Source organism: Schistocerca americana, chromosome 8 (genome assembly GCF_021461395.2).
Source record: "Schistocerca americana isolate TAMUIC-IGC-003095 chromosome 8, iqSchAmer2.1, whole genome shotgun sequence".
NCBI classification, from domain to species: domain Eukaryota; kingdom Metazoa; phylum Arthropoda; class Insecta; order Orthoptera; family Acrididae; genus Schistocerca; species Schistocerca americana.
In genome coordinates, this window is record NC_060126.1 from 473,494,286 (window position 1) to 473,782,643 (window position 288,358).

General features: G+C 42.1%; 1 protein-coding gene across 4 annotated transcripts; it reads right to left on the reverse strand.

Annotated features, from left to right (window-relative positions):
- Window positions 1-1,023: 1,023 nt before the first annotated feature.
- LOC124545173 (protein angel homolog 2) lies at window positions 1,024-167,567 on the reverse strand. Of its 4 annotated transcripts, none has more exons than XM_047124009.1 (10): window positions 167,353-167,567; window positions 166,638-166,724; window positions 154,404-154,475; window positions 105,101-105,261; window positions 85,145-85,214; window positions 75,065-75,380; window positions 55,672-55,906; window positions 40,248-40,369; window positions 31,545-31,676; window positions 1,024-2,233 (listed from the first exon to the last, which is right to left on the reverse strand). In XM_047124009.1, exons 1-10 carry the CDS (start codon window positions 167,408-167,410, stop codon window positions 2,077-2,079), a joined length of 1,410 nt encoding a protein of 469 aa, XP_046979965.1. In that variant the 5' UTR covers window positions 167,411-167,567; the 3' UTR covers window positions 1,024-2,076. The 4 variants fall into 4 exon arrangements, with proteins under 4 accessions (XP_046979965.1, XP_046979968.1, XP_046979966.1 ...); XM_047124012.1 differs by lacking the exons at window positions 154,404-154,475; window positions 166,638-166,724; window positions 167,353-167,567 and adding exons at window positions 110,027-110,031; window positions 113,169-113,175; window positions 127,579-127,584 and having other exon boundaries at window positions 105,101-105,264; XM_047124010.1 differs by lacking the exon at window positions 166,638-166,724.
- Window positions 167,568-288,358: the final 120,791 nt, after the last annotated feature.

A 288,358-nucleotide genomic window follows, 5' to 3' on the forward strand; every position in this document is an offset into this window, starting at 1 on the left:
CGAAATATTGTGGAGTTTTCACTATGACATCCGACGTCTCGCCCGAGAACCATATATACATATTCTAGGGATGTTAATGTTTACATGTTTCATTTGCAGTAACACATGCGTATGGGACAGCTACAATGTGACAGCTGCTATGTCAGTGATTAAATCAGCAGCGGAAATCAACATTTTGTAGTAACAAAGTCTGTAAATAATGTTGTCTTTGGTATTGTTATTTTGCTTCCTTTCCTGGAAGAGGAATTTTGTGGTCATTTGCCACTGTTACCGGAAAATTTGGAGTATGTTCCTAATTTTTAACGTCTTCATTTTGAATAACGATTACTTCCAACGTCCCTTATTATGTGGAAGCTATATTTGTTTTATAGACAGTATTTTTGTATAGAGAAAGTAAGAGGAATGTGGACATTCATAATGATAATGTGACTTAAGGAAATTCCACATAATTTTGACTGTTACAGTTGCGGTTTGATGAATTTACTGTGCAGTTTTTGTAATGCAGATCATTTCACATCAGAGATTAACGCATGTGATACAATGGCAATGATATTGTGTTGTCATAAGGGAAAAGGTAATTTACCAGTGTTAACACAAAATTTAATTTTCAGTGCAGTCTAACAAGGACACACTTCAAATGATCCAAGAATTTAAGTGAAATCAAAGAATTATTTCAATAATATTCATAGCTACAATGCAGCATCTGCTATGGTCAGTTCTGACACTGAAATTTCACACAGTTTTACATGAAATAAAGATACATTTTTTTATCATGCACCTCATCCAATGAAATCTATTTATAGCCGTTCACCATGTTATGTGCAGTTATATTTTTGTGACATCAACACAGTTGGTCAAATTTCGACCACAGGCAATACCAGTTAACTTTAATATCTCACGGGATGTGTTAACTGCATTGAGCAACAACAAACAAAATGGCTTCCTTAATATCATAAAAACTTAATTCTGTTACAGTTGGTCACCAGTCATTTATGTATCACAAGAATTACAGGAGTAACAGCATCAACAAAAAACACAAATAATTTATTTTTTATGTACATATACTACAATGGTACAAATCGTCAACACTTACATGAAAATATACATGTTATTGGAAGGCACATACTCAGTGCACACAAGCAAATTACTTTAAATTCATAAAGAAAATGTGGGAAATAGAGAGCCACCATGGAAAAAGTACATTCACAGGAAAAAATTCCCACAAGAGAATTACGCACATAAGATACCCATGTATAAAACAAATGAGAATTACCTCCAAATGTTACACTGTGGTAATTCTCCTTGTTAATACAATTACAACATTACATCCACTCATCTAAATCTCATTAGGTAAAATCAAAGCCACAATGTCCGAATATCACTAGCTTTCGACACCAACGGTAGTGGGCAACAAATGCTGTTCGGACATTATTCTATTCCCACAAAGTCATTTAAGAAAAGTTGTCCTTTGGTGTGAATATCTTCTTTTAAACATCTGTGCAAGCTGATTAAAACTAAAATAGTATAGAGGAACAAAAATTTAGTGTGACAATGATATTTTTTTTCATGATATATGCACTAATCAAAACTCAAGATACTGATGTTTACTGGCACAGTCTGCCTCTTCCTGAGACAATAAAACAAAGAAACAATACGAAAGAGGGTGCAAAGAAGACAAATTCCACAGATTTTTTATTTTGTAAGTGCTTAACTTAGACATATCTGTAATAAAATACACAGTGTTTCTTTTACAGCTACATTCATGTTTCTTATTTCACATCTTACTGTTACTTAGAACACTCAACTCGATACATAACCATGATGTCACTCTGTTCTTTACATTAATGTTTACAAATATGCTGTACTTAATAACAAACACATGAGAGATGTATGCATGAAAGTTCTGAATTAATCTCTTCCATCAATCACATCTTCACTTTTAGATTAATAAAAATGCTGCTATAATTCCTACACAGATATATATATGTGTGTGTGTGTGTGTGTGTGTGTGTGTGTGTGTGTGTGTGTGTGTCACAAGAATTACCTTCACAGCTCTCGGGCAATATTTGATAATCATCATGGAACAAGAATGAAATGTACCATCAATGGATAATGATCGGATGGATGTTCATCATTTGGAATTGGACCAACAGTTTTTGCTTCACCACGTGTAAACAGTTTGTACCTTGCTGTCATCTTCAGATTGCCTTCAGTTTTTAAACCATGAGGAACACTGTAACACAGATATTTCATATATTTACATCATTTCATTCATAACTGTTTAAAATTGTAATTAAATAATCTCAATCCATGTTTGAATAAAGTAAGCACCAGCACTGCACCAAACAAATTTGCTACGTAAAGAAAATTTGTATGAATAAAAACAGACAAAAAAGTGGCAGCTGTAAGACAGAAAGAGTGTATGTCTGCGATACGAAAATCTATGATCACTAAATCTTGAGACAGCAAGAACAGTAGACATCTTCTCCAGAACCTGCATGCAGTGGGCATTTCATACAGAATTCATAAAGATAGTAAGAAACTTGTGCACAGTTCTTAGAGACTAAAAAAGAAGCTGACATCAAAATAGGAGATAGTAATACAGTTGTTAACACAGAAATGAAGCACAGATGCTTAATTTTTGAAAAGCAGTAAGGATGCTTGCCTTCTGACTTCTCATGTGACAGTACTATAATCTCACTTATTCATGCAGCCAACACACAATTTTCTTGAGAGGCTTTGAATGTTTGATATTTCTTGTCATAATATTATTTCTAGCCCCCCCCCCCCCTCCCCCTGCACTCCTCCTCCCGTAAGTTACCATGAGAATGAATGACCATTAACCAAAAGCCCAGCCTGCACATTACGTTCATTTTATTTCAGCCAAATATTTTGAGGGGTAAACATTTGTTTACAAGGTGGTATCAAAGAGAAAAACATAGTAAAACTAGCTTCCAACTCAAGACCTTTCCTCATTGGAAAATGACTGGAGAAAAGATACAATTCTGGGATGACGCATAAAGACAGCCAGGGTCTCTGGTCAAAAAAGACACAGTAGGACTGGAATAAGAAGGAAATCAATAAACGAAATGGCAGCAAAGGCAGATAACAAGTGTATGATAAGAAACAGGGAGTCCAAAAACTGAAGGGCATGAGATAGAAGTGAGAAGAAAAAAAGGAGGCAAAAGCAAAGCAGTAACGTTCAGCAAATAAGAGACAAGGAAACCTAACAATGTAAAAGAATGATTAAAAAGAGAGACAAATAATTGTAAAATGGTGGCAGAAATAAGGAGGACAGAAGATGAGGAATGATAAACAAGTGAGGGTCAATAAGAGCTAGTTCACATGTGGGGAGTTGTGCGATCCAAGATAATTCTCTAGAATAAGCTTTCGCTTCCACAGATCTAATAAAATGAAGTTAGGAGGAAGAATCTAACTCACTCACCTGGTAAAAACATAAAAGAGCATATACATTGTATTTCAAAAGTGACATGTTATTTTATTACAATTTGCATTTATTTATCCTCATTGATAGTTTAGTGGCCCTATTATATCCAAGACCTCTTTGATGAAATATGTTTGCCGAGTCACAGGGCTGTAGCAAGTAATAAGAGGACTGCCATTACGATGAGTTTCATGATAACACAAATACAAGGCCATCACCCATGTGGCATGGAACTGGTTTGAAGTGTACAAAGAGTCTAGCTAGGATGCTGCACAGTTATAGCCAGCATGAAAAATAGCTCTGGATAGCATGAGTAGGATACTACGCAGAGTGGACTATTTTGGGGTCAGACTTGAAAGAATCTTATTCTTGGTGGAAAAGTGGCCATCTTTTAGACGCCAGTACAGTACTGTGTAGTGTTTGAAGATTGGCTTCACAGGTTTCTTAACTGTTTTTGTAAGCTCTGTTTGTGGACAACTGCAGTTGGCGAGAAATTTAAGCTGTTGGGTATGGAAAGTAAAATGTCAAAGTCAACAGTGTCAATGGCTTTGCTGAAGTCTAAGTGGCACATGACTGTCACCTCTTGTGCATCCATGGCAAGCTTCAGGTCACCTGTTAACTTCATGAAGGATACAGGGTACTTATAAATGGTGGAAAAATTAAATTTATGACTTTATTAAATTCTATAGTCTTTCCTGATTACACTATATACATTATAGTTCCAAATGAAAAATGACCTATATATACCAAACTTGAAAGTTACGGTCACGTATGCCACCACGCTCCATTTATTTCTGTTACAGAAACCAGTTTTTTTTTTTAAAGAACTGTGGACTTTCTGTTTCCAGCAATTATACATATGATACGTAGTATATGTTGATAACAGTGCAGGTTTCTAGTGTCTGTAAATGATTATCTTTGCTAGTATTTACTTTTGTTTCGCTGAAGCAGTTCGTTCACGTGTTACTGAAAGTTTGTTGCCCAAGAGCTACATTTATTTGTGGAAGTACATATCCTTTAGTGTGCAATAAATACGAACTGTGCCACGCATCAAGAAATTCAATAAAAGGAAATTCCATGGTAGCCAGTTCACAAACAAAGCAACCCACACTGCTGAAAGTAACCAATGTATCAGTTAGTCAGGGAAGAAACTTATACATGGCACGCCTCCTGGTGATTCAAATTTTTGTGTTAACAATGACGCTGTTTGTAGTGCATTTGTTGTTGTTGATGTGGGCATCTTACCTTCTTTTATAAAGGAAGTGGTGAAATGTAAACAACGTGATGGTGTAGGCTGTGCGGAAATAACTGAACTACAAATTAGCAGAAAGGGTTTAGTGTCAAAATTAGTTGTTCTGTGTAGATCCTGCAATAAATCTACCTCAAAAATGACTTCGAACATTGTGCATAGTTCATGTGATGTGAATTTGAAGTTAGTGTGCATGCAATGTGTGCAATAGGAAAAGGAAAAAAGGCTGCTCAAACATTTTCTGGTTTGATCGACCTTCCTCCTCATCCCAGTAGGTTCAGCAAGTATATAAAAATACTTTTAGGTGCCTCGACGGTTGTGTCTAAAGCAACTATGAAATGTGCAGTAGAAGAAACTGTAAATATTAGTGGAACCAGGGACATTGCTGTTGCACTTGATGGGACATGGCAACTTCGAGGACATCGTTCTTTGACTGGTGGTGTAAGTCTACTTCTCTGGAGAATGGGAAAGTTGTTGATGTTGAGTGCTTATCTAAGTACTGCCACACCTGCCATGGCAACACTGAAGGACATATTGAACATCACTGTTCTAAGAATTATGATCATTACAGTGGAGGTGTGCAGTGTGATGGAGCTCTAAAAATATTTCAGAGGTCGTTGCCTGTTTATAATGTTAGACATACGAAGTACCTAGGTGATGGGGACTCTGAAGCTTTCAATAAAATTAATGAGTTCCATGTTTATGGTGATACTTTGGTAGGAAAACTGGAGTTTTGTGGACATGTCCAAAAGAGGGTGGATGCTGGATTGAGGAAGCTACGAAGAGAAATGGAAGGAAAGTTGCTATCTGATGGAAAATCTCTGTCTGGCCAAGGCAGATTGACAGAAACTGAAATAGACCTTCAGAGTTATTATGGACTGGCCATTAGATGAAATGCACCTCTGAATGATGTTACAGCAATGAGAAAAGCTGTAAGGGCCACCTACTTTCATAAGTTGTCCACGGATGACCACCCTGTTCATGGACTTTGCCCTAGCAGATTCTTGGTGTGGTTACCAAAAAGCAAAAGAAAGTGGTCAAATATACCATCATAAGCATTCTCTTCCTGAGCCTGTTATGAATGAAATAAAACCAATTTTTAGAGACCTGAGTGACGCTGTTTTGCTTGTTAAATGTCTTCATGGGGGCACTCAGAATACAAATGGAAGTTTCAACCATTGCATATGGGAAATATTACCCAAGAATGTTTTTGTAGGACTAAATACATTAAAAGTTGGTTTACTAGATGCACTGATATGTTTCAATGATTGAGTGATAGGAAGGTTGGAAATGCTGAGAAATTTAAGCATAAAAAGTGCGTCTAATATGGAATATCAATTGCTTGTGTGTGACAGGCAATAGGTGCATGAAGCCAAAAGATTAGCTCTTTCAGTTACCAAAGAAGCAAGAAGTGATAAAAGGAATGCCAAGAGGAAGATTGTAGATGAAGAAATGCTTTAGGAATGTTTTGAGGCATAGTTTAATTGGTCTCATATCTTCAGTCACAATTTCCCGCAAGTTGTGTTTTTCAGAATTCAGGAACAAATATTTCCTAAAGTTTATAAAGCATTGCTCTATTTTTTTTTTTTTTTGTGTAACTTGCAATAGTCCATACTTACGTAGTAGACCTAAGCTTTATGGCAGAATCAACTAAAATTACAGAAAAAATAACATTTTTGTTGGGAAAAAATTATAAAATTAAAATGTAAGAGGTGATATTTTTTTAATCCCTGTACTACATATAATAGGTGGAATTAAATAGATCTAGTACCTCAGTCATCATGTCATGCATATCTGGTAAAATTTTTGGTCTCCTTCACAAGTATAACATTGGATTAAACAGTACCTCAATTTGAGAAAGCATTTTGGAAAAAAACTGCATCAATTTCTTTGTAATTTTTTAATAACCCTAAGCAGGTTCAATAATATTCAAAATACTTTTAATTTGTTTAGAAAGTGCGCTGCATTACCCAATATCAACAAACATCTGTAAAACAAATACATTATAAACAGTGCCTGGAAGGAATAGGTATTGATTTTTACATAATATTGAACCAGAAAAGTACCCTGTATCCCTAGAAGTTGTGCTCTGATGTTTACGGAAATCCGATTGGTATACGTTTTGTAGGCTGTACAGTGGAGGAAGTTGTTTAGATGTGTAAGCAGAAGTGAAACTAATGATAATAATAATAATAATAATAATAATATCTGTTAGGTACTGGTCATAAAGACACAATTAATCTGATAAAAATAGTATTACATTGTGGCAGTGCACAGTTTTCTTCTCTTGTGAAAGTGACATCTTTCAACTTTATTAGCAAACAAATGAAAGAATGAATTACCTTTCTGCATTGCACATTAATGGGAAAGGACTGATTTAAATGCAATAAATCACCTCACTGGCAAAGAAGAAAGTTAGACGAGTTATGAAAAAAATTTCTTTTTGTGTGGCTGATAAAAAAACAATACATGAAAATGTACAGAAACATCAATTCATTTTTCCCCCCTTTACTTGATAGTGACTTATTACACACTGGCCTGCAGTTGAGCCAAAATATGTGAAATAATAGTCTGGTCTCACAATGTTATCGAATGTATGTAGCAATATGAGAGCCATCCAGTAAGTGAAGAACGTTCACCATATCAAGATATTCTTTAATACTACTACTACTACTACTACTAATAATAATAATAATAATAATACAGGAACTCAATATATAGGTTTTGGCATATACTTTGTCTACTTTTCCATATAGTCACCTTTCACATTAGGGGACTTGTAGGATGTTGGTCCCAGTTTGTGTATATCCTCACCATACCATGTGCCAGCCCGTCTATTCAACTAGGTCACGACAGCATCCTTCACATCTTCATTACTTGCAAAGTGTTTACTAACAAGGTGATTTTCAGTTTTGGAAACAAGAGACTGTCCAACAGTGTCATGTCCAGATTGTAGGGCGGATGCTCTATGATGTCCCACTGGAATTTCTCACACAGCAAGGTTTGTGTCTGCCAGACAGTATACGGATATGTATTTTCATGGAAAAAGAACAACTCCACACGAGAGCTTGCCTCTTCGGTGATACTGGATAGCCCAATGAAGGCGTTTAAGGGTAGCACAGTACGTGTCACTATTGACTGTTGTGTTATGGCGCATGATATCGACTTGTAGGACCCCTTCATTGTCCCACAATACAGAAATCTTGCGTGGCTCCTGAGACGATTGTAGATGATCTCTCTCCATAAACAGTCAGTTCAATGTGGGGTTGTTATGAGAAACCTGTCTTTTGCCTCCTGTAACAATCTGATCAATAGATTTGTTGCCATTCCTTTTGTATCACTTCAACAATGCTAATGCCGCACCCATTCCTGCAGCTTTCTGGTGTCGGTGAACATGCATGACACTCATCATGCACAGATTTTGTTGTACCCTAAGTGCAGGGCGATAATTTCACCCACAATTGAATGAGACACTTCCTGACATTGTTCATGCATCTCACTAGTTATGAATCACTCATTCTCGTGAATGATGCGATCCACATTTTGTTTCAGTGAACCTACGATCATGAGAGTCACCCTGATCTGTCTTCATTATGAACATTTGTTCTTCCAGTCTTAAATCCTGCAGAGAATGAACAACATTTAAGACTTGGTATGATTCGCAATCAGCACAGCTATGGGCACAGTGATCTCTGCACTTACCACATGACAAGGTCAGACTTACAATTGTGTGTGACAACCGTCCGCATTAACACCAAATGCCTGAACCAATGAGCAGCTGAAACAAGACGTGCACAGACCACATGCAAACAAACATTCTTTACTTTCTGGATGGCCCTCATACAAACATGGTTGCTTCAGTGAAGGAAAAGGAGGAGCCAATGAAATAACACAGCTTTATCAAAATAAGTGTTAGTACTATCATTATTAATTTTTGTTCTCTCTTCAATTTGACTGTCACTGAGTACAATGTAAGGGGGCCACTCTTTAACTCTGCAGTTGGTTGTCCTGACAATGAGATACAGAACATTAAATTTATGCATAGGCAGTCAGTTTCTCAAGGAGCTCATGAGTCGAAAAAAAAGGGAGGGAGACTGGCAGGAATTTGGTACTTAAAAGAAATGGCTGAAAATTAGGTAAGGATAAGACAGAGATGGAAAATAACCTACCTGCCCGATTAAGGTATCTAACATTCCATGCTCCGATCCATAGAATACCAGTTTTATTTCTACTGATGATGACATCCTCCTGAGTAGTCCCCACCCAGAGACTGAATGGGAGACTATTTTACCTTTGGAATATTTAAAACAAGATGACATCATCATCATTTAACTTTACAGTAGAGCTGAATGTCTTCAGGAAGAATTACCTGGTGATTCCTGAAGAGGGGCAGCAGTCTTTTAAGTAGATGCAGGGGCAACAGTCTATATGATTGACTGATCCAGCAGGGTAACAGCAACCAAAACAGCCTTGCTGTGCTGGCAATGCAAATGGCTGAAAGCAGGGGGAAACTACAGCCGTATTTTTTCCCAACAACATGCAGCTCTACTGTATAGCTGAAACATGATGGCATCATCTTGGGTAAAATATTCCAGATTGATAGAAAGTGCAAAATTGCTAAGCAGGAATGACCAGATGAGAAATGTAAGGATTTAGAAGCATATTTCACAAGGGAAATATAGATACTGCCTACAGGTAAATTAAAAAATTCTTTGGGGAAGAGAGACACAGCTGTATGAATATCATGAGCTCAGATAGTAAACCTGTCCTAAACTAAGAAGGGAAAGCTGAAAGGTGGAAGGAGTACAGAGAGGGCCTATATAAGGGAGATAAACTTGGAAGAAATATTGTAGAAGGGGAAGTGGACATGATAAAGATGAGATAAGAGATACAATACTGTGAGAAGAATTTGACAAAGCTGTGAAAGATCTAAGTTGAAACAAGGCCCCAGGAGTACACAACACTCTGTTAGAACCACTGACAGAATCGGGAGAGTAAGCCAAGACACAACTCTTCCATTTGGTGCGTATTATGTAAGAGGCAGGCAGAATACCCTCAGACTTCAAGAAGAATGTGGTAATTCCAACTCCAAAGAAAGCAATTGCTGAAAGGTGTGAAAATTACTGAAATATCAGTTTAATAAGTCATGGCTGCAAGATGCTAACATGAATTCTTTACACAAGAATGGAAAAACTGGTAGAGATCATGGGCGAGATCAGTTTGGATTCTGGAGAAATGTAGGAAGACAAGAGGCAATAATGGCACTATGACTTAAATCAGAAGATAGGTTAAGGAAAGACAAAACAATGTTGCTAGCATTTGTAGACTTGAGAAAGCTTTTGACAATGTTGACTGGAATAATCTCTTTCAAATTCTGAAGGTGGCAGGGGTAAAATACAGGGAGAGAAAGGCTATTTACAACTTGTACAGAAACCAAATGGCAGTAACAACAGTTTAAAGACCTGAAGGGGCCGCAGTGGTTGAGACGAGAGTGAGAAAGGGTTGTAGCCTATCCCCAATGTTCTTCAATCTGTATACTGAACAAGCCGTAAAGGAAACCAAAGAAAAATTTGGAGTAGGAATCATAGTTCAGGGAAAAAGAAATAAAAAATTAGAGGTTTGCTAATGACCTGGAAGAGTAGTTGAATGGAACGGACAGTGTTTTGAAAAGATGGTATGATGGACAACAACAAAAGTGAAACAAGGATAATGGAAAGTAGTCGAATTAAACTAAGTGATGCTAAGGGCATTAGAATAGGGAACGAGAGACTAGAAGTTTTATATGAGTTTTGCTATTTGTGCAGCAAAATAACTGATTACAGCTGAAGTACACATGATATAAAATGTAGACTAGCGATGGCAAGAGAAGCATTTCTGAAGAAGAGAAATTAGTTAACATCAAATATCGATTTCAGGGTTAGGTAGTCTTCTGAAGGTATTTCTCTGGAGTGCAGCCATTTATGGAAGTGAAACACGGACAAACAGTTTAGATAAAAAGATAATTGAAGCTTTCACAATGTGGTGCTACAGAAGAATGCTGAAGATTAGATGGGCTGATCACATAACTAATGAGGAAGTACTGAATAAAATTGGGGAAACACGAGATTTTTGGCTCAACTTGACCAAAAGAAGTGACTAATTGATAGGACTTATTCTGAGACATTACGGGATCACCAACTTAGTACCTGAGGGAAGTGTGAGGGGTACAAATCATAGAGGGAGACAAGAGATGAATACAGTAAACAGATTCAGAAATATATAGGTTGCAGTAGTTAGCTTGGAGAGCTGCATCAAACCAGTCTTCAGACTGAAGACCTTATCAACAACACGGACCTTAACAGACATGCCTGAAATAGTGATATCCTCTGGCAGAAGCACTTTCAGTGACAGTTTTTAAGTCAGTCAAAGTAAGACAATTATGTTAGTTCGATGATATAATTGTTTGTTTGGAATAGGTTTACTGTGAGTATCTGATATCTTTGTGTTGGGTTTAGGAAATTTCTACTGTTTCAAATTTCTGTTAAGACTTCTCAAATGTATATCCCTCTGACATCGCCAACTTTGCAGTTGTAGCAAACTCAGCACACTATTGCCAGGTTACATTCTTTTATAGATAACACATCTCAGAATATTCTTCTTTTGCTTCAGATATATTATTTTACTATGAGTGGAAACCATGGGAGTTGTGGAGCTGTAGCAAATTGTTTCACCTGTGGGGAATGTATGGAGAGAACTCTGGGCTGATCACTGGGGGGGTTTCTTGGAACTTAAAAATATGCAGCAGGAATAGAGTAAGAAAGGAGCGGAAAAGAAGATCTGTGCCCTTCATGCATGTTTGGAAGAAGCCAGGAGAGAGACAGTGAGGACGAAGGAAGGCGGTGGTGTTGGGGGTGGCTGAGAACTGGCGGTCTGTAGGAAGGCTAGCTGGAGGATGTGGTCTGACGGATCTGTTGTGTCAAACATAAAGGCCAATTCTCAGTGGCTATCATATTACAGCACATCAATACATTTCGCAATGCATTTCAAATGGTTACATTGACACTTGTCATCATGTCACACCAAAGCACCATCAACGTTTCTCAGGAAAACAGTTTTGATGTCTGATGTCATTGTCCATTGTTGATCACATGACGCCCAAGCTCATTTCTTCTCAATACACAACCATGCTCTCAGCCACAAACATTGTGCTTTTGTCAGACTTCGGCTGACATCAGTTGTTATTCTACATCTTTCTTACTTGTTAGCGATTAATGACAGTTGCAAGTTGAGCTCATGTGACTTGAACTGAGATGACATGATGTGGTGTGGTGTGGTGTGAAGGACAGTGTAAAACAGTGATGTGACGGTGCCATGAAGTGACGGTACATAATGTGATGGAGTCATGATGGCCAGTGTGAATTGGCGTTAAAAATTTTCAGGTGCCAGAGTTGAGGGGAGAGGAACCTTGAGTAGGAAACATGCAACAGACTGTGCACACCAGTAGAAAGGCTAAGAGCAACACTAATGTCATGCAGAAGAGAGTACAGATGTCAGATAGCAGTCCTGGCAAACGTGTAGACCTTAGTTACAGGAGAAGTTTGATTAGTATCACATCACCAGCATTTTTAAGCTCAGTGTTTTTCTGAATGAAGCAATTTGTGGGTTTAAGGCTTATGTGTAATGATTTCATGAAAGGTGATCAGATAGTGATGATGGGGCAGGGAACAGCTGGGGTAGGGCAAGGTGTACAGCATATGTGGTGCCCCCATGGAAGATAGCTGCCCTAACTGGTTACATAAATATGAGCATGGGTGTCCTATTCCAGTGGCATGATCAGCCGTCTTTACAGTTCTGTAAGACGATTCCATTTGGAGTTGGGGATGGTACTGACTGACTGGGCGCGCATTGTGCTAGTGTCGGTGGGATTTATCAGGAGATGGGAACTAGACAAACGTGGCCTGCTCCTCAACAGGACTGGAAAAGGAGATCGGTGGAGTTAATTATTAATATAGCAGCTGGGTGTGAGGCCACACAATGTCAAATACCTACTGTTTTGGGTAGGAAGACTATGCATTTTTTGGGATATATCATGACAAAAGGATCCCCTCCCTTAAAAGTGCACCAACCAGTTAAGAGATTTCTAAAATGTACACATGACAGATAGAATTCACCACACTGGTGTGCACAAACACCACAGAAATTTTCTCAGCATTATCTAAGCAGTCTAATAAAAACAAAGAACGCTAGATTGAAGTTGAATTCCAGTCTTTGAGCAGCATGGTGGTATGCACTACAGTGCCTTGGTGTAGGCCTTGATAACAGGGTGTCCAGCGATTTTTTTTTTTAAGTACTAGGCTCTGACAACAGAATTAGATGTAACATGTAATTTGAACAAAAAACACAGGAAAATTACACAGTTCATGTCACCAACACATATGTTTGACATCAACCGCAATAACTATTCAGACAGACAGATCGTAGCTGCACTAGTTTTGGACGGTACATAAAGCAAGTTGGGGGCACAGAAAGCAGTGCAGTCATTGTTGTAATGCAGAACTGGAGCGATTTATCTGATGTCCAGAAGGGCATGATCATTGGCTTTCGGGCCAAGAGTGGAAGCACTTCCGATACGGCTAAGTTTGTAGACTACTCCCTTGCTGCTGCCGTGGTTAAAGAATACCATGCATGGCAAAATGGCGCTGTCCAAACTGGAGTTGAGGTGACAGTGGTGCACGAAAGGCCATAGATGACATGGCTGAATGATGGCTGTGGAAACGTGTAAGGGCGAACAGACATGCGACTGTTGAGCAACTGACCTCTTAGATGAACCATGGGCCTACCAACAGTGTCTCCTCAACAATCACTCAGCGGATGTTGCTGTGTATGGGCCTCTGCAGCAGAACCCTATTTCATACAACTATGCATACTGCTGTTCACTGGTGACGAAGGCTGGAATTTGCATGCCATTACAGCAATTGGATGTCAACTGTGTGGTGACACACGGCCTTTTTAGATGAATCTAGTTTTATGCTCCAATGGATAGATGGCTGTTGCTGGGTACAGGGTGAGCGAGTGTTATCGAATGTCAGAATGTTTTTGTTGCTCTTCTTGGGTCATCTCATCGTTATAGAGGGCACAATGGATCAACACAAGTGTGTGTCTATTCTTGGAGACCATATTCAGGCTTTTGACAGGTGGTCCATTAATGTGACTGGACAGTGCAGAATGAGACTAGGTCACAAAGAAAGTAAAACAGTTGTTGGAGTACACATATATAAAACAAAGAACACTGTATATCTTTGTAAAAAAATTACACTGTTTACATAGAGATTTCAGAATAAAATCTGAAGACCATTTGAACAAAACTATTATGGAAGAAACAGTAATAGACTTGACATCTTGGGTTGTCGGGTGATCTGCCGGATATCAGCGTCGTACTTGCACGATATTTCGGTCACGTAGCTCGTAACCTTCATGAGGTGCGACCTGAGACTGCTCCTCGAGTGGACCTGGTCCAGTATTTATACCTATGGCCTTCCCCCTCCACCAACGGCTGCAGGCGCTTCCTCTGTGGTCCGCGCCCTTTCCCTGCGACCTGCTGGAGCGTTGCTGCTCCGTTTTCCATCCGCTGCGGTTCTAGGTGTTCCCTCTGCGGTCCGCGCCCACCAACCCCGCTCCTGGGGGTTTCATCTACGGTCTGGGGTACCAAGCGTTCCCCCTGCGGTCGCGCCCGCTCACAACGACCTGTTGGAGCGTTGCCGCTCCGTTTTTCATCCACCGCGGCTCTGGATGTTCCCTCTGCGATCCGCACCCACCAGTCCCACTTCTGGGTGTTCCATCTTCGGTCTGGTGCTCCTGGCAGTCCGTCAGGGGCTCGTTTTCCATCTCCATGTCTCTGGTTCTTCTGTTTGTGCAGTGTTGCAGCTGGCCCCGTTGCTCCTTTAACAATTCCAGAGCCGGATCCCAGGCTCTGCTTAGCTGGTACCCTGTGTCACGGTTCATAAGATTGTCAGCCATTTTAATTTCTATCGATTCTCTTATAACACTGTCCCAAAATCTGGGTGTTTGTGCTAGAATCCTGGTATCCTCATACTTCATGGCATGATCTAGTTCTAGACAGTGTTCAGCAATGGCTGACTTAGTCACCTGTCTTAATCTAGTGTGCCTCTGATGTTCTTTGCACCTGATCTCCACAGTTCTTGTCGTCTGGCCAATGTAGGACCTGCCACGTTGACAAGGTATATTGTAAATCCCTGGTTTTCGTAATCCCAGGTCGTCTTTGACACTCCCCAGCAGTCCTCCAATCTTGTTGGATGGACAGAAAACACACTTGATATTGTGTTTACGGAGGATCCTACTGATTCTGGCAGAAATAGAGCCAGCATAGGGCAGATATGCCACCATCTTTGTTTCATCTTGGTCTTCTTCAGGAACCTGTGTTATGGTGGCTGGTTGGAGTGCCCTCTCAATTTGTCTGTCCGTGTATCCATTCTTGGAGAAAACTGTTTTGAGACGTTCTATCTCTATAGGTAGATTCTCTTGGTCTGACAGGGCATGTGCTCTGTGGACCAAAGTCTTCAGAACCCAATTCTTCTGTGCAGGGTGGTGACAGCTGCTGGCCTGCAGATATAAATCAGTGTGTGTTGGTTTTCGGTACACACTGTGGCCAATTGATCCATCTGCTTTCCTCTGGACTAGTACATCCAGAAATGGCAGCTGGCCCTTCTTCTCCAGTTCCATGGTGAACTTGATATTAGGGTGGCATGAGTTAAGATGTTCAAGAAACTCATTGAGCCTGTCCATCCCATGTGGCCAGATCACGAAGGTGTCATCCACATACCTAAAGAAGCATGTGGGTTTAAATGTGGCTGTCTCCAATGCCCTCTCCTCAAAACTCTCCATAAACATGTTGGCAACCACAGGGGACAGTGGGCTGCCCATAGCTACACCTTCAGTTTGCTTGTAATATTGGTTTCGGTACAGGAAATACGTGGATGTCAGTGTATGACTGAACAGGTCCAACAGAGCACCGTCAAATTTCTCTGCAATCAGTTCTAGTGAGTCCTTCAGTGGGACCCTGGTGAACAGCGATACCACATCAGACGACAAGAACTGTGGAGATCAGGTGCAAAGAACATCAGAGGCACACTAGATTAAGACAGGTGACTAAGTCAGCCATTGCTGAACACTGTCTAGAACTAGATCATGCCATGAAGTATGAGGATACCAGGATTCTAGCACAAACACCCAGATTTTGGGACAGTGTTATAAGAGAATCGATAGAAATTAAAATGGCTGACAATCTTATGAACCTTGACACAGGGTACCAGCTAAGCAGAGCCTGGGATCCGGCTCTGGAATTGTTAAAGGAGCAACGGGGCCAGCTGCAACACTGCACAAACAGAAGAACCAGAGACATGGAGATGGAAAACGAGCCCCTGACGGACTGCCAGGAGCACCAGACCGAAGATGGAACACCCAGAAGTGGGACTGGTGGGTGCGGATCACAGAGGGAACATCCAGAGCCGCGGTGGACGAAAAACGGAGCGGCAACGCTCCAACAGGTCGTTGTGAGCGGGCGCGACCGCAGGGGGAGCGCTTGGTACCCCAGACCGTAGATGAAACCCCCAGGAGCGGGGTTGGTGGGCGCGGACCGCAGAGGGAACACCTAGAACCGCAGCAGATGGAAAACGGAGCAGCAACGCTCCAGCAGGTCGCAGGGAATGGGCGCGGACCACAGAGGAAGCGCCTGCAGCCGTTGGTGGAGGGGGAAGGCCATAGGCATAAATACTGGACCAGGTCCACTCGAGGAGCAGTCTCAGGTCGCACCTCATGAAGGTTACGAGCTACGTGACCGAAATATCGTGCAAGTACGACGCTGATATCCGTCAGAACATCCGACAACCCAAGATGTCATTAGATTGCCGGGAAAGCCTGAAGAGTTACAGTAATAGACTTGTCTGATATGGGCATTTATTTATTTCTCAAGTAAAGATCTGCTGTGTTATTATATAGCACATTGTACATTGTGTGATTTTACAAGTTATATCATACAAATTCCATTTTATTACTAGTTCATTTTTTTTGTTGGAATTTTTTCAAAAGGGAAACATAAAACAATAGACACACGCATATGCACAGTTTTGTTTAAACTTGTTGCTAACTTAGATAATGATAATAAATAAGATACATAATAGGCTGTGATGTATTTTAAATTTAAATTAAAAGTGTATTTGATGGAAGAAACAAGAGACGGAAATTTGATTTAGATATGATGTGACAGTTCTTCTCTTTATACCTTCTGCGTGTATGGTTACGTCTGTACCATATGTTGTCTTGGTAGTGGTAATACTTAATGTATTGATTAGTTCAGTTACAATATTTTTTCAAACTTAAGATAACAGTGGAGATTGAGAGTTGATTTAAAATGTCATAGTCAGCTGCATCAGGTGCGAGGGCTCAGTAAAACTTTGATCTAGACACACCTGATGCAGTGAAAGAAGAAGAAATGTCAGATCTTCAGATACTGTTACATACTATGAAATGGTATAACAAACAGATACATACACAGTTTTCTTTTCAGACTGATTCAATTTAGTATTGTGGAGACTTCGCTTACTTTTGCTATGTTTGTATGTTTATCTTGTCTTCACTTCCTGTGTGTGATATAGCATATGAATTCGTGTCTGTGCTTGTGTCTGTGTTGTTTACTATGTACTGCTGATCAGTCTGATGTAGAGCCTGTCTTATTCTAGTGTACGGTTTCTCCTGTTTGTATGCCGCATGTAGTGCTCACAATACTGTATCTCCAGACATCTTGTCCAAATATATGGACATTAAGTGACATCACAAGCAGGTAGTTTTTAGTGACAGAACAACTACTTCAGCACGAGAAACCTCTCTCACAGTGCTGTATCCTGCAAAAAGTGCACGTAAGTCTGAGTTCGCCGAGTGCAGTGTCATGACACGTGTGTACTTTAATCAGCCACCCACTCTATCTGTGCGGGCCAGCTACTAGAGACCGCCTGTAGGAAGCACGCACATGACATGGTCCCCGCTATTCTGTCTACCGGCAACTTGTGCCTATGTATATGTGGAGCACTCCCATGCCTCACACTCACTATGTTCTTTTTGTTTGTACAGCTCACATCAGTTGTTCTGTGTGTCACTTATGTTGCACCTTATGTACGATTCTTTTATCTTGATACATATGGAGTCACAAGAGGCTTATTTCTATTGTTCAGAGGTTTATGAATAAAGCCATATTTGTGTTACTTGGACCAGTTTCATGTATTACTTGGTTAATACACTCAGCACTTTCCATGAGTTTGTCTTTATAGTTTGTAGTGCTCTTAGCTTTTCTCTACTCATTTTATTCTTCCTCTCAGTTTCATTTGAGGACTTCCGAGCTGTCCTATTCTCTGCTACTGTTCAATGTATCTATCATGTGCATTTCAGAAGTCGTGTGTTACCTGCTGTGTGACAGTTACAGATCAGCAGCCCCAGCGACACCAACCACATTGCCAACACCATGAACGGCTATGGGAAACACTTCAGTCAAATTTCTGACCAGACTTGAGTTGTCAGAGAAACCTCTTTCATGGTTAGCATCACTAGGGAACAGAATGCATGCAACCTTGATAAATCTCTTCTCATTTACAAGTCCAATCTCGCCACTAATGGCCATCATACAGAACTGATTTATGCAAACCCGATCTTCATCAAATTCTTTAAGGATTTCCTTCACTGACATGATCTCTACTATACTCTGGAGTTCATGGGCAATGGCGTCGGCCTAATGACTACCAAAGCAATTTAAGGTAGTTAGCTGTGCTGATGCTGTGCCTGTCTCTTCTTATGGTCGGTGTTAATTTCCACTTCTGGGATTGAACATGGTATGCCCTTCATAAGAAAATAATCCAGGGGTGATTTACCCATAATTTTATATACCATACTCTTCAATAATGTAAGGCATTCATTCCAAAATGCCAAGATATCTTTCTTTGATATGTCACATTGACCCAGAGCTTTCTTGGCTTTTACCTGATGTCCACTTTCTGAGGTTACAATTGATTTTGTTATTGTTCAGATGTAGCATGGAGAGCTGTATCAAACGAGTCTCAGCAACATTGTTCAGATATGTTTTGAAGCTGGTCTTGTGGCGAAGCAAGCTGGGATAATTTTAATTCCCCTCTTGTTTTGTCATCTGCGTCCTTAAAATTCATTTCTTCATTTTGATTTAATTAACATTGACATACATGAGTATAATCTGTATTTTCATAAAAGAGAAAGATTGGTCCTCAGTTTTGAAGGATAGAATACCAGATCCAATTTTGTGTTTAGTTTTATGTATGTAATTGATTTTTCTAATTCCTTTTGACTATTCCTGGTTAGTATCGTTTGTTATAGGGTGAAATCAGTGATTGTTTCTTAACTTAAATTCTATTGTTGACGCATAAACAAGTACAAATTCTGTAATAATTGTAAACATTTGGAAGATGAAGTACTAGTAATCATAAAGTATCTATTTAGCTCTATTGAAAAACATGTTAGCAAAATCAGCCCTTCATTAATTCCAAGGTAATTGACAGTTTTGTCTAAAGTATTGTCTGTGTAACTATATTTGTTAATTTCATGATTCAAACAAATAATTCGGCCTAAACTTCATAGTAGAAGAAACTGTTAAAAAGACACAATTTTTCGATGTATTCAGTTAATTGAGTGAGTTAAGTTTTAATTGTAATTTCTGTAAATTTAACTTCGAACAATGTGTAGTTTCAGTAACGATTATTGTGATGATATATAAGGACGTGATTTTTGGTCACACGACAGTCAGTCCACGGCCGAGTTTCTGATGAGTAACCTATGCTGGTTAGAACAACAACAATGCTTCAAATTAACTGTGGAATAAGTGTTAAACAATTAGGCCATGTGTAAAAATAGTGACAGTGTCTGCTCCATTCGTACCCGATTATTCTTAAAGAACTGTGAACTTTGTGATTAGGTTTTACTGCTCACAGCTGTTCAACAGTAAACTATCGTAGCAGTATGTGGAGTTTCGCCTGCTAACTGTTAATGAGGCTTATCGAAGGTTAAATAATAGTGCACTGGTCATATAACTGTGTATTATTAGTGGGTTGTGAAGGTTGTGAACAGTGAAATTAAAATACTGTGACACACAACAGTGCACCTGTTGGCTCAATCATTTAAAGTAGTCAGTGTCGGAATTCACACAACCCATTTTTCAGCCAGTACATCGACACCAAGGTCAACAATCAACAAACGGAGAAATAAAAGCAGGTGGGACAACCACTGTCTGTTTCTACAAACTTCTGGCTGGACAATTTTTCTCACTAATTCTCTGACTATGGATTGGAGATAATTATTGAGGGATGGAGTGAAGGGAGCATCTGATTTAAATGAAGTCATAAACAACTCAATCTGAGCAGCTAGTCTCAAAAAAGGTGAGATGAACTATCAGCATCCTTCCCATCAGGGACTTAGCCCAGGGGCAGGAAGGAATCCTGCACGTCTGTGGTGCACTTGCTTGTGTGCAGTTAACAGGTGTTCTGCGTGCACCGAGGGGCAAGCTGGCCACCCACTTCTCTCCCCTACCCACCATTCCGTCTCTCTGCTCCATCCTCCGAAATGCGTTTTGTTTCCTAGCTTGCTTTATTGAATGAAGGAATAAGGTTAGTAGGAGTGCTTGAAAGAAATCGTGGTTTGAAGAGTACCTATTACCTATGATACGTTTTATTTAATAATCATAGGTAGAGTTTACAATATGTTTAATGTCTGGAACAAAATTTTTGTATACAGACAAACGCAAACAGTTACGTAAATTTTCATCACTGATGTTCGCTCTTAACCGAGACTTATTAATTTTCATAACAGAAAAAATCTCTCACAAACGTATGTCGAGCCAAACATTGACTATATATTCGCGGAGACAAGAAAACTCTTGCTGTGGAAAGTCGTGATAAAAGTCTATTACATGTCTTGCCAAAAGGAACTTATCTCTCAGATGAGAATTACACTATAGATCTATCAATTCCATTTGCAAACTGGGATGAATATCATCTACAGATCTACAGAAACAGCAAATGGTCTCGAGAACCATTCAAAAGCTTGGGATAAATATGATATATCCCCAAATCGCTTGAGAAATTCCTCTTTTATTGCACTAAGTACAGAAACATATTCTTTGCAATTCTGTTCTCGCACCGTAGACAGAGTAGGGAAATGCACTGCATTCCCTGACGAGAGCTTTAGTTCCCTCAGCTCAAGCTTGCTAGTGAAAGCTTGCACCTTTTCAGCCATTTCAAAAATTAGCTGATTTTCTCTTTGCAAACTTGTGTTCAATGCATTGTGTCTGGTAATGTCCACTAAAAATGCAAGGTCGGCAACCCACTCTGGATCTTCTAACTTGGGACTGTACCTTCCTTTGTCCTTTAAAAACTGATTTATTGGTATTCTCAGCTCAAAAAATCTTTTGAGTACATTACCGCGGCTAAGCCAGCGGCCTTCGCTGTGGTATGGTATGTCATCGTACTCTTCCCCAATTTCAGCTAAATATGTGTGAAACTGTCTATGTGTAAGCCCGTGGTATCTCAAATAATTAACTGCCCGAATAACCACTTGCACGACGTCCCCCAGTTTTGCTGCTTTTACACAGAGTACTTCTTGGTGCAATATGCAGTGGATGCTGTACAATGATTCTTCTGTATGCTGTAGCTTTTTTCTTAGTAATCCAACAAATCCCATTTGTTTCCCTTTCATTGCAGGTGTTCTGTCTGTTGTCACTGACACCAAACGTTCCCAGTTCAAGCCGGCTGAATCTACAGCTTCTTCAACGGCTTTTAGTATGTGGCAGTCGTGCCTTTTAAAGATATCATATCTAAAAAATCCTCTGTTATGTGCAGAGCAGTGTCCACGCCATGGACATAAACCACTAACTGCGCGGTGTCTGAAATATCTGTGGACTCATGAAGTGCGATGGAAAATTCAATAAACTCCTGCACCGCACTCCTTAATTGACGGTAAACATCACCTGTCATGGCTCTTATACGACGGCTTACAGTCCGCGGAGAAAGAGTGATAGCTCGAAACTGATTTGCATTCAGTGGGCAAAGTAAATCAGCAGCGTTGTTGATGCACTCCTTTATAAACTCATCTTCAGCAAATGGTTTTCCAGCTCTTGCTATATTAATCGCAATCTTATAACTTGCATATACTGCTGGGCTATCATTGTTGTCGTCCTGAAAAATTGAAAACAGTGCTCCATAATATGTTAAATCAGTTAGATGAGAGACATGACAAAAGAAAGCCACAGATCTCTCATGACAACAGCAACTTACATCAGATTCATCTCGTATCGTCAGATCGCTTTTCTTAAGCTCAGTCAATTTCCCCACCAGCTCAGAATCCGACAATAAATTGTACTCGCCCTTGTAAAATTTATTATAATGCCGTTCAATACTAAACTTCCGCTGACCAGTGAGAATACTGCTACATATTAAACATTTTGAATTTTCCTTTTTAAAAGATAGCAAATCTCCACGTCTCTGTTTCCTTGATTCACTCTGCATTTTCCAGTTCTTGAAATACAACGTTCACTACGTAGGGGAGCTTTGCATCAACATCCACAGCGTAGCCTGGTATTACACTGCCGCAACCTGCCAGCTGTCGCCACTGCCCCAGTCGATGATTGCACAGGATCAGCACACATGCAGTGCTGTGCGCTCATGAGCCGCGTGCAACGTTTGCCCGCCCCTGACTTAGCCTATACAATCCAGTAGCTATGGCTCATAGTAATTCCAGCAGTGCCTTCGATTTTGCTTTTACCTACTTCGGTTCCTTCTTTACTCTTTCTACTTCCTTTAAACAACGTTAAACACTCATTAATATGTGCTGAATTCAAACTGATACCATTTCATTTTACAACCACCAAACAGCTCAAAACTTCTGTGGGAAAACAAAGGAGCTAGTAATTTTGCTGAAATCAGCTTGTCACGAGGAAATATTTTAAATCAGATTATAAGGCTTTCAGTAGCTGAACAATATTCTGACCAACTTCGGTACAATCTGTCTTAAAGTCACCAAATGTCTGAAAGTACAAAACCATGGGACCATTTGGATTATCCTCAACATTGAGCTGGCTTTCCAGCTCTCTTAGGAACACCTTATTAACATTAGGGCCATCCATGGGCACATGAACAGCCTGCCTTTTCAAGATTTTCTCACAGTGGATGCACCTGCCTCAAATTCATCAACCACATCTTTTGCAGCACTTTAAATCAAAATAAGTGAAATGTGGTACCTGTCCAAAACATGGCCCAAAAAACTATTCTCAAAATGTACAAACAGATCAAACTCGATCACGACCATGAAATACACTGAGTGAGGTGGCGCACTGACTCCCATCCAGGAGGACGATGGTTGAAACCTGCATCTGGCCAACCTGATTCAGGTTTTCAATGATTTCCCTAAATAGCTTGAGGCAAATGCCGAGATGGTTCCTTTGAAAGGGCACAGTCAACTTCCTTCCCCATCCTTTCCTAATCAGAATCAGATGACCTCACTGTTTGGTCCCCTACCCCAAATCAACCATGCAATTACCGTAGCACAGCAGCAACAATTTCCTGTAGGTGTTTAGTGAAAAATGGCTCCAGTCCGAACATAATTTTCTGTTTACTTTTGAAGCTGCATTTTGGAGTCAATATTACTGTCTGGGAACACATCTGGAAAGCTGCAAATGTCCTGAGAAGATTGGTGTCTCACAGCAGCCAACAGATCAAATGGATCTCTACCTTCACCATGGCATCTCTCTGCACATAATCTAACATCGTCAGATCTCATCCAGAAGATTTTATAGTAGGTGCTTCACGCAATTGCCTCAGGGTAACACCTGGTTGCTGTGACACACCACAACTCCCTGCCTGTGCTGCAGTAAACTAAAAATACACGGAAACTAGTAAGTACTACTTTTCTTCACAGAAAATGATAGTTTTATTTTTCAGTGCACTTGTCGAATCAAAGGCACTGTCAAGATTGTCCTTTCCATTGTTGGAACTGACGATCAGCTGAGTGTAACTAGAGATGGCAGGCAGCACCACAGGGGCTAGGTCTGGTGCAGCAGCATTGGAGCCTGGCTATTTGCTTTGATTAACATAGATAAAGATGATGTGACCTTCTTAGTTGTCTCAAGCCCAGCATGCTTCTTTCCCATGCATGTGTGGACAAGGTCTGCTTGCTTATATGGCTAAGTGACAAATTGGTTTTACAGCACGTATGTCCCCATGAATAGCATGGTTTTAGAAAGCATTGTTCATGCGAAACTCAGCTTGCCCTTTTCTCATGTGATATATTGTGAACAATGGGTGAAGGCCAACACGCAGAGTCCGTATTTATAGATTTCCAGAAAGCATTTGACATGGTGCCCCATTGCAGGATGTTAATGAAGGTACAAGCATATGGAATAAGTTCACAGATATATAAGTGACCCAAAGGTTTCTTAAATAATAGAACCCAGTACGTTGACCTCAATGGTGAGTTTTCATCAGAGAGAAGTGTATCATCAGGAGAGCCCCAGGGAAGTGAGGTAGGACCGCCGCTGTTCTCTATATACACAGTTGATTTGGTGGACAGGGTGGATGCAATTTGTGGTTGTTTGCTGATGATGCTGTGACGTATGGTAAGGTGTCATAGTTGAGTGACTGTAGGAAGGTACAAGACAACTTAGACAAAATTTCTAGTTGGTGTGAATGGCAGCTAGCCCTAAACGTGGAAAAATGTAAGTTAATGCAGATGGTTAGAAAGATCAAACCTGTAATGTTTGGATATAGTATTACTTAAGTCCTGCTTGACACAGTCAAGTCGTTTAAATGTCTGGCCATAATGTTGCAAAACAATATGAAGGAGAACGAGCATGTGAGAACTGTGGTAGGGAAGGCGAATGGTCGACTTCGGTTTACTGGGAGAATTTTAGGAAAGAGTGGTTCACCTGTAAAGCAGACCCCATATAGGACGCTGGTGTGACCTATTCTTGACTACTGCTCAGACTGAAGGGAGACATCGAAGCAATTCATAGGCGGGCTGCTACATTTGTTACCGGCAGGTTTGAACAACACAAGTGTTACGGACATGCTTTGGAAACTCAAATTGGAATCCCTGGAGAGATGGCGATGTTTTTCAAGAAACACTGTTGAGAAAATTTAGAGAAATGGCATTAAAAGCTGACTCTCAAATGATTCTACTGCTGTCAACATACATTGCACGTAAGGACCACAAGGATAAGAAACAAAAAATTATCGCTCATGTGGAGGCATATTGACAGTTGTTTCTCCCTCGCTCTATTTGCGAGTGGAACAGGAAAGGAAATGTCAAGTAGTGGTGCAGGGTACACTCCAACATGCTCCATATGGTGGCTTGCAGAGTATCTATGCAGATGTAGATGTAGCACGAACCAAACACTGAGTTTTTAAGACACGTGTTCTGCAATACACAAAAATTTCAGGATCCTCAGTCTACCATCCCTCCCACTCTCAGCCCAGCCTCTTCCTCATCCCCACCAGGTTGCCTCTCCCATCATGTACTGCTGTTCATAGTCTGGCTTCAGTTGTCAGAAGAGACTGTGGTCATGTGTGTGTGTGTGTGTGTGTGTGTGTGTGTGTGTGTGTGTGTGTGTTGGGGGGGGGGGGGGGGGGGGGTATTTTTGACCAAGGCCTTGTTGGCCGAACACTTCTTGTGTGACGGCCTTTTGTTGTGCCTATCTGCGACTCAGTATCTCCGCTATATGGTAACTGGCAGTTATCCTTTTCATAATATTGTTACATTCCCTCTTGGATTTTGCATTGTTTAATGTATATTTTGAGCTATTTATTTTCTTTGTATTATGATGACACCTCCTACATCATTGTGAGAAGATCCCTGGATGAATGAATCAAAGCTGGACAATGGTGTGTTCTCAGGATCAAGTTCTGTCTAATAATGGATGAAGTCTCAGGAATTACTGTTTTTCAGCCATTGTCATGGCAACATGCTATGTAGACAGGCTTCAAGGACAACAAGACTTCGAACAAGCGAACATATTAGAGAGAGAGAGAGAGAGAGAGAGAGAGAGAGAGAGAGAGAGAGCACTTCTGTCATTACCAAAAAGAAACTGGTTGTTCACAGATTCCCAAATCAGATATCCCTCTTAGCTCTCCTCGTGCTACCAGTATTTCCCCTTTCCTAAAGTTTTTACCTCATACCCATATGATTTTTCATAGTATCCTAAAATTTATGCTTTATAGCCTCAATTTAAGACTAAGTCTATCTGCAGTCTGTTCATTCAGTCACATTACTTTTCAAACTATCTTTCACCAAACATTTCTCACATTAACACTGTAAAAGGAACACACTATTTTCAATAGTTTTCTTAAAATGAGAGGAAAACTTCTTCACATCTGGATGCACAGATGATTAAGGTCTTATTAAAGAGCTTAATTTATCATAGTCTAAAACTGTGAGTCCCAATCACAACAGATAATTTCTACTATGATTTCAAGTGACATACTGTTACATACAAAAGTTCAATTCATTGATTCAGAATATATACCCTGCTCAAAAGAATTAGGAGAACACGACTTTGGGGTCTACCATACTCCACTGGGCAATAATTGAGCACCGCGTATTTCATCAACTTTCTCCCGGGTGAAAATACACTTTTTCCGTGTTAAGTGATAGTATACCTTTCCTCAGAAGTGTAAAACTTGTCAATCCTGTGCAGCAATAGGTACACTGCATATCTTCGTATTACAAAAGTATAAATTCAAATTCCACCAAACACTGCATGATACTTTCCGAAACATTAAAATCGAGATGGCGATGTACTATTGTAAGTCAGTCATCGCTCATGTCACGTGATCTCACCAGCTGAGGACGGCGGATATTCAGACCATAGGACAAGTGATGTAGTCAGCCAACAGCAATATCACTGCTAAGTAGCGCAAACACACAGATAGGAAAAGTAATGGTTTAAATTAATATACATAGTGTTGCTACAAGAAAAGGAAAGCTTACACATATAATATTGGTCTCTAAGCTTAATAAGCTGCAAGAGATGCTAAGCTTTTACATATAATGTTTATCGTTTTTGCATGAGTTAAATTTTAAGATACATCACACATATGTGCCAGTAAAATTTGTAATAACGGCGTAGATGTCTGATCTGGGCTCAAAATTCTTCTAAATGGTTGTCCTCAAAGAGTTGATTTTTTAATGACAGCAAAATGCTGTGATTTAAGAAATTCATCGTACATTCTTGGACATAGTTCAACTTGTGTAAAAGGAAATTTACTTTGAAAGTAATGCTTTTCAAACAACCATTCGCAATATTTTCCTGTGACCTGTTAGAAACAGGTTTGTTTCAGCAGTTGCCAGAGAGTGCCCTGTAACAGGTGGCAATGCACTTGTGCAGTTATGACGACGCAGGAAGCCCATATAAATATCTTACATAATGTCACAAAAGAAGCAAGACATCAGACATTACTCCAAGAGCATCAGAATTTTGTGAACAATACTAAAATGCATAATTCGGCTTAAAGTGCACATTTGTATGTCCAAATTTGGATGTAAACTTTCTTGGAGTACCAGTACTGTATTATCCCATGTTTGGTTCTTTATTATGGCTTAATCCCACACGTGCTAGAAGATGAAAATGTTCACTTGAAATGCAACGAACAGTTGAAACTAGCCTTGGGGGGAAATTAAACACTTCGTTTCAAGTTAACTGACTGCCTCAGCAGCATAGATTAATAAAAGCCAAATTTCTTACGCAAACCAACAAAAATAACTTCATTGTTCTGCAAGGCGATTATTGCTCGACTGTCAGAAAGGTGGAAATAAAATAAAATCTGAAACTAAAAACATATTCTGACTTCCGTAATTATGTGAATGTATTTTAATTCACTTGATTGCTCCCAGCCACAGAAATCCGTTTTGTTTTCATTTGATGTGAGAGCAGTAAACAAAGAGGAAACAGGAAAAATCACTAAATGTAAACACTGGTCACGTGGAGACTACCCACCTCCCTACAACAACTCAGACTGCTCTCTGCATCAGCTCCGGATCAACGATATTATCGAACTGTGGCAATACTAGATAGTGGCAGCCCCACCACCTTCCCCTCGAGCGTTTGAGGTAGTAGGAAAAAAAAAAAAAAAAAAGCTAATAATAATAATAATTGACTTTTCGAAAATATGTCAATTTTGTAGTGAATATCTTTCTGAAGAGCCTGGTACATAAAACATGTGCGTTCGATGAAATTTCAGACATGTTACTTTGTCTTAAGCGTGCCAAAGTGCAGTGCCACGCCTCTTCACACAGCATTCTTCTACCGCACGTCACTGTATTTCGCTCTGTGGAATTCAAACATGTAATATTTTGTAATGGCTGCCATCAAACTACGTTTAGGACAGTGGAAATTAAGATGTCCTGTAGTGCTTCTCCTGCTTCCAGTTGGCTGGTCTGACATCCTGCCCCCCCCCCCCTCTTTTTAAAAAAAGAAAAACACTCACAATTACTGGATGGGATTATTTGTAACTGGGAGAACAAGAACGCTTCAGAAAATTTGCACTTTTTATTAGCTAATAACTTATGTTTTGTATGACATAAAATTAAATATAGGATACATAAAACCAGTAAAGACGAGAGACAAGCAAGCAGTACACATTTCTTCAATCCTCAAGACCTACAATTTTCTCTCTCTAATTTTGCTTCAGCTTTACATGGCATGCTTTTCTTTCTGGGGAAGAATCTATTACCTGATCAAAGTTCGTCAAACGTTTTGCTGCATGAAAAAAAGGAAATGTCCTTGTCCAATACTGAAAAAGCTTTTAATACAAATAGTACCCCAGACTGGTTTGGTTTCTCGATCTGATTACATATAATTTGTCACCCTGCTAGAAAACTAAATTAGCCTGTCTAATATTGTGGCAACTGTAACACACACCAAATAAATGAGACTGTTTTGGCACAAATGGTCATTTTTATAACACCACTGAATATAATTCACAAAGTACCAATGTCAAGTGCCTATTAGGCCTACTACAAGCAAAAAGCTTTATGTTAGGAAGCAGTTTCACAATTCATTCATATGCTCCAGATTCTCAAGCATGAGATTGAAAAGTAGTAGTATGAAATTTTTATATGAATTTGGAATCGTCATACTCTTCTATAATTTGTGTGATGTCCCTGTTTCGCTCATTCTATCAATCAATCTTGTCATCACTAATTCTGTAACTATACCTGACAGTGTGAAAACTTATTCTTTGATTAACTTTACTAACCCTGCCACAGTCACCCGTTTAGTTATCCCGTGTTTATTCTCTGGTTAGGCGTTATTACAAGTTCGTACAATGAGTTTTCCATGCTACTCCCAGAATAGAACTTAGGCGGCTGCTAGCCAGGGACTGTACAACTGGTCTTTACTGGTGTAGCGGTCTGGCAGGAAATTTTCTGTCATTTTGTTCGATACACCGAAAAGATAATATGTAATCTTTTTAACCTGTTATTCCTGTTAGTTGTTTATTTCCAATCTGGTAGTCTAAATCCATGGATTTTGCTAGTAATTATAACAACACTGATCATCCGCAAATCCAGAAAACCAAATAAACAAACAGCGATTGGCATTCACCCGTTCGGCTTTATTCCACTCAGGTCATATGGCCTTGTCCCCTTTTGTCTGCAGGAAAGTTTATTTCTAGATGCAACATGGATTCCCCTGGCATAGACATAACGTATACTATGCATGCATTAAAAAATGTTCAAAAACCAACAGGGATGCGTTTCAAAATAAAATGAATAATCGATAACCAACGTACGCTTGTTGCTAGGCGCTTTGTGAAATAATGTTTTTTTCCCTCAAAAATATGAATTTGGCACCCCTACCCCCACCACCACCTCCTACACCAGGGCCTATTGCACATGCATGAATCTGGCAGCTTGCGCGCGCCAGTAAAGTTTTTCCAGGCAGCATCTGGCTGCTTGCTGCTACTGCTTATTCAGCTAACAGCAACACTTCTGTGGCCAAAAGCAGGAGAAGGTACTACTCATAAGCAACTCAGCTGCACATGTGCAAGAGCCCACTTGCAACTGCTCAAATGAATCTAATGTAAACAATTGTGTCGTCACACTCATCGGAGGCAATTTGGTGTTCTGAAGCATTGCACTGTCTTTATAAAGCCTTTGACACATTTTGTTGTTGTCAGACACTTATATGAACGCTGTGTTTTGTTGCTGTATGTGGCGCATTTCCTTGGCAACTTGAGTTTTATTTTTGTTTTTTTTTCTCTCGTTCATGTTTTATTGCTGCAGTATTATTCTGCAGTAGTGGATTACAGTAATAACCTTTGTTAGAGTATTGGTTCTTACCAGACAAAATTACAAAAATTTAACTGAAAACTAAAACAATGAAAAATTCTTGGTCTTCTAAAAAATTCGTGGGTTTTTCCCGGTTTTCTCCCGGATGAAAAAATTTCCGGGTTTTTCCCGGATCTCCCAGTTCGTATACACCCTGTCATTACATCCTTGATCATTTACATAAAAAGAACTCAAATGTCCACAGGTGTCTAAAACGAAGTGGAAATAATCATTCATACCATCTTCCGTACACTTTTCATTGGACTTTGAGAGCTTCAGTAACATGTATAACATTTGTGAGAGTGTATCACTGTCTGAAACATAAGTGGCATGTTCTGTATAAATATACAAATGTCACCCTCTGGTATCCATTTTGATTCTTCAATGAGGTCCATGAGAATTCTTGGAGAGTCTGTGGTGGGACAAGATGACCACGAACATGTCTGTTCGGGGTCACCATTGTAGGCAGCAGCCATCACATGGTCCAACAGGATCTGTTTAACATACTGCCTAGTTGTAAGGCAACCATGAACAATGACAAGATCGGCATGACTGTCAACACTGAAGCCTCCCCACAACATCACAGAACGTGGAAATTTGTTGATTTCCTGGACGACATTTGGCAGGTAATGCTCACCATGCGGTTTCTGCACAATAACATGGCCATCACCTTGCATCAGAGGATATCTAAACTTGGCTGTGGATAACACGTTTTGTCAGTGATGAAGTTGCCAGTTGACATGGGAATCGCAGAACTGAAGGTGAACTGTGAGATGATGATGTGTCAAGTAGTATAATCTTGCAGGACATTTGGATCGCAAAATCCTTTCTTGTAATCTTTTCATTACAATCTGATCAGACTCATTGGCTCCAGTGGCCTTTTGAAACTTTCTTCTGGAATTTTCTTCCAGTGTTCTGATGGTATCTGTACGATGGCGAAAAGCAGACACAGTCAGGTATCAGTCTTCACATGGGGTTTTAATGCGCTAGCAACCTTGTCCAACTTGTCTTGCATATTGACCTGTCTCCCCGTAGCGTTTCCACAACCTATGGATGACACATGGTTAGGCGTTGGCCTCTGCAGTAACATGACCAAAGGTCCATCCTTTTTGGATCAAACAGACCACCCTTGCAACCTGCACTGCATTAAGATGTTGCATTGAACGTGCTTGGTTGAATACAATGTCCACAAGTGACAACTGCCATCAGTGTACCTCACTAGAAAACACTGAGACATGAGTAATTGCTTCATTCTTTTGGGTCACCTACCACTGTAATGCATAACACAGCCAATATACACTGTTGGCCACACTGAAAGCAGAGATCTCAAGTCATTCAATAAGACCACAGGTAGCACCTGTATAAAAATAGATTTGACTTACTGGGTGTTGATAAAAGTGTTTCCCTAATTCTTTTGAACAGCTTATTTGGCATTAAGGAGGAGGAAATTTGAGAAAATGTATTACCAACCTGTAAAATATATAGTCCACAGAGCACCAATCATTTTGATATGTTGTTGCCTCTGCCATATCAGAGTTGAGTTTCCCATGTGAATATACTGAGCGTAGCTTGAAAGGATGAGAGAGAGTTCCTGTTCCAAATCTGTGAATGGAATACAAAGAACAAAAGTAAAGAAATAATTTTACTGTAATGGACATATGTTAAACTGTTTCAAAAACAGCACACACACTGCTGCAGAATAAAAGATCCATTCTGAAAGTATGTGAACTTATGAACTACTTTGTTTGGCTCAATCCATATCCGTCCAGTTTTTGCCTACAGTTTTACTTCCTTCATGTGCACGACTGCTTATCATGAATCAAATATTTGCAAAGAAACAACTACTGATTGATTTTTCCATCTCTTCTTGGTAGCCAAAGAAAAACAAAAAAATCTAGCGGGCATGACTGGTGAAGCTTTTAGTTTTTAATATCTAATAATGGAACTGACAGTGTCTTGTCCATGACAAGCGTCATAGTAATGTTTCTGGCAACAGATTCCATCTACATTAACATTTTTTTTTTTTTAATTAAGTGTTTCAGACATTCAACAGTGGAAAAATACTCATATTGGAGCACAAAAATGATGACTATGTTACTATTTAAAAGACTCTGACAAAACTGGGAAACCAGCTTCCACAATGCTCATTCAACCTTCCTCACCAAATTTTTGGCATGTGAACATATTGGCATTCTTTCAACATAGAAATAGAACATTCTAAATCCTTTTACACAGTCCTTCTGCACAGTTCATACTAAGCAACCCACTCTCACTGCCACTGTCTATATGTCCCCCCCCCCCCTCCCCCCAATGCCTCCTTTTTCTCCCACTGATTTACAGTATAACCCTATGCCATCACCTCCTCTCTCACTTACACTGTCTCCTTTTGTCTTTATTCCCCACTGCCACTGTCTCTACCGCACATCAACAGCTGAAAAATTCTGGCAGAGTCCATCTGTTTTTTCCCCATACACCAGGGGTGGCCCTGAATTCAGCTCATAGGCCATGCCCCAGCACGAGTGCCAAAGTGCTCAACATGGCCAGCAGACACCCCCACCCCCCCCAGGTCAAACCACACTGTCTGAGCGTGAGGAGTGGGAAGAAGAGAAACTGTGAACACACCATATTTAAATGGCACTGCAATAGCACTGCAATAAAACTTAAAAACTTTGTTTTATATTTCACATTTCGCAACAACATAGATCACAAACAAACAAAAATTATCAGTATTATTTAGTTATCTTCGGTGCGATGAAGACATAATATAATCTAATATTTATCTGATACAAACTGTCAGCATACCAACAGACACAATCAGTTTCACGAATGTTCAAATATGGGTTGCCAGTTTATCGTGACTTATTTAGTTTCATAACAGAAAAAAAAAAACATCTTTCACATATATATGTTGGTTGAAATATTCTTTTGCAGCCTCCAGCCTCATCATGGAAACTTTACCTGGATGCCCTGGACACTTTTAGTGTTAAAAGGATTCGTCCTTAAAATGAGAATTACCTTGATCAATCGGTTAAATCTGCACAAGCACAGGGGTGCTTTGAATTGAAATGGCAAACAGTCTCAAAAAAAAAAAAAAATAAGATTGACAGTGCCCTCAAAATGTTTAGGAAACTATCCCTTTAATTCTGTCAAGGTTCCAATGAATCCTTCAAATCTCACACCAATCAGTGTACAGAACTGGAATGTGTCCTTTTGACTACGCAATTTTCTACTAAATGCTACCCTATCAAATCAGAAAGAAGTTGTTTCTCACTGTGCAATGTCCTACTGTACGCAGTGAAGTCCACCTAAAATGAGAGGTTTGCAATCTATTACAGATATTCTAATTGTCATTTCTACACTTTTTTCCTCTCCATAACTTCAACTCTGCAGTAATATATAAAATTTTCATATTGTTCATTCAGTTCCATCAAAAACTGTTGCAACTGACAGTGGAATCATATGTATGACTACAGAAGTTTTACTTTTTTCTGTGCTGTCACTATTTGACTGTAATTATATTTGTTTTTTTGTTATAGAATCCACATTTCAGCCTTAGGCCATTTTCAAGTACAAAACTGCAATAAATGACGGAAGTATACATAAAAAACAAAGCAAACATGAAAAATATTGTATAAATACCATGATTCTTTACCTTATTTATATGTCAAAAGACATCAGACAAATGTGAAATACAAGCCATGCTCAGGAAAGCTTATGTGGTCATAAAGGCCAGATATGTCATTAGTAAAAGTGAGAACATCTCTAAAATCACTAAATATGTTGCAGACTTTCATTTCTGAAGCCTACAGCACAGCTATTATATGGAACTGCTACCCAACAAATAGGTATGCGTCACATTATTGTGTCTGAACAACAACTGACATGGATATAGATGAAACAATCTTCCAAAGATCACCTCAGAGACATCACAGTCCGCACAATGCAATCTGTGGTGTGTTAGGGAACAAGGTAGCTGAACTGTTTATTTTGAGTGATAAATAGATTATCTTCGCATACATTGGCACATACAGTGTTCATAGAATATGTCATAGAGGCCCACTATTAAAATTCACATGTAAACATTGTGAAGTTTCTTCTTGTACTATATTTGCAACAAATAATTGAGTTTTTACCTTGTAGTAAGTTAATTATGTAAAACATGGTGCACTACATAGGCAAGTAGTAATACGTAATGTTACAAACAGCAACAGCAGTATGGAAATGTTCCCAGAAGTCCCTCACACCAGCAAAATCAACCAAGAAAGCCACAATGCAATGGCTACGAAATGGTGGGGAGGGGGAAGGAATATGGACACAGCTGTGGTGTCAACAGAACATCAGACATTATTCAGACTGGATGGGGGTTGCAGTGGTATGGGTGGCAAGGAAGGGGAGAAACTGAGGGAGAGGGGTTAGTCTGAAGAAGTGGGAGCCCAAATGGGTGAGGGGACCAAAATTCATTAGGTTGCTGGACTCACATCCACACTACTGACAATTATAAATAAACCATCTCTGGAGTCCATGTTATAAAACTTATTGAGGTACTAATAAAATATGTATACCCTCTTTCTTTTGGCATATATGTAAGGTAAAGATTCATGGTACCTGTACACTATTTTCTATGGCCGCCCTTTTCTTGCTTTTGTGAGATATACTCCTGTTGTTTATTCCACTTTTTGTATTTGAAAATGGCCTTAGGGTGAAATGTGGATCTTATAAGAATAAAACAAAACTTATTACAGTCAAATAGTGGCAGTATCATTCAAAAAATTTACCGTGACTATGGCTCTGGCTTAAATAAAAATTGTCAAGAAATTTTACTATTCATTACCATTTTCTTCACACGCTCCATATCTGTAAATCTAGCACAAAGTGCTTCTTGATGTCTGTTGATTGTGTAATTTTTTGCTCTTTCATTATCAACTAAATCTTTAAATTCTTTCTGCATGATACTGTAATATCTTTTAACAGCACCTTTGCAGTACACATTGCTTATGCGATTGCATAATATATACTGGGAATTCTCATCTCTCTCTTCTGTTGTTCCCATTCATTTTTAAAGTCTTCTGACAGTAGATCACTAGAATGTCTCTCTATTTTGCAGACATACACTGGACCTGTGAACATCCTTCATACCATGAACAAATAGTGAATGATTCTGCCAAACTGGTCAGTTATGTCGACCAAAAAATGCCACACCACAAAACTCAATGAAACGTCATGCTTCCCAGTTCTTCTGAGAAGGACTGGCAAAGCCATGGCTGGCCAGGTATTGGCTCACATACCTCGGACATATGAAGTTTGGCACGTCATGGCTGGCCCTGCTCTATATGTACAGTCTCCACTGATCCGTATTTTTCATTTCCACTGTCTTCTCTCTCTTTCACTCCCATGGCTTCTGTCTCCATCCCTCTCTCACTCACCAACACTATCTCCTCTCTCTTTGATACTGTCCTATCTCTCTCTCTCTCTCTCTCTCTCTCCCCCCCCCCCCCCCCCTCCCAGCCACCTTGCCCCCGCTCCCCCCCCCCCCCCCCCCCTCACACACTCACTTTTTCACTGCCCCTTTTTTTCTCCCACCATCACTGTATCCCTCCACTTTCTCTCCCATTGGCTCCCTTTCAGCATAAAAAAAGCATGAATATGTTTGTTCGCCAACATTTTCAGTGAGGAAGGTGGAATGAGGATTGACACAGCTAATTCACCACTTCTCTGTCAGACTCTTTTAAAGAATAACATATTCACCTTATTTGTGCTCTGGCAGGAGCATTTTTCTGCTGTTTCCCTTCTTTTTCCAGCTTCAGCAGGGTAAGCTGCTTATATAGACCAAATTCTATAGCTCAATAAAGTTTCAACAGTTTATTTATCTACTTCAACACATTTATACAGGGTGAGTCATGATGGGAGGTATTCCTTAGGTTATTTGGAACAAAAAACGTAAATAAAGTAATGGGATCAGATCTGTAATTAAGGAGCTACAGTAATTGAAAAACTCAGGAAAATGGCAGAAAAAAACTTTTATTGTAGGATTTCACTATCAAAAATGCACGTAATAATTACTTTAAACAATTTTGTAGCGGTCTCTTGCATTCAGAGTGGATTTAAAGCAGGTGTTCAAAATTTTGTCCCTGCATTTGAAGACAAAGATTCGCATGGGAATAAACCGCTCATTCCTTATTGACTTTGTGGCATCGAAAATGCATTGTATCAATTATTCTCATGTTTCCACCCTAACTTGGTACTTGATGTCTTTCATCCACCCCCAGATGCCGTAATCTAGGGGTGTTAAATCTGCGGATCTGGCACGCCAGTTGATAGGGCCCCCACGACCTATCCAGCGACGTGGGAATCGCTGATTAAGATAAGCTGTTACCACAAGGTGGAAGTGTGCAGGTGCCCCATCATGTTGGATGTACATGTGGCATCTTGTTTCCAGAGGAACATCTTCAAGAAGCTGCGGTAAGTCTTCTCGTAAAATATTACCGTACATCTGACCATTTAAATTTCCCATGAGAATAAACGGCCCCAGTAATTGGTCATACACAACACCACACTAGACATTGATACTGAATCTGCGTTGAAATCGAGATACTACTGTGGCATGGAGATTTTCGTCTGCCCAGACATGCATGTTATGCATGCTGTTGATGCAATCTATTGTAGAGGTTGCCTCATCACTGAACATTATGAAGTGATAGCACTGCCGATTTCTTTTTAACCAGTTACAAAAGTGCAAACGGTTGGCACAATCAAATGCGGCTCTAAATGGATAACTTTCTGCACATGAAAAGGATACAGTCCTTTCTCATGAAAAATCCTACATACCTTAGATTGTGAAAAGTTCAATCAGGTAGCTAGGAGTCTTGTACTTTAACGAGGACTGCACTCTACTGAATTAAGAATGTTTTCCTCTTCTTGAGTGTCATAATGTATTTTGGAGAGAATACGAATATTGGGAAGAGTACCATTTTCTAGCAATGTTTTGGCACTTGAAATTCTACAATCAGGATTACCGTCACAGAAGCCCAAAATGTACACCATCTCTCCATACTCCTGTGATGAAAACTTGTACGGCATTGCAAAGTGTACTGTACACAAGAGACAATAACAGTAAACAGTGACTGCAGTATCAGCAAAGTGGTTGTTATGCAAATGTACCACTCACTGCACATGTCGACCTAAGACTGATCGTGTGCCCTGTGAACACAAGTGCAGCGCTCCATACACCATGACATGTTTCAGAACTCTGTTGTAGCTCCTTAATTATGAACCTGATCACATTACCCTATTTACATTTTTTCTTCCAAATAACCTTAGGAATAACCTCCAGCAACTGAGGGAAAACCTCGTGACTCACCCTGTATAGTTTGAAACATTTGAACAACAAGTGAGTACACATAATATAAGATCAACACAAAATTGTTTGCTTTACATTTTTTCCAGGTACTTTGCTCATTGATTACAATAATTCACAGAAAATACCTGGCTTATGATTATTATCTCGAAAGAGTAAAAATGGTTTCTTGAGATTTCTCAGGAATTAGGCAGAAAAAATGGTACTTTTATACACAGCCTATGGGTTTTCACTGCCAAAGACCACACCTAATGCAAAAGAAGCAACCAATTTGCTCAATTTGCTTGGGCTGGAGGAAGTGTATAAGGTTTAAAATTTTGACACTACACTTAGGGTAGCTACAGTAAGCCTGTTCTTCCAATAGGTATGCAAATGGTCGCAAGATCAATAGCTATCCAAAACACTTGACTCTTTACCTCTGTGATCAATAGAAACTGAGATATGACGCCTGAAAAATCTCACTTTCATGCATGGCTTATTGGAATATGGTTCTTCAAGTGTCACATGTGTTACTCTTGCTGTTTCTGATTATGTTATCCACTGATAATGGCCACAAGCACCGGCAAAACATTGTGAGATACTGCAAGTGTTAGCCTAAACATGTGAAAAGCCCTCATAGCTAATAAGTTAATCTTCTTTATAAATATTCAAGCTTAGCTTGATTACCTTTCTTAAGGGGAGATTGTGGCAGAAATCATAAAAAATATAAAAAAACTTTTTTATTTGCTCATTTGAAAAGTAAATGTAACTGAGATTATTATCCCAAATTTTTTGTTTGGAATTCAAACTACAAATGGTATAAAAAAAATTAAAACCATAAGCAGTGTAATGCTTTTCACAGTACCCAGTAGAGGAAAAATTTCCTTGCTCAGTTTTGCCTGTGAATATCGAAAATATAGCTTTAGAAGGGTGTAATTTTTGTATACAACATAGCAGTGTTGTATAGAAAGCTGTGGAGCCATTTTGTGGTTCAAGCAGTGTGGTATAGTAGGCTGTGGAGCTCTGTAAACAAGTTTTGTGCTGTTTAGTGGGATCTGAGTGAAGTTGGATTTATTGTGTCATTCTTTGTGCTTGGTTGAATATATTGATCGTTTTTACATGCCTATGCCCAGTAAAGTATTTAAAAACTATGGCCAGTCCCATATTTCCAATATAAAGTGTAAAACTGATGTTGAGTTTAGAGGCGGACCTGCAGATGCAAACATCAGCTTGTCTCCAAGTTCATCTGTTCCAGTGATGGGACGGAAGGTCTTTGCAGAAGTATGGAGTAAGATAAACACAGATGGAGACTTAAGTGCTTTCAAGAATGTAATTGAGAGTCAGCCCTATGGAGAAGACTGCACTATTGACAAACTGGAGTGCTTAGGCTCCATTCAGAAGAGGATGGGTGGACGACTCAGAAGACTTGTTAAAGGCAATAAAGGCAAGCTACTAGAGGATGGGAAACCACTGGGGGTGGGGGTGATGGGTGGGGGGTGGGGGGGGGGGGGGGGGGGACAGACTAACAAAGAAGCGAACTGACAGCCTGCAAGTCTACTATGGTGCCGCAATTAGAAATAACCTCACAGATTTGGATAGTATGAGGAAGGCAGTATGAGCCATTTGGTTTCATTACTTGTCAACAGACACTAAACATCAATATGGAATACATTCTAACAAATGGTGCAAATTTCTGAAAAGCAAGGAACATGCAAATGGTTACAGCCATAAAAATAACCTTCCTTAAGGGGTTGCAAAAGCCATTAAACCAACTTTTCGAGCACTGGCTTCACCAGAACGAAACATGTCTGCATGGCAAAAAGTAGAAGCCAAATGAAAGTTTCAATGCTTTTTTTTTTTTGGAAGAGATCAAAGACTGTGTTTGGTTCCAGTTTGGCAGTGAGAATTTCTGCTTTGGAAGCTGCAGCAGTGTTTAATGATAGGAATGTGGCAATACCTCACAGCCTTCGCAAGTTGGGCTTTATACCTGATGTCTTCACTGAGCAGATACTGTGGATCATCAATGAGCCACGAATCGTGAAGGTGGAGACCTCAGTACAGAACATAGAAAAAATGGCTACGCAAAGGAGCAGAGGAGCTAAAAGAGATGCAGAGAATGATGAGGAAGAACTGGAATATTGTTATGGCCAAAGGTATGATTAAGAAATTTTTGAAACATTTCATCCAAACTTTAAAATGATTTTTCTGCAACTTTAGATTTTCTCCTTTCAGGAAAAGATATATCAGAAACTATTGGAACGATTTTGATTAAATTTGGCACACCTATTCTTTTACACAGAAGCAATATCTGAGTGGAACAAAATTTTAATCTAGACATTACAAACAGTTTTATGGTTGATAACATATGGAAAATTTGTCCGTAAAAAATGTTCAAATCCAAGATATCATAGAAAATGATACAAATAATTTACGAAAAAGTTACTGCACTTAATTGTATATTTATTAGTGTAGATATGTGACATCTTTACCATAGAAAAAATGGTCAAAGTTGTCTGTAAATAATGAAAAAGAGTACCTTAAAATAACAATGTAACAAAAAATTCGAAATTCTCTCACAGCATTAACATTTTATTAAAAGTTCTGTAAAAATTATTTGAAGTTTATTGCATCCGTAAACGTAAGTATGCTCAATTTCAGTGAGATTGAACAGAAAATGAGAGAGAGAGAGATTTACAAGGATATCAGTGCAAGACTGCCACCATCTCTCCTTAAACACTCATGTCAACCCGCATACCAAAATGAGCATTGTTGAATATTGGTCAAATGATAGGAACAAAACGTCAGTTATATACTAACAAGAGTATAATGGTGATACTAACTTGAGATCTGCGAAGCAATGATGTTTTGCCACAGCAGGTTGCTTAGAGATGATGTTCTGTAGTGTAGTGTCTAGAGTTGGTGCCAAACATTCTTGCACTGGAGCTCCAGCCTCCACCTCAAGCTGTAGAGACAAACATGTGAATGGATTAAAGTGATCTAAAAAAATATTACAGCAAAAATTATACTTTCAGTTTAAACAGAGTATGGAAAATACCCCAATAGCAACATTCATGTTGAGAGTGTCTTCATTTGGAGAACAGCCTCCATTCAAGCAGCACAAAATGAAATTTTTGTTCCTATAGGTTTAATGAATACATTTATCCATGACTTAATATAGCAAAATAAAATAAATACAATTTAAAAATGGAATGATATAAAAACAACAGGTTGGACAGCAATGTCTATCCAAGCAAAGGAACAATAATCGTGCAGAGAACATGGCTTTTAATTTCACACATTATCATTAGAAGTTGTGGCCACTGGAACTGTTGACAGACAATACACAGTTTATTCTGCTGATTCTATATTCTCTTGAATGAGATGATCCTAGGTGTCAATGGGCTCAGTCAGAGTCTTTCTTTGCAATTATTTTTGTTTCAAAATTTTAAACATGGCTGAAGCAGCAACTGTTAAATCTTCACAGTAAATGATAACAGCCAAACAGTTGCAGGATAAAGATTTATTGAAATTCTTGACCACGGTTTCTGTATATCTAAATATACCTTCATCAGAAGGTCTGTCTGCCTGTCTGCAACTCAATGCCTCCTGATGTGTACCAATCTATCCATTCCATATTGTTAAACAATGAAAAATTCACGATGGAATGTAACAATATTATGAAAAAGAAGTTGCTACTCACCATATAGCGGAGATGCTAAGTCACAGATAGGCACAACAAAAAGACTGTCACAAATAAATAAAGCTTTCGGCCATTAAGGCCTTAATCAACAATACACACACACACACACACACACACACACACACACACACACACACATGCGACTGCAGTCTCAGGCAACTGAAAAACTACTGAGCAGCAACACCAGTGCATCATAGGAGTGGCGACTGGGTGGGGGTAAGGAGGAGGCTGGGGAGGGGAGGGGGAGGGATAGTATTGTGGGATGGTGGACAGTGAAGTGCTGCAGGTTAGGCGGAGGGCCGTGGAGGAGTGATGAGTGGGGAGGGGGGGACTAGTGGAAAAAGAGAGAAGTAAAAAGACTGGGTGTGATTGTGGAATGACGGCTGTGTAGTGCTGGAATGAGAACAGGAAAGTATAACTTGCGGATGTTTTGTGATATTGTTCAATAATACACTGTATGTAATTATTTTGTATGGAGATTTTCGTATGGTCAGTTCACCTAAGTATAAATTTGAAGAAAGGGGAAAATGTGTACTGCAGTTTTAATAAGTTTTTTTTTTTTTTGCCTGTGTACATTTTACACCCAATTTCTGGTGTCACTTGTGGTCATTGAATTGCCTCATTTAGCTATTTCTAAAATCCATATGGTCAATACAACGAGAGGGTGATGTGACAAAGCACGCTGGGATAATTTTTACTTCCTTCTTGCTTTGCCATCTGCCTCCTTAAATTCGGTTTTTTCACTTGTAACTAATTAACTTGTAACTAACTTGTAACTAATTAAAATTCAGGGAGAAGAAATAAAAACTTTGAGGTTCGCCGATAACATTGTAATTGGAGGATATAAGATGAACATCAACAAAAGCAAAACAAGGATAATGAAATGTAGTCGAATTAAGTCGGGTGATGCTGAGGGAATTAGATTAGGAAATGAGACACTTAAAGTAGTAAAGGAGTTCTGCTATTTGGGGAGCAAAATAACTGATGATGGTCAAAGTAGAGAGGATATAAAATGTAGACTGGCAATGGCAAGGAAAGTGTTTCTGAAGAAGAGAAATTTGTCAACATCGAGTATAGATTTAAGTGTCAGGAAGTCGTTTCTGAAAGTATTTGTATGGAGTGTAGCCACGTATGGAAGTGAAACATGGACAATAAATAGTTTGGACAAGAAGAGAATAGAAGCTTTCGAAATGTGGTGCTACAGAACAATGTTGAAGATTAGGTGGGTAGATCACGTAACTAATGAGGAGGTATTGAATAGGATTGGAGAGAAGAGAAGTTTGTGGCACAACTTGACTAGAAGAAGGGATCAGCTGGTAGGACATGTCCTGAGGCATCAAGGGATCACAAATTTGGCATTGGAGGGCAGCGTGGAGGGTAAAAATCGTAGAGGGAGACCAAGAGATGAATACACTAAGCAGATTCAGAAGGATGTAGGTTGCAGTAGGTACTGGGAGATGAAGGAGCTTGCGCAGGATAGATTACCATGGAGAGCTGCATCAAACCAGTCTCAGGACTGAAGACCACAACAACAACAACAACAACAACAACAACAACAAAAAAAGGTATTTGGTTTCTCGTGTGAGAACACTAATACAAAAAATATAAAGCCCTCATGCAAGCTTCACAATGTGTAACAGAAACAAAGCAATCTATAAAATGAAGATTAAGGAATATAAAACCTGTTACAGTAACACATTTGGGCAGAATAACAATTGGTTAACAACACCACTATCTCCCATTTCTGCACAAGAACGGTCTTCAGCACCCAGGATTTCAGGATTCTGCAATCAGCACAATCAATTGATCACTGAGATTGTTGACCCAACTGTAATGTGGTCGGTGATTGATTCACACACCAGTATGTGACACGTAACCTCCATGAACAGTCAAGATGGTCTTTATCTGTTAGGAATGATCACATAAAAACAAGATGATGATGATGATGATGATGATGATGATGAAGACAGAATTTCGATTCAAGCAACTGACAGATAATGCTGAGTCTGCTGGTAGCATTATATGATGTTTTAATATTTTAAAAAATTACCAGATGCCGCTTTTCTAGGAATACGTCCTTTATCCTCTAATCCCACAATGAAAGTGACTTATGGAAGATCCGAACTATAAAATCTAAACAAGATTGGAGATCGTCATCGGCTCTAGCATATTTTCTACACAATTGGCAATAAAAACTAGGGACTAGCATGGTCCTCCCGTGGCTTAAGAAGTGGAGTCATTATTAATTCCACCCTAGGTCAGAATATCGAACCTTTCTGTAGTTAATTAAAGAGAAACAGAAGGGGGATTTACTTTGGAGTTTTTGGTTGCAGCATGTCATACTGGCTAAACACTACCTCAACAGCAGCATGGTGAGCTACAATTATCATGGTAAGGTGATTATAGACTTCTTCAGTCTTGGAATGAGTATTAATTCTCCTGCATTCTCTATAGGTCTGAAGTGTACAACAAAACTCATGGATTATTTGTTGGGTTGTTTGTGGGAAGAGACCAAACTGCGAGGTCATCGGTCTCGTTGGATCAGGGAAGGAAGTCGGCCGTGCCCTTTCAAAGAAACCATCCCAGCATTTGCCTGGAGCGATTTAGGGAAATCGCAGAAAACCTAAATCAGGATGACTGGACATGGGATTGAACCGTCGTCCTCCCGAATGCGAGTCCAGTGTGCTAACCACTGCACCACCTCGCTCGGTGGATTATTTGTCATGGAATTATAACACCATAGTGTGCATTATTTCATTTGGTGTGACTGAGAATCCTGTTGTTCCAAACGACAGCTAATGAATGTTGTGTATTATTTATCAACAGCTTGTAAGGTGGCAGATTGAATGAATGTCAATTTCGCACCTTACATGAGAGATTTTTTGTGTCGTAATAAGTAGAGGAATATATCACCTGACATACTTCGGTGATAATGAGCAGATTTGCTTATCAAAATGTACAGTATGTAACACAAAGGGATGACACTCAATTTGACAGTATTAACACACTGAACCGAAATCCTGCTTGTCAATGAGCAAAAGGTGAAAAAAGCTGCTGGAGAAAACGTTTTAGTTAGGGGGCAGACGAGAGTTGGGCCGTCACGGCCCGAGTATGACGGCATGGTTCTAAAAGGGGGTTGGTGAACCGTGGCGAGAGGGACAACGAATGCACCAGGTGATACATTGAGGAGAAGAAGTAGCGGGCCGGCACTGCTTGCGATGGAGAAATTATTTAGAAAAATGCATTGGGGAATTTCCAGATGGGTTCAAACAGACCAGTGAAGCTGAACATGTGAAATGCTCGTGGTACACTCGTGATGTATGAGTGTACCTTAGGTGTCAGGAGCAGGCACAAAGTGTCTGATTGGCTGAAATAAACTCTGAAGGAGTAGAAAGGGGCGATATTTCGACGTAGTTTAAAAGTAGGCCCTTTGCGATTGGCAGAGGTAGTTTCCACAAGATGAAAGGAACGATCCCATTGGTTTGAAAAAGCTGTGACGTGAAGCATGAAAGGACACAGGTGGGGGACAGTTTGCTACGAAAGACACAAGACCGAAAACTTCGAGGACTCTCCTATGAACCAGCACCAAGTGTAAAACAGGGTGCATCACATTCTGTATGATGCCAAAAGAGGAATTTTATGTGAACACTGCATTCATTTTGGCTGACATTTAGCTAGAAATTAGCTTAAGACTCGTTGAGCTCCGATAGCGAAGAAATGAAACAGCCACGTAGTTAATTGTTCTTACGAGAACTGAGAGGACATTGAAGTACACACGCTACACAATCTATGCACATGTATATCATTATATTTTCCAAACTAGGGATGAGGGCATGTTTTCTCACCTAATGAGAAATATAGGACAGTCACAGCTGATAAATTCAGCAAAGATTTTGATAGCTTTTTATAGGATTTTCAGAGGGTGAGAGCAGCCATGCAGCCGACAGCACATCGCAGCTAGAAGGTAATTGCCACTGGCAGAGGCTTAAACTTGTTGGTTCACCAGCTTGTATCTACTGTGAACTTGAACAACCTTGAGTAATCTTTTGCTCATCTTGCCACAAAAACTAACCATCATCCGTAGACTTGATTGTCTTCCTACATAGTAGCAAATTTAGAACTGGATTTGTTGTAATATTGGTCAAATTCAGAGCAGTAGTAACAGTAGTAGTAGTAGTAGTAGTAGTAGTAGTAAGAATAATCTTGTAGACAACCCTCTATTTAAATTTGATATTGTTGTGTTCAGGGTTATTTCTGCTAAACAGGACGTGATGTGTTACCTTGACAACTGTCCTGACATTGTCATGTTGCAATCTAATCTATGCAAATTCGTGTACTTCTTTGAAAATAATTCTGAAATTAAATTGTGTACAGCTAAACACCAACGTGCTCTGTCCTAGAATAAGGGTCCACTCCTCACCCCAGTCACTGGTTCTAGCGACACTAACGCACCCACAGGGTGTTTTTGCTGATGTCTGACAAATGTGACAAGGAGTGGAGTGTCAGAAGCTTTCTTGCCAATTCAAATACTATAACACTAGATACTGGACAACTGATAAAAGCCAGAAATTATCATTTCTTACTCCAATGATTGATCAAGGTTTTTGTCATATAAAGTCCAAAAGTTGCAAATTTTCTGCAGGTGGCTGCTCTGAAATTTTCTTAGCACCACGCATTTGTTTCTTATACCTGAGTCACACTGTATGTTTCACTGAAAAGACAAGCAGTGTTATTGGTGACCTGAAGATATCAGTATGGATCCATTAGTAGTGGTGTGCATAGCTATATGTTCTCTCCATGCTCTAATACACTTAACTGGTTACACAATGGCCCATTTGCATCCGTTTTAGCAGTTTCCATCATGGCTCTATATTTTGCATAAAATAAAAAAATAATAGAAATTGTCCACTGAAACGAAGGTCTACTTCCATTTCTCACCAAGCAAAATCAGTGAGTTCAATGATGGAGGTTGACCTTGTTGCAGTGTTCCTGTATTAAGGAGGCACGTTTAGTGAGTAGATGCTACCGTCAACTGCTCAACCCATGCTCAAGTGAATCAACAGACATGCAGAGCACTAAATGAATTGGAAGGCCCCTAAAAAATTGTGTGGAGCTGGTAGATCAACGCTGAGAATGCTTCATTGACCAGTGGCTTTTATGACAGCAAATAACTAGAGACTACTGTTACCTGGAATGGTCTAGTGGTTCTTATTATAGCAAAAAACTGGACAATACTGGTACCTGGAATTACACGTGGACTGACATGGAGAGGACCCATAGAATGGGATGAGGTTTTTTAAACTATCTATACTGTGATGTAAGTTAGAGTCCCAGGTATTACACTCTGCAGCCATTCGCCGCAGAGGGGAGTGGGGGGAGGAGGAGGAGGGGGGGGGGGGGGGGGGACACAGAGGGGGGTGCCTTCGTTTGCGAGTAATCGACAATTTCAGAATTTTGTGTTATGTTCTAGAGCCTTAAAACTGACAACAGTTCATATAACAACACTGCTCCATAGTGGTTGGGATAAGGGCTTTATTGCTGAAGGTTGCAAGTTCAAATATCTTCAGGTGCTTCGAAGTTGCTTTCATTTTTAAATAGTTGCCAAAATGACTCCGATCATTATTTTTATTCAATTAATTGGTTTAAAAGAATTTTTTTTGAAAATGTTAATCCTTTATCATCATTTTAATCACAACATTAAATTTATATTTACACTTCTTTTTTCCTGTAATTTTTTTAAATCTGGGATCTTTGTGCATGTGATTTTAAATATCTTTTTGTATATCCAAAAACAAAGATGATTTGACTTACCAAATGAAAGTGCTGGCAGGTCGACAGACACACAAACAACCACAAACATACACACAAAATTCAAGCTTTCGCAACAAACTGTTGCCTCATCAGGAAAGAGGGAAGGAGAGGGAAAGACGAAAGGAAGTGGGTTTTAAGGGAGAGGGTATGGAGTCATTCCAATCCCGGGAGCGGAAAGACTTACCTTAGGGGGAAAAAAGGACGGGTATACACTCGCGCGCGCACACACACACACATATCCATCCACACATATACAGACACAAGCAGACATATTTAAAGACAAAGAGTTTCAACTCTTCAACTCTTTGTCTTTAAATATGTCTGCTTGTGTCTGTATATGTGTGGATGGATATGTGTGTGTGTGTGTGTGTGTGTGTGTGTGTGTGTGTGTGTGTGTGTGTGTGCGCGCGCGAGTGTATACCCGTCCTTTTTTCCCCCTAAGGTAATCCGCCCCCGGGATTGGAATGACTCCTTATCCTCTCCCTTAAAACCCACTTCCTTTCGTCTTTCCCTCTCCTTCCCTCTTTCCTGATGAGGCAACAGTTTGTTGCGAAAGCTTGAATTTTGTGTGTATGTTTGTGGTTGTTTGTGTGTCTGTCGACCTGCCAGCACTTTCATTTGGTAAGTCAAATCATCTTTGTTTTTGGATATTTATTTCCTACGTGGAATGTTTCCCTCTATTATAAATATCTTTTTGTATTGATTTAGATATAATTTCTTTCCTTTGATCATCTTATATTTCTGACCACTTTACTGCATTCATTATTTGTATCCCTAATTTTGAGCATTTATTTATACTCCCTTCTTTCGTTTAAATCTTCATTTGTGTTATTTATCCATAGTGCAAAGCAATTTACATTTTAAATGTCTGTATGAGGATTACCATCCCAAAATTTGCATCTTGTCAACCAATATAAACATATTATTTTGCCATTTGTTTTTGAACCAACAGATCAGCACTCTTCAAACATTTAAATATAGTGATAGATAGATAAAAACAATTAAAACCACATGCATGATTCCAAATCAGATAAGAATGATAGGAAGAAGAAATAAGATCAAATGACAAAGTTAACATAAGGTGACTGAATAGATAAAAAATTTACTCACCAAGTGGAGGCAGGGAAACAACGATATAAAGGTATTACAGTTTACTAGCTTTCAGAGCCAGTGGCCCTATCATCTACCAAAAGAGTCGATGGGGAAGGTAGAGGAGTGAAGGAAGGGAAAGGACTGGTGTGGTTTACGAGACTTTGATAGGATGAGACAGAAAAACTGATCATCCTTTCCTTCTCATCCTGTTTAGTAAGTCCGCCCTGACCCAGGGTTCTGGGTGACATTTCCAAACTCTACCGCTTTTCCTAAACCTCACCAATCCTTTTCCTTCACCCCTCTTTCTTCCCCTTCGAACCTTCTGTCAGAATAAGGAGCCACTGGCTCCAAAAGCTAGTAAACTGTAATACCTTTATGTGTGTTCTCCTGCTGCCAGTGGTGAGTAGTTTTTTTATTTATCCAATTACTTATATTTTAAATGATTTAAATTTAATATAATGATTAAACTGATATGACAAAGGATTAGAAATTAAAAAAAAAATACATTTAATCTAAATAATTGGACAAAATGATTTAAGTCACTTTGGTTACTAAATAACAACAATAACAATAATAATTAATATTACTATTATTTAAGCACCTAATGAGATTCGAATCCACTGTGAAACAATGCCATTAGATGCAATAATGTCAATTTTAAGACTAATTTATGAAATTTTTTTTCCATCACTTACTCAGAAATGAGGATCCACCTGGGTAAATGGCTGCAGGGTGGGATACCTGGGATACTAACCTACATCACTGTACAGATTGTTTCCAGAAGTTGATCCCATCCCTGGGGACATCTCCTTCTGAGAGGGGAAAATAGCATGTAATGTGGTGGTAAGGGCGACAAGATGAATTGATGTGTGTCACTGAATAACATCTACATACATCACAGCTAAGACCCACAGCACAAGGGTTTCAAAACCTGTCTCTCGGAGATGGACAAAGATCTTCCTTGAGCTAGGAGTTTCAGCTTCTCCAAATGAGCTCTGAACCCTTTAAGTTCTACATTACATCTACATGCATAGACCGCAAGCTACCATATGGTGTGTCACAGAGGGGTACCTTGTACCACCACTAGTCATTTCCTTTCCTGTTCCACTTAACTGCAGCAAGGAAAAAAATGACTGTCTACATGTCTCTGTATGAGCCGTTGTGATAGTTTATCACAAAAATTTAAAGATAGGTAGAAGAATTTGTTAATTACTAGTGTTTGTAAGTGTGGACTATGAGCAGAAGCCACAGTGATATACAACGAAAGTGCATCCTTTGTGATGGTTATGCAAAACGTATGCAGGTGGCAGTAGAACTGTTCAGTAGTCAGCTTCAAATGCCGTTTCTCTAAATTTTCTAAATGGTGTTCCTTGAATAGAAGTTTGCCTTTCCTCCAGGGATTCCCACTTGAGTTCCTGAAGCATTTATGTAACACTTGCACGTTGTTTGAACCTACTGGTATCAAACCTAGCAGCCCGCCTTTGAACTGCTTTGATACCTTCCCTTGATTCGAAGTGGTACCGATCCCAAACACTCGAGCAGTACTCAAGAATATTTTGCAATAGTGTCCTGTATGTGTTTCCCTTTAGAGCTGAACCACACTCTCCAAAAATTTCCCCAAGGAACCAAAGTCTATGTGACTACGTCAAGCAGGACACTACTAATGCTCTATCTGAACATAATGGGTTAGTTTTCCCTACTCATCCACAATAACTTACATTTTTCGACATTTAGAGCGAGCTGCATCATCTTGTATCCTCACACAGTCGCTCAACTTCCGACACATTACTGAACACCATAATATCATGAGCAAACAATGAGACTGCTGCCCACTCTGCCTGCCAGGTCCTTTATGTATATAGTGAATAATAGCAGTCCTATCACACTTCTTGGGGCACTCCTGACAATACCCTTGTCTCTGATGAACAGTCACCGTTGAGGACAACACACTAGGTTCTATTACTTAAGAAGTCTGAGTCACTCGTATATCTGGGAACCTATTCCATATGCTCGTACTTCTGTTAGCAGTCTGCAATGTTGCACGATGTCAAATGCTTTCTGGAAATCTAGAAATAAGGAACCTGTCAGTTGCCCTACATTCCATAGTTTGCAGCATACCATAAGAGAAAAGAGCAAGCTGAGTTTCGCACAAGCCACGCTTTCTAAAAACAGGCCGATTCATGGACATAGGTTACTTGGTCTCAAGAAAATTTATTGTGTCTGTAATGAGAATATGTTCAAGGATCCTGCAGCAAAGCAATGTTAGGTGTATTGATCTGTAATTTTTGTTCTTCTTACAACTACAAACAGGAGTCACCTGCAGTTTTTGGGGGACTGATGACCTTCGCTGTTTAGTCCCCCCTTAAACATCCCAACAACCACCACCACCTGCAGTTTTCTGCAATCACTTTGGACTTTGCACTGGGCGAGAGCTTTTTGACAAATGCAAGCTAGGTATGGGCCAATACCGAAGAGTACTCTCTGTAAAAACAAACTGGAATTCCATCTGGACCTGGTGACTTATTTGTTTTCAGCTCTTTCAGTTATTTCTCTACACCAAGAATGCTTATTACTATGTCGTCCATACAGGAGGCTGTTTGTTGGCCAAGTGACAGTATGTCTGTATGGTTTTCCTGGATGAACGATTTCTTAAATGTGAAATTTAAAACTTTGGCTTTTGTTTTACTAACTTCTACTATCACAGCAGATTGGTCAACAAGTGATTGGATGGAAGCCTCTGGCACACTTATCAATTTTACACAGGACATGAATTTTCTCGGCCTCTCAGCTGGCTCCTCTGTTAAGATATGATGGTGGTGGTAGTTGTATGCTTCACGCACAGATATTTTCACTTCTATTAACCTTAATTTGTCACTTGTGCGTCCTCTTTTGAACCGAGGGTGCAACAGCTTCTGCTTCCTCAGCATTTTCCAAATTTCATTGTTAAGCCATGTTGTGTCTTTTCTGTCCTTAACCAATTAACCAGGTGCATAATTCTCCAGCTCATGATTTACAATCTCTAACTTTGGCTGTAATTCCTCTACATCCATCTTACTGGAACAAAGTGATGTCAGTTCACTCTCTCATGTGAGGTGCTAACAACTGCTTATCTGCTCTTTCTAGCAGAAACACTCTCCTAAGCGTCTATACTGATTTATTAACTTTTGTAACCAAAAGTTGCTATAATGACATCACGATCACTAATCCCTGTTTCTACACTAACGTTGTCGATAAGGTCCAGCTATTTGTTCACCTTTGCTTTGCAACTTGGTGATATCTCCAGAGTCACTGGAGGCATGCGAAATTAACTTGGTGGCTTTTTTTAGGTTGATGGCTTCCATTTCCAAGCCTTCAGTTTCGACATTTAAGTTTTAGTCTCCGACACATTCCCTTATGATTTCTGGCCTTTTATTCTGTTCTTTCCCTTTTTGTGGAGATGCAGATAAGTTTAAAAAACAAACCAATGCTACAGAGGTTTTTGTTTATCTGGGACAGGCATCACAATATTAAACTTAGAAGCTGTCCTGATGATTTCACTGACAACTGTATGCTAATTGGAGTGTGCCACTTAGTACATACAACTGTAAGAGCAAGTGTTAGTTTATGCATTTGCTGCACTCACCTGTGTTGATATACTAACATTTGATGGTTGGTTGGTTAGTTTGGGGGGAGGTGAACCAAACAGAGAGGTCGTCGGTCCCACTGGATTAGGAAAGGAGTGGGAAGGAAATCGGCTGTGCCCTTTAACAGGAACCATTCCAGCATTTGCCTGGAGCAATTTAGGGAAATCACAGAAAACCTAAATCAGGATGGGTGTCCTCCCAAAAGCGAGTCCAGTTTAGTAACCACTGTGCCACCTCACTCTTAACACTAACATTAAATACCTCACAAATACAAGAGGCTTTACATAATTTTTTTTGCCTCCACCAAAAGTACACATTTTTCTCGATTTTTCTTAGCATAGATGCGACAATCTTGGTCCCATGGGGGTTGTTTCCTTAGAGACTTTAGTCCATTTATAAAATATACTTTAACTCACCATGTTAACATGCTACAGTTACAAGTGCATTAGGTGTTAGATTGTGTACTTCTAAAAACTGTATATTTAAGAGAAACTTTCATAAATACACTGACTTCATAATGAACATTATTTATCTAATAAGTATGTGATGCATGAGCAGGAATCAGATCACAAAGCAAAAATTATAATGGACGGTGTGTCTTGTAACAGCCTTCATGTCACTATGTGGCATCTTTCACCAATTAAGTAAGTGGCCTTTGTAAATATAAATGAAGCAGGAACAACAACATATGTTTCAGTTGCTGATATGATGGAAACAGGATTACATGTATTTCTGTGGAGAAGAAAGCTATACAAGTCTGCATATTAAGCTGTCACAGATACCAGCAATGCATGCACTGTCTCCAGGACATTGTGCATTGAAGTCAATATAGGCACTGCCTGGGGAGGAGCGTGGGTCGAAAGGAGGTGGAGGTGGAAGGAAGTGTATGAGAGAGAAGTAGAGAGAGAGAAGGACTGTGTAGGTGTGCTGGCAGACTAGAAGTGTCGAGTTTGGTACTGGAGTGGGAGCAGTGAAGGGGATAAGCAGGTGGGGGACCCTGTCTAGTGAAGGTTGAGTCCAGGGAGCTTACAGAAATGGAGGATATGTTTTAGGGAGAGTTCCCACTGGCAAAATTCAAAAAAGCTTGTGCTGATAGGAAGAAATCCAGGTGGCACAGGCTGTGAAGCAGTCATTAAAGTGAAGCACACTGTGTTTTGCAGCATTTTTAGTAACTGGGTGGTTCAGCTGTCTCTTGGCCACAGTCTGGAAATGCCCGTTCATGTGGATAGACAGCTAGTTAGTTGTCATGCCTTTGTAGAATGCGGCACAGTGGTTGTAGCTAGGTTTGTAGAATGCATGGCTGCTATCCAAGGTGATCCTGCCTTTGATGGGGTAGTAGATGCCTGAGACTGGACTGGAGTACATGGTAGTGGGAGGATATATGGGACAGGTTTTGCAGCTAGGTCTGTTGCCAGGATATGACCCACAAGGCATAGGGTTGAAGGCAAGGTTGAGTAGGGACCGACAAGGATATTGCATAGGTTAGGTATTTGGCTGAATACCATTGTGGGAGGGTTGGGGAGGATATGTATCATTTCAGGACATGATGAGAGGTAGTCTACACTCTGGTGGAAAATGTGATTCAGTTGCTCCAGTTCTGGGAGGTACCAAGTCACAAGAGGAGTGCTATGAGGGGGATGGTAGGTGACTGGTGAGACAAGGCACTGGGATCTGTTTCTGGATAAGGCTGGGAGTGTAAATTAGGTCTGTGAAGACCTGATTGAGACATTTCGCATATTTTGAGAGGGACTGCTCACTGTTACACATGTGATGACCATGGGAGGCTTGTATGGAAGGGACTTTTTGGTGTGGAGTGGTTGGCAGTTGTCAAAGAGGAGGCACTGTAGATGATTGGTACATTTGACATGGATGTAGGTACTGAGGAAGCCATCCTTGAAGTTGAGGTCAACAGCGAGGAATGGCTGAGGAGGACCAGGTGAAGCAAATGGGGGGAAAGGTGTTATGGTTCTGAAGGAATATGGGCAGAATATCCACATCCTCAGTCCAGATCATGAAGATGTCATTGATTTATCTGAACAAGATGAGTTTGGGATTCTTGTTGGTTAGAAAGATTTCCATTAGAATGCCCATGAATAGGTACACATAAGATAGTGCCATGTGGGTGCCCATTGCCATATCACAGATTTTTTTGTGAGTGATACCTTCAGAGGAGACATAGCACTGGGTGACGATGTAATTGGTCACGGTGAGCAGGATGGAGGTTTTTTGTCTGGAGTAGGTCGAGGACTCGGAAAATGTAGTGTCCAACAGTGGCAGACCATTGGCATTGAGGATGTTAATGTAGATAACTATGGCATTGACAGTGACAAGCTGTGCAATGGGTGGAGAAGAAACAGGAACTGTGAAGGGTCGGTGGAGGGAATATTGGTGTTCCGCCTGGAGGGCAGGTTATGGGTAATAAGCTGAAGGTGTTGTTGGTCCACAATTCTCTCTCTCTCTCTCTCTCTCTCTCTCTCTCTCTCTCTGTGTGTGTGTGTGTGTGTGTGTGTGTGTGTGTGTGTGTGTGTGTGTGTGTTTGAACAGTAACCATCCACAATGAGGCATCCTGGGTGGTTGGCTTTACCTTCTTTAGGAAATATGTAGAATGGAGCAGCGTGGGGAATGGTGGGGTTGAGGAGAGAGAGAGATACTCTGGGGAGATGTTCTGGGTTGTACTTCCAGTTTTGAGGATGGACTGCTCGACATACTGGATTTCTGGAACGGGGTCACTATGGCAGGTTTTGTAAGTGGCCATATCGGACAGCTGGCAGAGTCCTTCAGCCATGTAATCCCTGCAGTTCATAGACACATCACTAGAGTGTGTTGTCAGGTAGGATTATAAGACTGAAATCAGTTTTTAGGTGGTGTACTGCAGTTCTTCCTGCAAAGGTGAGATTTTTTACATGTTGAGGGAGTTGGAGAATGACAGTTAGGCAAGGTTTAAGCTTAAGAAATTCTGGAAAGTATTTCCACTGTAGGGATTAGGAGAAGAAGAGATGGGCTTTAACAAGATCAGCATGACTGAATTTGGGAGAGTGGGAGAAAGGTAAGGCCTACGGAAAGGACTGATACTTCTGCGGGACTGAGGGTTTTGAAGGACAGATTTATGACTGTTACAGGTCTGGGTCCTTTAGGGTGGTGGCAGGGAATTTCTGTGTGTGTGTGTGTGTGTGTGTGTGTGTGTGTGTGTGTGTGTGTGTGTGGAGGAGGGGGGCAGTTTCAATAAGGGAGATGGTGTTCTCTATCTGCAGGTCTGCACAAACAGTGGTCAAGAGACAGCTGGACCATCCAGTAGCTGAATACACTGCCAACATAATGTGCTTCACTTTAATGTGTGCTTCACCACCTGTACTATCTGGATTCTTCCAACCGACACTGTTTTCTGAAATGAGCAAGCGGCAAGTCTCCCTACAATATATCCTTCATTCCTGCAACACCCCTCCCAGTCTAAATCTTCACTAGTCCTACTACACACATTTTCTATCTTGCCGATGCACCAACACAGACCGATCCCCCCCCCCCCCCCACCCCCCACCCCCCCCCCCCGCACTTGGCAGCCCCATCCTCTTCCCAACACTACCCTGCTGCTCCCACAGGTAGCACTGTCCTCTCATCACCCCCACTCTCTTACTCTGCAATCCCTTCCCCTTCCCAAACACACATCCATTCTTTAGCTGCATTACCCACCCCCAACCAGACTGATGCTCACTTCTGATGCCGACGCAGTCAGGCTGTGTGCGTGTAGGATGTGCTTGTGCGAATGTGTGCGGGTGTCCACTTCGGAAGAAGTCCATCCAAAAGCTGAACTATTTCTAGCATTCTTTTTCATTTTGACTGTCTGCAACTTGTTATGTGGTGAGTAGCCCTCTATCATTTTCATACTGTAGTTGTTCCGACATTCTTGTTCAATACACATGTGGGCTCAACATGTCATTTTCACGTTTGCTTCAATGTGTTTCAGTTCTGACAAGTAGTGGTGTATTAACAAAAGTTTCCTAGAGAAGACCTACAAAACTGTCAATGATAAGTTCAACCTACCCTGTTTAGGATGTCATAGACATACTGACAATTGTCAGTTATGTTACGTTCTGGAGAGATTAACTTCTTTCCAAGTCTTTTCCCATCTTCTCCTGGAGGCATCAGTGTCAAAGTCTTGGCACATAAGCCTTCATACTCCAGTCTCCCTTTTGTGAGCAATTTATACACTCCTGAATATGGGAGGAGATTAAAGTCTCCTGTGATTATCAATGGCCAATACTGTGGACCACCAAATCTGGAACACAAAAGAACTAGATGATGTCAAGGGAAACTCCTGTTTACTTACCTGCTTCTCTTAGGAGTTGACACTTTTGTTTCAGAGGCTGATACTGACCCTCTAACTAGTGACTGAATATTATATTCAAGCTTGAAGTTTCAAGCCTGAAACACAAACAACACTTGTTAGACTATTTCAGTTCTAGTGAACTACTGAGCAAAAATAATGACCGCAACCACATAAAACACTAACTTACAAATGAAGAATTTGAGAAGCTTAATGCAAGATGAAAATTTAATACTGCAAAAAATTACATATTTTTCATTATATTTTATTTACTTGTGATATCTTTTCATCACAAATATTTATTCAAGAACTGCTGGCATAGCACTGATTCAATATCTTGTTTATCAACAACTGCTAGCACAGATTTTGCCAAAAATGAGTCAAAAACGTTCTTAATGTCTACGAATTTCAGACAATGTAGTAACTCATAGACTATGATTTTGTTCACATCAAGCCGAGCTATACCAACCTTTACAGTCAACTTTTCACCTCACTCTAATTCAAATCTAATGTTTTTCCCTATACAGTTAGGGAAAAACATTACAGAAAGAAGGCTGACATGTCTCAAGTTTGTTCTCTTTAGGTATAACAACAGCACTGGCTCAGTTTTGGGGAACTAACTTACATCTACATCTACATCTATACTCCGCGAGCCACCTTACGGTGTGTGGCGGAGGGTACTTATTGTACCACTATCTGATCCCCCCTTCCCTGTTCCATTCACGAATTGTGCGTGGGAAGAACGACTGCTTGTAAGTCTCCGTATTTGCTCTAATTTCTCGGATCTTTTCGTTGTGATCATTACGCGAGATATATGTGGGCGGTAGTAATATGTTGCCCATCTCTTCCCGGAATGTGCTCTCTCGTAATTTCGATAATAAACCTCTCCGTATTGCGTAACACCTTTCTTGAAGTGTCCGCCACTGGAGCTTGTTCAGCATCTCCGTAACGCTCTCGCGCTGACTAAATGTCCCCATGACGAATCGCGCTGCTTTTCGCTGGATCATGTCTATCTCTTCTATTAATCCAACCTGGTAAGGGTCCCATACTGATGAGCAATACTCAAGAATCGGACGAACGAGCGTTTTGTAAGCTACTTCTTTCGTCGATGAGTCACATTTTCTTAGAATTCTTCCTATGAATCTCAACCTGGTGCCTGCTTTTCCCACTATTTGTTTTATGTGATCATTCCACTTCAGATCGCTCCGGATAGTAACTCCTAAGTATTTTACGGTCGTTTCCGCTTCCAATGATTTACCACCTATGGCATAATCGTACTGGAATGGATTTCTGCCCCTATGTATGCGCATTATATTACATTTATCTACGTTTAGGGAAAGCTGCCAGCTGTCGCACCATGCATTAATCCTCTGCAGGTCCTCCTGGAGTACGTACGAGTCTTCTGATGTTGCTACTTTCTTGTAGACAACTGTGTCATCTGCAAATAGCCTCACGGAGCTACCGATGTTGTCAACTAAGTCATTTATGTATATTGTAAACAATAAAGGTCCTATCACGCTTCCCTGTGGTACTCCCGAAATTACCTCTACATCTGCAGATTTTGAACCGTTAAGAATGACATGTTGTGTTCTTTCTTCTAGGAAATCCTGAATCCAATCACAAACCTGGTCCGATATTCCGTAAGCTCGTATTTTTTTCACTAAACGTAAGTGCGGAACCGTATCAAATGCCTTCCTGAAGTCCAGGAATACGGCATCAATCTGCTCGCCAGTGTCTACGGCACTGTGAATTTCTTGGGCAAATAGGGCGAGCTGAGTTTCACATGATCTCTGTTTGCGGAATCCATGTTGGTTATGATGAAGGAGATTTGTATTATCTAAGAACGTCATAATACGAGAACACAAAACATGTTCCATTATTCTACAACAGATTGACGTAAGCGAAATAGGCCTATAATTATTCGCATCTGATTTATGACCCTTCTTGAAAATGGGAACGACCTGCGCTTTCTTCCAGTCGCTAGGTACTTTACGTTCTTCCAGCGATCTACGATAAATTGCTGATAGAAAGGGGGCAAGTTCTTTAGCATAATCACTGTAGAATCTTAAGGGTATCTCGTCTGGTCCGGATGCTTTTCCGCTACTAAGTGATAGCAGTTGTTTTTCAATTCCGATATCGTTTATTTCAATATTTTCCATTTTGGCGTCCGTGCGACGGCTGAAGTCAGGGACCGTGTTACGATTTTCCGCAGTGAAACAGTTTCGGAACACTGAATTCAGTATTTCTGCCTTTCTTCGGTCGTCCTCTGTTTCGGTGCCATCGTGGTCAACGAGTGACTGAATAGGGGATTTAGATCCGCTTACCGATTTTACATATGACCAAAACTTTTTAGGGTTCTTGTTTAGATTGTTTGCCAATGTTTTATGTTCGAATTCGTTGAATGCTTCTCTCATTGCTCTCTTTACACTCTTTTTCGCTTCGTTCAGCTTTTCCTTATCAGCTATGATTCGACTACTCTTAAACCTATGATGAAGCTTTCTTTGTTTCCGTAGTACCTTTCGTACATGATTGTTATACCACGGTGGATCTTTCCCCTCGCTTTGGACCTTAGTCGGTACGAACTTATCTAAGGCGTACTGGACGATGTTCCTGAATATTTTCCATTTTTGTTCCACATCCTCTTCCTCAGAAATGAACATTTGATGGTGGTCACTCAGATATTCTGCGATTTGTGCCCTATCACTCTTGTTAAGCAAATATATTTTCCTTCCTTTCTGGCTTGTAGTCATTGATGCAACCACTGACTTACGATCACTGATACCCTCTTCTACATTCACGGAGTCGAAAAGTTCCGGTCTATTTGTTGCTATGAGGTCTAAAACGTTAGCTTCACGAGTTGGTTCTCTAACTATCTGCTCGAAGTAATTCTCGGACAAGGCAGTCAGGATAATGTCACAAGAGTCTCTGTCCCTGGCTCCAGTTCTGATTGTGTGACTATCCCATTCTATACCTGGTAGATTGAAGTCTCCCCCTATTACAATAGTATGATCACGAAACTTCTTCACGACGTTCTGCAGGTTCTCTCTGAGGCGCTCAACTACTACGGTTGCTGATGCAGGTGGTCTATAGAAGCATCCGACTATCATATCTGACCCACCTTTGATACTTAACTTAACCCAGATTATTTCACATTCGCATTCGCTAATAACTTCACTGGATATTATTGAATTATTTACTGCTATAAATACTCCTCCACCATTGGCGTTTATCCTATCCTTGCGGTATATATTCCATTCTGTGTCTAGGATTTCGTTACTGTTCACTTCCGGTTTTAACCAACTTTCCGTTCCTAATACTATATGCGCACTATTTCCTTCAATAAGAGATACTAATTCAGGAACCTTGCCCTGGATACTCCTGCAGTTTACTAATATTACGTTAACTTTTCCTGTTTTTGGTCTCTGAGGACGGACGTTCTTTATCAACGATGATAATGTCCTCTCTGGTAAGCCGTCAGGTATTTTATCGTTTCGCCCAAGGGGGGGTCCCTCTAACCTAAAAAACCCCCGTGTGCACGCCACACGTACTCTGCTACCCTAGTAGCTGCTTCCGGTGTGTAGTGCACGCCTGACCTGTCTAGGGGGGCCCTACAGTTCTCCACCCAATAACGGAGGTCGATGAATTTGCAACCATTATAGTCGCAGAGTCGTCTGAGCCTCTGGTTTAGACCCTCCACACGGCTCCAAACCAGAGGACCGCGATCGACTCTGGGCACTATGCTGCAGATATTAAGCTCAGCTTGCACTCCGCGTGCGATGCTGGTTGTCTTCACCAAATCAGCCAGCCGCCGGAAGGAACCAAGGATGGCCTCAGAACCCAAGCGGCAGGCGTCATTCGTTCCGACATGTGCTACTATCTGCAGCCGGTCACACCCAGTGCGTTCAATAGCTGCCGCAAGGGCCTCCTCCACATTACGGACGAGACCCCCCGGCAAGCACACCGAGTGCACACTGGCATTCTTCCCCGACCTACCCGCTATTTTCCTAAGGGGCTCCATAACCCGCCTAACGTTGGAGCTCCCTATAACTAATAGGCCCGCCCTCTGTGACTGTCGGGACCTTGCCGGAGAATCGGCCACTGGCCCAACAGGCGAGGCATCCTGTGGTGGCTCGGAAACGATGTCATCACCACTAGGAAGGACCCCGTACCTGTTGGAAAGGGGTAAGGCAGCTGCCATGCGGCCAGATCCCACCTTCGCCTTTCGGCCAGGCACGCGCGAGCCCACCACTGTCCGCCATTCACTCTGGAGTGATGGCTGACCGGTAAGATGCTCACTGCCGGAAGACGCAGCGACATCAGGGGTTCCATGTGATTCCAAGGCCACCGAAGTAGGCATAGGTCTCACCACAGTTGCCCCAACGCCACTACGAGCCGACGCCTGCGCCTCGAGCTCGATGAGCCTAACAGACAAAGCCTCCACCTGCCCCCGAAGAGTGGCCAATTCTCCTTGCGTCCGCTCACAACAACCACAGTCCCTACACATGACTATGTTTACCCTACTCTATACGGTGACAAATTCCCAAGATAATCTTCTGATGAGCTACTCTGATAATCAAGAAACACTCACTGAAATACGAGACGCGAAAACTACGCTAGGTTTTCCCAGAAAAACTATTTAAAAGCTAAGCGCAGCAAATAAGTACAAAAACGCTTTATACAAACAGTACTCGCTGCTGCTGGTGCTCTCGCTCTGGCTGTCACAAGACAACTGCTGATTCAAGTGACTAGTGGCTAACGGCCGCGAAACAAACAAAAGACGGTTTTAGGGCGCTTTCTGTTCTAAACGATCAAGAAAACACTAAGAAATCTAACACGAAAACTACGTAAAGTTTTATCAAGAACTGTTAGTTACTATGCAGAGCAGATAAACACAAATAGAATCCCTTCCTTAGTGGAAGGTCGTAAACAAAATGCAAAATAAACGCTTTATACAAACAGTACTCGCTGCTGCTGGTGCTCTCGCTCTGGCTGTCACAAGACAACACTTACAAGGTGTGTTCAAAACATTCTGGAACATGGTGTGTTGGAACGAAATGCGGTTGGCATCCCTGCATATGCCTGTGTTTCGTGTGTAACTGCCGGAAGATTCATTGTTGAATCTCTGTTAGTTATTGTTAAGTGCTGTATTGAGTAGAACATTGTGTTGCACAATTTGCAAATTTCGAGTTAGCAGAGTTAGAGGAGCAACGCTTCTGGATTAAGTTTTGCATGAAACTCAAGAAAAGCTTTACGTACACACACTGAATGATGCAGATAACCTACACTGACAAGTGCTTAAGCCATGCTAGGTGTTATGAATGGTTTACACAGTTTAAAAACAGCCACACGGTAGTTAACGATGACCCTTATTCAGGAAGCCCATTGACGCCTATCGACAACGCCCATGTCAGGGATGTCAACAAATCTGTGCCTGCCAATTGAAGATTGACTGTTCAAAGGATTGCAAAAGAATGTAACATTTCAGTTGGATCATGTCATGAAATCCTGACACAGCATCTTGGAATTCATATGTTGCCACCAGTTCGTCCAAAGCCTCATGAGTCAGGACCAGAAATTCCTTTGCCCTACAATCTGTGAAGAGCTTTTGGATCACACAAATGAGAATGAGACATTCCTTGAGAGAATCATAACTGGTGAGATGTGGTTCGGTTATGATGTTCAAGCCAAGGTTCAATCTCCAAAATGAGCCAGGAAAGGTTCTCAAAGTCCAAAAAAAGTTTGTCAGCTCAGCACAAATGTCAAAGCCATGCTGATAGTTTTCACCGACTTTGAAAGAGAGTATTTCGAAGGAGACTATGCACAATAAGTAAAAGATAAGCATAGAAAAATTTTGTGGACAAAGTTCCAGAATTTTCTGAACAGACCTCATATTTCACAGAGTACTGTTTAAATAATTTTGTAACTACCTTTTGTATTACTCCTGGGTTTAATTCTTATCGCTTCTTCTAGTAGCGCCTCACTGGCCTCACAAAGCAGAGCAAATTCTGTCCCAAATCCTGTGATTAGCGACAAATGTGAAAGGGCTACCAGAAATTTAACTTGGACCTTTCGCCTCAGTAGGCAACAATGTTACCCAACAGACCACAGGAGCAGCCTACAAATTAACAAAATTCACATTATTGTTTGTATAATGATTATTTATTATGTCAAATTACCCTTACATTTAGTGTTCACATTATCAGTTTTGGCCAACCATTTCCATCTCCAGATGTGATTAATCCACTAACAGCTTCGACACGCCATATGCACTCAAATGATGCACTCTGAACATCATGAAGTGATACAAAATATGTCAGTGATTATACCTGATGTCGTTACATTGTAAAAAAAAGATTGAAATTAAAATACTGCTGTGTACTATTTATAAAGGGCTTATGGAAGAAAGGACTACAGGAAATGGAGGGAGGGACAAAAACCATGCCCATAGGTTTGTTTGATATACGCAATTTTTAAAGGCAGTGCCTTAAAAACACATGCAAGAGTAGAAATAATGAAAGTTATAAGCACAAAATCAAGCACTTGCACACACTAAAATGCGGTAATGTGTGTCCATGAGTTACAACTTGTTGAAATGCTCATTACCAGGTAAAATGTGCCATTTTCAGAGGCGAAAGTTTTACGCTAGGTGAGCAAAAGCTACAATTATTCAATTTGAGGAAACCAAAAGAAGAAAACAATTGATGACCCCTCGTGTGATGACGTGATTGGCTAACTTCAATGCTAAACATCTTAGAAACGGTGCAACATGTAATTTTTTTTCCTTAACAATTATTTTTCAGCAACCCTCCCCCTCCCCCCCCTTAGAAGCTTTTCAGACTGTTTCTGCCTACCCTGTACAGCATGATGAAAGTGTTAGTGGATTAATCATTTCTGAAGATGGCAGTAAATTGCTGAGACCAGTAATGTGAACACTGTAATTGTAAGGTGTTCTTGGCATAATAAACAATTTTCTATGTTGCATTGTACGCATGACAACCAACAAGCTGTCTGTCCACATGAATGGCCACTGACAAACTGTGGCTAAGAAACAACTTGACCACAATGTTGCTGAGCAATCTGCCCAACATGACATTCTTCACTTCAATGACTGCTTCACAACCTGTGCCATATGGATCCTTACCACCAACACCAGCTTTTCTGAAATGCACAGGTGGAACTCTCCATACAATATGTCCTACATTCTTGTAACACTCGTGCCCTCACCCATCTAGCCTCTCCCCTGTTCCAATTTGAGCACTACACAGCCCTCTGTTGCACCAATGCACCCAGTCTTTTTACTTCTCTCCTTTTCTGCTAACACCCCCGCGCCAATTTTCCCCCGCCCTGCATCTAACTACCCTACCCTCTCTCCACCTTGTCCCTGCATGCTCTCCAGCAGCACTTAACTGTCTCCCACCCCTACCTTGCTATTCCTCCCCCTCCACACAACAGCCTCCTCCTTACCCCCACTCAGTTGCCTCTCCCATCATGCAGTGCTGCTGCTGCTCATAGTGTGTGTGTGTGTGTGTGTGTGTGTGTGTGTCAGTCATCTATTTCTGACAAAGGCCTTATTTTGTGACAATCTTTCTGTTGTGCGCATTTGTGACTCAGCATCTCTGCTGTATGGTGAGAAGCTACTATCACTTTCATAATATTGTTACATTTCATCCCGGATTTTCCATTGTTTGTTTAATTGTCATGTAAACATTTAGTAGGTTACATAAGTCTGTCAATGTTAAAAAGAAAAAAACAATGTTACTGCTAGTGTTTCAGAAAATTCTGATTTCTTCCCTGTAAGAGCTATGGGAGAGAACATAATAATAATAATTAGTTTAATGTGAAGCAATTGTTTGATTTCATTATACTATAAATCAAAACCTCTTTTTCATACTTATTGGTTTCTCTAGTCAGGAAAACCTCTCTAACTTAATCTGTAATATGGAGGAAAAAAGCATGAACAATCTTAACTGAAGCTAGGTGGTGAGAAAATAAGAGAATGGGGTCAGAGAGACGTAGGGAGAGAGACAGTTGGAGACAGTGGTTTCGAAAATGTATGGACTGTGCTTCATGTATGTAAACTGCAGAGTTTCATTTGCTGGCAGAAGCATGGAGCAAATGCTAATATTTGGGGACACTTAAAGAGTAACGGTGACTGCCTCAAAGTTAGCATGTAGGGAGATGACTCAGCTGTGATGACGAAACTTGGCAAATGCAGCCATTCTACTTCTGCAGAGGGGATGGTCTTAGCAGAGAACTACAAAATGTTTTGAAATGGAGCTCCTGAGATATTAATACTGAGGCCCTTGCTGTACCAGAACTTGTAGCTCTTCAAAGTACATCTTGAATCCCTTCCAAGTTCCACTGAAGTAAGGGAGCCATTACTGATGATAATTTTTCATCTTTGTGACTTGTCTCAGGTAATGTAATTTTTTTTCTCTTTTTTGGTAGATAGGATATGCATAGTGAACATATTAATGTGGCCAAGACAGACACGAAGCCCATGCCTACTACAGTAGTACAAGTTTATATGCCAACTAGCTCCGCAGATGATGAAAAGACTGATGAAATGAATGATGAGATAAAAGAAATTATTCAGATAGTGAAGGGAGAAGAAAATTTAATAGTCATGGGTGACTGGAATTCGATAGTAGGAAAAGGAAGAGAAGGAAACTTAGTAGGTGAATATGGAATGCGGGCAAGGAATGAAAGAGGACACTGCCTGGTAGAATTATGCACAAAGCATAACTTAATCATAGATAACACTTGGTTCAAGAATCATGAAAGAAGGTGGCATACATGGAAGAGGCCTGGAGATACTGGAAGGTTTCAGATAGATTATATAATGGTAACACAGAGATTTAGGAAACAGGTTTTAAATTGTAAGACATTTCCAGGGGCAGATGCAGACTCTGACCATGATCTATTGGTTATGAACTGTAGATTAAAACTGAAGAAACTGCAAAAAAAACTTAGGAATTTGAAGATATGGGACCTGGATAAACTGACAGAACCAGAGGTTGTAGAGAGTTTCAGGGAGACCATTAGGGAACGATTGACAGGAACAGGGAAAAGAAATACAGTAGAAGAAGAATGGGTAGCTTTGAGAGATGAAATAGTGATGGCAGCAGAGGATCAAGTAGGTAAGGAAATGAGGGTTAGTAGTAATCCTTGTGTGCCAGAAGAAATATAGAATGTAATTGATGAAAGGAGAAAATATATAAATGCAGTAACTGAAGCAGGCAAAGATGAATACAAACGTCTCAAAAATGAGATCAACAGGAAGTGCAAAATGGCTAAGCAGGGGTGGCTAGAGGACAAATGTAAGGATGTAGAGGCATATATCACTAGGGGTAAGATAGATACTGCCTAAAGGAAAATTAAAGAGGTCTTTGGAGAAAAAAGAACCACTTGTATGAATACCAAGAACTCAGATGGAAACCCAATTCTAAGCAAAGAAGGGAAAGCATAAAGGTGGAAGGAGTATACAGAGGTTCTATATAAGGGCAATGTACTTGAGGGCGGTATTACGGAAATGGAAGAGCATGTAGATGAAGATGAAATGGGAGATACGACACTGCATGAAGAGTCTGACAGAGCACTGAAAGACCTGAGTCGAAACAAGGCCCCGGGAGTAGACAACATTCCATTAGAACTACTGACGGCTTTGGGAGAGCCAGTACTGATAAAACTCTACCATCTGGTGAGCAAGATGTACGAGACAGGCGAAATACCCTCAGACTTCAAGAAGAACATAATAATTCAAATCCCAAAGAAATCAGGTGTTGACAGATGTGAAAATTACCGAACTATCAGTTTAATAAGTCATGGCTGAAAAATACTAACACGAATACTTTACAGACAAATGAGAAAACTGATAGAAGCCGACCTCTGGGACGATCAGTTTGGATTCCGTAGAAATGTTGGGACACACGAGGCAATATTGGCCCTACGATATATCTTAGACGATAGATTAAGGAAAGGCAAACCCACGTTTCTAGCATTTGTAGACTTAGAGAAAGCTTTTGACAATGTTGACTGGAATAATCTCCTTCAAATTCTGAAGGTGGCAGGTTAAAAATACAGGGAGCGAAAGGCTATATACAATTTGTACAGAAACCAGATGGCAGTTATAACAGTCAAGGGGAATGAAAGGGAAGCCTTGGGTGGGAAGGGAGTGATATAGGGTTGTAGCCTCCCCCTGATGTTATTCAATCTGTATATTGAGCAAGCAGTGAAGGAAACAAAAGAAAAGTTCAGAGTCGGTATTAAAATCCATGGAGAAGAAATAAGAACTTTGGGGTTCGCCAGTGACATTGTAATTCTGTCAGAGGCAGCAAAGGACCTGGAATAGCAGTTGAATGCAATGGACAGTGTCTTGAAAGGAGGATATAAGATGAACATCAACAAAAGCAAAACAAGGATAATGGAATGTAGTCAAATCAGGTGATGCTGAGGGAGTAGATTAGGAAATGAGACACTTAAAGTAGTAAATGAGTTTTGATATTTGGGGAGCAAAATAACTGATGATGGTCGAAGTAGAGGGGATATATAAAATGTAGACTGGCAATGGCAAGGAAAGTGTTTCTGAAGAAGAGAAATTTGTTAAAATCAAGTATAGATTTAAATGTCAGGAAGTTATTTCTGAAAGGATTTGTGTGGAGTGTAGCCATGTATGGAACTGAAACATGGACAATAAATAGTTTAGACAAGAAGAGAACAGAAGCTTTCGAAATTTGGTGCTACAGAAGAATGCTGAAGATTAGATGTGTAGACCACATAACTAATGATGAGGTATTGAATAGAATTGGGCTGAAGGAAAATTTGTGGCAGAACTTGACTAAAAGAAGGGATCAGTTGATATGACAAGTTCTGAGGCATCAAGGGATCACCAATTTAGTAATGGGGGGCAGTGTGGAGGGTAAAAATCTTAGAGGGAGACCAAGACGTGAATACTCTAAGCAGATTCAGAAGGATGTAGGTTGTAGTAGGTACTGTGACATGAAGAAACTTGCTCAGGATAGAGTAGCATGGAGAGCTGCATCAAATCAGTCTTTGGATTGAAGGCCACAACAACAGGATGTGAATGGATACAAATGTGAACATTATATTCCCTTCATCAGATAATACTGAGAGCGTGTGATCTAATGTGTTTCTTTGCACTCTTTTCTTATATGCCTGAGCTGAACAGATGAATATTTCTTTTGGTTTTGCAAACTATAGAATTATTTGATTATTTTTTAAATGTTATCACTACTCTTTAAGGAGCAACACTTTTTGTAGCCAGTACAGGTGTGGTTTACATTAGTATCTGCAAGAGCACATGTTCTTAGAAGCATCCATTATTGGTGTCCATGAGAAACCACTAATTTTACTATTAGTTTTTCAAGGCTGACACAAATGTCGTAATGAACACGGGGAGGTGAACAGACTTTAACTGTTTCTTAACTCTCTATACAATACATGGTCCGTCTCTCTGATTTCTTGGATTTTCTTCTTCGTCTCATAAACATGACAATCTCTGCTCCCAAGATGGATGCTGTCCTGACAAATTAACATATTCTGAAACCCTTCATGTCTGTTTAGTGTGCTTGCCAGCCCCATTTCCCTCAAGTATCATATTTCTGCACAAGTGTAGTGTGACTATTTCTGGCATGTTGAATAGTTTTGTATGTGTGGGTCGATATAGCTTGAAACAAATTATCTCTGTCTTTGTACCATCAGGCAGAACGGAGGAGGCAAATGTTAAAATACAGGGACATTTACGTGGATTCCATTTACTCTTTCCAAATATATTTTGCCTGGGTAATACCATAATCAATTGAGTTTTACTGTAAGTTGACAGACCCATGTGTGTTCCCTCTCTCAAGGTGTTACTTCATGGCCAGAGTAATCATCTACAGTGCAGCAGTAATTTGAGCTAGTCGGGTGCCATTTCATAATCTCTGTCCACATGAGACTGTGGAGACGCAAGTAAGGCTTTCTCCCAGCTGCCACCAGTTTTAGACACAAAACCGACTGCTCTGCCAGCCACCTGCACTGACAGTGCCACAGTAATGCCACAGCCTGTTGTGCACTCATTTTAGACTAACATATGTTTTGGAAAGTTTATCCAAAATTGAACACATACTTTTGGAGATATTAGTGTTTTTTGGTGTTTCAGGCCACTAGAAAATGGTGTTAAGAGACCTGTAATTCAACAGTACTGTGCACTTACTATACAGCAAGAACTCACAGAGCCCATTTATAAATATCTTTCAATTTGATCCAGATATTCTGAAATAAATGATTTCACTAAATACAGCAAAACTTGTTTGGATTAACTAATCTTCATTCTAAGCCTTTAGTATCAATATTTTGATAAGTTGTAGGTTATAGAAATTTGTAGGAATATGGGGTTTTGGAGCATTGTTAAGTTATTACTCCATCTGAAATGAAGTGTTTTATAAGATCGTTTAGTGCCTACAGCTGACTGAGCCATGTTGTTAATCTGTGCCTTTATTTTACATACTAGGGTGAGACTTTTCTCTGAGCTCCACACACAAAAACATCCCCAAATGTTAAGCAGTTATAAAGCCATAGCAGAAATGCAAATAGGAAAGCTACAAGTGATTTAGTTGGTCGGATGTATCTTATTTCACTTGGGGCAAAAGCAGTCACTAGTGAGTTGAGAGGGATGTTCCATCTCCCATCCTCTTCCACCCGACGAAAACTGTACCTTTGTTAGCGAGAACTGAGTGGTGGTGGGACAAGGAAACCACCACTGTGCTAGTCTGCCCTCTGCCTCGAAAAGAGTGTCAACTTAGAACATTTTTCAGCAGGCTAGATTTTGGTCTTACAAAAGGGTCTACTCACTTGATTTCTAGTTGCTGGAGCACATTAAATGTTATAAACTGTTCTTGTGTAATGTCAATGTGGCAAGTGGATTCTTTCCACATTACGGAACTGTAAATTGAAATCTATATTTACAAGATTCTACTGTATGTCAAGGTATTACATGAGTTTTTCTGACATACAAGCAACTTCTCTGTAAGTCTACACAGCTATGGCCACATGGGCTCTGAATGTCAGCTGTGAGGACATAAACAACTGCTGTGAAGGACTTGATAAAGATACTTATTTTTGAAAGTTTATTCCAAAATATATACAGGATGGTCCACTGATAGTGACCAGGCCAAATATCTCACAAAATTAGCATCAAATGAAAAAATAAGAACAAATCTGTTCGAGCGTGATGGGGTAAAACAGATGGTGCTATGGATGGCCCACTAGATGGTGCTGCCTTAGGTCAAATTGACAGAAACTGCACTTTTTTAAAATAGGTACCCCCATTTCTTGTTACATATTCGTATAGTACATAAATAAATAGGAATGTTTGATTTGGAACATTTGCTTCACTGTGTGATGGATGGCGCTATAGTATTCTCACAAATGTAGCAACGCACCCCATAGCACTGTGTGCAATTCGTTACTTAAATTAGGTATGATAATACGTTTATCCAGTCATAATAATTACGCGGAAGACATAATCTTGTTAAAATGGAATGGTTAACAGTCACAGAAAAGGTAGATATGGTGTTTATTTATGACTATTTTGACCAAAATGCCCAACAAGCTTGTGCTGTGTATTGTTATCCTGATAGACAGCGTCCAAGTGTCCAGACCTTTCTTGGATAGTTAATGTATTTAGAGAAACCAGAAAGTTCAGCCAAAGAAGACACAACCAAGAACTGTAACAAATGGAAGATGCCCAAATAAGTGTTTTAGCTGCAGTTGAGGCTAATCTGCTCATCAGTAGCAGACAAATTAAGCAGGAATCAGATATTCCAAAAACATCAGTTTCGAGAATTCTACATCATCATACATTTCATCCTTACCATATTTCTATGCACCAGGAATTGCATGGCGATGATTTTGAATGCTGTGTAAATTTTTGCCACTGCGCACCAGATAAATTACGAGACGATAACAGGCTTTTTTTCAAGAGTTTTATTTTGTGACGAAGCATCATTCACAAACAGAGGTAACATAAACCAGCACAGTATGCACTGCTGGGCAACGGTAAATCCATGATGGCTGTGGCAAGTGGAACACTAGTGACCCTGGCAGGTTAATGTATGGTGTGGAATTATGGGAGGACATCTAATTGGACCTTATTTTATCAATGCAATGTATGCTGATTTCTTAATTAATATTTTACCGATTCTAGTAAAAGATGTTTCACTTAGTGACAGAACGGTGATGTACTTTCAATATAATGGATTCCTGGCACATAGCATGTGTGCAATTGAATTGGTATTAAATAGAATATGTTATGACAAGTAGACTTGTCGTAGAAGCACCATACCATGGCCTGCATGTTCACCACACCTTACACCTCCGACTTCTTTCTTTGGTAAAATTGAAAGATGTTTGTTATTGTGATCCACCAACAATGCCTGAAAACATGTGTAAGCGCATTGTCAATGCATGTGCGATCTACTCGCTGTTGAGAGGAATTTTGTTACGTGTACTGCCAAATGCACTGAAGCTGAAGGACATAATTTTGAGCATTTATTACACTAATGATTTTATTACAGTTGCTCATACAGTAACAGCATGATAAGGCCACAAAAGTAAATGCATCACATTGGAACAAAAGAAATAAAATCCAAACATAACTACTTTTTGTGTTTTAGTTTACAAAACCACACTGTTACCAACTGTTCATCTAAATGGGTGGGGCGTATTACACGTGTTGGAATATTATAGCGCCATCTATCACGAAACAAAACAACTGTTCCAAATCAAACATTCATATTTGTTTACGTACCAAACGAATAATAAAATATGGGAGTAGCAATTTAAAAAAAAATGCAGTTTCTATCAATTTGACTTAAGGCAGCGTCATCTAGTGGGCCATCCATAGTGCCATTTGCTTCCCCCCCCCCAATCACGCTCGAACAGATCTGTTGTACTTATTTTTTCTTTTGATGCTAATCTCATGAGATATCTGGCCCAGTCACAGTGTATTTCTCTTCTATGTAGACAGCTGCCACCACATTAAATCTATTTCCCAAAAGCAATGGATGGATAGTTTTTCAGGGCAAACACCAGGATGAGGCTCCAGGTAGAGCTATTTTCCCAGTAATTTTCATGTGTCAGTGTCATCCACCTGCAAACAACAAAGAAAGAATCTCAGCATCCCTGGGAGATAACTCGCTATCCCATTCAAAGCTTTTTGGGTATATAAGGGGGACAACTTCTCTTAGAAATCCACCCCCCCCCCCCCCCGCCCTTTTCTTTATCATATCAAATACACTTCTGACACAACTATGTCATGTTACTTACAATCATTCTGTCTTTGATAGAGGAGGACTGTCTTTTCAATCTCATTTGATTTGATGAGTGTTAATTTTTGCCAGCAGTACACTCTTTTTACTGAAAATGTTTTTAAAGCAAAGTTTCATATTTGATCCCACAAGCCCCTGAAGAAAGGAATGCCCATCCAAAAAGAGCACTATCTGTCTTGATGTGCCTAACATAATGGTGGTGTGGCAGATGCCCCAGACAATGCACACTATCAATTATTTTGCCTCAACAAGCAACCCACCCTCCTCCTCTCTCTCTGAAGGGATTGTAACATTATTGTGACCCATGTAAGTAATCAAGGATTTCTGCTCTCTAACAAATATAAAATTTTAGTCAACTTTATCAGGGCTTGCTAAGTTATGTCCAAAGTTTATGTGACAGAAATCTGGCAGCACTGGCCAGCAACCAGCTTTGGTCTTTCAGGTTTTCTATTTATTTGTCGGGCCTTTGGGGGTCACAGTTCACGAGGAAAGGGATAGTCAAAGACAACGAAAATGGATTAAATTTTATTTCCTTGTATGATGTGACATCATAAAAGTTTTAAAATGATTCTGAAAGTATGTAATGTTTCTGTGCGTTTGCAGTAACTGATTTATCTGTGGTGTGGAGCAATTTACATAAACTAAGCAGCCTTTAATAAAAACTAGAATGAAAAATTACACACACTCAGTGACACTTCTTACTGCATCAAGTTAGTAGGCAGCCAATATAAAAAGAGGCAAATATTTCTTTCAAAAGTTACTTTTCCTGAATAATTTTCTGAGAGCCTAAAGTAAATGTAGTCATTTTCATGACGCAATGACAGGTCACTGCTTAAAATTTTCTTAATTCATCTACAGTTAGTCTTTGCAAATTATGACATCGCTTACTGCAACTTACATTGGATTTGGTTTAACTAGTTTTATATTGCAGTAGCAAGTAATGACAAATTTGGAATTATTCTAGTAACCATATACATTTTTGAGTCTTACTTCTCAAAGACACTCTTAGTACACATACACTGACAAGTCAAAACTTTATGTCACTGCATGTGACATGGTAAGTAAAGTATGTAAGTGGAGCAGACACAGACAGGGAGCACCCTAGAGAAGATATGGGCTGCAAATGGGAAAATCCACTGAGATAAGCGACTCTGACTAAGGGCAGATTATTATTATGCAGAGCCTGTGAACGAGTACCTTGAAAACAGCGAAGTTCATCGAATTTTCACATGCTACTGTTGTCAGCATCTACGGACAGAGGTAGGGGGTCAGTGAAACTACCACTAAGTGCTAAATGGTTGGACTCTTCACAGAATGTGAGGTTCAGAGGCTTGTGTGGTCTGTGAAATTTGATGATGATTCATGGCATCTATGCTGAAAGAGCACAATGCTGGTGTACGCACAAGTGTTTTGGAACACACCATTCATCTTACACTGCTGAATATGGAGCTCTGCAGCAGACCATCTCTACTTGTCCACATGCTGACCCAACATCATCAATGATGACTGCAGTGAGCAAAGGACCAAAAGGCTTCGACCATTGATCAATGGAAATGTGTCGGCCCTTTGGTGAATCACATTTTTGCTACACAGGGTTGATGGTGACCTCGACAAACGCCATCATCAAGGTGAATAGCGGCTCAAAACGTGCAGTGTGCCATGGAGCAGTATTATGCTATTGAAGACATTCTCCTCCACTTCCATGGGGCCTGTGGTAGTAAACCGGGACACACTGACAGCTGCAAACCTCCTGAATTGTTTCATCCTTGGTGTCTTCCTTGATGGTGATGTCATCTTTCAACAGTTTAACTGTTCATGTCTCGGAGTCAGAACTGTGCTCCAGTGGTTTGAGGATCATTATGGTGAACTCATGTTGATGTCTTGGTGAGCAAAATTCGCCTGATGTACATCCTATGGAAACCCATGTGGCTCACCAACAAGCACCATTACCCTGCATACAAATCAACTTTCCAAAACATATGTTAATCTAAAATGAGTGCACAATAGGCTGTGGCATTATTTACATGAATTACGTGGCCTGTCCACAGACATCTAATCCCACGTACCTCCACAAGGCTACCAACAATTTGTCGGATTCCCGATATGCAGAATCAGTGAAGTATTTTATTACAAAGATGGATAAACAAGCTAGTAAGTAGGTGTCATAATGTTTTGGCCCATCAGTGTATGCGACTGTTGCATATTGTACGAGGTGGAATCCAAAATTTTCGGGACTGGTGCTGCCATCTGGAGAGTAGGAGTAGTAGATCGTTGCACCGCTAGGTGGCGAGAGCTCCATATCTGATGAGTCAGTTTTAGGAGTGGCATTCAGCTGGGAGAACGTGTTGCGTATCCACAGTGATTTCTGTAATACTCTGTGTTTGGTGTGTGGCAATTTTACGAAGGATCCGCGAACAGAACAGTGCGTGTGTATCAAATTCTGTGCACATTTTGGGTAAAGTGCTACGGAGACCCTTGCAATGATTCAAGTGTTTGGGGGACAGAGCATGAGCCGTATGCGTGTGTTTGAGTGGAAGAGCCCGGGTTCTCCAATACCCAAAAAAGTGAGACAGGTGAAGAAAAAAGTGAAGAGCATGATCATGGTTTTCTTTGATACCAAGGGAATTGTGCACAAAGAACTTGTCCCACCCAACCAAACAGTGAATTCCACATACTACTGTGACGTTTTGCGACAGCTCCGTGAAAATGTGCGGCGGCGATGGCCCAAACTTTGGCGTCAAGGAAACTGGCTGCTACATCATGACAAACCCTGTCACGCGTCCTAGCTCACCAGGAACAAACAACATGTCGGTTGTACCCCACCCACCGTACTCGTCAGGTTTGGCACCTTGCGACTTTGTGTTATTCGAAAAACTGTAACTCAAGTTGAAAGGTCATCGTTCGACATTCTAGAGAGGATTCAGGAAGCATCGCTGGCAGTGATAAAACACCCTCAAAGAACAGGACTTCCAGAAAATGTTTGGCCAGTGGCAGAAGTGCTGGGATCAGTGTGTATGTGCGGATGGGAACTACTTCGAGGATGATGGTGAGCATTAGCCCAAAGATAAGGTTTTCAACAAATGGCAGCACCAGTCCCGAAAATTTTGGATAGCACCTGGTATCTTGCATTTATTTTCTACTTCCTCTGATATCAATTGTATAGTGTTTCCACTGCCAAAGAGACCTGCGATGCTGTTTGCACAATTTAAAAACCTTCCCCTATTCTCTGCCTGGTAGGGTTCTTGCGAGTTCATACGTTCATAAATGAGCACTTTAGGACAACACATGTTTCAAGTATCTTTAGTAACATTTTAATGTCTGTTGGCATAAATGATTCATATGCCCGTTCACTGATGCAAGTTAAGCAGCTCTCCTATGCACCATACATCTTTTTTATTCACCTCAATAACTGTGCAGTGTAGATATTGATTACTTTTAGCAATAATCCCAGCATTTTGAACCTTTAGCAGCAAAGGAGAAAGGAACCTACAATTTACATACAAAAAAGGGATTCTGTATTATGACAATGGGGAAAATGTTTATGACATGGCTTCTCAAATGATCGGAATGAGAAATAAGTACTGGACATGAGATAATGAAATATTAAAATATGAACTTATAGCAGTTCAGAGCTGCATGTATTTTTTACCCCCAAACTGCTTCAATTATATTTGTACAGCAATATTGGTTTGCTAGGAACAGATCTGTCTCATAACCTACAGACTAAATTACAAAAGCTGCAAAGAACTCTAGAGAGAAACCAATACCCACAGCCTCTCACCTGGCGGCATCTGAGCGATACGCCAGCGACTCACACTCTGCTAACAGCAACTGGGTCTGAGCCAGTTTTATGTCATGGCGGCGAGTGTTGTACAGCAGGTGAGTGGTGGCTACTACGACTGCCAAATGCTGCCAACCAGGTATCGTAGGAACCAATCTGGCTACTATAGCAACATTGTCACGATCCAGGTAAGGTTCCCCAGGAATGTTGAACTCAACAGCACTCCAAATGTCCACACGAAAAAGCGATGAGCGGTACCACAGGGCAACACCATCCACTCGGGCCCCTGTTCGTTTCTTGTACAGACCCTTATAACCTGGTAATGGAAATTATTACTTTGCTAGTGCCACTACTGCAACTTTCTGAAAGGCTGTGAAAGTGTATTACAAGTTAATTCAGTAGCCAGCATGAATTATATGAGCAAATTTATTGTTTCTTAGAAGTATACCCCATGAAAAGCTGTAATTTGCCTTTACAATGCACCGAGATATTATTAAGACATTTTGCAATTCAGAAAACAAAATTTCATTTCCCACAGTTTAGTTACTTTCCATCTACATTTCCTATCATACAGTGTCTTTCATTTATCTGATGGCCGCCTGTGTGGCACAGTAGATGCCGGGCAGTGAGCGCTCCATTGCCCGCCGATCAGATGCCGTGTCACCCGTCTACTGCTGCAGTACGACATGACCACATAAAATGTAAGCAAATAAATTTTGTACTCAGCTGTGTCACGGAAGGTGATGCTGGAACCACCTTCCATTATTTTGCCCGCATTTCTGACATCTACTCAAGAAATTATTAATCACATGATGCAGTTCTCTACGAGATATTGAATTAATTGATTCACGGATCTTATCCTTGATTTCCTCTATCATGTGAGTATATGTGGTGTGCACTTCGTCCTAAAGAGAACCTCGCAAATAAAAATCACAGGGAGGTAAATCAGGACTTCTAGTGGGTCACATATTGTTACTAATCACTCTTTCATCGGCCACATCATGAACTGCCTGGAAAGAAACAATGGCCATATGAGCCCTTGCCGAATCCTGTTAAAAAAATGTGAAACTTCGTTTTCATTCACTCAGTTCATTAAAAAATAGTCACAAAATGTTTTGCACCTGTGTCGTTAAAAAAAAGACTATTATTCTATCACCACTAACTGCGCACCATACCCCTATCTTCTGATCATGAATAAGTTCCTCATGAAGCACGTCAGGTCTCTCTGCTCTCCAGTGTCGATAGTTTTGTGATACTTTACAGGGCCTTGGCCCAAGGAGCTTAGGACCTCTTTGTACAGAAGTGAACGATATTTGTGTTTGTTGTGAAAGACAGCTAAGAGACTTTTTAGGGGAATTTTATAGTTGGTAAGCTATGTCTTCGAGACGAGCTTCTGTGAGCACTGTACATCGTCATTTACGGTTCTTGTTTGAACACTTCTCATTTCATGAAATTTATCTGCATCAAGACTCTGAACATGAACACCTGGAAACTTCTGTTCAAACAACCTCTGAACAGTACGAGCGGACTCTGTAAGCACATACGAATTGTAAATAAACACTCGTTGTGGAATTGAATAATTCGCTCGTCACTGTTGCGCTTACAAACTTCACTATTACACTTGTGATGCCTGTTTCACTGCTCAGATGACACTTGCCAGCAAGGTGCGTATGTCTGTGCAACCTTCAGGCTATATAAAAAAGGGCGGGGGCATAGTGTGGTCTCGTGAGACTCATTCGGCTGGCAGGCATTGCTTTTGTGGTCGGCCTGCAGCACCCTGGGCAGGAGGTCATCAGATAAATGGAACACGCTGTACTTGTCATTTATGTAACTGAAAGACTATGGAAGGTTTCCATAAAATGTGCTAATTATGTTCTCTCTGCACACACAAAACATTTGGTCTATACTACATTTCACGAAACTAAAGAATTTCTGCAAAACTTAATCTATGACCTCCCTAAGACAAGCAAATCAATAATAATAACAATAATAATAATAATAATAATAAATAATAAATAATAATAATAATAATAAATAATAATAATAATAAATAATAATAATTACAACAGATATAAGCAAAGGCATGGAAATGGGTTATACACGCGAGCTACTTACAAAATGCTATGGTTTAATCAAGTATATAACAAGAAAGTAAAAAATTATCAGGCATGATCCAGTCAAAACATGTGGAATCCCTTTCACAAGGTGAGTTTTCTTCCCTGAAAAATTAATTTTCTATTTAATGTTAACCACTACAGATGTGAGGCTATGGTTGTTATATTTTTACGGTAATAACTGGGGGCATTCACTCAAATTTCTTTTCTACATACAGCTCAACAACGCATTTTGAAAGATAATGTTCTCAGAAACTTAACTCCTGAAATTAACACAAAAAGTCTACCAACACAACAGTGGTGTTCAGTAAACAAAATAAAAATACTTTGACTGTGAGTCCTCATCTTACATTACAAGTATTGTCTTCTGTCAGCAGCCATTCCATCCCAAACTGCATATATTGCCAGGACACGTTCTGCTGATCTGCTATGAGCTCCAAGAGTGTCAGTTTGACACTTCTGCAGACATCCAGGAGTGGCTGTGTACTGAGACGTCCAAGGTATTTCTGCACAAGTGCATCTGTTGTGTTCTATTGGTCGTCTACTTCTTCTCATTTCGCAAGTCTATGATCATCAACTTCTACATATTTCATCAAACAGGTGTCGCACATTAATTAAAATACTTCTACCTGTTGTCTTTCACTTGCAATTTCAGCGTATAGTGATGGTTCTCTTCATGAATAGCAATCTAGTTCTTCCAGTGAGTCTTGTTTCACCCCTTTCTTTTCTACATTCAAGATTTCAATGTCGTGTCTACTCCCTTAAGGGAGCAGCCTGTTTTGTTTACATGATTTGCAAAAGCTGATTTGTCATAATTACTTAACATGAATGCATCTTTATGTTCCTTGTATCTAACCAAAAATGTTCTTCCAGTCTGTCCTGTATACACGGTGGTTACAGTCAAACTTTTTCTACTGGAGAGCGGATCCGCGACAAATGAATGACCATAGGAGAATAAAACTTGGTGAAACCATTTATAGGACATGCAGAAGAGAAATAACAAATAAACCACTGAAAGGAAAACCATTTTAATTTTCTCATGAGAGGGTAACATTTGTTAACTGCTTACCATGTTTATATTCCAAGCTACAAACGCTGCTCAATGTAACGAATATGTGCATTCGCAACAGCCTGGAACTGTACTAGAGAGTGTTCAAAGCACTTTCTAAATGGTGGTAAATGGAATATTCAGCTGTTGTGACACAGCTTATGCACTGCTTGAAGACCGTACATCACATCCAGTATTCTCAGCTATGGCAACAATAATTTCTTAAAGAATGTTTGGACCAACCTGTCCACCTTTCCCAGGCCCAATTCCTAAATCGCCTTGCAATTAAGACTTCCGAATCACTTTCTTCAACCCTCATACGGAAGGAGGACCTCTCTCTATAGCTTTAATGCATCGATACTTGTGAAGAGCAGCAACACTCTTGCTGTTGTCTTGATTAAACAGCTTTATGAGTAAAGTCCTGCTCTCCTCGTCAAGACCAATGTTGACTGACTGCAACTGTAATGCATGCTGATGCCTGTATTTAAACCCTATGTCAGTGTACCAGTATTGGCATCTAACAGCAAGTCACAACACTAACACTACTAACAATGCTTTCATATAAATTTGGGTACTCATATGGTAAATAGTTTCCCGTCTACAATGTCTCGAGTACCAAAAGTTTAATGATAACTGTCCTGTACTTTGCATGACAGGATGCAAGTCTAATTTTAAGAACTCTCAACCTTTGAACTTCTCTATCTTTTCACCTACAAGATGTAATTAAGAAGTTTCAAGACTGATTCATTTCTGAGTAGGGGAGCATGCGGACTGGTTCCGCCAAGTGGGGGAAGTAGTGGGGGGTCTCAGGGAATGAGCTGATGCTGCGGCAGTTACCTCCGGAACTCTGGAGAGTCCGCATCACTTGCAGCGTGAGTGCGTGTCATTGACCTCGGTCAAAAAGTGGGAGAGGCGAAAATGGAGCAGCACTTGGAGCAGTGTTTTGCGATTAAGTTTTGCATGTGACTGAACCAAACTGCCACAGAGACTCTCAGTTTGATTCAAGAGGCCTTTAAGGAAGAAGCCGTGTCCCTTGCAATAGTTTTCATGTGGCACAATCGTTTCAAAGATGGCCGCGGGAATGTTGAAGGCGATGACCACTCTGGGAGGCAATCATCAAGCTGAACGGATCAAAATGTGGAGAGACTGTCGCAGGTGACTTTTACACTGGAGTGCTCCGCTGCTTGAGGAATTGAGTTCGCTGCGTCTGCCTGGCGATCAAGGGCAATTGGGTTCTCCGCCGAAGTTTTGGTCAAGTTCAACGTGACAACACTGCCACAGCCACCCTAAAGCCTCGCCTTGGCTCCAAGTGATTTTTTCCTTTTCCCCTGAATCAAAACAGGCCTAAAAGGGAAGCGATTCAACTACATCGATGCCATCCAGCAGGCTTCGAAGAGAGCCATCGACAGCATGACGCCCGAGGCCTTCCAGAAGGACTACAAACAGTGGAAGATGTGCTGGCGGCACTGTGTTGACGCTGAAGGATCATATTTTGAAGAATTTTAGCCCACTGTACTTAAATATCCAATAAATTTCTAGTTCTGAGTTAAGTATTGAAACTTTTGACTCACACCCTGTATATCATGCTTTCAGTTATACATCACTAAATTATTTGTTTGCAACAATATTTTAGTACCATGCGGTTGGAAAAGGTTTACGATCTGTTCCAAACTCTTGCATAATATTTCTTCTTCATTAAGCTGATTCATTCTGTTCTTATTATCATTGCATAGCAACTTATTAGCAATATAGCAATATTTATCTTACACCCACTTTTAATCACACTCTTGCGATAATTAGTTCTGTCTCTCTATTCTTCCTGCTCACCAGCATATTGACTGCTCTGTGCACTAATCAGCAGAATGCTGCTCCTTCATAATCCTGTGGACGGCATGAATCCTTAGGAACAACAGCGTTAGTTGTTGTTGGTTTTGTATAAATAGTAAATGTGTGCTTATTGCCTGCCTTTTAATGTTCGAATTGAGGAACTAAAAACTGCTGTTAATTTCATGCTCCACAGTAAACTCATACTATACGCATGTTGAACATTTTTACTAACCCTTCAATATCTTTCTCAGAACTGTCAAAGGCAACAAGGTATTGTCTATGTAATGTTTATAATGACCAATTTTATCTATAATGGCACAGTCGGACTTTGAAACTTCTTGATCATTCATGAAAATGTGTCCACACTTCCTGAAATGCTGGACTCTATGGCTAAATGATTGTTTTGAACATAAAAACTTATGATTAAAAGTGAAATAGTTGAAACTTGTAATCAGCTGTAAAAGTTCAATGAATTTGATGGTTTCTTGTCTTGAAATTTTACTGTATTTTGGAAATTTCTTCCAATTATATCAATATTTTCTTTAATAAAAATGTTACAAAATAGATTCTTAACATTCTGCCGTCCAGCGACACCACAGTAGTATCATGTGCGAAATAGCGGTCAATGGCCAGCGACACCACAGTGGTGTGCGTAGTATCGTGCAGCGGCAGGCGACAGCACTTTGGTATCTTTTGCGTTCTGTGGGTGTTTGGTTTAGGTAACAATAAGTTACACAGGTCACCATGATTTTTGGTTTTACAAGTACTTGTGCCCTTTCATCGTCACAGATGAAAGAGACAATATGATTATTTACGACGAATGCGCGGAGCAAAACTTGGAGGTTGCCACTACATTGCGTATGTCTCATGATCCAGTTGACAGACTTTCCGGTCACTTAAAGCAACACCAACTAATAGGCCTACGTATTTCCAAAATGATAAACGAAACTGAAGAAACTGCCATGTATGCAAAAAAACCACACAAACTTAATGTGCAAGCCTTGTGGAGTTGCGTTACATCTTGGAGACTGTTTTGCTGCAAATCATATGAAAGAGAAATACTAAGTACGAAAGCCAATGCAAATAAACAAATATATGAAACAAATTTTGTATTTGTTTACGTATGTATATCTGCTAAATTTCATGGAAGTAGGGGAACAGAGTTAAGAACTTACGAGAACTAAGGATGACATTAGTAAATCATAAAAATTTATAATCTCTTGATAATGTCAAGAACGGCCGGCAACAAGCCAAGTAATCCGAATTAGCACTACCGGTGCCAAGTGAGTAAATTTGTACGAGACGTGTGGACGGCAAAGTGTCAATATTCAGTGAAATCAAATGGCAAAAATGACTGACTGGTTTCTCCTCAATTTTGTTAACAAAGCCATACTACTATGCACTGAATAGTGTTTTTTAAGACTGTTGTTGAGCAAGATAGTTATGTTATAGGCTGGGCTGTTTCTACAGTTCACTACTGCACGAGTTGGACGGTGAGCCTAACGTATTTTCAGTTGTGTTCTTAATTTAGGCACAGTTGGGTTTATAATTAAGCATTCTTTTTTTCAGCATCTGTTAGAGGAAATTAATATGTTTATTTTTTTCTTCAGAAAACGCATTTTAATTTTAGAAAATTCATGTTAACTTTGCATTTTCTAAAATATATTCATGCTGTAAATTATTGCCTAAACAAAAGAAGTTTGAATATTTTTTAGTTTAGGTTAAGTCTGCTGTTAAATGCTTTGGGATTTCAGAAATGTTTTCACAATGTACTCCTCCACCTTTAATGTTACGAATGGATTCCTCTTATCTGCTATACGCTTTTTATTTATGGATTTTATGATTATCAGGCTGGCTTTAGCCTTATGCTTGTCATTGGTTCACTTATCCCTTTTAGCAACTTATGGCTGACAGGATCGATTTCATTATAATTTACTTTAGCAACTTCAGTAGTCATTTTAGTGAGCGCAATCATTTCCTTCGCGATTTCTTTGTTAAATGGCCAGCTTGATATTAATTATTCATGCCATCCATTGTCTTCTGCAGTTTGGTGCACCGGGCAGGCAATATGCCAATGAGCGCGAAGGAAGAGAGACAGAATAACATTAAAAACAAATAGCCTAGTGAGTTACAGCCCGAAGCATAATGTCTAAGACAGTTTGAACGGGAGTTCATAAAACTCAATGCACATCCTGTGATGCAAAGATAGACAGGAAAAATACTTTCAGTCAGAAACAAGGAACACAAAGATGCATTCTGATTAAGTTACTATGACAGATCAGCTGCTGTGAATCTTGCATATGAAACAGGCCATCCTCTTAAGGGAATAGAGGATGACTGGAAATCTTGACACAGAAAAGGAGGAAACTCTACTGGCTGGAAGATCTGGTGAGTGCTAGTCATGAATTGAACCACTGCAATCTTCTAAAGTCACATATGAAAGACAACAGAATGAGATTTCTTAATGGGTTCGTAGAATTTTTTTATTATAAATCTGCAACGTATATTTCATGAAACAGCTAGAGGCTGATGATCATAAAACTTAGGAAACAAGGAAAAGTAGGCGACCAATCGAACAGCATTGTGGTTCAGAAAACAGCTGCACTTATGTGGTAATAGCGTGGAAATATCAGTACACAACCACCCCTAGACTTCTGTAGAAGTGTCCACTTGACACACTAGGAGCCCATAGTAGATCAGCGGGACATTGCCTGGTGTAGTGTGCAACGTGAGATGGGATGGCTGCTGAGAGAAGTCAACAATTTTAATGTATGACAAGGACCCGCACTCCAATGTGTTTTAATTCCATTTTATTTTATGAAGGCCACAATTGTGTTTGTAAGCTTCTTAGTGTTTTAACATAATGAGTTAAGTTTTTACAACCTGACGATGACAGCATTGTTTCCCGAAATTTGTTGCTGAGATATGTTGTTGTTGTTGTTGTTGTTGTTATGGTCTTCAGTCTTGAGACTGGTTTGATGCAGCTCTCCATGCTACTCTATCCTGTGCAAGCTTCTTCATCTCCCAGTACCTACTGCAACCTACATCCTTCTGAATCTGCTTAGTGTATTCATCTCTTGGTCTCCCTCTACGATTTTTACCCTCCAAGCTGCCTTCCAATACTAAACTGGTGATCCCTTGATGCCTCAGAACATGTCCTACCAACCGATCTCTTCTTCTAGTCAAATTGTGCCACAAACTTCTCTTCTCCCCAATCCTATTCAATACTTCCTCATTAGTTATGTGATCTACCCATCTAATCTTCAGCATTCTTCTGTAGCACCGCATTTCGAAAGCTTCTATTCTCTTCTTGCCTAAACTATTTATCGTCCATGTTTCACTTCCATACATGGCTACACTCCATACAAATACTTTCAGAAATGACTTCCTGACCCTTAAATCTGTACTCGATGTTAACAAATTTCTCTTCTTCAGAAATGCTTTCCTTGCCATTGCCAGTCTACATTTTATATCCTCTCTACTTCGACCATCATCAGTTACTTTGCTCCCCAAATAGCAAAACTCCTTTACTACTTTATGTGTGTCATTTCCTAATCCAATTCCCTCAGCATCACTCGACTTAATTCGACTACATTCCATTATCCTTGTTTTGCTTTTGTTGATGTTCATCTTATATCCTCCTTTCAAGACACTATCCATTCCGTTCAACTGCTCTTCCTAGTCCTTTGCTGTCTCTGACAGAATTACAATGTCATCAGCGAACCCCAAAGTTCTTATTTCTTCTCCATGGATTTTAATACCTACTCCGAATTTTTCTTTTGTTTCCTTCACTGTTTGCTCAATATACAGATTGAATAACATCGGGGAGAGGCTACAACCATGTCTCACTCCCTTCCCAACCACTGCTTCCCTTTCATGCCCCTCTACTCTTATAACTGCCATCTGGTTTCTGTACAAATTGTAAATAGCTTTTCGCTCCATGTATTTTACCCCTGCCACCTTCAGAATTTGAAAGAGTATTCCAGTCAACATTGTCAAAAGCTTTTTCTAAGTCTACAAATGCTAGGAACGTAGGTTTGCCTTTCCTTAATCTAGCTTCTAAGATAAGTCGTAGGGTCAGTATTGCCTCACGTGTTCTTGCCTCACGTGTTCCGATATTTCTATGGAATCCAAACTGATCTTCCCCGAGATTGGCTTCTACTAGTTTTTCCATTCGTCTGTACAGAATTCGCGTTAGTATTTTGCTGCCGTGACTTATTAAACTGATAGTTCGGTAATTTTCGCATCTGTCAACACCTGCTTTCTTTGGGATTGGAATTATTATATTCTTCTTGAAGTCTGAGGGTATTTCGCCTATCTCATACATCTTGCGCACCAGATGGTAGAGCTTTGTCAGGACTTGCTCTCCCAAGGCTGTCAGTAGTTCTAATGGAATGTTGTCTACTCCTGGAGCTTTGTTTCAACTCACATCTTTCAGTGCTCCGTCAAACTCTTCACGCAGTATTATCATATCTCCCATTTCATCTTCATCTACATCCTCTTAAATTTCCATAATATTGTCCTCAAGTACATCACCCTTGTATAGACCCTCTATATACTCCTTCCACCTTTCTCCTTTTCCTTCTTCGCTTAGAACTGGGTTTCCATCTGAGCTCTTGATATTCATACGAGTGGTTCTCTTTTCTCCAAAGGTCTCTTTAATTTTCCTGTAGGCAGTATCTATCTTACCCCTAGTGAGACAAGCCTCTACATCCTCACATTTGTCCTCTAGCCATCTCTGCTTAGCCATTTTGCACTTCCTGTCGATCTCATTTTTGAGACGTTTGTATTCCTTTTTGCGTGCTTCATTTACTGCGTTTTTATATTTTCTCCTTTCATCAATTAAATTCAATATTTCTTCTGTTACCCAAAGATTTCTACTAGCCTTTGCTGAGATATGTAGGACAGAAATACAGGTGAATGCTATCAATTATTACTGTACTACTACTGTGATTTTCTATTATTTAGAGATTGTGACAACCTCATAAAAGCTTCACCTGCTTGTAAATAATGCTCACTACCACTTATTACTATTCCTGAACTATGAAAACTAAATAGAAAGAGTAGTAATAATGGAAAGCGTGTTTATACCTAGTTTTGAGAGTTCATTTACATAAAATGGATCCCAGTGATCCTCCTGAACTTCCTGAAGACAAATTACCTGAAAGAAGAATAACGTTATTAGCTGAAAGTAGAATAGAAGTAAGATGACACAGTTAATACAAGGAGGAGAAAAAAATCACATCTAAAATTAAAGGCAGCACAGAGAAAAGCAAAAAATAGTGATGACAGAGTGGAAGGAGGAAGGAAGGGATGGTACGAAACTGAATGGAAAATTTTTGGAAGTGGTCAAAAGTATAAGTTCTTCGGACGAGTGGTCACAAATGATGGCAAGATAGCTGAAGAAAATGAGAAAGTAATACAACAAGTAAAGATCTTCTACCAAAGGGTAAGGGGTATATTTCAAAATTAAGCAAAAGCGTTCTATATTCAACTTACTATGAACCCTTTGTACCACATGCCGCTGGTGTATGAACCAAAACGAAAAGGAAGAGATCAGAATGCAAGTAAGAGTGAAAGTTAAGAAATATCAAAGCCAAAGGAGTGAATGACAAAATAATACACAATGTGGAAAGTAAAAGTAAAGTAGTTTGGGATGTCATACACATTGCATCCTGCTACTAGGGTGTGTGGCGCATGTGTGTGTGTGAATTGGCCTCCAGCTGTATCAGTGCAGGCTGGCTGCTGGAGACCATCTGTGGGAGCTGTGTGCATGGTGCAGTCTCCACTGCGCTGTCTGTCGGTGACACACACACACATGTATATGCGTGAGGCACCACTGACTGACTCACTCTGTGTTCATGAAGTTGACCATTCACACCAGTTGTTCTGTCTGTGGATTCACAAGAGGATTATTTCTGCTATTGTTCAGATGTTTCTGAAGAAAGCCATATTTGTGTTACTTGGATTGGTTTTGTATATTACTTGGTTACTATATGATTGGCGATGAGTAGGAATGGTTTGCTCAAGTGCAGTCTCCAAGTGTGATTTCATCAAGTTAATCATTATGGACACCCTGTTACCAGCCCTGACTGAACAGCTTACTTTGGCACTGACTACTTTGTCATTTTCTTCTAACAGATATGGTACCATTCCCTCAGTCCAATACCCCACTTTCCCTCCTATCATGAATAAGCTGAGGATTGGGAGGCTTACGAAAAAGAAAGACTAGGACAGCAATTTTTGGATTTCAGTGTGACAGACTCAAATTTGTGCAAAGCTTTCTTCCTCTTGCGGATTCTTCCTAAAATACATCAATTACTGTGTGAGCTTGCCCCTTTAAAGGACTGGCAGCCCTTACTTTTGATCACATATGTAGTTTATTGTCCTACTACCATCACAAATGAATGCATGTAATAGTGGCGCGAGTTGAATTCTACCAATGCCACAAGAAACCAAACCCGTCATTCAGGGCAGGGGCAGCTGAACTTCACAGCCTTAGCTGTAAGTGTCAATTCGTTACTGATGCCTATAACAAATCTTACACAGACTCTTTGGTCCATGACTAAATTATCTTTTATGCTCTGGATAAGTAAGTGCGCCAGACGGCTTTACTCTGCACAAAAAAGATGAAGATGAAGAAGAAGAAGAAGAAGAAGAAGAAGAAAGAAAGAAAGAAATGTCCCATTCACAGAAGTTTTTGCAAACAGCACAATCTTCTGAAGTTTCTTGGGCAGCAAGTGATCAAACTGAAGCATGGGGCAATGTGGTAGCGGTGTCACAAGACGTGCGCACTACGACGACAGATAGCTTGCATGAGGAGGTGGCGGTAAACATGTGGGCCCAGCTCTGAGCAGACCAAGGCCGGCCCAAGCAGCTGCAACTGTCACAGCATCAGCATTAGCATTCTGTTTCCATCTAGTCCTTTCTGTTTTGTCTAATGAGAACATCTGGCATGTCGTAAGTGCTGAGCTACTTGTACTGCCTGCCAGAAGAAAGGCCACATCACCCTCATGTGTTGTTTGCCTTAGTTTGCTCAGGTTATGGACATAAAAAGTGACTCCAACACCTGTGACTTCTTCCAAGCTGATTATTGAGTTAAGTGTTTTTCAACAAGTGCTCCAGCTACAGGTCGACACCGGAGCTGCAAGGACACTATCGAATTCTGAAACCTATGGGAGTTTAGGCTCACCACTGTTGACACCTGTCATGTGGAAGTTGGTCATTTATAACAAACAGAACATTGTACTGTTGGGAAAATTTATGGCATCTGCCTCTTACAAGTCTGTGGTTTGTTCCATTACATTTTTGATGGCTGCTGATGCCAGCATTCAGAACTAGTTTCAGATTAATGCATTTCAGGCATTTGGATTTTCTATAACCGACACATTTCACCTTGCATCCGATCACATACTGTATTCTCAACTGCATACACTGTCTGAGGTGATTTCAGAAGATGTGTAAACATTTTTTCTGCTCATATTTCTTTTAAATCCATAGCTCGGCCTCATTTTTGTCGTGCACATCCTATTCCTGTTGCCAAGAAGATCAAGTGAAAGCAGAATTGGGCTGACTTCAATCTCTAGGGGTGGTGCAACCTGTTATAACTAGTGACTAGTCGTCTCCACTGGTTATGATTTGGATGCCTTCTGCGAAACTTCAGTAACACTGTCAATGCGGAGTCGATTGTGGATACATATCCTCTCTCATGCCAGGAGGAACTGTTGGCGGAAATATCAGGTTCTCTCAAATGCAGCTGCAGGTTGTTGTGGGCAACGAGTCTCAGCGAGTTATGGTTTTGAATACTCCTCTTGGTTTCTACCCACATTTGTACCTTCCTTTTGGTGAGACAAGTGCCCCTGTTATTTTCCAATGATTTTTAGAGCATCTGACTATGCCTGTCCCAAGTTGCATAAATTATCTGGATGATACTGTTGTCACGGCCTCCTCTATGGCCAATCACTTGAAAAATTTGTGTTCAAGGTCTCATGGCATGGTGTTTGCCCTCTGCCAGACCTCATCTCCACAGTTACATCTGTGCCTTGCCCCCTCTTCCAGTCTCCTACCATATATTCCTGCCAGGGTTGGCCACATTGGCCCACCCCTGATTGTGAACGTACTTTTCAGATGTTGAAATAAACTACTCTCGCCACTTTGTTTAGCTACATTCTCTCCAAACCAGCACAGTTTCGGCGACTGATGCCTCATGGTAGAACCTCGGTGGGGTCCTTGCACACCGATATACCAATGATTCTGAATGACCTGTTGCCTTTTTTTATGAGGCCAAGTTTCTCCTTCTTACTGAACATAAGCCCTTGGTTTCCGTGTTTAACACTTGCACATCATTGTCTGACAAAGCAGCACACCACCTACAATGCTGAGCACTGTTCTGGTCTATAATTATGAAACCCATTTTCAACCTACCTCTGAACATGCCAGTGTGGATGCCTTATCTTGCCTTAATGTAGGTCTTGATTCCGGCTGATTGTGAAGAATTGCTTTTCTTCTATCTCGATACTAAAGCGGAGGCCACTGTTGACTGTTTCCCAACTACAAGATCGCACATAGCAGCTGCCTTTGCCACTGACCTGTTTATCTGCCCGGTGGTTCAGTTTGTTTAACAGGCCTGGCCAGATAAACCTCCAAGTCATGCTTCAGACCCCCTGCACAACTATTTTTTCTTATGGTATCACCTCTCTGTTTCTGACTGTGTTTTGATGTTGTCCACAGAAGACCTCCCTCCCAGAGTAGACATTCTAGCCAAATTACAATGTGTGATTCTGGGTCTTCTCCACCAGCACCATTAGAGAGTTTTATGCACTAAACGGTTAGCTAGGTGACATGCTTTTTGGCCAAGAACTGATGGCAAAATATCCTTTTTGTCACAGCTTTTGAGCATTGTGCCCAACAACAGGCAGCTCCCAGAGTGTCCCTGTCCCCCGCTCCTCCACCTTCTGTGGCCTGCGCCGCACCTGCTGTGCTTGAGTTCGTCCAGCCACTTCACAATGGGATCAATGGAGTGGGCAGAAGGGTTTGGTTGCTGGCCTAAAGTGGATACTTGCCACTGTTGTCCATCACCGCAGATGCCATCTTTGTGGTGTCTGTACAGCTGTTGGGGTGGTGGCGCACAACTTTGATCAGCTGTGCCCCTGCTCACTGCCGGAAGCTAGCAGTTCACAGATGCAACCCCCATCGCTGTAGCTCGCCTCTCTGCCTTGAGCCCACCATCAACTGCTGCGGAGGTGCCCCCCATCCCACTAACTGCCTCCACCACATGTGGCGCCCTGGAGTTCAAACTTCCCAGCGCCGGGCTCTGGTCCATCTCCAGCCTCGGGTCCATTGCCGCACTCTGCTGTTCCAGTCAATCCCTTCCACCTGCCTTCTCACCATAACTGCCTCACCCAATGTCGTCAGTGGGTCCAGCCTCATTTCCTTTGGGACCTGCCTGCTGATGACGACACAGATGGCGATGCCATCCTCCTCTCCGGTGCTGTCATTGTATGTGGCATGAGCCCACCGCCCTCGGACATGCCCACGATCATGCACGTTCTGCCCCTAAGCTCCGGTGCCTGCCCGGCACATCATCTTGCCCCCTCTGCCGGCACTGGCTGCCACCTCTCTCAAGCCAATAGTTATGTCTCTCGTTGGGCCACCAGCATCTCCCCACTGCAGGGTGTCCACTTCGCACAAGGGAGAGGTATGCTGCAACCAGCTATTAGTGCATGTGAGGGTGAGTTCATCAAGTGTGGTGTCACTGTGCTTGTGTGTTTGGATCGGCTGCCAGCTGTATCAGCATGTGCTGGCCAAGGGAGGCCATATGTGGCGTAGGCTCCACCTCACCAACTGTTGGTGACTCGGATATATATATGCGCGCAGAGCAGCACTGACTGACACACTCTACGTTCATCTAGCTATACCATTCACACCAAATGACCCATGTCTCTTAATGTGTGGATTCACGATAGGCTTATTTCTGTTATTTCTCTGAGGTTTATGAATAAAGCCATATTTGTGATACTTGGATCGGTTTTGTGTGTTATTTCGTTGCTACAACATAACATGAAACTAGAAAAGGCAGATAAGTATAACAACATACAAATCAAAGCTGGGGATAGATAGAAAGTCCTCCTGAATTAGCAAATTTTGTGAATTACTATTTATCTGGGGTTGTGGACAATCTGTAGCAATATCCTCCTGAAACACATGTAGCACCCAAAATGACTTACACAGGAAGCAAAATGATGCTTGCCCACTACCGAGCCTTAAGTCAAGAAGACAATACAACAATTTAAAAAAATAATGTCAGCAGGCATAATGAAGATCCTGCCTCTGGCCTAAAGGCATGCATAGATAGCTTACAAGCCCCATTAACAAACATAATAAATGAGTCCTTTAGTTACGTATTTTTTCAGATTACTAGAAGAACCGCATTACTTGTGTATTTACTAAAGAAAGGTAATGCAGCAAGCACTGAAAACTACAGTGCAGCTTCACTACTGTCTTCATTCTTAAAAATAATTGAATTAATCATGAAAGAGAGACCACCGAGTTATATGAATAAATACAACCTTCGTAAAGTCACATTAAGCCTATATATGTCTACACAATTACTCTGCAATTCACAATGACATGCCTGGAAGAGGGTTTATCGAACCACCTTCACACTATCTCTACTGTTTCAGTCTCAAACACTGTATGGGAAAAACGAGCAGTAAAATCCATCTGTGTGAGCACTGATTTATCCTATTTCGTCATGATCATTTCTCCCTATGTAGGTTGGTGTCAACAGAATATTTCACCAATCAAAGGAGAAATCTGGTGATTGAAATTTCATGAGAAGATCCTGCCACAATGTGAAATGACTGTTTTAATGATTGCCACCCCCAATTCACAAATCATGTCTGTGGCATTCTACCCCCTATTTCATGATAATACTAAATGAGCTGGCCTTCTTTGAACTTTCTCGATTTGCTCTGTCAGTCCCACCTGATGCACATCCCACGCCAAATAGTCTATACTCCAGAAGAGAGCATACAAACTTGCATTAAGTAGTCTCTTCAGTTGTCCTGTTGCACTTTCTTAGTGTTTTGCCAACAAATCTCAGTGTTTGGTTTGCTTTACCCACGACATAATCTGAGTGATCATTCAAATTTATGCCATTCGTAATTGTAATCCCATGAACCATAGAACTTGCCGTTGGTGGGGAGGCTTGCGTGCCTCAGCGACACAGATAGCCGTACCGTAGGTGCAACCACAACAGAGGGGTATCTGTTGAGGGGCCAGACAAACGTATGGTTCCTGAAGAGGGGCAGCAGCCTTTTCAGTAGTTGCAAGGGCAACAGTCTGGATGACTGACAGATCTGGCCTTGTAACATTAACCAAAACAGCCTTGCTGTGCTGGTACTGCGAACGGCTGAAAGCAAGGGGAAACTACGGCCGTAATTTTTCCCGAGGGCATGCAGCTTTACTGTATGGATAAATGATGATGACTTCCTCTTGGGTAAAATATTCCGGAGGTAAAATAGTCCCCCTTTCGGATCTCCGGGTGGTGACTACTCAAGAGGATGTCGCTATCAGGAGAAAGAAAACTGGTGTTCTACGGATTGGAGTGTGGAATGTCAGATCCCTTAATCAGGCAGGTACATTACAAAATTTAAAAAGGGAAATGGCTAGGTTAAAGTTAAATATAGTGGGAATTAGAGAAGTTCGGTGGCAGGAGAAACAAGACTTTTGGTCAGGTGAATACAGGGTTATAAATACAAAATCAAATAGGGGTAATGCAGGAGAAGGTTTAATAATCAATAAAAAAAATAGGAGTTCGGGCAAGCTACTACAAACAACATAGTGAACGCATTATTGTGGCCAAGATAGACACAAAGCCCACGCCTACAACAGTAGTACAAGTTTATATGCCAACTAGCTCTGCAGATGACGAAGAAATTGATGAAATGTATGACGAGATAAAAGAAATTATTCAGGTATTGAAGGGAAACAAAAATTTAATAGTGATGGGTGATTGGAATTCAAGAGTAGGAAAAGGGAGAGAAGGAAACATAGTAGGTGAATATGGATTGGGGCTAAGAAACAAAAGAGAAAGCCGCCTGGTAGAATTTTGCGCAGAGCATAACTTAATCATAGCTAACACTTGGTTCAGGAATCATGAAAGAAGGTTGTATACATGGAAGAACCCTGGAGACAGTAGAAGATATCAGATAGATTATACACTCCTGGAAATTGAAATAAGAACACCGTGAATTCATTGTCCCAGGAAGGGGAAACTTTATTGACACATTCCTGGGGTCAGATACATCACATGATCACACTGACAGAACCACACGCACATAGACACAGGCAACAGAGCACGCACAATGTCGGCACTAGTACAGTGTATATCCACCTTTCGCAGCAATGCAGGCTGCTATTCTCCCATGGAGACGATCGTAGAGATGCTGGATGTAGTCCTGTGGAACGGCTTGCCATGCCATTTCCACCTGGCGCCTCAGTTGGACCAGCGTTCGTGCTGGACGTGCAGACCGCGTGAGACGACGCTTCATCCAGTCCCAAACATGCTCAATGGGGGACAGATCCGGAGATCTTGCTGGCCAGGGTAGTTGACTTACACCTTCTAGAGCACGTTGGGTGGCACGGGATACATGCGGACGTGCATTGTCCTGTTGGAACAGCAAGTTCCCTTGCCGGTCTAGGAATGGTAGAACGATGGGTTCGATGACGGTTTGGATGTACTGTGCACTATTCAGTGTCCCCTCGACGATCACCAGTGGTGTACGGCCAGTGTAGGAGATCGCTCCCCACACCATGATGCCAGGTGTTGGCCCTGTGTGCCTCGGTCGTATGCAGTCCTGATTGTGGCGCTCACCTGCACGGCGCCAAACACGCATACGACCATCATTGGCACCAAGGCAGAAGCGACTCTCATCGCTGAAGACGACACGTCTCCATTCGTCCTTCCATTCACGCCTGTCGCGACACCACTGGAGGCGAGCTGCACGATGTTGGGGCGTGAGCGGAAGATGGCCTAACGGTGTGCGGGACCGTAGCCCAGCTTCATGGAGACGGTTGCGAATGGTCCTCGCCGATACCCCAGGAGCAACAGTGTCCCTAATTTGCTGGGAAGTGGCAGTGCGGTCCCCTACGGCACTGCGTAGGATCCTACGGTCTTGGCGTGCATCCGTGCGTCGCTGCGGTCCGGTCCCAGGTCGACGGGCACGTGCACCTTCCGCCGACCACTGGCGAGAACATCGATGTACTGTGGAGACCTCACGCCCCACGTGTTGAGCAATTCGGCGGTACGTCCACCCGGCCTCCCGCATGCCCACTATACGCCCTCGCTCAAAGTCCGTCAACTGCACATACGGTTCACGTCGACGCTGTCGCGGCATGCTACCAGTTTTAAAGACTGCGATGGAGCTCCGTATGCCATGGCAAACTGGCTGACACTGACGGCGGCGGTGCACAAATGCTGCGCAGCTAGCGCCATTCGACGGCCAACACCGCGGGTCCTGGTGTGTCCGCTGTGCCGTGCGTGTGATCATTGCTTTTACAGCCCTCTCGCAGTGTCCGGAGCAAGTATGGTGGGTCTGACACACCGGTGTCAATGTGTTCTTTTTTCCATTTCCAGGAGTGTATAATGGTAAGACAGAGATTTAGGAACTAGGTTTTAAATTGTAAGACATTTCCAGGGGCAGATGTGGACTCTGACCACAATCTATTGGTTATGAACTGTAGATTAAAACTGAAGAAACTGCAAAAAGGTGGGAATTTGAGGAGATGGGACCTGGATAAACTGAAAGAACAAGAGGTTGTAGAGAGTTTCAGGAAGAGCATAAAGGAACAATTGACAGGAATGGGGGAAAGAAATACAGTAGAAGAAGAATGGATAGCTTTGAGGGATGAAGTGGTGAAGGCAGCAGAGGATCAAGTAGGTAAAAAGACGAGGGCTAATAGAAATCCTTGGGTGACAGAGGAAATACTGAATTTAATTGATGAAAGGAGAAAATATAAAAATGCAGTAAATGAAGCAGGCAAAAAGGAATACAAACGTCTCAAAAATGAGATCAACAGGAAGTGCAAAATGGCTAAGCAGGCATGGCTAGAGGACAAATTTAAGGATGTAGAGGCTTACCTCACTAGGGGTAAGATAGATACTGCCTACAGGAAAATTAAAGAGACTTTTGGAGAAAAGAGAACCACTTGTATGAATATCAAAGGCTCAGATGGAAACCCAGTTCTAAGCAAAGAAGGGAAAGCAGAAAGGTGGAAGGAGTATATAGAGGGACTATACAAGGGCGATGTTCTTGAGGACAATATTATGGAAATGGAAGAGGATGTAGTTGAAGATGAAATGGTAGATATGATACTGTGTGAAGAATTTGATAGAGCGCTGAAAGACCTAAGTCAAAACAAGGCCCCGGGAGTAGACAACATTCCATTAGAACTACTGACAGCCTTGGGAGAGCCAGTCCTGACAAAACTCTAACAAAACTCTACCATCTGGTGAGCAAAATGTATGAGACAGGCGAAATACCCTCAGACTTCAAGAAGAATATAATAATTCCAATCCCAAAGAAAGCAGGCGTTGACAGATGTGAAAATTACCGAACTGTCAGTTTAATAAATCACGGCTGCAAAATACTAACGCAAATTCTGGACAGACGAATGGAAAAACTGGTAGAAGCCGACCTCGGGGAAGATCAGTTTGGATTCCGTAGAAATATGGGAACACGTGAGGCAATACTGACCCTATGACTTATCTTAGAAGCTAGATTAAGAAAAGGCAAACTTACGTTTCTAGCATTTGTAGACTTGGAGAAAGCTTTTGACAATGTTGACTGGATTAATCTCTTTCAAATTCTGAAGGGGCAGGGGTAAAATACAGGGAGCAAAAGGCTATTTACAATTTGTACAAAAACCAGATGGCAGTTATAAAAGTAGAGGGACATGAAAGGGAAGCAGTGGTTGGGAAGGGAGTGAGACAGGTTTGAGCCTGTCCCCGATGTTATTCAATCTGTATATTGAGCAATTGTAATTCTGTCAGAGACAGCAAAGGACTTGGAAGAGCACTTGAACAGAATGGACAGTGTCTTGAAGGGAGGATATAAGATGAACATCAACAAAAGCAAAACAAGGATAATGGAATGTAGTCGAATTAAGTCTAGTGATGCTGAGGGAATTGGATTAGGAAATGAGACACTTAAAGTAGTAAAGGAGTTTTGCTATTTGGGGAGCAAAGTAACTGATGATGGTCGAAGTAGAGAGGATATAAAATGTAGACTGGCAATGGCAAGGAAAGCATTTCTGAAGAAGAGAAATTTGTTAACATCGAGTATAGATTTAAATGTCAGGAAGTCGTTTCTGCATGTATTTGTATGTATTTGTATGCAGTGTAGCCATGTATGGAAGTGAAACATGGACGATAAATAGTTTGGACAAGAAGAGAAAAGAAGCCTTTGAAATGTGGTGCTACAGAAGAATGCTGAAGATTAGATGGGTAGATCACATAACTAATGAGGAAGTATTGAATAGGATTGGGGAGAAGAGGAGTTTTGGGCACAACTTGACAAGAAGAAGGGATCAGTTGGTAGGACATGTTCTGAGGCATCAAGGGATCACCAGTTTAGTATTGGAAGAGAAACTTTTTGAACACCCCATATTTCAAGTGGGCTCCTGAACTAATGGTTTGAAATAATTTTCTGAGAAAGCATTGAGTACAATTTCAAACATTTTATGCCTACAGCTGGATTGAAACATGTATTTTCCATAACATATTTAGGGTAGATTGAAGTCAGCACCGACTTAATTATATGAGTGCGGTACCTATTGGAAATAAGACTCAGGCTTTCTTCGAACTGCTCAGCAACTGTATCATCTAGGTCAGGGAGTATGTAAAATGAACCAGTTAGCAATAATATTCTGGTTGTCAAGTATAAGCTCTACCCAAACTAACTTACAGGAACTATCTCCTTAAATTTCACTACTAGATACACTACTTCTGACAGCGAAAAACATTCCTCCACCTACGGTATTTAATCTATCTTTTCTGAGCACAGTTAGGTCCATTGAAAAAAATTGGGCTGAAGTTATTTCAGGCTTTGGCCAGCTTTTTGGACCTATACCAATTTGAGTTTCAAAGCTTTCTATTAGTGCTTGGAACTCTGGTGCTTTCCCAATAAAGCTATGAGAATTTACAACTACAGTACTAATTGTTGCTATGTCTACCTTCCTGTGTGCCCTGCAGTCTTTTATAATGATGCTCTTTCTGTAGGTTTAGTTTCCCAAGACTCTATAACCTATAAAAACAACACCCAGTCCCCTCCAAACAGACACTGTTACCCATGTAGCTGCTTCCTGTGTGTGGTGGACCCCTGACCTGTTAAGCAGAACATGGATGACATATTTGTAGATTGTGTAATCACAAATTTTTTAGGGATGAAAATTTATTGTCACCTAATATGGAATGAACATAATTGGAAAAAAAATGCATCATCATCATGTTATGCTCTCCAGGTTATAGCAACAGTGAGTAAGAGCCAACATCTAGTGGTGACATACTATGCTTACATGCACTCAGTTCTTACGTACGGTATTCTTTTCTTGGGACTGAAGGCACGAAACACAAACTCAGTTTTTAGACTGCAGAAAAGGGCTGCAATAATAATAGCTAGAAGTAATAGTCCAGCTCATTCATGGTGTATACGTGGCCAAGAAAAACAAAATTCCCGGATTTCCCGGTTAAAAATACACTTTCTCCCGGATGAAAATACACTTTTTCCGTGTTAAGTGATAGTATACTCTTCCTCGACACTGTAAAAGTCATCAATCCTTTGAATGTTTATGGTTTTATATACTGACGTAGAATTTCCCGAGAAAACGAAACTCAGGGGGGAAAAACACGTATTGAAAGACCTTTGATGTGCAGCAACATGTACGCTGCATATTTTCGTATTACGAAGGTATAAATTTGAATTCCACCAAATAACGCATGTCACTTTCCGAAGCATTGAATTGAGATTGCGACGCGCTTTTGTAAGCGTGATGGCTCATTTAAGTGACCTCGCCAGTTGATGACAGCAATAGGACACGTGATGTAGTCAGCCAATAGCAAGATCACTCTTAAGTAGCGCGAATACACAAATAAGAAAAGTTAATGGCTTAAATTAATATACATAGCATTCACATATAATATTGGTCTCGAAGATTAATAAGTTGGAAGAGAATATAATGTTGATCTTTTTGCACGTGTTGCACTTTAAGATACACACACAAATGTACCAGTAAAATTTTTAACGCAACTGTCTCATCTTCTGGGCTCGAAATTCTTCTAAATGGTCGTCCTCAAAGAGCTGATTTTTAAATGAGAGTCAAACGCTTTGTGATTTAAGGAATTCATTGTACATTCTTGCACATAATTCATCTTGCGTAAAAGGAAATCTGCTTTGAATGTAACGCTTTTCCAACCACCATTCGCAATATTTTCCCGCGACCTGTTAGAAATAGGTCCGTTTCAGCAGTTACAAGAAAACGCCAGATAACTGGCGTCACCGCCCTTGTGCAGCTACGATGACGCAGGAAGCCCATATGTTCATACTTGTAAAACATTAAAAGATCTTACATTATGTCATAAAAGAAACAAGACATCAAAGGATACTTCAAGAGCGTCGGGATTTCGCGAACCATACTAAAGTGCATAATTCGGCTTAACATGCACATCCGTATGTAGATTTTCTTGGAGTACCAGTACTCATGTTTGGTTCTTTATTATAGCTATTCATACGTGCACTTGAAATGCAGTGAACAGTTGAAACTAGCCAACAGTGTGAAGTTAAACACTTCGTTTCAAATAAATTGACTGCCTCAGTAGAAAGGATTAATAAAAGCCAAATCTCTTTAGCAAACCAGCAAAAATAACTTCATTGTTCGGTAAGGTGATTAATGCTTGACTGTCAAAGGCGAAAATAAAATCTGAAACTATTAACATATTTTAGCCTGCCGTAATTATGTGAACTTATTTTAATTCATTTGATAGCTCCCGGCCACAAAAATCTGTTTTGTTATCATTTAACGTGAGAGCAATAAACGAAGAGGTAACAACAAAATCACCTAACGTAAACACAGGTCACATGGAGACGACCCACCTCCCCACCACAACTCAGACTGCTCTGTGCATCAACCCCGGATCTACGATATTTCCGAACCAGGGCAATTTTAAGTAGTGGCGCCCAGCCACACTTCCATAACAAGAAGTGGGAGAAGGTACTACTCATACACGACTCAACTGCGCATGCGCAAGAGCCCGCCCGTAACTGCTCAAACGAATCTAATTTAAACAGTTGTCACGTCACGCTCATCGGAGGCAATTTGTTGTTATAAAGCATTGCATAGTGTTCCTAATGCCGTTGACACACTTTACTGTTGGCAGATGCTTGTATGAGCACCGTTTTGTTGTTGTGTACGGCACATTTCCTTTGCAACTTAAGTTTTGTTTTCGTTTTCTTTTCTTCTGTTCATGTTTTGTTGCTGCAGTATCATTCTGCAGAAGCGGGATACAATAATATCCTTTGTCAGAGTGTTGGTTCTTACCAGTCAAAATCACAAATTTAACTGAAAACTAAAACAACGAAAAATTCCAGGAATTCTAAACAATTCTCAGGTTTTTCCCGGTTTTCTACTGGATGGAAAAATTCCCGGGTTTTTCCCAGATCTCCCAGTTGTCCCAGGTCGTATACACCCTGTCATTGTAATGAGCTATTTAAAAAATTGGGCATCCTTACTGCACCAAGTGAGTACATTTACCGATCTGTGGTGCATATTGGAAAAACATTACCAAGTGTATTGTGCACAGGGATAATGTCACTGGACACAGCATGGCAAGAAAATGGTTCTGTAATTTCAAAAGGATTGTTTTGAGATTAGCGACTCTCCACGTTCAAGAAGACCTTCGGGGTTTGATGAAGATCATTTGAATGCATCAATCCACAATGATCCACATCAGTGTACCCAGAACTGGTAAATATGATGAACTGCGATCATTTCATAGTCGGGCAACACTTATATGCAATAGGGAAGGTTCAAAAATCAGGTGTATGGTACGACATGCTCCAAGCCAAAAAGCAAAAAAAATCAGCGTCAGGCCATATGTTGCATCTCTACTTTCTTGGTATTAAGTGGCTAATGAAAACACCGACCACTCCCATCCTGTATCATTACTGGTGACAAGACATGGTGTCGTTATGCTAACATAAGGAAGAGAAAGGGATGGTTGAGATCAAACAAAGCAGCAACTCCCCTTACAAAAACCTGTGTGCATCCACAAAAGAAAATGCTATGCATCTGACGGAACAGCAACAGTGTGGTGTGCTACAAATTGCTTTCCCAAGATGTAACCATCACTGCTGACATGTACTGTCAACAACAGAGCAACTGAGATGTCTTCCAAGATGCTGTCCACGAACAACGAACAGGAAGACTGCGTGAAGTGATGCTACTCCATGATAACAAATGCTACACTGACAAAAAATACTGGACAGGAGTTGGGCCGGGAAGTCATTCTGCACCCACCATATTCATCTGCACCCACAGATTTTCCCCTTTTCTGCTCTATACTGAGAATAGCCTTCAAGAAACTTCCTTTTCGGATGAAAATGCACTCCGAACATGGCTTGACAAGTTTCTCATCTCAAACCCACGATTTCTAGTGCTGAGTAATCAAAAAGTTACCCCAACATTGGCAGACTGTTGTACATAGTGAAGGAGAATTATTATTTATAACTAAAGTCCCTTTTAGGTGTATCTGTTGTATTTATTTTTAAACTTATGGAAAACTGCTACGAACTTACGCACCAATTGAATGCAGCTAAAACGGTCTACAGAAGTCATGTATGTTACAGAATTAAAGATCACTAAGATTACCCAGAGGGCTAATAGCAGTGGGTAGTGATCAAAGGGCGTAACTTATAACACCCTTTCACATTTCAATTTGTGATCACAGTTTACCGCTTGCACAAGGATATCTTAAGTCAAGATGAAAATGCATGATAGTGATGTCTTGTCATTCTCCCGAGTTCAACATCTTACTCGTCATGAATAGATGCTTACTCAGTTTCTTCATGGGGACTGGAGGGTATAGACGAGTAAGTGTGGGCATCTGCTTTCTGAACGGACTGGAGTTGGTGCAAGGAACAGAGTAACATCTTCACAGTCTAGGGTCTCCAAAGGATGTCCTTAATGTGTCCAGCAATGAAGAAAGGTATTGGGTATTATATTATTAGTTATCTTAAACACATTATGTATAGATCAAGGAACAATGTACAATAGGGACCAGCCGATTGGAGCATTGCAGCTGTTACGTTACTAGCCTCATATTCGGTGGGATGAAGTTGTTCTGTCTGGCCATCCTGATCTAGATTTTTCGTGGTCTTCCTAAATCACTACGGCAACTGCTGGGATGGTTCCTTAATCAAAGCTATGGCTGACCAAAAGCCCTATCCTCAAAAAGCATGTTATGTATTCTATGTGTTGTATATTTTGAACTATTAATTTGTGTTGTATTACCTTGACAGTTCCTGTATCATTGAGAGGTGATCCTTGGATGAATAAAGATGATGATAAAACCTAGTCCACAAACAGAACTACCACTTCATACCTACTTCTGCCCATATTTCCCAGCTATCTTCATAAGAGCATCCTTTTGTACCCAGCATCATCCCATACTGGAAGAACTTACACACATCCTTTGCCAGGGCTTTGACTACCAATCATTGCACCCATAAATTAGGAACATCCCATCCACAATCCTTCACACATCTTCCAAAGTAGTATTTCGCTGGCCACTCAGATACCCTGGAGCAACTTTATGCCAAGACTCCCCACAACCCCATGCCATATGATCATACCCCTGCGAAGACCCAGGTGCAACACCAACAGCACACAACTACTCTGTACACACTATTTGAGTCCTGATTCTACTGAAGGTTGGACCATCTGCAAAACCAGTGATGCCACCTCTGCAGTAACCTAAGAAACCAGTCACATCACGTCTGCAGTAACTTCTCAGTAGCCGACTCCTACAAGCCAATGACAGAAGATATTCAGAGAAAAGGACACATGATGCAATAAGCCAGTTTAGCATGTGTTACTGTTTAAGATACATCAAACACAAATGCATAAATAAAATTTTAAATAATGGCGTAAATTGGTGGTCTTCTGGGCTGAAATTTTTCTAAGTGGCTGGTCCTCGAAGTGTTAAGTTTTGAATGAGAGTCAAAATCCGTGTGATTTAAGAAAGTCATTGCACATTCTCAAATTTAACATAATTCATCTTGCATAAAAGGAATTTACTTTGAAAGTAATGCTTCTCAAACTACAATTCGCAATACTTTCCTGTGACCCATTAGAAATAAAAACTGTTGTAACATCAAGTTCATCGAAAACAATTTGTTGTTGCAAAGTATTGTACAGTCTTTATCCTAAAGCCTTTGACACATTTTGCTGTGGGCAGACACTTGTGGGTTCATTGTGTTTTGTTGTTGTAAATGGAAGGATTTTCTTTGGAACTAAAGTTTCATTTTGGTGTTATTCTTTCGTTATGCTTCATTGTTGCAGTATTATTCTGCACTAGTGGGCTAAAGAAAAATTCTTTGTCAGAGTATCAGTTCTTACACGTCAAAACAACGAAAAATTTCCAGAATTCTAAAACATTTCCGGATTTTTCTCAGATGAAAAAATTCCTGAATTTTTCCCCAATTTCCTAGCCATTCTAGATGTGTATACATCGTATATCTATGCTGGGTGTATCACAATGAAGTGTGTGGCAGAGGGTACTTTTTTACTGGACACACATTTTACAGAGTGGCAGTCAAAGTTTTAATTATCACCTTGAAAAAAATGAAGTTAGGTAACTAATTTCTTACTTTATAACAACCAAAAACAACCAATTTTTGACAAAATAATTTAATTGTATAGATGAAAAATCTACTCACCAAGTGGTGGCAGAACACACACATAAGAAAACTTCGTAATTGGGCAAGTTTTTGGAGTCAGTGGCTCCTCCTTCAGGCAGAAGGCTTGAAGGGGAAGGAAGAGGAGTGAAGGAAAAGGACTAGAGAGGTCTAGGAAAAGGGATAGATTATGTGAAAGTCGCTCAGAACCATGGGTCAGGGGAGACTAACTGCATGGGATGAGAACTGACCCACAGTTCTGAGTGACTTTCCCAAAATCTACCACTTTTCCTAGACCTCTCCAGTCTTTTTCCTTCACCCCTCTTCCTTCTCCTTCAACCCTTCTGCCTGAAGGAAGAGCCAGACTCCTAAAGCTTGTCTAATTACAACCTTCTTTTATATGTGTGCACTGTCACCACTTGGTAATTTCTTACTTTGTATTTTTTATATTTTACAACACGCATCCCCATTAGCTCTCCACAATGGCACAACTGGTTACAGCACTGTGGAATGCTCATGCGACTGAGTTGTAAAAATATTATGAAAATGATAGATGCTACTCACCACACAGCAGATATGTTGAGTTGTAGATAGGCACAACAAAAAGACTGTCATACAAAGTTTCAGATAAACAGGCCTTTCTTATAATACACAAAACACACACACAACCACAGTTTCTGGCTGCCAAGGCAAGACTGCAAGCAAAAGCACATGATGGGATAAGCAAACTGGGTGGATCGCAGGGGGGGGGGGGGGGGGGGGGGGGGTAAGGAGGAGGCTGGGGCAGGGAGGGGGACGAATAATATGGCAGGGGTGGCAGACGGTAAACTGCTGCTTGTGGGAGCGTACAGGAATGAGTTGAGAAGTGTATAGGGCAGCTACGTGCAGTCGGTAGGTTAGACAAAGGATAGGAAGGGGGTCGGGGCAATGGAAAAGAAAAGAAACAGAAAGACTATGGGTGTGTTGGTGGATCAGAGGGCTGTGTAGTGCCGGAATGGGAACAGGGAAGGGGATAGGTGGGTAAACAATGACTTACAAAAGATGAGGTTAGGTTGAGGTTAGGAGGGTTACGCACACATAGAATATATTGCAGGCAGAGTTCCTACCTGTGCAATTCAGGAAACCTGGTGGCGTTGGGAAGGATCCCGATGGCACAGGCTGTGAAGCAGTCACTGAAATGAAGAATGTCATGTAGGGCAGCAGGCTCAGCAACTGGGCGGACCAGCTGTTTCTTGGCCGCAGCTTGTCAGTGGCCATTCATGCAGACAGAGAACTTGTTAGTTGTCATACCACGTAGAATACAGCACAGTGGTAGCAGCTTAGCTTGTAGATCATATGACTGGTTTTACAAGTAGCTTTGCCTTTGATGGGATAAGTGATGCTTCTTATCAGCCTGGAGTAGGTGGTGGTGAGAAGATGTATGGGACAGGTCTCGCATCTAGATCTATTACAGGGATATGAGCCATGAAGCAAGGGGGTTGGGGGGGGGGGGGGGGAAGTGTAATGTAGGGATGGAGAAGGATATTGTATACGTTCAGTGGGTGGTGGAATACCACTGTGGGAGGGGTAGGAAGGATAGTGAGTATGACATTCCTTATTTTGGGGCATGAGAGGTAGTCGAAACCCTGGTGGATGGAGTGATTGCGGTGGTACTGTGTCAAGGGGGGAATGCTTCTTTGTGGCTGGACGGTGGTTGACTGGAGAGACAGGACATGGGAGATTTGTTTTTGTACAAGGTTGGGAAGGTAATTACAATCTGTGAAGGCCTCAGTGAGACCACTGGTATATTTTGAGAGGGACTGCTCGTCACTAAAAATGCGACACTCATGGATGGCTAGGCTATATGCGAGGGACTTCTTGGTACAGAGCTTTCTGTCTGCATGAATGGCCATCGATAAACAGTGGCCACGAAACAGCTGAACCACCCAGCTGTTGATGCTGCCCAACACAACAACATTCTTCATTTCAATGACTCCTTCACAGCTTGTGCCATCTGGATTCTTCCCATCAACACCTGCTTTTCTGAAATGTGCAGGTGGGAACTCTCTCTGCCTCTGCCCATGCCCCTCCCCCACCTCTCTGCCTAACCTCCCAACTGCACCTCGTTGCCCTATCCTCTCCATACCTCGTTCCTGGATATTCCCACAAGCAGCACTTTACCGTCCCACACCTGTACCCAACTATCCATCCCCCTCCCCACCCCAGCTTCCTCCTTACGCTCACCACCCACTTTGCTTCCCCCATCACGCACTGCTGCTCGCAGCCTGGCCTTGGCAGCCAGAGGCCGTGGTCACGTGTGGCGAAAGCTTTGTTTGACAGTTGTTTTGTTGTGTCTCTCTGTGATTTGGTATCTCTGCCATATGATGAGTAGCAACTATCCTTCTCATAATATTGTTGTTATTCCACCCTGGATTTTCCAATGTTTGACTGTGTTGTAAAAATTTTAGAAGTAAAAGTGTAACATATCACTTAATCTCAAAGAGAAATTTCTTTCTTATTTGCAGGTTCATGTCTGCAGTCCTAGTAGACAGAGATGGGTTGCACATTATGTTTTGGCTCCTGTAATAGCATGCTGCAGAACTGTAGTGTGGGGATTTCTTTGTGTACAAACAAAACAATGACATAACTCGATTTTTTGGAGGTGATAATTAAAGATGTCTGGCTACAACCTGTATTAATATTTCTTCCGGTTCCATTTACTGAAGGAGTATGGGACGAATGACAACTTTAACACCTCTGTGCTTGTTTTAAGTTGCCTTACCTTATCTGTCATGCTTTGTCAGTGTACTCAGAAATTGAGCTTTCATATAAAAGCTGTATCTATCTTTGAGTGTTTATATCTGTAGCACATCTGAGTTGTATGATGCCTTCATCCTCCAAAAATAAAGTTTTTATTTAAGCGCACACACACACTAATATTTGGCTGACAAGAGGTTTGCAAGGAATTCATGGGATTGCAACTTCAATTGTACCCCTGTGTGAAGAGTGCCTCAACAAATGACAAACACAGTGACAATACTTGCACTATAAAGAAGATTATAGTTAGTTTTTGAATGTGAAAGGCTTCATAAAACATAAATTTTAAAATTTTTACATCAGGCTCTGCAGAAGTAATCTCTTCCAAGATGCGCTTCCAACGTTTCTCCCAAACCAGATCCTCCTCTTTACATTCGGCGTATAAGTATCTGTGGCTCTCCAGGAGATCTTGAGCCAGCACATTATATGACACCAATCTCAAGGGTAACTTCCGTTCATCTGTTGAATATTAAAATCAGTTTATGAGAATTTCAGAAACGGCTGAGAACACAATCCCGCCACTATCACAATTATTAAATGCAATAACACGTTTGAACAGATAATTTTCATAAAAATTACAGTAATCTATTAATTTGCCCCTGCAAAAATAAAAACAAATTTATTGACATAATCTCTGATGAGATCCACAGATATTTCATTTTTCTTTCTTTTCTTAATAAATAGAAGAATCATAGTTACAGACTCTGTATGGTATTTATAGTAAATTTTAATGGCCCCAATCACAATATAATCTAATAAAACATAGATAATAGGTTTCTGTTGGTTAGCAGCCATCCTCAGATCAACATACATGAACAGAAATATTGCATTTTACTTAATGTGGAAGGCTGTTAACAATGTCAAAAAAAAAAAAAAAAAAAAAAAAAAAAAAAAAAAAAAAAAAAAAAAAAAAAAAAAAAAAAAAAAATACATATTTTAAGAAGGTATTAAAAAGTAATGGAAAACTGACCCATCTTACACTGCAATTGAATCTAAATACTGTGTTGACCACCACAGCTTCATTATTAAGCATAACTTATCAATATCTAAAGCAAGGCTTCACAGTCACCATAATACAACCCCCACCCCCCCAATGTCGCAGGGTAGAAAATGAGGAGCCAAGTAAAGACTTAAGAGAGGATGATGCTGATACCATGTATTTCTTTCATTTTCAAACAAGAAACAGATAACGGACTTTAAATAAGGTTTCACTGCTATAAATTAGCCAAATAAACAAAAAACGTAATTCTTGCAACAAAATTTGACTACTAAGTAGATACGTGTATCTTATTTTATTTAATCTTACACTAAATGTGTAACGATTTTTAATTAACTCTCTTTTACAGGAGCATCTATTTGACGAAAACATTCATGTGCATTGCAGATGTAGCTTGCAGTTTAAGTTACAGTCTTACAATTTCTCATATGCCTTTTATAGTTCTACATTGTTAGAAAAACCGGTTAACAGATTTATGTACAACCAAACAGTGATACAATGCCTGCAGCCGTCTTGGGTAAATGACAAAATCAAACCTGAGGGAAATCATTTGACACATCTGCAATGCTTCCCTTTAAATTTCTCTTTATGTTCCTTTTTGCACTCTATTGGTAAATTAGAGGGCCTCAGGGAACCACAGAAAGGACGTCCATCTAAAAGGGGCAAATAAAACACAGTTAGTTGTAGAAACGATCGGCATTGTAGTTGTAAATTGTCATACCTGTGTTGGGAAAGAACCAGAGCTCCAAGCCCTAATAGAAAGCACTGAAGCTCGAATAGTTATAGATACAGAAAGCTGGCTAAAGCTGGAAATAAGTCCAGCAGAAATTTTTTCAAACTATCTAACAGTGTTCAGAAAGGATAGATTAAATACAATTGGTGGTTGGTTGGTTGGTTGGTTTGGGGAAGGAGACCAGACAGCGTGGTCATCGGTCTCATCAGATTAGGGAAGGATGGGGAAGGAAGTCGGCCGTGCCCTTTCAGAGGAACCATCCCGGCATTTGCCTGGAGTGATTTAGGGAAATCACGGAAAACCTAAATCAGGATGGCCGGACCCGGGATTGAACCGTCATCCTTCCGAATGCGAGTCCAGTGTCTAACCACTGCGCCACCTCGCTCGGTACAATTGGTGGTGGAGTACATTTATTGTTATCAGAAATACTTTGCCTTGTAGTGAAATTGAAATAGATAGTTCTTGCAAAATAGTATGGGTAGAGGTTATACTTGACAATCGGACTAAACTATTAATTGGGTCGTTTTACTGACCCCCGACTCAGAATATATAGTTACTGAACAGTTCAAAGAAAACTTGAGTCTCTTTTCAAATAGGTACTCCACTCACACAGTTATAGTTGGTGGCGACTTCAATCTACCCTTGATATGCTGCCAAAATAATACATTTAAGCCAGTGGCAGACATAAAACGTCATTTGAAATTGTACTGAATGCTTTCTCAGAACATTAGTTTGAACAATTAGTTAATGAGCCCTCTCGAAGCGTAAATGGTTACGAAAGCATACTTGACCTCTTAGCAACAAATACTCCTGGACAAATAGTGAGTATCATGATGAATACAGAGATTAGCGAGCACAAGGTAGTAGCTGCTAGGTTGAATACCGTAACTCCCACGACCATCAAAAAGAAACGTAAAGTATGTCTGTTTAAAAAAGCTGCTAAAAATGCTCTTAACGCAGTTTTAAGAGACAGTCTGCTATCCTTCTGATCTGATCATGTAAGCGTAGAAAAGTTGTGGAATGATTTCAAAAAGACAGTATCGACAGCAATTGAGAGATATATATACAACATAAATTAATAAGTGATGGTACTGGTCCCCCATGGTACACAAAATGGGTCAGATCACTGTTGCAGAAGCAGCGAAAAAGCATGCCAAATTTAAAAGAATGCAAAATCCTCAAGACTGGCAAAGTTTTGCAGAAGTTCGAAATATAGCGCGTACTTCAATGCGAGATGCTTTCAATAACTTCCACAATGCAACTCCGTCTCGAAATCTGGCAGAAAACCCAAAGAGATTCTGGTCATACATAAAGCACACCAGTGGCAAGATGCAATCAGTACCTTCACTGCACGATACGAACAGTGAAGTCACTGATGACAGTGCCACTAAAGCAGAGTTATTAAACATGATTTTCCAAAACTCCTTCATCAAAGAAGATGAAGTAAATATTCCTGAACTCTAATAATCAAGAACAACTGCCAAGATGAGAAACATAGAAATAGATATACTCGGTGTCGCAAAGCAGCTTAAATCACTTAATAAAAGCAAGGCTTCTGGTCCAGATTGTATACCAGTCAGGTTTCTCTCAGAGTATGCTGATACAATAGCTCCATATTTAGCAATTATATACAACTGCTCACTAACAGAAAGATCCATACCTAAAGATTGGAAAACTGCTCAAGTCACACCAATAACCAAAAAGGGAAATAGGAGTAATCTGTTGAATTACAGGCCCATATCACTAATGCCGATTTGCAGTAGGGTTTTGGAACATATACTGTATTCAAACATTACGAAGTACCTCAAAGGAAACTATTTATTGACGCGTAGTCACCACGGATTCAGAAAATATCGTTCTTGCGAAACACAACCAGCCCTTTATACTCATGAAGTAATGAGTGCTATCGATAGGGGATGTCAAATTGATCTGATATTTTTAGATTTCCAGAAGGCTTTCAACACCATTCCTCACAAGCATCTTTTAACCAAACTGCATGCCTATAGAATATCGCCTCAGTTGTGCAACTGGATTTGTGTTTTCCTGTCAGAAAGGTCACAGTTCGTAGTAATAGATGGAAAGTCATCGAGTAAAACAGAAATAATATCCAGCGTTCCTCAAGGAAGTGTTATAGGCTCTCTATTGTTCCTGATCTATATTGACAACATAGGAGACAATCTGAGTAGCCATCTTAGATTGTCTGCAGATGATGCTGTCATTTACTGTCTTGTAAAGTCATCAGATCACCAAACGAATTGCAAAATGATTTAGATAAGATATCTGCATGGTGCAAAAAGTGTGAAGTTATTCACACGAGTACTAATAGAAATCCGTTAAATTTCGATTAAGCGATAAGTCACACAAATCTGAAGGCTGTAAATTCAACTAAATACTTAGGGATTACAATCACAAATACCCTAAATTGGAACAATCACATTGATAATTTTGTGGGTAGAGCCAACCAAAGACTATGATTCACTGGCAGAAAACTTGGGTGCAACAGGTCTACTAATGAGACTGCTTACACCACCACCTATTCTGGAGTATTGCTGTGCGGTGTGGGATCTGCTTCAGGTGGGACTGACTGATAACACTGAAAAGTACAGAAAAAGTACAAGGAAGGGCAGCTCATTTTGTATTGTCGTAAAATAGGGAAGATAGTGCCACAGACACAATATGTGAATTGGAGTGGTAAAATAAAAAGGGGGGGGGGCATTTTTCGTTGCGCAGGATCTTCTCAAGAAATTTCAATCACCAGTTTTCTCCTTCGATTGCGAAGACATTCTGTTGGCACTCACCTACATAGGGAGAAATTATCATCGTGATAAAATAAGAGAAATCAGGGCTCACACAGAAAAATTTAAGTGCTCGTTTTGCCCGCACGCCGTTCGAGAGTGAACTGGTAGAGAGACAGCTTGAAGGTGGTTCATTGAACCCTCTGCCAAGCACTTTATTGTGAATATCAGAGTAATCACATAAATGTAGGTGAGACTTCAGTCTGGAGATCAATGTGAATGTCATCAACATTCACTGAATTTAGAGCTGAAAAACATGCTCTGGTGCTGTCACATACTTAAATCAAAACTGGAATTCTTCCTTAAAATTATGCAGAATAGGTGGATAACATCTGAAGTCTATGTTAATACCAGAGTCCTTCAATGAAGATTATTTTGGAAACTGAACTGCACTTCCTTTGGCCAATCGATTCACCCAAAGTACAAATTTCACTTTTAATGCTTGTATATGTTCAATGAAATGTGTTTTCAGCAGATCCTTACCCTTAAGTGGAGTGTTGAAGTAATTCAGATGGTTGGTTGTATTGACAACGAATGCAAGGTCACTATTCCTTGAAGTGCTGTTTCATTTCAGGAAAACACACCATTCTCATTTCCATAAACATATTTCTCTCACCAAATTAAAAGAAAAGATGGAGAGTCAGGTACCAATTAACACATTTATTCAGTCTGACAACTGACACAGTCTCATGAATATACAGTAACTTTATAACAACAGAAACTTGGCTGAAGGCCAATGGAGAGTTGCAGAAATGAATTACACAACATAAGGTTTCTTCTTGACTTAATCTTAACTGAAAGAAACTCTTCTGAAATTTAACTTTTAAATTTCATTCTGCAATTCAGCACCATTAGTCCCTATGGAATATGGAATTAAGTCCTGCTGAGCACGCAGTAAAATATTACCAAGTCTGAAATGGAGCTTTACAGCCTGCACAAAGCATGGAACAGTCACTAATTACCACTCCTCTGGGAGCTGATCAGAATGTAATCACAGAACCACACGGTGAGGCAATTACCAGAACTGCAAAGTCCCGAGTGATGTCAGTGGTGATCCTCGGTAGTAGGGGGTGATGATTCTGCTTTCCAGGGCTGCTACACTGAACTAAATAAGCCACAGTGTAGAGCTTCAAGTTTTTGACTGGCTGCTCTTGCAGAAGAAGACAGTTCCCCATTGTTCACCAATGAATGTCCCAGATGGCCCAGAGCTGCCGCACTCTGTTGGTTCTGCTGTGAGGTTTTTTAAACTGAAACCTTCATCCCCACTTATTAGGTTTCCCAACATTTTTATTTGAATAGACTCCTTAATTATGTTGACGTGAAAAACTTAGCATTTGCACCACAATATTGGTCTCATCCTATATTTTTCCATGATTACGCTCATGGTGGTGCTTGTGGACAGCCGAATCACTTGGTTGTTTCAATCGTGTGCGTTGCTAATGTTTCTTGCATTTCTCCTCGACTGCTGTAATAGTCAGTCCCACATTATATATAAAAACAAAGATGAGGTGACTTACCGAACGAAAGCGCTGGCACGTCGATAGACACACAAACAAACACAAACATACACACAAAATTCAAGCTTTCGCAACAAACTGTTGCCTCATCAGGAAAGAGGGAAGGAGAGGGGAAGACGAAAGGAAGTGGGTTTTAAGGGAGAGGGTAAGGAGTCATTCCAATCCCGGGAGCGGAAAGACTTACCTTAGGGGGAAAAAAGGACAGGTATACACTCGCACACACGCACATATCCATCCACACATACAGACACAAGCAGACATCTATATATATGCTGCTTGTGTCTGTATGTGTGGATGGATATGTGCGTGTGTGCGAGTGTATACCTGTCCTTTTTTCCCCCTAAGGTAAGTCTTTCCGTTCCCGGGATTGGAATGACTCCTTACCCTCTCCCTTAAAACCCACTTCCTTTCGTCTTCCCCTCTCCTTCCCTCTTTCCTGATGAGGCAACAGTTTGTTGCGAAAGCTTGAATTTTGTGTGTATGTTTGTGTGTCTATCGACCTGCCAGCGCTTTCGTTCGTTAAGTCACCTCATCTTTGTTTTTATATATAATTTTTCCCACGTGGAATGTTTCCTTCTATTATATTGATATCAGTCCCACATTAGCAAGATATGTGGTACACATGCAGGTTTTGGAGAAATGGATCATCTTTAACCATACATGTGGACTACAATAAATTGATTTCAATATTTTGAATGATGTGGCCTATAGACAGGCAGATGTTGATCCGATGAATAAAACCGAGAGGAAGATGATGACTCTTCTCAATGAGCCAGGCTTGCCACATAATGTTATTGGTGGTCTTCGAACATGAGCAGCTGTTCCACCACAGCCATATGGCCTCCCTAAATACACAAGGAAAACATTCCTTTAATACTCGCAATAAGTAGTACTGGTGCATCTACATACTAACAGGCAAAAACATATTTTCAGTGAACAGGTGGGAAAGTGTGAACACCACCTCAGCCATTGCAGCTCCTGGACACAGATTTTATGGTCGGTTCGTTGTAGTCTTCCAGACTCCCTCACTTTGTGAATCCTTGGAACTAAAGTAAGACACCAGTTTCACTAAACTTTTATGGCACATTCTCATGTCAACTTATTTCCTGTTGGACAGAAAATATTATGAACAAAGTGATGGCACAGTGATGGGTAGACCATTATTGCCTGTCGTGGCGATCCTATACCTGGAGCACTTTGAAGCAAAGGCACTACAATCCTCCTAGTTCAAACCAAAATGTTTCTATCAATGCATGGATTACATTTGCAGTGTAGACACATGGAAGAGCTTCAAGAGTCCCTGGGACATTTAAACACTATCCATTGTAATATATTCATAAAATTAGCAATAGAGATTGAAAAAGAGTGCCAGCCAATTTTCCTTGATGTGTTAGATAAGAGAAGATCAGGTAGATCCACAGGTCAAAGTGTATATAGAAGACCCATGCACAATGACTTCCATCTCCACTCCTTGGACCATTACCATCCACCACAAGGAAATTTGGTGCTAAGGACTGGGAATGAATGGGTATTCAGATCATCAAATGGTGTAAGCATTGTAGTCAGACACTAAAACTGCCTGAGAAAGCAGCTGAAATAGGGAGAAAGATAAGCTAAGAATAACTTTTTTACCTTATGCTGGCCCAATAACCAGAAATGCACGATCATCATAGCATCCAGCAGAACTAAGAAACACAGAAAATGTGCACTTAAAAGTATATCAACGCAGGCTCTGAAAAACAGAAGAGCGTCAAAGGGATGTTGTGGATGTCGAGAGTCCACACAACGAGGACTCATTACAGTACAACTTTCAGCAACTGCAGAAGACAACTGAGTTGATCACAAAAATATTGTACATAAAATAGTAGCAACAACTCAGCTGAACACCCATCAGCACACCATTAATCCATTCACATCAAATGACTAGTTGTACTCGCATGAAGTTGCTATGGCATTTAAATCGAACTCAGCTTGCAGATGCATGCTTCACTAAATGAATGTGTGGATTTCAATTTCTAGATAATGGATGGCTCTTAAATATACTCTAAAATGAAGCACAGGCTGTATGTGTGAGACACTGTAGCTGATATTAGCAACAAGCAACATGGCAAAGGCTTGAGAAGCTTCCTGACATTGCATTCAACAGTGATAATGAAGTTAGTGATTTGTCTTTCAGAGGATTTTTTCATACTACAATGTAGACTAAACAAAGTGAATGGGACTGAGAAAAAAAAAGTAATAGCCCTGTTCTCTTTCTCTTCAATGTTTGCAGGGTTTGTGTTAAGATTTGTTGAATAAATATAAATTAAAACCAACTTCTGAACTACATATCTTTTAGAATATATAGGCCCATTGTTTGGACTAATTTGTGACAAGACTACTGCTTACACAACAAAACAATTGAACAATAAAGAAAGAAACAGAATAAAAATGGCGATAATTGGTTGATGTATGAAACAATCATAATGTGTGAATGTATTAAAGCTGATTTCACAGCAACCAGCTGGGAATTTAAATATGTTCTCAATGGGTTAACCAGAGATGAGAGGATTATATTTTTGTTCTCAGACAGTTGGTTTTTCAAAGTTGCAAAGGGAGCTGAAGTGCGTTGCCAGTAGTGCACATTTCTTTGTATCGGAGAGTGATAAGTCTTCATTTTAATTTCAAAAGCAATGGCTTGGAGGACCAATGTTTCTGTAGTGTCATTTCAGTTGCTCCTTGTTGAATTCCCTCTTGGCATTTCTTAATGCTTTGGCTGTTGATTTCTTGAAAGTGTTCGTATTTTTCGCGGGCTTTATCAGCATACCACTTTTTTCTAATTTTTGCATTCTTTTATCCTGAGCTTTCTCACAGGCTGTGTTATTCCATCTGTATTTTTTCTTCTTAGAGGAGCTATTCCTTCTGCCATTTGTTTGTGTTGTTTTAGGGCACAAAAACAGCTAAGGTCATACATGTCCATGCCCGAACCATAGAACACGAAGACGAAAAAGGAGTTAAGAGCAACTACACACTAAGCCCAAATGACAGAAAGAAAGACAGTTAAAAACAGGGACTTGGAGAAAGGTCCATAAAATACGCTATAGACACAATGGAGGTCCTGAACTGAAGACGAAATGTCCTTCAATATATTGCTATGATGGATAAAAAGTAAAATATGGTCGACAAAATGTATGCTGTCTGCTGAAACGGTCGATAACTCAGACAGCAAACATAAATTAGAATCTAAGTGGTTAAAATAAAGGCCTTCCATAAGGAAACGGCTAACCCAAAGGTTGAGGACAATGAGCACAAAGTGGTGGGGGATCACCGGAAGGACAGTGCCCAATACACAACCCAGCTAAACTGATCTCCTTGTGGCGAGACGGCAGATAGGGAGTTCAGCCAAGCCACTAGGAGAGTTTTCATTCCTCGGAGCTTGTTCCCATGAAGTGAAGACCAGTGGTGATGCCAAAGTGACACCACCTCTGACAGCCGGCAACACAGAGAACATCAGAGAGGATGGAAGAACTAGCGGGCCAAGATAGAAAGACGGCAGCCTTGGCAGCAGTGTCAGCGGTCTCATTTCCTGTCAGGCTGATATGACGCAGGACCCATATAAACAATACAGTGGCTCCATCAAGAACAAGCAAGTGAAAGCTTCCCTGGACCCGTTGCACTAAGGGATGGTGTACAGCACATAGAGGCTCTGAAGGGCACTGAGAGAGTTGGAGCAAATGACAATTGAAAATTCTATGTAGCTGGATGTACTGCATGGTCTGATACAGGGTGAAGAGCTCCGCTGTAAATATTGAGCAGTGTTCCGAAAGCTGATACCTGTACCGAAACTGCATGGGGCGAAGAGCTCCACTATAAATATTGAGCAGTGTTCCAAAAGCTGATACCGAAAATTGTTGGTGCCAAAGATGAAGGCACACCAGACATCACAATCGGTCTGAGAGCCATCAGTGTAAACAAAGGTACTATCGTGAAGTTCCATGCAATGGTCAAAAAACTTACGGCAAAAGTGTGAGTCTGGAGCAGTGTCCTTAGGAAGCGAATGAAGGCCAAGGTGAACACAGGCTGCCGCATGAAGCCAAGGTGTGAAGGGTTCACACCCATCATCAGGAAAGTGGCAGGTTGTGGGTTTTTTAAGCTGCCGGAGCAATAGTTGAAAGCGAACTCCAGTACGTAACAGAGAAGAGGGACACGCCCAGTACTGGCGGTCAAAAGAGTCATCGAAGAAGGGGGCATAGGACAGGTGGCCAGGCATGGCAGACAAATGGCATGCGTATCCAATGAGGAGAACATCACATCGGTATGACAACGGTAGTTCAGCAGCTCCTGCATACAGACTCAACTGGGCTAGTGTAAAAAATGCCAGTGGCCAAACAGATGCCACAATGGTGGAGTGTATTGAGACAGTGTACGAAGGATGGACATGCAGAAGCTTAAACGGAACAGCCATAGTCTAGTTTCGAACACGTAAGATAATTGGTAGAAACAGGAGAGCGTTATTTGATCTGTTCCCCATTAAGTGCTGCTGAGGACATGTAGGGCACTGAGGGACTGGGTACATCGTGCAGCCAGATAAGACACATGGGAGGACCAATAAAGTGTCCTATTGAGCATGAGCCCCAGGAATTTTGTAGTTTCAACAAACAGAAGAGCAACAGGCCTAACATGTAAAGATGGTGGAAGAAACCCAAAGTGGTGCAAATGGTTTTGTCTGTGGAAAAGCAAAACCCATTGTCAATGCTCCACGAGTAAAAATGATCGAGGCAATGTTGAAGACAGCGCTCAAGGAGACAAGTCTGTGGAGAACTTTAATAGATCGAAAAATCTTCCACAAAAACGGAGCCGGAGATGCCTGGCAAGAGACAGGCCATAACAGGGTTAATGGCGATAGCGTAGAGGATGATGCTCAGAACGGAACCCTGAGGCACACTGTTTTCCTGGATAAAGGTGTCTGACAAGGCAGAACCCAAACTTACCTTGAAAACTCTGTCTTTTAAACATTCCTGAAGGAAAGAGTGCCTGTGGCCTTGGAAGTTCAATGTGTATAGAGTACACGTTTGTGGACATTCTCCAAATCAAAAGACACTGTCTGATATTTCCACAGAAAACTGTCAGGCCGGAAATTTGGGAATGGACCATGGTCCCAGAGAGCCGACGGAGGTTGGCCCACATGACAGAAGAGGGAGTGAACTGTTAAAAGAACTAGTGAATGAAATCCAGCTAGCTTTCTTGCAATCCTAAAAAACACGACGACACATAACAAATAGAGTTCGCCATTGTTGGTCGATGGTTAAAAAACACAGAGCACATCTCCACAGGCGAAATGCGCTGTGGCATGCCTCAGTCCACTGCGCCGTGGCATCACTCAGTCCAGTAAGGGACTGGGACAAGGTACAGTAAAGATGAAGTACAAGGAATGGAATGTTCTGTGGCAGTAAGGATAATGTTCGTAAGGTATTCTACCTGACATTAAAACTGGGGAAATGTTGTTCATCAAAGGTCGCCAAGGAGGAGTAAAGCCTCCAGTTGGCCTTAGAAAGCTGCCATTTGGTGTGCACTTAGATGGGGTAGGAGTCAGCAAACGGATAGCACATGGGAAACGGTCACTTGAGTATATGTCAGATAGAACGGACCACTCGAGACAACGGGCAGCTGGGCAGCACAGAAGGAGAGGTCCAAATGGGAATAGGTGTGTGTGGAATCTGAAAGGAATTTGGGTGCTCCCGTGTTAATACAAATGAGGTTACATTGACAGAGAAGGTCAGCCCAGAAGGCACCTATCAGGCAGGTTCTGCGAGAGCCCCAAGTGGATGGTGTGCATTAAAGTCCATGACCAGGAGATAGGAGTGAGGGAGTTTCCCAATAAACTGGAGGAAGTCTGCCCTGGTGAAAACGAATGACAGAGGCATGTAAATGGTACAAAGGGAAAAGGTGAAGTGAGGATAGAAAACACAGACTGTAACAGCTTGAAGCTGGGTGGTCAAGGAGATGGTTTGACTATGAAAGTCATTCCACATGAGCAGCATAAATCTCCCTTGAGATGGAATGCTATCCTCTGGGGGAAGGTGAAAGCAGACTGGAAAGAAATGTGAGAGGTCAAAGCGGTCATGAGAATGCAGGGACCAAGTGGATGCTGTCATTCCAAGAGCAGCTGTAATTCCTGCTTGTTGGATCTAATGCCATGAACATTCTATTGGAGGAGAGTCACGATAAGGAAAGCGGAGGAGGGGAAAAATGAAGGGATGTCATCTCGGCGGCTGCCAAATGCCAGCCTTCAAAAACTGACTGCCGCAAAATGCAGAGGCTGGAGGATCCCACTCCGTGAGACCTACAGAGGCATCGGGATTCTCCCTGTCGGTCTGTGGAGTCCAGGGCGGATAAATGGTTGGTGGTGTGCATCAGCAACATGGAGGTTGGGCGGGTGACAGTATCATGTGGCGACACAGTTGAAGAGCATCTCCGAGTTGGTGAAGAAGAAGACAGCCTTTGTTTGATTTCTTGGAGCCTTTGCGGCTGACAGACAACAATTAAGATGTTTGTTGGCTGGAGGGAGGTCTTTGCAGGAGTATTCCTTCTCGCCTTTCCGGCTTGCCGGTTGTGTAGCGGGTGACTTCGCCCCGCAAGGTGAAAGTTTGGTGGCTTGTTGCACAGCTGGAGGAGGATGAGGAGATGGGCACGCTACCATGAAACTGGGTGATTTTTCGACTGCATTGCTGCATATGAGGTCACATGGCTTGGAGCGAGATGTAGCAAGAACAGTCCTGTAAGTGCCGGATAGTAAAATGCAGGGTTTCTGACTAGCCAACCATTTCAGAGCAACAGGTAAGGCACTTTTTCCTTCACCTGGATCTCCTGGACAGCACGCTCATATTGGGCAATCTCAGGAGGATTCAGCATGGTCACCATTGCAATTGACACAGCACAGAGGAGGAGGCAGAGAATCGCCCTCATGAGTATCTCTATCACAGACACATTTGGCCTTAGTGCAACAGGTCCAGGGAAGCTTTCACTTGCTCATTCTTGATGGAGCCACTGTATTGTTTATGTGGGTCCCGGGTCATGTCAGCCTGACGGGAAACGAGGTCACTGACACTGCTGCTAAGGCTGCCGTCTTTCTATCTCAGCCCGCTAATTCTTCCATTCTCTCTGACGTTCTGTGTTGCCGCCTGTCAGAGGTGGTGTCACTTTGGCATCACCACTGGTCTTCCCCTCATGGGAACAAGCTCCAAGGAATGAAACCTTTCCTAATGGCTTGGCCGACCTCCTCTCAGCTGTCTCGCCACAAGGAGATTAGTTTAGCTACGTTGTATATTGGGCACTGTCCTTCTAGCCATTGCCGTTTGTTAAGTGGTGATCCCCCACCACTTTATGCTCATTGTCCTCAACCTTTGACGGTTAGACATTTCCTGATGGAATGCCCGTTTTTAACCACTTACATTCTAATTTATGTTTGCTGTCTGAGTTATCGACCGTTTCAGCACACAGCGTATTTTACTTTTTATCCATTGTAGCAATATAGTGAAGGACATTAGAGTGTGGTTGTAACAGTAACACTGGTAGCAGCACATCGGGTTCAGAATGTATGGCTGGACTGTGATAACTTAATAGCCTGATTGAAGCACTACTCTATCAAACATGAGAAAAGGAGTGTGTGGGGCACTAAGGATGCAACTATCTTTTTCATCACTCGATGGGTTGCAATTTGTTTTGTGTTGTTTTGTTTTGCTTTTGTTTTTATAGTGGAAAAAAAGAAAAAAGGAGAAAAAAGGGAAAAAGAAAAAATAAACAAACTGGGGTCAAACTCGCCCAAGTCAAAACTACACAACTCTATGACAGAGATGAGTTAAAAAACGACTATATGTCAATCCCATCTGACATAATAGAAGACAGCTATAAACAAGCACGTGGAAAAAAGGGCTAAAAAAAAGACACCATACAGAAATAGAGGACCAAAACTACAAATTAAAAGGCCTTCGCCATATTGCTTTGGCAGATAAAAATTAAAATGTGGTCAACAGCCCGTGTGTCATTTGCTAAAACAGCTGACAACTCAGATGGCAAACTCAAACAGGAACGTAAAAGGTCAAAAAATGGACATTCCATCAGGAAGTGGCGGACAGTTAAAACTTATGCGCAATGTGTAGAAAGTGGTGGGGTAGCGCCACTTAGCAAATGACTATGGCTAAAAAGGCAGTGCCCAATACGCAGCCGAGTTAAAATAATCTCCTCCTGGCAGGAAGATAGAGAGGAAGTTGGTTGGCTGGTTTAAATCAGGGCGGAAGGGACCAAGCTATGAGGTCATCAGTCCGTTGTTCCTAATAAAACAATGCAACAAGTGTGAGAATAAGACACACGAGATATATAACACAAAAACGGGAATAAAGGAAAAACCACAAGAACGAAGGAAAGGCAACGAACAGTAAAAGGAACAAAAGAGGACAAGAAAACAACAGAGAGACCCTAGAAACAGGACAGGGTAAAACAAGAAAGCAGATTACAATGGCTGGCCGACCACGAGAATAAAATGGAAAAGCCAGTCACTCTGCAACACATTAAAACCTCCACCCTAAAAACACTAGGGTGGAGGACGCAGAGGGACAAAGGACACTTGCTAAAACTTAGATCAAATGATAAAAGACACTCTCACGAATAAAATGTAAAACTAACGCAGCCAAAAAGTTGTTGTCAGATAAAATTAGCGGCAATGAGTTTGGTAACCCAAGATTTCGTCGCTGGGCAGTCAAAGTGGGACAGTGCACCAGAATATGGGCCACTGTCAAACAGGCGCCACACCAACACTGAGGCATGTCTTCACAGTGCAAGAGGTAACCATGGGTCACCCAAGCATGGCCAATCCCTAAGAGAGGATCGAATGGAAAACTTCCACACATTCATAGTCTCCTTAATGGCACGCTGTTTGTTATGTGTATTGGTATGCCATTCCGTCTCCCAAAGACAAAAAAACCTGCAGCGTAAGTCAGTACGCAGGTCAGGTTCATCTCTAGAAGCGGTTTCCGATTAGCCTGTTTGGCCAGCCAGTCGGCAAGTTTATTGCCTGCGATTCCGACATGTCCTGGGGTCCACACAACCACCACTGAACGACAGGACCGGTCCAGGACATAGATGGACTCCTGGATGGACACCACCAAAGGATGGCGGGGTAGCACTGGTCGATAGCTTGTAGGCTGCTGAAGGAGTCAGTGCACAGAAGAAACAATTCCTCAGGGCATTAACGGATGTACTGAAGGGCATGAGATTTGGCCAGCAGCTCTACAGTGAATACACTGCAGCCATTGGGCAAGGAAAACTGTTCAATATGGCCTCTGTGGACAAAGGCGAAGCCAACATTACCATCAGCCATCAAGCCATCGGTGTAAACCACTTCAGAGCCCTGGAGCACTTCAAGAATCGAGAGGAAGTGACAGTGGAGAACCACAGGGTTAACGGAGTCCTTAGGGCTCGCGAAAGGTCCAGGTGAAGCTTTGGCCTACAGCTACACCACAGAGGCAAACGTGAATGGACCTCGAGGAGAGGTGGTGAAGGGAAGGACTCCAGTTCAGACAGAAGCAATTGCACGCAAACTGTAATCGTTAGCCCTGACCTGGGCCACCTATGCGGGAGGTGAACCACTGTGGTTGGGAAAAGAAGACAGTAATTAGGATGTTTAGGAGAGCTATGATGTGTGTAACGTAACAGGCGAGCAGTAGTGCACATCTGATCTTCAATGGTGGGATTGTCACCAGACTCGTCCTAAAAGCTCCTCTCTGGGGGACACCACCCTGATGAAGCACTGTCCGTGCGGGTGGAGAGACTTGCATATCCGTGGAAAGCTGAGGGCTATGCTGAAGGTAGAGGACCTTCTGCTGGAAAGGCCTCGGCCGATGGATCAGACTGAGTGCCCCACAACGTCACACCTTCCCTATCCACTCCTACTCCTACCCTATTCCCTGACCCAACCCAAGGTGTGATGTGATCCGTGCCGGGATGTGGGTGGAATGTGGGAAGATGTGTCGCAAAAGGAGCCTCAGGGATACCAGGCGACCTCCCTGAGTTCAATGGTTCAAATGGCTCTGAGCACTATGGAACTTAACATCTTAGGTCATCAGTCCCCTAGAACTTAGAACTACTTAAACCTAACTAACCTAAGGACATCACACAACACCCAGCCATCACGAGGCAGAGAAAATCCCTGGCCCCGCCGGGAATCGAACCCGGGAACCCGGGGGTGGGAAGCAAGAACGCTACCGCACGACCATGAGATGCGGGCCCTCCCTGAGTAATTAGCCTTACACCACGTGGGGTATTCATGGTGTGGACCTTCTAGATCCCCATATCTCGTGGGACCAATATGGACACGATTACAGAAAATAAAGAAAAACAAACTGAGAGGCAAATTGAGACCTCAGATACCCAAACATCAGGGACAGAACCGATGGAAGGCATTCCCACTACTGAATCAGGGTCTAGACCTGAGCCAGAAGTGGGAACTGCAACTGAGAAACTAGACCAGATTAAGATCAAAGGCTTGTCTGGGGCCCAGAGGAGGAAGCTTATCAGGGAATAGCAGAAAAAGGAAGGAAAAGAATGGTTCCCTAGAGACAAGTGGAGGGAATTAAAGGGACTAGAACCTAAGACTGCCAGGAAGAAACTGTCTCAGGTTGAAGGGGACACGCAGACCCCCACAACGTCAAAGACAGGTAGTAAGCGGATAACGGAGGAATCAAAGACTCCCTCCTCACTGGACAAGCAAGTCCAGAAAAATCGAGGCAAGAAATAGGGAAACAGGCCTATAGTACTGCAGTCTCAGTTTTTAGGATGGTAGTTATCCAGGAAGGTTATCCACTGGTGGCCTTTACCGCACAGCAGGAGGAACTGGTACGGATGGCCCTCTTTGAAAAGATTGGGGGGACGCTGGCCCAGGACCCAACTTCAGGAGGGTCTATCTACACTCGCATTCGAGGGGGTGGATCGGCCGTGAGCGGACGCTATACTGCCGCACGCTGCTGGGAGATCCCTTGGGAGCGCTACGCTAGCCGTAGCACAGCAAAATTTGTCGTGTGCGTTGTGCGTGCACAACGCAAGCAAAAATTGTCGTGTGTGGGTGCGCACGCTTAGCGATTGCGCCGCAAAATTGTCGTGGTAGGACGCTTACGTGGTCCCTTTGTCGTGCAGCGGCTGCCGGTCTACTGGCAGCGCGGTGGCGGCGAGGGCCGTGGCTTTCTGGCTTTCTAGTTCACCGGTCGTCTGATCTGCCTCAGACGTGAATCATCCAGATACTGCCGCAGGGCATCCTCCCTGCTCCTCCAAGAGTAGGGAAATTCCTGCGCCAGGGTCCGTGGTACTACCCGGTAACCCGCGTGCAGTCAATGGTAGGGCTGGCGCTGTTCGGGGATACCTAACGGTGCCAACGAACGAACAACCAGTGCCCCTGGGCAGTAAATGTCAGACTTCAAGTTCCGCTGACACAGTCATCTTGGGTAAGCCCAAAGCCCCAGTCCGCTGCGGCACCCAGTCACTGGGTACCCGCGGCCAACCAACTTCAGCCATTAGCAAAGCCAAAACACGCGTACAAGACTCGGACGTAATGCCAGCGCCTAAGCGTCCGGCCCCAAGCCGGCTCGCTGAGGAAACAGAGCAACCTGGGAGTGATGACATGGAAGTAGGGGGTGAAGCAGTTATCGCAAACATACCAACATCAAATAGTTTCGCTCCGATTGACACCGACGGAGCGGAAACGACCGAAACAATGCCTACCCGTCCCTCGACCTCGGGCGCGCAAGCGCAATCGCGGCCGAAGCGGGAAAAGGTCCCCCCAATTCTTGCCACAATCGTAAATGGTACGATGAAAATCATAAAGGAGGTCGCCCCTCAACTAAAAGGAGGACTAAATACCTCATGCAGGGGGTCCTCCGTAAAATTTCAACCGTCAACCCTGCCCGACTACAGATTTCTTACAGCCTATTTCACGCAGAAGAAAATACCCTACCACACTTACCCGGTCACTGAGAAAAACGCGTACAAGGCGGTGATCAAAGGTCTCCCCAGTGACACTGATCACGCGGAGATAAAGGAGCTTCTCCTTGCGCGTCACTTCAGGGTTATCGAGGTCAAACAGGAGACCAAGGCATCTGACCCGAGCAACCCGGGAGAGGGGCGCAGGAAGAGAGCTTCCTTCAAAGTAATATTACACCCAGACGAGAGAAATAGAGAACTCCTAAAAATCGAGCTGTTCATGAACTGCAAGGTTACGGTAGAGAGGTATCGCCAACCTGAAGGTCCTGTCCAGTGCCACCAATGCCAACAGTTGTTTCACTCTGCAGAGCAGTGTCACCATCCTCCAAAGTGTGTCAAGTGTGCCGGCCCACACTTGACAAACACATGTAAGAAGAGCCGTGCAACCCCGGCAAAATGCGCCCTATGTGGGGGCGATCACCCGGCGAACTACAGCCGATGCCCCACACGAATACAGTTGATGTCCACCCGCCCCCCTCGGTCGGTAAACGGTGCTGCCCTGTCTCGAGGCGCTTCCGCCTCCACGACGCCGCCGCTAACATCTGCGGCCAACGTGCAGGCAGCTAGCTCTGCCTCCGCCAGCAGCCGCAGAGCGACTGTGCCGGGGCGAGATGCCTTTCCCTCGCTTCCCCCACCACGCGCCCCGACGGCAGCTGCCGCCTGGCCTCCCCCTCCACGCCACCAGCGCACTGAGGCGCCCGCAGCTGCCGCGCCGCCTCAGTCGGCTGCTGGCCAGCAGCCAGGGACGCCGCTCGGCGTCTTTGACGAGCTGCGCCAACTGTTTGCGGGCTTCAGCCTGACAAACATCATGTTCACAATTAGGGACACCATGGCGCGCGTGCGGGCGGCGCCTGATGGCCTAAGTAAATTCATGGCCCTCGCAGAGGGAGCAATTTCATTATTCGACGCTTTTAATGGATCCCCCTAGATCCAGGAAGTTCACCATTTTAAATTTTAACGCCAATGGCGTAAAAACACAAAAACATATCCTAGAGGAGTTTCTAGACCGGTATGCGATCGACGTTGTGTGCCTGACGGAAACCCACCTTAAGCCCAAGGACCGCTTTTCTGTGAGAAATTACTCCATCCATAGAGTAGACCGCGTAGGCCGCGAGCGCGGCGGAGTAGCGGTCCTTGTAAAAGGCAGAAGGTGTTTCCGCACAGTGGACCTACCGCAGACACCCAGCATCGAGGCAGCCGGTATAGAAATCAAAATTCAAAACACACCATATACCATCATCTCCGCCTATCACCCCCCGGGCACCACCATACTGACACAGGACCTTCAGGCTCTGCTGGGTACTGGCGCTCGTGTGATTATGGGAGGGGACCTAAACTCGAAACATACGGCCTTTGGCTGCCGCGCCGAGAACAGAAGTGGTGTGAGATTGCATGGACTCGTCGAGAGGCGTGCCGCCCTCAGCGTCATCGCACCCGACGAGCCTACGCATATCCCTGCGGACCCGACAAAAAACCCGGATATCCTGGATATTTTTGTCGTTAAAAACTTTGCTCTCGACGCGACAGTCACTGTGCACTACGAGCTGAACTCTGACCACAACCCGGTCGTTCTGGACATAGCCAGTGTCGAAGACGAAGCCGGGAGGATGGCAAAAACAGAAGTAATAACAAATTGGGACCGATACAAATACCTGGTGGGTGAGCACGTGGAGGAAATCCCACAGATGGAAACAAAAGAAGAGATAGACGAAGCAATCACCAACTTCACAGACGCCCTCCACGCCTGTGCTCGCGCTACAAGCGTCAGGCTCACCACAGAGCCTGGCGCCAGGGACCTGCCCCCTGACATCTGGGACCTCATAGTCGCCAAACGCAGGTTGCGTAAGCTGTGGCAACGTCACCGCGACCCAGCTGACCGCCGCCGGCTGCGGCGACTGGAGGATCATGTGAAACTCCGACTGCAGGAGCACAGGAGCCGCTGCTGGGAGGAGATATTACAAACCGCCGAAACAGAGAGCAGCAAACGCAAGATCTGGCGAATAGCCCGGCAGCGGAAAACCCCCACCAGAGAGAACAGGCCACTCCACGGCGTGAACGGTCTAGTGTACGAAGATCACGATAAGGCGGAAATAATGGCACAATCACTAGAGTCACAATTCCGAACTCACGTCATCGACGATGACGAGAGTGAAAGGCAGGAAAGATTAGTCGGCGGACGAGTGACTCAGATTAGAAATACGCGCCCAAATACAGAATTCGTGCCCGTAAACGAGCCGACAATATGCGCACTTATCAAGTGTCAGGGAAACCACAAAGCTCCTGGCCCTGACCGCATCCGCAGCCCACTCCTAAAGCACCTTCCACCTCCTGCCATAACATTTCTGGCAAGCGTCTTCAACGCTTGCCTAAAGCTCACCTACTTCCCCTCAGTGTGGAAAACTGCGAAAGTAATCACCCTCCCCAAACCTAATAAAAACCTGCTCCTTCCAGAAAGCTATAGACCTATCTCCCTACTAAATGGCATGAGTAAAATACTCGAGCTGCTCATCCTCTCACCCCTTCAACACTTCCTTACTGCACACAACATCCTGATGCCCGAGCAGTTTGGATTCCGCTCTGAACACTCCACAACCCAACAATGCCTGCGCTTGGTAGAGCACATTTGCCTGGCCAGGGCAAAGAGAGAATCTACAGGAGCAGTGTTCCTGGATATAGAGAAGGCATTTGACCGCGTCTGGCACGATGGCCTAATATATAAACTAGACCAAATAGGGTGCCCAGGACATCTAATACAGATCATTGATTCATTTCTTGCGGAGCGTCAATTCTTCGTAAGAAGTGGATCGAGATCGAGCCAGACACGACCGATTGCGGCCGGAGTACCGCAAGGTACTCATACAAAATTTAGGTCGCGAACACCCCGATTTTCAACATAAGCGCCCAAAACTAACACTCACCCGTCAATTTAGAGACATTTAGAGAACACTTACCCACACACAGAACAAACATTTACATAAAAACACGCACATAGCACAATACCTCACTTTCATAAATCCCCAAGCGCATAACTTGAAGTCAGACGGGCACAGCCCAGTGGCACTTCGGTACACTATAACAACCTGAGCATCTCATATCTACACTCATGCTCATAAATTAAGCATAACTGCAGAATATGGCGCCACACAACGTGGCACTACACAAAACTGGCGCCAATAGCATAGGCACATATGGAACGCACACGACACAGATCTGTAAGTCCACGGTATTGGTGATAAGTTGAGAAAACCGAAACGAAACCCATGTGCTACAAAACGCCACTGTTTCCTGCGCATGTACTCCGACATCAATATGGGAAATGATCACAATGCACATATACACAGGCCGCACAATGGGTTGGCATACTCTGGATCAGGTGGTCAAGCAGCTGCTGGGGTAGAGCCTCCCATTCTTGCACCAGTGCCTGTCGGAGCTCCTGAAGTGTCCTAGTGGTTTGAAGACGTGCAGGGCTGCAGAGGTGCTTGACCTGGGGACCACTACATGTAGGTGGACCAGGGCCATGCCTAGTGGAAGGAAGGAAGAGGCTACCATGATGAATGAAAAGATGGTAATTAAGACCACTAGAGGCTGCCCACAAGGAGGAGTTTTGTCTCTTCTATTGTGGAATCTAGTGGTAAACGAACTTATTGAGGAACTAAGTTCTAGACAATGCTTCTGCCAAGGATACGCAGATGACCTTGTCATAGTAATACTTGGTAAATTCACTGACACAGTCAGGAATATAGCACAAGGGGGATTGGGCATTGTGCAAAAATGGTGCATTAAACAGAATCTGAGAGTTAATCCTAAGAAGACTGTTGTGGTGCCATTTACAAAGAGACATATTCAACATGCAAGTTGGAATCTAAAGCTCTTCGATGGAACTCTACCTGTGAAGGGGGATTGAAACACTCGCTGGGCAGAACAGGTGATTAGGACTGTGGAAAGGGCCAAATAAGTTTGAGGTCAGTTTCAGCTTAAAATTGTGATTTATTGTAATTTAACAACACATTTACAACCAATGCGGAACATAGTCAAACTTTTACAACTACGAGTATCCAAAATGCAATTCTTTCACCGGTGAAGGTGTCAAAACAAGAAATTTTAAAAATCAACAAGATAAAAATGCAGTTAAAATAGCAAATAAAATAATTAAAATATATTTTTATTACATCTAAGCTGAAAGCCTCGACGCAAAAGTGGATAGACAAACATAAACAAGCTGCAATACAAATGGCCGAAGGCCCACAATAAAATTTTGGTGACTTTAAAACAAATTAGCATAACCTTACAAAGGCAGAAGGCCGCAATTTTTTGCTTACAGGGTAATTTTAAAAATAAGGTTCCAAGCTGCAATGTTTAAGCTTGAAATGTAATTTTAAGAATAAGGTTCCAAGGCTGAAGGCCCACAATTAATTTTCCAAACTTTTAAAAAAATACAACCATAAGCCTTAAGTTTTAAGTGGCTGAAACCGGACTAAAAGAAAAGACAACACAACGACAATAACCTTTCAGCAAATATCCACTTGCCGGAATTCAAAACTTACTTACATAAAACACAGTAAAAGCAAGAATTTTTTTTTTCATTTACTTATTTATTTTTTTTCCATTGGCTATGATAGATTATAAACAGACCACTAAAGACAGTAAGGACAACAGCACTCAGAAGACTCCAGAGGTTCGGTCTGCCCTCGTTCACATAGGTGAGACAGGTGGTGGGCCCAACTACACTTGATCCGTAGGAACCCAACCAAGGGACAGCCATGGACAGACCGACAAACGACTTGCTTGCCACCAATCAGTAAATGAGAATTCAAACACAAAATGTTACGGGCATGATTATCCACAATCAAATATGTATATGTATTAAGCTGTGAAAACTACACACCATGTTGGACAGTGACAACAAGTGAGGAAAGGACACTGCCTGAAATTACGCTAGTAGCTAGAGCAGGTAACCGGAACACTAATGGCCACAAGGCAGAAAATTCCACTGGTGCACTTGAATTGTAGTCAACCAATATAGTTAATTCCACCGCATGGCGGCTACATATCAGTAACACAAACACTCTGTGTTGCTCACAGGAAAACTTCCCAAACATTGAAACATCGAAAAAAACCACACAACGTGAATGGATGTGGCTTGGGTACTTGAAACCACTATTCAACTTTGGTACTTGAAACCACTATTCAACTTTGATGTCCTGGTTCGGTGAACCACGAAGTGCATAGCGATCGGACGGCTCTACACACTCTTCGACACTGCCCAGGGACCGCCAGCGGACCCCGCCGACTGCACTGCATGGAGATAAGTTCTCTGGTCCACAGCAACTGACCGACTGCCTGCTGGTCCACCCGTGACTGCTGCTCCGTCGCGACTGCACTGCTGGTACATTTCCCACTCACTTCCAGACACCTGACGGAGGAAATACTGGCTCGGATCCAACCATGCAAAGGAAACACGCCCACTGGCTACCCGACATCCCTGCCCTGGGAACAGACCGAGCCAAGTTCCACAAGATGGTAATTGAAGGGGCCCAGAAGTGCTCAGGGAAACCAGTTACACGTCGCCCGATGAGACGACCGACCTCTCAGAGCCAATACGCCGATGACATTTAAAATAACTTGCCAATCAAAACCACACAAACTACACACACAACCTGGCAAACACTTGCACGAAAACCTGAACGATGACAAATTGGGAGTCGTTGCGCGCGCGCGCGCGCACACACACACACACACACACACACACACACACACACACACACACACACACACACACAGCCAACTCATGAACGATCGGTGAGCCAAAACGCGTCGTCTAGTAGGACAACCGACCGACGATCCACCAAGACCGTGGCCCAGTTCAAGTGATGCGTGGCGGCAATGGTTGGGTGAGCCATGTCGACACAGACCTCACAGCTCCAACCTGACTGCACTAGTGCCGCATTAGAACTCCCTGACTGGCAGGTCCGCACTGCGCTCCGGATGCTTTCCAACTGACTGGCAGCCCGAACTCACAACCCGATCTCGCTTACGACAGACGACGACTGGGAAGTAATAGCAGTCGAGCAAAGATACTACGAGAGGGGATATATCTATACGCGCTGCTAGTGCCAGTCACGGTCAGGCAAAGCAGCAATTCAGTGACACCAGTAATTTAAATTAAAGTAGTGAGGTGGAAGTATGTTAAAAACAAGGTGTAAAATACATGATGGTGGGAACTTGAGCTACACACAGCTCAGGGATAGTGAAATATCTAGGGGTATAACCTTGGATGAGAAGCTGACTTGGATCCCTCACATTAAGAGCATCTGCTCCAAGGCAAAAAGTACTATAGCAAGTACTAGGAAGCCTTGTGGCAAGAACTGGGGCCTAAGCCCCAGGGGTATGCACTGGATATACACTACAGTGGTTAGACATAGGATTTCCTGAGGGGTTGTAGTGTGGTGGAAGAAAGTAGAACAGCGGGTTGCTGCTAAGGAGCTTGCTACGGTGCAGAGATTGGCCTGCTTAGCCATAAAGGCTGAAATTAGCAGCACACTAACCACTGGAATGGAAGCCATGCTGGCTGTGCCTCCACTTCACCTTTGGGTCAAGATGGAGGCAGCAGCTGGGGCACAGAGTTTTAAAACTGGCAAAAACTGGGTCTCATTCGGATATCCAGAATCACACACTAACATAGTAAGTGAGGTAAATATAGGAATGGCTGGGCAAATGCCTGCCGACTATATAACAACTTCCAACTGCTTCGACAAGCCTTACAACGTGACAATGGGAGGTAGGGAGCAGTGGGAAAAAAACAGTTCGACACCATATGCAGACATCATTTGGTTCACCAATGGGTCAAAAACAGACCAAGGCGTTTGGGGATCGGTGTACGGGGTTCAGCCAAGACTGGAGAGCATCATCTCTCTAGGGAAACTGGCCTCTGTATTCCAAGCTGAAATTACTGCAGTCAGGGCATGTGTGGAGGAGAACATGTGTTGGTGCTACAATGGCCGTAGCATCTACATCTATTCAGTCAGGCAGCCCTGAAATCATTGGCAGCTCCTGCAACAAGATCTAAGATTGTTGCAGATTGCCACAGGACTCTGGTGGAGCTAGGGGGAAGCAATAGGGTAAACCTAGTGTGGGTCCCTGGCCACTCAGAGATCTGTGGCAATTAACAAGCCGACAGATTGGCTAGGATGGGGGCAACAACTCCATTTACTGGACCGGAACCTGTCCTGACGATCACCAAGGCTATGATCAAATTAAAACTACAGAACTGGCTTAGGAAATAGCATGTAGGATATTGGAACAAGGTCCACGAACAAAAACATGGTAAGGTACTGATGCCCAAGCCATGTTTTAAAAGAAGCTCTGTAATCCTGGGATTGAAGAGGAAAGAGATCAAACTCATGACTGACTGATGACCGGCCATGGGAATTTCAAAAAACACCTAAACATAATGGGTATAACGGAAGAGGACTCTAAATGTAGGATCTGTGATAAGCCTGAAGAAACTGCATCACACCTAATCTTCGAATGCATGGCACTGGAGAGTAAAACATACAGAATCTTCGGGACAACTAGACCTGAAGAAACTGTGTCTTACAAAACACTGGTAGAGGGACTCCTTGCACTATTTAAGGACACTGGTTGGCTTTACTAGATACACAGGGAGCGATACCGCACAATAAACCTAGTTTCGGTGCGCGCAGTGGCGGGTCAGACCTAAGCTGTTTTAGCTTCCCTGTTAAAATCAATCAATCGTCCTAAAAGCTCCTGTCGCTAGATGAACTCCACAATGGTGCAATGGGTCGAGCAAACACAATACCGAGTGCACTGCCGAACCATAAATCACACTCCCATGGTCAAGGCGGGATTGAACAAGGGCTCTGTACAGCTGCAGCAGTGTATAGCGATCTGCACCCCAGTTGGTGTTGCTCAGGCAGTCGAGGGCACTGAGGTGCAGCCAACACTTCCGTTTAAGCTGACAAAGATGAGGAAGCCAAGTCAAACGAGCGTCAAAAACCAGACCTAAGAATCAATGTGTCTCCACTGCAGTGAGTGGACCGTCATTAAGGTAAAGTGCTGGTTCCAGATGAACGGTACGACACTGACAGAAATGCATGACACACGTCTTCATGGCAGAAAACTGGAAGCCATGGGCTAGAGCCCATGATTGCACCTTGTGGATGGCTCCCAGTAGGCGACGCTCAGCAACACCAGTACTGGAGCAGCAGTACGAAATACAGAAGTAGTCTGCATACAGAGAAGGTGAGACAGAGGGCCTGCAGCTGCTGCTAGACTGTTAATGGCCACTAAAAATAGACACACTCAATACAGAGCCTTGCGGAACTCCATTCTCCTGGATATGGATGGAACTATGGGAGGCACCAACTTGGACACGGAAAGTGCAGAGCGACAGGAAGTTTTGGATAAAAATGGGGAGCGGGACCTGGAGTCCCCACTCATACAATGTGGCAAGGATATGATGTCGCCAGTTTATGTCGTATGCTTTATGTAAGTCAAAAAAGACGGCAACCACGTGGTGGCGTCTGGAAAAGGCCGTTCGGATAGCAGACTCGAGGGACACAAGATTATCAGTGGCAGAGCGATCCTGGCGGAAGCCACGCTGACATGCACGTGACTCCAGGACCCGACTCAACTGCCAAGATACCATACGTTCCAGCAGCTTACAAATAACATTGGTGAGGATGATGAGCCGATAGCTATCCACATCAAGCGAGTTCTTACCTGGTTTGAGCACCGGAATGATGGTGCTCTCCTGCCATTGTGATGGAAAGACACCATCACACCAGATTAGGTAGAAGATGACGAGGACATGTCGCTTGCAGTCAGATGAGAGATGTTTAATCATCTGGCTGTGGATCCGATCAGGCCCAGGAGCTGCGTTGGGGCAATGTGTAAGGGCACTGAGGAGCTCCCACTCTGTAAATGGGATGTTACTTTCCCTTCCAGTCACCGCCTGAGTGTGGGGGGTAATTCTCCGATGCACAGGCTCAAGCAAAGTGCTCGGCAATTGCGTTTGCATCGGTAGATAACACGCCATTTATGGTAACACCGGGAACACCTGTTGGCATCTGGTACATGAAAAGATGTTTGATCTTTACCCAGACTTTGGAAGGTGACGTCTGGCATCCAATGGTCAGACGTATCTCTGCCAACACTCCTGCTTCCGTCGTTTGATAAGTTGGCGAACACGGTCATAGAGCCGTTTAAAGGCTATGAGTTGCTCCATTGAAGGGTGCCACTTGTGCCGCTGTAGAGCTCGCCAATGGTCCTTAATTGCTTCAGCGACTTCCGGTGACCACAAAGGGACTGCCTTACGCCGGGGGCACCCTAAAGAGCGAGGGATCGTGTCTTCTACTGCAGAAACAATTGTTATAGTGACCTTCTCAACCATCACATCGATGTTACCATGTGGGGGAGATTCAATGATGACAGCAAAGGTGAAAGTTTCCCAGTCCGCCTTGTTTAAAGCCCATCTGGGAAGGCGTCCGTGGGCCTGATGTTAGGGCAGTGACAGGAAGATGGGGAAGTGGTCACTACCACACATGTCATCAAGTGCTCTCCAGTGGATAGATGGGGGAAGTCCTGGGCTGCAAATTGATAAATCAGTGGCCGAGTAACTACTATGAATCATGAAATTTGTGGTGGCCTCAGTATTTAAGAGGCAGAGGTTGAACTGAGAGACAGTACAGTTTACGCCTCAGAGTCACCTACTGCCACTGATTTATTGCCTGAGCAGTCTACATCCATTGTGTCTGAGGGTCTGGCAACATCTAGGTCCTCAGTGGATGCTAAGTCCTCAGTGGATGCCAGAATCTCCACCCCATCCTCAGACGGAGAGCTTGTAGGTAGCAGTGGTGTGGGTGCCAGTGGCAACCTGATTATCCCTTGGATCCCGGTGGACACACCAGATGAAAGGTACAGTTCGCTGCTCTAAATTGGCACGCAGCTCATTGTCAGACTGCAAAAGAAGGTCCCCATGAAATATGATACCCTGGACCATATTTAAGCTCTTATGGGGCATGATGGTTACAGAAACATCCCCCAGCTTGTCACAAGTGAGTAACTCCCATGACTGGGCAGAGGATGCTGTTTTGATCAAGACTGACCCAGATCTCATTTTGGACAGGCCCTCCACCTCCCCAAACTTTGTCCTCTAAATGCTAAGCAAAAAAATGAAGCTGCATCGTCATGAAGGATTCCCCATCAGCTCTTGAACATACAAGGTACAGGTGCGAATAAGATCCACTGCCATCCTTAGCCTGACATTCCTCCCATGGTGTGGCCAGGGAGGGGAACGATTTGGGGTCATACTTCTGTGCGTTGAATTGAGCTCCTGAATGCTTAGAGACTGCTGGTGTTTCACCACCAGCAATAGATGATGGACTACACTTCATCATGTGTCATCTGCCCTGATGCCACCCACTCCGACCAGGGGCCCTCCCCATGGCTGCCACAAGCAAAGGCCACCTGGTAGGATGGCCATTGCTGGGAGTCCTGATGCCCCAGGGGGATGGGCATCTACCCCTTGGCATACGTGGGGAGTTAAGGGCGCAGGCATCAGCAGAGTGATCCCTGTGTGGTCAGGGGGCTACAACCAACACGGTACATGGAGGCCCCACCACAATGGACTGGCTAACCATGCTGGATATCAGGTGCAAAGAAGTCTACGGTCATCGTTGACGCAGAAAGCAACACTGCTTAGTGCATGGTGGAAAATAAACCCAGGAAGGTGTCCTCACCTAAGAGATGGAGAATGGGCGGGACTGAAATGCGACGACGAGAAAGTGGGCTAAGGATCTCAATGCACCATGGACACGATGCACCATGTAAGGCGCTGTTCCCCAATTGGCTCACACTTCGGGAAAATTTTGAAAAATGGTGGTCAAACCCTACAGGGGACCATCACATAAAGGCCGAAACATGAGAGACTCCTTTTAGTTGCCCCTGAGGGAATATACGTACTCGTGGGCTGAGGTACTAGGACCGCAGCTTTGGCAGCAGCCTCGTTTCATGGCAGACCGACAAGACCAGGAACCCACAGAAACATCACACTAGCTCCACCAGATGACAGTTTTCCTGGACCCGCTGCATGTGGACTGTGAAGGGCACTGAATGAGTCTGAGCAGAGGACACAAATGAAAAGACTGTGTCGCTGGATGTACTGTGTGGCCTGATATAAGGCGAGGAGCTCGACTGTAAATACAGAGGAGTGTGCCGGAAGCTGATATCTAAAGACACGGATGCCAATGATAAAGCAACACCCAACCCCACAGTCAGTCCGAGACCCATCAGTGTATACAAAGGTACTATCACGTAGTTCCATGCAAAGGTTGTGAAATTGAAGGTGATAGACCGACGTTGGAGTAGTGTCCTTAGGAAGCGAATGAAGGCCAAGGTTAACATGGGCTGCTTCACGAAGCCAAGGTAATGAAGGGTTCACACCCACCAGGAAAGGTGCAGGTAGGGCAAAGTTAAGCTGCTGTAGCAAGTGCCAAAAGAGGACTCCAAGAGGTAACAGAAGAAGGATGAGCCCCACACTGACGATCAAAGGAATCATCAAAGGAGACGGTATAGGATGGTTGGCCACACATGGCAGACAAACGGCATGCATACCTGCTGAGCAGAAAGTCACGGCAGTAGGACAGTAATAGTTCAGCAGCTACAGCATACAGACTCTCAACTGGACTGATGTAAAAGGCGCCCTTCGCCAAACAGATGCCACAATGGTGGATAGCGTTGAGACGGCAGAAGAGCGATGGGCATGCAGACACATAAACAAAGCACCCATAGTCGAGTTTTGAACAGACAAGGGACCGGTACAAACGGAGGAGGGTGGTTCGATTGGCACTCCAAGAAGTGCCATTGAGGACACGTAGGACACTGAGGAACCGCGTACAGCGGGCTGCCAGGTAAGAGACATGGGAGGACCAAGAGAGTTTCCTATCTAGCATGAGCCCCAGGAATTTTGTAGTTTCAACGAACAGAAGTTCAACAGGCTCAAGATGCAAAGATGTTAGGAGAACCATTTGTGGCACCAGAAATTCAAATAGAAGGTTTTGTCAGGGGAAAGGCAAAAGCCACTGTCAATGCTCCAGGAGTAAACAAGATCAAGAGGCCACTCAGTGAGATGGGTCCATGGAGAACTGCAATTAATGGCAAAATCGTCAACAAAAAAGGGAGACACAGATGCTCGTTGGGAATCAGGCCATGAGAGGGTCAATGGCGATAGCAAAGAGGACGACACTCAGGATGAACACTGAGGCACACCGTTTTCCTGAATAAAGGTGTCCGACAAGGCAGAACACCCACGCACCGTGAAAACTCTATCCTTTAAAAATGCCTGAAGGAAACAGGGCAGGCGGCCACAGAAACCACGTGTGAAGACTACGAAGGATACCAGTTGTCAAGCAAGTGTCACAGGCCTTCTCCAAATCGAAAAACACAGCCAGCCTGGGATTTCTGCAGAAAATCATTCATGATATGGGTGGACAAAGTAGCAAGATGGTCAACAGCAGAATGCCGCGCTCTACATCCACACTGTGCATTTGTTAGTAAATTGCGGGATTCAAGCCACCATACCAGCCAGGCATAAATCATGCGTTCCACTACCTTGCAAGCGCAGCTGGTAAGAGAGATGAGGCAGTAGCTAGAGGAAGGTTTTTGTCCTTACTGCGCTTAGGTATGGGTATGACAGTGCGTTCATGCCAGCGTCCGGGAAATGTGCCCTCTGCCCAGATGCGGTTGTACGTGTTAAGCAGAAATTGCTTGTGCGCAAGAGAAGGGTGCTGCAACATCTGAATGAGGATGGCATCTGGGCCTAAGGCAGAGGATCGGGATGAACTGAGAGCATGATCGAGCTCCCTCACAGTAAATGCGACATTTTAGCACTCACAATTCGGAGAAGAGAAGGGTATCGTCCAAGCCTCCTCCTTTCGTTTCCGATGGAGGAAGGCAGGGTGATAGTGGGAAGAGCTCAAAACATCCACAAAATGATGGCCCAAGGTGTTGGGAGATAGCAATAGTGTCCATGATAACATCATCTGCTACTGTGAGGCCAGGAATGAGGGAATGGATCTTGGTCCCAGAGAGCCATCAGAGGTTGGCCCACATGACAGAGGAAGGGGTGGCACTGTTAAAAGAAGTAGTGAATGAAATCCATCTAGCTCGTTTGCTATCGCGAAGAATGTGACGACACTTTGCACACATCTGTTTATAATGAATACAGTCTGCCACTGTAGGATGATGGTTAAAAATGCGGAGAGCACGTTTCCATGTGCGAATGGCATCATGGCATGCCTCGGTCTACCAAGGGACAGGGACACAAACGTGGTAAAGAGGAAGTCTGAGGAATGGAACGTTCTGCAGCAGTAAGGACAAAGTTGGTGAGACAGTCCACCTGGACTTCACAACTGGGGAAATCTTGTTCTTTGAAGGTAACCAGGGAGGAGTAAAGCTGCCAGTCAGTCTTAGTAAGCTGCCATTTGGGGATGCATGCGGACGAGGTAGGAGAGCACATGGGAAATGGTCGCTCAAGTAGGTGTCAGAGAGAACAGACCACTCAAGACTATGGGCAAGCTGGGCAATGCAGAAGGATAGGTCCAAATGGGAATAGGCGTGCGAGGACTTGGAAAGGAAAGTGGGTGTGCCAGTGTTAAGGCAGAAGAGGTTAAGTTGGTTAAGAAGGTCAGCCAAGAGGGCACCTCTCTGACAGGTCTTGGGAGAACCCCAAAGGGTATAATGCACATTCAGGGTGTATATGTGGACTAGGAAATACAATTCCCGGATTTTTCCCAGATTTCCCGGTTAAAAATACCCTTTCTCCAGGGTGAAAATACGCTTTTTCTGTGTTAAGTGACAGTATACTCTTTCTTGGCACTGTAAAAGTCATCAATTCTTTGAATGTTTATGGTTTTATATACCGACATAGAATTTCCCGGCACTTTAGAAAAAGAAACTCAGCGGGAAAAACACGTATTGAAAGACCTTTGATGTGCAGCAACACGTACGCTGCATATTTTCGTATTACGAAGGTATCAATTTGAATTCCACCAAACAACGCATGTCACTTTCCGAAGCATTGAAATTGAGACTGCGATGCGCTTTTGTAAGCGTCATAGCTCATTCACGTGATGTAGTCAGCCAATAGCAAGATCACTCTTAAGTAGCGCGAATACACAAATAAGAAAAGTTAATGGCTTAAATTAATATACATAGCATTCACATATAATATTGGTCTCAAAGATTAATAAGTTGGAAGAGAAGCTAAGCTTCCACATATCATGTTGATATTTGTTGCGCGTGTTGCACTTTAAGATACACACACAAATGTGCCAGTAAAATTTTTAACGCAAATGTCTCATCTTCTGGGCTCGAAATTCTTCTAAATGGTCGTCCTCAAAGAGTTGATTTTTAAATGAGAGTCAAACGCTTTGTGATTTAAGAAATTCATCGTACATTCTCGCACATAATTCATCTTGTGTAAAAGGAAATCTGCTTTGAATGTAACGCTTTTCCAACCACCATTCGAAATATTTTCCCGCGACCTGTTAGAAATAGGTTTGTTTCAGCAGTTACAAGAAAACGCCAGATAATTGACGTCACCGCTCTTGTGCAGCTACGATGACGCAGGAAACCCATATCTTCATACGTGTGAAACATTAAAAGATCTTACATTATGTCATAAAAGAAACAAGACATCAAAGGATACTTCAAGAGCGTCGGGATTTCGCTAACCATACTAAAGTGCATAATTCGGCTTAACATGCACATCCGTATGTAAATTTTCTTGGAGGACCAGTACTCATGTTTGGTTCTTTATTATATCTTAATGCCATACGTGCACTTGAAACACAGTGAACAGTTGAAACTAGCCAACAGCGTGAAATTAAACACTTCGTTTCCAATAAACTGACTGCCTCAGTAGAAAGGATTAATAAAAGCCAAATCTCTTTAGCAAACCAGCAAAAATAACTTCATTGTTCTGTAAGGCGATTAATGCTTGACTGTCAAACGTGGAAATAAAATCTGAAACTATTAACATATTTTAGCCTGCCATAATTATTTGAATTTATTTGAATTTATTTTAATTTATTTGATAGCTCCCGACCACAAAAATCTGTTTTGTTATCACTTAATGTGAGAGCAATAAACGAAGAGGAAACAACAAAATCACCTAACGTAAACACAGGTCACATGGAGACGACCCACCTCCCCACCACAACTCTGACTGCTCTGCGCATCAGCCCCAGATCTACGCTATTACCGAACCAGGGCAATATTAAGTAGTGGCGCCCAGCCACACTTCCATAACAAGAAGTGGGAGAAGGTACTACTCATACACGACTCAACTGCGCATGCGCAAGAGCTCGCCCACAACTGTTCAAACGAATCTAATTTAAACAGTTGTCACGTCACGCTCATCTAAGGCAATTTGTTGTTATAAAGCATTGCATAGTGTTCCTAAATCCTTTGACACACTTTACTGTTGGCAGACGCTTGTATGAGCACCGTTTTGTTGTTGTAATCGGCGCATTTCCTTTGAAACTTAAGTTTTATTTTTTTTTTTTTTTTTCTGTTCTGTTCATGTTTTGTTGCTGCAGTATCATTCTGCAGTAGCGGGATAAAATAATATCCTTTGTTAGAGTATTGGTTCTTACCTGTCAAAATTACAAAAATTTAACTGAAAACTAATGAAAAATTCCCAGAATTCTAAACAAGACCCAGGATTTTCCCAGTTTTCTCCTGGATGGAAAAATTCCTGGGTTTTTCCTTGATCTCCCGGGTCGTATACACCCTGATATTAAAGTCACTGAGTAGCAAAAATAGGGGAAGTAGCTACCCAATAAGCTGAAGGAAGTTTGGCCTGGTGACATCAAATGATTGAGGGCCATACATGGTACAGATGGAAAAAGTCAGGTGGGGAAGGAAAAGTTGAAATGCAACAGCTTGAGGATGGGTGGTCAGGGAGATGGGTTGGCTATGGATGTCATCCTGTATGAGCAGCACGACACCCCCATGAGATGGAATGCCGACCTCAGGGGGAAGGTCAAAACGTATCAGGAAGTAATATGAAAGCTCAAAGCGGTTGTGAGGGCGCAATTTCGTTTCCTGAAGGCAAAGTACAAGGGGATGCTGCGATGCTAGAAGCAGCCACCAACGTTCAATTGGAGGACAGTCATGATGAGGAAGAGATGCAGGGGTGTTAACTCAGCAGTCACCAAGTGACAGCCAGTATATGTCACTACTACAGGGCACAGAAGCAGGACGATCCTGCTCCATGGAGTCCACAGAAGCATCAGTGTGCTTGTCCGGTCAGTCTGTGGAGTCCTATGCTGGAAAACAGTTGTTGGTGTGCTTCGGCGATACATAGGCCGGCCGGGCTTGGGTACCATAAGGTGACACCATCAAAGAGGATCTTCAAGTTGGCGAAGGGGAAGAATGTTTGCCTTTAGTGGACTTCTTCGAGCCCTTCCGATTAGAGGAAGACTCGGGTGTTGTTGGCTGGAAGGACGGAGGAAGTCTTCACTGGAGTACTCCTTCTGTTCTTTCCGGCCTACCGGTTGTGGAGCTGGTGGCAACGCCCCTTTAGGTGAGAGTTTGATGGCTCATTGCACAGCTGGATGAGGGGATGGCGATGCTACCTTGACACTGGACGATTTCATGACCTCAGAGCTGAATTTTAGGTGACATGTCTGCATGGCCATGTCCTTCATGGAGCAAGGGCTAACAAGAACAGACCTATAGGTACCAGATGAGAGAACCCAAGGTTTGCGACTAGCCAGTAACTTGCGAGTGACTGGGTAAGGCACCTTTTACTTTACCCAGATCTCTTGAACAGCCAGCTCATCAAGATACGTGGAACAATTCCGAGAGGCGGCGGCATAGCCGCCATTGCAGTTGATACAGCAGGGAGAAGGAGGTGGACAATAGCCCTCATCTACATCTACATCTACATTGATACTCCGCAAGCCACCCAACGGTGTGTGGCGGAGGGCACTTTACGTGCCACTGTCATTACCTCCCTTTCCTGTTCCAGTCGCGTATGGTTCGCGGGAAGAACGACTGTCTGAAAGCCTCCGTGCGCGCTCTAATCTCTCTAATTTTACATTCGTGATCTCCTCGGGAGGTATAAGTAGGGGGAAGCAATATATTCGATACCTCATCCAGAAACGCACCCTCTCGAAACCTGGACAGCAAGCTACACCGCGATGCAGAGCGCCTCTCTTGCAGAGTCTGCCACTTGAGTTTATTAAACACCTCCGTAACGCTATCACGGTTACCAAATAACCCGGTGACGAAACGCGCCGCTCTTCTTTGGATCTTTTCTATCTCCTCCGTCAACCCGATCTGGTACGGATCCCACACTGATGAGCAATACTCAAGTATAGGTCGAACGAGTGTTTTGTAAGCCACCTCCTTTGTTGATGGACTACATTTTCTAAGCACTCTCCCAATGAATCTCAACCTGGTACCCGCCTTACCAACAATTAATTTTATATGATCATTCCACTTCAAATCGTTCCGTACGCATACTCCCAGATATTTTACAGAAGTAACTGCTACCAGTGTTTGTTCCGCTATCATATAATCATACAATAAAGGATCCTTCTTTCTATGTATTCGCAATACATTACATTTGTCTATGTTAAGGGTCAGTTGCCACTCCCTGCACCAAGTGCCTATCCGCTGCAGATCTTCCTGTATTTCGCTACAATTTTCTAATGCAGCAACTTCTCTGTATACTACAGCATCATCCGCGAAAAGCCGCATGGAACTTCCGACACTATCTACTAAGTCATTTATATATATTGTGAAAAGCAATGGTCCCATAACACTCCCCTGTGGCACGCCAGAGGTTACTTTAACGTCTGTAGACGTCTCTCCATTGATAACAACATGCTGTGTTCTGTTTGCTAAAAACTCTTCAATCCAGCCACACAGCTGGTCTGATATTCCGTAGGCTCTTACTTTGTTTATCAGGCGACAGTGTGGAACTGTATCGAATGCCTTCCGGAAGTCAAGAAAAATAGCATCTACCTGGGAGCCTGTATCTAATATTTTCTGGGTCTCATGAACAAATAAGGCGAGTTGGGTCTCACACGATCGCTGTTTCCGGAATCCATGTTGATTCCTACATAGTAGGTTCTGGGTTTCCAGAAATGACATGATACGCGAGCAAAAAACATGTTCTAAAATTCTACAAGAGATCGACGTAAGAGATATAGGTCTATAGTTTTGCGCATCTGCTCGACGACCCTTCTTGAAGACTGGGACTATCTGTGCTCTTTTCCAATCATTTGGAACCCTCCGTTCCTCTAGAGACTTGCGGTACACGGCTGTTAGAAGGGGGGCAAGTTCTTTCGCGTACTCTGTGTAGAATCGAATTGGTATCCCGTCAGGTCCAGTGGACTTTCCTCTATTGAGTGATTCCAGTTGCTTTTCTATTCCTTGGACACTTATTTCGATGTCAGCCATTTTTTCGTTTGTGCGAGGATTTAGAGAAGGAACTGCAGTGCGGTCTTCCTCTGTGAAACAGCTTTGGAAAAAGGTGTTTAGTATTTCAGCTTTACGCGTGTCATCCTCTGTTTCAGTGCCATCATCATCCCGTAGTGTCTGGATATGCTGTTTCGAGCCACTTACTGATTTAACGTAAGACCAGAACTTCCTAGGATTTTCTGTCAAGTCGGTACATAGAATTTTACTTTCGAATTCAATGAACGCTTCACGCATAGCCCTCCTTACGCTAACTTTGACATCGTTTAGCTTCTGTTTGTCTGAGAGGTTTTGGCTGCGTTTAAACTTGGAGTGGAGCTCTCTTTGCTTTCGCAGTAGTTTCCTAACTTTGTTGTTGTACCACGGTGGGTTTTCCCCGTCCCTCACAGTTTTACTCGGCACGTACCTGTCTAAAACGCATTTTACGATTGCCTTGAACTTTTTCCATAAACACTCAACATTGTCAGTGTCGGAACAGAAATTTTCGTTTTGATCTGTTAGGTAGTCTGAAATCTGCCTTCTATTACTCTTGCTAAACAGATAAACCTTCCTCCCTTTTTTTATATTCCTATTAACTTCCATATTCAGGGATGCTGCAACGGCCTTATGATCACTGATTCCCTGTTCTGTACATACAGAGTCGAAAAGTTCGGGTCTGTTTGTTATCAGTAGGTCCAAGATGTTATCTCCACGAGTCGGTTCTCTGTTTAATTGCTCGAGGTAATTTTCGGATAGTGCACTCAGTATAATGTCACTCGATGCTCTGTCCCTACCACCCGTCCTCAACATCTGAGTGTCCCAGTCTATATCTGGTAAATTGAAATCTCCACCTAAGACTATAACATGCTGAGAAAATTTATGTGATATGTATTCCAAATTTTCTCTCAGTTGTTCTGCCACTAATGCTGCTGAGTCGGGAGGTCGGTAAAAGGAGCCAATTATTAACCTAGTTCGGTTGTTTAGTGTAACCTCCACCCATAATAATTCACAGGAACTATCCACTTCTACTTCACTACAGGATAAACTACTACTAACAGCGACGAACACCCCACCACCGGTTGCATGCAATCTATCCTTTCTAAACACCGTCTGTACCTTTGTAAAAATTTCGGCAGAATTTATCTCTGGCTTAAGCCAGCTTTCTGTACCTATAACGATTTCAGCTTCGGTGCTTTCTATCAGCGCTTGAAGTTCCGGTACTTTACCAACGCAGCTTCGACAGTTGACAATTACAATACCGATTGCTGCTTGGTCCCCGCATGTCCTGACTTTGCCCCACACCCGTTGAGGCTGTTGCCCTTTCTGTACTTGCCCAAGGCCATCTAACCTAAAAAACCGCCCAGCCCACGCCACACAACCCCTGCTACCCGTGTAGCTGCTTGTTGCGTGTAGTGGACTCCTGACCTATCCAGCGGAACCCGAAACCCCACCACCCTATGGCGCAAGTCGAGGAATCTGCAGCCCACACGGTCGCAGAACCGTCTCAGCCTCTGATTCAGACCCTCCACTCGGCTCTGTACCAAAGGTCCGCAGTCAGTCCTGTCGACGATGCTGCAGATGGTGAGCTCTGCTTTCATCCCGCTAGCGAGACTGGCAGTCTTCACCAAATCAGATAGCCACCGGAAGCCAGAGAGGATCCCTACCACAGGTGACACATTTGGCTGGGTGTCGACAAGACGTTCTTGTGTGGTTGAAACAATGACACTGGTAGCAGTGCATCAGGATCGGAATGTACAGCCAGACTGTGATAACTTCATAACCTGCTTTGAGGTTGGACAGAAGCACCACTCTATCAAAAGTAAGAAAGAGAGTGCGAGTGGGCACTAAGGAGGAATCAACCTTTTTCATTACACAAGGGACAGCAATGACACCTTGATCAGAGAGGTAAGGCTGGATTTTGGCCTCGGTTAGACCATTGAGCAGCCTGGTGTAAATTACACCTCGGGAAGAATTCAAAGTTCTATGGGCCTCAACACGAAAAGTGTAACTGTGGAGAAGCGAGATAGTAAGCAGCGGTTGCGTTCCAGCATCAGAAGTGGTCTCCTAAAGCAAAGTGCCATTCCATAAACTAGAGCAGGATTTACAGGGCCAGCAATTGCATCAACACATTTCTGAATAATAAACCGATTTACCGTGGCGAATGACTGACCATCTTCAGTACGTGAGACCATGAGGAGCTGTGGTGTAGCGGGAAAGGGCTTTGAATTATGTTTGCATTTTGTAGACGTTAAGTGGGAAGATGATTGATTCGTGGTGAGGAAATCCCCATGATTGCCAGTGTCTCCGATGGCGTGTTCCTTTCAACTGGCGGCCCCCACCACAAGTGGGTGCACCCGCCTTAGGTGATTGTTCACACTTCGGGTCACAACTCCCTAACACCTGACAGAGGAACCAATCAGCAATTTGCGAAGGTTACAGCTCAGGCAATCACCCCTCCCTTGGCCTGACCTGTACCAGGGTATACATGCGAATCCTATCTGTCAACCCAGGGCTGGGAATTACGCGTTACCCAGTCACTTGGCACAGAGAGGAAGAAGAAAAAAGAGGATCCCCCAACACTGACGCGGAGGAGTGAGAGGAGAAGGGAAACAAAGAAAGGAAAAAGGAGCAAAAAACAAATAACAAAGGAGAGACTGTTCGTATGTCAGCGACAGAATGCAGAACATTCCCAATAATACCCCAAGCATGTTCCCCAGGGGAGAGGAAAAAGAATAGCAAGAGGATAGACAAGCAGCACCTAAAGGAAATAAAAGGCAGCAAAGGCTGTGGCCCCGTGGTGGCCTAGCACGAACCCACCAAAGATGGCGAGCCTCCTGGTGGGATGGACTCCAATGATGACCTGATCATAGAGGTACATTTGGATTTCTGCCTTGGTCAGACCATCAAGCAGCCTATCGTAAATAACACTATGCGAAGAAGTCTGCATTTGATGGGTCTCAACACGAAAAGGATAGCCATGGAGTTGTTGTGACTGAGTATCAGAAGTAGTATCGAAAAGTAAATTGCCATTGCGTACACAAGAGCAGGAACTCAAAGGGCCTTTTTGAATAATAAACGGAGTTACCGTACCAAAGGACTGACCGTCTAGCCTCATTCTGTTTATGTTTAGCATACGCAGACTGTGGAGATGATGATTGGCTCACTGCAAGAAAAGTCCCCCATGAAACTTCCTCGCAGATTAAAACTGTGTGCCGGACCAAGACTCGAACTCGGGACCTTTGCCTTTCGTGGGCAAACTGCTCTGCAAGGTATGCAGGAGAGCTTCTGCGAAGTTTGGAAGGTAGGAGATGAGATACTGGTGGAATTAAAGCTGTGAGGACGGGCGTGAGTCGTGCTTGGGTAGCTCAGTTGATAGAGCACTTGTCGGCGAAAGGCGAAGGTCCCGAGTTAGAGTCTCGGTCCGGCACACAGTTTTAATCTGCCAGGAAGTTTCATATCAGTGCACACTCCGCTGCAGAGCGAAAATTTCATTATGGGAAGTCCCCCATGATTGCAGGTGTCTCCAGTGGTGCACTCCTTCCAACTGAGGCCCTCCTCAGAGGGGGGCACATCTGCCTTAGGTGACTGTTCAAACCTCAAGTCACATCTCCTAAACACCTGACAGTGATACCTACTGGCATTTTGGGAAGGTAACAACTCAGGCAATCACCCCTCCCTGGGTCTGGCTTGTACCGGGGGTACGTGCAAACCCTACCTGTCGACCCAGGGCTGGGAATTACGCATTACAGTACAGTCACCTGTTACGCTTCAGATGCCTGCTCCCTCAGGAGCGCACAGGGAGGAGGAGGAGGAGGAGGAGGAAGAAGAAGAAGAAGAAGAAGAAGAAGAAGAAGAAGAACTTCATGATTTCCTTCAATGTTTGAGAGAATTTAGAGTATTTTTCTTGGATCTTTGTGCCACCCAGATTTCTGATGCTTGAGAATTCCTTTTTAACATTTCTTTGGGGCTAATTAATTTTTTTCATAAATAGTGATCTGTTCCAGTGCTGATTCTCTTCTTGATTCTTATATTTATAATTTCATTCTTGTTTTGTCTAGATATTTCCAAGTGATCTATTTCAAACAATGGAAAATCCAGGATGCAATGTAACAATATTATGACAAGGAAAGCTGATACTATATACCTGAGATTGTGAGTCACGGATAGGCACAACAAAATGACTGTCACAAATAAAGATTTCAGCCAGTAAGGCCTTCATCAAAAATACCCGACAAACACTCACACACTCTTATGCAAACGCAACTCACAAACATGACTGCAGTCACAGGCAAATGAAGCCACACTGCGAGCAGCAGCATCAGTGCATGACGGGAGTGGCGATTGGTTGGGGGTAAGGAGGAGGCTGGGGTAGGGAGGGGGAAAGATAGTAGGGTAAGGGTGGCAGACAGTTAACTTCTGCTGGGGAGAGTGCAGGTATGAGGTGCAGAGTAGGTAGGGCAGCTATGTGCAGTCAGGAGATTAGACCCGGTTCAGATTCACTGACATCTTTGCGATCTGGATTGAGGGTGAGGATATCCTATCCATATTCCTTCAGAAACATAACAACTTCTCCCCTGTTTGCTTCACCTGGTCCTACTCAACCCAACAAGCCATCTTCCTAGATGTTGACCTCCACCTCAAAGAGGGCTACATCAGTGCCTCTATCCATATCAAACCTACTAACCACCAGCGATACCTCCCTTTGACAGCTGCCACCTCTTCCATACCAAAAGTCCCTTCCATACAGCCTAGCCACCCGTGGTCATGGCACCTGCAGTGATGAGCAGTTCCTCTCGAAATATACCAAGGGTCTCACTGAAACCTTCACAGACCATAATCATCCTCCCAACTTTGTACAAAAACAAATCTCCCGTGCCTTATCTTTCCAGTCTTCCACAACCTTCCAAAGTCCCACTGGTCAGCCACAGAGGAGCATTCCTCTCTTAACTCAGTACTACCCACGACTGGAGCAACTGAATAACATTCTCTGCCAGGGTTTTGACCACTTCTCGTCTTGTTCTGAAATGAGAAATGTCCTGCCCACTATCCTTCCCACACCTCCCACAGTAGTATTCCACCGTCCACTGAACCTACACCATATACTCTTGTCCATCACAACCCCTTCTCCCAACCCCTTACCTCATACCCCTGCAACAGACCTGGATGCAAGACTTGTCCCATACATTCTCTCGCCGCCACCTACTCCAGTCCGGTCACACGCATCACTTATCTCATCAAAGGCAGGGCTATCTGTGAAACCAGTCATGTGATTTACAAGCTAAGCTGCAACCACTGTCCTGCAATCTATGTGGGCTCGACAACCGGCAAGTTGTCTGTCCGCATGAATGACCACTGACAAACTGTGGCCAAGAAACAAGTGGACCATCCTGTTGCTGAGCACGCTGTCAAACAAGACATCCATAACTTAAATGACTGCTCCACAGCCTGTGCTATATGGATCCTTCCCTCCACCACCACCACCACCACCACCACCACCACCACCACCTTTTCTGAATTGCGCAGTTGGGAACTTTCCCTGCACTATATCCTACATTCTCGTAACCCCTCCAGGCCTGAACCTTCATTTGTCATTGTCCTCACCCATCCAGCCCCTTCCTTGATCCCATTCCAGCACTACTCAGCCCTCATTCCACCATTGCACCCAGTCTTTTTACTTCTCTCCTTTTCCATCAACCCCTCCCCCCCCCCCCCCCCCACCACCACCACCACTATCCTGCCCTCCGTCTGATCTCCTGACTGCACACAGCTGCCCTACCCTCTCTCCACATCATTCCTGCGCTCTCCCCAGCAGCACTTCACTGTCCGCCACCCCTACCCTACTATTCCTCCTCCTCCCCGTCCCAGACTCCCCCTTACCCCCACAACCAGTCACCAGTCACCACTCCCATCATGCACTGGTGCTACTGCTTGCAGTGTGGCTTCAGTTGCCTGAGACTGCAGTTTGTTTGTGTGTGTGTGTGTGTGTGTGTGTGTGTGTGTGTGTGTGTGTGTGTGTGTGTGTGTGGTCTATTTTTGACTAAGGCCTTACTGACTGAAAGCTTTATTTGTGACAGTCTTTTTGTTGTGCCTATCAGACTCAGCATCTGCACCCAGTGATCTATTTGAAATTTGTGAATTCTGGGTTTGGGGATCCCCCAAGTCTTTTGTTTCTGGGGACATTTTCTGAAGCATGTAGACATTAATTTCTAATTTAGTTTTGCATGAGTCTAGGTCATTTATTATTTATTCTTTTGCGCATGAAATAGTATCAAAGGATTTTGCAGAATAGTTTCTTCTTTCCTATTTGTACTCTGAAGTTCCCCAGACAAATTTTTTTAGCTATTAATTTTTAGATTCCAAACTTCAATTCTGCATTTAAAAATGTGGTAAAAAGATCTTAGTTTATTTAACACGTAATGTTAATTGGTTTACATTCAAATTTAATGTAAGACTTGATTTGGTTGTAGGAGGGTCACAGCAATTAAATTTATGTTCTCCTGTATTTTGACACCTGCTTTGGGGATTTTATTCATTTCATCTTTCAACTGCTACAACTGTTCAAACTTTCCAGATTTTCCCTTTTGTTATGATTCATTTATTGGAACAAGACAGTGATTAAAGTATATTTGTTTGGACTTTTGAAAGCAAAAAGTAGCTGTCTCTTACAAGGGGACGCCATGACGTTTGGATCACTTCAAACTATGTACAGTTTTAGTAGTCCATCAGGACACCATAACGTGTAAGTAGTAAGGCATACTACTTAGACAGTTTTGAGAAAATTGCAAGAGAAGTTATACGTGTTGCATATGTACTGGCACGTTGCTACTGAGCCCGAAATGGCAGTAGTCAAGTGGTTAGCATTCAAGTGCCGTAACTGGTGGCTCACGATAGATCCCCACACAACTTTTTTTTAATGCATAATTTTTTTCAAGCCTTGTCATGTTATTTCACATATATGACATTTGAAAACTAAAAGAATAAAAAATCACATCTATTTGCATGAACCTTGTAGAGTCTGTACTTGCAAGGTTGCATGTTCTTTTGTCAACTTCATACTTTTATTTGTGTTTCCAGCAGAATATATCCGGCTTTTTCCTTCTTTACAGCCAGCTCATTATCCTCCTTATCAGAGAAACCTTAAACTTTGTGGAATGGAACCCTTTCATCTACTTCCTCAGAAAGAATGCGGTTCTGATCAGTACTAAGTATGTTTTGTGCTAACATGTCAATAGTAGACCGATAAAGTTTTTCTCCAATCGCCATTGTATCTGCAGAAGTCACTGTTTATGATTCTGTATCAGTAAGGTCCGCTTCTTGAAGAAGACTATCCCAGTGTACCAACACAACTTTTAACTGACATTTTGCGAATTGTATTATAAATTGAATCTTTATGACATACATCATCCGCAGCAGTCAAAGTATCTGGAGTCACCTCCATTTTTGCATTAAAAATGTCAATTTTGTAATTTTTTAAAAAATTCACACATACATAATTTGTTCTTGCTACATTAGCAATGTCTCACCATTATGCCAGTTAATTGCCGTATAGAGCTGCTATCTGTGTCCGCAGGTCGAAGTATCCAGGTGCAAAGCAGTTCCGAATACTTTACTCAGTTGTAGATATTGATTTCACAAATCATGACATGTATGCATTTTCAGGAACACTTTATCCAGCCATCCACCAGTTAAGGAACTCAAATGCTAATCACTAGACTGCTGCCATGTCGTACTCATACTCGCTACACACCAGTGCATCATTGACTTCTCTTACAGTTATCTCAAATGTGCCTAAGCAGGACACCTCAACTACTTGCACATGCCCAGAATTTGATAGCTCTAAGGTAGGGACAGCTAAGGATTTGGCATGCAAGCGATGCTTAGCCGTGAGTGTCATAGCTCTTTCACCTGGCTGCACCCTTCCTTCACCACTACACACTTTGGAATAAATCTCATCAGACGAGGGATGAAGTTGACTGAGAGTTTAATACAGTTCTATTTTGTGTGGAATTCAGTTCCAAGATGAGTTATATTTTTCATGATCCTTTTGCCTAGATTTCCTTTGAAGAACACACAGTTTTCCGCACCTGTTGTAAGCTCACCATACAAAACAGTCACTCGCTTGAAACAGCACACTGATTGCTTTGAAGTGCTGCAGATGATGCAGAACTAGCACCAGGCAATCATGTGACCATCTACCACTAACTGCCATGTTAGTGAAGTGTCAGTCAATTACATGGAATCGATGCATTAGCTTGGGTTGACACGGCAGTTTCACAATGAGGATATCTTGTGATCACCCATGACCACATCATGAATGAAACTGCCTTGTTTTTTAGGGTATCAATGGGGACTGTTCAACACATTCACACGGAATGGTGTACCATTCACAGAGTGTAACACAGTTGTCATAATAGGATCCTAAAAGACAGGAAATGGCCACAAGTGTTACACCTAGTCAATGCTGTCACTGAATTATGAAGATCTCAACAAGTTTCTGAACCGACATAGTACAGGGAACTGCAATTAACGGACATCTTAAGTCTGTTATCTAGCAAAAGGCCATTGCTCGCAGCTGCATGTCTTCGGCGGACCATACAACAAATAAATTTAACAGTAGCCAATTGCAGGTGTGTAGTGTGGTTCCACAAGTTGTGATTTTTGCCTATGTTCAAATGGTGTAAAGTGTCAAGTGCACTGACACCCAATAACTCCTTGTTTCTTCTACATCCTGTGTAAGCTATGGACACACCTTTCTATCAAGATTACAACAAGCACATTCACAATGCACACATTCCTTGTTTGATGAACACACTGGCACCTTGACTACTCCTGCTAAACCACCTGATCTCAATCCCACAGAAAATATCTGACTATTTAGAAGAGCATGTGAGATGTAGTAATACCAACATGCTCACAATTTGACAGTTCTAAAGCAGGGACAGCCAACGATTTGGCATGCAAGTGACGCTTTGGCATGAGTGTCTTAGCTCTCTCACCTGGCTGCACTCTTCTTTCACTGCTACAGCACGCTACCCGAGTTTGAACAGAGAGAAAATGGGGGAAACTGTAAACGTGTCGCATTTAAATGGCAATGCAGTTGCACTGCATACAACCTGACTTTATATTTCATAATTCTCAACAACTTAGGTCACGAACAAAATGTATTTTGTTTTGTTTTCGGAATTCTTTAAACATAATTTTTATCTGGTACAAACTATCGATCCAAGGACAGACAGAAAATTTCAGATTTTCGCACTAAGGTTGCCATGTAATTGAGGGCTTATTTAATTTCATACCTGCAAAAAGCCTTTCACACATGTATGTTGATCAAAATATTTTGTCACGTCTGCAACCTCACGATGGAGATACAGACACACTTCCCAAAGAAAACGATGGAGAGCTCCCAGACAGTTTTATGGTAAAATAATTTATCTTTTAAATGTGAGTTGCACTGGAGATGAATCAGCTCCATCTGCACACGCACATGGGTGTTTTCGACTGGAACAGCAAACAATCTCAAAAAACAAATGCAAGACTGGCAGTGCCCATAAAATGTTTAGAAAACTATTCTTTTAATTCTTTGACCCAACAAGTTTCTTCAAACCTCACATTTTCTTTAACACCAGTGAGTTAATGGAAATGCATGGCATCTCTCGTCGGAATTTGTCCCTTTCACAAGGTGATTTTCTTTTTAAAAACATTTTAATAAAATTAGAAATATATTGTTTCTCATACTGCAGTCTTTTACTGTGGGGAGTGTGCAGTAATGTCCACTTAAAATGTGAGGTCTGCAACGCATTCCAGATGTTCTTATTTTCGTTCCTGCACTCCTTTCTCCTTCACAAATTCAAGAATAGTAGGTTCTAAGTCGAAAAATCTTTCCAGACATGCCCCTCGACTTAACCAAGGTGTAAAGTCTTCATGCCCTGCATTCAATTCCACCGAAACCTGTTGCAACTGAAATGGGATGACGTGTGTGACTTCAGAAAATTGACTATTCGTACCACAAATTTCATCATGTGATCCGTATCTCCAAATTTAGCACCAAGTGCTTCTTGATGCACAGAATAATGAGTCCTATCTGTTGATTATTATAATTTTTTGCACTTTCATATTCAACTGAATCATTTAAATTCTTTATGCTTGATCTTGTAGTATTATTCCAAAGCAATTTTGCGATACCTGTTGATTACGTAACTGTACGACACATAACAGGTATTGAAAATTATTCTACTTTTCTCCTGTCATTCCCATTCATTTTCAAGTCATGAGATTAGATTGCCAATTGCCTCCTTTTGTGCAAACAACCAGTGGACCTGTAAGCTTCCTTTATACCACCAACAAATAGCAGATGGTAAATGGTGCTGACACCATGATTCTACCAAACTGAAGGAAGTCATGCCTACTGAAAAATGCCATGTCGCAATGCTAAATGAAATGTCGTGTTGTATCAAGTACTTCCAATTAGTACCTAACAGACCTGAGCTTAAGCCAACACATCATGTTCGTGTGCAGTTTGGCACGCCATGGCCAACCCTGCTCTATTGGGTATATGTAACGTAGTTTCTGATCTACAAATAAGTCAATACCTCTTATACTATTTACTTATGTTGTTCTTACAAACCTATTCTCTATATACACTGGAGAGCCAAAGAAATTGGTACACCTACATAATATCAAGTAGGGCCCCAGCGAGCACGCAGAAGTGCTGCAACACAACGTGGCATTTACTCAAGTATTGTCTGAAGAAGTGCTGGATTGACTTGACACCATGAATCTGCAGGGCTGTCCATAAACCTTAAGAGTAAGAGGGGGTGGAGATCTCTTCTGAATAGCATGTTACAAGGCATCCCAGATGCGCTCAATAATGTTCGTGTCTGGGGAGTTTGGTGGGCAGCAGAAGTGTTTAAACTCAGAAGAGTCTTCCTGGAGCCACTCTGTAGCAATTCTGGATGTGTGGGGGTCACATTGTCCTGCTGGAATTGCCCAAGTCCGTTGGAATGCACAATAGACATGAATCGATGCAGGTGATCAGACAGGATGCTTATGTATGTGCCACCTGTCAGAGTCATATCTAGACATATCAGGGGTCCTATATCACTCCACCTGCACATGCCCCACACCATTACAGAGCCTCCACCAGATTGGACAGTCCCTGCTGAAATGCAGGGTCCATGGATTCATGAGGTTGTCTCCACACCAGTACATGTCCATCTGCTCGATACAATTGGAAATGAGACTTGTCTGACTAGGCAACATGTTTCCAGTCATCAAGAATCCGATGTCGGCGTTGACGGGCCCAGGTGAGGTGTAAAGCTTTGTGTCATACAGTCACGAAGGGTACACAAGCGGGCCTTCGGCTCCGAAAGCCCGTATCAATGATGTTCCGATGAACGTTCGCATGTTGACACTTGTTGATGGTCCAGCATTGAAATCTGCAGCAATCTGCGGAAGGGTTGCACTCCTGTCACATTGAACAATTCTCTTCGGTCATCATTGGTCCCATTCTTGCAGGATCTTTTTCTGGCTGCAGTGATGTCAGGGATTTGATGTTTTAACAATTTCCCGATATTCATAGTACACTTGTGAAACGGTGGTATGGAAAAATCCCCACTTCATTGCTACCTCGGAGATGCTGTGTCCTATTGCTCATGTGCAGGTGTAACACCACCTTCAAACTTACTTAAATCTTGGTAACCTGCCATTTTAGCAGCAGTAACCAAGCTAACAACTGCACCAGACACTTGTCTTATATAAGCGTTGCCGACCACAGCACTGTATTCTGCTTGTTTACATATCTCAGTATTTGAATACACATGCCTATACCAGTTTTTTTGGCGCTTCAGTGTATAACGAACAACATAAATCAATACGTAAACGTTCATTTGCTCAAAAATCTCAAGTCTCTGAAAGTTCTTCACTAATTGCTTTGAAATTTTAGAACAACTTTGCATTTGAATATGTGTATCTTATACCTACTGGAGCGGCGCATGTAATACTTAGAGGGAAATGTTACAAAAATCTCAAAGTCTGACTGATTTACTTCAAATTTATTAACTAATAAACATCCAGATGGACACGCTACATACTGTTTTAAATGACAATGTTGTATTTATGGCTTATAGGCATATGATTATAATATTGAGTCTGAACCACCCAAAACTTTGTTCCATTAGCAGTTTAAATTATAAGAAATACTGTAACTGAAGTTCCTATCCTCATAGATCCAGCAGCTGGAGAGGCCTCTCTCATGGCCTGTGTACCAATGGTCTCGACCGATTTACCCAATCACTTTAATCAGCTCCAGTTCACAATCAAGTTTTTGTTTCAATAACAACAAACAAGGCTCAAGCTCAGAAACAGTGATAAGATGCTAGAGAAGGGTGCAGGAAACAGGATAGAGGGGGGAGGGGGGGGGAGGAGGAGATTATGCACAGAGAGAAGGAACAGGAAAAGGAGATGGACAAAGAGAGGAGAGGAGGAGATGAAAAAAGGGAGAGGGAAGAGAGGAGATGGACAAAGAGGGGGGTGAGTGGGAAAGAAGGAGTTATGAGATATACCCAGTACCCATAAATATTGAGCAACTGTGAAGCATTGCCCAGTTTCAGAAAATCACCCCAACATCTGCTGCTAATATGCCAGCAAACAAGTCAGCACTATGAGAAATTAAACATGTTCTTCTCTTTCATTCCCATTTAACCAGAATGAGTCACTGCAATGTGTGGCTGAGTCCAGCTACTTATTTTTATTTATGTAACTGTTCATTTTCCAATCCACTTCACTAACCCCTACCAAGTTTAACTTTCAGTCATTATCGCAAATCACTACATTTAAGTGTCTGTATTATAAGATGTGTTGTTTTTTATCCCAAAGTTCCATTGTGTGTGTGTGTGTGTGTGTGTGTGTGTGTGACTTTTTGAAGCATCTGTCAAAAACTACTTTGTTGTCCATAATGTAAGACTACTTTCCAAATGATGTTAATGAACTATTGCATTTCCCCATCTAGCTGAAATAAGATATTTCACACGGAAAAAAGTTTTGAAAAAAAAAAGAGTAATCACCTGAGTAATACATATTTGATCCGTTGGGTGTATACTCCCAATTTCGGGATATTTTATTGTTGCATTCTGCACCTGTAACCCAGAAACGGCAAAATATTAAACAATAAAATAGTAGTGTATCTACTTCAAAATGTGTGGAACTTATGGAAATGAGTTTTTGCAGCAAATAAATAAAAAACAAAACTTGACATAAAATACTAAGCTGCAAAATGAAGGTCTTAATTAAGTAAGAATGAGCGATAAAGGTCCATTTCTTTCATTATATGTCCTGTGTGAGAATGTCGTCCTCCTCATGCACATTCATTGTTACATGACTGCAGAAAAATATTTTTCTCATTATTCACTGCACAAATAATTATAGGTTGCAATAAAAATTATGTTTTAAAGGAAACTAGTTGTGGCATACATAAATAAAGAACATACTATATTGAGTGAAATTGAAGGTATGGATGCAACACAACCCAGAAAGCTTTGAATCAAGCAACAGATTCTTATGGGACACTTTATGGTGTTTTTTCTTCTGATAATCTGACATGAAGCTCTATAGTATCTTTCATAATATGAACATTCCATTTATACGAAAGACATTTTCATATGTGAACCAATACTTTGAATATTTATGAGTTGCAAGACATGATGCACTAAATATGTGTATTCAAAATTCCATATTAGTATCACATAGCAGATGCAATAAAGTGAGAAATTATAATTTAACTGGATAGATAAAAAAAAAATCTACTCACCAAGCGTCGGCAGAACACACACATAAAAGAAGGTTGTAATTAGGTAAGTTCCAGAGCCAGTGGCTTATTCTTCAGGTAGAACAGTTGAAGGGAAAGGAACAGGGGTGAAGGAATAGGACTGTAGAGGACTAGGAAAAGGGGTTGATTTTGGGAAAGTCACCCAGAACTGCAGGTCAGGGGAGACTTACCACATGGGATGAGAAGAAAAGACACATTGTTGGGGACTGCATCAGACAAGATTTGAAAACTTGAGAGTTTAAAGGTGGAAGACAGGGTAATATATAAAACAGAGATTACTGCTTAACATCATGCACAAGTTAATAAGAGTGAAAAGCTAAGTGCACTGTACGTAACAGAGGTGGGAAGGGGTCAGACAACACAATGAAAGGTGTAGAAAAATGGCAACAAGCAATATCCTGTTGCGGAGCATACGCTACAATATGACAATCGTGACCTCGGGGCCTGTTTCATCACATGCGCCATCTGGATTCTTCCCCCAGACATCAGAGTCTCAGAACTCCAGAGGTGGAAACTAGTGCTACAACTTGACCTTGGTTCTCACCACCCACCTGGCCTCAATTTACATAAATTTCTTCAGTCTCAACATTTTTTCACTGTAGCTACTCTTCCCTTCACTCTGTTTTAGTTTTATAAATCTTTCATTGTCCTACACACCTATTTTTAACAGCCTGGTAGGGATCCCAAACATCTGAGCAGTACTCAAGAATAGGTTGCAAAAGTGCTCTATACAGAGTCTCCTTTAGAAATGAACCACATTTCTCTAAAATTCTCCCAAGGAACCAAAGTCGACTATTCACTTTCCCTACTACTGTCCTTAAGTGTTTGTTCTAATTCATATAGCTTTACAACATTACGACCAATATTTAATCGATGTGACTGTGTAAAGCAGCATACTAGTAACTGTGTATTCGAACATTATGGGATTGTTTTCCCAACTTATCTGTGTTAACTTCCAGTTTTCTACATTTAGAGCAAGCTGTTCTTCATCACACCAACTAAAAATTTTATCCAAATCATCTGGTATCCTCCTAAAGTCACTCTACGGTGACACCTTCCTGTACACCATTGCATCATCAGCAAACAATCACAAACTGCTGCTCTTTATTAAGAACTACAGACGCGTGGAACTGCACAACTGTATTACACACATATAAACAATTCTTTTATAATGACAGTAGGCAAAAAGTCCATTATGTATCTTTTGGAAACCCAATGATTCCTCTGTAACAATCCTTGTGCATTCTAAAAGTTGCTACAGAAACACTTTAATACAATTCTGCACTATAATCAATGAAATCACTTCTTGCCAACTACATATCACGTACGTTATGTGACTGGAATGAGGACTTCCTAGTACACAGAAAGCAATACGTCATACCTATAGGCAGGAATGATAGCAGAATATATTAATGTCACACACGAATATGACTGAACTATCACTATTTACAATTTTTGTAAATGAATAGTCTACATTGTGTGAATTATGAGAATGTTTCTGTAACCCTGTTACCATAGCACGAACTGTGATTTCCAAAAAAGAATAACAAATTGAGTAGAAATTGTACATGTAAGAAGATTTAGAGCTGTTTTCCTGATCCAACAACTTCAAATAGGGTATTCTGAATTAATCGAGGTGGTGATTCCTACTGGTACACCATGGCTGACAATTCCTATTCTTGAAGAGAATTAATTAGTCATTTAGGCACAAATAACAGCGCAATGGCATGGTACTAACTAACTACCTTCCCCACTTGTTTGTGATTATTACACTCAATAAAATGAATTAAATTTTTTTCTGTATGTTTACTAAATGTATTATTATTATTATTGTTATTTTCATGCTATCATCATTTTGGAATGTTACAACTGATTTTTTTACATTTGTGAATCTTTTATTTGAAATTTTAAAATATTTAAAGATGTGTTCCATGACACTTAAGTAAAGTCTGCTTATAAAAAAGGAAAACTACGAATAACATGTGGATGTAACAGAAAGAAACTTTTTTTAAGAATAAAATACCAAATTTAGAAGGCTTTCAAAGTAAAATAAATAAGAAATCGGGAACCATATAGACAGAAGAAAGGAAGTAACAATGTAGGAGATGGAGTACTGTACAATAGGAAACAAACAAACAAAAAAAGGAGGAAGTTATTACCTAATTCTCTCTGGAAGCCATCTACAACAGACAATTTGTACGCCCACTCATTATGAGAATATATTACATCTCATGTCAACAAACAGACCTGACCTTTTCTGAGTATACCCACACAGAAACTAGTATCAGGGAGCGTGAGGCAGTTGTACAAACAATGGCTACCAAAGTGCAAAGAGCAACTAAACAAAGAAGAGAGATTTACATGTTCAGCAAACTAGATAAAGAAGCAAGTAGGGTCTTAAATACAAGCTCAAGACATTTACTTCTGGATGCGCAGAAGAGCTGTGGCTCATGTTTAAAAGAATAATTGACCACACACTAGATAAGCATGTACTTACAGACCAGTTCATGATCGAAAAGACCCTCCACAGCAAACACGTCACTCTAAAGAAACTCCTGAAGAAACAGCTACTTCTGCATAATAGGTATAAAACAAGTATTGGGCCATGGTAATGAGATGCGGAGTGAAACACACTTGGCTACCAAGAGGGCAATGACTACCAAAGCAGAATCTTATCAACAGGTTTCACACAAAAACAAGATATTTTGGTCATATGTAAAGAAACATATGAATGCCCCAGCTTACTTCTCGCACCACTGCAGATATGAATAATATATTGTCAGTGGCATTGAGAAATATTTAAAATCCCTATGTTAAAAATTCTGTCAGAGACGGCAAAGGACTTGGAAGAGCAGCTGAACGGAATGGACAGTCTTGAAAGGAGGATATAAGATGAACATCAACAAAAGCAAAATGAGGATCATGGAATGTAGGTGAATTAAGTCGGGTGATGCTGAGGGAATTAGATTAGGAAATGAGACACACAGTAGTAAAGGAGTTTTGCTATTTGGGGAGCAAAATAACTGATGATGGTCGAAGTAGAGAGGACATAAAATGTAGACTGGCAATGGCAAGGAAAGGGTTTCTGAAGAAGAGAAATTTGTTAACATCGAGTAGGCCTATAGATTTAAGTGTCACGAAGTCATTTCTGAAAGTATTTGTATGGAGTGTAGCCATGTATGGAAGTGAAACATGGATGATAAATAGTTTGGACAAGAAGAGAGTAGAAGCTTTCGAAATGTGGTGCTACAGAAGAATGCTGAAGATTAGATGCGTAGATCACATAACTAATGAGGAGGTATTGAATAGAATAGGGGAGAAGAGGAGTTTGTGGCACAACTTGACAAGAAGAAGGGACCTGTTGGTAGGGCATGTTCTGAGGCATCAAGGGATCACAAATTTAGCATTGGAGGGCAGCGTGGAGGGTAAAAATCGTAGAGGGAGACCAAGAGGTGAATACATTAAGCAGATTCAGAAGGATGTAGGTTGCAGTAAGTACTGGGAGATGAAGAAGCTTGCACAGGATAGAGTAACATGGAGAGCTGCATCAAACCAGTCTCAGGACTGAAGACAACAACAACAACAACAACAACAACAACAACATGTTAAAAATTCTCACGGGATCAACAGATTCCTTGTCACATATGCTGACAAGTTAACTCCCTAGGAAATTTGTGGTAAGGTCTTATGGGACCAAACTGCTGAGGTCATCGGTCCCTAAGTTTACGCACTGCTTAATCTAACTTAAACTAACGCTAAGGACAACACACACACCCATGCCCGAGGGAGGATTTGAACCTCCGACAGCGGGAGCCGCGAGGACCGTGACAAGACGCCTTAGACCGCGCGGCTGTTAACTCCCTTCTGAACCACAATATATGCTAGAACATTTGAACAAAAATACTGTATCCAGTGACTCGAAGAAAGCACACGTCACACCCACCTACAGCAAAGGTAGAAGAACCGATCTACAAAACTACCATTCAATTGCACTGATGTACATCTGTTGCAGAATCCTAGAGCATAGCAAACACAAAGCAGTATCTAGACCAGAAGGACCTCCATACTAATCAGTATGGATTCTGTGAACCCAGATAGTGTGCAATGGAACTTGGTCTTTTCTCATGTGACATCCTGAAAACCACAGCCCAAGGCAATCAGGTATACACATTATTTTTTTACTTCTCAAAAGCATTTGAGTCAGTACAACAGAAATATTGTTTAACAGAAGAATAATTATACGGGGCAGCAAACCAAATTTGTGATTGGACTGATGATTTCTTGGTAGGGAGGATGCAACAGGTTATCAATGATGGAAAGTCATTGACAGTTCTACAAGTAATGCCAGGGAAGTCTGTTGGGACCGTTGTTGCTCATGCTGTATGCTAATAACCAGGCGGACAATATTAATAGCACCCTCAGAATTTTTGCGAATAAAGCAGTTACCTATAATCAAACTGCAGGAATATTCAGTCAGATTCTGATGAAATTTCAAAATGGTCCCAAGACTGGCCACCTGTTATAAACGTTCAGAAATGTAAAACTGTGCACTCCAACAAATACATAAAGTAATAGTATCATATGCCTACAATATGAATGAACTGCATTTGGAATTAATCAACTCACACAACCAGGGTGTAGATATTATACATTGCCTTTTTTTTTTTAAAAAAAAAAAAAAAAAAAAAAAAAAAATACACCTGGAAAGACGGAAGTTTTGATCCAAAGATGACATGTGCTAGCTGGGGATAGTAGATGGATTGACAACAGTTTCAGCATTGTCCGCCAACAGTTAGCGTAGGAGCATAGCTACCAGATCGCCATCTGTGTCTAGTCTTTAACAAGGAATGCTCACAGGCAGTGGTGCAAACGTGTGAAGCAAATAGGCAACCGTACCATGGAGACACACTCTTGCTTCCTACGACCAACTGAGCGAGTTTGAACGGAGTCAAACCGTGTCCTTCTGTGTGGCAGGAAGGTCGTTTCTGGGGAACTGCCACACAGGCTGGATGTGCTGTGTTGGTTGCGCAGTGTTGCTGATATCAGTGATACATGAACATTCTCACACACGCAGACAAGCTTCTGAACATCCATGAAGTACAGACGCCACCAGTATCACCGTATTGTTAGGGCAGTCGTGGTAGATTGTACAGCTACTATAGCACAAATAGGAGGGCTTGTGAGCCCAGACATGTCAAAATGAACTGTTGTGAACCAGTTATTAGCAGTGGCACTACAGGCATGTGCACCTCTAGCCCGTCTTCCACTTACGCCACAGCGTCAACGCGTACTACTCGACTGGTGCTGTGAGAGAATCACTTGCAAGTGCAACAGCACACCATGGTCTTCAGTGACAAAAGGAGATTCCACCTATAAGCAAGTGATGGTAGTTATATAACACAGGCCAGCTGAGTGCTATCTTGTAGAGTGCATTAGTCCAAGACATGCTGGCCACAACCCAGGCTGTTTGGTCTGGAGTGTGACTGTTCCACTTTGGTATTTCTGAAAGGGACACTAACCAGTGCTCGGTACATGCAGACTGGTCTTTAAATACGTCTGCTTGTGTCTGTATATGTGTGGATGGATGTGTGTGTGTGTGTGTGTGTGTGTGTGTGTGTGTGTGTGTGTGTGTGTGTGTGTGCGCGAGTGTATACCCGTCCTTTTTTCCCCCCTAAGGTAAGTCTTTCCACTCCCGGGATTGGAATGACTCCTTACCCTCTCCCTTAAAACCCACATCCTTTCGTCTTTCCCTCTCCTTCCCTCTTTCCTGATGAGGCAACAGTTTGTTGCGAAAGCTTGAATTTTGTGTGTATGTTTGTGTTTGTTTGTGTGTCTGTCGACCTGCCAGCACTTTCATTTGGTAAGTCACATCATCTTTGTTTTTAGATATATTTTTCCTACGTGGAATGTTTCCCTTTATTATAACCATATCATAAATTTAAATCTTACTTAGTTAGCTGTTACTGTAATACAATGGAAAATTAAAATTGGAAGCTGATGAAATTTTATGTCAATTTCTTGCTACATTTTCTACACCAATACTGCTGGAAACATATTAGGGAACTAATTCCATTCACAACATATACAACTGCATAAGAAAGACTGTTGTCAAAGAAAAGTAATTTGATAAAAATTCAGATTTCTGTAGAAGTGATGAGGCTTCCTCTTAAATTACCTCAAGCTACCCTACCACTGATAACACAAAATCACCCCTATGCACAATGATTTTCACTGTTCGATAATAATAAAATGGCCCTCTTCTAGCTAATGTTCCTGAATCCAAACATATTCTGATTTCTGAATCTACACCTATTCTCCACAGGCCACCTTAAGAGTATCAGTGTCACTTCCCCATTTTCCTATATCAGTCGCGAATGATTCATGGGAAGAACAATTGCGGTGAGCCTCTGTATACGCTCAAATGTCTCAATTTTATCTTGATGGTCTTTTCGCGATGTATACATAGGAGGAAGCAAAATATTGGCCGACTCTTCTAGGAACATCCTTTCTATGAATTTTAACAGTAAACCTTTCCATAGTGCAGAATGCCTTTCTCGTAGTATCTGTCACTGAGCTGGCTGAGCATCCTCAGCATATTTTACCAAATGAATCTATAAAGAAAGGTGTTGCACTTCTTTGGGTCTTGTCTATTTCCTCTGTCACTCTTATTTGGGGTGGATTCCAGACTGATGAGCAATATTCATGTTTTGTAAGCTACTTCCTTTGTTGGCAGACTACATTTTCTGAGGATTCTTCCAATGAAAATCAATCAGGCATCTGCCTTACCACGATTAATTTTGGGTCGACAGAAGCATCCGATCCCACGCGTCGGTTTTGACCCGCGACGTAAGGGTGTTGCCGTGTGTGACATCATGATGGTGCGGAGTTTGGTTTGTGAGTGTGGCGTGTTTGAAGATGTTGTCGTGTTGTGCTCTGTCGTGGTATGTTCAGGGTTTACATTTGTGTAGTGTAATGGGCTCAGTTTGCTTTTGCTCATTATCCAGAATTGTTAGTGTCGGCTGTGTTTGTAGTGGAATTCGTTTCAGTGAGTTAACGATTTTGTGTTAAGGTTAATTTAGTGTTGTTCGCTGTACATCGTGTGGTAATTTTAGTAAAATTAATCGGTTGTTGTTTTTGTTCAGGAATGGATATGACGGATAAAATTAACAGAGCGCAGGTCAAGGGAAGTGTTCGATCCCAACGTGTGGCTGTGTATGTTGATATTGGTATCGGGAGATGTTTTTGAGCTATATAGGTCAATGGAAGTGTTTGATCCTAATTTATGGGATCGGGAGCTGCTGTTGAGCTATATAGGTCAAGGGAAGTGTCCGATTCCAGATGATGTGTTTACTGGCATATGGGGAGTTTAGTGATGTCGGTTTTTTTCGTCATTTTGTGTGGTTTTGTATGGGGGTGGGGGTCTAAATTTGTCTATATTTAGTTTGCCCCCACCCAAAAACACCCTATTTCCCGCACTTGTCCCGTTAGTGTCATTAGACTTTTTGTGGAAAGTGTGTGTGTTTCTCGATTTATTTTTGTCATAATGGGTACGTACCGACTTTATATGCGCCATATTGGAATCGTGGTTTATGGTCATTTCCGCCATATTTGTGACGTCATGGGTCAAAGCAGATGGGCGGGATCGGACGCTTCCGTATATCCTTAATTTTATGTGGTCATTCCACTTTAAATCACTCTGTATACATAAGCCTACATATTTCAAAGAAGTAACTGCTTCCAGTGATCGTTCTGCAATTGTTAATCATACAATTGGTCTCTCTATCTGTGTATTCACAATATGTTTCATTTGTTTACGTTGGGGATCAACTGCCACTCCCTGCACTGAGCACCGATTCTCTGCAGGTCTTCCGCCATTCTGCTGCACTTTTCTAGGGTTGCGAAAGCATTAGTCACAAAAAGCCTCATGGAACTTCTGACATTATTCACTAGGTCATTCACATATAGGCCTATTGTGAAAAGTAATGGTCCAGTAATACTCCCCTGGGGCATGCCCTAAGTTAACTTTTACGTCTGGAGACTTCTCTCTGTTCAGAACGACATGATGCATTCTGTCTGTTAGAAACTCTTTAATCCAAATACACGTGTGATCTGAAAATCAGGACACTCATTATGTTCATTGAGTGGCAGTGCAGAACGGTATCAAATGCCTTCCAGAAGTCCAGGAACACAGCATCTATCTGGATGCCTGTATATAGTGCTTTCTGGGTCTCGTGGATAAACAGAGCTATAATTGTTTTTGGAACCCTTGTCAATTCCTATGGAGGAGATTTTCAGTCTCCAGAAATATCATTATATTCATGTGGTTTGCTTAGTGGAGCAAACAGCTTTGTTTGTGGAATGAGAATTCTACATTATGTAATTGACAGCTGTTAATTGTTTACCATGCATATTCTACATCAGTTATTAGATATGGGGTAATGTTTCAGCTAGTTATAAAAGCAAACCACCTCAGAGGGCACAAGCTACAGGAAATATTATCAGAGCTATGGTGGGAACAAACGACAGGCAATGATGCTAAACATTATTCAAAAGCCTTAGCATAACAAGAACTCCTTTTATGTTTTAGCAGGAAATACTTCTCTTTGAGCTAAAATACCAACTTTTCGAAGGAAATTCTTTTACACATGCTTATGGACCAAGGCACAGATCATACAATATGCTGCCTTGCTACAGACTTACACTGTTTGAAAATACCCTGCATTACATAGCTTTGAAGCTTAGTAAGAAAATACGGTCCAATTTCAAGGATTGCGAGCTAAAAACTAGAGAAGCGAACACTGAACAGTACGTAAAAAGCTCTCTCTCTGAGTGTGTGCAGGATAAGGGGGGGGTGGGGTCGACAGAAGCGTCCGATCCCACGCGTCGGCTTTGACCCGAGACGTAAGGGTGTTGTCGTGTGTGACGTCATGACGGCGCGGAGTTTGGTTTGAGTGTGGCTGTCTCCAGTTCTGTTTTATCTTATTTTATTTACTTTTCTGATCTGTTCGTTCTATCTCATGAGTTTTTTTTTTAAATTTAAAAACACTTATTATTTATTTTAATTATCTGTTTCCTCCAATTTCTGTTTTAGTTTATTATATTTATCTTTCAGATCTGTTCGTTCTATCCCTTGAGATTTTTTTAAGAAAAACACACACTAATCAGCTACTGAAGCATCTTTATCTTCTATGGGTTGCAGGGGTTACGACCCCTGGGGAGGTGGGTGGGTATTCATGCATGGCTGTCTTCACTCACACGTTGTAGCTACGCAAGGCGTCTAAATTTGTTTATATATAGTTTGCCACCCACCCAAAACACCCCATTTCCCGCGCTTGTCCCGTTAGTGTCATTAGGCTTCTTGTGGAAAGTGTGTGTGTCTGTTTTTGTTTCCGCCATATTTGTGACGTCATGGGTCAAAGCAGAAGGGCGGGATCGGATGCTTCCGTATTTTGGGGGTGGGGGGTGGCACTGCCAAAAGTTACAAAGGGGATGCACACTTTCATCATAGTTTATATATGATACATGTCTTTCTTAAGACGCATAAAAATTGGTTACCATAACTACATCCTCGCCAGTCGTGACCGAACAGAATGCATCAATTACAAAGCTAAGACTACACAAGCATCAGTAAACAACAACAAATTACCAAAAGTATAGTACAATACCTTACATATCATTAAGTAATTTTTTTACAACTATGGGCTCACTAAACAGTAACTGATATCATAAAGAAGTGTACTGTTTAGACATTCAAATTTGCTGTTTCAGTGTCAAAGAATTCATTCAAACAGAATAGAGGTTTTCGGTGTAGGTTGTGCGACACTTTTCCTCAAAATTTCACCAATTCCAAGGACTGCATTGCAGTTTGTAGATGACTGCAGGTTTTCATAGCAGCCTACGCACTGCTGGAAAAGTGTCACGATTTCTCTTCACATACTAAGACATCTGAAGACATACTGACTGAAAATTATCACTCTTGTATGAGCGAAGATGTGTTTGCAGTTGCCCAGTTTCCTGTTTTACCACTTTTTTTTTAGTGTAACAGTGCATTCTTGGAGACTGCAGGGTGACTCTATAGCAACAGACCATAGCAGATATGACAGTGAATAATACAGGGCTACCATTAACACATACTGACCATTTACCAAATCTTTCAGTTTTCTCACTTGGGATGTGACTGGTGAAAATTTCTTACACGCATGTGCAGTGTGTTCATGCCATGTGAAATAGCAACAAAAGCCAGAATATCACAGCCTCAGCACAGTACAGGTAGCCTTTGTCATTGAGGCTACAAACCATTTTTTTTCACTGATTTTCATTTTGTTAATAACAAATCATTTTTACATCACATCAAACATAAGTTCTAATTCTCCTTCAACGTTGCAAGCATTGATGCAGTCCGAGGACAATGTTGCTTTATCTTCAAATTGCAAGAATTGTCCACAAGAGCTTAAATCAAGTACAAAAGCTAGCAACAGAAGGGGGGAGGGGGGGGGGGGCACGACTGGTCTTCTGTTCACACGATATTGCCTTGCCCACAGCAATCTTTTGCATGGTAACCTGCATATGTGTTTGAGATGTGACAAATACACAGCCTCACCATGCAAACGAAAAACTGTATTAGCCTACTATTTTTCAACAGAGGTGCGTTTTTTATTCACAACAAAACCTGCTGAAAAACTACATTTATACGGATTACCCAGAAAGACTATACTGGAGTGAGTTGAAAGCAGGTCTAAGCAACTAACATACAAATATTTCAAAATGACTGAGCACAGCAATCTGTCGTGCCTTCCTTTCAGACTTTGTTAAAGCAAATCTAGTTTTCGGCTAGAGCTGTGTATTATACATTAGTCTTGAATGAACTGCAATAGAAGCCCAAATAACAGGCCTGGGACATGTATTGAAACTATGAAACAGTGCACTGACAATGGCTAGGCACTAGCCGAAATCTAGATTTTCTTCAATAAAGCCAGAGAGAAAAGGGCGACTGATTGCTGTGCCCCACTGAGTGCATTTAACATTCCTCATGGAAGGTAAGTTGACTCATGTGCCATACAACACATACAAATAAGTGTTCTGGCGTGCATTTTAGTAAATATAGAAGATAAATCCATCCAATACCTACAGCTAACATTTTATGATGTCATGAAATTCAAAGGCCGTAGAAATTCAGGAATCAGTTAAGTAATGGTAAGCTGTAACTCTTAAGTCGACACTCGGGTGAAAGAGAAAAAAAAAACAATGAACTGCTTGTGAAATGACTTTGTTGGGCCAACCTGAACTTGCCGAAACATATGGAATATGTAACTATCGATCATATTAAGTTTCGGGTACTGTATAATGATAAAATTAAACCATAATTTAAGCAGGCTGTTCACGAGGCGAAGGCTCTCTCACACACCAAGAATAACAAAATCTGTACCGTACACCAAACAAATCAACAATGCACAGTACGAAAAGCGTATCTTACCTCTGCAGATGATACGTCGCTTTTTCTTTTTGCGCGTGTTGCACCTGGGCGTTGTATATGAATTGTAGGCACACGCCCGTACATACGCTGTCAAAAAGGCACTTTTTTGTATACGGTAGTTTACTGACGCTATTGTTCTACACAGATTCAATGCAAGGACCATGGATGTACCAACAAACACAAAATTATTCACTGTCAACGTGATTTTTAAAACATAGCAAACTTTTAGACCAAACTTTTGATGTGGGGTGTTGACTGATTTAATTGTTCATATTCCCAAGCAATAATAGATATATCACGTAAGAGTAGGCGTCTCTAATATCGTAACTGTCCAAAAATAGTTACATACGCGTAAAACTTAGCTAATAAAATTTTACAGTCTTATTTCATGAATTACAGTGGGTAACGTTTTTGATGAATAACGAGTCAGCTACAATCTCCCATCCAAATCGCTAGTGATTGTCCGTGGAAGCACTAAGTTATACACAGAATCACAGGACGGTAAACCAAGTCCATATTCAAGCCAAAAAAGAAATAAAGCAGGAGAGTCCGATCTCTCAAGTACTAACTGACAGTGTGCTAGTAACTACTCGCCGTTGAATCCTCTAAAATAAACTGTCATCGATACCGATTTACTTGGAAACTAGTCAAAGACGTTGCAAAACCGTAGAACTAAATATGTAAACTTGTAAAGTTTGAACTGCAATAAACCAACCTGACTGCAGAAACGCGGCAATATAAAAAGGCAAATATGGGTGAACAGTCCATTCCATACTGTACAACTAGAATTTAACGAAGAACAAAAAATTTAACACATTGTTTACAAACATCTCTTCAGAGACTCATCCCAACATATATGGTCAAAGACTGCATCATGCAGTTAATACTGTAGTTATAGCCGGTTTGGATAGACGCCACGAAAGGCGCAGATGAAAAGCGTTGAGTCGATTCGTGACAGAACTCTGCGAAATCCAGGCAGCTGTATTAGATACTTGGCATTGGCACGATAGAAAACTTTAAGATTTTAGCTGCTAATTATCAAGATGTCAATAAATGTCTCAGAATATATAAAGAGAAATCTGCAAAAGAAACAGGTTCTAAAACAATACACTGAAGGTAGGCACTGACCGTAAAGGGATCTGACAGTCTGACAAAATCGAAATGGATAGTGCAGTATTGTAGACAAATTTTCCTTGTAAGTGAGTCACCATTGGTAATATTTGTTTAATTTATTTCTTTATGATTCTTGAAGTATCCGACCCAAAGCTTCTTCGCTATGGGACAAGTCACAACATATAATTTAAGAGTTGAAGAAATAGTCGAAAACGAGAGATGTTCGATAATAAATTTTTATAAACAATGCAGATAAGCGAAGTTTTTGAACTGTTTGACTGTCTATTTTCTACTTTTCCATCTTAGATTATATTTTGCAAATTATGCCTACTTGTACAAATCAGTTACACTCATATCTTTATGTATCCTACGAATTATGTAATTTTAAATAAATAAATAAATAAATATCGTCATTACACCAAACCTAGAAGTTTTCATGCAGCTGATGTAAACAAATGCAGCTACAAACATATTTAGACTTTTTTAAAAGAAATATAAACACATAAGACACAGCAGACCATTCCATTATTTATATAATCATCAACATATATATCGATTAATTGACTGATTTATTGATCCATCTTTAAGCACCCCTTTTGGGTTGATGTCCTTTTACACACATTGCGGCTCTAAGCATTATGGGACTTAACATTTGAGTTCATCAGTCCCCATGGACATTGCGTAGCATCATGGTGAGCCATAGATTTCTAACATTTTAAAGGAATGTATGTTCATACTAGTCACATGTAATAACCATTAGATTTAGATGGGTCATCCAGAATGAAAAAAGGAGAGACAGTATGTGTGACGCAATACACATGCTGACAAAACATTTCAACAAACGTAGATGAGATACGCTTGACACACGTTAATCATTCAGTATAAATGCATTATGAAAATAAAAGATAACAATATGATATAGTAAACATTTTAAGAAAAGCTCAAATGATATAAAGGTCAGATCATGAGGCCATTTCAATGGAATAGATACTTTTTATAACATATTTGAAATTCTTCTATTGTATAGAAGAATCTTTGTTCAATTCACCCTTTTGTAATGTTTCTGAAGACATTCAGTGATACACTGCATGCTGTAGTTGGTACCAAATTAAATAATTTTATGTCTATGTGTTTGTAATTATTCTGGTTCTCCTAAGCCTAGTAACTGGAATGTCAATCATTTGTCTTTGTCATGTGTCATACTTATGTATGGAATCTTGCAGTTCGTGGCTATATTGGTTTTCATTTATGTACACCAAGAAGGTGAGAATAAACAGGGATGCAGTTGTCAGCATTTTGAACTAAATCCTTCCTACATGGTATGTGGTGTCTCAGCCCAGCAATGCCAGATAAAAATTCTTTCTGCTCGAGAGTAACTGCCCCTTAGCAGCACTACATACATGAGGTGGCTGTGAAAAAAAGGAAAAAAATGCATAACAAGAGTTCAGTAGTAGCTTGTCAGCTACACAAGTCCAAAGTTTACTTAGCAGGTAGGTGACTTTGCCTAACTTTGTGCATATGTAATTTGTTAAGTTTCCCAACTTAATTTTGGGTCAAGGGAACGCCAAGAAGTTTAACCAAGGCACAGCAGTTGTCATTGTTACATCTGAAACGAGTATTCATAGTTTAGAGTGGTTAATTTGTAATTCATTTATTCTGAATCATATACTAGATATTCTGAGTTGTCCTGCATTTTTCTATTTTAGCGCATCTGAGGCCCTACCACCTGTAACTAAGGTGGTGTCGACTGCATATAATATTGACTTACATGACATCATATTGGGAAAATCATACTGTGAAAGACAAAGGTCCAAGCACAAAACCTTATGGGACACTTTGTGTGTCAACCACAATGTCTGATTGTTTTTTGTCAAAATGTGCAGTACTCTAATCATTGTGAAGTGAATGAGAGAGAGTAAACTCCTTTGTATCAAACATCTAGATTCTGTAAATCATTGTGAAGAGCACTGCAGAGGTTATGTCCCATGTTACCAGTTATTAGGCCTTCTTCCCATTCCATTCATGTACAGGTCAAGAAAGAATGGTTGCTTAAATATCTCTCTTCAAGCTATAATTAGTCTAATCTTGACTTGATGGCCCCTATGAGAATGATACATAGGGGGTCGTAATATATTCCAAGATACATCACTTAAAGTTGGTTCTAAAATCTTTTCACATAACAGTTTGTATCTATCTTCAAGTGCCCGCCAATTCAGTTCTTTCAGCATCTCTGTGACACTCTCCCACAGGCTGAACAAACCTGTTACCATTTGTCCTGACCTTCTTTGTATCCATTCAATATCCACTGTTAGACCTGTTTTGTATCAGACGCACACACTTGATCATTATTCTAAGATGGGTCACACTAGTGTTTTGTTTGGAGTCTCCATCGTAGATTGATTGCATTTTCCTAACATTCTATCAATGAAAGGCAGACTGCTACCTGCTTTACCTACAACTGAGACTATGTGATCTTTTGTATCCCTACATTTTGTTATATACAGGTACTTGTATGAGTTGACCAATCACAACCATATTTCATGAATATTATAGTCACAGGTTACTAAGTTTTTTCATATTGTAATATGGACAGTTTTACATTGCCCAACTTTTACATCTTATGAACAACTGACTCAATGCCTACAGTTTCCTTCAGATAGTACTTCATTATATATAAGTACATTGTCTGCGAAAAGTCTGAGGCTACTATTAATATTGTCCAGAGCGTCATTGATGTATGTGAACAGAAGGGTTCCACCTCTCTACTCTGAGACACATCTGAAATTACTTTTACAGCTGTCAATAACTCTCCTTCCAAGATAATTTGCTGCATCCTCCGTAGCGACAAATCCTCAATCTAGTCACAAATTTGCATTGATACTCTATATGGTCGTACTATAGGTAATAACGGTAAACGTGGTACTGAGGCAATTGCTTTTCAGAAATCGAGGAACGCTGCATCTACTTGACTGCCTTGATCCATGTCTTTCAGTATGTCATATGAGAAAAGTATGAACTGGGTTTCACATTACCTATGTTTGGGGAATAAATGCTGATTGAAAAGAAGAAAACCATTTTGTTCGAGATACCTAATTATGTCTGAGCTCAGAATGTGTTCTAAGATTCTACAGCAAATGGACGCTAGTTTTGTGTTTCACTTCTGCTCCCCTTCTAGCAGACAGATGTGACCTGTGGGTGCAACCAACTGCTAGGCACAGTTTTTGTTTAATGCATATATAATAGACTATAGTTAAAGGAAGGGCTAACTCAGCCACAAATTCGGTATAGATTCGTTACAGGTTCCATGGGCCCTAGAGCTTTATTTGGTTTTAATGATTTCAGCTATTCTCAATGCCACTGACACTAAGATCAATTTCATTCATGTTTTTAGTGGTATGAGAGTTAAATTGTACCTGTACTCCTGGGTTTTTCTTTTCTGAAGGAACATTTGAAAATACAGTTAACCTATTCTTAATTTCAGTTCCTGTCTCATTCATGTGTGATTAGGCACTAATTTTTATGCCGCTATCAGCCCTTACATAGAACCAGAATTTCTTTGGCTTTTTTCGACTGTCACCCCCCTCAGGAACATTGTCAAACATGCTTGTTTTGGTGGTCTAAATGTTAGGGTGTGAGGAGCGATAAAGTTGCATTATCTCCACATCTTTGAATATGGTACACTGAACATTATTGTGACACTGTATATTCCTCCCCATGTATGTTTTTTCTGGATCATGTTGGGCCCTGACTTCATTTTTATAGATGAGAAAGCACAACCTCATCAAGCAGTGTAGGTGGGAGAGCTCCTAGAACAAGAGGCAATTTGGCAAGTGGACTGGCCTGCTCATTCCTCCAACTTGAATGCCACTGAGCACATGTGGAACACATTGGGGAGACATATTTCAGTACATCTTCATGCACCAGCAACCATCTAGGAACTGTCAACCACACTGATAGAGAGAAATGAAATTCCCTGCCACAAAAACTCCTTACCCACCTTGTGGCCATCATGGGAGCATGTTGCAGAGCATGCACTGCCATCTGCGGTGTATTAGGAATCTAGTCTGGACTTTTATAATGTCCCTAGGATCATCACGAATTGTGGTAACTTCAGTGTAATTATTGTTTTTGAATAAAAGTGCCTTTTCTGTTTGTCTCCTTGTGTATTTCTTTCAGTCACTTTCTGTACCATATTGTAACAGTTCTTACTATGTGTGACCCAGGTTTTATTGAGCTTTGTTACTTGGTGGTGATGTATAGGTACATAAGGAAAAGCCCCAACAAGCTATGACAAAAATATAAGACAAATGATAATAATTATTAGCGCGGCCGCTGTAAACGCCGATAAAGATATATTTTGTTATGCTGGAAGGTGGATAACAAATGATAAAAAATTCCATTCAATTTTTATTATTATTAGAGAGACTCTGTCTTTAGTTCTCGAGTGGAGAAGAAGTATTTTTGTAGGATGTATGTGTAACCATTTGTGTCGTCTAAATAATAATTATTATTTGTGCAAAACTATGAAAGTTTTCCATTCTTCTGTGGATCATCTCAATGTCAGTGGTCTGTATCAGAAGAAGAAGCCCAATCAAGAACTAATGTTAAACACACGGTCAAGAGACAATTACTCATGGCGGAAAAAGACGAATATAACCAAGGACACCAGAAGTAAGTTAACAACACGAGTGGCTCACAATCTACGAAATTTGTGGATTAAATGAAAAGACAAATTATCCCCTGCAAAAACTCATAAAAAATAAGTATGCCAATAGTATACAAGCAATTTGTTTAATTAATTATACACTCCTGGAAACTGAAAAAAGAACACCGTGAATTCATTGTCCCAGGAAGGGGAAACTTTATTGACACATTCCTGGGGTCAGATACATCACATGATCACACTGACAGAACCACAGGCACATAGACACAGGCAACAGAGCATGCACAATGTCGGCACTAGTACAGTGTATATCCACCTTTCGCAGCAATGCAGGCTGCTATTCTCCCATGGAGACGATCATAGAGATGCTGGATGTAGTCCTGTGGAACGGCTTGCCATGCCATTTCCACCTTGCGCCTCAGTTGGACCAGCGTTCGTGCTGGACGTGCAGACCGCGTGAGACGACGCTTCATACAGTCCCAAACATGCTCAATGGGGGACAGATCCGGAGATCTTGCTGGCCAGGGTAGTTGACTTACACCTTCCAGAGCACGTTGGGTGGCACGGGATACATGCGGACGTGCATTGTCCTGTTGGAACAGCAAGTTCCCTTGCCGGTCTAGGAATGGTAGAACGATGGGTTCGATGACGGTGTGGATGTACCGTGCACTATTCAGTGTCCCCTCGACGATCACCAGTGGTGTACGGCCAGTTTAGGAGATCGCTCCCCACACCATGATGCCGGGTGTTGGCCCTGTGTGCCTCGGTCGTATGCAGTCCTGATTGTGGCGCTCACCTGCACGGCGCCAAACACGCATACGACCATCATTGGCACCAAGGCAGAAGCGACTCTCATCGCTGAAGACGACACGTCTCCATTCGTCCCTCCATTCACGCCTGTCGCGACACCACTGGAGGCGGGCTGCACGATGTTGGGGCGTGAACGGAAGACGGCCTAACGGTGTGCAGGACCGTAGCCCAGCTTCATGGAGACGTTTGCGAATGGTCCTCGCCGATACCCCAGGAGCAACAGTGTCCCTAATTTGCTGGGAAGTGGCGGTGCGGTCCCCTACGGCACTGCGTAGGATCCTACGGTCTTGGCGTGCATCCGTGCGTCGCTGCGATCCGGTCCCAGGTCGACGGGCACGTGCACCTTCCGCCGACCACTGGCGACAACATCGATGTACTGTGGAGACCTCACGCCCCACGTGTTGAGCAATTCGGCGGTACGTCCACCCGGCCTCCCGCATGCCCACTATACGCCCTCGCTCAAAGTCCGTCAACTGCACATACGGTTCACGTCCACACTGTCGCGGGATGCTACCAGTGTTAAAGACTGCGATGGAGCTCCGTATGCCACGGCCAACTGGCTGACACTGACGGCTGCGGTGCACAAATGCTGCGCAGCTAGCGCCATTCGACGGCCAGCACCGCGGTTCCTGGTGTGTCCGCTGTGCCGTGCGTGTGATCATTGCTTGTACAGCCCTCTCGCAGTGTCCGGAGCAAGTATGGTGGGTCTGACACACCGGTGTCAATGTGTTCTTTTTTCCATTTCCAGGAGTGTATATATATATATATATATATATATATATATATATATATATATATATATATATATATATATATATATAAATCTGCACAACTGGCGACCTGGTGACATGACATTGAGAAAGCCATGAAAGCAGTTGTGTAAATTATTCAAAATTATTTATGACATTGTATGAGATTTTTTTTGCATGTACTAATTATTTTCAAATTTTTATGTGCAACACCACGACTGGGAGCAAAACAACCAGAACCAATAATTCTTGTAGAGAAAACCAATTCAAAAAGGAACCAAAAAGATACCAGAATCTGCAGAAAATTTTGGAAATATGCTGTTTCATCACAGCAAAGGTATGACCACTACACAACCGCTTGCTTAGCTATGCTTGGTAGCGTCTCCTGTGTAATAATTAGAAGTACCTTTCCTTAATTTCGTTTCCTAAATGCATTGTAGCGAATTTTTCAGAAATTTTACGTAATGAGTAGCGAGAGAAAAGTTTGAAGTTTTTGTGTCATAACATTTCATGTGCCATAAAAGTAGCTATTTAATTCTTGACGACACGTAAATCGTACGTTTAAATTCACAAAAATAATAGATTTTAATTTTCTGTTTTTCAAAATTTTAACTTTAATATTCAACCAAAATGGCACAAAAATCAGTTTTCATTATTGCTTACAATGGCGAAAACGCAATGAGTCAAGATGGAGTACAATTGCAGGATAGAACATCTGAAGTACCAGCGCCATGTCTTCCACACTCAGAAGTATTAAGTAGTTCAGAGATGAACATACCCGAGGTAAGAAGTGCTGGTGAACTTTCGCAGAGTTCTAATTTTGATGATACGTTGATGACAATAGATGAAACTACATCATCTCGGCGAGCAACATTCTGTTCGCACAGGAAAACATAGAAAGCGCAGATGACATGATTTTTGACGACACTTTACCGTCACCCATCACCCAAAACTCAAATGTCGATTTGCAGACTACAGCTGTCAACAACCAAAGTACATTAGATAGCAACCAAAACAGCGCACTTGCCGCTATCCCTCAAAAACTCGATAGCTTGAGCAAAGAAATAAAAAATATAAACACCAATAACACCAATTTGCGTTCAGACATAAATACAAAATTTGACAGTTTGTTGCAAAACCTTACCATAGTCACACAAGACATAAAAAACATAAAATAAGAGCATAAACCAGTTTTAAAAGATTTTTGGGATACACTCACACAACAGATCAGTGATTTGACTAAGAATTTTCACGAGGATATGAATGTAAAATTCAAAGACATGGAAAAACAGCTCAAGCAAGATGCACTTTCCGAAGTAAACAATAGCATTACGGGTATAAAACACTTATTAGACATTCTTAACGAGCAGAATGATACAGTAGAGCAGCAAATAAAAGCGATGAAAGACACACACACAAACCTGGAAACTACACAAACACAATTAATTTCAACAGTAAAGAACATCTCTACAACAGTAAACAAACTGCATAAGGATTACGAAAATATATCAGCAGCAATAGATGAACTCACTTTAAAAGTAGCACCGCTTGTAATCGAATAAGTCTGCGCAAAAAAGGAAAGAGACAAAATTAATGATATTTTGTCTGATGTAATTTCACAAGCTGAAGCAGATGCTTTAGACAAAACCAGTAACACAGCGGAAAAAGTAGTGAAGGAATGTAGATTAACCAAAGATGTAGTTGAAAGGGTTATTCAACAAAAGGAAAATGACAGTATCGACAAAGTGAACACCAATTTGCTAGTTACAGAGCACAGGATATGCAACTACTTAGGTGAAACTGATACAGAGACACCACTTGTACACATAAATAAAGTGCCAGTCACAGCAAACCAAAGTAAAATATGCACACAGATCATTGCAAACCCTACAAACAATGCCAGTAGTAATGACAGAACGCAGAGTGTAAGTTTACAGGGCATAACACCAGAACCAGTACTTACAAGGAGCGTTAATAATTATGACAGCTATGTAAATACAGCATAAAATGCAAACAGCTTGTCCACTATATTTGCTGACGAAGGTCTATTAAGACACCGGCAATTTCCAACATTTACGAGTGAATGTAAGAAGATGAATCCAGTTGTGTTTATTAGTGCTTTTCAACATGTGTTTCCTAGAAATTGGACAGAAGCACAAAAGATCAGGTTTGTCGTTGGTTATACGCAAGGCGATGTACTTTTGTGGACGACCGAGGTAGCTGAGCGTTGTACCACATATTTACAATTTGAACTGACATTTCTTGACAAATACTGGTCAGAAGCCGTACAGGAGGGTCTTAGGCGAGAGGTTTTTAACCCAACCCCTTTTAATAGCAAATATGGTAGCTAGCGAAGATATTTTGAGAAGTATCTCAACAAAACACGTTATTGGACGAATCCTATTTCTCATTTGGATGTTTTAAAAATTTTAAAAAGTCGTTTGCCATCACAAATTCGTGAAAAATTAATTACTACACTTGAGCACGACACAGAATATTTTTTATCCATTCTAGATTCAATCGACCTAATATATGAAGAGAAAGTAGTAACAAGTAGGGCGTCAGACTGCCAAACACCACAATAATGTAACTTGAATGGTCAATACAAAAAGCCAGACACGAACACACACCAAAGCTGGTGAATGCAACCACAAGTATACGTTAATGGAAATGAAAGGAACAAGAGATTTAAACAAAACTTTCCGTATAACAGGAATGATTACCATCCACAAGCTAATTTCAATCCCTCCTCTCAAAATTGTGCACCATGTGTAAATGAAAACAGTCAGCTGCATCAATGGCCAGCATGCAGCAACAACAATAACATACAACACACCATACCGCAGCCAACCTTTGAGCAGCAAAACCACAATACTGCAGCATTTCACAACAGCCGTATGAACACACGAGAAAGCATGTTGCGAACTGGAAATGATACACACTGGAGAAACAATCACACAGTACAACTGACAGAAGTTGTCCTGTGTACCGAAGTATATCAAACTCCACCACAGGAAAACCCGAATCGGTTGTAGCTGAGCCCCATACAATAGACCTTATAAGCGATGGGGGCAAACAAGATTTGCAAACACGTTTTGTACGATTCGATGAACAAGGAGACATAAAACACGACCTATACCAACATGAACTAAAATCGGCGAAAAATGCACTGGAAGAATAAGTGCAAGCAGTAATCAGGGTGAAAATTTTTGGCATAGACACACAGTTAATACTTAATACAAGGTCCACGACTAATTTAATGTCTGAAGCATTTTTCACTGAATTAAAAAGACGGAATAAATTTCCTGTTCTGCCAGTCCAAAACTGCAAAGTTCAAACCGCTACAGGCGGCAACACGAAGTTAGTAAAACACTAAGCTCTTATCAATGGGAACATTGAACAATTCTCTGCGCAGTGTAATTTTTTAACAGTAGACAAACTTATAGTCAACTGCTTGATAGGTATGGACACATTTAGAACCTACAAAACTCAAATAGACATAGGTAATGGTAAGTGCCATTTCTTTGTGAAGGACCAAAGGTTTTCTATCAGTCTGATTACCACACTGAAGAGCTATGACAAAGTAAATCCAGAACCCCATGTCACTGTACAGTATTCATATCCCATCTTGTATTTTGTGAAAAAATGTGATAACGAACACAAGACCAACACTGACGTTAACCAGCAATTGGTAAAACAAAAATGGAATGAATCAAATATTCTAGATGCTACACAATGATGAGAACTTTCTGACTTACTTTTTAAATATGCAAGTGTTTTTAATAAGAATCCAGGAGTGATCAAAGATTATGAACATAAATTTAATGTCTATCCTCATGAAACATTTTTTTTTATGTCTTACCACATATTGTGGGCAAAGCATGAAGCGATTAAGCAGGAAATCAATAGAATGTGCAAATGGAGATCATACAGCCATCATTTTCTCCATATTGCAGTCCAGTGCCACCAGTTAGCAAACCTGATGGATCAGTACGGCTAGTTTTAGATGCAAGAGGCATAAACAAAATCCTACCACCAGTAAGAACAAAACCAGATAATTCAGATGAACAATTGCTAAAATTTCATAAAATTAAATATTTCAGCACCCTTGACCTTAAAAAAACTTACTGTCAAATAAAGTTACATGAGGAGAGTAGAAAATACACAGCATTTGTCTACAATGGCAGGAGTTATGAATTTCAAGTTCTACACTTTAGCTTAAACATTAGCGCAGGCGTATTTATACCAGCCTTGTACAAGGTCTTACGACCTGAATTGCTCAGTAAAGTTACCATTTATGTTGATGATATGTTAATAGCCACATCAACTTGGGCAGAACACATCAGTATAATAGAAAAGGTATTTCAGAGATTTACAAAGTACAGAGTAACAGCAAATCTAAAGAAATCTAACTTTGGCAAGGAACAAGTGAAATTTTTAGGATATATCATATCATACAGGGTATATTACCAGACCCAAAGAAACTAGATGCCATACAAAATTGCCCACCCAAAAGGAACAGAAAACAATTGAAAGCGTATCTTTCCTTTTTCCGAAAATTTATACCACAGCAGCTTATGAATAGCGATGCCCTTACTTAACCTGTTGAGAAAGAATAAGCCTTGGTTATGGGATGAGAGATACCAGGAGGACTTCACCAAAATTAAAAATGCGTTAATAACAGCAAACATTTTGAGTCATCCTGACATGTCCCAAGACTTTTGTTTAAGAGTGGACACCTCGTCTCAAGGGCTGGGGGCATGTTTGTTCCAGATACAAGAAGAAAAAGGAAAAACCGTACCCAAAGTCATCAGCTTTGTCAGCAGAACTTTATCAGAGACGGGAAGATAATATTCCATATCAGAAGTGGAAAGTTTAGCAGTAATTTTGGGCGTTTAAGAAATTTGAGTATTTTCTTTGGGGTAAAAACACTAAAATCTATTGTGATCACCAATCATTATCTGTTCTCTTAACATGTAAACTGTTACACCGAAGACTAGCGAGGTGGTGTTTGTACCAGCAGGAATTCAATTTTGGAATAATATACATAAAGGGCAATCAGAATGTTATTGCAGATTCATTATCCATATTAGTGCAGGTACTAGACGAGTTCAGTGAACTGTCTGAACATGATTCAGAAATCCATAAATTATTGATGCAAAGTACTACACAAAAATCAGACTACAAAAAATTTTGTAAACAAATAGGAATAATAGAACAGTAAGACAACAGGTGGAAGAAGATAATACAAAATCGTAACCGGAATGCAAACCACAAGGTAAATAAATGGTATCAGATATACAAAGGCGTTTTGTTCCACCAGAAGCACGAAAGTTCTAACCATTCGTGTGTATGCCTTCCAGAGGAATAGATCGACGAATTTATCAATCAAACACGCGAAGAAGTATGGGACACTACAGAGTAACAAAGGGTACAGACAAGATTTCCAAACTTTGTTACTTTCCTAATTTACGACGACGTGTTTCACAAATATTGAAAAAGTGTGCTATTTGCCAAAGAATAAAACCATCCAGTATGTCAAAGTTTACAGAACTACACCCCATACTAAACAAAGCTCCACTGGAAATGGTTTCTCTGGATATGGCAGGGCCATATCCTAGAGCAAAAGGTGGTATCAAATACATAATAGCTCTTTATGATATTTTCATAAAATACATGAAACTTTATGCTGTCAAAATCACTACAGCAAGTAGCATCATAAGGAGAATTGAAGAGGATTATTTACAAAGAGTAGGGAAACCCAAAGTCATATTAACAGACAATGCAGCCTATTTGGTGGGAAGAAAATGGAAACAATTCATGAGCACACAGGGCATTAAACAGATCTAGGCAAGTTTTTTTCCACCCAGAAGCAAGTCCCGTGTAGAGGGTGTTTAAAGAATTCAATAGATCTATAAGGACTTATGCTCATAATAAACATTCATGATGGATTGAATACATGACTCCATTTATGCAAAGAGTAAATAATCTGCCCCACTCTTCCACAGGTTTCACTCCTAATGAACTTGTGTTTAATACAAAGCAAACTGATGAATGGGGATCACCCATGCCAAAATTACCTACTAAAGAGTTAACTTTACAAGATAAAATCAAACAAGCAGTAATTACACTAGAGAATAGAGCAGAATACAGAAAGAGAATATACAACAAAAAGTTAAGACACAAGTTACACATTTTTTCGATGGGCAACGAGTCCTCTTGAGAACACATTCCAAATCGGCAAAGATCGATAAGTTGAACAAAAAATGGCAATTACTATACTCAAGGCCCTATATTATTGCCAAAATACCTTATCCTGGAACTTATAGGTTGGTATATGAAAGAACAGGGAGAGACAAAGGTCTCCAGCCTCACAAAGACTTAAAAGCTTTTCATGAGTAGTGACACATTGTCACAGCAGTTTTCTTGTCATAAAACACATTTATAAGTAATGTCATAGTGTTATAAGTAAGAAATTTTATTATGTGTATTTTTAAATGAAATGTGTATAAACTCAAGTAATTTTCTTGTTTTGTAAGCAAAGATAAACATTTGTTTGGGAGGAAGTGAAAAAACACAGCTTCACACGAAACGAAATGCAAACTGGAGCAGTGTAGGACTCAGCTGTGCGCACTCAACAATGCGTGTTTACATCAATACTAGGGAGGAGACATTGACCTCGCACAAGTGCAACAGGATAACTCGTGGCGCAACCAAACAGAAACGCAAAGCTGCACAAGTATTGAGCCCAATTTCAAAATAAATAATAACATATAACAACTATATTTACCATCTGGTAACGAAGAAATATAATATTACATTTACATCAACATGCAAAGTTGCGTCAATACTAAAATATATTCATTATAACTAGAATTAAAAGAAATCATTACAACGAAACATACAGGACGTGTTAGGTAACAAAAGGATAAGATACTGTAGGAGATGTCAAAGTAACTTTCTTTGCAGGGTAAATGAATAAAAGGAATACAAATGCAAGTGGATAAATATACAGACAAATAAGAATGAAATATGAAAAACGTCTGCAAACGAATGTGATGACCAAGTATATGCGTGGCCTATGAGCTACGAAACTCAATTAGTTTTTAAGTTAATTATAAGTTTTTTATATCACAGCGACCAGTGCATCGACATGGCGCAGAAGAAGATATTTACAATGGTTGTTTAGGTACCAAATGAAAAAATGGGACGCACCTCAAGGAAATGATTTAGTTATTAGTATGTTTATGTGTAGATTTTGGTCATCAAGCAAATGAAGAAAAATAATATACATCGTCGCAGTGCAACTAGAAAACATTTACCTGTACCTACTGACTACAGAGTGCACATAAACATGGAGGCATGTGACCTCAAATAAAACTAATCAATTCATATCGCATTACATGCGAATATAAACGACGACATTTTCACATAATCGTGAAGAGGTAAGCATTACATAATGCAAAAACTTTTGTGTTATGAACACAAAGCTACATATAACAATTATAAGCAACACACTGGTATATAGTACATGATCGTTAAAACATTTCGGTTCCATGAAAAGGGATTTCCCTGATAAGTGATTTAAGAGAGGATGAATAGCATTTCCTTATTAATCCATAAACCAGTAGAATAGTATTCCTTATTTCCTCCCAAACGCAGGAGGCGGCGCCAAAGCGTTGTTAAGTCAGCAATGCGTAAAGTAAAATACTGATGTAAATGTTTTTCTCTGTTTCTCCCTAGGCAAATATTAAACTCTCATAACTGATGTATGCTTGACTGGAAAATAAAATGCGGATGCATTAAATGCATATATAGTAACATGATGTAAAGGAATGTAAATAAGTTACTTGTATTTATGTACAAAGGAATTTTTTGGAAGTTAACAGTCAAACTGTACTAACCAGTAACTGTAATTGGAGAAGGAATTTTGTAACGTTTTATTATTAAAGAATTTTCTACGTTTGATCCAAATAATGGGTGGAGTGTCAGCCTTAGATGTAAGCCATTGTAATATGCATTGTTATGTCAAAATGTTTACGTGAACTTTATGTCTGTATCGAGCCATATGTAGAAGATGAACTTGAAAAACTAACAGAAAAGGAAAGAAACCTCAAGGACTAGAAACAAGTCTCACACCAAAGTGAACGACAAAATAGATGGTGGTATCCAAAAGCGTTTGCAACAGTGCAACGAATCAATTATGGTATTGTCATGCTACGCTACGCCTGATATATTAATCAGCAAACTACAATTGTGCAAGCATCAATCACCTTGACGTCGGGTGTTGATGTGCAGTATTCACCCCACTGAAAATGTGGATACGATGGAGAAGATCCTTCCCGGGTCGTATGAAAGGTGAATTATCTGCCACAGAATCGGTTCTTGAAGAGTAAATGCACACGCATCACACTCACGTTGGCAAACCACGCCACAACGACCTATTCGACGGACAGTACGGCACTCAGAGTGAAAATGACACTAAAAGTGCGAGTGGAATCGCGGACGACCGTACCCAATAATACGTGGAACATTTAATGGTTGATACTCAGTCAACAAACATATTTAACTCGCATGCGCACAGAGACTAGCAGTGTTGGCAAAGAGACAAGTAACCGCTCTTGGAGCGCCCTCATATAAATACTTGGTAAATTATCATTCCATATGTAAGAAAGGAAACAAAAGAAAAATTCGGAGTAGGTATTAAAAACCATGGAGAAGAAAGAAAAACTTAAAGGTTCGCCAATGACATTGTAATTCTGTCAGAGACAGCAAAGGACTTGGAAGAGCAGCTGAACGGAATGGACAGTGTCTTGAAAGGAGGATATAAGATGAACATCAACAAAAGCAAAACGAGGATAATGGAATGTAGTCGAATTAAGTCACGTGTTGCCGAGGACATTAGATTAGGAAATGAGACACTTAAAGTAGTAAAGGAGTTTTGCTATTTGAGGAGCAAAATAACTGATGATGGTCGAAGTAGGGAAGAGATATAATATAGACTGGCAATGGCAAGCAAAGCGTTTCTGCAGAAGAGAAATTTGTTAACATCGAACATAGATTTAAGTGTCAGGAAGACGTTCCTGAAAGTATTTGTATGGAGAGTAGCCATGTATGGAAATGAAACATGGACGACAAATAATTTGGACAAGAAGAGAATAGAAGCTTTCGAAATGTGGTGCTACAGGAGAATGCTGAAGATTAGATGGGAACATTACATAACTAATGAGGAGGTATTGAATAGAATTGGAAGAAGAGAAGTTTGTGGCACAACTTGACTAGAAGAAGGGATCGATTCGTAGGACATGTTCTGAGGCATCAAGGGATCACCAATTTAGTATTGAGGGGCGGCGTGGACGATAAAAATCATAGAGGGAGACCAAGATATGAATACACTAAGCAGATTCAGAAGGATGTAGGTTGCAATAGGTACTGGGAGATGAAGAAGCTTGCACAGGATAGGGTAGCATGGAGAGCTGCATCAAACCAGTCTCAGCACTGAAGACCACAAGAACAACTTGTAAGTTGTGTATTTCCTGTAAGATAATGTGTAAGCAAGACAAGCTGACATATCCAACCCAAACATGCAAAGAGAAATAAGCCGACAAATAAAGGTCATTGTACCCCCTTTGGCACAAACTTAAATAAGCTGTACAAGTGTATAAAAACAATCTGCACCTCCATTACATGTCACCACACATTTGCGGGGGCTATTGTATAGGTACATAAGGAAAAGCCCCAACAAGCTATGACAAAAATTTAAGACCAATGATAATAATTATTAGCGCGGCCGCTGTAAGCGCCGATAAAGATATATTTTGCTATGGCGGAAGGCGGATAGCAAATGATAAAAAATTCCATTCAATTTTTTTGTTATTAGAGAGTCTCTGTCTTTACTTCTCGAGGGGAGAAGACGTATTTTTGTAAGATGTGTGTGATAGCCATTTGTGTTGTCTGAATAATACTTATTATTTTTCCTTTCTTCCGTGCATCATCTCAATGTCAGCGGCTGGCATCGGAAGAAGAAGCCTGATCAAGAACTAATGTTAAACACACAGTCAAGAGACAATTACTCATGGCGGAAGAAGACAAATATAACCAAGGACACCAGAAGTAAGTTCATGACACGACTGGCTCACAATTTACGAAATTTGTGGATTAAAGGAAAAGACAAATTATTCCCAGCAAAAACTCATAAAAAATAAGTATGCCAACAGTATACAAGCAATTTGTTTAATTTATATATATATATATATATATATATATATATATATATATATATATATATATATTTGCACAACTGGCGACCTGGTGACATGACATTGAGAAAGCCATGATAGCAGTTGTGTAAATTATTCAAAATTATTTATGACATTGTATGAGATTTTTTTACATGTACTAATTATTTTCAAATGTTCATATATATATATATATAAATATATATATATATATATATATATATATATATATATATATATATATATATATATATATATATGCACAGTGATGCATTATGTGAAAGTTACTCTCATGCTCAAATTTTGCACACCAGTGTATTTTAAAACAGATATTTCGAATTCATTGAAGTGTATTGGTTTCAATAATTTCCTAAACTCCACAAAAAGACAGGTATGCTGAAGTCACTTCCAGAGAGCCTTAGTAAAATGTTGTCAAGTGGTTGGAAAAAGTCAGATTGTAAAAATATTTTCATTATTAATTAATACAACACTTGTCACTAATATATAAAGGCATATATAACAAAATATTTAAGATAGTTCCTAGTTCATTGTATTCATCCTTTATAAAAACAAATTTAGAATGATTGCTAACAGAAATCACACCAGTTCATTGAAGATGTGCAGAAGAATTACAAAGCAATTATATTATTTTTTAAAAATTATTTTATCTATGTGCTTATTAGGGCCTCCAGTCAATCTTTCACACTTAATCGGACACATTACACTTTACAATGTAAATATACTTTGCTTGACAAGTAAAGACAATATGTGAGAGTGTATAAGCGGTTTATGTTCAGATGTTGTAAGCCCTTCAGCTCATCTCTTTACACTTATTTACCTTTGCTAATGCAACTGTAGGGGTGCTGAGTTAGTTTAATGGGGTTATTGAGGTTACGGTGATTGTATGAGCTGATTTCATTTACTCTTTTCAACACTGTGAAATCGAACATGGTATTGGTTATGTCAATTTACTTTGACATGTGAGCTTTGGAAGTCAGGCAGGCTGTGAATATGAGACAGCTGGCTTGTAGCAAGACTCAGCGAAATGATCCTCAGGAAGGGGAGGGCATAAAGACTTTCACAGAACTATAGATGAGGAGAGTGGCAGGGAAAGCCTTGTTGAGGAGAAAGACACTTTAGCGAGTGGCATACCAGGGCATGAGCTAGTGTGCAGTTTATAGCACAGGTCCACTGTGGACAACCAAGAGAAAAGCATTTTTTCCTGAGCAAGGAATCCTGTCAGTGGGTGGTGGGTGCAAGGCTCACGTTAACAGAACATACTTCAGTCAATAAACATCTCTTGGCTTTCCAATAAATATGGCATAACAGCTCTGACCTACTAAAAGTTAATAAGTTACAGCACAGTCGGTGACTAGCATCGTGGACAGATTTTTTTTAACATTCCTCAGGACCAGAATGTAGTCAATTTAAATCAGGTGATGCTGAGGGGATTAGATTAGGAAATGAGACACTTAAAGAAGTAAAGGAGTTTTGCTATTTAGGGAGTAAAATAACTGATGATGGTTGAAGTAGAGAGGATATAAAATGCAGACTGGCAATGGCAAGGAAATCGTTTCTGAAGAAGAGAAATTTGTTAACATCGAGTATAGATTTAAGTGTCAGGAAGTCGTTACTGAAAGTATTTGTATGGAGTGTAGCCATGTATGGAAGTGAAACGTGGACGATAACCAGTTTGGACAAGAAGAGAATAGAAGCTTTCGAAATGTGGTGCTACAGAAGAATGCTGAAGATAAGGTGGGTAGATCACATAACTAATGAGGAGGTATTGAATAGGATTGGGGAGAAGAGAAGTTTGTGGCACAACTTGACTAGAAGAAGGGATCGGTTGGTAGGACATGTTTTGAGGCATCAAGGGATCACAAATTTAGCATTGGAGGGCAGTGTGGAGGGTAAAAATCGTAGAGGGAGGCCAAGAGATCAATACACTAAGCAGATTCAGAAGGATATAGGTTGCAGTAGGTGCTGGGAGATGAAGAAGCTTGCACAGGATAGAGTAGCATGGAGAGCTGCATCAAACCAGTCTCAGGACTGAAGACCACAACAACAACAACAGGACCAGAAATGCAAGGGTAGCTGGTGGTTGTGAGAGCACCAATTGGTGTGACAGAAGTGACAACAGGAGGGTGTAACAGCAGGAAGTGTTTTTAGAGAAGATGGGGAGAAATTCAGTTTAGTAGCTTGTTGATGTTTCGCCTTTTCTTTGTGGGATATTTTGTTAAAGAAACAATTACGCCATTGAAAGGCTGTAGGAACTTTTGAAAAAATTGGTTGTGGCGTTTAATTGGTGGGCCTCAAAAAGGGGTACTTGTTTGTGGGGTTTGGAGGTGAACAGGCTGCTCTTCTGCAGTCTCAACTGATGGAGCCATCGTAGGTCCAATGTTCGAGTCCTCAGTCGACCAATTGTAGGGGCAAACTTCATGGCAGTAAGGTGCAGGGTATTCACTCTGCTGACATTACAACAAAGATTATGGTTAGCATCACTTAATCTCTGGCATATTAGGACGAGAAAGAATTTCTAGACCAAACTGATGATAAGTTTCACTGTCTCATGATCGGCAGGACCCCCTCAGATCTATGGGATACTTCAGTTCTTGATCAGACAAACAGTCACTGTAGTCGTCATAGTTAGTCAGTGTCAGAGGTGAAATTATTAAGCAACTTTACCCCACTGAGTAACTTAGCCAATTGATAATCTTAATTTTGTAATTCTAATAGGAAAGTATGCTATTGTAATGCTGATAATTTGATAATTGTTTTGAACGCTTTACAATTCCAAATGTTTGTGTAATAAACCATGGAGTGCACTTAAATCTTGAGTTTATTATCACATTTAATCCTTTTCAGTGATAGATATTATGTAAGTACTCCACCTTAAGATTCAGTGCTTGGACGAAAACAATTTATAGCATTGATAAAACTGTTGTGTCTATTAAATTCAGCCTTGAGTCTCAAGGGTGTGCTTGTTTCATGATTAATTCTGATTTATTTAAATTCTCTAACACACACAGGCTTTTGCATTAATTGGTGAACCCTATCAATATAAAATTAAAATAGGGTATTCCAGGGTGCAGTCAGATATGTACATCTTTGTTTTTTACAATTCATTAATGGGGGAACACTTAGCATTGCAGTAATCTATAGTACAATTTTTATCATGAACTAGCAAATATACACTGGAGTGCCAAAGAAACTGGTATAAGCATGTATATTCAGATACATAGGCAGAATATGGTGCTGCAGTCGGCAATTCATATGTAAGACAGCAAGTGTCTGGTGCAGTTGTTAGATCGGTAACTGCTGCTACAATGGAAGGTTATAAATATTTGAATGTGTTTAAACGTGGTGTTACAGTCAAGCACGAGCGCTGGGACACAGTATCTCCAAGGTAGCGATGAAGTGGGAATTTTCCCGTACGACAATTTCATGAGTGTACTGTGAATATCAGGAATATGGTAAAACATGAACTCTCTGACATCACTGTGGCTGGAAAAAACTCGTGGAAAAACGGGACCAACAACGACTGAACAGAATCGTTCAACGTGACAGAAGAGCAACTTTTCGCAAATTGCTTCAAATTTCAATGCAGGGTTATCAACAAGTGTCAGTGTGCGGACCATTCAACAAAACATCATCGATATGGGCTTTCGAAACCAAAGACTCACTCGTGTACCCTTGATGACTGCATGATATAAAGCTTTATGCCTTGCCTGGGCCTGTCAACACCAACATTGGACTATTGATGACTGGAAACATGTTGCTCAGTCAGAAGTGTCTCGTTTCAAATTGTATTGAGTGGATGGATGTGTATCGGTATAGAGACAACCCTATGAATCCATGGATCCCACGTTTCAGCAGGGGACTGCTCAAGCTGGTGGAGGCTCTGAAACGGTATGGAAAGTGTGCAAGAGGAGAGATATGGGACCCCTGATAAGTCTAGGTAGACTCTGACAGGTGACACGTACATACGCATCCTGTCTGATCACCTGCATCCATTCATATATGTAGCAGCACCACCATTTAGGATAGGGAAAGTTAGTTTTGTGCAATATTCTGAGCACAAGTTACAGCCAGGTGCGGGCCGGATTGCAGTGAGTTATATATACCAGCAGTTGCCAAGGCAAATAGAGGCCACAGGGGTGTAGAACTGCTGGAGAGGGCACACACAGTAGTTTCCATGGCGCAAGTCACACGCAGAAGGGGGCCACTGGCCAACCTGAGTGACGCGAAGTGGTGCGCTTGGCAAAACAGAGGCGCACAACTGAGTATAAATAGGTGCCATTTTCTAATGAGATTCATTCAAGTGTGGTAGCTCTCCTGGACGGCGGGGTGTGTCACACCACCAGCTTCACACAGCAGCAGATGGAGCCCAGCGTTCCAGTCCACAGTGGGTCGTTGGTTCGACCCCCTGAGGCCTACGAAGCGTCCATAGCCAGCCACTCCACGTCTCGCTACCGCAGGCAGTCGTCTTGATTTCCAACACATGCCGGAGGCATTCCAAGGCGAGGGCCACAGATTCTGACGCTGGATCACGGGCGCTTGTTGGCACTGCGACTCGAGCTATGCTGGCGAGGGCGCGCAGTGCGGGCATCTTGCAGTTATCAGCTGGCTGTGTGGCAGCTCCCGGCGAGCAGTGCTGAGGCGACGGGGGTGGAGGCTGCTGAGTCAGCAGCTGGCGCATCCTGACGTAATCGGAACTCTGCTGGCATACAAGGCCGGCTTGACGCAGCTGCTGGGGTGCTTCCTCAGTGTTGCAGGGCCCAGTAACACAGATGGAGAGGAACGAGGGCACTCCGGCTAAAAAACAACAAATCATTTGGAAAGTTCTCACCGAGTTCTAATATGGCTCCTCCTGGCAACACCCACTACAATATCCATTTATTGACTTTTCTGTGTATGTACTTTATTTTCAGGTTTCTGGCTATGTTTCATGGATTCTGTTCCATGTATGATTGGTTACCAGTGTCGTAATATCAGTATCGAAAATTTGGATGGGCTATATTCATTACACAGTGTGGTTGGAAATACTCTGAAAAGCTTGTAATAGTGTTGCAGAGAAGGTTGTGCTGAAAAATAATTATTAAAAAAAATCTTGATATGTTGCACGATTTCTGAGTCATTTAACATTGAAGTTAGCCAGTCAGGTCATTACATGTGCAAATTCAAGCAGCGTACCTGAGCTGGTGTTGCCAAACGTTTCCTCAAACTGAACAAAAGAGCAATACAAAAATTAAAGAATTGACGATAGCACGGATTGAGCCCAAGTCAACAGTTCAAGAGTCTCTCTTGCTAACATCTACACTATGAGAACAACTGGCATTGCTGGTATCAACTAGTGTGTCAGCTTGGAGATGAGGGAAACCTATTTCTGTACTAGCTGCAGAAAGAGCAAGATCTGACAGAATGACAATGAACCCAAGGAATCCGATTGTTGCAGACGTCACAGTGCTCGTGTTTGGTTTAGCATTGTCATGCTGAAGAAGGTGCGCCATGTGGGGATGAACACTTTGAATTTGAAACTCGATTAAGTTAGACTGTTTCTCATGCACCGACTTTGTTGTATTACACACTGCCAGATACTACACATGCAGAATGTACACTGCTACAAATTGGAGCTTATAATGGCGGGGTGTTGCAAATGTGTAGACATGAAGAATAAAGACGTTTGTTTTACTTAAAATTTTGGAGGCATTACTTTTCAGAATGCTCTCATACATTTACTGCGTGTTTGACACAAGTTATGTTTCCTGTTGATTGACACAATGCAGTTGTAAACTGGAAATTTGTGTTAAGTCATATGGGACCAAACAGCTGAGATCATTGGTCTCTAAGCTTACACACGACTTAATCTAACTTAAACTAACTTACACTAAAGACAACACACACGCACGCACACACACACACACACACACACACACACAAACACCCAAGCCCAAGGAAGGACTCGAAGCTCCGATGGGAGCAGCTGCACGAACCGTGACAAGGCGCCTCAGACTGCTTGGCTACCCTGTGCGGTGGACAGAATGCAACTGGGCATATACAAACTTGTAAAAATAGTTTTAGCAAAACAAAGCTGCACATTCTGGCCCAGATGTACCAATTGGTACTGACCAACCACCATATCACTCTCTGCCAACTGTGTCATTCAGATGGAGTATGGAGGGACATGGGGTCAGCACACCTCTGTCCCAGCCGTTGTCGTCTTTATTGACCTTCGAGGCACTGTTTATCACTCACGTAGCTCCTCAGTTGGTATCATGAGGCTGAATGCATTCCAGTCAAGTCCTCTCAGTAAGGAAAAATCTCTGACAGTACCAGGAACTGAACCTGGGGCCTTCACATAGCAGCCATACAAGCTGCTCATTGAGCTATGGAAGTGAAGTTTAGCAGGTAAAGTATTGGTGAAATGTCGTGGCTGAAGACATTGACCTTTCAAGCGCACAGCGGACTGACAGGGTAAGCCTTGCAAAGAAAAAGTAAAGAAGTTGAGTAAGTGAAATGGTACAAATCAAGTCAGTCAAATGAGTGAAGGTCCAGTCTCTGCAAGACCAAAAGAGAATCGACAAGATTTGTCTAAAAGCAAATAACTGTGGATCTTTGCCTAGGGTCGGCAATGATTCACCACAAGAGAGAAATTCCAAGTGTTAACGTCATTTATTATATTGACTTTGCACAAAAGCTGCTCAGAAAACTGCACAGAACCCAGCACCATTTGCTCAATGCACTCGCCTGTTCATCATTAAAGTCGCAAACGATAAGCTGTACAGATGAAGTGCCGGCTGCTGTGACCGAGCGGTTCTAGGCGCTTGAGTCTGGAACCGCGCTGCTGCTACGGTCGCAAGTTCGAATCCTGCCTCGGGTATGGATGTGTGTGATGTCCTTAGGTTAGTTAGGTTTAGGTAGTTCTAAGTCTAGGGGACTGATGGCCTCAGATGTTAAGTCCCATAGTGCTTACAGCTATTAGAACCATTACAGTTGAAATTGGGAAGTGTTACTTCAGTCCAGGCACTAGTCCACCAGACTTTTTAAACAAGTTAATACACTGATGAGCCAAAACATTGTGACCACTTTCTTAATAGCTGGTTGATCCACCTTTTGACGCAACACAGCAGTGATTCTTCGTGTCATGGATTCAACAAGTTCTTGGTAGATTTCCAGAGGTATTTCTCATCAGGTGTCTATTCAAAGGTCGTGAAATTCCAGTAAATTACAGGCTGGTAGGCTGTGCATGTGGTGATGGGGCCCAATAGCGTCCAATACATGGTCCATTATGTTCTGAGCAGACGAATTTGTTGGACAGTTAATCAATGCGAATACACTGATGGAAGTGACACTTCTGGAGTATTCCATAGCCGACAAGGAAGGCTTGAAGCATGATGGTATGCAGTCGGTCCACAATTGTCATAGTGCCTTCGATTACTCCAACAGGTCCCATGGAATGCCAGGTAACTGCATGCCATAACACAATACTGTTCCCACCAGTCTGCATCTGTGGCGTGGCGCTTATTTCTAGCAGCCATTCGAATGGATGGTGGACTATCCAGACAGAGCCAACGATCTGTTGGAGGCCTTGCACCGAATAACGTGTTTGGTGGGTGCACAGTCTGCCTGGTAAGTGTGGGGAGAGTGCAGTGGTCGGGATTACTGGGGCCGTCAATGCCCTGCAGAGGAAATGCCAAGTGCAGGAATGGAAGTGCCGTTCTAAACCGAAGCCTACGCTTATACGAGGGCTATCCACAAAGTACATTACGTTTTGGAATTAAAAATAAATAAAGTAATGGAATTTTTTTTTATTATATACAGATGAAAGCCACACTTAAATACTACTTTTCTATATAGTTTCCATTTAAATTAAGGCACTTATTGTAGCAATGGATGAGCTTGGAAATTCCTTCGTCGTAAAATTCGGCCGCCTGAGCCTTCAACCACGTGGTTACCTCTTCTTGAAACTGTGCGTCGTCATCAAAATGCTGCATAGCCAACCACTTCTTCATTGCTGGGAATAAGTGGAAGTCGCTCGGTGCCAGGTCGGGACTGTACAGTGGGTGAAGAAACAACTCCCACTTAAAAGATTCGAGAACTTCACGAGTGCCATTTGCCGTGTGGGCCTGGGCGTTGTCATGAATCAGCAAGATCTTTGAGCCCAACTTTCCCCTGTGCTTGTTTTGTATTGCTCTCCTGAGGTTGTGCAGAGTTTGGCAATACCTTTGAGAGTTTATTGTAGTGCCTCTTTCCAGGAAATCCACAAAAATCACACCTTTTCTGTCCCAAAAGATAGTCGCCTCCACCTTCCTTGCCGACATTGTCTGCATGCATTTCTTGGGTTTTGGGGGGATTTTGTGTGCCCCCACTGCATTGACTGCAATTTTGTCTCACAGTTCACATGCTTAACCCACGTTTCGTCACCAATAACGATGCGATCGAGTAATGAGTCGCCATCTTTCTTGTAAGCGTCCAAAAACGTTAACGCTGCAGCCATTCGCTGATTTTTGTGAATTTCTGTCAAGATTTTTGGTACCCATCTTGCACAACACTTGTGGTAACCAAGCTTTTCGGTAATGATTTCGTGCAACAAACGTCGTGAAATTTGTGGAAAACTCATAGAGAGTTCCGTTATTGTGAAATTACGCTTTTCACGGACCGCGGCATCGACTTTTTCTACAAGTTCGGCAGTCACTATGCAGGGTCTTCCACTTTGCTCTTCGTCGTGAACGTTAGTTCGGCCATTTTTAAATTTTATGACCCATTGACACACTCCACCTTCAGTGATTATATTGTCCCCATACACTTCACAAAGCTGCCGATAGATTTCTATAGGTGTACAGTTTTTTGCAGTCAGAAACCTTATTACAGCACGCACTTCACATTTCGCGGCATTTTCAATTAACGCTGACATTTCAAACTGTCACAGTAACTCAACGGAGTACAGCACGAACCTCTCACTAGTGCGGCAGGATGTCGACTGAGCGGCGGAATGCCATGACACCAAGATGGCCGCGCTAGCCCCGCCCCTAATGGACACAAACGAAAACGTAATGTACTTTGTGGATAGCCTTCGTATTTTCTGTAAATATTAAGGGTAGCCGCTTCATGTCCACTCTTGCATGTGACCATCCTAATGGATCTACTGTCACCTCTGCTTTGGCTAGTATCTGAAAAGAAATCCGGTGAAAATGCAACAAGGGCAGCAATTTATTTTCGCCTAGCTTGTTAACCATAAGTAGCTTTCGGAGAAGCGTCATTTTTCTTGCTGACCTGCCAAAATTTGCTTATTTTGCCAAAATACAGTGGAATGTAACTTCACTAACAGGCTGTGCAGATATAATTGCGTCAGAATCCTGAAACAATGGTTTATTAAGTGATGAAATGATGACAAGTAAGGTAAATAGCTTATGAGAAAGCATTTCCTCAGTACATAAATGAACATGTAATGTCTTCACTTACATTGCTCCAAACCCACGGCAGTTCTCGTTTCACTAACTGCCGATGGCCCTTAAAAGTTGCACTGCTTCACCAATAAAGTCTGTAGTTAGTTGAATAAGATGATAGGTAATGAAGTTTTACATATGAACTACAAGGAAAAATACTCCCCTCTTTGCATTCTGTCATTTGGCAAAATGTCGTTTCGATATCTCAAGCCGTTCATGAGATCTGAGGAATGACATAGACTCCTCATTCTGGCCTTATCACTGGCGCACGCCATCGATAATGTGTGAGTTACATAAATCAGTTTTCTTGACAATGGTGACAGATAGAAACCTCCACCCAAGTCTAAAGAAAAATTCGATACCTTATCTAAATTGCTTATGCAGCAACATATGGTGTAATAGGCACCAAATGCAAAATCATAGCAACCCCTATTTTTCATTGCAAACTTTTTCTGATAGTTAAATGCAAATATCACAATAATTATACACAATAACGGAGTGATGAGCACTTCTTCATGAAGCTGACATTTAAAGCCATAACTAAGGCAAAAATGATTTTTTTTAATCGAATAGTTTCTGTAAAATCGTTAGAGAAAAATTGCAGGGCGTGAGACTCGATTCCGTCAGCGCAGAGCGTTGACAGCCGGCCGAAAGCAGGCAAACAATTGCAGCCCCCCTTCCGAACAAATGATTGAACTAAATCCAGCGCTTCAGACGAAAATTCGTCACTGGGTACCAGTCACCCTATCCTGTGAGGACATTAACAACAAACGTGATTCATACGACCAGGCGACTTAGTTCCATTGATCCACAGTACAATCTCGGTGATCCCATCCACTGCAATTACAACTGACGATGTCGTCGTGTCAACATACGAATACATTGGGGGTCATCTGCTGCGAATTCTTATATCCAACATGCACGCTGGAACGCTTCCAAATGTTTATAATTAGTACAGAATTTATACTTGTTTATAAGCCAACAATAGAATCTAACTCACGAAACAATTACTGTTTTCACCCTATAACAAAATATATTAACTAGGAATAGTCAAAATAAATTAGGAAGCTGATTACATACCCAAAACTAAGCACAAAATTAGATCTGGCACTATATTTCTTAAGACTGACGGACAACTTTTCTCTTTTATGAAAATGCAGATTACACTCATATATGTTTATGGTAATTAGTCAAAAACAGAAACAATGAATGTAAGGAGACAGATGGCAAAACAAGACAGGAAGTAAAAAGATCCCAACTAGCTTCATCACATAATCCAGATTTCTCCATCTGCTACGGTCTTCAGTTTTTGGCACTCAAGTTTGTCTTGATTCTTTCTTTATATTGTGAATCCTTCGTCTGTTAGCTTATTAGGGAGAATAAAAACTGTTTATTGTCTTGTAATCAGCTGTATTTATAGTTTTTTTATAATGCTTTACAAACGATTTGCAAGCACTAAACCTTCATCTTCAGGCACATTAGTGTGGTAATCTCTGTTATATACGTCCATAAGTACATTTCTGTGCTTCAAAATGGCAGTACTAGGAAAGCTTTCAAATGTCGAAAAGCTGCTTGCCATGTGTGTAGCATGTAATATGAAGAATAAACGATAACACTTGTAGGTGACACGATCTGAAAGTTACTACATATAGCTGCCACTTCTGGCAACAACAACGGCTTTAGTCTGGCTGGACGTAAGCTCAACTGATCTTTGATGACAGATGCGGGTACATCATTCCATGCTGCTTCAACAGTGTGCCCGAGTACAGGAAACACAGTGACCAGCAAGTGTAGTGCGTCCATCTTTTGGCAGTACATGAAACAAACGTCTTCAGTGGGAGACATCTAGAGAGAGTTCTTTTCATAGGGCAACAGCAAGTGTGCACGTCCATTTTCGCAAAATGAAGAAAAGAAAACAGTTGCTGAACGAATAATATTTTATTGTTTACCACCGACTTTGGAATAATTTAATTTCATCTTCTGGCACACGCTGTAACAGTAGAAACTATGTTGTTGTTGTTGTGGTCTTCAGTCATGAGACTGGTTTGAAGCAGCTCTCCATGCTACTCTATCCTGTGCAAGCCTTTCCACTCCCAGTACCTACTGCAACCTACATTCTTCTGAATCTGCTTAGTGTATTCAACTCTTGGCCTCCCTCTGCGAGTTTCCCCCTCCGCGCTGCCCTCCAATACTAAATTGGCGATCCCTTGATGCCTCAGAACATGTCCTACCAACCGATCCCTTCTGGTCAAGTTGTGCCACAAACTCCTCTTCTCACCAATTCTATTCAATACCTCCTCATTAATATTATGTGATCTACCCATCTGATCTTCAGCATTCTTCTGTAGCACCACATCACGAAAGCTTCTATTCTCTTCTTGTCCAAACTATTTATCGTCCATGTTTCACTTCCATACACGGCTACACTCCGTACAAATTCTTTCAGAAACGACTTCCTGACACTTAAATCTATACTCGATGTTAACAAATTTCTCTTCTTCAGAAACGCTTTCCTTGCCATTGCCAGTCTACATTTTATATCCTCTCAACTTTGGCCATCAACAGTTATTTTGCTCCCAAAATAGCAAAACTTCTTTAATACTTTAAGTGTCTCATTTCCTAATCTAATTACCTCAGCATCACCCGACTTAATTCGACTACAGTCAAATATCCTCGTTTTGCTTTTGTTGGTGTTCATGTTATATCCTCCTTTCAAAACACTGTCCATTCCGTTCAACTGCTCTTCCAAGTCCTTTGCTGTCTCTGTCAGAATTTCAATGTCGTAGGCGAACCTTAAAGTTTTCATTTCTTCTCCATGGATTTTAATACCTACTCCGATTTTTTTTTGTTTGCTTTACTGCTTGCTCAATATAAAGATTGAATAGCATCAGGGAGAGGCTAGAACCCTGCCTCACTCCCTTGCCAACCGCTGCTTCCCTTGCATGCCCTTCGACTCTTATAACTGCCATATGCTAGAAACATAGGTTTGCTTTTCCTTAATCTATCTTCTAATATAAGTCGTAGGGTCAGTATTGCCTCACGTGTTCCAGTATTTCTACAGAATCCAAACTGATCTTCCCTGAGGTCGGCTGCTACCAGTTTTCCTTTCGTCTGTAGAGAATTCGTGTTAGTATTTTGCAGCAGTGACTTATTAAACTGATAGTTCGGTAATTTTCACATCTGTCAACACCTGCTTTCTTTGAGATTGGAATTATTATAGTCTTCTTTAAGTCTGTGGGTATCTTGCCTGTCTCATACATCTTGCTCACCAAATGGTAGAGTTTTGTCAGGACTGGCTCTCCCAAGGCCGTCAGTAGTTCTAATGGAATGTTGTCTACTCCCGGGGCCTTGTTTCGCCTCAGGTCTTTCAGTGCTCTGTCAAACTCTTCACGCAGTATCTTATCTCCCATTTCATCTTCATCTACATCCTCTTCCATTTCCATAATATTGTTCTCAAGTACATCGCCCTTGTATAGACCCTCTATATACTCCTTCCACCTTTCTGCTTTACCTTCTTTGCTTAGAACTGGTTTCCATCTGAGCCCTTGATATTCATACAAGTGGTTCTCTTTTCTCCAAAGGTCTCTTTAATTTTCCTGTATGCAGGATTTATCTTACCCCTAGTGAGATAAGCCTCTACATCCTTACATTTGTCCTCTAGCCATCCCTTCTTAGCCATTTTGCACTTCCTGTTAATCTCATTTTTGAGACGTTTGTATTCCTTTTTGCCTGCTTCATTTACGGCATTTTTATATTTTCTCCTTTCATCAACTAAATTCAATATTTCTTCTGTTACCCAAGGATTTCTATTAACCCTCGTCTTTTTACCTACTTGATCCTCTGCTGCCTTCACTACTACATCCCTCATAGCTACCCACTCTTCTTCTACTGCATTTATTTCCCCAATTCCTGTCTATTGTTCCCTTACGCTCTACCTGAAACTCTGTACAACCTCTGGTTTAGTGAGTTTATCCAGGTCCCATCTCCTTAAATTCCCACCAGTAGAAACCATATGTTAGGTTTATGGACAAGCAGTCACTCAAAAAAATGAAAATGTAACACCAAACTGGTAACTGAGCACTACTCACTTACGTCTAGGTAACAAAAGTACTGGGGTAGCGATATGCACATATACAGATGGCGGCAGTATCGCGCTCACAAGGTATAAAAGGACAGTGCATTGGAAGAGCTTCATTTGTACTTTTGTGATTATTGCTGCATAATTGGTGTTAACATACTTTGAACACGTAATAGTATTTGGAACTAGATGCATGACAATTCAATAATCGAAGATACGTAGTGCCAAGATTGTGCTGAAAATACCACACTTCAGGTATTACCTCTCACCATGGAGAACGCAGTGGCCGTTCACTTAACGGCCGAGAGCAGCAGCGTTTGTGTAGTGTTGTCAGAGCTAAAAGAAGCAACACTGCGTGAAATAGCTGCAGAAATCAGTGGGAGACGTAAGACGAACGCATCCGTTCGGATAGTGTGGCGAATTTCGGCGGTAATGAGCTATGGCAGGAGACAACCAATGGAGTGCCTTAGTTAACGACTTGGCGTCACCATCAGCGCCTCTCCTAGGCTCGTGAGCATATCGGTTAGACTCTAGATGACTGGAAAACCGTGGCTTGGTCATATGAATCCCGATTTCGGTTGTTAAGAGCTGACGGTGTGATTCGAGTGTGACACAGATCCTACGAAGCCATGGATCCAAGTTGTCAACATGTAATATTCCTCCTTTTGACTTGTGTGTGTTATTTGCTATCCAGATATGTAAAACCAGATGTAATACTCGCGTGTATTTTGTATTCTCTAAATTGGTTTACAAAACGTACTGTCATGCAAAGTCAACTGTAATATTCTTATACCATACTGTTAATAAGCAAAGTAGCAAACAGAAATACAGTTACCTATCCGGACAGCAAAACCACAAAAACAAGTGTAATAACTGTGTGTGTTAACTTAAGGAATAAGCATCAGACTTTAACTCGTTTCTTCAAATAAGTCATTAGTTCAGAGGTATGGCAAATAACAGTAGTTAGGCTACTATTCTGCATCGATAACATGTGGTTAGTGGTACACTATTATTCGCCAGTCTAATTAGGCACACATAATAAAGCTGAGTAGGCCGGCATAAAAGATTGCAACTCCCTGCTTACCCAACAGACTTCACTTTAGATTTAGATAAAAAATGGTTCAGCAGTAGCAGAAAAGTTTAGCTGCTCGAAACAAAACTACAGCAGCCAATTGCTTAATCAAACAGACTGATTTCATAAAAACAAAAGTAAATTTGGACAGGGGGGTTTCTACATCAACATATTTGGTACTCAACATTTCATTGATTCACTAAAAACTGTTTAACGTCACTATTTATCACCGTTAATCATCAACTTAGTATTTTCTTTCATTAATACGTAATGTGAAAGCGGCAAACAATTTATCTAATGTGGTCTCTGAATCTGGCATAACCTTATGTAATCATTTTAACACAGAATATAATAGCAATGTTAATTATGAAATTCTCAGTTATTCTTTCTATCAATTATTTCACTGATGAATCACTGATTTGCCAACAATATATTAAAGATTTCACAGTCTTGGCTGAATACAGGTCACTCGGAATTTTCGTTTACCAGGTTAGGATCCTGCTTGGTTTATGAGCGGGATAAATTATCAGGTGGACACAATTGTTAATTTGGTTGATGGTTATTATTCTTAAAGCACATTTCAACTTCCTGGCACACACTATAATACATAGCTAAAATGTCGTGCCCTGTAAGCTGTGATCAGCGACAGTGGCGTTGGTGGCAACAACTGCATTAATATCAGAACGGCCAAGAGCAGTTATCCATGTCAGACTTATTTCCTCTTCATAGCGATGATCCATCTTACGATTAATAGCCAGTTTTTCTCCCCATACCAGGCCGTGATAAACTGCAGTTTCCATCCGAGGCAAGATGCAACAATATGGCTCACTCAACACTATGCTGGCACTGTACATGCTACCTCTAAGATCACTGGCCACCGACTGACTTTGTTCGCGCCCGCCAAAGCGCGCCAAACGTTTCTGCTCCCCCACCTTTTCCTACGCTTACACAGCTTTCTGTTCCTGGCGGAACTACTCCATCTTTTATACTACACATATCTCATACAGCCCTAAGTGAGTGCCAGTAACTATTACATACATAATTACATTATAGCACCTTTTTACATTTAATAATTATAACAAACAGATATCTTTACAATATTTAAAAGTAAATATTAAACCCTTTTTCGTAATATGTACATTCATTTTAATTTTATCAAAGACTTCCAGTATCGCCTTCGCTTCAAACAAGATGTATCTACTTCTGATTTAACAGTTTCAATATAATATTTACAAAAAAAATTAAAAAAAATATGAACAATAATGTCACAAACAAGGCACTATGAAAGCTGGTGGTAGATACATGACGGTGAAGAACACCTACAATACATCAGACCACAACACAGAAACCAAGATGGCGGCCATCTTAGGCCAAGTATTTCAGTGCTACCCTAATACGAATAATTTACAAACTTCGTAAATGGAAAGTAGATTCTAAATTGCGTAAGAAATGTATTGTCATGTATTTTTCTATCTTCAAACTTAAATAAAAAGTTCTCACTAAAGCCACAAATTACGTAATAAGAACTATGACAAAGTAAAATTATGAGATGCAACTCAAAATCAAATCCAAAAAACTACTACAAAACACATGTAAATGGCATATTTGGACACTAATAATAATTTGCACAATAGAAGCTACATAGCAATAACAAATGAAGCGTGTAACTAAAGCTCAAAACTGTATTAAACAATATGCAGTTAATTCTAGTCACTGTCATTACATAATACGTTTGAAGTGTTTGATTTTGAGTACCTGTTGGATTTATTTACTGCTCAGCTTGGCCACTTTGCGTTTTGTTATTTTTGCTGCAATGTCTTCATGAGTTCCTCTTTTTTGTTTGACTAGCGTTCGAACAATTTCCTTTGAAACACACTTTTCATTCAACAGTTTTGTGTAATTATTAATAAAAATATTAGAAAGCACTTTAATACTTTTCTTGATTATTGTCTTCAGAGGAATGCCATATTTGCACACATCACTGAGGTTACTAATGGCATTTTCACACAATTCAGTTCCTAAGGCAAGTACTGCATCTCTCTGATTTTCAAGTTTTAGGAATTCTGGTTCATATGTGCTGCTAATCAGAACTTGAAAAAGTTTATATATATTACAACACAAGGAAATCATTATAGAAGAAGGACACTTCAATGCCCCACGATTCAGTTGGTTGAAATAGGAAAGGAGTTCTTTGGTTTCACACTGCAACAAAATTTCATCCTGTGTCTGCAACATTTCTTCACAGCCTGAACATTTTCCACCTTTTTGCAGCTTCTCAAGCACTGTTTTGCTGGTGTAGCTAGCAATACAAACCACGACTTTCAAGTCTTCATCCATCATGGGAATGTTTGCTAGTTCCTCTGGAGCAGGTTCAAATTTGTCTAAATTTTCATATGTTTGGTGTTTTATGCTGTAATTTACTTTTGCTGCAAAATCATTTAATGTAAATTCACCATGTTTAGTAGATCTGAGCTTTAGTAGACTTATTACTTTCAGTTTCCTCTCAGATTCCAAGATTTGCTGAACTGAAACATTATATGTGCAGCCACTTAGCCTTCTATAAGCTCCAAATCTTGCTTCCAAAGCATCAGTTTGTAATTTTGCTGTAAGAATATAGGACCACTTGTAAGTGTTAAAAATGTATCTGCATAACTGAATTGTTGTTGCAAGTGTGTGAGAGAAAGCAGTATATGTTTCATTGGTTAATTTTCCATGAGTAGGCAATGAATGCCAGATATCAAGAAATGTTTTCAAATTTTCAAGAAACACAAGTTTGGAGTCAGTAGGTCCAGTGATTGGGCTAGAATTATCATCTGATGTGTAGTTGCCTTTCATAGGATGCTGTACATTAGAAACTGTCCACCATTTAATGATTAATTTCAAAAACTGAATAGTGCCATCAGAAATCTCAATCCTATGACTTTTCGAAATTTCTAGTGCTGCCACATTTTTAGAATCAAAAACCCTGAGAGCAAGGGTAACATTCTGTCTCTCAATAGAAGTTGGATATACTGCCTTTCTCACTAGCTTTGGGGCAAGTTTCAACAGTTTATTTTTCTCAGAATGAAACAGGTTCCTCAAATCTGAAAACTTTGCTTCACTGACAGTATATTCACATGCAGCATTCCCTTCATCACTGTGTAGAAAGGTATTGATGAAAGCAAATGTATCCTCAATATTTGGCATTATGAAGGATTCATTTTTTCCATTCAACCAGTTACTTCTGCACATTGTCAAACACAAGAAAGAGAAATTTGGATGGAGAGACTGGATTTGTAATACATGCCTGTAAAGTGCCACCACATATAAGCTGACACATTTTTCTATTAGTGCTATGGTTATCTGTTACCAGGCATATAACATCATACTGAAGCTCATGCATTAACTTTAATACATCAATTGTCATTTTCAGTAGAGTATCAGAATTAACATTTTTTACAGGAAAGAGAGCTATCACTTCTTTATAATCAGAATGTAAAGATGATGCCATGAAAACCTGAATTGTACCTTCTGTTGTAGTATCTGAAGTATTCTCAGCAACACCAAGTATATTTCCTGCCTTATAATTGAATTTTGAATTAAGATAAACTTCATCTAGCATCACTGATATTACCTTGTCACTTCCCTGAAGAAATTAATTTTTTCCCTCAAAAAAGCTACCTGTGATGGACCAATACAAGGTTTATTTGGACCCATTTTGCATAGAAACTGCCTTAAATAGACAGGATGAGGTAATGTTAACACATTTGTTTTTCTCAAGTGATGGTAGGCACCAGGAAATGAAAAGAAAATGGTTGCTGCCCATATCAAAAGCTCAGGAGAATATCTACTTTGCTTTGTTACTGCGAGCTGTAATTTTTCCAAAACAAATTCTATTTTAGGTGCTATTTCAGCGTCAAAATTACTACCAGCTTTTAGTGCTTGAGAACATTGACTAAAATTATAATCTTGTGAATGGTGCCAGTAGAGTTATCTGTGAAACCATTTAGGTGACTCACCAGATTATCAAATTTCGTCCACTTGTCACATTTCAAGTTCTCTTCCTCCCCAGACTGTAGTATCCATTTCAAGGTTTCCGTAGGCAAACACACATTTTTGTGAAACACTTTTACTTCCAAGGAACTTGATATCTTGAAGCACACTGAAACTAATGGCACATCACTCACTGAATCATCCTTTAATTTAATGAAAGATACGTAGTCATCGTTTACTTAAATTGTAAATCGACAAACATTCCTTTTCTGCACTTCGCTTTTAAAATGCTGAAAGTCAGGTGTATTGTCATTTTTGCACCACTTACTGAAACTACATTCATCACGTTCCAGTAACCATTGAACATGATCTTCAGGATTATTCCTTTGCTTAGGAACTGGTACTGTGTGATAAGAAGGTTGATTAGGGAAGATGGTTGGAATTGCATCATTTGTTAGTTTTGGTATTTTTCGTGGCACACGATCGGTTCACTATTTTCCACAGGAAAAATGTCTTCCCTAACCACAAACTTAGGTTCAAAATGCTTAATGCATACCACAGCTTTATCGTTCACTTTCAAAATTATTTCTATGAATTAGTTTAATTCATTTGTTCCTCAATGCTGTTTCCTTGCGAAACTTAAATGTTGAGGTATCGTATGTTTTGCTGTAATTGGATTTACATCCTGGTACACAACAGCTACGACCCATCGCAAGAACAGTTTACACTTTAAATTATACCAAACTTACTACAGAATCTAGAAAATAAATACTAGCGTAGCACTTTTGACGACATTCACAGCATGTAGCATAAATAACAGCTAGTAACAAATGCTTTCGCTTCTCTTGAACGTCACGTATACAATGTTACACACACGCGTTATGGAAACACTGGTTTGTTTCCCCCACGATTGCCGCCATATTGTCAACTATCGATATCTGCCTTAAGGTCTGATTTATTGTAGGTGGTCTTGTGATGGTATTCAATGTGTTTTCATGGAATGGACTGGGTCCTCTGGTCCAACTAAACCGGTCATTGACAGGAAATGGTTGTGTTCGCCTGCTTGGAGACCATTTGCAGCCATTCATAGATTTCTTGTTCCCAAACAACGACAGAACTTTTATGGATGACAATGCACCATGTCACTGGGCCACAGTTGATCGCAATTGGTTTGAAGAACCTTTTGGACAGTTCGAGCAAATGATTTAGCCTTGCGGATCGCCCAATATGAATCCCATCGAAACCTATGGGACTTAGCCGAGAGGCCAGTTTGTGCACAAAACTCTGCGCCGGTAATACTTTCGCAGTTATGGAGAGCTATAAAGGCAACAGCGCTCAGTATTTCTGCACGGGACTTCCAGTGACCCGTTGAGTGCATGCAACGCCGAGATGCCGCACCACACCAGGCAATACGGGGTCCGACACAATGTTACGAGGTATCCTGTGACTGTTGTCACCTCTTGTAAAGCGTAAAAGAACTAAGGCGTCCTCCACCCTATGTTATCCATGGAAAGAAAGTTCTGTGTTCAACTTTATGAAATGGGGAACCTTAGAAGTTACCAATAACGAAAAAATCCCTTAGAAAACCATTATCCACAGACAAGTCTGTCTACTTGACATGAGATAAGACTGTCAATATCTAAGACGAATTATGTCAGGTGTTCGTAAAATATCGCTGGGTAATATCGATGTTGTTCAGCTTCAAACGAAAGTGGGGTGCCTTTAACTAATCTGTTGTACCACCTAATTAATAACCGAAACCGGTAGGTGACTAATGGGACAGATAAGCAGCTGATGGTTAAAACCATTGCTTAGATCTCGACATGACAGGCATACAAAAATTTTTGTAAGAAGATGAAAGGAACATTAGGGTTTAACGTCCTGTCAATGACGCTGTCATTGGAGACGGAACTGAAACTTGGATTGAGGAAGGATGGGCAGGAATGTAGATCTTGCGCTACCCAGCATTTCATTTGAGCAATTTGGGGCAACGAAACTAAATCGTTATGGTTGGGCGCGGATTCGAATCGCTGTCCTCACGAACGAAGTGTTGAAAATAACATAATGTTCACTGGAGGGGTCCCTGCTGCATTCCAGTGATTTTAGCTAACAAACCGTTCGAATGATGATTGATCACGATTCTTTGGACTTGTTTTAACATGTTTTTTCATAACAATAGATGAAACATGTTTTATCATTACACATTAGAGAGCAAAGAGAGAGCGAAAGTGTTGGTCTCAGAAGGCGACAGCGTACCAAAGGAAACAAAAATGGTTCCACTTTGTGACATGTTCTTTCAATAATGAATGTCTAGTTCATCAGATATCCACTGCACGGATGTTCGTCTTTTCGAGTGGAATGGAAAGGCCTGCTCACTTTGTTAAAATTAGAATTTTGTTACTTAGCTGATTATTCTTCAGTATATGACCTTTTGCACGAGTTTTACCTGTACGAAGCAATGAACTATTTCCACTCGGAGATTATTGTAAGTACAAAAAATAAACGCACCTCACTCCAACTGTGTATTTTGAAACCACTCGTTAACAGATAAGCACATCATATCTCTTCATTAAAACGCATTCGACAAGAATTTACTTCTTCGTACAACAATCAACACACGACTGTATTTGTCCTTCCCGCCTCTCGTTAGGAGTCAGTATAGAGATAGTAGCATGAATGTAGATCAAAGAGTTTAATGACTTCCACAGATATTCAAATCATGGAGATATAATAAGGGGAGTTGTCATGAAGTCACAAACTTGGAGACAACGTCCGCCATGTTAGTTGTCTTCTGACGGAAGTATTTTATGAAAATGCCTGGTTGCGTCATTTACAGGTGTACTAATCGTTCTGATTACAGTGTAAAGCGTAAAGCAATGACATTTCATTCGTAAGTGAAATTGTTCAAGCGATATTTTTTGTTATAAACACGAATTTTAGTTGCACCGTTTACTTTTAATACTGTGGTTTTATTTCTATCATTTGGTTGATTTTCAATCAGCCCAATTCGAGAAACTCTCTGGATGAACGTTGTGAGGTGGAAAGATTGTAAACTGACCAAACCTTGCAAACTACTCGTATGTTCCCAGCAAGAAGCGGACGTTGAACATCAGTTTTGTCAATTCATATTAAGGAAAATTCTGGACTGCGTAAGCACCCGTTCCATATCTTACACTTCTCTTCTTGGTTATTCGAAACCTGTAACAAAATGGAAGTTTCATTGAAGAGAATAAATGCGTCGAATTACCGGATTAAATATCCATGTAAGACCAGAAAAACGTCTGGAACTGACTTCCTGACACTGTGTTATTCACGAAAATAACGTAACATTTACTTCTTAACACAACCTTGCATATACACGACAGAAATTACGAAAAAGAAGCATCTGTAAACAGTAGTTTTTATAATGTTTTGGTTTATCTAACATGGAGACGCCGGCGTCAAAGCAACGTACAGCGTAAGTCTGTTGCACCTTCTCCCTTATTCAAATCGTTTTTACTTAACACGTAAATGTTACAAAAGTTTACGTAAATATGTTATGCATATGAATTTACAAAACTAGCATATTTATGTCGTCGTTAATTTATCTACGCCAATGTTAAATTTTTATACAATGAAATGGTAGTTCACAATAAAGATAAATTTTTATACAATATTTATATTTTATTTGTACACGAAATTATCGATACACAGCGGTATCGTTTATACTATCTATTAGGCTTGATTATATCGCAACTTGCTGGAAAAGTCACAAGTACAGTTTTCTGAGAGCTGTGTGATGTAATGCACAGACTACCACAAGAGCTGAAGCATAATTAGCGAGCGTTACACTTACTACTGGGCAAACTGATGGAAGTTATTCATTCGGAACGTGCACATCTTGCTTTTTTTTTAAAGAGAAAAAAAGATAAAACCTCACTTCACGATAACTTACCTGTAGGTCTCAGATCGCTTCTACGAAACTGCACTACCTTCATTTCGAAATGTTTCCGCACAGCAATATCTGACTCCGAACAGGGACCTAGACGGCCAGAGATTCACAACTGAGACGACAAAAAGCGATGAGATAGCGATATGCTCTTATGTAGACGGAACAAAAGGTATAAAAGGACATTGCATTGGTGGAGCTGGCATTTGTAGTCGGGTGATTCACGTGGAAATAAGTCCGAAGTGATTATGGCCGCATGACAGGGCGCGTGGGACATTCTATTTCGGAAATCGTTAGGGAATTCAGTATTCCGAGATCCACAATGTCAAAGATGTGCTGAAAATACCACATTTCAGGCATTACCTCTCACCACGGAAAAAGCAGTGGCTGACGGCCTTCACTTTACGAGCGAGAGCGGCAGCGTTTGAGTAGAGTTGTAAGTGCTAACAGACAAGCGTGAAATAGCTGCAGAAATCAATGTGGGACGTGCGACGAAGGAATCCGTTATGAGAATGCAGCAAAACTGGGCGTTAATGGGCTATGGCAGCAAACGAACTATTCTAGTGCCTTTGCTAACAGCACGACATCGCCTGCAGCGCCTCTCCTGGGCTCGTGGCCGTATCGCTTGGACCCTAGATGACTGGAAAAAAGTGGCTGCTCAGGCGAGTACCGATTTCAGTTGGTAAGAACTGATCGTAGGGTTTGAGTGTGGCGCGGACCACGCGAAGCCATGGGGCCAAGTTGTCAACAAGGCACTGTGAAGGCTGGTGGTGGCTCCATAATGAAATGGACTGTCTTTACATTGAGTGGACTGGGTTCTCTGGTCCAACTGAACCGATCATTGACTGTAAATTAGGGTGACCAAACGTCCCGGAAAACCGGGATTGTCACGGTTTTCATCCCTGTGTTCCGGTGTCCCGAAAATTTGTTTCGGGGTGCTCAAAAGTCTCGGAATTCAGTTTTTAAATATATTTCGTGAAACTTTCTCAAATTTTTGGGATTTCGCTATATTAAAGGAAATACAACACAAGAAATTAATATATTTTAGCTTACTTGTCTAAAACCTCCATTGTCCCATACTAGTAATCACAGTATCAGTATTGATACACTCAGGCAATAATTTACTTTGAGCGGTACTTTGGCCAACAAGTAGTAAGTTGTATTATTGTAACAGAGCTATGAAACCGTCCGACTGTCGCGCCACTTAGTCACACACTCATTGTCAGAACAGTGTAGCAGTTGATGTTTTGTCAGACAAACTGCAATAGTTTTTTCTGATATTAGTGGTATTATTGCTCCAGTACTGTGATACACAATGCCGAAACGTGCCTGCAAGTTCAGTGACTGTTATTCCGAGGAATGGAATTTCATTAAGAAAGGTCGTTTGATTACGAAGCAGAGTGTTCCGTATGTAACTGTTTTATTAGTATAAGTCATGGTGGACGTTCCGACATAGTTGATCACATCAGGTCAAAGAAACACATTAACAGATACAGTGCACCGAGCTGCAGTAAAACTCTACAAAATTATTTTGTGGAACATCTGTCAAATGAAGAGACGAAAGTTCGAGCAGCCGAGCTTACACTAGCCTACCACACGGTAAAACATCACCAAACTTAAAGATCTAGCGATTGTACTAATAATCGTAACGGCATTATGTTTGATGATTCTTCCATTGCAAAAAAGTTTAGTTCAGCAAAAGTGTCAGCCTTAGTGAAAGGAGTTATTGCTCCCCAGAGTGTAAAGGAAAGCCTTGAATACATCACAAAGTATTCTTTCTACGGGATATCCACTGATGCCAGCAATCATAAGGCCACTAAAATATTTCCGTTTGTTGTACAGTTTTTCGATATTAATCAGGGAATTCAGACCAAACTTTTGAAGGTGGGTTCCCTATCTAAAGAAACATCTGACGAAATTTCAAGATTTTGTATGAATACTATCAAAATCCCCCCCATGAACCAAGGACCTTGCCGTTGGTGGGGAGGCTTGCGTGCTTCAGCGATACAGATGGCAGTACCGTAGGTGCAACCACAACGGAGGGGTATCTGTTGAGAGCCAGACAAACATGTGATTCCTGAAGAGGGGCAGCAGCCTTTTCAGTAGTTGCAGGGGCAACAGTCTGGATGATTGACTGATCTGGCCTTGTAACATTAACCAAAACGGCCTTGCTGTGCTGGTACTGCGAACGGCTGAAAGCAAGGGGAAACTACAGCCATAATTTTTCCCGAGGACATGCAGCTTTACTGTATGATTAAATGATGATGGCGCCCTCTTGGGTAAAATATTCCGGAGGTAAAATAGTCCCCCATTCGGATCTCCGGGCGGGGACTACTCATGAGGATGTCGTTATCAGGAGAAAGAAAACTGGCATTCTACGGATCGGAGCGTGGAATGTCAGATCCCTTAATCGGGCAGGTAGGTTAGAAAATTTAAAAAGGGAAATGGATAGGTTAAAGTTAGATATAGTGGGAATTAGAGACGTTCGGTGGCAGGAGGAACAAGACTTTTGGTCAGGCGATTACAGGCTTGTTGTTGTTGTGGTCTTCAGTCCTGAGACTGGTTTGATGCAGCTCTCCATGCTACTCTATCCTGTGCAAGCTTCTTCATCTCCCAGTACCTACTGCAACCTACATCCTTCTGAATCTGCTTAGTGTATTCATCTCTTGGTCTCCCTCTACGATTTCTACCCTCCATGCTGCCCTCCAATTCTAAATTTGTGAGCCCTTGATGCCTCAAAACATGTCCTACCAACCGATCCCTTCTTCTAGCCAAACTGTGCCACAAACTTCTCTTCTCCCCAATCCTATTCAGTACCTCCTCATTAGTTACGTGATCTACCCACCTTATCTTCAGCATTCTTCTGTAGCACCACATTTCGAAAGCTTCTATTCTCTTCTTGTCCAAACTAGTTATCGTCCATGTTTCACGTCCATACATGGCTACACTCCATACAAATACTTTCAGAAACGACTTCCTGACACTTAAATCTATATTCGATGTTAACAAATTTCTCTTCTTCAGAAACGATTTCCTTGCCATTGCCAGTCTACATTTTATATCCTCTCTACTTCGACCATCATCAGTTATTTTACTCCCTAAATAGCAAAATTCCTTTATTACTTTAAGTGTCTCATTTCCTAATCTAATTCCCTCAGCATCACCCGATTTAATTTGACTACATTCCATTATCCTCGTTTTGCTTTTGTTGATGTTCATCTTATATCCTCCTTTCAAGACACTGTCCATTCCGTTCAACTGCTCTTCCAAGTCCTTTGCTGTCTCTGACAGAATTACAATGTCATCGGCGAACCTCAAAGTTTTTATTTCTTCTCCATGGATTTTAATACCTACTCCAAATTTTTCTTTTGTTTCCTTTACTGCTTGCTCAATATACAGATTGAATAACATCGGGGAGAGGGTACAACCCTGTCTCATTCCTTTCCCAACCACTGCTTCCCTTTCATGCCCCTCGACTCTTATAACTGCCATCTGATTTCTGTACAAATTGTAAATAGCCTTTCGCTCCCTGTATTTTATACCTGCCACCTTCAGAATTTGAAAGAGAGTATTCCAGTTAACATTGTCAAAGGCTTTCTCTAAGTCTACAAATGCTAGAAACGTAGGTTTGCCTTTTCTTAATCTTTCTTCTAAGATAAATCGTAAGGTTAGTATTGCCTCACGTGTTCCAACATTTCTACGGAATCCAAACTGATCTTCCCCGAGGTCCGTTTCTACCAGTTTTTACATTACAGGGTTATAAATACAAAATCAAATAAGGGTAATGCAGGAGTAGGTTTAATAATGAATAAAAAAAATAGGAGTGTGGGTTAGCTACTACAAACAGCATAGTGAACGCATTATTGTGGCCAAGATAGACACAAAGCCCATGCCTACTACAGAAGTACAAGTTTATATGCCAACTAGCTCGGCAGATGATGAAGAAATTGATGAAATGTATGACGAGATAAAAGAAATTATTCAGGTAGTGAAGGGAGACAAAAATTTAATAGTCATGGGTGACTGGAATTCGTCAGTAGGAAAAGGGAGAGAAGGAAACATAGTAGGTGAATATGGATTGGGGGAAAGAAATGAAAGAGGAAGCCGCCTTGTAGAATTTTGCACAGAGCATAACTTAATCATAGCTAACACTTGGTTCAAGAATCATGAAAGAAGGTTGTATACCTGGAAGAATCCTGGAGATACTAAAAGGTATCAGATAGATTTCATAATGGTAAGACAGAGATTTAGGAACCAGGTTTTAAATTGTAAGACATTTCCAGGGGCAGATGTGGATTCTGACCACAATCTATTGGTTATGAACTGCAGATTGAAACTGAAGAAACAGCAAAAAGGCGGGAATATAAGGAGATGGGACTTGGATAAACTGAAAGAACCAGAGGTTGTAGAGAGTTTCAGGGAGAGCATAAGGGAACAATTGACAGGAACGGGGGAAAGAAATACAGTAGAAGTAGAATGGGTAGCTCTGAGGGATGAAGTAGTGAAGGCAGCAGAGGATCAAGTAGGTAAAAAGACGAGGGCTAATAGAAATCCTTGGGTAACAGAAGAAATATTGAATTTAACTGATGAAAGGAGAAAATATAAAAATGCAGTAAATGAAGCAGGCAAAAAGGAATACAAACGTCTCAAAAATGAGATCGACAGGAAGTGCAAAATGGCTAAGCAAGGATGGCTAGAGGACAAATGTAAGGATGTAGAGGCTTGTCTCACTAGGGGTAAGATAGATACTGCCTACAGGAAAATTAAAGAGGCCTTTGGAGTGAAGAGAACCACTTGTATGAATATCAAGAGCTCAGATGGCAACCCAGTTCTAAGCAAAGAAAGGAAGGCAGAAAGGTGGAAGGAGTATATAGAGGGTTTATACAAGGGCGATGTACTTGAGGACAATATTATGGAAATGGAAGAGGATGTAGATGAAGATGAAATGGGAGATAAGATACTGCGTGAAGATTTTGACAGAGTACTGAAAGACCTGAGTCGAAACAAGGCCCCGGGAGTAGACAACATTCCATTAGAACTACTGATGGCCTTGGGAGAGCCAGTCATGACAAAACTCTACCATCTAGTGAGCAAGATGTATGAGACAGGCGAAATACCCTCAGACTTCAAGAAGAATATAATAATTCCAATCCCAAAGAAAGCAGGTGGCGACAGATGTGAAAATTACAGAACTATCAGTTTAATAAGTCACAGCTGCAAAATACTAACGCGAATTCTTTACAGACGAATGGAAAAACTGGTAGAAGCGGACCTCGGGGAGGATCAGTTTGGATTCCGTAGAAATGTTGGAACACGTGAGGCAATACTAACCTTACGACTTATCTTAGAAGAAAGATTAAGAAAAGGCAAACTTACGTTTCTAGCATTTGTAGACTTAGAGAAAGCTTTTGACAACGTTAACTGGAATACTCTCTTTCAAATTGTGAAGGTGGCAGGGGTAAAATACAGGGAGCGAAAGGCTATTTACAACTTGTACAGAAACCAGATGGCAGTTATAAGAGTCGAGGGGCATGAAAGGGAAGCAGTGGTTGGGAAAGGAGTGAGACAGGGTTGTAGCCTGTCCCCGATGTTATTCAATCTGTATATTGAGCAAGCAGTAAAGGAAACAAAAGAAAAATTCGGAGTAGGTATTAAAATTCATGGAGAAGAAGTAAAAACTTTGAGGTTTGCCGATGACATTGTAATTCTGTCAGAGACAGCAAAGGACTTGGAAGAGCAGTTGAACGGAATGGACAGTGTCTTGAAAGGAGGATATAAGATGAACATCAACAAAAGCAAAACGAGGATAATGGAATGTAGTCAAATTAAATCGGGTGATGCTGAGGGGATTAGATTAGGAAATGAGACACTTAAAGTAGTAAAGGAGTTTTGCTATTTAGGGAGTAAAATAACTGATGATGGTCGAAGTAGAGAGGATATAAAATGTAGACTGGCAATGGCAAGGAAATCGTTTCTGAAGAAGAGAAATTTGTTAACATCGAGTATAGATTTAAGTGTCAGGAAGTCGTTTCTGAAAGTATTTGTATGGAGTGTAGCCATGTATGGAAGCGAAACATGGACGATAACCAGTTTGGACAAGAAGAGAATAGAAGCTTTCGAAATGTGGTGCTACAGAAGAATGCTGAAGATAAGGTGGGTAGATCACGTAACTAATGAGGAGGTATTGAATAGGATTGGGGAGAAGAGAAGTTTGTGGCACAACTTGACTAGAAGAAGGGATCGGTTGGTGGGACATGTTTTGAGGCATCAAGGGATCACAAATTTAGCATTGGAGTGCAGCGTGGAGGGTAGAAATCGTAGAGGGAGACCAAGAGATCAATGCACTAAGCAGATTCAGAGGGATGTAGGTTACAGTAAGTACTGGGAGATGAAGAAGCTTGCACAGGATAGAGTAGCATGGAGAGCTGCATCAAACCAGTCTCACGACTGAAGACCACAACAACAACAACAACAACTATCAAAATGTTTGATCTTGAGAAAAATAAATGTGTGGCATTTTGTGGAGACAACACCAACACAAACTTTGGTGGTTTAAAAAGACAAGGCAAATGCAACGTATTTACCAAATTAAAGGCAACATTGCATGAAAACATTGAAGGCATAGGGTGCCCTGCACATGCTTTACACAATAGCGTGCAGACATCTGCTGACAGTTTAAGCTGTGATGTTAAAACTATCGTCATGAAGCTATACTCACAGTTTTACATATACAGGGTGTTACAAAAAGTTACGGTCAAACTTTCAGGAAACATTCCTCACACACAAAGAAAGAAAATATGTTATGTGGACATGTGTACAGGGACGCTTACTTTCCATGTCAGAGCTCATTTTATTACTTCTCTTCAAATCACATTAATAATGGAATGGAAACCCAGCAACAGAACGTACCAGCGTGATTTCAAACACTTTGTTACAGGAAATGTTCAAAATGTCCTCCGTTAGAAAGGATACATGCATCCACCCCCGTCGCATGGAATCCCTGATGCGCTGATGCAGCCCTGGAGAATGGCGTATTGTATCACAACCGTCCACAATACGAGCACGAAGAGTCTCTACATTTGGTACCGGGATTGCGTAGCCAAGAGCTTTCAAATGCCCCCATAAATGAAAGTCAAGAGGGTTGAGGTCAGGAGAGCGTGGAGGCCATGGAATTGGTCCGCCTCTACCAATCCATCGGTCGCCGAATCTGTTGTTGAGAAGCGTACGAAGACTTCGACTGAAATGTGCAGGAGCTCCATCTTGCATGAACCACATGTTGTGTCGTACTTGTAAAGGCACATGTTATAGCAGCACAGGTAGAGTATCCCGTATGAAATCATGATAACGTGTTCCATTGAGCGTAGGTGGAAGAACATGGGGCCCAATCAAGACATCACCAACAATGCCTGCCCAAACGTTCACAAAAAATCTGTGTTGATGACGTGATTGCATAATTGCGTGCGGATTCTCGTCATCCCACACATGTTGATCGTGAAAATTTACAATTTGATCATGTTGGAATGAAGCCTCATCCGTAAAGAGAACATTTGCATTGAAATGAGGATTGACACATTGTTGGATGAACCATTCGCAGAAGTGTACCCGTGGAGGCTAATCAGCTGCTGATAGTGCCTCCACACGCTGTACATGGTACGGAAACAACTGGTTCTCCCATAGCACTCTCCATACAGTGACATGGTCAACGTTAGCTTGTACAGCAGCAACTTCTCTGACGCTGACATTAGGGTTATCGTCAACTGCACGAAGAATTGCCTCGTCCATTGCAGGTATCCTCTTCGTTCTAGGTCTTCCCCAGTCGCGAGTCATAGGTTGGAATGTTCCGTGCTCCCTAAGACGCCGATCAATTGCTTCGAACGTCTTCCTGTCGGGACACCTTCGTTCTGGAAATCTGTCTCGATACAAACGTACCGCTCCACGGCTATTGCCCCGTGCTGATCCATACATCAAATGGGCATGTGCCAGCTCCGCATTTGTAAACATTGCACTGACTGCAAAACCACTTTCGTGATGAACACTAACCTGTTGGTGCTACGTACTGTAGAGCAATGAGTCGCATGTCAACACAAGCACCGAAGTCAACATTACATTCCTTCAATTGGGCCAACTGGCGGTGAATCGAGGAAGTACAGTACATACTGACGAAACTTAAATGAGCTCTAACATGGAAATTAAGCGTTTACGGACACATGTCCACATAACATCTTTTCTTTATTTGTGTGTGAGGAATGTTTCCTGAAAGGTTGGCCGTACCTTTTTGTAACACCCTGTATCCTGTTAGAACAGAGAGGCTTAAGGAGTTCTGTGCTTATGTGGGAACTGAATATATGAATGTAATGTGTCACTCGAAAACTCGCTGGTTATCACTGTTTCCAGCAGTTGAAAGAGTAATTCGCATGTTTGAACCGTTAAAAGATTTTTTCCTAAATGAACACAAAGCCCCCAGTATATTGGTTCTGTTTTTCAGTAACCCTTTAAGTGAAACCTACTTATGGTTCATTCACAGTCAGCTTAGCACTTTGCAGCATGGGATAAAGGAAATTGAGGGAAGCACGAAAAGTGTAATAGAGGTAAATGATGTTTTGAAAAATACTCTGGAAACTGTTACTAAGAGGAGAGAACAGCAGTTCATTCCTTTTAATGTTAAATCTGTCCTTAAAAGAGCAGAAGTATCAGAAGCAGCGGAAAGGAGTTTTAGAGAAGAAGTTAACAAGTTTTATGTCACTTGTCTACAATATCTCAGCAAGTGGAGCGCCTCATATTTACCCTCATCGCCGGTGTTTGATTGGATGTTACTGAAGAGAGTGCCAAAATGGGAAAGTGTTGAAGAGACAGTTTCTTATTTGAAGAGTAAAGAGATTGAAATCGATGATTCCATTGTCTTTGATCAGTTCGGCATACTGACAAGTTTTGTTGAAGAAAGTCTTCACGAGTGTAATGATGAAAAAAAAAAAAAACACAGTTGGAATGTCATGAGAAGTGGGTGAGTTTTTTTAAAAGCTGTGACTGTCTTCAGCATTACTCTGACTTGGTAATAATTGCAAGGTATTTATTTGCAATCCCAGCCCATAATGCCTATGTGTAAAGAATATTTCCTTTCATGAATATCCAGTGGACTGATGAAAGAAACAGAATGGAGGTGGACTCTCTTGAAGCAATTCTGCAAGTCCTGTACAACTACAAAATGGATTGTGCCGAGTTTTATCACTGTGTCTCAAGGAATAAAGACATGATCAAGAATGCTGGAGGCAGTGAAAAATACCCTTTTCTCCAAGGACAGTCAATTCCATCTACAAGTGCTCAGTAATATTAAAGCTCATGTTAGTATTAATTGATTAAAAGTTGCATGGCTGTAAAATTTTGTAAAATCGTAATACATTTCTTTATTGCTGTATACGTTTATTAATTATACAGATAATCTAGATTATATCAATCTTTTGTATCCTCTTACTAGTTATAATAATCGGGTTAACAAAATGTATCAACAAAACATTAACATTTAAAATTAAGAAACCTGGGTACATGTGGAATGAGGTGTCCATTGGCACCCAGGTGAATGTGTCCCGGTTTTCACCGAAAATACACTCCTGGAAATGGAAAAAAGAACACATTGACACCGGTGTGTCAGACCCACCATACTTGCTCCGGACACTGCGAGAGGGCTGTACAAGCAATGATCACACGCACGGCACAGCGGACACACCAGGAACCGCGGTGTTGGCCGTCGAATGGCGCTAGCTGCGCAGCATTTGTGCACCGCCGCCGTCAGTGTCAGCCAGTTTGCCGTGGCATACGGAGCTCCATCGCAGTCTTTAACACTGGTAGCATGCCGCGACAGCGTGGACGTGAACCGTATGTGCAGTTGACGGACTTTGAGCGAGGGCGTATAGTGGGCATGCGGGAGGCCGGGTGGACGTACCGCCGAATTGCTCAACACGTGGGGCGTGAGGTCTCCACAGTACATCGATGTTGTCGCCAGTGGTCGGCGGAAGGTGCACGTGCCCGTCGACCTGGGACCGGACCGCAGCGACTCACGGATGCACGCCAAGACTGTAGGATCCTACGCAGTGCCGTAGGGGACCGCACCGCCACTTCCCAGCAAATTAGGGACACTGTTGCTCCTGGGGTATCGGCGAGGACCATTCGCAACCGTCTCCATGAAGCTGGGCTACGGTCCCGCACACCGTTAGGCCGTCTTCCGCTCACGCCCCAACATCGTGCAGCCCGCCTCCAGTGGTGTCGCGACAGGCGTGAATGGAGGGACGAATGGAGACGTGTCGTCTTCAGCGATGAGAGTCGCTTCTGCCTTGGTGCCAATGATGGTCGTATGCGTGTTTGGCGCCGTGCAGGTGAGCGCCACAATCAGGACTGCATACAACCGAGGCACACAGGGCCAACACCCGGCATCATGGTGTGGGGAGCGATCTCCTACACTGGCCGTACACCACTGGTGATCGTCGAGGGGACACTGAATAGTGCACGGTACATCCAAACCGTCATCGAACCCATCGTTCTACCATTCCTAGACCGGCAAGGGAACTTGCTGTTCCAACAGGACAATGCACGTCCGCATGTATCCCGTGCCACCCAACGTGCTCTAGAAGGTGTAAGTCAACTACCCTGGCCAGCAAGATCTCTGGATCTGTCCCCCATTGAGCATGTTTGGGACTGGATGAAGCGTCGTCTCATGCGGTCTGCACGTCCAGCACGAACGCTGGTCCATCTGAGGCGCCAGGTGGAAATGGCATGGCAAGCCGTTCCACAGGACTACATCCAGCATCTCTACGATCGTCTCCATGGGAGAATAGCAGCCTGCATTGCTGCGAAAGGTGGATATACACTGTACTAGTGCCGACATTGTGCGTGCTCTGTTGCCTGTGTCTATGTGCCTGTGGTTCTGTCAGTGTGATCATGTGATGTATCTGACCCCAGGAATGTGTCAATAAAGTTTCCCCTTCCTGGGACAATGAATTCACGGTGTTCTTATTTCAATTTCCAGGAGTGTAATTTGGTCACCCTACTGTAAATGGATGAGTTCGGCTGCTTGTAGACCATTTTATGGAATTTTTATGGATGACAACGTTCCATGTCACCAGGCCACAGTCGTTCGCGGTTTGTTTGAAGGACATTATGGACAATTCGAGCGAATGATTTGGCCACCCAGATCGCCCGACATGAATCTCGGCGGTCAGTTCGTGCACAAAATCCTGCACCGGTAACATTTTCACTATAATGGACGGCTGTAGAGGCAGTGTGACTCATTGTTTCTGCAGGGAATTTCCAACGAACTGTTGAATCCATGCCACGTCGAGTTGCTGCGCTTCGCCACTAACAGTGAGGTGCGGCACGGTGTAAGGAGTTATCCCATGACTTTTGGCCTCTCATTATACGAGGGCGGTTCAGAAAGTAACCTCCGATTGGTCACAGTGCGGGTTGTGGGGGGAGTAGCGACGCCATCTGTGCGTTCACGCACTCAACAGGTCAGTCGGCATCAAGCCGTGGTCGAGTGAACGTCGTACCTGCGCTAGTTTAGTTTTTGTGGCAGTTTGAAATGTGTGCCGCAATAGAAAACCCCGCCAAATGTGAAGTGCGTGCTGTCATAAGGATATTCTGCAGCAGCTATTCATCGTGAGCTTTGTGCCGTGTACGGACCAAGAGTTATGAGTGAAGGAGTTGTCCGTGAATGGGTACGTTTATTTAAAAGTGGACGAGAAAACGTTCATGATGAAGAGAGGAGTGGTAGACCATCATTGGTGACTGACGAACTCGTTCAGACAGTTGATGCAAAAGTTCGTGAAAATCGACGTTTCTCGATGTCGGAGTTGTCTACTGGTTTTTCACAGATTTCTAAGACTCTCTTGTACGAGATAGTGACAGCAAGATTGGGTTACCGTAAGTTCTGTGCACGATGGGTGCCCGAAATTCTTACCGATCACCACAAAACTCAAAGAATGGCCTCTGCATTAGACTTTCTGTCACGTTATGAGGACGAAGGAGAACCATTGTTAAACAGAATCGTGACCGGTGACGAAACCTGGATTAAGTACGTGAACCCTGAGACAAAAGAACAATCAAAGATGTGGGCACATTCAAATTCCCCTACCAAACCAAGAAAAGCCTTGCAAGATTTTTCTGCCAGAAAACTGATGGCAACGGTGTTTTGGGATGCCAAAGGGGTGTTGTTGGTTGAATTCATGGGACGTGGTACGACCATTAATCAAGACGTGTACTGTGAAACAATAAAAAAGTTACGACGGGCTATACAGAACAAACGCCGTGGTATGCTGACTTCCGGTATCGTTTTTTTGCACGATAACGCCCGTCCTCACTCTGCTCGCAGAACAACGGCCCTTCTTGAGTCCTTCAAGTGGGACATTATCAACCATCCACCTTACAGCCCAGACCTGGCACCAAGTGATTATCACCTCCTCATGCAATTGAAGAAATGGCTCGGGTCACAGCGGTTTGATGACGACGAAGAGCTCAAAGATGCGGTCACAGGCTGGCTCCAGGCACAAGCGGGTGATTTTTATGCAGAAGGAATTTCAAAACTTGTGAAGAGATACGATAAGTGCCTCAATCGCTATGGAGACTATGTAGAAAAATAGTGCAAAGATGTAGTTGTAAGATGTATATATTAAAATATTTTTATTTAACTTGGTGTATTTTTTTAAATCAACCGGAGGTTACTTTCTGAACGGCCCTTGTATTACACAGTCGGGCGAATCTTGTGTTGCTGAAGGTGTTAAAAAGTTGGGGAAATTTCATGTTGAACAATCGGGTTTCTGCCGGTTATTCGCGTCTATCTTGCGCGATATTTCACATGCATAACTCGCTGTATCAGACAACACCTGAAGAAGATTTCCAATCCCACAGTTAAAATGTCGTGCACGAAAGATGCGCATAACTGGCGGAAACCCGATTGTTCAACATGGCAACGCCTCATCGGGAATGCCTGAAGAATTACAGTTGGGAAGCTCTTGAACTTAAATGTACTGACTTACAAGGGAACCTCCCCATCGCACCCCCCTCAGATTTAGTTATAAGTTGGCACAATGGATAGGCCTTGAAAAACTGAACACAGATCAATCGAGAAAACAGGAAGAAGTTGTGTGGAACCATGAAAAAAAAAAAAGCAAAATACACAAACTGAGTTGTCCATGCGCTAGATAGGAGAGTGTGAGCTTAGGTGCGCCGTGGTCCCGTGGTTAGCGTGAGCAGCTGCCGAACGAAAGGTCCTTGCTTCACATCTACCCTCGAGTGAAAAGTTTAATTTTTTATTTTCAGACAATTATCAAAGTTCAGGCATTCACACATAATCAATTTAGCTCTCCAAAATTCCAGGACATGTTCAGATTTGCTTTGACATATGCAGGATTTGACGGTCTACACACGGAAAAATTTGAAAACGTTAAAAACATGTTTTGACAGAGCACAGGGAAAACTGTGCGACTGTGAAACTGTTGCATTCATTTGTTGCAGTTTATGTGACAAACTCTTATGTTTTCTTGACTTTTTTGGGAGTGATTATCACATCCACAAGAAAACCTAAATCGGGCAAGATAGAAGAATCTTTTTACCCATTCGCCAAGTGTACAAGTTAGGTGGGTCGACAACATATTCCTGTCATGTGACGCACATGCCGTCACCAATGTCGTATAGAATATATCAGACGTGTTTTCCTGTGGAGGAATCGGTTGACCTATGATCTTGCGATCAAATGTTTTCGGTTCCCGTTGGAGAGGCACGTCCTTTCGTTTACTAATCGCACGGTTTTGCGCTGCGGTCGCTAAACACAGACACTAAACTTATTACAGTGAATAGAGACGCCAATGAACGAACGGACAGATCACAAATTTGGGAAAATAAAGGGAGTATGCATTTCACTCGAGGGAAGACTTCAACCAAGGACCTCTCGTTCCGCAGCTTCTCACGCTAACAACGGGACCACGGCGCTCCTGAGCTCACATTATCCTTGATGTTGCCTATATTGCACATGGACTACTCAGTTTGTATATTTTGCTTATTTTTTTCATAGTCCCACACAATTTCTTCCTGTTTTCCGATTGATCTGTGTTCAGTTTTTCAAGGCCTATCCACTGTGCCAACTTATAACTAAATCTGAGGGGGTGCGATGGGGAGGTTCCCTTGTAAGAACGTGTCATACGAGTAGTCGAAAACAGAAAACCGTTATCTTTTAATTTGAAGGTTTTATTTGGCCGCCTGAGAACGCTTCCGACGTTCCTCGTACTTTGACTATAATGCTAGAGAGTCAGCATTTTCACTCAGATAAGCCGAAGTCATTGTCCTCGTTTCCCCTATGTCTTGCCCTCCTCACGTCTCTGGCACTCACGCACGCCAACTCCGCGGCACCGCGCCTGCCATCCGCACAGAGACGCCTGCCGCAGGAAATGACGTCATAACTCTGCTGCGGACGTTTCCGGCTGCGAACTGCGACTCGGCGGAGCTCGGTGAAGAACGCGTCCATCACGACGCTATCTGGCGCCAGTTGGAGGCAGTAGCCAGCAGACGGCGACAGCGGGCGGCCCGTTCTCTTTGGAGTTGGGGGATCCCCCGCTCATTTCTCAGGGGCGGGCGCTGAGTGCCGGTAATTGAGATGAAGTGCGCCGGATTAAGGCCGCTCTTCTGGCCGGGAAGAAGTCCTCCAGTGAAATGCTGCTCTCGGCCCTAGTGGACAGTGTCCAACACCCTCACAAGTCACCGGCCAGCGGGGCACGTCTACGAGTTGTGCTAGGTCTATACTGTCGAGTCATACTCTGGTACCAAATTGTAGTAGTTAACAGTGTGCCATACGATTGTAAGAAGAGAAACGTAAACAATACAGAGCGGTGAATAGAAAAAAAATTGCCCTCGACGGCGAGTGTTCATCAGAGACAAGGATATCATCAGGAGTGCTCCACGTAAGTGTGATGAACCGCAGTTATTTTCTGTAGTACATAAACGATCTGGCGGACGGTAAGCAGTAGTTTGCGGCTGTTCGCTGATAATGCTGTGGTGTGTGGGAGGGCGTCGTCGTCGAGTGACTGTAGGAGAACACAAGATTGTAACCTCCCAACAGAAAACTTCAGTAACCTACCAATAATACAATGAGACTAATCTCTCAATAAAATTGTGGCTCACTTATTACCTTTCAATAATTGACTGTGAATTTAAACTGGTAAATTTTGGACGTCAGCAGCGCTCCGTCATGGCCCTGAAAGATCATTCTGAATAAAAAATGAAAATTCTTTCCTCAATAAAGTCGCCGGATAACGCGTATGTATCTGCTCCTATAAGAAATTTTTCTGGCACAGCCCAGTGCAATGCTGGCCGATAGATTTGTCATGTATAAAAGAAACAACTGATTTTCTTTACAGTAATCGGAATGACCATGGATTGGAGAAATTAGTAAATTCATTAAATTGAGATGAATGATTGTCAAAAGTTACTTTTTATGAGAAAAATTATTATTATGAGATTTTTTTAAAACATTTACATGGGACTTGATATAACAATACTACATATGCGCGAGGCTGCTTTTACCTTATACTACAATGCTCAGGCCCCGCCATCGCACCACACAACTGGCCCAGCCAACTCCATACACCAGACTGCTAGCTACTACTTACTCCCACTGCTACACAGTTCCTACTGCTGACAACACTGCTCTCTGGTCTGAGATTCTCTTATAGCTTACATATCGCAGGCAGTGCATGAGCAATCCATCGAAATTACATCTGCTCGAGCGCGCTAGCAACAAATTCCTTAATCATGGACCTCTTACAAGATGGTTTAGACAAAATTTGTAGTTGGTGTGATGAATGGCAGCTAGCTCTAAAAGTAGAAAAATATAAGTTAATGCTGATGAGTAGGAAAAACAAACCCCCAGTGTTCGAATACATTATTAGTAGTGTGCTGCCCCTACACAGTCACATCCATTAAATATCTAGGCTAAACGTTGCAAAGCTTTGTGAAATGGAATGAGAATGTGAGGGCTGTAGTAAGGAAGGCGAATGGTCGACTTCGGTTTATTGGAAGAATTTTGGGAAAGTGTGGTTCGTCTGTAAAGGAGGCAGCTTATAGGACACTAGTGCTACCCACTCTTAAGTACTGGTCGAGTGTTTGGGATCCGCAACAGGTCGTATTAAAGGAAGACATCGCAACAATTCAGAAGCGAGCTGCTAGGTTTGTTACCAGTAGGTTCGAACAACACGCAGATGTTACGGAGAGGCTTCGTGAAGGCTTTTCGAGGAGCACTATTGAGGAAATTTAGAGAACCAACATCTGAAGTTGACTGCAGAACGATTCTGCTGCCACCAACGTACGCTTCGTCCAAGCACCTTGAGAATGAGATTAGGGTTCGTACGGAGGCATATACACTACTGGCCATTAAAATTGCTACACCACGAAGATGATGTGCTACAGAAGCGAAATATAACCGATGCTGTGATATGCAAATGATTAACTTTTCAGAGCATTCACACAAGGTTGGCGCTAGTGGCGACACCTACAACGTGCTGACATGAGGAAAGTTTCCAGCCGATTTCTCATACACAAACAGCAGTTGAACGGCGTTGCCTGCTGAAACGTTGTTGTGATGCCTCGTGTAAGGAGGAGAAATGCGTACCATCACGGTTCCGACTTTGATAAAGGTCGGATTGTAGCCTATCGCAATTGCGGTTTATTGTATCGCGACATTGCTGCTCGCGTTGGTCGAGATCCAATGACTGTTAGCAGAATATGGAATCCGTGGGTTCAGGAGGGTAATACGGAACGCCGTGCTGGATCCCAACGGCCTCGTATCATTAGCAGTCGAGATGACAGGCATCTTATCGGCATGGCTGTAACGCATCGTGCAGCCACGTCTCGATCCCTCAGTCAACAGATGGGGACGTTTGCAAGACAACAACCATATGCACGAACAGTTCGACGACGTTTGCAGCAGCATGGACTGTCAGCTCGGAGACCATGGCTGCGGCTACACTTGATGCTGCATCACAGACAGGACCGCCTGCGATGGTGTACTCAACGACGAACCTGGGTGCACGAATGGTAAATCGCCATTTTTTCGGATGAATCCAGGTTCTGTTGACAGCATCACGATGGTCTCATTCGTGTTTGGCGACATCGCGGTGAACTCACATTGGAAGCGTGTATTCGTCATCGCCATACTGGCGTATCACCCGGCGTGATGATATGGGGTGCCATTGGTTACACATCTCGGTCACTTCTTGTTCTCACTGACGGCACTTTGAACAGTGGACGTTACATTTCAAATGTGTTACAGCCCGTGGGTCTACCCTTCATTCGATCCCTGCGAAATCCTACATTTCAGCAGTATAATGCACGACCGGATGTTGCAGGTCCTGTACTGGCCTTTCTGGATGCAGAAAATGTTCGACTGCTGCCCTGGCCAGCACATTCTCCAGATCTCCCACCAATTGAAAACGTCTGGTCAATGGTGGCCGAGCAACTGGCTCGTCACAATACGCCAGTCACTACTCTTGATGAGCTGTGGTATCGTGTTGAAGCGTCATGGGCAGCTGTACCTGTACACGCCATCCAAGCTCTGTTTGACTCAATGCCCAGGCGTATCAAGGCCGTTATTACGGCCAGAGGTGGTTTTTCTGGGTACTGATTTCTCAAGATCTATGTACGCAAATTGCGTGAGAATGTATTAACATGTCAGTCCTAGTATAATATATATGTCCAATGAATACCCGTTTATCATCTGCATTTGTTCTTGGTGTAGCAATTTTAACGGCCAGCAGCGTAGATAGTCGTTTTTCGCTAGCTATATTTGCTAGTGGAACGGAAATAACTACGTAGTTGTGGTACAGGGTACTCTCCGGTATATACCACACTTTGACTTGCCGAGTAGATGTAGATTTAGATGTAGATATGTAGATGCAGATGGAAGATATGTGATGAGGCAAGGACGGACAAGGAAATCAGCTGTGTCCTTTTCAAAGGAATACAGCTCTGTATCAGCCTCAAGCGATTTTGGGAAACCAAGAAAAACCTAAAGCTGGATGGTAACAAGAGATCTGAACTGCTGTCGCTTGCCCTTTAGTTGCAGGCAGCACTTAGGTGACAATTTCTTGTGGGCTGGCTGCTTTGTAACATCGTGGGGAATGAGAATAAAAGCCTTCCTCGCTCACTTAAGAAACGTGAGGGGAACGGAGAGGGTTGTTATCAGACTAGGAAGTCTTTTGAATTTCAGACAGGTAATGCTTAAATAGTTCAACAATTTAGTTCTCATATACAGGGTGTCCCACAAGGAATGCTCATATTCAGTAATATGACAGGAATGATCATTCGATGCAAAAAAGAGCAGTAAACTTGGGCTCCAGAAGCAATACCTTAAGAGTTATGAGCACTTATTCATCTTCGATACTGTGAAACAATCACAGGCTCTAAAATGCGTACCTTAATAGCTATCAGCACTTGTTCAGCAGAAAAAACGTTTCACAGTAACGAAGATAAACAAATGCTCGTAGCTCTTAATACACTCCTGGAAATTGAAATAAGAACACCGTGAATTCATTGTCCCAGGAAGGGGAAACTTTATTGACACATTCCTGGGGTCAGATACATCACATGATCACACTGACAGAACCACAGGCACATAGACACAGGCAACAGAGCATGCACAATGTCGGCACTAGTACAGTGTATATCCACCTTTCGCAGCAATGCAGGCTGCTATTCTCCCATGGAGACGATCGTAGGGATGCTGGATGTAGTCCTGTGGAACGGCTTGCCATGCCATTTCCACCTGGCGCCTCAGTTGGACCAGCGTTCGTGCTGGACGTGCAGACCGCGTGAGACGACGCTTCATCCAGTCCCAAACATGCTCAATGGGGGACAGATCCGGAGATCTTGCTGGCCAGGGTAGTTGACTTACACCTTCTAGAGCACGTTGGGTGGCACGGGATACAAGCGGACGTGCATTGTCCTGTTGGAACAGCAAGTTCCCTTGCCGGTCTAGGAATGGTAGAACGAGGGGTTCGATGACGGTTTGGATGTACCGTGCACTATTCAGTGTCCCCTCGACGATCACCAGTGGTGTACGGCCAGTGTAGGAGATCGCTCCCCACACCATGATGCCGGGTGTTGGCCCTGTGTGCCTCGGTCGTATGCAGTCCTGATTGTGGCGCTCACCTGCACGGCGCCAAACACGCATACGACCATCATTGGCACCAAGGCAGAAGCGACTCTCATCGCTGAAGACGACACGTCTCCATTCGTCCCTCCATTCACGCCTGTCGCGACACCACTGGAGGCGGGCTGCACGATGTTGGGGCGTGAGCGGAAGACGGCCTAACGGTGTGCGGGACCGTAGCCCAGCTTCATGGAGACGGTTGCGAATGGTCCTCGCCGATACCCCAGGAGCAACAGTGTCCCTAATATGCTGGGAAGTGGCGGTGCGGTCCCCTACGGCACTGCGTAGGATCCTACGGTCTTGGCGTGCATCCGTGCGTCGCTGCGGTCCGGTCCCAGGTCGACGGGCACGTGCACCTTCCGCCGACCACTGGCGACAACATCGATGTACTGTGGAGACCTCACGCCCCACGTGTTGAGCAATTCGGCGGTACGTCCACCCGGCCTCCCGCATGCCCACTATACGCCCTCGCTCAAAGTCCGTCAACTGCACATACGGTTCACGTCCCCGCTGTCGCGGCATGCTACCAGTGTTAAAGACTGCGATGGAGCTCCGTATGCCACGGCAAACTGGCTGACACTAACGGCGGCGGTGCACAAATGCTGCGCAGCTAGCGCCATTCGACGGCCAACACCGCGGTTCCTGGTGTGTCCGCTGTGCCGTGCGTGTGATCATTGCTTGTACAGCCCTCTCGCAGTGTCCGGAGCAAGTATGGTGGGTCTGACACACCGGTGTCAATGTGTTCTTTTTTCCATTTCCAGGAGTGTATATGCCGTTTAGACCCCATGCTTACCAGACAATTTTTTCTTGTTTTGGTTCAAGCTACCACATCTCAAAATATATAAAGCAAAGATCTTGCAGCAGAGGAGATGTGGTCCACAGTAGCGCAGATAAAGTGCTGGTAGCTCTTAAGGTATGGATTTTAGAGCCCATGTCTTTCTTTTTTGCTGTGAATTGTCGTTCCAGTCATACCCGTGCATAATGACTATTCATCCTGGACGCCCTGTATGTACCACCTTACTGGAGAGATGTCTTTACCCTTATGGATCTCTAACCAAACTCCTTCAAGAGACAGTTGCGTTCTAGCAGACTGTTCTGATTACTTTAACAGTACTGCTTCCTAGCTACCGCAGACGAATGTTGTTACGTGACTCGTTCTCCTTACTATTAGGGAATACATACGAGGTATGATCAGAAAGTAATGTAAATTTTTTAATTTCACTTGCTTTATAAAACGGATTTTAAAGATTTTTCCTCTTATTGGCACACGTGTTCCTGATGTACATTTGCATTTTCAGGTGCTTCGAAAAGTTAGTTTATTGTGGATAGTCGAAAACGTTATAAGCGAGCTCGGCGAATTTTTGTTTTCAAATAAGAAAGCTCAAATAATTTGCATTAAATTTTGCTTTAAGTATGGAATAAACTACAGCACCGCAATCGAAATGATAACTGTGGCTAATTAGCGAATCTACTATGAGTAAGACAACAGTTTACGAGTGGTATAAACGTTTCAAAGAGGATCGAGAAGACGTTGAAGACGACGATCGCCCTGGGCGCCCTAGCACATCGATTTCTGACGACCAGGTGGAAGAAGTAAAGAAAATGGTTCTAGAAAATCGCCGAATCACCATCAGAGAGATTGCTGATAATTTCGGCATATCCTTTGGCTCTTGCCAAGCAGTTTTTTTTCCGGATGTTTTAGGCATGAAAAGTGTAGCAGCAAAGTTTGTTCCGAAACTGTTGAATTTCGAAGAAAAACGACGTCACGTAGACATCGCTCAAGAATTGCTGAATGAAGTCAACAACGATTCATAACTTCTAAAGAAGTTATGAAAGGTCTCTGTTGGATTCCTTTCATGTTAATTTCTTAAATCTGTTGCTCTTCTAAATTTACTGTGGTGTTTCTGACTCTATCTGGGAGGAGACTGAGCAGTGGAACATGTTACTTTTACACAGAAACAAGAACGACCTGTCACACTACTACACTTTAAAACAAAGTTTATATGTAATTCATGCCACACAGTCTCATATCGAACCTACATCCGCTTTTTTTTATATAGTGTATATGATAAGATACTGTCATCCCCCTTCCCTTCTGTGTGAAAGGATGAATGAGCAAATGTATTTCTAGTTGCATGCTTGATGGTAGCAGACAAGCCTGTCTGCTAGAGAACAGTAGGACCAACGTCGGAACAGGTAGCTATGCTTTCTAAAAGCTGTCCCTTGTCATGTTGGTATAGGAAGCTGCCTCTCAGGTCACTTCCGTTTGTATCTGTGAAGCACCCTCGGTAGGGGCCCACACCAGTCTGTCCGCGGCAAGCGTCTGAAGTGGTAAGATCTCTGGCTAAGCGCATCTCTGCTAAGTCCATAGGACAATGGATTTCTTAAGTTCAGCCTAACTGAAAATTTAATCACCTTTATTTCAGGTTTAGATCTAAAATATCTTATGTTATCTTAAATTGCAATGCAGTGTAATTTGAGTGTGAAGTTCAGAATATCTTCCAGTAGTTGCTTTGTCACTACTTTGTGAGTAAAGTGGAACCACGTGTTGATGATCCGTCACTCTAACTAAGATCATTAATCTTAAATGCGAATGTGCGTGAGATTATAACGTCTCGTCTTGACAATATTTTTCAATATAGCAAATTTTCTTTATGTTCAACCCACGTGGGGTGTACTTTTCTAAACATTCTGCGTGGTGTCTGTTTGTTCTATATCGTGTCTCCCTACCACTTTTGCGCAACGACGCTCTGAGCGTGTTTTTTAGGGAATTGACTAGTTTGAACGTGGGACCTGTTGCTGGTAAGGAGACGTCAGATCACACATGACATGTAGAATTCAGAAGAGTTCAGTGAGACTAGCGATGATATAACCAAATACTTGATGATTTCAGTGTCAGCTCCACTGCACTCCCTGTAAAGGAATCTTAATACTAACTAAATTTAGTGGAAGGGGTTCAAGGCTTTCCTATTTTTAGTTAGCTGGTAAAATAACATCAAAAAAGCAGTTAAGTTTACCATTGGAAATTTTATTCTACTCACGAAACATCGTTTATAAATTGCACTATTGATAAAAGGAAATGTTTTAATACAGGATGGTAAAAACCAACTGCGTTCAACAAAAATGTGAACGAATATTCCCTGAGTTGGTTTCCAAGTTCTACAATGGATTGAAGGATGACCTATGCCGTATCACATCTATAATCTAGGTTTAAATTAAGTTTCACAAGAGAGAAAACTATCAAAATGGTCTAAAATGGTCTACAGTGATCTTTAATTACTTATCTAACTTGTCATAAATTACAGTGGCTGATGTGCCTTCTCAATAACTATACAACAGAAAAATCATCGAGTTTCAGATTTTTACTTCAAGTGGCAAATGTGAACACCATGAGCTTTAATTGACGATCAACACTAGTATTATGTAAAGGGGATGTAACAGATGAGACTTCTGCAGTTCTGAGTGAAGCCTTATGCGCTCAAAACTGCGGCATCGCATCTGTTCATTACCTTGTCGGTGTTCGTCAGTGGGCGGCGGCCGGCGCAGCTCCTTCCAGCTCGCCGTCTCCGAAGCAACTCTCTCCTAACTTCTCCTTACTACAATTTACCGAAGCTGGTTTAAAAAAAACTATCTGGCTGTGTTTTCATCTGACCAATCAGGGTCTCAATGTTAACCTTAAGCTCCACCTACAAAAAATCTGTCTATCCAATGAGAAACGTTATACTTTTCGTGGTGGGGCAATGTTTTTAAAGTTTGCAACGTAACAGAGATGCGAAAAAGTCTCACGCTAAAACTTGCAGCTGGTGTGGTCCTTTTAGCATTATCGTAAGATCTATACTGTTCTTCTGGAGGGCTCTATCTTTTAACATGGGATGGGGGGTGGTCCTGGTGGTCGGTAGGCGATGTGGGTGTCTGTCCCTTATCGTAGGGCCTTCTAGCTTAATACGGTTCTGCTCTTGGCTTCTGTTCTCGTTTCTCCCCTTGGAACTGCGTCTGTCTCACGGTGGGAAGGTATGACATGCATTTAGGCATTCCTGTGTTAGTCTGTGGTATTCCATTTGCTCACTCGTTACTCGTATTACTTTGGTTAATTTAATGTCACGATTTATTTGGAGATATGTGACATACTACTGGATTTGCTTATCATGTCAGGGTTTTCATGGAAGGTGTTGGATTTGCCTGACACCTTACATATCACCACCCTTTGAACTTAATTTTTGCACTGAAGTTAGGCAATGATTGACTCGTTGTCTAAGTCAGTCAAAAATTATTGCTTTATCTAAATATTGTTGCCTACTGTTCAGCCACGTTGTTCTGGTTCTATGCTAGTTTGTATTACTAATTTATATTTTTATATTCTTCCACATTATCCTTAAAAATGACAAGAGAAGAATATTTTTATGCTATTATTAATTTTTAATTATTTTCTTTCTTTATTTAAGTGTGAAGTTTGTTTTTTAAGAAGTCTGTTATAGAAAGTGAGGACTAGTTTACAATAGGATAGGGATTTGGGAAGGTATGTCGTCTATTCTTCACCCATCTTCTTTCTTGGTCTCAATTTTGCGAATCTTCAACTTCTGTTCTTCCTGCATTTTCTCTGCTTCTTACATGGTTCTTCTCTGGGCAGGATATGGAAATATTTATTAATAACTAGTCGCTTTGAAGTTCTCCTCCTAGTAACAGTTTGATAAATGGTTTGGACATGTCATTTCTACTTTGTGGACGTTTTCTTCAGTTTCGTGCATCAGCGTGCCTGTTAATAGCAGTAGTGTGACTTTTACACATATTTTTTGCCAGTGGTGGCTTGCCCAAGCGGACTTCTCGTCGGGCCGTTTTTTGCTCGCTCCGCTGAGTGGGGGCCCTTGGAGACCCTTCCGGCATTCGGCGTTGCGTTGCGTCACTGCAGGGTGTTCCATCCTAGCAGGGTTCTGCCTAGCGGTTAGATTTATTGCCCACTTCAGTTACAAGCGCCTTCTGTTGGTCTTGCTGTCCTTTCCCTTCTCTCGACGCTTCTGCCTTGTAGGAATCGTGTCTTGCTAATTACGTCCTTTTCTTTCTTGATACTTCTCACGTTGCAACTTGTGGGTCATTGCATCTGGTCTTTGCTGGAGTTTTTACAATGGTTCTTACAAAAAGTTTTACTTATAATCATCTAACATACATCTAGTACCTACATTGTTTTACGCCTTCTTAAAAAGCTTTACAAATTTTGGCGCCCTTTCCATGTTACAATTCTAAGATATTTTGAGTCTTAACTTCTACAAGAAACCTCAAATTCGTTTTTTATTTTTGTGTAGTGTCATGGTGTATAGCATTTTAGTATTTCATGCTGTTAGACTATCTACGCTTTATCCCTTCACCTTAATCTATGGTACTATTGGTGTTATTTTTGTTTTTGATTTTATTGAAACTACTTTCTTTTTCCCACTTTCCTCTCTCTTCATTCTTATTTCTCCTGACGATCTTATCTGCAACATAATCTTGAAATATTGTGCTGATTATTTACCAGTAATAAAATTAATCTTCAAACTTTTTGATATGGGTCACATGGTGAAGTCCTGAGGTTTTGCCTGTTTTTGGGTTCATTAGTTCCACAGCATTATGATGAGCAATTCGGCTAATTATGACAGGTCCTTTGTATGCAGCGTAAAACTTATGTATTTTGTGTTTCTGTTTGCTGGAGAGATGGGAGTTCAATATTTTTAAGTACAGTAACTGGAGGTAGTAGTGTAGTGCTATGTGGCATTTCATTTATTACTTCTTGAAAATCTTTAAGGTATATATCCCAAGTGTTGTGTCTTTTGCCTGCATATAATTGGCATAAAGTGCCTATGTCCTTCGTAGATCGCTCTGCTGGATTTACGCTAGGGTTGTACTTAGATATGTAGATGGGTTTTACTTCGTGTTGTTTTAATGTGTTTTGCCATTGCACTGATTTGTATTGTGGGCCATTATCCGAAATTATTCGTTCCACTCGACCTACTTGTCCGAGAAAATCTTGTCTAAATGCTTTACTTATAGTAAGACCTGTTGCCCGTTTCAATGGTGTCAAGGTAACATATTTAGAAGTAAGTTCCAAAACGACAAATATGAAAATATATCCATTTTTTGTGTGTGGGAGGGGCTCCATCAAATCTGTTGCAGCTATTTGTTTTAATCTTTTAGGGATTATTGGAAACATAGGTGGTTTGGTTTGGAAAGTGACGTGTTTAGCCCTCATACATTTTTTGCGTTTGACTAATACTGTTCTAATTCGTCTTTCCATATTAGGAAAACGGCTTGTTTGTTTTATTTTTAAAAAGCATTTCTTTGGTCCAAAGTGGCCATTACTTAAATGTGTATACCATATGTACTTATTAATTAGTTCATCTGGGATATAAATTAACCATTCATTCGTTGCAACATTTCGTCTAAAAAATAAAACATTGTTTTTTACGAGATAGTGCTGTCGAATGTCTGTCCTGTTCTTTGCCTATGTTTTTCAATGCTGTCGTAATGTAGTTTTCGAAAGGTACTTGTTTCATATAGTACATTGTTAACTGGTCTTCTGCTGCTTCCAAATCTATGTTATTGGATGCACCCTGTGGACATCGTGATAAAGCATCTGCTAATACATTCGCTGGTCCTGGTATGTGTGTAATAGTGAAGTCAAATTCTTGTAGGATTAACATCCATCTGGCTAACCTCCTATGAGTTAGTTTGGCGGATAACAGAAATTCTAATGCTTTGTGGTCAGTATATACTTTTGTTTTTCTTCCGAATAGGAAGTATCGAAAACGTTGGAAGCCCCATACAATGGCCAATGCTTCCAGCTCCGTGACTGAATAGTTTTTCTCGCTTTTTGTGAGTACCCGACTGGCAAATGCAATTGTTCTATATGATCTTAGCCCTGCCTGTTCGTATTCTTGGAATAAAACAACTCCTAAACCTGTTTTCGCGCTATCAGTGGCCATACAAAAATTTTGTGTTAGATCAGGATGTGCTAAAATCGGTGCTGTTGTCAGTGCGTTTTTCACTTCTAAAAATTCTTCATTGGCTTCTTGATCCCATACTCATGGCGTGTTTTTTCCAGTCAATGCACATAGGCGTGGTGTTACGAGAGAGTCGATCCAAATAAATTTTTTATAGAATCCAGTGAGACCTAGAAATCCTCTGAGAGTTTTCTTGTTGTATGGAGTACAGAATTCTTTGATTGCCGTTAGTTTTTCTGGGTCGGGCATTACCCCTTTCTCGGAAATTATGTGTCCTAGAAATTTGACCTCTCGCCTTCCAAATTTGGATTTTGTTATATTTACTGCGACCCCATGCTCTTTCACGATCTGTAAAAACTGATTTAGTGTGTCGTTGTGATGTTACCAAGAAGGTTCTGCTATAATCACATCATCAACATAACAAGTAATTTTTTGTAAAATTTCAGGACTGAGTATAGTATTAAATCCCCTAATAAACGCTGCTGATGATGTGTTTAAACCAAATGGCAATCGCTTAAACTGGTAACATCTACCGAATACGATAAATGCTGTAAATTTTCTACATTCTGGGGCCAATTCTATTTGCCGGAAACTACTCCGTAAATCAATTGATGAAAATGTCTTAGCACCGTGGAAGTTTTGTATCAATTCCTCTAATTTTTCTGGGCGATCTGTCTCAGTGATTATGATTGTGTTGATCTGTCTGGAATCAAGCACTAACCTGATGCTCCCATCTCGTTTTTGTACAATATGGAGCGGGTTGTTATATGTGGAGGTAGCTGGTTCAATAATATCGTCATCTAACATTTTAGATATCTCCTGGAATACTTTATTCCTGTAGCTTAATGGGATTGTATAGGGTGGCACTCTAAATGGTTTGTGCTGTTTTACTTCAAACTTGTACTGAAAGTGCTTGATACTGCCAGTCTTAGGTAAAAATACCTCCGCTTTATCTCGTAAAATACCCTCTAATTCTCTTTTGCTGTGTTCCGAAATACCTTGAACTTCTTGCAATTTTTCGTCGATTTCTTTATGGACTTCTTACATGAGTTGAGGCGATTCCCCCTTTTGTGCATACCATTCTAATTCTTCATCCTCTTTATCTCGCGTCATTCTTATTTGTTTGTTTATAACTGGTATTTCTTCTAATTTTAGCTTTCGCTCAAAGAGAAGTGTGACATTCCCGAATGTTACGCTACCTTTCCCCATATCTATTATCGCTCGTCTCTCATTTAAAAAATCTGCACCTATAATCAAATCTACAGTTAGTTTAGGTATAATCACGAAGCTGGCTTCGCTCTTTTGACCTTGGCACGAAAGAGTTAACCTTGTTTGTCTCGTAACTTCCGCAGCATTGTTTCTAATAGAACCTCTTACTTTAATCTTACGAGTTTTCAGAACTGGCAATTCCTCATTGGCATTACACTGCATGAATAAATTTTCTGAGATCGCAGTCAGTTCACTTCCGCTATCAATTACAATATTGACTGGGATATGCTTTACCATGGCCTTCACAATTGGTTGAATTTGAAAGGGTTGGTTCTGTTCTTCTTCTTCTTGCATCAACGAATTCTCTACTGGATCATACATGAGTCTTTTTACGAATTTCCCTTGTGAATTCGAAATTTCTGTAGGTTAAGCTTCGACTGCTACTTCTCTCTCTTTTATTTCCTCTTCTCTATTTCTTCCTTCACTTATGCTTTCTTCAATATCCTCTACTTTTTCCTCATCCTCGTCTATCTTCTCCTTCTTCGTCGCTACTTCCACATAATCGCATCTAAATGCTCTAATTATCGCTTCATAACTTCCTTCATTATATACGTTGGGTTGTGTGCCCACTCGTAACTTATTTTCAACTTCTGTCGACTGCACATTATCCTCATTGAATTCGCTTTCCCTGGTTTCCATCTCAAATAGCTCTGCAATACTCATTACTTCGTCCTTTCCTCCTACATTCGTTGTGCATGACTCTGGTAATTCATCTTCCTCGTCAGTATTTTCCCAATTAATTTCGTCCCAACACGATATTGTTATTTTCTTGTCTTCGTTTTCATCTGGTCCCTGCGGATTTGTTTCTTCCTTCTTCTCTTCTCGTGATAAGATTTTTACTTCTCTGTTCAAGGTGATGCAATTGTCCTGGGTCGGTGCGTCATTCTCTTTGGCATGGACGCTTAGCTGTCAATTCGAACGTTTATCGGGGTTTGGTGGTCTTACCTCCACCTCTTCTATCTTTATTCTCTTTTCTTGTTCAGCTTGTTGATAGTGGTTTCTTTGTTGATAATTTGTCGGTCTATTGGTTCTCCAGTACCCGTTCCGGTTGTCGTTATCTCTCTGTAATAGTTGTTGCCGTTCCTGGGTGAATTATTGCCATATTCTCTTCTAAATCCATAACCGGTTCTTTGTTGAAATCTATTGTCGTTTCTTAGTGCGAAGTTATCACATGGTTCGTAATTATTGTTTCTTCGTACTGTGTCGTGTGGATTCCACTGCTTTTTGCTTTCGTTTTCACGTGCGCTTCGTCTTTTTCTTGCGTCATCTTCCGAAAATATGAACTCTAGTTCCCTTAGAATACCTTTAAATGCTTCGACGTCATTGCCTCCGCGACCTACTAATGATGCTGGTATTTCAATGGTAGCTTCATCGCGCATAATTTAATCAACTCTCCGTCACTGTATGGTACATCTAAGCATTGATTTTTGTTTGCCATTAATTCGAAAAATTTCACGGGACTCTTCTCTCCTGAATTTTCAAAATATGGGTTCTGTACTAATTCGTACTTCACTCTGTTCTGTGCTTCGCTGGACCTATATCGTGAGAGAAACTTCTCTCTGAAATCTTCGTACGATCGGCATGTCGCTGCAACATTCTGCATGGTTTCTGCGACTGTTCCTGACGTGTGTGCACATGTAAAGTCTAATTTGTGTGCTAGCGTCCGGTGTTCTGGTAATCCTATTCGGAATTGATCAATAAAAGTTCGTGGATGTAATGAGTTTCCTTCTCGAAAGTGTTGAAATTTTCTGACTGTGAGGAAATGATCGTTGTCGTACTTCGTCATGGTTCCATATGAAATTCGCGATTCTTCGCCACTTTTGTTTCTGATCATTTCTCCCGTCGTTCTTTCCGCTTGTGGTAGATCCATTGGATTCACTGTAACTTTCGCCTACCCTTGCGTAGTATCGTTGGAGTGGTAAGCAATAATTTTCTTCCATCGGTTGTGAACGTGAGCTGAATGCATTGCACTGTACTCTTCGCGACCTGGCTTTCCATTGTCACGTATGTTACTTTCCGCCTGTGATTGGAATCACAAATGCATGATATCTTCGTTAATTGCTTGTTTTTCCGGTGCTGTTACAGATACGGATGTGGTTGCAGACTCTGTGCTTGTTCGATCTTGTTTCCCCCCAGGGGCTCAGCATTCATTTGTTGAGTACGGGCTTGGCGACCCCGGGGTCCTGAGTTGGGGACTGGTCAGCGCCGCCAGTCTCCTGTCACCGTAACCCCCGGACATGCTTCAGCGACCACCGCATGGCGCGGCGGTGGAACGTTGTGTGCTGCGGGGAATGGTAATCTTGGCTTGACCGCCTGGATTGCGAGGAAGGTAAACCTCTATAAAAACCCCTCAATCTTACGGTGTGCTGCGCGCCTATAAGATGCATGGCTGTTGGGGTGGAACAGTCGCAAGCGGGCAACCTCTGGGGCACCTGCCGCGCCCCAGTTGTATAAGGCTTACCTAGGCACGCGGGGCTCTGTCTAGGTGGACTTTTAGTTCCCTAGCTGCTCGTGGGACCGAGACTGAACCCTCGAACTTTTATTCTTCTCCCGCCAGCGGAAAGGGTGGACCACTGGTGGGTTCTAACACCCAATCCAACAAGAGGGCTCGTGTAGCCAGTCCTCCTGATTCAGGTAATAGTAACAGAACGCATGCTGCTTCGCAGAATGTGTTTTTCATAATTAAAAGAAAAGATGGGAGTTTTGAAAAAGTTTCGCCGTTTTATATACAGAAGGGCTTAGAAGGTATTGCTGGCACATTAAAATTTGTAAAGCGCTTGCGAAATGGCACCTTGTTGGTTGAAACATCTAGCTTACAGCAAGTCCAGAACCTTCAGAAGGCACAATTTCTTGGGGAGTTTGCGATAGAGACTGAATTTCACAACACCTTGAACTACAGCAAGGGTGTTGTGACTTGCAGAGATCTCGTTGACATTCCCCAAGACGAACTGAAAGCTGAATGGTCCCGGGAAGGAATTGTCGACGTGCAACACATTATGAAACGGGTGGATGGTGCTCTCATAAAGATTGACTCATTTATCCTTACAATTAACAGCACCAAATTGCCAGAGCATGTGAAGGCAGGTTTCCTACGTCTCAGTGTACGGCCTTATTACCCAAACCCCATGCGGTGTTTTAAATGCCAACACTTTGGACACACTACTCTCGGTTGTAGAGGGGAAGCCACTTGCGGGAATTGTGGTAAAGCCGCCCATGAGGGAGTTGGTTGCTCCTCTCCTCCCAAGTGTGTCAACTGCTCTGGAGATCACCCTGTGTGGAATAGGGAATGCAGAGTTTTCCTTGAGGAACGGAATATCCAGGAACTAAAAACTACAAAACGCATCCCGTATGGTGAGGCGAAGAAAATCTACAAGTCCATGCAGCCACCCACGTTCGCTGCTTCCTTTTCTTCCGTTCTCAAACAACCAGTCTTGAAAACCGATGCTGCTACACAAACGGAGGTTGCTACTGTCAGCACTAGCACCTGCGCTTGTCAATGTACGTGTGCTGCTGCCGTTCCTGTGAAGCCTGTTGCTCCCCCCCGGCCCTCTGACCAGGCCGTGGTAGCTGACATCATGGAACTTCCTGCCCCTTCCCGGGTCCAGTCTTGTGCACCGCCCAGCACTGCTACACCCCCTACTGCTTCTGAGGTTTTGGCTCCAATGCCACCTCAGGCCAGAACATCGAAGCCAAAGACAAAGGTGAAGACTCGCCCACTAAAGGAGACTGCAGTTATACAGTCTCCTGATGTGGATGTCATTCTCTCTGACGTCTTTCTCGATTCCTCTTCTGAGGCGATGGAGGTTGATGTCAGACTGGGGCAATCATCTCGCCCCAAAACTGAGCCTCCACCTGTTGTGGGCTCTCCTCCCCAACAGAAAGTGAGAATGAAGGTACTCCCACCCTGATAGATGGCTCCCATTATACAGTGGAACATGAATGGATTCCGGGCACACGTGGAGGAACTGAACCTCCTAGCACGGCAACGCCCCCTGTGCTTGTGTTTACAGGAAACGCATTTAAAACCATCTGATGCTCCTGTACTAAGGGGCTATACGTCATATCGCAAAGATGATCTGACTGGAGAAAGGGCCAAAGGCGGAGTCGCTGTGTTTGTCAATAATGACCACCACTCCTCTGCCCTCCCCCTGGTTACTGACCTGCAAGCAGTTGCAGTTGAAATTCATTCACCTCGGAGGCTTACCGTTTGCTCCCTTTATTTACCCCCTCTGGATGCAATGACCTTAGACGCTCTCACAGATCTTATCGACCAACTCCCCCGCCCATTTCTTCTCCTGGGAGACTTCAATGCCCATCATGTCCTGTGGGGCTCCACTTCTCTTTGCGCTCGAGGTCGAATTTTGGAGAGCCTCCTAACATCTCAAGTGTTGTGCATCCTCAACACAGGTACTCCGACTCATTTCTCTACTGCTACAGGGTCATTCTCAGCCATTGACCTATCTTTCTGCTCTCCAACCCTCACCGACTCTGTTCACTGGGAGGTCATTGACGACCTTCATTCCAGCGATCACTTCCCTATCCGCATTCATCTCCTGGATGGTGTATTGCTGGAGCCGCGGCCACCATCGTGGATGATTGGCAGGGCTAACTGGCCACTGTTCACTCGGTTGGCTGTCTTTGACCGCCACAATAACGTACAGGAATGGGTGGATCACATCACGCTTGTGGTCCATCATGCTGCTGACCTGTCCATGCCACAGTCTTCTGGCCCTCCTAAGCGGCGCCTTGTGCCTTGGTGGACGGAAGAGTGCCGTTCAGCCATCCGGGACAGGCGTGCGGCTCTTCGCCGATTTAAATGCCGCCCAACAGCGGTCAATCTTACCGCCTTTCGAATCGCGAGCCAGGGCACGCCGTGTCATTAAAGAGAGCAAGAAAAGGTCATGGCAGGAGTTCCTGGACTCCATCAACCGTTCCACTTGTTCCACAAGAGTATGGGAAGCCATCCGGAGGATTTGCGGTAAACATAGCCGTTTACCAATAGCTGCTGTCCTGAACCAGGGATGCCTCCAAACGACACCCAGAGCCATTGCTCAGACGCTGGCAGAGCATTTTGCACAAAGTACTGCCACTGCAAATCAGGATCCAGCGTTTCGTCGCTACCGTGCGACTGTCGAAAGAGCGACCTTGGACTTTCGGTCGAACAGTTCTGAGGCCTACAATTCCCCTTTCTCCATGTGGGAACTTGAATCGGCACTTACTGAGACTTCTGACACTGCACCAGGTTACGACCGCATCCGGTACTCCATGCTTCGACATCTGCCAGCGGCGTCAAAGGAAATCCTCCTCCAATGTTTTAATCTCATATGGCAGACAGGAGTGTTCCCCCGAGGGAGGCAATTCTCATCCCTCTCCTCAAACCAGGAAGGGACCGCACATGTCCCGGTAGTTATCGTAGGATCGACTTGACAAGCTGTGTCGGAAAGACCCTGGAACGGATGGTTAACCGGCGTCTGGTCTGGCTGTTAGAGACCAGACAGCTCCTTAGCCGCTTTCAGTGTGGATTCCGAAAATTTCGGTCCACGGTCGACAACCTGACCCTCCTAGAGGCGGCTATTCAGCAGGCTTTTCTCCGTCAGCATCACTGTATCGGTATCTTCTTTGATATCAGTAAGGCAGATGATACTACTTGGAGACACTGTATTCTTGCACAAATGCATCAATGGGGCTTTCGTGGCCGCCTCCCGATTTTCATTCGGTCTTTCCTGTCTCAGCGGTTTTTTCGGACCCGCGTTGGTAACACACTGTCTGATCGCTTTGAGCAAGAGAACGGTGTCCCCCAGGGGAGTGTTTTAAGCGTTACCCTCTTTGCCATAGCCATCAACAGTATAACGTCTACAGTGAGGAGTCCAGTACAGTGCTCCTTATTTGTGGACGACTTTGCTGTTTCCTGTTCCTCTTCCAGTGTTGCAACAGTGAGCCGTCAGTTGCAGCTAACAGTGCGGCGGTTAGAGGAGTGGGCTTCAAAGACGGGTTTTCGGTTTTCTGCCGGTAAGTGTGTTTGTGTTCATTTTAATCGTTCTAGTCGTCTTTTTACTTTGCCTGCCTTACGTATGGGGGATACAGTCCTACATTTTAGAGACACAGTGCGTTTTCTGGGTCTAATTTTTGACTCCAGGTTGTCATGGCTGCCACACCTACGTGACTTGAAAGCCAGAACTCTGAAGGCACTGAACATCCTCAAGTGCCTCAGCCACAGGTCTTGGGGAGCGGACAGGGCGCATCTCCTTCAGTTTTATCACGCTTTTGTGCGTTCACGGCTGGACTATGGGTGTACAGTATATCGGTCAGCAAGGCCGTCTTATTTGCAGATCCTTGACGCTGTTCACCGTGCTGGGATTCGACTGGCCACGGGTGCTCATCGGACCAGTCCCGTACCCAGCCTCTGTGCTGAGGCTGGCGAACCGCCACTTACCATCCGGCGGCAGCTCCTGCTAGTGCGCCAGGCTTGTAAGTTCCTTGCGGCTCCCAGCTCGCCTGCTCACCAACTTGTTGCCCATCCACCTCTGGACCGCCTTTTTTCCCGCCATCCCCGGGCTACGTTGCCGTTTGGGATCCGAGTGCAACGTGTGCTTGAGTCCCTCGGTGTGGAGTCTGTACAACCCCAAATCCAGGGTTTTAACCGCCTGCCACCCTGGTTACTGAATAGGCCCGGAGTGATTTTAGATTTATTGCAGTACAAGAGTGATTGCACTCCTGCCACCGTTTTTAATGCAGCATTTTCTGCCATTTTATCTGAGCACCACGACTACGTAGCTGTTTTTACGGATGGATCGAAACAAGGGGATTCCGTTGGTTGCTCAGTTGTTTTTTCGGATCGTGTCCTCAAGGTTCGACTGCCTTAGACTTTTACTGTCTTTGATGCAGAATTGTCAGCGATCTTGCGGGCACTGGAGCAGATGAAGCTTTCTTCCTCTCCTAAATTTCTTGTCTGTTCCCATTCACTCAGTGCCCTTCACTCATTGCAACGTTTGTATCCGGCAGACAAAATGGTCCAGACCATCCAGGATGCCCTCCTCCGACTACAGCGACTGGGGAAGGTTGTAGCTTTCTGCTGGGTTCCGGGGCATGTTGGCATTGCTGGGAATGAAAGGGCAGATCTCGCAGCCAAGGAGGCGTGTCTCGCCCCACAAGTATCTCAGTGTGCTATCCCCTTGCACGCACTCACCTCGCTGTTGAGCTCACGGGTCATGCGTCGGTGGGAGGATGAGTGGCTGGAAGTGACTGACAATAAGCTCCGTATAGTCAAGCCCACATCGCGTGTGTGGTGTGCTTCCTTTCAGCCCAATCGACGGGACGAGGTTCTCCTAACTCGGCTTCGAATAGGCCACAGCCCTATGACGCACGGCTTCCTTCTCCGGCGAGAGGACCCTCCAATGTGTGGTGCTTGCGGTGTCCAGGTCACTGTGCGCCACGTTTTATTGGATTGCATTTTATTTTCTGACCAGCGGGTCGCGGCTGACTTGCCAGCGGACCTGCCATCTCTTTTAGGCAACACTCGGACGAATGTGGCTAAAGTTTTAAAGTTCTGTGCCCTGTCAAATGTTTTTACAAAGATTTTAGGGAGAGGATTTTAATTTGCTCACTGTGTGACAAGCTCGCCCATATTTTATGTAAGTGGCCAGCCAATAACAATTTCCTGTGACATTCTTGTTACTATGTTTCCCCTTTCCTTAGGTTTTACTTTCTTAGGTAGCATTTTCCTTCTTTTCCTGCTTTCTTTGAGTGTGTGCTTTAGTTTTCTTAGGTCTGTCCACATTCGTTTCTTTTAATGTGTGTCAGGGCGCTGATGACCTCGATGTTGAGCGCCCATAAGCCCCAACACACCACCACCACCACTCGATCTTGTTCACTACGCTCTTCAATGGTTTGCAACAACTCTGTTCGCAATGTCTGAAATTGTCGCTTCGTTTGCGCTTCTATTTTGACTATGCGGATATCATATCTTTTCAGCGCTGCTTTTGTGATACGTTTGTGTAACACACTGTTTTCAACACTTCACGCGCTGTACCTGCTGCTTGTCTAGTAATTTCGTTTATCTGTTTCTCTAGTTTCTTTACTTCTCCCTGGGTGTTTTTACCTACTGTTTTGATCTCGTCCTGAATTTCATTACGCAATGTTTGTACGTCCGCTTGTACCTTGTCAATGTCTGTTCTCAATTGATTGTGACCTGTTATCAAGTTTCCTACCACTTCTCGAGATTCTTTTGCCTCGTCTTCAATATGACTTACGTGTAACTGAATTTTTTTGTTTTGTTCTTTAATCTCACGCATTTGTCTCGTGGTTTCTGCATTCTGAATTTCAATTTGGTTCGCTATATCTGTATTTTGCCTTGTCATGGTTTCCGTAATTTGTTGTAGTAATTCTGCCAGATTGGTGGGTCCTATTGCGTTTTCTTCCGACGTCCTACGTTCTGTGTTTTCGCCCAAGTGTTGGTTCGCAACCGATTGCATTGAACTGTGCTGTGACACGTTTCTGCTCGCATTCCTTGTACTCTGTGGTGAGGGAGCTCTGATTACTTGTACTATGGGTTCTACGTATTCAAGACGCAAGTTAGAATCCTCATCGACTGTCTCTCTACTTTCCTGCTCCTCTGTCGTATGCTGACTTACGTTTTCTATGCCTTGACGTACATTATCCCCGTTATGGTGCATTATATGTCCTATTTCTCGCGATACTGCATCGTCTGTTGTACTGTCCTCTATTCTCTGTCCGTCTTCATGTTGGGTCTCTACCTCAATTCGGTCAAGGTCTCGATCTGCCATTGCTAATCTTTCCGAATCCCTTATTTTCTGTTTTAAAAGCAATTCACGCGCCCTACTTCGCGTCAACATGCGCTCATACGATCTCACGCGTTTCATAAACTTTTTGTTCACACTACTTGACAAACCATTCACTTACTTGTTGGGTCAGAACCAACTTGTCAACGATGTATCCGCCACCTGTGCGCTTGCATTGAGGAGAAAACTTAATTCTAACAATATTAAAATTCGTAACTTAATTATGCTATTGTCACTGCCAGAATTTCTCACTTTTATTGAATACTTTCTTACTATCTATCGCTGCAGCTACTGTTTTCGACTATTTATAACGTTAAAAAAAATTTTTTATTACGAAAATTTTTTCAACAGGACATTTTTCTGACCTACTTAGGCATGTGGTCGCCCTTCAATCATGGTATTTTACCATCCTGGCAGGGTCGCCATATTCTAACATTCTCCATGGTGTCTGTTTGTTCTATATCGTGTCTCCCTACCACTTTCGCGCAACGACGCTCTGAGCGTGTTTTTTAGGGAATTGACTAGTTTGAACCTGGGACCTGTTGCTGGTAAGGAGACGTCAGACCACAAATGACATGTAGAATTCAGAAGAGTTCAGTGAGACTAGCGATGATATAACCAAATACTTAATGATTTCAGCGTCAGCTCCACTGCACTCCCTGTAAAGGAATCTTAATACTAACTAAATTTAGTGGAAGGGGTTCAAGGCTTTCCTATTTTTAGTTAGCTGGTAAAATAACGTCGAAAAAGCGGTTAAGTTTACCATTGGAAATTTTATTCTACTCACGAAACATCGTTTATAAATTGCACTATTGATAAAAGGAAATGTTTTAATACAGGATGGTAAAAACCAACTGCGTTCAACAAAAATGTGAACGAATATTCCCTGAGTTGGTTTCCAAGTTCTACAATGGATTGAAGGATGACCTACGCCATATCACATCTATAATCTAGGTTTAAATTAAGTTTCACAAGAGAGAAAACTATCAAAATGGTCTAAAATGGTCTACAGTGACCTTTAATTACCAATCTAACTTGTCGTAAATTACAGTGGCTGATGTGGCTTCTCAATAACTATACAACAGAAAAATCCTCGAGTTTCAGATTTTTACTTCAAGTGGCAAATGTGAACACCATGAGCTTTAATTGACGATCAACACTAGTATTACGTAAAGGGGATGTAACAGATGAGACTTCTGCAGTTCTGAGTGAAGCCTTATGCGCTCAAAAATGCGGCATCGCATGCGTTCATTACCTTGTCGGTGTTCGTCAGGGGGCGGCGGCCGGCGCAGCTCCGTCCAGCTCGCCGTCTCCGAAGCAACTCTCTCCTAACTTCTCCTTACTACAATTTACCGAAGTTGGTTTAAAAAAAACTATCTGGCTGTGTTTTCATCTGACCAATCAGGGTCTCAATGTTAACCTTAAGCTCCACCTACAAAAAATCTGTCTATCCAATGAGAAACGTTATACTTTTCGTGGTGGGGCAATGTTTTTAAAGTTTGCAACGTAACAGAGACGCGAAGAAGTCTCACGCTAAAACTTGCAGCTGGTGTGGTCCTCTTAGCGTTATCGTAAGATCTATACTGTTCTTCTGGAGGGCTCTATCTCTTAACATGGGTTGGTGGGTGGTCCTGACGTAACAGAGATGCGAAAAAGTCTTACGCTAAAACTTGTGGCTGGGGTGGTCCTAGCGGTTAGCTGGCAACGTGGGTGTCCGTCCCTTATCGTAGGGCCTTCTCGCTTAACACGGTTCTGCTCTCGGCTTCTGTTCTCGTTTCTCCCCTCGGAACGGCGTCTGTCTCATGGTGGGAAGGTATGACATGCATTTAGGCATTCTTGTGTTAGTCTGTGGTATTCCATTTGCTCACTCGTTACTCGTATTACTTTGGTTAATTTAATGTCACGATTTATTCGGAGATATGTGACATTCTACTGGATTTGCTTATCATGTCAGGGTTTTCATGGAAGGTGTTGGATTTGCCTGGCACCTTACACTTTGTGAGACCAGTACCACGTGCTTATACAATTGTTTGACCCATCAGGTTAATAGTAAAACGATAGTAAACAGTTCGAGGTTTTTCTTTTGTAAATTGCGTTTCGATGTAATTTATTTTAAATATCAAAATTATTGTGCAGTTTCACTCTTTGTGTAAACCAAGTTGACCACGTGAAGCATGTGGTGTAATCATCAAAGCAGCCCTCAGCTATTCTTTTTGGGAAGATTTCACAGAGAGTTTGTATGAATTTAGTATACCAGTGTGTGGTAATTTCATGATAGACAGGATTGCACTACGATCGTAACTTCTTTGGGTGAAAATTGAATCAGTTGGTTGTGGTTAATTTCCTCTTGTATATGTTTCAACGTTCTTCGTGTGTTATTTTATGAATGCAGTGTTGCATGCAGTCTCTAAATCTGGTTCAGCCACCGTATCCACGGGAGCAGCGCGGAGTAGCCGCGTGGCGCAGGGGGACTTGCCACGGTTCGCGCAGCTCATCCCGTCGATTCGGGTCCTCCCTCGAGCATGGGTGTGTGTGCTGTCCTTAGTGTAAGTTAGTTTAAGTTAGATTAAGTGGCGTGTAAGCCTAGGGACCGATGACCTCAGCAGTTTGGTCCCATAGGAATGTACCACAAATTTCCAATTTTTCCACGGAAGATGTCCCCCTGCGACTACTGTGTGTTACCGGGGCTCAGGAGAACAAGGAAAGGACCACCTTTGAAATAAAAACAGAACCGCCGAAGGAGCTAAACACCACAACGAAAAGTGCTTCCAAGATTGGAAACAGCGCTGGCTCAAGTGTGTTGTATCTGAGGGGGCTACTTTGAAGGGGATAAAGTTACTTTTTGATCGTATCTCACATATCTCACTCTGTTCCCTTAATGACTTAGCTTTGTCAGAGACAGGTACTACGATTTGTTTTAACTCGTTACAGAACCGTCTGTGTTAGCTCACTAACAGAGACACTCGCAGGTTGTTTTTGTTTTTCTTTTATCTGACACGCAGACAAAGACACCCAGTATCCTTGTATTATTTATTTAAGTCAGTTGCTCACAGAAATGGAATACAAACTTCTTTGTACAACGCCTTGTCCTGCATGGCCGTCAGCTGTGTGACGTCTAGGCTGTGCTGGAGCACTCCAAGGGCCTCCGTACGCCTCCTGTCTTCGACTTTACTGCAGTGACTGCTCACGGACAACTGCTCCTTGTTCTCTACGACGCCTTATTTAAAGTTCTGCCTTCTACTTTCCCTTACTGTCTTTCATAATTTCTGGAACCTTCCACTATCGATTGGAAAGATTCTCAAATGTGAGTGGCTTCGACATCACTTCCGTGTTCTCTCGGTTGCCTCGCTATCGTGGCATACGTTTTGTAAGATAGCTGGTTGCTAGTGAACTCCTTCCTCCTGTGAGGTGCCTTTTGTATTTATTGCTTTTACATTTTCGTTTTCTTCAAAGGCAAAGCGAAAAGGTGAAGCGGTAGCCCAGCGTAGAGCCCGCGCCTACCGTCACATATTTTTCATTTTCAAGTGTTAAAAAACATAAGAAGTTTTTCCTGTTCCTCGGTAAGAGGAAGGACTCGATCTCTGTTAATGAACGAAGGTAGATGCACGTTATTTTAGACCGAAATCGTAGGTAACCATTTTGGTTGCGAGAATAAGCAAAAAGTCTGTGTTTTTCGTGTGCATAGAAGAAATAATATATCAGTATTTCACGAGTGAAAAACTGAGTTATTAATCCAAGTAGTACAGTAATACGAGGGCTATCCACAATGTACATTACGTTTTGGAATTAAAAATAAATAAAGTATTGGAATTTTTTTTTATTATATACAGATGAAAGCCAAACTTAAATATTACTTTTCTACATAGTTGCCATTTAAATTAAGGCACTTATCGTAGCGATTGACGAGCTTGGAAATTCCTTCGTCGTAAAATTCGGCCACTTGCGCCTTCAACCACGTAATGACTGTCTTTTTGGACAGAAAAGGTGTGATTTTTGTGGATTCCCTGGAAAGAGGCACTACAATAAACTCTCAAAGGTATTGCCAAACTCTGCACAACCTCAGAAGAGCAATACAAAACAAGCGCAGGGGAAAGTTGGGCTCAAAGATCTTGCTGATTCACGAAAACGCCCGGGCCCACACGGCAAATCTTTTAAGTGGGAGTTGTTTCCTCATGCGCCGTACAGTCCCGACCTGGCACCGAGCGACTTCCACTTATTCCCAGCAATGAAGAAGTGGTTGGCTATGCAGCATTTTGATGACGACGCACAGCTTCAAGAAGAGGTAACCACGTGGTTGAAGGCGCAGGCGGCCGAATTTTACGACGAAGGAATTTCCAAGCTCGTCCATTGCTACGGTAAGTGCCTTAATTTAAATGGCAACTATGTAGAAAAGTAGTATTTAAGTGTGGCTTTCATCTGTATATAATAAAAAAAATTTCCAATACTTTATTTATTTTTTATTCCAAAACGTAATGTACTTTGTGGATAGCCCTCGTATATAAAAATCCAAGAAGCCCACTTGTGCACTTCGGAGTTATTAGGAAGATCCGATTACAAAAGGAATGATGAACACGGTCAAGATTTTGTAGGCGGATACGGCGATCGGACTTAGTACTACAAGGTGTACAACTTTGCTTCCACCGTTAGCTGATAGATGGCGACAACGGTAAGTAGCGGTCGAAAGAAACAGATCGCAGACGTCAGGCAGTTAGCTTGAACCTCGTTCAACATAACCTCATTCAAACATTACTCGATTTGTGTCTGCATCATAAAGCTGTTCTTGATTGAAAATGTCAGCTTACGAGCCTAATTCTCGTCATTTGTGGGAGGTGTTACTGTTTTGTTTCAATATGAAGAAAACAGCGGCTGAGTCTTACCAAATGCTCTCAAGTACGTATGGTAAGGATGCTATTAGTGAAAGAACGTGTCGTGAGTGGTTTCAACGCTTCAAGGACGGTGATTTTAACGTCGTAGACCAGCATAGTGGTGGAAGAGAGAATGTTTTCGAAGGTGCAGCTTTGGAGACATTGCTGAGTGAAGACTCGCGTCAAACTCAAGAAGAATTGACACGATTAGTGGGAGTGACACAGCAAGCTCAAGCCATTTCAAAACGGCTCAAGGCTATGGGCATGATTCAGAAGAAGGAACTTGGGTCCCGTGTGAGCTGAAACCAACAGACTCCATGATAAGAAAAACTGTGCCACCTAGAAGAGGAAGAAGAAGCTAAACGTCACGATTATTTCAGTGATCACAAAATCGAGTTAAATTTACAAAGAACTTGGCGCTATGATGCTACTCGTCAGTAAGACGTTGCACACGTCTGGACCGCATGTATGCTCTGATTCGGCTGGAAAAGGTGTCATAAAGCAATTGTATCCCCTCCTGAGGCTAGTTGGTCCATGACTATTGCAACTGGTCCTTGATATCCTAGATACTAGTAGTGGGACGGAGCTGCTCTCACGCGTTCTATGGGAGCAGAAATGGGGTACTTGATGGCCACGGGAGTACCACAGCATAACGCAGACAAATGGCTCTGAGCACTATGGGTACTGATGACCTCAGATGTTAAGTCCCATAGTGCTCAGAGCCATTTGAACCATTTGAACCATGGGTCGCTATCTGTGGCAGAGGTCTGTAGATGAAGTGCAGGACTGAAAGGGACGACTGTACACATAGAGGCGAAAAATCTCGTGGGATACCTCCTAACATCATGTCGGACCTCCTTTTGCTCGGCATAGTGCAGCAACTCGACTTGGAATGGACTCCAAAGTCGTTGGAAGTTCCTTGCAGAAATACTGTGCCATGCTGTCTCTACAGCTGTCCTCAATTGCGAAAGTGTTTCCGGTACAGGATTTTATGCACGAACTGACCTCTCGATTACATCCTTTAAGTGTTAGATGGGATTCACGTCGGTCGATTTGAGTGGCGAAATCATTCACTCGATTTGTCCAGAATGTCCTTCAAACCAACCGTTAAAAGTTGTGGCCTGATGATGGCGCATTATCATCTATAAAAATACCCTCAAATGGTCTCCAAGTAGCCGAACATAACCATTTACAATCAATGATCTGTTCAGTTAGACCATGTAAACACAGCCCACACCATTATGGAGCCACCACCAGTGTGTACAGTGGTTTGTTGACAACTTGGGTCCATGGCTTTGTGGGATCTATGCCATACTCGAAACCTATCATCAGCTCTTACCAGCTGGTATCGGGAGTCACCTGACCATGTCACGGTTTCCCAGTCGTCTAGGGTCCAACTGGTATCGTCACGAGCCTAGGAGAGGCACTGCAAGCGATGTCATACCGTTAGCAAAGGCGCTCGCCTCGGTCGTCTGCTGCTATAGTCCATTAACACCAAATTTCACTGAACTCTCCTAACGGATAAGTTCGTCGTACGTTTCTGCGCTTATTTCACGCAGTGTTGCTTGACTGTTAGCACTGACAACTCTGAGCAAACGGCGCTGCTCTCGGTCGTTAAGCGAAGGCTGCTGGCCACTGCATTGTCTGTGGTGAGACGTAATGCCTGAAATTTGGTATTCTCAGAACGTTCTTGACACTATGGACCTCGAAATACTGAATTCCGTAACAATTTACGAAATGGAACGTCCCATCCACCTAGCTAACCGACGACTCTGCGTTCAAAGTCTGTTAATTCGCATCGCCCAGTCGCAATAACGTCGGAAATCTTTTCACGTGAATCACCTGAGTACAAGGGACAGCTCCACCAATGAACTGTCTTTTTGTAACTTGTGTACGCAACACTACTGGCACTCGCATATGCACATATCGCTGTCCCATGACTTTTGTCACCTAATTGTATTGTAGTTTTGGTGACAGACCCACGATGGGGGCTATTTTATGTAGTGGGCAATTCGTTTGGTACATTTTAAGAATATAATGTGTGATGCTAGATTTTTTTATGCTGTTCACCTGGGAAACATAGTTTCCTTCAGAATGAGATATTCACTCTGCAGCGGAGTGTGCACTGATATGAAACTTCCTGGCAGATTAAAACTATGTGCCGGACTGAGACTCGAACTCAGGACCGAGCTACCCAAGCACGACTGACGGCCCCTCAGGAGAGCTTCTGTGAAGTTTGGGAGGTAGGAGACGAGATACTGGCAGAAGTAAAGCTCTGAGGACCAGGAATTCATTTAAGCGATATGCAAATCTAATAAGTAAATTGGAAGTCTGCACCGAGGTTGAAAAAGTCGAGGCTGCTGTACACAACATGATGGCCACAGGAATTTTCGTTCTAAGGAGGCGGTCGGCCCACTGCTGGGAGAGGGGTGGATCGGCGTACACCTACTTTGGCCGGAACTACCGCCCAGAGAGAGGACAGCTTTTGCCAGAGTGAAAAGATGACAACCCCCGTGTTCGACTTAAAAGCAAATTCCGCTACATTGTGTGGGAGCGCCCAGAATATACATTTTTTGGCGGACCGACTGCATAGTTTCGGAGTTCTCACAGGAGGACAGTATACGCCTAACAGAGATGCTTCATCTTCCCGCATTGGTCGACTTAAACGAAACGTCATTCTCCCATATAAAAGAGCAACGCTAATTGGCGGAATATTTCTGATGCAAACAGCCAGAGGAGTGAGGGAAGACAGTGAATGATGTACCCTTGCAACTTTTCCAGTAAAAGAGACCATTCCGTTATCGCTCTTGAAGCGGGCACACACAATGAAAGCGAGTGCGCTCGTGTGTGTACGCAAAGAGTGAGGAACAAACTCTATCCTAAGTACTTCACTGGGAGAGCACCTCTCTCGTTAGTGAATCGGAGTGATACTCTATTTATAAAGTCGCTCGCGATTAAGCGTTGTTCACTGTGTTGCCCGCCACACTTATTGTGAAGTGTGAACACAGACAGAGTATTAGTTAAACGCCTGCAAGCGAATATTGAGTGGCATCGTGGTGGACTAGTTGTCTGACCGGTGTACCACACCAATAGTTAGCCTAGGTGTGGATAGGAGTCCTTGACTTCATCAAGGCACAGGGAGAGTTTGATTGGCGAAGGTCAATCCAGATAGAAAGAGATTGTTGTGTTATTTGTCGGCAGCTAGCAGCGCAGGCAGCAGTCGTCACAGCTCATGGTATTGTCCGCTACAGCGTATACGAGCCCCATCTGTCCGTACACTCCATTACATTTCTCACGCGACAGCCTTGACCCTACCTAGAAAAGTTATTCAAGTTGTGTAGGCGTGGCTCTCGGCTATTCTGCCAAGTAAATAACATTCTTAAGGAAAAGGGAGAAAAGAACCTTTCCATACTTTGTAAAATAATAGCATTCCTATCCATAAGAGGCAATCTACTGTTCCGAAAAGAACCCAGAAATTTATTAATTTATAAGAAAAAGTTTCACTTGATTTCTGAGAAATTTTTTTGCAATAAATAATATTTTTCTTTCGTTTATTGTTTTTCTTACACTAACTATCAATACTCCAGTACTCAAGTAATCCATTAGCTACATAAGTATATACAATATTTTAGTGTCTTTTTCCTTACAGTGGACGACTCCAGAAGATATTTGTTGCTGAATGTTTTTCAAGCAGTTCTTGTTGTTACATTGGGAGCGTCTGACTTCTGTAGTAGTGTGAGGTGGAAATTGTTTCTTGCAGGAGCCAAAGGGTACTTGTTGGATTAATCCATTGCGCTACTTGACAAAATAAATCCCACACACTCACAATATGCAGATGTAGAGCAAGTATTCTATTTAAATATCCTCTTTCATCATCTTAATGCTTCTCCGCTTCAGCTGGGTATACTCCTGCAAATCTTTGGAATGCCACATCCACCCAAAAAGTTCTGAAACGTTTAGTCCTGACGTATAGTGCCGACCTGTGTATACTATCAAAATGGGCGCAGTAAGCCGGCCGGAGTGGCCGAGCGGTTCTAGGCGCTTCAGTCTGGAACCGCGCGATCGCTACGGTCGCAGGTTCGAATCGTGCTTCGGGCATGGATGTGTGTGAAGTCCTTAGGTTAGTTAAATTTAAGTAGTTCTAAGTTCTAGAGGACTGATGACCTAATATGTTAAGTCCCGTAGTGCTCAGAGCCATTTTGGGCGCAGTATATAGGGTTGAAGCTCAAACGCATCCAAAATCCAAGCAGTAGTGGTTGGTCATTCTAGGCTCATTAGCCCATAATATTGGGAATCCCTACAACCTTTAAGTATAATTGGGATAAATACCAACTCATCTCCTATAGCAAAGAGTCTAGGAGTAATAACACACGTTCGTTCGTCTTGTGATTTAGCGGATCTTGCTTTCCCACTTTCCTCGTGTGTGCTATGAGCTTTTGATACAATACCTCTTCAACCATATAACACTTCGGCTACTTTGGTTGCGGAGGCACCCTCCATATGGGCACCAACAGTTTGCCCACGTTCGAATTCACTTAGCTCTGACATAATGCACTCGCAATTATACCAAACATTGTTCTGACAAGGACTGATACTCGCAACGTATTGAGGACATTTTTTACAACAGCGCTCTCTGCAGGCTTGGCTAGCATGTGCACTCATGTCCAAGTATGCGTTTCTCGCAGAGCTTCCACATTTTTGTCCCTCCTTTGTATACGAAATGAAGTCATCACATGCGTACAGACACACACACAGCTATTTTTCCCTAGCGCAATAAATGAACAGGATTCGAAATAAAACTGATAGTATTCGTACGATGTACCATCCATCACGCACTCTGCAGAGACTTGCGGAGTATACGCAGACGTATAACAGGTATTCTATTTGAATATTCTCCTTTATCGTCTTAATGCTTCTTTGCTTCAGCTGGGTATACTCCTGCAAATCTTGGGAAAGCCACATTTTCGTGGTATCTTGAGTTTCTCCATTGCAGATGACAGCTTATTTAATGCGTGTATGGATCGATACATGTCTGAACCATGAACAAATCGTTATACTGAGAAAACAGAGAACACTATCTGTCCAAAGAGTTCTGAGGCATTTATTCCTGGCGTATAATTCCGACCAGTATATACTTTCAAAGTGGGTGCAGAATATGTGGTTGATGCTCAAATCTATCCAAAATCCAATGGTTGTTGGTCGTTCTATGCTCATTAGCTCGTAACATCGGGAATCCCTACCACCTTTAAGTATAATTGGGACAAATATCAACTTCTCTCCTATAGCAAAGACTCTAGGAGTAATAACAGACGAGAATTTACATTGGACTGAGCACGTAACTGCAATGTGCAAGAAGACCTCAGCATCCCGCCATGCGCTACAAAAATATGAAAAGCTCTTTCCTCTTAACCTGAAAACAATTCAACGAAACATCATCGATATGGGCTTTCAGAGCCGAAGAAGGCCCACTCGTATACCATTGATGACCGCATGAGACAAAGTCGTACACTTAGCCTGGGCTCGTCAACACCGACACTGGACTGTTGATGACTGGAACATGTTGCTTGGTCGGACGAGTCTCGTTTCAAATTGTATTGAACGGATGGACGTGTACGGGTATGGAGACAACCTCATGAATCTATGGACCCTGCATGTCAGCAGGGGACTGTTCAGGCTGGTTGAGGTTCGGTGCTGGTGTGAGGCGGGTGCAGTTAGAGTGATATGGGACTCTTGATAAGTCTAGATATGACTGCGACAGGTGACACTTATGTAAGCATTCTATCTGATCACCTGCATCCATCCGTGTCCATTGTGCACTTTGACGGAGTTGGGAAATTCCAGCAGGGCAATGCGACACCCCACACGTCTAGAATTAATGCATAGTGGCTCCAGGAACACTCTTCTGAGTTTAAAGAGTTCCGCTGTCCACAAAACTTACCAGACTTGAACATTATTGAGCATATCTAGGATGCCTTGCAACGTGATGTTCAAAAGAGATCTGCACCCCTTGTACTCTTACGGATTTATGGATAGTCTTGGAGGATTTATGGTGTCAAATCCCTCCAGCACTACTTCAGATATTAGTCCAGTGCATGCCACGTCGTGTTGCAGCATTTCTACGTGCTCGCGGGGTCCGTACACGATATTAGGCAGGTGTAACAGTTTGGCTCTTCAGTGTAGAACAGAAGAGAAAATCGATAATAATGGCAAGAAGTACCGTTTCAGATACACCAATGTCTTGCAGACTACACAGCGCATTCTGACGTGATTTGTGGACATTAACGTGGGGTGTGACCACCCTCTGCCTTTATGGCAGCTGTAACTCTGTTGGGAATATTTTCAGTGATGTGCCTGAATGTTTGTGAGGAATGGCAGTCCATTCATCCTCAACGGCCGAAACCAGGAAACGTAGTGACGTTGGACGCTGGGGTCTGGAGGGATGTCGACCTTCTAGCTCACCTCAAAAGTGTTTCTTTGGGCTTAGCTCGAGACTCGGGGCAGGCCAATCCGTTTCAGAAATGTTATTGCCCACAAACCATGGCCTTGCTGATACTGCTTTATGACAGGGAGCACTGTCCTGGTACGTCGTCTTCGAACTGTTCATTTGCTGTATACAGAACACAATGCTGTAAATGTGTTTATATCATTCTGCATTTAGCGCTTTTTTAAGCGCAATAAGGGGACCCCACTCCAACAACAGTAAACATCCCCACATTGTAACCCCATCTCCTCTGTATTTCACTGTTACTACCACACATGGTGGCAAGTAATGTTCTCCAGACATTTATCAAACCCATACTCTCCCATCGAACTGGCAGTGGGTCTAGCGTGATTCGTCACTCCAAATCACTCGCTTCCAGTGGCGTCGCCTTTTACAGCACCTCAAGCGTTGATTAGTGTGGTGCCTAGGAAGCCTGCATACTCGATTCGCTAGACAAACATTCAGACAAATCGTATCAATGATTTTTACTACAAAAAGAAAATTGCTATACTTAACTTTTGCAATTACAAAGATGTGTCGCAAGCAAAGGGCGCCATACGAAATGATGAATCTTCTTCACTATAGACAATTCCAAGTGTGTGCTACATAGAGAGAGCAAGCGAAGTGACTAGAGTTGACGCTTCTATCCAAGTTGCTAATCTTGAAGCTGCTATTGAACTGGGCCGTCACCAGTCAGTCGCGACGCTTATGTCCTCTTCACATAGGGGCCACTGCTGTCGCGTTGTCGTCCTGGAAGGCGGTCTAGTCAGCGTGCGATTGGCTGACCTCTTCTCACAGCCTTCTCTTCCTTGTCGTTCCCGACTGGTGTAACAATTAGCAGTGATTAAGGAAATGTGTTGCTTATGGAGAGCTGCTCGACCACTACACGTTTGAACTCATGACGTGCAGTCATTCTGCTAGCTCAGTGGTTCCTAACCTTTCTGAGATCATCACCCCTAAATGCAACCAGATATTAGCTATCAACACCTCCCTCCCTCCCCCCCCCCTCCCGCTCATCCATTATCAACATTACCGCCTAACTTAACTTAAGAATGAAAACGATTTTTTTGAATATTTTCTTTTTTAAAATGGCAGAAGATAATTTATGATTTTCTTTGAACACTCATTTTTAAAATGACATAAGATAAATTATGTTTAGTTTTTATAGGCTCTTCATTAAACTAAGAATTAATGATTCAGCGAGGCAATTGTTGTTATTTATTTCTAAGAAAGCTTTTTGAAGAATGTTGAAGCAATTTTCAGTGCATCAGGAGTGTTACCTTTAACTCCTCCACAGAACGGATAGCTAAGTACCCGCATTGACGATTGACACTTGATACAAAACATGCTTCCTCTGCACCACTACCCTTCCTAGCGACACTTGCTTGACCCTTAGTAACCTTTACGTAGTCACTGTCGTGTTGTGTTGTATATTGGTTCATTTGTTTCCACAAAAGAAATAAAGAAGCAGTTCATGGTATCTTGTGGGAACTAGGGAACTACCTACAACTCGGACAAAGTACTTTCATTAGATATCAAAGCGTATCATACATCTTAATTTTACTGTCATAGGTGCAAACCACAAAATATGTATATAGTGATTGTATGAGGAAGATGTTCATACTTTCGTTCAAAAGCTCTAGTATATACACATTAATGATAATATTTGAAAAAAAATGCAATTATTAACTTATGTAATCAGTATTATAGTCTAACGAAACAGTGATAATACTGATTTCAAAAATAATTTAGTGCCATGAACGAAACATAATTCAACGGTATTGTTTTTATAATTTAAGAAGACATCAAAAATGGTTCAAATGGCTCTGAGCACTATGGGACTTAACTTCTGAGGTCATCAGTCCCCTAGAACTTAGAACTACTTAAACCCAACTAACCTAAGGAGATAACACACATTCATGCCCGAGGCAGGATTCGAACCTGCGACCTTAGCGGTCACGCGGTTCCGGACTGAAGCGCCTAGAACCGCTCGGGCACATCGGCCGGCAAGAAGACATCCTGTAATTGCAGTACAGCGATCGGTATAACATGCTAATGGTCAAATAAAACTAGTCTCGTTCGCGTTTTCAGATTGTTTTATCTAGCAGCCGGTTTCGGCCCTTTCCTCACACCACCTTCAGACTTTTCCCCCGCCATTAAGTCTGCTGGAGACGGTAGACGGACCGAGATCCGTAGGGGTAAGCAGTGACAACCTTAGTTCTGTGGATCTCGCTCCGGCTGTCGCCATCAGCAGCGATAATAGCGGGGAAAAGCCTGAAGATGGTCTGAGGAAAGGGCAGAAACAGGTTGCTAAATAAAAAAATCTGAAAACGCGATCGAGTCTGTTTTCAGTTGATTTTTAACCTATTGTTATTACCCATCAGAAAATTACATTTTACCTGTCAGGGGCTAATTAGCCCCAAGTTGGGAACCATCTTGCTAGTTGGACTGGTGGTAGCTCTTTCGAACTCGCGAGGTCCCTTTCGCTGATTCCATGTGATTTTTTTACTGCCAACCTCCGCAGTGCTCGACGGTCCGTTTGTCGGTAAATGACGCCTGTCTGGTGTTGGTTCAGCAGTGGTTGTTCCTACGCGTTTCCACTTAATGGTGACGTCATCAACAGACGGCTTGGACTGCTTTAGCACAGTTGAAATGTCACTGATAGATTTGTTACACAGGTGACAGCCAATGACTACTCCACGTGCGAAGTGGAACCATTCTGCTGTTACCACTGATAGCACAGTACACCTCGGTCTTCTTTACACTGGCGGACCTGACTTTCGTGTCATCCAGTTGTCAGCTCCACATACACAGTGGCATTCGGACAAGTTTGCTCATATATGGCACATTTTTTTCTCTTTATTGCTATTTCGTCGCCATCGCTCCATATGGACGAGTAGTGGGCTGTCAGCTCTTCAGCCAAGGGAGTTAACAAATATAATAAGAATGAATAAGAAACATCAGGACTGTTATTCTAGTTTTAATAAAAAATAAAAAACTGACAGCTAAATAACCAAAATGTATATATTTTAAAAACACATCGGAGGATGGCGAAATTCTTCTGAGAAGAAACACTTAAAATCTGAAGGTCCTGCACGCATTTTTTCTTTTATTGTTATTTCACCCCTCCCCCCTCATCCGTATGGGCGATGTGTGGGCTGTCAGAAGTAAAATTCTCCGCTCTTCAGCAGAGCGAATTAAAAAAAAAATTAAATTGAAAATCAAAGACGGACGGTTGAAAGAACGGAAGTATATACATTTTAAAAAGACATCACAGGGAGGTGAAATTCTTCCGATAAAAACACCGAAGCACTGCACTGTCACTTAAAATCCGAGGGACATGCAACAGGGTGAGAAGTATTGCCAGAGGAGAGAGTGTGATGATGATGATGATGATGTTTGGATTGCGGGGCGCTCAACTATGCAGTTATCATCGCCCGTACAAATTCTCAACCTTTGCTCAGCCCAATTTCGCTACTTTCATGAATGATGATGACAACACAAACACCCAGTTATCTCGAGGCAGAAGAAAATCCCTGACCCCGTCGGAAATCGAACCCGGGAGCCCGAGCTCGGGAAGCGAGAACGCAACCACAAGACCACGAGCTGCGGACAGGAGAGAGTGTGTTCCATAGGGTTGAGGGGTGTGGATAGAGAGATAGGGGTCTCTTACACAGGAAAAACTATGGAGATGACAGACAGGAGCTGAGGTGGATAGTGGGAAATACAGTCAATTGGAAAGGCAGAGTGCGAGGTTCAAATGGCTCTAAGCACTGTGGGGCTTTACATCTGGGGTCATCAGTCCCTTAGAACTTAGAACTACTTAAACCTAACTAACCTAAGGACATCACACACAACCATACCCGAGGCAGGATTCGAACCTGCGACCGTAGCAGCAGTGCGGCTCCGGACTGAAGCGCCTAGAACCGCTCGGTCACAGCGGCCGTCGCAGAGGGTGACGAGTAGTGTGTCGTGTGAGTGTGGCAGTAGTTGGGAGGGGAAAGGATGGGAATGGATGAAGAGAGAACGTAGTGAGGAGCCGTCATGTGGAGTGGGATTGGTGGGGAAGAGTTAAAAACCGTAGGAGGGGTAAGTATCGGGGCGGATCTCATTGTTTGGGAGAGGGAACTGGTTGAACTTGTGCTGGGCTGTACATGTAGCTTCCTAAGGTGATGTCAAGTATAAGGTCAATATTTAATTACGGGTGAAAGACGAAAAAGAACTTGTAAGTATGTGTTTTTTAGATATCAGGCAGAAACGTGCCTATAATGTTTCAGGGGGGCAGGACGTCAAACGGGCCGACTTGGAGCAGAAGAGGCACGACAGAATATTTTAATTTCCACTGTCTATACTTTTACAAAACAAAATTCATAAAACTTCGTCAGCATGATCAGGAAGGATTCAGGATTCACACTCAAAGCAGTGGAAGTTCATAAACATAACAAAACAATTTTTTTTACATGTTAAATCTCATCATTTTATCACTTATTATTGGCTGCATTTGTTGCTATAAGTACACTTTTCTTCATAAATAAGAGAGATTCTTCGATGAATTTTGCATAGCATACAAACCGAACTTACAGGTGTACAAGACTCTAGAATTTTCCAAATCTATTAAAAGCTGTCGTAAAAATTGAAATAATTAAGCATAAAATTTGAGTTTCTTCTAAAAACGAAGTTTAAAATGTAACAGCACACTGAATTTTTCATCAATTAAATAAATTATAGAGTTTCATACACCTGTAAGTATGGTTTGTATGCTGTGCAAAATTCATCGAAAAATCTCTCTTACTTATGAAGAAAAGCGTACCTGTAGCAACAAATGCAACCTGCAGTAAGTGATAAAATGGTGAAATTTCACATGTAAAAAAATTCCTTTTGTTACGTTTTTTAATTTCCACTGCTATGAGTGTGAATCCTCAATCCTTCCTGGTCTTACTGACAAAGTTTTACGAATTTATTTGTGAAAGTATAGACAGTGGAAATTAAAATGTCCTGTGGTGCCTCTCCTGCTCCAAGACGGCCCCGTTTGCGTCCTACCCCCCTTAATGGTTCAAATGGCTCTGAGCACTATGCGACTTAACTTCTGATGTCATCAGTCGGCTAGAACTTAGAACTAATTAAACCTAACCAACCTAAGGAAATCACACACATCCATGCGCGAGGCAGGATTCGAACCTGCGACGTAGCGGTCGCTCGGGTCCAGACTGCAGCGCCTAGAACCGCACGGCCACTCCAGCCGGCAAGCCCCCCCCCCCCCCCCAAATCCCCCCTTAATACCCAAATGAAAATTTAAGTGACACAGCAACCAACAGTCTACGACCGACCGCAAATAAGGCGGAATTCCGTCCAGGCTAGAGAGATGTGAGCGCCCGCCCCCCTGGGGAGCTACAAACAAGCCAGAGGCCGCCGCGACCGCAGTTCGCGGTTGAGAACGGCTCGGTCCGGGGCTGTGTGTGTTCGCGCGTACATACAGGGGAGCGGCCGTCCGCCTGCTAGCCGCGCGTGCTCGTACATACAGCAGAGCAGCCGCGGAACTCACGGAGCAGGGCGGCCTGGTCTGCTAATTACGTTACGCAGTTCCAGGCGTGCGGCCGGCGCTACGCAGAAATACGCGGTGGTCAGCGCCCAATTCCGGCTGGTAATCTCGTTGCCAATCCCGCACGTCGTCCAATCAGCACGCTACGTCTGTGAACCTTTCTTCGTAGTAGCGTTTACGGATCAAGCGCCGTAAATGTTGGCTTTCGTGGTCGCTTTGCCTCGCGTAAAACCCTCTGGGAAGTAGCACTGCGCTGCCAACTAATCCCAAATAAAATACGTCTCTAAAAAAAGATCATTGCTGTGCCATGAAGGTACAAGGCGTGTTTTTTAAGTAAGTACCGTTTTGACACACCGCAGCGCTGCGGTCGGCGTTCTGAACATGCGCACTGGGTACCTACATCTGTTGTCTACGTACTGACGCCATTACAGTCTGATTCTTCCTTGTTTACGTTGTGTACTGAGTGTTCACGATGCCTCCGATAATCGTGAGTCTCGCCGACTGTGAAGTACGGGGTGTTATAAGATTTCTTAGTGCTAAAGGCCTAAAAGCGATCGATATTCATCGTGAGATCTGTGCAGTTTACGGAGAAAACATTATGAGTGATGGAATGGTATGAAAGTGGGCGAGAACATTTAAAGATGGCCGCACAAATGTGCATGATGAACAACGGATTGGGCGTCCTTCGGTCGTTAATGAAAGTTTGGTGCAGGGAGTGGACAATAATGTGAGAGAAAACAGACGCTTTACGACTAACTCCTTGCAGGATGACTTTCCTAATGTTTCTCATAGTGTTTTGTATGGCATTGTGACAGAGCACTTGAATTACCGAAAATTGTGTGCACGTTGGGTACCGAAAATGTTGACGGATGTGCATAAAACAAACGTTTAAACAGTCCATTGACTTTCCTTGGCCGGCCGGTGTGGCCGAGCGGTTCTAGGCGCGTCAGTCTGGACCCGCGCGGACGCTACGGTTGCAGGTTCGAATCCTGCCTCGAGCATGATTGTGTGTGATGTCCTTAGGTTAGTTAGGTTTAAGTAGTTCTAAGTTCTAGGGGACATGACCTCAGATGTTAAGTCCCATAGTGCTCAGAGCCATTGGAACCATTGGACTTTCCTTGAGCAGTACCATAACGATGGTGATGATTTCTTAAGCCAAATTGTTATGGGCGACGAAACATGGGTGGCCTACATCACACCAGAATCAAAGCAACAGTCCATGGAATGGCGGCATTCAGATTCACTCAGAAAAGTGCAGTTTAAGCAAACATTTTCCGCCCGGAAAATCATGTGCACAGTTTTTGGGGACAGAAAAGGAGTATTCCTTGTGGAATTTCTGCCTCATAATGAGACAATCAATGCAGCAGCCTACTGTAAGACATTGCACAATCTGTGCCGTTCAATACAGAACAAAAGATGTGGCAAGTTGAGGAAGGGCATCGTTTTGCAGCAAGACAATGCACGTCCGCATGTGGCGAATCAGACCAAAGATCTCATCACATCTTTTTGATGGGAAATCCTAGATCATCCTCTGTGCAGCCCCGATCTTGCACCCACTGACTACCATCTGTTCCTGCACTTGAAGAAACTCCTGGGCGGTCAGCGTCTTAAAGACGATGGCGAAGTCAAAACAGTGGTGATGCAGTGGTTAACAAGTCAGGCGGCAGACTTCTATGAGGAGGGTATTCAAAAACTGGTACAACATTATGACAAATGCCTCAATATTGACGGAAATTATGTAGAAAAGTAGATTAAGGTGCAGGATTTAATATAAAAATAAAATTATTTTGATATCTTAGCACGACGTTTCTAATTTCAAAACGGTACTTACTTAAAAAAACACGCCTCGTACATTTGGAAAGGCATAAAATATTTGTCTCAAAGATTGATGTTTCAGACTCGCTTCTGGAAAGCTTTCAGTATCCATAATACAGTTTGTCGGACGATCTTTACCAGTTACAGCCACGGAAATTAGCCATGCATACATAAATATCTGAACAGTTAAACTCTCCTGGCTGTTTAGCCATATTCTCTGTAAGTGATGCTGTGTTGCGATGTGAAGGTATTGTTGCATATGAAGGAAATACCGCGACACAAAGGAAGTATACCACTCAGCGAGCCACTTACCATCCCGAAAACACGCAGCTGATGACACAGCAACCACCAAACAGCCCCACATACTACGTCAAGTTAGTTACATGTTCCATAGATCATTTGATCAATTCTTTTATCGAAATGTGGAACGAGCCAGTTTACAGGATATGTATACCTGATCAGTGTCAACATTAATGAACTATACATCATTTTATTCGTACTCAAGCATTTATTTTTCTTTTTGAATACCAGTATTTAAGTAGAAATTCGTCAGTGGAGTAGAAGAACTTGTCCAGGAGAGATGATTTTAAATCAGATTTAACGATTTCTTCGCTACTTGTCCGATTTTTTACGTTATTTGGCAAATGATCAAAAAATTTTATTGCTATGTATTGATCTCCTCTTAGAGCGACTGACAGGTTTAACAGTGAGTAATAAAGACTATTTTTCCCTCTAGTGCTGTAGGTACGTACGCCACTGTTCATCTCAAATTGTGATGGATTATTTATGACGAATTTCACTAGCGCAGATATCTATTGTGACTGCACAGTTAAAATGTCTAGCTCCTTGAAGACTTTCGCAGGTGATCGCACGTTCGAATCCTGTTTCAGGCATGGATGTGTGTGATGTCCTTAGGTTAGTTAGGTTTAAGTAGCTCTAAGTCTAGGGGACTGCTGACCTCAGATGGTAAGTCCCATAGTGCTTAGAGCCATTTGAACCATCTGTCGTGGGTGAACACCACGTGATATTCTTCATGCTCACGTTTGTGCAATCCATGAATCAATACTTTCTTCCTAAGTTATGAGTTATCCCAGAAAATTATTCCGTACGACATTGCGAGGTGCCGGGGCTAGCAGTGTATTTAACACTAAATTCTTCTCGAATCTTCATACGTAAATGATGCTCTAATCCCCCATTTTCTAACTCCGACTTTTGCTGTTGCACATGGATTAAGAACAAACGCGAAGTGACTGTAATCGATCCTGCAAGTGGAGTAGAAAAGAGTTTGGCACCTGCAATAATTTAATTGGATAAAAATTAAGGAAAGTTTCATTGACGTAGTGAGAAATGAAAGGGTTGCTCTACCAATTAACAGAATGCAAGTTCTGTCCAAAATAACAATTTGATTTAATATGACTAAACTCAAAATAATGAACAAAACACACGAAACATTTACAATGCATCAAATTGGATACTCAAATAAATGCTGTGAAGGTGAAGTTGTCCACAAACTACATTGTGACATTTATGACCCAGTGGTATGTGGAGCCAATTCCTTGCAACTCAAATCTTAAGAGAAACATCCAGCCAACAAAACATTAATTGCTGCTACAATAGTGATAACACAGACAATGAACACCCAAGAGAGAACAAAGTTAGAAAATACTAACAGGTGCGCTCTGCTGAGCTCTGATTATCACCTAGCAAAATTCCCTGATTTGCCGGTGCTGCGGACGTACATTACCAAGCTATCTTATTAACTGCAAGGACACGATCTGGCATACAAGAGGCGATGGCTGGTTGCTTCGACGTCCCGTGGTGGTGATGATAATGTCATGAGTATAGACCGAAACAAATTCTCCTGGTCTAGTTGTTCCAGCCTAAAGACTTCCTAGCAACACAAATAGGCCTCTGAGGGAGACATAGAACGCTCGCTATACAATCACGGATGGTACAGTGAGTGATTTTAACAAGAGAAGTCACACAGTAACTCCAGTACAGTCAACTTTAACCACTGATCAAGACGGACAACATAGGCCACTTGTACGCAGAACGCTCAATTGCCAACTGTACTCGGAAAGTTACGTTGAAGTCGAAACTTCAGCAACTTCGTCAAACAGTTACAATTAAAGGAAAGTATAGTAGACAGCCAACGGAAGGCAGGCTGTCCCAAGCAGCGAGAGCTCAGTCTTGTAACCTACTCTGACCGAAAGGCGAGAGCCGACACTCTCAGGAGCACCCGTACAAGCCGAACACAGAATATTCCCGCCCCCACGACAGTGGCCGTGGTTAAACGTTCCAATCAGCAACTCGAAAACCGGTGGAAAATTCCACTCTGTTGCCGACGAACTACTATTCCACCAATGGAGATACTTGGCGCCAATTTCTGGGCCGATTTTGCTACGTCACAGAGATATCCCCTGAGCACAGTTATGATTTTGCAGAAAACGCGGGAATTTGACCGCCAAGGCTGCCTGGGAACACAAGTAATTCCCAAGCCTCGCTCGTAGCCCGCCAGAAAGTGTTTTCACTTAAGCTTCTGCAAAGTAACGGAATCTCTAGCCCAGCCGCTCCGTCAGACCCCTGTGGGCGTGTCGCCACCGCTCTTATCACAATGTCGGCGTCTGGAAAGCATCTACTCGACTCCCTCACACCCATCGGCTTAACCCTTTCAAGATCAGCAGGTCCCGTCTGTCACCGGACCACCCGGGTGACGAGAGACGCTGCGTGGGAAGTCCGCATGTGAAGGAATAGCAACTTTTCGCCACATCCAATTAGAGAGGAAAATCCAATTACTCAGAATAAGATAGAAATATGAGAGGGGGCTCATGCCACCTAGGGCGCCTGGGAAGCTGTTTTCTCGGATAGCTAGACAACATATAAGCAAATCTTATTAAGGGACTTTATTACAGTAAACTGCATTTACAATACGAAGCTTCGCCTTTTTACAAGAGGTGTCGCAAGCAATTGGCGACATGAAAATAATCAATGTCCTTCAATATATACAATTCCCATGCCAGCAATTAATATAGATCACAAGTCACGGCTAAATCGTTGGATCACGGCTCGTCTTCTAGCGCCGCCCTTCAAGTGCGGCCGGGGCTAGCTGGAGCGGCGCTTCTATTCCCTTCGTATAGAGGCCGCTCCTGTCGTGGTGTCATCCTTGCAAGCTAACATCCCATAGATGTTCGGGCTCGCATGTGGTTCCTCTTCTTCGAAATGTCTTGGCTATAACTCATGTCGCTTTACACGCCCTAAATTAAACACTTGTGACCTTTTGGTTAAATTGTCTGGCTGATGGCAAGTTTGCAAAATACAAAGTTAATGTAACATATAATAACAGTAATAATAATATCGGGAACTAAATTAACGACCTATAAATGATGTAGGCCAATGTAGGCCACACATTTGCGATTTGGTTAGAATAATATTTATTCAGGAAGCAAACTAATAGCGAAAGTGCTCGTATTTAGAATTATTATAACACTCGAGCGCATACCCATTTGACACAGTTCGATCATTCACAATCTCATCGTGAATTGAAAGTCCAACACTCCACCTCGTTAACTACGCCTGAAGTTAGACTTCACACCAGGCGGGCAGCTGCTCACCGCTCAGAGACTAAATGATAATTAAATCAAGACCCTAAGCTATCGACAGGCGTTGATATACTACATCAACGCTCTTTCCGTCCCCGGCCGCGTTTCCCGCGCGCCGAACATACTCGCTCAACTGACTAGTGCAGTTCCCTTTCCTGAAGCCGCCCATCTGATTGGCTACAGCTCATTCTACATTATTTTACATTTTAATATATTTAAAGAATCAAAGCTTAACCACTTTCACGTTCTAAATAAAGTAACAATAATATCCATTTTTAAATTCTTTTACATAAAACCAATACAATTTCCTTCTCAACTTTGAATGCCACGGCCAGTAGCCTTGTACCAATGTGCTTTCTGATAAATAAAAAAAGAACAAAAGTAACTGTCATGCACTAAACTTTACAACAAATATTCTTTTACCTAATGACTCAATAAGGTGTCATGCTGTCATCGTTCAATGTGTTTTTTGCGGAGGAAATGATGATCTGACGCTTAACTGAAAATACTGATAATTTAAATTTACTATATCTTTTAAACAAATGAAGTTACAGATCTGATATTTACAACATTTGTCATTTTAATGTTGCGCTTAGGGAGAAATTCAGCTTCACAATGACTAACTTCTTCCTACTCGTGCTTCTTCTCTTCAGTTGCTACTATTACGAAGAAACTGATGGCGTCGTCATCAAGTGTCTTCTGTCATCAGTTGTGGCAACCTTATTCATAGAAGATTTCGAAGAGAAAGCTCTGGAGAATACTGCACTCTGAAGTCGACAAGCTTTTTCACATATGTTGACGATACCCCCTTTGTCCTGAGAATAGACTGATGAAAGGCTTCAGGAACTGCTTCAACATCTGAACCCTCTGCACCCTAGCATTAAATTCGCTGTGTAGGTGTAAGAGGTGGAGAACTCACCTCATTGGACGTGGGTACTGGAAAGTCACTCATACTGCTCTGTTATGTCCACCTCTGTAGCTGAGGTCATCCTTCCCAGCGTGAGGGTGTCCTATGTAAATTCGCCCACAGCGCCAGTACCGTCTCGGATGAAGAGAGCTTATCAAGGGAGCACAGACACTTTGAGGACTATCCGAGAAGAACGGATACGTCCGGTCACAAATCAGGCGTGCTTTCAGGCAGAAGGTACGAGCCTAGAAAGTAGATCATGACGAAGAGTATAAGACAATGGTGTGTCAACCGTACATTAGCGAAATAGCCAACAAACTCGGCCAAATTTTGGCTCGACCTAACGTTAAATGTGTTTGCCGTCTAGCTCCTGAAACGCAGGCACTATTATGTACGGCGAATGATGACTCTGACCTCCGTAAACCGGGTGCCTACCTCATTCTATGTAAATACGCTAAGCCATACGCCGGACAGACTTGGCGGACAGTCGGAGAAAGGTGGCAGTAGTACAGGACGTACGTTGAACTCAAATAACCAACGAAATCTGCGGTTTGAGAATACGATATAGCTGTAGGGGACCAAACGAAAGATGAAGAACAGGAAGTATTGAGACAGACCTTGTCTTTTTGTGGTTGTATTCTGAATCCAGGTGAAATCAAGTTAATCGTTGGATTTTTGTACAGGCCACCCGATTCTGTTGTGACAGTTTTAGTGTCATTCAGGGAAGTCTACGGTCAGTAACGACTTTATCCTGCTGAGTGTAGACTGGGACGTTTATGGATTCATTGCAGGGGGCACAAACAGAAAATCTTGCAAAGTACATTTGAATGCGTTTTCCGAAAATGTCTTTAGCAGCTAATTAAACTGCTCGCAAGCAATGGAAATGTTTTTATACCTTGTACCTCCAAACGGGCCTGATCTTGTCCACGGTGTCAATATAGAGGCAGGGTTTGGTAACCATGATATCATCAAAACGACTATGGTTATTGAAGTTAATAATTCAACCAACAAGGCTAGGAGAGCCTTTCTGATAGAAATTGCAATCAAGCAGTTGTTAGCATTCCACTTTGGCAGTGAATGAACATCACTTAGTACCACAATGGACGTACAGGTATTGTGCGCAAATACTACTCTGGAGAAGTATGTGCCGAGTAAGTGGATTAAGGATGGAAAAGACACATGATGGTTTAACCAAGGAATTCGGGAAATGCCGAGGAAGCAAAGGTTATTGCACTCTCGGTTCAAAAGAGAATGCACAAAAGACATGCAAAAGTTAGTAGAAATTCGAGCGAGAAGCATACAGCAACTACCACCGTCATTCCTTAGTGAAAGATCTGGTCGACAACCCGAGAAAATTCTCGTGTTGCGTAAAGTCGCTAAGCGCGCCTAATGCTTCAGTCCTCTTTGACCATATGGTGTGGCAGTAGAAGATAGCAAAAGGAAAGCCAACGTTTTAAAGTTCGTGTTTAAGAAACCGTTCACAGAGGAGAATCGTAAATGCATATAGTCGTTTCAACATCGCACACACTCCTGCATGGAAGACATAGTAATAAGCATCCCTCGCGTAGAGAAACAACTGAAAGAGTTGAAAGAAAATAAATCCGCAAGTCTTGTTGGAATCCAGATTCGGTTTTACAAAGAGTACTCTACGGCACTGGCTTCTTATTTAGCGTGCGTTTATGGTGTACCTCTCACCCAGTAACCAAACAAAGCGCAGGTGACTCCAGTGTGTAAGAAAGGTAAAAGAACAGACCCGCAAAATTACAGAGCAATATCTTTAACATCTTGTCCATTATAATTATCCGGGCTGTTATGCCGTGGTCGGTAGACGAATTCTGAGGTGATTCCCAACGTTTCGTCTCCGACTGCGGGAGACGTCTTCAAGGGGGTCCGTAGCTCAATGGAAGGTCCAACACACCCACTGGCTCGCTACTGACTGCCGCTAAATTCCGTGTCCGCGCGCTCCCACGCCGCGGCGTGACGTCACGTGATTTGAAAACGTCAGTGCGATTGGCCGCTGTCCGTCACCGTCGATCGCCGTTGCCATCACCCAGTAGTGGGCGGGTGGTACACATCTTCTTTAACACCGGCATCCATATGCCGTTTAATTTCACACCCTCCTCCTTACGGTTGAAATTATTAGGGTGTTTAGCGATTTCGATTGCCTCTCTGTAGAGCCTTTCGTAATATCCGCTTGTGGCCGCTAGTACTTGCGTCTCCTCGAAACGAATATTGTGGTTCCCTGGCTGGAAAGCATGCTCCGCAACAGCTGATCGTTCCGTTTCTCCTCTTCTGCAATTTCCCTTATGCTCTTCCAAACGTTTAGAAACAGTTCTTTTAGTGGTACCCACATAAACATCACCACAGCTGCATGGGATCCTGTACACTCCAGCTTTTTCCAGTGGTTTGCGAGCGTCCTTGGCAGGCTTAGGGTATTCCTGTATATTCCTCGTGGGCTTGTAAATTACGGTAATATTCCGCTTCGTCAAGATCCTCCCTATTCTTTCCGTTACATTTTTAACAAACGGCAGGAAAACCTTAGATTTTGCAGTAGCCTGTACGTCAGTATGATTTCTGCGTGGGTGCCTCAACGCACGTTTTATTTCGGCGGACGAACATCCGTTCTTCATTAGTGCATTGTGGAGATGTTCCATCTCAGCGTCGAGCAACTCAGGTTCACAAATATTTCTAGCTCTGTCCGCTAACGTCTTGATAACACCCCGCTTCTGTTGTGGGTGGTGGTTCGAATACCGGTGCAAATAACGGTCCGTGTACGTGGGTTTGCGGTATACTGAGTGGCCCAAACTACACAAAAGCTGCACTCTCTTCCTTCTGGAGTCCTTTTGTGTTCCCTCACATTCCTGTCTCGTTGCAGAGCCGTCGGCGTTATACCGAAGTTTCTGAAGATAAAGCGACTGTTCTATTCGGGGAAGGCACAACGCATTTTCAAACGGACTGAGGAGGCCTTACTACGAGAGCGCATTCAGCAGACCCGACGGGACTTGGCAAGCACAAACTGTAAGTTAATGTCTCTCCATATTACGATCAGTAATAAACTGTGCATCGGTGACTGGGATAAAATTGATAGACTACTGCATGATACCATGGGGAAGCGTATGTTGACGACGTCTAGCACAAGAAGAAGAAGTTTGATAATTTGCTACCTAATCAGACTGTTCGGCACTTAGACGTTTCCCGGACCGTTATCAACTTGTCCAAACGTTCGTTATCTGGCGATGAGACATCTGTGCTTGCCAAGGGAGGAAATTTTGCTGTTAGTCCGCGTTTTGTGCCCACGGAAGAAATTATAGCCAGTGCAGAAGCAGGAATTCGCAGTGTGGATTCTGTAACAGCTGAAGAAATCCGTATAGAAACAGTAAGAATATTAGCCAATGTGAAACCGCCGAAAAGTAATATAACTGTGGGTGAGAGAAGAGCTTTAAAACTCCTGAATGACGACGATAGTATTTTGGTTCTCCCAGCTGACAAAGGAAGCGCAACGGTGGTTATGGATGTGGCCGACTATCGGAGTAAAATTACTGATCTGCTGGATCCGCAAGCATATAGGAAGCTGAATAAGGACCCCACTAACAGCGTTCTCAGAACTGTGTCGCGGTTAATAAAAAAGTCCTCCATTGAAGAGAGTGTACAGAAAGGTCTCTGCAATTCGGTTGCGCTGCCACCGAGGCTTTATGGATTGCTCAAAATTCATAAAGAAAATGTGCCGTTAAGACCGATACTAAGTGCCATTGGTTCGCCCACCTACTCGTTAGCCAAGTTTTTGACTACGCTGCTAAAACCACATGTGGGCCGTTCGGATTCTTATATAAAGAATTCGACACATTTCATCAGCAGATTGAATGGCATAGTGGTCCAGCCGGAGGACATATTGGTCAGCTTCGATGTGGTATCGCTGTTTACCATGGTTCCACTTAATGATGTATTGGAATAGCTGGATCGAATTTTTCCTGCCGATATTTCAGAACTGTTTAAGTGCTGTTTGACGACCACATACTTCAAGTGGAATGAACAGTTTTATGAGCAAACGGATGGCGTGGCTATGGGAAGTCCCCTAAGTCCAGTAATTGCAAACTTCTTTATGGACAAAATTCGAAGAACAGGCTTTAGGTACTGCCAGCAAAAAACCAAATGTATGGTTCCGATACGTGGATGACACGTTTGTGCTGTGGAGACATGGTAGGGAGAAACTAAGCCGGTTCCACGACCATCTGAACAGTATAAACTCGAGAATCCAGTTTACAATGGAGGAGGAGGTAGACGGCAAGTTACATTTCCTCGATGTGCTTGTTTTTAGAAACGAAATTGGTAGTTTGGGCCACTCAGTATACCGCAAACCCACGTACACGGACCGTTATTTGCACCGGTATTCGAACCACCACCCACAACAGAAGCGGGGTGTTATCAAGACGTTAGCGGACAGAGCTAGAAATATTTGTGAACCTGAGTTGCTCGACGCTGAGATGGAACATCTCCACAATGCACTAATGAAGGACGGATATTCGTCCGCCGAAATAAAACGTGCGTTGAGGCACCCACGCAGAAATCATACTGACGTACAGGCTACTGCAAAATCTAAGGTTTTCCTGCCGTTTGTTAAAAATGTAACGGAAAGAATAGGGAGGATCTTGACGAAGCGGAATATTACCGTAATTTACAAGCCCACGAGGAATATACAGGAATACCTTAAGCCTGCCAAGGACGCTCGCAAACCACTGGAAAAAGCTGGAGTGTACAGGATCCCATGCAGCTGTGGTGATGTTTATGTGGGTACCACTAAAAGAACTGTTTCTAAACGTTTGGAAGAGCATAAGGGAAATTGCAGAAGAGGAGAAACGGAACGATCAGCTGTTGCGGAGCATGCTTTCCAGCCAGGGAACCACAATATTCGTTTCGAGGAGACGCAAGTACTAGCGGCCACAAGCGGATATTACGAAAGGCTCTACAGAGAGGCAATCGAAATCGCTAAACACCCTAATAATTTCAACCGTAAGGAGGAGGGTGTGAAATTAAACGGCATATGGATGCCGGTGTTAAAGAAGATGTGTACCACCCGCCCACTACTGGGTGATGGCAACGGCGATCGTCGGTGACGGACAGCGGCCAATCGCACTGACGTTTTCAAATCACGTGACGTCACGCCGCGGCGTGGGAGCGCGCGGACACGGAATTTAGCGGCAGTCAGTAGCGAGCCAGTGGGTGTGTTGGACCTTCCATTGAGCTACGGACCCCCTTGAAGACGTCTCCCGCAGTCGGAGACGAAACGTTGGGAATCGACACAGAATTCGTCAACCGACCACGGCATAACAGCCCGGATAATTATAATGGACATGATATTTCCGGCCGTGAAAGTCTACATTTTAGTATCTTTAACATCTGTTTTCTACAGAATCCTTGAAAATATTGTCAGTTAGAGTATAATAAATTCCCTTGAGAGGTTTTAGAAAGCGTCGCTCGTGCGAAGCTCAACTTCTCTCACATGATACCCTGCGAACCATGGATGAAGAGCAACAGGCAGATTTCATGTTCCTAGATTTCCGAAAGCGTTTGACACGGTGTCCCATTGCAGACTATTAAAGAAGGTACGAGAATACGAAATAGTTTCCCGGATGTGTGAGTGGCTCGAAGACTTCTTAAATAATAGAACCCAATACATTGTCCTCGACAGCGAGTTTTATTCGGAGACAAGGGTATCGTCAGGAGCGCCCAAGGGAAGTGTAATAGGACCGCTACTATTTTATGTATACATACATGAACTGGCGGAAAAAGTGAGCAACAATCTGCGGCTGTTTTATGATGATGCTGTGATGTACGGGAAGGTGCTGAGTGAGTGTAGGAGGATACAAGATGACTTAGACAAAATTTCTACTGACAGATCTGTAAGTCCACGGTATTGGTGATAAGTTGAGAAAACCGTCCCGAAACACATGTGCTACAAACCGCCACTGTTTCTCGAGCATGTACCCCGACATCAATATAAGATATGATCACCATGCACACGTACACAGGCCGCACAACGGGTTGGCATACTCTGGATCATGTGGTCGAGAAACTGCTGGGGTATAGCCTCCCATTCTTGCACCAGCGCCTGTCGGAGCTCCTGAAGTGTCCTAGGGGTTTGAAGACGTGCAGCGACTGAGAACATCCCAGACGTGCTCCATGGGATTTAGGTCTGGAGAACAGGCAGGCCACTCCATTCGCCTGATATCTCCTGTTTCAAGGCACTCCTCCACGACGGCAGCTCGGTGGGGCTCGGTGTGGCCGTGCGTTATCATCCATCAAGAGGGAGGTGGGACCCACTGCATCCCTGAAAAGGCGGACATACTGGTGCGAAATAACGTCCCGATACAGCTGACCTGTTACAGTTCCTCTGTCAAAGACAGTAGGGGTGTACGTTGTAATGGTACTTGAATTACGTAACCATTACGGCACCTCACCTCAACCTCTCGATACCAGCAATATTCTACTATGTTTCTGTAAAATAGTTAACATATTTCTGTGACAACATTCAGATTCGATTTCATTAATGTAGAGGTACTTCGATACATCGATATGTATATATTGCATTGATATTATTCTTATGTGTATTCTTTCTTTTGTCACTATGATCTTTGACGTACTTGTAACTCTGATTTTTGGGCGCGTGAGCGGTTATTAGAGAGTCAAGCTTTGGTCGTCATGTTAAAAAGACGGAAATTGTTGTCAGTTTATGAAATGTGAACTTTAACAGTGAGGAAGATATTTTCAAGAATGTTTTATATTGTGAAGTGATGATTTGGAACGAGTTACGTGATATTGCAACAAAAGTAATAAAAAAGAAGTGTAACTTAAATTCGGAGTGCTGATTACTTTTTTACATCACCATTGTCCTAACTTGCAAAAGTTTAATCTTCAAGAATGGTTTGTGAAACACATCTATAAAACTTCTGAATATCGCAGAATAACACCTAGGCCTCTTTGCATCCGAGCTTGGAATCATCACTACCTAGATTTTCGACGCATGTGCCATGAGTTCACAAGGAGACCAGCGTGGGAAACACGAAAAGATGAGTGCCTAGTTTATCCATTATTTCAAGAAATGACTTTATTAACTGTGCTCTAATGACACCTGCCACACAATATAACTTTGTTGTTGCCCGAAAATGCAATATTTAGCAGCGTGAGCAACACTACAATCATAATTAATTTTTTACCTTTGTTGTGGTAGGGTTGTTAGAACGTGCACCAATCGTAATCCCACCCACACCATCAAACCACGACCTCCATACAGGTCCCTTTCAAGAACATTAAGGGGTTGGTATCTGGTTCCTGGTTCACGCCAGATGAAAACCCGGCGAGAATCACTGTTCAGACTATACCAGGACTCGTCCGTGAACATAACCTGGGACCACTGTTCCAATGACCACGTACTGCGTTCTAGACAGCACGCTTTACGGGCTCTCCTGTGACCAGAGGTCAGTGGAATGCACCTTGCAGGTCTCCGGGAGAATAAACCATGTCTGTTCAGTCGTCTGTAGACTGTGTGTCTGGAGGCAACTGTTCCAGTGGCTGCGGTAAGGTCCCGAGCAAGGCTACCTGCAGTACTCCGTGGCCGTCTGCGGGCACTGATGGTGAGATATCGGTCTTCTTGTGGTGTTGCACACTGTGGACGTCCGTACTGAAGCGCCTGGACACGTTTCCTGTCTGCTGGAATCGTTGCCATAATCTTGAGTTCACACTTTGTGGCACACGGAGGCCCGTGCTACGACCTGCTGTATTTGACCAGCCTGCAGTCGCCCCAGTAGCCGGCCGCGGTGGTCTCGCGGTTCTAGGCGCGCAGTCCGGAACCGTGTGACTGCTACGGGCGCAGGTTCGAATCCTGCCTCGGGCATGGATGTGTGTGATGTCCTTAGGTTAGTTAGGTTTAAGTAGTTCTAAGTTCTAGGGGACTGATGACCACAGCTGTTAAGTCCCATAGTGCTCAGAGCCATTTTGTCGCCCCAGTATTCTACCCCTCATAACGTCATCAATATGTGTTCTTTGAGCCATTTTCAACACACAGTGACCATTAGCACGTCTCAAAACGTCTGCACACTTACTCGCTGCACCGTACTCTGACATGCACCAACACACTTCTGTGGATGTGGACTCCTGCCAGCGTCACCGTGCGACGACCGCAGGTCAAATGCACCGCATTGCCATATCCCGAGGTGATTTAAACCCGCTAACCGCCCACCAGAACGCTGTTTCACCATGTATCAGCATTATCCTTAATTTATGAGCATGAGTGTATAAAGCTATTGCAGGTGAGTAGGAATAACTAATCCGTAATATTCGAAAACAGTATTAGTAGTATAGTGCTCGATACACTCATGTCGATTAAATATTTAGGTCTAACGCCGCAAACTTTCTGAAATGGAATGAGCATGTAAGAATTGTGGCAAGGGAGGCGAAGAGTTTATTGGGAGAATTTTAGGAATGTGTGGTTCACCTGTAAAGAAGACCGCATATAGACCACTAGTGCGATTCATTCTTGAGTACTGCTCGAGTGTAAAGGATCCGCACCAGGTCTGGTTGAAGGAAGACTTCGAAGCATTTCAGAGGCGGGCTGCTAGACTTGTTACCAATAGGTTCGAACAACACGCAAGTATTACGGAGATGCTTTGAGAACCCAAATGGAAATCGCTGGGGAGAGGGCAACGCTCTTTTCGAGGAACGATATTGAGAAGATTTAGAGAACAGGCATCTGAAGATGACTGCCGAACGATTATAGTACCGCCAATTTACATTTCGCGTAATGATCACAAAGATATGACAAGAGAAATTTAACGTTGTATGGAAGTATATAAGACAGTCATTTTTCCCTCGTTCTGCTTGCGAGTGGAACAGAAAAGGAAGTCACAAGCATCAGTACAGGGTACCGTCGGCCACCCATCATATGGTGGCTTGCAGAGTGTGTAGATGTAGATGTAGAAGGAGGCTATTGAAATACGATTGGCCGACGACCGGATAGATAGCAACAGGGTCTTCGCTCTCAGTTAAGGGTGAGGCCTAGCGCGCAGCTAACTGAAGTCACAACGTCGGCCGAAATCGGATTCTACGTCAGACGAGGCCCGCAGATGGACTGTAGGACCGGTATTCGATGTAACAAAAATGGTTCAAATGACTCTGAGCACTATGGGACTTAACATCTATGGTCATCAGTCCCCTAGAACTTAGAACTACTTAAACCTAACTAACCTAAGGACAGCACACAACACCCAGCCATCACGAGGCAGAGAAAATCCCTGACCCCGCCGGGAATTCGATGTAACAAAGACCATCATTCTACAGGTATCAATTGAAGATGATGGCAAGGCACGCTGTCGAAATCGTGTTTTGCAAACGACTGCATTCAGCTACGCACCAGAGAGCTACACAAACGCTGATTCTCCGACAAAGCTTAACATCACACGTATAGTAACACGTATAGTAATAATACGTAACTGACTTCTGTTCTTGAGAATAAAGAAGTAATTCTTTTGGGATATAATGTAGACGAAAGCCATTGAGCTGCATTTAACGACTGGCGTTTCGAGCTGCACTAATCTGGCGTCGTAGAAGGGGAAATAAGTTCGTAAACTGGCCGAAAGGTAAGCACAGCTACATTTAGCAACACGGAATAATTAGCTGCACGGTTAACTTCTCCTATTGCAAGAGATACGTGTGGGTGGGAAGACAGCCTCGGCTTTACTAATTAGATAAGTCCACCAACGAAACAGCAACGAAGCCAGAGCAGAATAATGGGACTCTGTGACTCAGACAAAGACGTTATCTACCACAAAGCCGGTTTGACCACCCTCTCTGTCCCTGAGTGCGAGTGCCCACTACTAATTCAAGCTGCGTAACGTAGTTATCCGACCTCAAAGTGCGTCAGAGCGACCTCGAAATATGTATCGTCTGTTTACCTGCATCCAGCAAACGTGCCTGCACGTGACCGCTGACTATTCCGAACTGTCATCTCCGTTTCAATGGTGAGATCTTTAGGGTCACGCTAGAAGCTTTTAGCTTCTAAATGATTCAACAACTCTAAAGATTTTAATGTGGAAAATTAGTCGCTGGAGGTTTAATTGTCTTTACTCAACACTGAATGAACCCTTATATGTTGTGTGACGAGAATACGTGATGCAGTGTGCGTGGCCGACCTAGGTGCATACTGTAGCGATAGTATTGCATAGACCGGAGAGCATATAGCTTGACGATGAGCAAGCAGCTGAGTCATTTTCGATTGTATTTATGTATCTTGGTTCGAACTCAATATCTGAAAACAACTTATTGCATGCTTCAATAGTATCACCTTTCTCGTATCCATGTTATATGGATCTGGATGAGGTCTGCAATTGTCATACACTTTGCAAAAAAGTACAGTATTCCACCGAGTGATTATAGTTAAAGTGCAGGTTCTGACGGAGATCCATCGCGGTCTGTAATTATCGTACGGTAGCGAAAACTGGTACATATGTTTATGCATTAATGCGGAACCGATGTACGATGGACAACAAATAGTTCCAATTTTAGCCCCCAGGTGCAAATCTGGCGCTGTACGTTGTTTGTATGACAGTATGACACCCACGCTGTCATTTGACAAGCCGTAACACGACTAATCAGTACGGCTGTCGAGCAGAGAGAGCGTGCGCTGTCGGTGAAACTGTTTTGTATGAACGGCAGCAATCACAGTGCTGCATTAAGACAATTTATCCGATTGAAAGGTCTGAGGAGAAGCCTGATGTCATTTAATGGTTTGAAGAATTCGAAACCCTGGATGAGCTTGGTGTGGCACCTGGAAGAGAAAGACGTCCTATCGCCGTCGAAGTTACTGAACAGGTGGTTGTTGCTGCAACTGAGAATGCAGCATTTTTCCCAGCTAGTGCTGGCGCTCTTGCAGTGACACGAGAATTGTCCATCCCATGGTCAACAGTAGGGAAAGTATTGCGGTAAATTTTACAGTGCTGCCCGTACAAGATCCAGACAATGCACAACTGAAAATCTCATTATCACTTGATGTGAATCCAAGTGACTTTTGGCTATGGAGATATCTAAAAGAACACGTTTACCAGCGACAAGTTCGTTCTGAAGGCTCAGATTCCACCAGAACTGTTACGAGCAGCTGTTGATCACGTCGTTTTACGGATGCTGCATCTCACTGGCGTCTCCAATGCTCATACTGAACGAAATGTGTAATCGGAGGTTAATCAGAAGGTCACCATTATCCCTTTCTCACTTGTGTGACTTTTTCTGCCCACGTCCCGTTCTTCATCCATTACATAAGGAAACATTTCTATACGTTTTTCTTACATTCGCAGCACCATATCTGCGCCTGTTGGCCAAAATTGGAACTAATTTTTTTGGAGTATCTACCAAGCGTCGTTGCCATATGCCGCAGTTACGACGGTTTTTTTGTTATGTGGCAAATTTCTGGAGAGAAACCACTATAAATATCTCGGCTGTAGTTTGCCACCTAACCTCACTGGCATAGACAACAAAATCAGTGCACATTACTTGCATCTTGGTGGCCATCGCGCCAATGTGGCACTCATCGTGCTATCAACGAACTGTGAACTATTGTTTGGAAAGGAAGAAAGTGTAGGGTTTACCGTTTCATATATTACGAGCTCATTAGAGACAGAGCAATAGATCGGCTGGGGAGAGAATGGGAAGGAAATCGTCCGTCCATGAAAATAACCGTTCCAGCATTTACTTTAAACACGCTGTGGAAATCACGGAAAAACCTAAATCCGAACAGCTGGACGGGAAATCCAACCGACGTCCTCCCGAATGCGAGTCCAGTGAGTGACCTACCACTGTTCCACCAAGTTCGATGAGTTGCATGAAGAGGTGTTGATTCTTGGCCATTCGATACACAGCAGACTGAATCGGGCACTCCATCAGGTCTAGTAGCCTTTATTGTAAGGCTTGAGGCGATTTTCATTCCCGGGTCCACTTTTTTTCTGTAGCCCTATTTTTTCTTGGTCCGTGTGACGTTCGAAAGAAGAGAATGTTTGCGGTCTATATCTCAATCAGGATCTCCTTCCAATGACCCTGGCAGAAACTTTGTGAAAGATGGTGCCTGCATTGATTTCTGTCCTGCTAAACATTTTCTCCCTCCACTGCATCTCACGTCGCTCGTCTCCTTTTAAGATCTTCACTAACCTGGCCTGTCCATATCTTTTTAGGCCGCCCAGTCGGCCTTTCTCTTGGTACCCACATCTCTAAATACTGACTTGGAGTTCGAGTCGGGTGCATTAGTTTCACATAATCTAACCATTTGCAACAACCATTCTTTCTTCCATGGTCTCTCCTTACATATTCGTTGCTTACTCTGTCTCTCCTAGATTTTTGTCGAGCTGACCTAAGAAACTTCACTTCACGTGCTTGTATTTGATTCTCTTCTCTCTTATTTATGACGTCCAGACTGTACGTAATGATTGGCGGGAGGTAAGTTCTATACACGGTATGCTTAGCTATTAGAAGGACTCCCATGTCTGAGACTAAGTTACGTACTAGGTGAAAGAGACTGGATCCTTTGTAAGTAGGCTGTTTAGGTTTTTATGTTGGTAACGTTACCTAGCGCTCTATATGTGCCGTGTGCAGTCTGTGGCTGGTTGGCATTGTTGGAATATTCGCTATTGTAATGTTAGGCAGTTGGATGTGAACAGCGCGTAGCGTTGCGCAGTTGGAGGTGAGCCGCCAGCAGTGGTGGATATGGGGAGAGAAATGGTAGAATTTTGAGAGCGGACGATCTGGACGTGTGTCCATCACAAAGAGTAAATTTGTAGTATTGGATATCATGAGCTGATATATCTATAATTACTTTTGAACATTATTAAGGTAAATACATTGGTTGTTCTCTATCAAAATCTTTCATTTGCTGACTATGCCTATCAGTAGTTAGTGCCTTCAGTAGTTAGAATCTTTTACTTAGCTGGCAGTAGTGGCGCTCGCTGTATTGCAGTAGTTCGAGTAACGAAGATTTTTGTGAGGTAAGTGATTCATGAAAGGTATAGGTTATTGTTAGTCAGGACCATTCTTTTGTAGGGATTTTTGAAAGTCAGATTGCGTTGCGCTAAAACTATTGTGTGTCAGTTTAGTGTTGATCAGAATAGGTAAAGAGCGAAATGTCTTAGTACGTTCAGTTCTGCTTAGCTGTTTGAAAATCAAATAATGTAAGAGGTTTATGAGCACAGAAATTCACTAATTTTTCTAAGGGTACGTTTCACCTTTTGCTACTCTGTTTAAGACTTCTACTTTGGCACTTCCATCACTTAATGTGACACACCCAAGATAAATTAACGTTTTCACACATTCAGCCTTATTTACATCCACTGTGATATGGCAGTCAACTTGAATTCTTTAAATTTTTTATTCTTCATATCCAGTCGCCTCTGAACCTACATTTCCGTCTCTTCCCAAATGATGATGTCATCAGCAAAAGCGAAAGCATTGAGATATTCACTACCTACTTCCTTGGTTTCTTTCGTGATTGTGTCCGTAAGTGTAATGAAGAGTAATGGGGAAAGCGAACTGCTTTGCTGAACATCGCTCTTTGTCTTGAAACATTTTGGTCTTCCGCCTCCCGCTCGTACAGTACTTTCACTACCTTCACACTGGATCTGAACTTCTTTTTAAATTAATGAATGAGGAACATTATGTTTTCTAAAGCATTCCCATATTTTACCCCTTGGTACTTTGTCATACGCTATGTGATCTACATATCCGTTTCGGTTGCATCGTGTTCAGCCAGCATTTGGGCTGACGACTTTTTCTCCATTAACTGATTTTACATAGTTGCCAAATGTTATAGGAATTTTTGCCATCTAGGCAGCTAAGATTTTCATTTCGGACTCATTTAACGCTTCTTTTATAGCTCTTCTTAAGCTGTTTTTGCCTTTATTAAGCTTTTGTTTCTCGGCAGAGATTGAAAATCTGGCATGCAAATGTCACTTTCTTCATAGTAGCTTCCTAATACCGTTACTGAACTATGGTGGTTCCTTGCCGTCTCTCACTGTCTTCCAGGACACAAACTATTTAATACATGGTCTACAATATGCCAGAACGCATGCTTGAGATCTTTCACATTATCTTCTCCTGAGACGAGTATTTGGTTAATATTTCTTGGCTGGAGTTCACAGTCATATAAAAATTTTTGCAAGCCATCATTGTCTCCTTTGACCGTAAAAATGCTTTATTTATAAAACTCTACTGTTTTCAAGTGGAGTACCTCGAATTTTTTGTGCCTTATCACATGTCAGAATTAAAGAATATGAGGCACTCGAGGCAAGTTAATGGAAAGCCATATTAAGTAAATTTTACGAAAGAGGCGTATGAACGTTCAAAAAATTGATAAATCAGTTGATAGGCATTAGAGATATTTTTTATTGTTTTATAAGGTACGGCATACATTAAGGTATTCTTGTCACATGAAATAGGACATTTTTAAGTATTACACGTAGTGAAAAATAATATTAAGTGTTGTATCGTGCCTATTCGTTAAATATGGGGTGCCTCTGTATAGGTACATAAGGAAAAGCCCCAACAAGCTACGACAAAAATTTAAAACCAATGATAATAATCATTAGCGCGGCCGTTGTAAGCGTCGATAAAGATATATTTTGCTACGCTGGAAGGCGAATAACAAATGAAAAAAAAAAACTCGATTCAATTTTTTTGTCAATCATTAGAGAGACTCTGTCTTTAGTTCTCGTGGCGACAAGACGTTTTTCTTGTAATACAATGTGTTGTCTGGATAATAATCCTATGAAAATATTAAGTCTGGAAGTTAGCTTTTGTGCAAAACCTCGAAAGTTTTCTTTTCTTCCGCGCATTATCTCAGTGTAGGGTCAACAAGCGCCCTGCATCGGAAGAGTTAGTCCGATTAAGAATTAATATTATACACACGGTCGAGAGATATTTACTTATGGCGGAAGAAGACGAATATAACCAAGGATACCAGATGTAAATTCACGACACCACTGGTTCACAGTTTACGGAATTTCTGAATTAATCGTGAAAAACAATTTATTCGCTGCAAAATTCATAAAAATATATAAATTTGCACACCATCATTGTCTCCTTTGACTGTTAAAAATGCTTTATTTATAAAACTCTGCTGTTTTCAAGTGGAGTACTTCGAATTTTTTGTGCCTTATCACATGTCACAGTTAAAGAATATGAGTCACTCGAGGCTAGTTAATGGAAAGCCATATTAAGTAAACTTTACGGAAGAGGCATATGAACGTTCAAAAAATTCATAAATCAGGTGATAGACATTACAGATATTTTTTATTGTATTATGAGGTACGGGATACATTAAGGTATTCTTGTGACATGAAATAGAACATTTTTAAGTATTATACGTTGTGAAAAACAATATTACGTGTTGTATCCTGCCTATTCGTGAAATACGGGGTGCCTAGTAAACCTGCTTTCTCGGATCACTAGACAACAGTTCAAGCAACCCGTATTAATGAGTTTTTGTTACAGAAAATAAACGACGATACTTAACTTCGAGAAGTACAGAGGTGTCGCAAGCGAGCTGCGATAGACAAATAAGAAATCTGTTCAGCATAGAAACTGCTACGTAGTAGAAGCGAAATAGCTAGTCGTGATGCTATTTTTGAACTCGCTGCTGTTGAACTCGTAGAAATGGGCTGCAGCCAGTCGGGTGAAGCTCTTATGTTCTCTTCGCTCTTCGCGTAGAGGGCGCTGCTGTCGCGTTGACGTCCTGGAGAGGGGTCGGTCCGCGTGCTATTGTCTGACGTCTTCTTCACAGCCCTGTCTGCTCTAACGTTTCCAACTGATGTGCTGGCGCTTGACTTTACGCCGGAACATTAAGTACAAAGAATACATATAATTTTGTGGCTAGCCTTTGTGTATCACCAAAGTTTCAGAGCCAACATTTGGATTCTCTGATCTCAATTCACGTTGCTCTCTGGTAATCTAAACTACTGCCATCAATTAGTTCAGGTTCATCAACCTGCTCTATGGCTTCATACTGAGTCAGGGCTAAACAACGTCCATGATGTACTACAATACGTAGAGAAGCATGTCCAGTGACGTCAGACAGTTTTTTATCTCATATAAAAACAGGCCTGCGACATTTTATTATCTGCGTAGGATGGACACACTTCTAGACATTACTTTTGTAGGACTCTCTGTGAACATTGTGCTTCAGGAAAACTGAATCAGGATTTGGGACCAAAACTGGGAACACTATAGCTTCTGAAAAGTTGGTAGGATTTTGATCCATTACTGTATTTCGTTTTGTTGTGTTAGGAGTTGAGTCTTCCTCCTTATAAAAGAAAAGCATGTGAAAATTACTAAGAGCATGAACCTATGAAGCTAAACTGAACATCAGTTTTAAGGCTACATAATGGTAAGCCAGAATAATTCATATAGCGGGCACCTAGTGATCCCCATAACAAGTATAGCAATTGTTTACAGTCAATGGGCTCGAGATAAAGATCATAGAAATTGTGTGGTAGTTATTGTTTCATTAAATATTACTATTATTTAAGAGTTCTACATCTACTGCACTCCCATGATAAGCTACTTACTCAACTGCTATAATGTGGCATGCCATATAATTGTGTGTTGTTGATGCATACCTCTAATGATAATGCGATATCTCATGGATATAGCTGAACGTACACATCTACATCGCATTTTCGAAACAATCGGCTCCCGTGTCGATTCCAAAATGCGTTGTTTCATCCGAACAAGTAGCACTGTTTCCTCTGCAAGAAGCCATCTTGCTGCGGCATACCACGCTACTGCACAAAAAAGACTTGCTGTATCTTGGTGCAACACATAGCAACAGAGTGTGTGCTGCCGTCTCTCGATTTCTTTAAACACTAACCCAACAGTGGTTTGTCATCTTCTAGCAAAAACAATGAAGAGCCAAAGAAACTGGTTCACCTGCCTGATATCGTGTAGGGTCCCCACGAGTATGCGGAAGTGCCACAACACGATGTGGCATGGACTCGACTAATGTGCTGGAGGGAATTGACACCTGTGCTGTCCATAAACCCGGCAAGGCACCCCAGATATGCTCAATAATGTTCATGTCTGGGGAGTTGGGTAGCCATCCGAAGTGTTAATCTCAGAAGAGTGTTCCTGGAGGCACTATGTAGCGGTTCTGGACGTGTGGGGAGTCGCATTATCCTGCTGAAATCGCCAAAGTCCGTTGGAATGCACAATGGACGTGAATGGATGCAGTCATCAGACACTATGCTTACATACATGTCACCTATCAGAGTCATATACAGACTTATCAGGGGTCCCATATCACTCCAACTGCACACGCCTCGCACCATTAAAGAGCCTCCACCAGCTTGAACAGTCGCCTGCTGACACGCAGGGTCCGTGGATTCATGAGGTTGTCTCCATACCCGTCCACGTCCATCCGATCAATACAATTTGAAACGAGACTCGTCCGACTAGGTGTAGCGTCGCAGTTATTACGCGACTGTAGATTTTTGCAGTAAGTTTTGTTACGTTATGGCCAGCTGTTTTGGAAGCCTGCAGTGTAGTAGCATTCGGCGGCGGCTGACTTGTGGCCTGCTGTATGCGTCATAGCCACACCTGTCGCTAAAGTGGACCGTGAGAATGCTCACTGTGGCGTATACTAAAATCACTTACCTCACCTAAGAATCTGAGTAACTATGTTAAATATTATCTATTTTATTCCAAATGTGGTACATGACCTTTTGTTATTCAGACGAACGTTGTGTCAAAATTTGGTACCGCTACCTATAATAGTTTCGGAGATATAAAAAAAGAAACATTAGAAAAGTACTCAACCGACACTTAAGAAGGAAAATTCAGATAATAATAATAACAGTTTATATTTCTTACGTTATTTGAAAACAGTAATAGCACTCTCATTGCGCTGATATATTTTATAAAGATTTTCAATTCTAAACTTTCGATAATTTTTCTTTCGTAACGAAAAAAACAGTTTAAAAGTTGTGTTAGGGTGAGAGTAAATGAGAGTGAATGGGAGTGCGTATGGGAGACATATGTCAAATTTCAACTCTATATTGTATTACACTTAACGTAACTTGCAAGTGTTACGCCACCAGGGGGTCAAGAAAATAGTGTAAATCCCCCTAACTGGCGGATGACGTATGTCTACGAGTGTTTGCTTGTGTAATAAGGCAGCCAGAAAGGTAATAAGAGGGTAATCAGTTCTAAAGTATATTTCAAGCATAGTTTTCTCTTAGTTTTCGTTTGGTTTGGTTTGGTGGAACATTTTGTTAATATTTGCAGCATGAAATGACGTAAATGCATCTGGGAATGTTGACTGGAGTAAAACAGTTTAAGCGCGAATTTGATCTTTAAAGATTGATCTGATTGGCTGTTTGTTTTTATCAACCAATAAGAGTAAAGTTTTTCCCGCGCATTGGAATGAGTTATATGCCCTGAAAGCAACGGCATTCAGTCAGTCGTGGACTTAGGACTAGCTGCCGGACGAGAAGGTCATATTAGACATGTCCGAAAAAGTTATTTGTAAAATGAAGAAGTGACTGTTCTTTCCCGTTCGGTTTATATCGCCGTGCAAGCAGATGCATTTACGGACAGTTCTGTGAAGTTAGGGAGATTTTGGAGTGTTTGTTGTAGAGAAAACCGCGTGTGAAACTATCGGCCTTTGTGAAGAATTCTGCGTGGCGTGTTCAGTATGCATTTACAGAACATTTTTGGCGAGCATCTTCCTTTGAAGAATCCGCTGAAAAGGACCGAGCGTGAAACGCATTTCGTAGCAGAGTATTGACTGTATTAATCTCGTAATATTTCAGGTTGGACTTAATACATTTCTGGCTGTCTTGCGTATGATATAAGCTGCATGAACTAGAAGTAAATGTGTTATCGACGTAAATGTGGTCTTGTTGACACCATGACTAAAAGACAATAAAAAACATTAGTAGCGGAAAGCGACACTATCAATGAAGATAGGAAGCATCCACTTTTGCCCGTTATTACTAGAGATTTACATGTTTATTTTGTTACCTGAGTTACACGGACTATGCAGTCGTAAGGATGGTCGATGGATTTCTTCAACGCTGCTTTTAACATCGTCTACATAGTACCTACGAATGCAGAGCAGCGTATGGTGAACGAACGCTGTACTGAGGTACGTGTACACTAATTTGCAGCTTTCTTCAATCAGTGCTAGGGCTCTGAAAGCCCATATCGATGATGTTTCGTTGACTCGTTTTCAGGTTAAGAGGAAAGAGCTTCTCATATTTTTGTAGCGCATGGAGAGATGCTGAGGCCTTCTTGCACATGGCAGTTACGTGCTCAGTCCAATTTAAACTTTCGTCTGTTATTACTCCTAGAGTCTTTGCTATAGAAGAGAAGTTGATATTTGTCCCAATTATACTTAAAGGTGGTAGGGATTCCCGATGTTACGAGCTAATGAGCATAGAACGACCAACAACCATTGGATTTTGGATAGATTTGAGCATCAACCACATATTCTGCGCCCATTTTGACAGTATATACTGGTCGGAATTATACGCCAGGTATAAAGGCCTCAGAACTCTTTGGACAGATAGTGTTCTCTGTTTTCTCAGTGTAACGATTTGTTCATGGTTCAGACATGTATCGAGCCATACACGCATTAAATAAACTGTCATCTGCACTGGAGAAACTCAAGATACCACGAAAATGTGGCTTTCCCAAGATTTGCAGGAGTATACCCAGCTGAAGCAAAGAAGCATTAAGACGATAAAGGAGAATATTCAAATAGAATACCTGTTATACGTCTGCGTATACTCCGCAAGTCTCTGCAGAGTGCGTGATGGATGGTACATCGTACGAATACTATCAGTTTTATTTCGAATCCTGTTCATGTATTGCGCTAGGGAAAAATAGCTGTGTGTGTGTGTCTGTACGCATGTGATTACTTCATTTCGTATACAAAGGAGGGACAAAAATGTGGAAGCTCTGCGAGAAACGCATACTTGGACATGAGTGCACATGCTAGCCAAGCCTGCAGAGAGCGCTGTTGTAAAAAATGTCCTCAATACGTTGCGAGTATCAGTCCTTGTCAGAACAATGTTTTGTATAATTGCGAGTGCATTATGTCAGAGCTAAGTGAATTCGAATGTGGGCAAACTGTTGGTGCCCGTACGGTGGGTGCCTCCGCAACCAAAGTAGCTGAAGTGTTATGTGGTTGAAGAGGCACTGTATCAAAAGCTCATAGCACACACGAGGAAAGCGGGAAAGCATGATCCGCTAAATCACAAGACGAACGAACGTGTGTGTTGAGTGATCGTGATAGACTTCACTAAAGTCGAAATATAAGAGAAGGACAGCTGCAGAAGTCACTTCAGATCCCTATCAACACCGAACGAAGGCGAAGGGAACTCCATAAGCAGGGAGCTGCAGGGCGTTGGAATTCCAAAACCACAAACCAGTGACGTAAATGTCTGTAACAGGTAAACGTGATGCTGAAGCCGTAAAACATGGGCTATGGAGCAATGAAAGAGTCATTTGGTCGGATGTGCTTCATTTCACACTGTTTCCAACTTCTGATCGAGTTTGGGTTCCAAGAATGGAATGTGGCAGGGGTTCCATGACGATTTGGAGAGCTGGTATCCCATTGGCCCCACAGGTACTTTTCTACGTCGCTCTGCTTCCAAGTATTGTGTGATCATTTTGGATGATGAGGCCCATCACATGGTATGATGTTTGTTATCCAATGGTGATGCTGTGCTGCGTGCCGATAGATCTCCTGTTCATTCGGCTCACATCGTCCAGCACTGGTTTTCTGAGCAGAAGTATGAACTGTTGTATTTCTCCTGGGCACAACAGCCCCCATCTCAATATTACTGAGCCATTGAGGTCTTCTTTGTAGAGAACGGTGCGTGACTGCCGTCCACCACCGTCGTTGTTACATGAACTTACCACTATTTAGCAGGATGGATGCTCTAAGATTCCTTTGAATACCATACAGGACCCCTGTTCATCCACTCTGAGACGACTGGATGCAGCTCTGAATGCCAACGGGTTTCCTACATCTTATTAGACATGGTAATGTGTTATATTTTTAGTATTTCCATACTTTTTGTCCAATCCCTGTAGTCTGTCAGCATTACCTCTAAAGGCTTATACAATCAAAACTAAAAATTAACTTCTCATGGTTGGAATTCACAATCATATAATATTTTTTAAAAAACATCATAGTCGCCGTTGACTGTTTGAAATATTTATTATTACGATTGCAATTTCGGCCTTAGGGCCATTTTCAAGTAATCTTGCATTTTGTACGGTTCTTTCTTTTACTATAGGCGTTATATCACATTAATCCACATTTAAAAAGAGCTTCCTAACTTTTTTTGTTTGGATCTTGAGTCTTCTGACTGATTTGAATTTCTCTCCTGCGCCAACTTTTTCATTTTGGAGTAGCACTTGCACCCTATGCCCTCATTTATTTGCTGGATGCATTCCAATCTCTGTCTTCCTCTACTGCCTTTTCTGTCAACAGCTCCATCTAGTAACATGATGCTATTCCCTGATATCTTAACACTTGTCCTATCATCCTGTCCCTTCTTCCTGTCAGTGTCCCAGGCGGCCAGCTGCTCAGATCTAGTTGACGCAGCGTGGCCGAGTGGTTCTAGGTGCTTCGTGTGAAACCCAGCTCGCGCTATTCGTCGACGAGACTCAGAGGGCCATAGTCACGGGTTCCCAGGTAGATGCCGTGTTTCTTGATTTCCGCAAGGCGTTCGATACAGTTCCCCACAGTCGTTTAATGAACAAAGTAAGAGCATATCGAATATCAGACCAATTGTGTGATTGGATTGAAGAGTTCCTAGATAACAGAACGCAGCATGTCATTCTGAATGGAGAGAAGTCTTCCGAAGTAACAGTGATTTTAGGTGTGCCGCAGGGGAGTGTCGTACGACCGTAGCTGTTCATGATATACATAATGACCTTGTGGATGTCATCGGAAGTTCACTGGGGCTTTTTGCGGGTGATGCTGTGGTATATCGAGAGGTTGTAACAATGGAAAATTGTACTGAAATGCAGGAGGATCTGCAGCGAATTGACGCATGGTGCAGGGAATGGCAATTGAATCTCAATGTAGACAAGTGTAATTGTGCTGCGAATACACAGAAAGAAAGATCCCTTATAATTTAGCTACAATATAGCAGATCAGCAACTGGAAGCAGTTTATTCCATAAATTAT

Bases quoted from the DNA above. Each gene is read 5' to 3' on its own strand.
- LOC124545173 (XM_047124008.1), bottom strand. From the start codon at position 166,800: ATGGTCCTTGCATTGAATCTGTGTAGAACAATAGCGTCAGTAAACTAC. The intron at 75,381-85,144 runs GTATAAACACGC...TTCCATTACCAG, and splicing joins AAATGAACTCTCAAAACTAG to GTTATAAGGGTCTGTACAAG. The intron at 40,370-55,671 runs GTAGGTTGAACT...TTGTCTCTACAG, and splicing joins TCTATGACATCCTAAACAGG to CTTGAGGTGGAGGCTGGAGC.